At 37.3% G+C, this 243,793-nt stretch overlaps 1 protein-coding gene across 3 annotated transcripts; it reads left to right on the forward strand.

The window, feature by feature from the left end:
* Positions 1 to 40,197: 40,197 nt before the first annotated feature.
* SYT14 (synaptotagmin 14) lies at positions 40,198 to 242,201 on the forward strand. Of its 3 annotated transcripts, XM_027612128.2 has the most exons (9): positions 40,198 to 40,286; positions 53,466 to 53,513; positions 106,221 to 106,385; positions 113,327 to 113,542; positions 170,113 to 170,381; positions 174,985 to 175,434; positions 235,368 to 235,557; positions 238,132 to 238,188; positions 239,431 to 242,201. In XM_027612128.2, exons 1-9 carry the CDS (start codon positions 40,274 to 40,276, stop codon positions 239,742 to 239,744), a joined length of 1,722 nt encoding a protein of 573 aa, XP_027467929.1. In that variant the 5' UTR covers positions 40,198 to 40,273; the 3' UTR covers positions 239,745 to 242,201. The 3 variants fall into 3 exon arrangements, with proteins under 3 accessions (XP_027467929.1, XP_027467930.1, XP_027467927.1); XM_027612129.2 differs by lacking the exon at positions 238,132 to 238,188; XM_027612126.2 differs by lacking the exons at positions 40,198 to 40,286; positions 53,466 to 53,513; positions 106,221 to 106,385; positions 238,132 to 238,188 and adding an exon at positions 108,718 to 109,648.
* Positions 242,202 to 243,793: the final 1,592 nt, after the last annotated feature.

The following is a 243,793-nucleotide window of genomic DNA, read 5'->3' on the forward strand; positions in this document are numbered from 1 at the left end:
GCGAGGGGCCCTCCCTCAGAGCTTCCAGAAGGAGGGAATGTGTGAGCCCTGTGTCCTAGCTCTCTGAGGGCTCTGACTCCCTCTCCAAATGAAAAGCTCTTGGAGAAAAGGATCCACACGACATACTGTTTCACAGGAAGTTTCAATTTGGTGCCCAGCCCGGTGAGCAAAGCTAATCTTTTTAGGAAAGTTGTTCTAGGCCTGTGTGTTGCGATTCCAACACTTCATTATGCCTTTGGTTCTCCTCAAGTGCATCATGACATTCTCCAGAGTTTCGTAAGTCAGAGGGAATAGAACATTCATTTGGAAGAACAATGAGGCGGGCTAGAGTCGGACCTTGTAGAACCACAGGGGTTTCAGAAGAGAAGGCGTTCTGAGTCTCATGGTTCAAGAGAGGAAAGAGAAAAGAGGCTGCACAGAGTAGGTCAGAGGGAGGGAGGAAAAAGTGCAATTCTGGGAAGTCAGCGCTCTCTGCCCAGACGCACTGAACCACTTGCATGGAATGGATTTTTCTTTTTTACTTCTTACTTTCTTTTTACTTCATTTATCCACTAAATGCAAACTTACAGGCAGTCAGGAATATCAGGGAGAGGGGTCACGGATCCTGAAGGAAACTGAGGAACAGACAGAGTGATGGAATGATGCCTGGACTATTAAATAGTGCCATTCCTTAGGAAAGGGCCACTGGCACAGAGAAGGATGGTGAAGAAAGGGTGAGTATGTGGTCTTCCTCTCACAAAGATTCTTTTCTGATCAACCTTGAGTCAGGCTCCTGGACTTTCTCCTTAGGCCCATCTGTGCACTTCCTGGTAACATTCCGTTTTAGCAAGAACCCCTGACGCTTGATAGCTGATCGGGTTTCTCATCCCCCAGCATCCCCCAGGTGATGTCCATGGACTTTCTTCGGCAGGAATCCTGTTAGGTTGTTTGGCCAGAATCCCCCAGCTCCTGATGTTTCTGTTAGTAATTTTCCATCCACCTACCCCAACCCTGTTCCTAAATTCCCACTTGCCTCTGCTATATTTGGAATTGAGCCTGGTTCTATACTGAGGTCTCTTTTCACTTTTTGTAAAGATCCTGAATAAACTCTGTCTGGGCCACTTTAACTACTGTTCAGCTCTGGTTTTCTTCGGTGCCTGATGATGAGTGGTCCCTCGGCAGCCGGGGCCCGACGTAAGACAATGTCACCTTTTGTGGCAGAATCCCAACCAGAATGGCCGAGGACTTTGCTGGTTATACTCCCGTTGGGACCAATGGCAGACAATGGCTGTTAAAATATTTAGTGTTGGATAATATATGATGAATGAGCAAGGAGTATAGTAGCACTTCCCTTAATGGCTCACACTGTAGGAAAGAAATTTAATAGAATTGAGGATGAACTTTAAAATGACATGGAAGATAAATCTCAGGGCCATACATCTTTGGGATAGATAGCTCATTTTGTTAGATTATAGTGCTATTATTGCTATTGGCTAACATTTATTAAGCATTTACTAAGTGCCAGGTATATTTTAAGTGTTTTATACATGTTAACTCAATACTTCCCATACCGTCTGTGATGATGGGTCAGTATGTTTTTTAATTTCCTATCTGTCATGGACAAATGCTTTTGTAAAAGTCAATAAAAATTAATTACTAGAAAAGTTAAATTTTTATTTTTATTTTTTAAAATGTTTTATTTATTTATTTGAGAGAGAGAGAGTGAGAGAGAGAGCATGAGAGGAGAGAGGGTCAGAGGGAGAAGCAGACTCCCCGCTGAGCAGGGAGCCCAATGTGGGGCTCGATCCTGGGACTCCAGGATCATGACCTGAGCCAAAGGCAGTCGCTTAACCAACTGAGCCACCCAGGTGCCTGAAAAATTAAATTTTTAAAAAAAGCAAAATTCAAGGTTAGGTGTTTGGTTTTTTGTTTTTTTATTTTTGTTTTGTTTTTTGTTTTGTTTTTACTGTTAGGCTTAACAGTTTTAAAATGACTCTAGCAAATGGCTATAAAAGCTTCTCAATGCTTATTCTTTTTTTTAAAGATTTTATTTATTTATTTGACAGAGAGAGACACAGAAAGAGAAGGAACACAAGCAGGGGGAGTGGGAGAGGGAGAAGCAGGCTTCCCTCTGAGCAGGGAGCCCGAAGCAGGGCTCGATCCCAGGACTCTGGGATCATGACCTGAGCTGAAGGCCGATGCTTAACGACTGAGCCACCCAGGTGGCCCCTAAATGCTTATTCTTAATTGCTTTACTTGTCTCCCCATGGACCAGTAACAAACCTTCACAGCCTGGCACCCATCTACAGATCAGATATTGAGGAGTTGTATTACCTCATTTAGCCCTCAGAAAAAAATCCTATGATGCAGTTACTGCCTCCATTCTGCAGATTAGGAAACTGAGGCACAAAGCAGGTATCTTACTAATGAGGCCAAATGAGATCCTTTAGCAGTCAATTAGCTTTGCAACAGAAACATCTCTATTTTAGGACCATAGAAGTACAGCCCATCTAGTCCTGGTAAATCATTAGTAGCTTAAGAAAAGCCAGCCTTAATGAGAAAGTATGGAATTTTATAATCTAGGCCTCTGTTGGGAAAACTGTTAAAGAAATAGGCCAAACATCTTAGGAGTGTCATCTTTGCTATATTGAGTAATACGGTGAAGTGTTTAAGAGTGGGCTTAGGAGCGAGGCTGCCTGTGTTTTTTCCTGGCTTGCCTATGTACTTGCTGTGTAAACTTCTTAGTTCTTACCTAAGTGGATGGGAGGAATAACTGTTAATATATATAAAGTACTTAGAGAAATACTTAGCACCTAGTAAGTGCTCAATAAATATTAGCTATTATTTTTGGTTTTGAAAAACAATCCACTGGAAAAATCTTGGGACTCTCTGAATGCCTCGATCTACAATGGCCTGACTTTGGACTGAACAGTCAGTCCTCCTTGCCTTAAACTAAAGCTCCTGGTAGAACCTGACAGTGCTGTGGTGGTCACTGCCAAACTCAAGGGACAGAGTGGGGTTTCTCTACCTTGGCGCTACTGACATATGGGGGCTCTTGTGTGTGCTGTAGGCTAGCAGCATCCTGGCCTCGCCCCATTAGATGCCCGTGTCCCCTCCTTCCAGTTGTGACAACCAAAAATGTCTTCAGCCATTGCCAAATGTCCCCTGGGAGGAAAAATTGCCCCCATTTGAGAACCACTGGTACAAAGGAAAGAGAATATTAATAATAGTCCTGTATAGGGGCGCCTGGGTGGCTCAGTGGTTTACGGGTCCAACTCTTGATTTTGGTTCCAGTCATGATCTCAGGGTTGTGGGATGGAGCCCCAAGTCAGGCTCTAGGCTCAGCGGGGAGTCTGCTTGAGACTCTCTCCTTCTGCCCCTCCCCCTGCTTATGTGCACTCTCTCTCTCTCTCTCAAATAAATAAAATCTTTAAAAAAACATAATAGTTCTGTATATTTTTATAGCTTTTCATTTTAAAATGTTTTTAACTCAGTTGTGAAAAAGAAAAAGATGGAAAAGATGAAAAGATTAGGAGAGAGGAAGGAAGGAAGGAAGGAGGGAAGTAGGGAGGGAGGGCAGAGAGGAAAGGAGGGAAGGAAGGAAGGAGGAAAGGAAGTGATGGAAGGGAGGGAAGGAAGGAAGGAGGGAGGGAAGGAGGGAGGGAAAGAAGGAGGGAAGGAAGGAGGGAAGGAGGGAGGGAAGGAAGGAAGGAAAGAAGCAAGGGAAGGAAGTGAGGGAAGGAAGGAAGGAGGGAGAGAAGGAAGGAAGGAAGGAGGGGGGAAGGGAGGGAAGGCCTGAAGGAGGGAGGAAGGGAGGGAGGGGAAGCACAGAGCACAAAGAAAAGAAGAAAGGGCAGGACTCAGAAAATGAAGGGACAGCGGGACAGGTGTGTGTCTGTGGGATCTCCCACTGGGGCATCTACATCTGCATGTCCTGCCAGCCCCTCAAACTCAACATGTTCAGATCTGAACTCAGCAGGTCTCCCCCCAGACGTGTGCCTTCTTTGTTGTACTGGTTTCTGTTAGTGACCTCACCATCCACCCCATCAGCCCAGTCTAGAAATGTGTGTCCTCTTGAAAGGATGCCTCCTACGAGCCCTCCCCCTTCTCCAACACTGGATTTGTTCTCAGGTTTGCTGATTCTATGTCTGTTAGCTCTCTGGGGGTGAAGGAGTCACATATTCCATTCATCTGATGTGAGCTGACCTCTCGCTGTGTTTCCCTTGTCTCATGTCTCAGTCATGGGGCGGGGACCCAGCACTCTTCCTCCTTCGCCACGCTGCCTCCTGGATCATGGTGCTGTCCCTCACCTGCACCCAGTGTTCCCGTCCATTTGAGCCCACCACCCTGACCCTCTTGCTACTGCCCCATTCCCAGCCAGCCCTCAGCACTGCCCACCTAGTATGCCGGGAGGGCCTTCTCCTTGGACTGGCTGGCTCCAGGCCCTCCCCAGGCCCATTACTGTACACACCAATGTCAAATTCCTGTCCTAACAGCACTCGACACAGGGATCAAGTCACTCTTAAATCCCTCACCATTCCCTATCACAAAATCTAAACTTCTTGGCCTACCACCAAATGTCACCCTCTCTCCCTCCTCCCCACTACCTAGCCACCCCCCCTCCCCCGCCTATCTTCCTAATCTTCATTCTACATTTTGCTTCTTGTCCCTTTTCAAACTAAAATGCAGTTTCTTGTCTACACCCTGTGTTTTCCCCTCTCTGCCCTTTGCTGCAGCTACTCATCTCCCTGGGATTCCCTTCCGAAATCGGCACACATCCTATTTCTACCCAGCCTTCAAGACCTGTTTCGCCTAATTTCCTTCATGAAGTCAAATCTCATCTTCTTGGTAAATGTGTATTTGATCTCTCTCCTCTGAACTCCTGTAACACTTTATTTACATCTATAAATCTATAAATCTATACATCTATAAATCATAATCTATATGATTTATATACATCGATACATCTATAAATCTATAAATCAAATCTATAAATACATCTATACATCTATAAATGTATGGCATTTATATCTTTCCACCTTGTATCGTAAATATCTGTGTACTTAATTTATTTCCCCCAGTAAACTGGAGGCTCCTTAAAGACCCAATATGTACAGATTGATTCATCATTGTATCTTTCATGGGGCCTAGTGCAATAAATATTTATCTGGCATATATAGGCCACATAAATGACATTAACTGTCTACTTATTTATTCTTTGTAGGACCTCTATTTATTTATCAAACTAAATTTGACAGTGGTTAGAAAAAACCTAGCATACCAGAGCAGCATAGCAGCGAAGAGAGTCCCTATGACAAGAGAGATTCATAAAAGAAGCACGTGTAAATCAGGAGTGTGTCATATGAACAGTTGCACATGTGTGTGGGCATGGGCGTGTGTGTGCACAAGCATGCGTGCACGGTAGGGCTTTGAAAGCATGCAGGACTGGTTTCCAACCCTAGCGCTAACACTTGATAGCTATGTGACCTTGGATAACTTCTTTTGCATATCTAACTTCATTTCCGTGCTTACAAAATAGAGATTAAACATACTTTATAATGTTATTAAGAGGATCATTTATTCATTTCATCAATGAGCATTTTACTGAGTCTGCACTATTTGCCAGTTCCTGGGAGAAACAAAATAATATCCATATATTTGCCAGCGGGCCTGGCACATTAAATATTTTAGTAAGTTTAGTATTTAACATTAGAGTAATTAGAGAAGTATTGGAGCTACACTCTTGCACATACGTGTGCATAGGGATAGAGAAAGCTATAGGTCCCAACTAAGAATCTTTGTTTTAAAATATGGACAGAGGGATATACAGTTTCATTTCTTTAGCGAGAATTTTTTCTTTCCCCATTAATTTGAATATGTTTTTTCTGCTTTATTCTCTTAGTATCCATACCTACAGAAAAATCAAGAGTCATTAGTAATGCCATTTGTCGAGTGCCTACTATTTGATACCATTTTTTTTTTTAAGTAGGCTCCACACCCAACTTGGAACACAACACAGGGCTTGAACTCACAACCCTGAGATCGAGACCCGAGCTCACCATTAAGAGTCAGGAGCTTAGCCAACTAAGTCACTCAGGTGCCCCTATTTGCTATCACTCCCCCAACAACTCTCTAAGGAAGACAGCTGATTTGCATTTTATGAGTGAAGAAACAGAGAGGGTAGTAGCTTTGAAGGGGCACACAGCCTGTGAATAGTGGGGTCCACCTCCAAATACCACACTTTCCTCCTGCTTAGGGTTCTGCTGGTGAGGTGTCCTAAATACTAGGCCAGGGTGAGGAACCATGATTGGCACTATCAATTTCCCAGAAGTTCTGTCATTACTCCTCCTGGGTTCTCAGAAATTTTGAAACAACGTTGGTTTCAAATCCTGTCTAAAGAGAAAACAACCTTTTTTTTGGAGGAAGAGTTCATATTACTCTCCCTACGTTCTCACCTGCTTAGAGGAGGTGACGTCTGCCACCTGTTCGCATCTTTACTATCTGCTAGTTCCTCCCCAGTGAGGAAAAAATGATTAATTCCTGACTTTTCATAGGGAGCAGGGTTATTGGCCTCAAAAACAGGAATAGACCCAGCAGGTCATCTGGCATAGGCTTCCACATCTTTCTTCCTCCTGGGTGAAGGAGAGCCCATTGCATTTCCCTTGTCCACGCGATACAGAGAACTGGGTTTACCCTGCTCATCATGGTGTGTGTGATCTCTAGTGTTCAACCCCGTAGCAGTTTGTTGAGGGGTGCCCTTCAGACCCAAACCCCCACCCCACCCCCTGGGATGGCTTGTCCCAAGGCCCAGATTCCAGCGTGGAAGTGAGAGGCCCCCACTTTGATATCAGTTCTCAGCAGATTTCTCTTTTCTAAGTTGTACCATAGATCCATACCCTTGCCAAGCCACTAATAAAATCAATGTTTTTGTTTCCTTTTGCCTAGCGGTTCATATATATAAACATATATATATATATATATATATATATATATATATATATATATAAAATGGCCAGAATCCAGAAGGAGAAAGAGGGTCATTTTAGGGGCGGAACCACTGGCTCCATTACTAGGTCAGGGGCTTTCTGCATCGCTTTCTGCTTCTTTGTTCTACATCAAAGCTAACCTTATTTTCATAGCTCAGCTAACCTGCAGGACGCTTCAGTGATTTTAAGCCACATACACAAATACTGTCGAACAACCTGCAAAAGAAGGCCTGTCACTGGAAACTTATTCATTTTACAGTTGACAAAGAGTAAGAGATGGTAATACTTGCTTAAGGGCCCAGAATTCAAAACTAAAAACTGCTTATTCTAATTTTGTCAGAAATAGCTCATACACATTAACCAAGTTAATTCTGACAAAAGTCCGCCTAGGCAGCTTTCCTTATATTTCTACTTACCATCTTAAAAATAATGTTTTAGCCCCAGCCCCACCACCGAAGTCCTGCAACTCAGACAAAGTCTTCTTCTGGGCCTCAATTTCCTCATCTGAATAGTGGGTATTCCGATCCAGACCATTTCTGACACCCTTCCTTCTCCCACATTCTACTTACAGTCAGAAGTTAGTATTTGGGCCTGGGTTGCCTTCAGGGTGTATTGTGGGTTATGAGAGGTTTTGGGGAAGGAGTGAGTCTAGAGGAAAAATCTAATAAATAAAAAGGGAGAAACTTGCCAGATGCAAAGTGGGAGTTTATTCCAGGCATATTAAATTATCATGAAACATATCCATCTACATTTATTAAGAACAGGAAACTCATCTCTGCTTGCCTAAAGCCCTCATTTCCAAAGCATTAACAAATTATTCATTTCCTTCATAATTTTGTTAGTCCTTGGGGTATTTAACACCAGGAGTTTGACCATATTATCACTTAACCTCATAACATGTGATAAAGACAATACTAAATATTTTACACAAATGAGAGTGGATATGGCTTATGGATCTTCATTAATTTCTTTTGCTTTTGGCATAATAGCTTAATACTTTACCATAGACCTTTTTTCAGCCCAAACAGAACAGATATGTCTCAGATTTGCAGTATTTTCATAGATAAATACCACTGATCACATAACAAAAAAATTCTTTCATGCAAATGTGTGTCAAAGATTATCAAAATGAGAAAGTTTTCCTTCCTCAGCCCCTTAAAAAACAAGATTTGAAAGCAGGCCATATCACTATTTAGCTGTATACTCTGTATTGGTCTTCTAACCTTGCTGTATAACATACTACCACAAGCAGCCACTCAAAGCAACAATCCAGTTATTAGCTCCTACTTCTGTAGGTCAGAAGTCTGTGTGAGCTCTACAGGGTTTTCCACACAACAAGGCCAAAATCAAGGGTTGACCAGTTGGCTTTTGTCTGGGAGACCTGGGGAAGAATCTGCTTCTAAGCTTGTTTAGGTTGTTGGCAGAAATTGGTTCTCATGATTGCAAGACTGAAGTCCAATTTTCCTTGCTGGCTATTGGTGAGGGGAAGCTCTTGGGTCCTTAATGTTGTCCACATCCTTGACACATGGACCTTTCCTTCTTCAAGCCAGCAATGGTATGTCAAATCCTCTTTATGTTCTGAATCTCTGATTTCTTCTTTTGCAGCTAGCTAGACAAAACTCTCTGCTTTTAAAGGGTTCATCTATTGGGTCAGACCCACAGGTATAACCTTCATATGTCAAGGTCAACTGACTTGCGATTTTAATTACATATGCAAAATTCTTTCTTAGCACTACCTAGTGTTTGAATGAATAACCAGGAGGCGAGAATCTTGAGGAGCCCTTTTTAGAATTTTGTCTACCACATACTCTAACACAATTAAGCAAGTTACCTAACCTCCACAGACCTGAGGTTTTTTAGAATCCTACTCTGATAGCTTTGATGACTAGACCTGCCAAGAAATTATACTTACTATAACTTTATAGCACCAGCCAATTAAAAACAAAAGAAAACAACAACAACAAAAAAACTGCCAACAAACAAAAAACTCTCTCAGATTGAGTCTACAAGATATTCAAACATACGAATGAAAAAGAATCAGATTTAATTATTATTAGTTTAGCTCACTGCTATTTCCCCAGCCCTTACAACAGCATCTGGCACAAAGTAGGTCCTCATTAAATATAGTGTTTGCTGAATGAATGCATATAATGCACTCATCAGAGCCCTTTAGTTAAGTGCTTACTGCACACAATACATTTGTGCTAAGTTCAGTGACTCATAAAGCTACATCTTCTCCTATGATGATTAATTTTATGTGTCAACTTACCCAAGCTTCAGTGCCTAGTTGTTTGGTCAAACACTGGTCTAAAAGGTTGCTGAAAGTGAAAGTATTTTTTTTAGATGTGATTGACATTTGAGTCAGGAAACATTGAGAAAGCAGATTACTCTCCATGATGTGGGTGGGTCTCATCTAATCAGTTGAAGACCTTAAGAGACAAGACTGAAGTCCCAGAAGGAAGACAAAGTTCTGTTGCCAGGCTGCCTTCAGACTCAAGACTACAACATAAAGAGAGAGAGAAAGAGACTGAAATATCAACTCTGTAGAGTTTGCCTGGCAGAGTTTAGACTTGCTAGCCCAACAAATTGCATGAGCCAATTCTTTAAAATAAATCTCTTTCTGTGTATCTATATACCGATATTGATATCTGTATCTACACACACATATATCCTATTGGTTCTATTTCTTTGGAGAATGCTAATAACACCACCTTTAAGAGGTTAGAATCACATTGGGAAGATTAAAATGTGTACAAAGGAAAACAATGAATAGCAGGTGATTACTCATAAATGGGGAGGAATAAACTGTCTTGGATTAAATGAAGATGGGTGATCAAAGGAGACTTTATGAGCAAAGAGGGGTTTAATCTGGAGCTTAAAGAATAGATGAGAACAGGTAGAAAAGAGAAAGGAGGATGTTGCACATAAGCAGACCTGGGGAGATGGGCAGAGAGTGTTATGTTGTGTTTGTAAGGAAGAGAACAGCTCAGCTAAAGGGTAGGCTCTTGGCTCTCCAGCTTCATTCCACCTCGGAGCCACTGCACTCATCCCCCTTGCCCAGAAGGGCCTTGCCTTGGGTCTTCATATGCTGGAGCCTCTTGTCTCAGACATTGGCTCAGCTATAGTCTTTGCAGAGAGGCCTTCCCTGACCACCAGCTCAAACAGTGCCTCCTCCAAACCTGTCCTATTACCCTGATTTGCTTTCTCTACAGCACATACCAGTGTGTGGAATTATTCCTATTTTTTCCCCCTCAGTAGGACCATGCACCTAAGTCCCATGAGAACAGGATTCATTCACTCATGGGATTTGTTCACCTCTTCGTCTCCAACACCTTGAACAGTGAATAGTGTATATTGGGCACTCTCTCCGTAAACATGAACTGAATGAATAAATGTTGATTTTAGGACTCGGTATGTCCTTGCTGAGTCACTGAAAGCAGAAAAGAGATCAAGAAAAACAAAGAGGCCACTCACAAGGTACAACAGAGATACCTACAACCATCATGTCTGGTCCCAAAGACTTGCTCTTTGTCTTCTTTCCCTTTCTCTCCAAAGCAGCTGTCGCTCAGTTGCACTGCTGAGGTAACAGTCTTGCTGGATAAAGAGCCCCTCACTCAAATTCCCCACCATTTCAGTTTCAAACCAAACTGCTCTCCAGAGAGGAGACCTTGTGCTCCTCTCCTCAGATTTCCCACTTATCGGAGAAATGGCGGGCCGTCAAGATGAGCTCTCCACTTCCCTGGCCTCACTTCAGGCGCTGTCCTTTATCACCAACTGTGTTTGGTTTTTAGTTTTTTTTATTTTTTGTAAATAGAGTTTTATTTGGAACATAGCTGTGCCCATTCATTACCAGTCATTATGGCCACTTTCATACTGCAATAGCAGAGTTGAGAAGTTTTGACAGACTGTATCACCTGCAAAGCCCCAAGGGCTTACTATATGTTTACAGAAGAAGATTGTGAGAAAAAAAGTTGACAGAAACTTTGCAGAACAAGTTGGCAAAACTCTGAAGATTGATCAACAAAGGAGTTAAAGTTGGGGAGGTTTTTACTGCATTTATTTATCACCAACTCTTCATTTTTCCCTTTGCCTGACTAGAAGATATGTTCCATTTCCATTCAGAAGATTTCCTTCTTCCCTTGTTCTCCTCACACCTTCCTTGGTGACCTTTCCCTGCTTCCCACACCCTTCACGTGGCTGTCCAGGGATCCTCAGGAAGCCACATCTCACATGGCTTTCTTGCTCTAACATCTTCACTGGCTCCTCAAACTCAAATTCCTGAGTGTGGCATTCAGGGCCCTCCTGGTAAGCAAGGTCAGCTTTCTTCTTCAATCCTCTTTTTCCTGCCTCCCAGGCTTACACTGGTCTCAAGGCATAGAGGATATAAGTCATCACCTGCACTTTTAGCAGAGTGAAGCTGTTGGCCTGCAGCTGTGACCGGGGTATATGTGACCACAGGGAATCTGGCGTAAAGACATCTGGCCAGGCAAAGTCCACCACGTCAGTGTTACTGTGTTCCATGACCAGCTAAGCCACCTTGGAGGGAGTCTGAGGCCGTTGGCTTCTTCTGGTAAATTCTTCTTGGCCTTCTGTCCATTTGAGGGTGGGTGTGTGACAGCGTTACTGAGCATACAAAGCCTTTTGAACCAGGGATTTGGGATTTTGGAACTGTCAGTTATTTTATATCAGTCCGAGCCCCCTGTCCCCTGCATTAGCATGGGTGACTGGAAGCTGAATAAGTGTTAGAGTGGCACAAGGTGAGAAATTCATTCAACAAACATTGAGCAAATATTTAAGTACTTAATGTAGACTACAGAGAGTAGCAGAGTATGCCATTTTGGTGTATTAATTATATTGAGCTAGAGGAGCTTAAAAAAACAACAGACACGGGGCGCCTGGGTGGCTCAGTCGGGTAAGCGTCTGCCTTTGGCTCAGGTCATGATCCCGGGGTCCTGGGATGGAGCCCCGCATCGGGCTCCCTGCTCAGCGGAGAGTCTGCTTCTCCCTCTCTTCCTTGCTTGTGCTCTCTCTCACTCACTCTCTCTCTCAAATAAGTAAATAAAATCTTTAAAACAACAACGATGACAACAGACACAGGAAAAGAGCTCTCTGACTTCCCTTCCTGAAAGCAGGAAATCAAATGCCCCATGTGGAAGATGCCTTCCCTATACCAGAAGGAAAAGAACATTCTTATCACCAGAGATGGGGAGTTGAAGCCAAGAGAAATCTGTACAACAGAGCTTGTCAAAACCTTATCTTCCTGTAGCCTTCCCATATATTTTTGTTACTTTGCCATAATTGCTGCTCTTTGTTTAATCTAGTACATAGACATTTAGGCCTAACTGCTTTTTGGGTCTTCATTTTCCATATTCCATGTAGACATAAAAATAATAAAAGTTGTATGCCTTTCTCCCGTTCATCTGTCCTATATCAACCTAATTCTTAGGTCCAGCCAGAGACCCTAGAAAGGTATAGGCACCATTCTGCCTCCTCTACACCACGTTGAGATGCTCATCGTATAAGAGGGGAATAAAAACATGTATGTACTATTGTTTCAGAAAAAGAGCTGCTATAATAAAGCCCTGTGCAATATCATCCACAGGGAGTGAACAGAGAGATAATGCCTCTCTCACAGTCTAAAGAGGCCTGGCAAGGCTTCATGGAGGAGGTGCCAGAACACAGAGGGTATGAGTTTGAGGCAAGGTTAGAAAGGGAAATAGGTTTCCCAGATTTCAACTGTATTTGCAGTATAACTTGAGTAATATTTTAAAACTTCACCACAGAACACATTTTTTTTCAGTGCATTACTTTGGTCGTCCCAAAGGATCCCGGCATGCTTTTCTATTCCTTTGATCTAAGTGTCAACAGAAGTTTGCAAGCAACGGCTTGAAAGAACGGTTGTAGGGTATCAGGGTATGAGGAGGGAGTTTTGACTTTGAGGCTTCCAGGCTGTGCTGAACGTGGCAGTCTTGAAAGGTAGCTGCACTTTTGTTGAAACTTCGAGACAGAAGCAGAAGGAATCATGGCAAGGTGAATGGAAGGGAAGAGCCCAGGGCACACCTCATGCTAGAGAGTTGTGGGACTGGAGCCAGGGTCATTCAGGGAAGTTTTAAATAGCAGATCCATCGTGATGTTTTTGAAAAGAGCACATAATTCAACCGAGAGAGCCCATATGCTTATAAATTATAAGGTGATGATTAGCCACATAGACAAGGAGCTAGAGGAAAGGTGCCTTCTGTTAGAGATGGGCTGCAGAACTCCCATGTAACAAAATGCCTCCTGGTTCATTTGTAGGACTCAGGGCGAAGAGTAAGAACAAGAGCACAGCAGACATGGCATTCTGGGTCAAACCAATTTTGTTGCCAAAGGACAACACCAGGAGTAATGGCTCCTAAGATCATCACCTCAGGTGGTGGAGCTATCCTGTACATTCCTAACTTCTTCCTGTAAATGTCACCTTTAAAGTATTGAATCAAAAGAAGTAAGCATTTAACCCATTTGCGATAGCCTTCCCATATTGCTCTTCAAAAGGGCTGGCTGTGTTAATTCACCGTGCCTGCAACAATGTGCACGCACGCCAGACTGGCCACAGCCTCAACTGCACTTAGCAAAAGTAAGTTATTGAGTGAATAATTGATGGTTAAGTATATTGAAAACAGTACCTCAACAGTGGCTTAAGACGCACTTCTTTTTTTTTAACTTTTATTTTTTTAAATTTTTTAAAGATTTTATTTATTTATTTGACAGAGAGAGACACAGCGAGAGAGGGAACACAAGCAGGGGGAGTGGGAGAGGGAGAAGCAGGCTTGCCGCCGAGCTGGGAGCCCAATGCAGGACTCGATCCCAGGACCCCGGGACCATGACCTGAGCTGAAGGCAGATGCTTAACGACTGAGCCACCCAGATGTCCCTTAAAACACACTTCTTTAATTACTGGAGTTATCTCCTTAGGCTGGCACAAAGCCCTAACAGGTTTTCAAGAGGAGACAAAGGCATTTCCATTTGAATAGGGTGCCTGTTTCATGATTTCTCCCTTTCCTTCATCCTCTAAAGGAATCAACACATCCAGTCACTGAGTTCTTTTTTTTTTAATTCCAGTTAGTTAACATATAGTGTAATATTCATGTCAGCTATACAATTTAGTGATTCAACGCTTCCATACAACACCTGGTGCTCATCACAGCCAGTGCCCTCCTTAGTCCCCATCATCTGTTTAACCCACCCCCCAACCCCCTCTCCTCTGGTAACCATCAGTGTGTTCTCTGTAGTTAAGAGTGTTTCTTGGTTCTCCTCTCTCTTTTTTTCCCTATGATAATTTGTCTTGTTGCTTAAATTCCACATATAAGTGAAATCATATGGTATTTTTCTTTCTCTGACTGACTCATTTTGCTTAGCAAAATTCTCTCTAGCTCTGTTCATGTCATTGCAAATGGCAAGATTTCATTTTTTTCATGGCTAAGTAATATCCTGTTGTGATATAGATAGATATAGTAATATTCTATTGTGATATATATATATCTATATATGGATATATATATATCTCACATCTTTATCCATTCATCAGTCGATGGACATTTGGGCTGTTTCCATAATTTGGCTATTGTAGATAATGCTGGTATAAATACTGCGGTGCATGTAACCCTTCAAGTTAGTATTTTCATATTCTTTGGGTAAATACCTAGTAGTGCAATTGCTGGATCGTTGGGTAGTTCTATTTTTAAATTCTTGAGGAACCTCTATACTGTTTTCCAGAGTGGCTCATTGAGTTCTTTTTATTCCTTATTTCAAAGGGCTCCTACACACGTCTATCCCCTTTTTTTTTATTCCTACTGCTACCATCAGTACAATTCAGGTCTTTTAAAACTTAAATTCTGGGCTACCTCAAGTGTCTCCCACAGGTCTCCAGTCTTTCCCATGGTAATAATCATAACTCATTACTGAGCAGCTATTATGAGTTAGACTGCTAGGAATTTTATAGACTTTATCTCCCAAGGCAACCCCATAAGGCAGATACGATTAACTCCATTTTACAAATGAGGAAACTGAGACACAGAAAGTTAAGATAATCACCACACTTCACAACCACTAAGCAGGAGAGCAGAAGTTTGTTTTTTTCTTAAGATTTTATTTATTTACTTGAGATAGAGCAAGATCGAGAGAGTGAGAGCACAGAGGAAGAATGAGAGCACAGAGGGAGAGGGAGAAGCAGACTCCCCGCTGAGCAGGGAGCCCAACGCAGGGCTCGATCCCAGGATCCTGGGATATGACCTGAGCCAAAGGCAGATGCTTAACCGACTGAGCCACCCAGGCGCCCCAGAGGAGCAGAAGTTTTAACCTGAGTTTGATTCCAAACCCCATGTCCACATTGGGACACTTCTCTCAGAAGTCTTTAACCCATTGTATGCATTTCTGTACTTGTTACTAAGTCACCGTTTCTGAGGTCCAGACCTACCCTTTTATGCTCTGCTGTGTGGTGCTGGGGCTGGGAATTCTGCAAACCAGGAATTCTAGGTTGGCCGGCTAGCCCTGTATTGGGCTCCGTCAATAGGGCAGTAGAGGGAGAACCCAAGGCTGGATGAGGGAGGAGGGACTTTCTCCCTCCCCACCGGAAGTCCCTGTGAACACCAGCTTCGTGGTGCTTCTCCACCCCAGTAGCAGCAGATCCTTCCCATAACAGCAGCTAAATTCATCTGGCAGTTTTCCCAACACTTACAGAAAAAGTTTATCACATCCCCCTCAGAGACTCCAACATAAGCCAGCAAGCACCCCTTTTGTGTCCCAGCCCCACAGAGGCCCTCTTCCCAGCTCAGAGGCCCAAAGCAGTGTCCCCTCCTCAAAGTCTGAGCTTCAGATCCTCAGAGTGGCTCCTCTTCAGTTTCTAAGATTTAACGACCCCAACCTCTTGCATTTGCTCCATTAGCTCTAGGGGGGTAGCGATTCCTGCTATGGCTAACTCCATAATACTCTCAGAGTTCTCTTTTACTCTTTTAGGTACCTAGTGAACAACTTTACACCTCTTAACTCTGGAGAAGCTCTGGCCAGAGAGAACTTACTCTAGGAAGCAAGTGAACCCGAGTAGTGCAAGGCTGAAAACTGAGTGATGGTCCTCCCAGATCCCCTCCTCAGGGCCAAAGCAAGCATCTTCCAGAGGCCAAGAATATCTGCTGCTGGTGTCTCAGAGCTGTGTGCCCCAGGGAAAGTGCTTTCAGCTGCAGGGAACTAGCATGCCCAAGGCTCCATCACTTGCTAGAGGTGGCTCATGGCCAATGACTGGCTGAATGAGGGGATGTAAAGGCCAGCCCTCCTTGCCTCCCTGTAGGATCAGCTGATTCCTCTGGAACTACCTCATCGTGGGACGCTTCCTCCCTCTGCTCCATCCTGCTTTCCTCAGTTTCTTCAAGGTATGTCTCCCTACAGTACTTCCAATAAACCTCCTGGGGGCAACTGTCCATCTCAGTTTTTCTTCCAGGTATTCCCCATGTGCCAACCTAAATTAATGATGCCTGGCTCTAGGGTCTGCAGGAATTCAGGTGGGCACCACGATTGAGCTTGGAGTGGTGGAGGGCAAATACTGAGAAAAAAAAACTATAAGCTGTAGGGTCAGTTCATAACTGCATTGCCATAAACCTAAAGTGAAACAAAAAGAGGGTATAGGATTACAGGTCCTAAGAAATACCCAGGGCATGGAGGGTGTGGGTGGTCTCATGCTCTGGCACTGGGGGTATAGAAATACCCTGCATTTTCACCTACTTTTCAGCTTTAAAAAGTCAAATTGCCTCGCTTCCCTGAGGCCAGTCCAGAATGCATATGCCAAATTGGCACAGCAAAGCAGTGCATCTTATTTTTCTTTTCCACTGCTCATAGTTCTATAAATAAAAGGGAAAACAATGTATGAGATCGCAATTTATTTTCAGTTCACATTATATCGAAAAACATTAACTTCTGGTGAGAAGGAATCATTTTAAATTATTAAAACCTTGAAAATGCTAATGAACAACATAGTCATCTCCCATAACATTATGTATTTTAGAAAGTTGCTACTTGAGTTTTTCAAAGCCTTATTCATGGACTGAGTTTCTTAGTCTGCAAATAAATGTAAGTGTTCATAAATGCCACTAAAATTGTATCCTACAGTTTTGAAACAATATCCAATTAGTTTTTTTTTAAAGATTTTATTTATTTATTCATGAGAGACAGAGAGAGAGAGAGAGAGAGAGAGGCAGAGGGAGAAGCAGGCTCCCAAGGAGCAGGGAGCCCGATGCGGGACTCAATCCCAGGACTCTGGAATCATGACCTGAGCCGAAGGCAGACGCTTAACCATCTGAGCCACCCAGGCACCCAATATCCAATTAGTTTTTAATGAAAGGAAATGTATACAAAGAGGATAAAAAATTCTCCAATTAATAGTATGGCCGATAGCTCAACAATGAATAAAAAACCTCCTTGGGACACTTTTCATCCAAGAGAATGGACTATTTTTATTTTATTTTATTTATTTATTTTTAAAGATTTATTTACTTATTTCAGAGAGCGAGAGCGACAGCACACATGCACAGGTGTAGGGGGAGGGGCAGAGAGAGAGAATCTTCAAACAGATTCCCCGCTGAGCACAGAGCCTGATGCCGGGCTCAATCTCATGACCCATGAGACCATGACCCAAGATAAAACCAAGAGTTAGACGTTCAACCGACTGAGCTGCTCAGATGCTCCTAGTTTATTTTAAATATCATTATAAGTTATAACTACACTTTGTTTCAGAGAGATAAAAGCTTATAGCAACTAAATATCTGGCTAAAAGAAGTTTGGTTTTCCGACCAAATTTAGGATGAGGAACAATTAAAATATCACTTAAAATGAAGGACTTATTGGGACAAAGTCTCAACTAAATCCCAGATATAATGATAAATTCTATGCTTTAACCTGATGTACTATTACTAGAGTCTTCCTTAAGGCCTTAAAATAGTGCTATGAAACAGTCCAATCTGGGGGTGTCTGGCTGGCTCAGTCAGTAGAGCATGCGACTTTGGAGCTTGGGGTTGTAAGTTCAAGTCCCATGTTGGGCGTAGAGACTACTTAAAAATAAAATCTTGAAAAAAAAAAGAAATAGTCTAGTCTGCATATTTTTATAAAATCTGCATTGTAGGGGCACCTGGGTGGCTCAGTCGGTTAAGCATCCAACTCTTGATTTTGGCTCAGGTCATGATTTCAGAGTTCTGAGATTGAGCCCCAACATGCGCTCCACACTGAATGTGGAGCCTGCTTAAGATTCTCTCTCTCCCTCTCCCTCTGCCCTCCCACCCCCCACCCGCACATGCACGTGCATGTGTGCGCACGTGTGTGTGCTCGCTCTCAAAAAAAAAATCTGCATTTTATTGGGATATATTTTATGTGTGCTTATATATACCGATGCCCTGGAGCTTTGCATTTTAAATTTGATTGTAAATCTCCTCCTAGTAATAGTTTCTTGATTTTCCTCTTTTCCACTGCTTTCCATTTTCTCTTTGCAATTACCCGTCACTCCATTGCCTTCGTGGACAGTGCAGACAAGAAGACACTCTGACCGAGGCGTGTGGGGAGGAAGGAGCCCAGGCAGAGGTACAATGGCCAGTGGAGTACTTCTCCTGCCATCCAGTGTCCTCACTACCATTGAGAAAGGCCTGGAAAGGCCGTCATTCTTTCAGAGTAACAAACTAAGACGGCTGAATACATATCAGCATAGTTCCATATTTTAACCACAAGAACCAAAGCTTCATATTTCAACTATAGTTTCCAATTTTAGCCTGGTGAAAACAATTTATATACAAACACAAGATTAATATGATTACTTGTTAATAGGCCCCATAGCAACTTAATTAAAGTAATATGATCACTTGTTACAATGCTACCTAGCAACTAGGACTCCCTAGCAGCCAGCTATGTAGTACATGTAAGTAACTTGTTTGGATGGTGTTGGTTCCTTGAACTATGTTTAAGACCCTCTCATAATATTTTTGTACATATGGGTTTACTTGCATGTGTCTGTATTTATACTGCTCTTCAGTCTACAGTAGATTTGAGGAGCCTTTCCAGAATCATATATACAACGGAAGAGGGAGCTTGAATTAAACAAACAAACAAACAAACAAACAAATAAACAGTGTGCTGGCATTTGCTAGCTGACAACAACCAGCCCCCTCTGTATGGGTATATGGGCATAATAATATTTATGTGGTGTCGGGGGTTAAATGATACAGTACATGCTAGGTGTTCCATAAATGATAGCTATTATTACACTCAACCAAGAAATAAAAATTCACAGCACATCCCCCCAAGGCCCAGGGATTACACTGGTGGAAGGACTATGACCGACAGGAAGGATAAGGTTCCCATGGTTTCTCTGGTTGTCATTAGCAGGGCTCTTGCACTGGAAAGCCAAGTAGAATTTGGGGACGAGCACCACAGGGCCAATGAGTATGATGTGACGCTTTTCTAATGTTTTGCCCATGTTTCAGAATACAGCTGCATATATTTGGAAGGCAGATTGTCAAAATCCCCTGCGACCACACAGTAGGGCAGTTTTGGTTCATTATTTCCATGGCAAAACAGCTTACTTGTAGGTATTTTATTTATATGCATATTTGCTGGAGAGCTGTGGATGTTAGCAGAATGAGGAGGACAGGGAATACTCGGCACTGATGCACTTTTGTTTGTTTTTCTCGCTGTCATAGTACAAATTGCTAAGGAAAAAAGATAAAGACACACTTCGAAGAAGAGTATCTTACTTTTTAAGTTGTGGTGTATGATAACAACAGGTCAGAGAGTATTCAGGTAATTAGAAAAATCTTTACCCACAGGGAGCATCCCTTTATGGTGTATTTTGCAATGATGATTACTTAGCCCCCCAAATATTCGCTCCCCTCTTATTATCATGGTGTTTTTAAGAATTTCTTTTGTAAAATGTATAGGATGTAATTAAGTTCATGAGAAGAACTTTTAGAAATACCAATATTCTAGAGAAAATCCGCAGAAAAAGAAAACTCGTAAAGAGAACTGAGAAGTGGCAGGCCTGCTGAAGCAGCCCATTCCAGCATTTGAAACTGGCGCAGGTGCCACCCACAAGGACTTATTCCCTCTTCCTCTCCTGCCTGCTAGGGTAATCACGAGGCTTCACGTTTGGTATGCTCAGTTATGGACATTTTATACCTGAAAAGGGAAGAAGGAGATTTTACCTTGAAGAAGCTGCAAGAATTAGCTAGCATATACTGGCAAGATGCCAGGGTGCTTGATTAAAGAAGCCAGAAAATAAGACTGGGCAAGCAAGAACTCATTGGCTTGGGGACATTTCTCAGTGGCAGAAGGGTGGATTGTAGACACCTGGAGAAAGTGGTAGTTCATACTTAGAGAAGTTGAAATGCCCACGTGGCCATGGCAGATGGTGGCAGAAGGGATTTAAAGGTTCAGGAAGGTGAGCATGTTGGCAAATATATATTATGTGAAGCCAGAAGACCCACCAGAGGATTATGTTCTATAGGAGGGCCTAGAAGTCACATCATTTACCAAACTATCAGGAATGTGCTAATGAGACAGGCACCAGTCTCACCAAGAGGATGAGTCCTGGCTCCTCTCTGTAGGCCAGGGCTGATGGTGGGTGATGCAGTCATAGGACGGGGCTCATTGGTAGCAGTGGGGATGATGGGATTCTGAAACACCAGAGCCCAGTTGGTGGCCCTTAGCTTCCAGAAGCCAGGGAAAACAATTATGGTAATGACCGGTAAATATGGAGATATAGCTAAGGAGACTCAATCAACAAGGCAGCTCTGGAGGTGATTAAGTGAACAGGGCGTCCTTAGGGACAGGATAAATGGGAAAACAACAAGGGTGTTGCTTCATACAATCAGAAGAAAGCAAGAATGGGTGAGCAGAAGGCTGAGGGCAGTTACCCCAATAAAGAATTGTGACCCCTTGCTCAGTTCCTAAGCCAATCAGCCTATGCCAATTTTCAGACTCCAAATCTATTGACTGAAAATGTGAATAGGTCCCCAGGAAAAATATATGGTAAAGATTCTTCTAGTCCATCCCCAAAGGACCTTCAGGCATTTCCTCAGAGAAAGGGGAATGGCCAGACATTTGGGGGCATTATGGACATAGGAAGTTAACGTGGGAACCTGAAGTGTCATTGTGACCCTCCATTGTGGCATAGCTAGACCCATCAGTGTGCATTCAACATGGAAGGGGCACTGAACAACCTAGTAGACAAAATGACTTGGCCAGTTGACCTTAGCCAGCCTTTATCTTCAGGAACCCCAGAACTGGCACAATGGACACGTGAACAGAGTGGTGTCAGAGATAGAGTTTATGCACGAACTCAAGAACATGGAGTCCTACTTACCAAGGCCTATCTAACTATGACTGCTTCTGAATGTCCAGCCTGCCAGTAACAGAGAGTGATACTGAACTCACAATATGGCACTGTTCTTTGAGAGACCAATTTGCCACTCATTTTAATGTGTACTACACTGGGCCAGTGATTAATTCTTACAGAAAAAGAAATTTATTACAGTTATGAATTTGCCTTTCCTGCCTACAGAGCCTCAGCCAGCACAATTATGACATTCCTTATGGAGTTGCCCAATTCATAAGCATGGGATCACTCATGGTATCGAAGTGACGGGGGGTCAACTTCATCATCTGACCAGGGGAGCAACTTCACAGCAAAGGAGCTGCAGGAGGCAGGGAGTCAATGACTGACTATTGGATCTACTGGTCATTTCACTGATCACACCATCCAGAAGGCAGGCCTGACAGAGCATTGAATGGCCTTCTGACGTTATAACTGAGTGCCAGCTTGGAAACATACTTTGGAAGGAAGGAAAATAGGTACTATAAGATGCAGTATATGTACTTACTTAACACTGAATCAGGTTTCTATATATGGCTTGGGAACCATGGAGTGGAAGTGTGAGTGGCCCCATTTACCACCATTTCTAAAGACCCACTGGGGAACTTTGTGATTCCTGTTCCCACAGTTCTGGGTTCTGCAGGGTTATAGGTTTTGGTCCTGAAAGAGGAAGCATTCTTGCTGGGGTCTTATTGAACCACAACCTAAAACTGCCACTGGCCACTGTGGACTCCTGTGTCCAGGGATCATCATGAGAGAAGAGAGTCACCATCTTGTCAGGGGTAATTGGCCCTGATTATCAGGAGGAGATAAGTCTGCTGTTATATGGTAAGGGCAGAGACGGATATCTATGGAATGCAGGGGATCTTCTTGAATGTTTCATGGTACTCTATTGACCAGTTGTGACTGTGAATGGAAAAGTGCAGCAACTCTGACCTATTGAAGGAGTCAGGGATTCAGATTCCTCAGAAATGTGCGTTGGCCACACCATCATGTAACCTGCCAAGACCTCCAGAAGTGATAGCTCAGTGTGAGTAAAATTTAGAATGGATAGTGGAAGAAGAAATTGATGAGTACCAATTGCAACCCTACAATCAACTGTAGAGATGAGTGCTGTAGTTTGTCTCATTAATTTCCTACTTCTAAGTTTTTCTCCACTGGAAGAAAGCCTGTATGAATCATGGAGTTATGGAAGGATAAGTTGCAGTGTTCAAGGCAAAGAAATGCTCTCTTTGTGAAGAGATTGAGCCAAAACGGAATATGGTGGGGCGACTAGGGTTTGACCATTTCTGCTCAGACAGACATTTCTCCAAGAGGCAGTATTTGCTCTGGAGTTTGCTATTGAACTGGCTGAAATTTTCTCAGAGTTGCACCATGGTCTGAAGCTCTTTCTACCTAATCCCCCATCCTTCCCCTTCTTCTTCAGCAGAGATCAGACCTGCGCTGTGGTCTGAGACTTTCCATGCCTACTCCTATTCCCTTTCTCCATTCTCGTTCACAGGTATTAGCCTCAGTGAAACTCTTGCACTCCTAATTCTACCTCAGCATTTGCTTTCCAGAGAGCTCAAACTGACACATCAATTGTGAGACCTTCCCAACTTGTGCCTTTATATGACTCGTTAATAAATCCTCCTTTTTTTTAGTTCTTTTACCTTTTTTTCTTTTAAAAAGAATCAATGTTATGTGTACATATTAAAAAAGCAAAACAGTCCTACAAAGTTTGTAATAAAAAACAGCACCCTTTGGGTCCTCTCCCATGGTTTCTTCCTTCTAGTAGGCATTTATTTCTCCTTGTTTGCCTGATAATTTTGGTATCTCTCTCCATGTCTCCAAATAACATGATTGTATTGTTACTACTTATTTTTTCCATTTTAGTCATGATCTATTCCACTACAGAATTCTGTTCCACCACAGGATTTAGCTCTCTTTCCATCCCCTACTCTTACCACTCATATGCACACTTTCCATAGTTTTTATACTCCAAAAGTGTTAAATTATACTCTGGTTAGATCAATATTCAATGTTTACATGTGATGACTAAGTGATTGTTATTCAGAGTTAAGCATAACAATCGTAGTAAACTATGATTACATTTATTTTCCTGCAAATTGAAATTAATCATTGTTTGTTTTTTTTTTTAATCTTCTTAGTTCTCTATGTGCCCATCACTAATTCAAGCCCATGTGTCTAAATACCCTCTTAGGCACCTGGGTGGCTCAGTCAGTTGAGCATCTGACTCTTGGTTTCAGCTCAGGTCATGATCTCAGGGTTGTGAGACTGAGCCTCGAATCAAGCTCCACACTCAGCACAGAGTCTGCTTAAGATTCTCTCTTCTTCTCCCTCTGCCTGCCCTCTCGCTAGTGTGCTCTCTCTCTCTCTAAAAAAAAAAAAAAAACCTCTCAAGATATTGAGGCACATTATGTGTTCTATCACATTTATCTTCATGAAGAAGTCTTTCTCTTGGAGCCTTCTGACTTGGCCCATTAGAACTCATTGCCTTCTATGCATGGTGTCCAGATGTCCCCCCGGCTCTTCCCTTATAATCCTCATGGGATTCCAAGAGTTTCTCTTATATGTACAAGCTCCTATTTCCTATAAACTGTGTCATTCCCTTTTTTGGTTTCTTCAGTTACTATGTTGGAAAACGTTCTTAAATAACTTTTCGAGAAAGGGTGCATAGGAGGTGAGATGTTTTTGAGATCATAGATGTCTGAAATTGTCTTTATTCTACCCTTTCATTTCACTTTTAACTTGGTTGGATATAGAAGTTTAGGAATTAATTTTTCTACAGAATTCTGAAGGCATTGCTTTATTGCCTTTTAGTTTATAGTTTATTGAACAACCATTATGTATCAGATTGTTCTATATTTATCCATGTGCTGCATCTGATATCTGATCTTCTTGCCATCCCAGCATTCTAAGAATTCATGAACTGTGTTTTCGTGTACAAGCCACTCAATTGTACTAGGCACTCAGAGTACCCTTTCATTCTGAAAAGGCTTGGCCTTCAAATATGGGAAATTTTCTAGATTTTTTTTTCTTTTATGATTTCTTCGCCTCTTCTATTTTTCTGCAAACCTGTTTATTTGTATACTGGAGCTCTGTATCATCTTATCTTCTTTTCCTATTTTCTACATCTTGGTCATTTTACTCAGTTTTCTGGGCAATGTCTTCAACTGTATCTGTCAGCCCTTATATTGAGTTTTAAATTTATATTCTTTTTAATTTCAAAAATCTTTTTTTTTTTGTATATTCTAAATGTTCCTTTTTATCCTGTTCTTGTTTCACTGTTGAAATTTCTTCTTTTATCTTGGACTAAGTTAAGACTGGGAACAGGGCAGCTCTGGGGTTGTTGGTGTCAAGAATTAGTGAATTTCATGCTAAATCCTTAGGTGATAGGTCCCAACTATGGTGGTCTTTTTTTTTTTTTAAAGATTTTATTTATTTATTCATGAGAGACAGAGGGAGAGAGAGAGAGAGAAGCAGAGGGAGAAGCAGGCTCCCAAGGAGCAGGGAGCCCGATGCGGGACTCGATCCCAGGACCCTGGGATCATGACCTGAGCCAAAGGCAGACGCTTAACTATCTGAGCCACCCAGGCGCCCTATGGTGGTCTTTTGCTTTTTCAGTTCAAATGACAGAACGTGGTTGGCTGGGATTGATTGGTCCATCTAGGATAGTTATTACTCCAGCCCAATCAATTAGAACCAAAGATTAAGTATACTACACTTGGCTATACCATACTTGACTATACTAAACACGACTCCCAGATTCTCACTACTGATAGCTGTGGAAACTGTTCTCAGAGAGGGTAAGATGTATTAAAAGCAGGAAGATTTGTTTCCTAAAAAGATTTGTTTCTCTGGTGTTTCTTCTTGAGATAGTGGGAAAGTATTCTTCAATACTTTTTATACTTGAAACTCTTAGTATGTGTTAGACTACTGAACTTAAAATCATCAATAGAGGGGGAAATTCTCTGCATTTAAGATCAGTCTTTATGGAGTAAAGCTTTGTTTTACATGAAAACCCCTTGGAGGGGTTGCTTTTTAAAGATGGGTATCTTCAGGCCCTACCTCCAAAGGTTCTTATTCATTTGATATGAGATGGAGTATAGGAATTTGTATATTTAACAAATCCTGGATGGTACTGATCTAGTATTAAGAAATTAAGATCCACACTTTGAGAAACACCTGTAGAGAAGGCCTTTTTGATGCTTGTTACAAAAAAGTCTGATTTTATTTCAGGATTCAAGAGAACACATGAATTCATTAAAGCAAATATATAAAAGAAAGACTTAGGTATTTAATACCTTATTGGGGGATGTTTTCCTTAACTCACTAGTTTGGATGGCCACCAGAGTAAATTCTTCTTGGCAAGAGTTATGGAGTTGCTGCCAAAAGTTCTTAGTAAAAAATTCAAATTGAGAATTCAGATCAATGAGGGCATGGCACAATATCATAATTATCACAGTCACCTCATCACCTACTGGCCTAATCAATTTTCTGGGAAAAAGGTTTCTTATCTCTTAAAGAGAAGTCACATATTTTTTTAATTCTCTGTGTCCTCAAATGTATCAATATTATAATAATGACATTGGACTTAAATTTTATGAGTCAAGCGCCCTATATGCTATCATGTGACTCAGAAATGGGATTTGTGGAGGAAAATTTTTAAAAGTTAATCCATGTTGACTTAGCTTTAGAACGAGTTAGCATTCAGTTCCTTCCTTTTCGTAGGTTTTAACAATTGTAATGATGCATCAGTAGGATTTTTTTCTGCTCTTCATTCACATTCTTTTAGATATATGAAATTACTACTTAATTATAACTTTGTTGTGCCACACACATGTACACACAAAAATGTTTATAGTACATGCTAGCTTCTGTGTTGTTTAACCATTATTTTGATTTTAACCTTGTTTAACCTTTGTTATAACAAATAAAAATACAGTTAATTTGAACTAATTACCAAATTACATTAATGAAAGATATGTATGTTCATAACAATTTCATATAGGTTATGTACAAGATAAAAATAGAGGAAATGATCATTTTATTACAGTGTAAAATTCTTGGTAAACTGAATTTACATCCCACTTTCAAGTAGCAAGTTTATGAAGTATCTACATCTCATGCCTAAGACCTCTACTAAGGTTCCGATTTTACTAACCTCAGTAATCTATAGTACATTTTGATTTGGGTATCCTGTAGTGACTGAATCATCTCCCATAAAATGTTTCTCATCCCCATATTTCTGGTCTCTTATGCTTATAACATTAGACTTAATTTTGGTTTTTCCTATACTTAATCTGATATCTGTTTTGTCACTATATCTATTAGTTAGGACTCTTTTGGTTGCAAGAGATAGAGTTTCCAATTAGCTTAAGGGAAAAAAAGGAATTTGCTAGAGGATCCAAGGGTAGTTCCCAGAATCAAAGAAAGAGTTGCAAGAAGTGGAATAGGTCTAGGAACCTCTGGAATTAGAACAGCAAAATGGTGCTGCTAGAATATGCTTTCTATCTGGATGATAACTACTTTCTGGGGATTTTCCACAGGGTTGAGAACCAGTAGAGGCCTTGTTGTCACACAACTACAGCTCAATGTGCCTAGGGAAAAACTGAGTTTGGCCTCCAGTTTAAATTCAGCCAGTCTCAGGGAGGCATTCTTATTGGTCCAGTTGGGATCATATGCCTATTCCTTGGACTAATCACCATGGCTCATGGGATGCTATACTCTGTTTGGGACTGGCAGTTGTACTAGTCCATACCCTCTAAGAAGCAGATGCCCAAATGGGATTAAATGTATCAGGATTTTTGGGGGGCAAATGCCTATATGTAAGGGAAGGAACTGGAAATTGCTGAGAAACCATTAGACCATGATGCAGCCTGACCCTGCGTGAAGGAGAGTGGGTTGGGCCCAGATTGCTATGCAGTCTGTAGGAAGTTCAGCAAGACTCTTGGGTAGTTCTCAAGCCAAAGTTGGCTGAAAAAGGAGTCCTTTGTCTCCTTGTCACCCAGGAACAGGTCTACCTTGGTATTCCAGTCACACTCAGTCAGTGGTAAGAGCAGCCTGTGGGAAGCGTGACCTCTGTGCAAACGTGGAGATGGATTCAGAAACGCAGCATTTGGGGCCCTTAGTCAGTTGTGTTCCCTGCAGTAGGAGGTCTATGAGGGGTATTCTCATGGCTGCACCTTAGTCTTTTCCAGGATCATGTGGTTGGAGTGGGAGATGGGCAGCTCCTCAAAAAAAAAAAAAAAAAAGATATTTTTGTGGACAGATATAACAAAACATCTAATACATTGAGTATTTTCAAAATTCTTCTAACATGCCTCTACAACCAACTCTTCCTTTTTATTCTAAGAGCTGCTACCATTGTCCATACTTCCATTATCCTATTCTTAGACTACCAGAGCATCTTCTAATTAGTTTCTTTCTTCTCAACCTTCTTCAACAAAGCCTATACTCCACATTATAATTTTCTGACCAGAACATCACTTTGAACATATCACTCTCTTACTAAAGGCCCTGCAAGATTTCAGGGGAGTCTCAAATTTCAGTCTGGCATTCAGGACCTTCTGATATGACTCTTACTATTTATTCCCTAATGCAACTCCTGTATCTTGCAAATATCACCATCCTTCAAGTACATCATGTTCATTTCCACCCCAGAAGTGTCTTAGATTCATAGAGTCTCAGAGATGAAAAGTCTTTAGATGAGTATCAGTTGGCCTCCATTCTAGCTTTTTGACTTCAGCGAGACTAGAGGTGAATCTTTGGGGATTAAAGCAAAAGTATAAAAGAAGAGAAGGGAAATGAGAGAGAGAGAGAGAGAGAGAGAGAAAGTGAGAGATGAAGGGGGAGGGGTAGTGCAAGGTCTAAGGTCTGGTCCTGTGACAAAACCAGCATGTGGTCTTTAGGATTTTGAAAGCAGGTGTCTGGGATGAAATGAAGGCTGCTGGGGATCTGGACTGTGGGAGAAGGAGGGATGGAGAGAGTATGGAATGGGTTTCAGAAAGGAACCCTTTGTAGCAAGAAGAAAGCCCACCTGAGAAAACCTCATCATTTCCAACTATTCCAAGGGCCTCCACCAACACAGGGTAAAAAAAAAAAAGCCAAGTGAGTATAAGGGGGAAGGGATGGATGGAAGGAGGGATGACAGCTTCCCAAATCTTCCATCCATCTAATGTTTTTGTTGACTAGGCCTGTTACATAGCTTGCATGTAGGGTATGATTACAATCTGGTTTCCTGTGGTAAGAAATCCAGTTATTTTACACACTAAACCAAGAGGGGATTATTTGTGACAATAATAATCTGGGTATCAGGGCTTATAATAAGCCAAGATCTGTTTCTGTGCAGCTGCTACCCACTGGTTTTGGCTCTCACTCTTGTGACCATACAGAATAAGCCTGATCCTTTTTCATCTGGCAACCATTCAAATATTTGAAAGCAATTACCACTGAATCCCTGAGTCATTTCTTTTTCAGACTAAACATTATCAGCTTTTTAACCTTTTCTGGTAGAATGTAATTAGAAATATCTTGCTGCTGAATTCACTCCAGGTATTTGCTTACTAGGGCAGAGGCAAGTGGGATTACTGCTTTCTTTGGGATAGATAATAAACATCTAAAATTACAGCCTAAAATCACCTTAATAATATTAGTAGTCACCCTATGTATGAAAAGTGAACTTACTGTCAGTGAAAACTCCAGTCCTTTCCACTTGTGCTGCTCCTGACATAGGTCTTCTCTACTCTGTTTTCTTTCATTTATTGTATTCATTTATTGAGGACTTCTCATTAATTACATTTTTACTAATGAGGAACCACCGTGGGTTTGGTACTGGGAGTGGGAAAAATTTATCACTCCCGGGATCCTCTCCGATTGCTGTGGCCTGGGGAAGCTAGCAATGACAGGATCCTGGGTCAGGACTAAGAATGAGGGAAGCAAAATGTCTAGGGTGCAACCTTTAAGGAGGCACTCACTCTCAGGTTTGTACAAGCATGGTAGTACAGGTAATGTAGTATTCTGGACAGAGTTCTTAACCAGTATCCTCTCTAGTTTATTGCTTTGGATAATCTGAGAACATAGATCAGGTAGGTTAGTTCAGGTGTCGGCCATTTCAACTACAAAACAAAGTTATAGAGTTAGTACTTTTATATTCTGCAAAACAACCATGCAAGTATATACTCTTATTTAATATACATGAGGGAAAACGATAGTTGTTATGTGGCATATGGTCAGAGCGAGGGAGTTCAGACTTCAAGATTGGGATTTTTCCTAGATCTTCCCGTGACAGTAAGGAGTGAGAGGAGAAGAATACAAATCCAACCTTTGTCCTCAATTTGGACAGTTGGAGGTGTTTATACTCATGTGTTTTCTTTGGGCTGTGAATCCTTCCTATCATTGTCCAAATTTTTCTTTAAAATTATCCCTTGGATCTAGAATTTACCATTCTGCAGAAATATAGCTCAGAACATTAAGTGACTTCCCAATAGCCAGCACCAAAGAAAAGCTCTCCATAGGAAATTTGGAGAAAATAAAGAATTTCCGCTGTGATTATATAACAAAGCCTCAGACATAAAAGGAGGCAAAATCAAAAGGGAATGGTCCCTAACAGAGAGCAGTAAAACCCTTTCCAGGAAACAAAGAGAAGGGAAGCACAAGCAAAGATGGGTTGAATGCATATCTCCTCCCTCAGGTTAGCTTACCCTGTCTAGCTCAAACCAAATCTATTTGAGGAATTCCCCATTTTAGCTTTCTCAGTGAAGGGGGACCAGGAAGATGAATGAAGCAGGGTAAGTATTTAGGACTCAGTCTAGGCCCTATTCAATGATGAAGGGATACTCTAAATTTTCTAATATATGTGAAGGCAAAATGTCAGGAGAATTCTCAGCTCTGATTGGGGGAGGGAAGGTTGGAAGGAATCACAGAGAGGGGAAGGAACCATTTGAAGTTTATTTTCAGAAAATCATTATATACTTTTCATCTTAAATGCTATTCTTGCTATTTGTGGAAAATTCAAAGACCATGGATTGATAAAATATAAAGTGAAAGTCTATTCCATGCTTCCGGCCCTCCGGAGGAAACAACTGTTAATATTTTGGGATAGATCCATCCAGTACTCCTGTCCTTAAAAATGTATTATTACATATGTGTGAGTCTGGGTTCTCCAGGGAGATATATATCTATAGCTACAGATGTATCTCTTCTCTTTATATGTATGGGGAGAGAGTGGGGGATTATAGGAACTGGCTCACATGATGATAAGTCCCCAGTCCCCAGATTATACCCTTTTTTTTTTTTTTTATGTCTTACAGTTGGCTATCTGGAAACCCAGGAGAGCTGATAGTGAAGTTCCAATCCAAAAAGCTGGCAAGCTGGAGACCCAAGGAGAGCTGATGTTTCAGTTTACATTCAAAGGCAAGAAAAGCTTGAGGCTGTCAGGCAAGAAGAGTTCCCTCTTACTCAGCCTTTTTGTTTTATTCAGGTCTCCAACTGTTTAGATAAGGCTTTGTTCAGTCTACCACTACAAATACTAATCTCATCCAAAAACACCCTCGTAGACACACCCACAATAATGTTTTACCAAATATCTGGCACTCCAGGGCCCAGTCAAGTTGACCCATAAAATCATATCACATGTTTATTATATATAACAAATAGGCTCATAGAATATAAACTGGCTTGTAATCTATGTGCATTATGGCACTGACGTTAAGAACATGGGCTTCAGAGTCAGTGGGTGTAGGTTTGAATTGTGACCTTGATGAGTCACCAAATGGTTTTGAATTTCTGTTTCCTTGTTTATAATACTGATCTAATAACATGATATAACTTACAGAGTTGTGATGAGAATTAAATGAAATGTTGCAAATAAAATTGTCTATCAGAGAATAAGCCCTAATATACTGTGGATATCGTTGTATGTCAATAAATGTGGCTCCACTTTATCCATTTTTGGTAAATGTATAGTATTCTGTTATAGGGATAAACCCTAATTTATTTAACTGACTCCTATTGATGGACATTTAGGTTATTTCTAATTGTTTTTTGTTCTAAACAACAACAAAAAGATATTCTCACCCCCTTATTTGTTTAGGAGAAATTCATAAAATTAGAATGGCTAAGTCAAAAATAAACTACATATCTTTAATTTTGATTAATATCGCCACATTGTTCTCCAGAAATATTGTACCAATTTATTCCTGGCACTCTCCGCCTCCATCCCCATATTTGGGAACACGTCCACTTGTCCATATCCTTGCCAAACTGAGCACTATCAATCATTTACGTCTTTGCTGATCTGATATTTAAGAGAAGTCTCATTTGTTTTAATTTCCATTGCTTTTATAAATGGTAAACTTGAGCAAATTCACATATTTTAATGCCCATTAGTATTTCTTCTTTTGACTTTTCTTAACTGTAACCCCTTTCTTAGTAGATGCTAACATATTGTTTTCTTATTTTAAGTGCTCTTTAAAATCTTCAACAATGTACTAACACCTAAACTTATATGCCACTTAATATATGTTGGGTGATGTTCTAAATGCTTTACATGTACTAATTCATTTATTCCTCAAAAACATCCTATAAAGTCAGTACTATTATTATTCCCATTTTACAGAGGAAGTTAAATAACTTGCCCAAGGTCTTACCGCTGATAAGTGGTAGAGTCAGTGCTTAGTAGGAGTTGTTGGAGTCCATGCTTTACCCATTTCCTCTACTGCTTTCCAACCCTTTGTGATGTATGTTGCAAATCTTTCTTTTCCCAATTTGTATTTGTCTTTAAACTTTGTTTATAGTGTCTTTCTTCCATGTAGAGGTTTTAAATTTTTATGTGGTCAAATTTCTTCTATTTTTATGATTTCTTTGCTGATCTTATTCTTAAATGATGATTAGAAATTTCCCCAGCAAAGCAGATCCCTATCTTCCATTTTAAGACAGAGAGATAATCATGAGCAAAAGACATGCATAAAGGAGTGAAAGAGCAGGGCACTTTCAGGAAAAAGTGACTTGGCCAGATGCATGAATTCTGGGAGACAAGATTAAAAAGGTCATTTGGAACTAGATTGTCAAGAACATAAGTATGGATCTTATCCTGAGGGCAGTGGAAGTGGGAGCCAATTAACTTATGTTTTAGTTGTTTTTTTTATGATTTTATTTATTTATTTGACAGAGAGAGAGTGAGAGTGCATAAGCAAGGGGAGCGGCAAAGGGAGAGGGAGAAGCAGGCTCCCCACTGAGCAGGAAGCCTGACATGGGGCTCTATCCTAGGACTCTGAGATCATGACCTGAGCCAAAGGAGACACTTAACTGACTGAACCACCCAGGACACTACGTTTTTGTTCTTAATAAAAGTAAAACATACTCATGTATAGAATGGCATAAAACAATATAAAAATAAATACTTTCCAGTTTGAACTCCACATGCACCTAGCATATTCCCAAGAGCTTTCTTTATGTTTCTGGTTTGGGTTCTTGCAATTATCACCATAATTATAAAGAATATACTTATAATTCTATTTTTTGATTTTTAAGTTTAGACAACACCTATTGATTCCAAGTTATGAAAGAAGAGGAATTTAGCTTATACATACTATTTCCTACCACTTCCCCTTTTCCCTCTCCTCCTAAATATATATTCTATGCTATACCATATATAAAAATGTTATTCAATGCTCTACCATATATATAAAATAAGGTATATTATATACAAACAAGATATATATGAACAATATATGTATACATTCTATTGTTAACTTATATCAATTAAAAATATATAAAACTTCTACTTATCTTCCACAAATTTTAAAAATAACATCTAATTCTCCATTATGTAAGATGAGAGAAATTATCATCCCTAAACCATTCTTCATCTCTGATACCTTTGCTTTACTTTTTTAGCCTCTGATGGCTATATTCTTCCTTTGATGTTGTCAAATTGATAATATTCACATTCTGTTCTGTACAGTAAGGATTCCATACTTTTTCTAGTACCTTGGAACACATACTTATAATATTATGATTAAATAAATATTATTTACTGGGATCCGAATTGTATGATTAGAATTCTAAATTGGAAAATGGAATACTACGTTGCTAAATCAGTATTGACCCAAAGAGAATATTCCAAGCATCAAGGTCAAATGGATTTTCTTGTCTGAAACTCTAACAACTACTCAAAATCATGCCATATTTAATTTGTTTCATGTGTAGACCATATGGATTCCCTCCCTAGAATATCTAATTGCCTTTTCTCCTAATGAGAGAAGAAATATATGCCCTTTTCATTATAATAAGATCTTCCAGCTTTGTAGTATATTCGTTGTTGAAGGGAAAGAATTTTCTTCCTGAATATGTTCTTTAGACTTTTCGTTTCTAATTTGAGTGTGTTGCTTTCTAGGCTTGGTGTCCAACTATCATCCTATGATTACTTTTCATTGTATTCATGGGTTAGTTTCATTGTTTCTTGGATCCTTAGCTCCCTCTTCCTTGGATTCTGTTCTCATTTTATTAGGCTATATCATCAAGTTAAAAATTTTTTTTAATTAAATGTGCATGAGAATAAATTTTTTTAATTCATGCATTCCTTAAATGACTTATTTTTTAAAAAAAGATTTCATTTTTTGTTTGACAGAGATAGAGAGCACAATAGGCAGAGTGGCAGGCAGAGGGAGAGGGAGAAGCAGGCTCCTCACTGAGCAAGGAGCCTGATGCGGGACTCAGTCCCAGGACCCTGGGATCATGACCTGAGCCAAAGGCAGACTCAGCTGACTGAGCCACCCAGGTGTCCCTTTAAATAACTTAATTTTGTCTCATTCTTGATTGACTTTGATTCGACATAATATTCTAACTTCATAATCATTTTTTCCTCATTACTCTGGAGGCTTTGCTCCATCCTTTCCTAACCCCCACTTTGTTGTTGAGATTTCTGATGCCAATTTGAATCTCATTTTGGGAGAGTTGATTTTTTTTTTTTTGTTTTTGATTTACCTTTTTTCCATCTCTAGAAGCTTTAAGAATCTTCATTATTTTTCTTCTTCTGAAATTTAGTTGGATGTTTCTAGATATGGGTTTTTATTCTTTCAAGAGCTTCCTTAGCTCTTGGAGGGCCCTTTCCATCTGGAGTCCAGACGCTTCCTTTAGATCTGAGAAGTATCTTTCCATTGTTTAACTATCTGTGCTTCATATTCTCTTTTCTTCCCCTCTGAATTCTTATCAGCAAAACACTAGACTTCCGGGATTCATCTATGAATTTTAATTTTTTCTCGTTTTCCATTAATTTGCTTTTTTCCTCTTCTAGCTCTTGTTTTGTTTTCTTCATATTCTGTTTTGTCTTTGTTCAAATACCTTTGTTGAAGCATATTTAACAAATAATAAATTGTATATATATTTAAAGTGTATGTTTCATAAATCTTGACATAAGTATATACCCATGAAACCATCACCACAGTCAAGATAAGGGACATATCCATTGCCACCAAATGTCCTTCTGTCCTTTTGTAATCTCTCCCTCCTGCTCTTCCCTACACCATCATTCCCCTCTCCCCCAGGCAAACACTCATTTGGTTTATGTCACTATAGATTATGTCATTTGCATATTTTAGACTTTTATATAAATGGAACCATACAGTATGTATCCTTTTTTGTCTCTGAATTCTTTCACTTAGCATAATTATTTCAGATTACCCGTGATGTTATGTATATCTATACTTCATTTCTTTTTTAATTGCTAAGTGTTATTCCATTGCATGGTTATGCCACAGTTCATCTATCCATTCACCTATTGATGAAGATTTTGGTTGTTTCAGTTTTTCGCAAATAAAGCTGCTATGAATACTCATGTACAAGTCTTTGTATGGACATATGCTTTCTCTTCTCCTGGAAGAGAAAGTATCTAGGAGAGGAATGACTAGATTGTATGGTAGGTATGTATTTAACTTTTTATGAAACTGCCAAACTGTTTTCCAAAGTCCTGGTGCCATTTCCATCCCTTCTAATGAATGTTTTGTTTCAACAAGCATTTTTTAAAATGTCAATAAGTTTTCCTTTTTCTTGGATTTTTCTCTACTTATTCTTCAATAAGTAGATGGCTTATAATATCTTTTTGAAACTCTCTGAGTTTCCCTTGGGATCATTTATCCATTGTTCACTTAGGTCCTTTCCAAATGTATAGAGATCATTGCCTCTCTATTCATATTTTTAAATAAAGGACCAGGTTGAATGATGTAGGTAGTTAGTGTATCAAAATATTGAGGGTTTATCTTGGGGTATCTACACTAGGAGCCTTACATCTTCCTAGACAGATGTTAAATTTCTTTAGAGTTTTCTGATTTTATCCTAGGTACAAATTCTACCTCTGGAGTTAAATTGGATGAATATTTAGCAGTATAGAGATAAACTCAACCAAATATATTTTGGTTGGGGGAGGAGTCTGAGTGGAGGAGAAAAAAGACAGGGCTTAGTATCTGAAAAAGTACATTTTTTCCTATGTAGATTGATCACAATAAAATTCAGTAGATAAGAAGTGGTAGAAGTAGCAGGTACCCTAAAATCTATATCTATTATTTTTATATAACATTTTCTATTGAAAGTTAAAAAAATACTTATGCCTATTGTTTTAGGAGAGAAACTGGGTTACTTAGGGAGTTACTAGCAGGTGTTCTTTAAATCAGATTTTGTGGTGTTTTTAAAATTTAGTGAGCATCTTCATGAAATTAAAACTTTATGATAGTGATTGAAACATAAATTGTGGGGGCGCCTGAGTGGCTCAGTCGGTTAAGTGTACAACTCTTGATTTCAGCTCAGGTCTTGATCTCAGGGTCATGAACTCAAGCCCCAGATTGGGCTCCACACTGGGTGTGGAGCCTACTTAAAAAAAAAAAAGAAAAGAAAAGAAATGTGAATTGTGCTTAGAGTCTCATAATTCACTTTCAATCCTTAACATATCATGTAAAACTCATAAATTGTACTCTTACAAATCATTGTCCTATAATTGATTGTTGCAGCCCTTCTTTTTGAATCCTCAAAAGATGTCCCATAATTCCTTTAATAAATTGTTCCACCGTAAAATAAAAAAACACCTCTAAACTTTTTTTTAATGTCAGAGCATGGCATGTTATACCATGTTAAACTCTGTGGAGATTTCCCCTTTCATTCATAATGGTATATATTTAAACAAAGAGAAAGTCTATACTGGGGAAAAAATAATTGGTCTGGGGCAGGATACCTTATTTAAATAGTGCTAATGACACTCCACCTTTTTTGGAATTTGTGGACTTGGGGCCCAGAAATTTGGCAGACTCTGTGAGCCATAAAGCTTGGAATTTCTCAGGAGTCACGTTTTCCACCATAGGGATAAAGTTACCCTGTGGTGAGCAAGAAAAATGAAGACGACATGCACAGAGAGGGGTAGAGAAAAGAGCCAGAAAGTGTAGTGATAGCATTCAGGTTCCCAAGTTCAGCGGATACTGAGGCCCAGCTTTATTTCTATACTTTTATCTTTATAATTAATTTTCCATTTTCCTTAAGCTAGTTTAAGCTGAGTTGCTCTCATTGGCAAAGTTACCAGAACAAATAACTAATATTATAACTGTTTCCATGACATTATGATTCATGAAAGAAATGCAATATTAATGGTTTTAACTAGATTTTTCATTAGATTCTTATATCCAGCTACATCTTAGATAATTGCAACTGCTAACAAAGCTTAAAGTTTAAAAATGTCTCTTTTGCTCAAAGACTCAAAATCCCTGGGTAACATAATTTAATGCCTACTAAATTTTCCAAAACATATTTTTTTATATAGGTAATTGTTAAGTCTCCATTTCTATATATACAACTATATATCGCTAGATAGTATTTTTTTTTCATTCTTTTAGTGACTTTGGTCTTTTTCAATTGAATAGCTTAAGTTAAATAAACGAAGGTTCCAACTTTGAAAATAATTTGTTTCTAAAGAGTAAATTGGGAACTTTTATAAATTGGAATATACTTTTCCCTCAAGGTATTATTGCTATTAATGGTGGTAGGTGATTTTGTTGGCACATTAACTAATGCAGGTGACATTACTTTTCACTTTCCCTTTGAGTTGGCCTTTCCACATAATCTCAGTACTTTCTTTACTAATGTTTTAGCCACACCATTGGAAGACACAAGCTTTGTTGCCCTCCTGGAAGTCAACTATCATTTTAAATAATATTTTTGTGAAATGTTAAGCTGAACCTTAAAATACCAAGAACACATTTATATTTCTGAATCACAAAAAAGGGAATTACTTTGACTTCTTTTATTTTTCTTTTCTCATCTCAGCCACTATCTCCACAACACATGGTGGAAAAATTAGGTAATTGCTTGAACTACATGTTTGGAAACTATTTGGCAAATTTATTAATAAGGAAGAATGAAGAATTTAAAATGCAGCAGTTCTTGAATATCCCCTAGTGCATAAAGGTATATAGACTAAACATAGTTTAGAGGTATAAGGTCAAAATTAGGAAAAATGTCAGTAGGTAGGATGGGTAATTAATAAAATGTAAAGCATTTAAATTAAAATTGACACTCCCAAAATTAAAAGTGTCAAACCCATAGCATACTTTAGAAATAGGACTATATATGTATAAGAAGACTTCTTAATTCCAAGTGGCCACTAAGCAAACAGCAGCTATATGAAATGTTGGAAAGTTAAGGTAAACCATATGATATTGTTCATGACTAGTTTCATAGAAAACTTCCAATTAGAAATGTGGAGAACACAGTTTTGTTTTGTGTTTTTAAAGGTAATGTTAGCAGGGGGAGTTCTGTATTCTAATCTGAGGGAAAATGTCATCAGTACTGAGTAGCCTTGGTCTAAATTCCCAGATTTGACAAGTTTGAGACTCAAGTTCACTACACATACACAAATTAATTTTCTGAGCCAACTGTGGTGATACTAACCTGGGAATAGAAGCTCATATAACTTGGTCATATATACAGTAACTTGTGTGTTGGTGATGAAATAATGATTAAGTTTTTCTGGCTTTCTATACGAAATTCTTAAAAAGGTTGAACAATTGGATTACTCAGAGCCAGCCAGAAACCATGAACTCAGAACTGTCAGTTTCAAGTTCAAACTCATGCTTTCGAGTTCAAGACTTTTTTTTTAAGATTTTATCTATCCATTAGACAGAGAGAGAGAGAGAGCACAAGTAGGCAGAGTGGCAGGCAGATGGAGAGGGAGAAGCAGGCTCCCCGCCGAGCAGGGAGGCGGATGTGGGGCTCGACCCCAAGACCACAGGACCATGACCCGAGCCGAAGGCAGCCGCTTAACCGACTGAGCCACCCAGGCGACCCTCGAGTTCAAGACTTTTTTTAAAGGCAGTTACCTGGAGAACATATCTTTGGCACTATACGTATTTTGCCTGCATCACATAGTTATCTATGGTAAACACACACACAGAGCTTTCCTGAAATACAGACATTTAAATATTTTCTGGGTCAAATTCATTTGTTCCTTCAATAACAACACTTGCTTGTAACCAGCTTTTAGCACAGTGCCTGGTTCAATACATATTCACTGAACTAATGAAAATGGTAAAAAATGAATGTCTATTGAACATAAGCTGTGACTGAGGGAGAGATTATATAAAAGCAATGAAAGACAGTTTCTGCTCTAGATTTACAGTCCAACCTCACTTACATAAGTGCAAAATCTTGTCTTGTGTCGTCCCCAATATAGCTGTTTTGCACTAGGAGTTAGCATTTTGTCTGCATGGTGGAATCAGTAACTCCCTATTCCTCAATGTTTGTTGATTGTCCGGATCCTCAGAGTAACCAAATTAAGTTGTGAGTTGGGTAAATGGTTGAGTGTTTCAGGCACTTCAGGCAAAAATTAAGGGGCCAATTGTTGCTGTGTTCCAGGTTGGCCTGTGACTGTTCATAACACCCACAGGCTTGCAAATTTAAAATCTGTCAAAACGTGTCTGATCCCTACTTTTGTATGGCCTCAAATGTGTGTTTATAATGTGTAGATAAATATCAACTCGTATTTCCAAGGTCAGGGTGGTGGCAAGTTTTATCAGGAATTTGTGTGTGTGTGTGTGTGTGTGTTTACCATAGATATCTATGAGATGAAGGTAAAATATGTATAGTGCCAAAAATATGTCTCTCCAGAGAGAGAGAGAGAGAGAGGGAGTAGGAGGGAGAGGGAGACAGAGACTGAGAGACAGAGAGAGAAACGGAAGCTGCCGTCCTTAGGATGCCTTTCTCCTCTTTGCTTTTTGCCAACTAGCTATCTCTTCACCCCACAGCAGAGATCTGAGGCGAGTACTTGGCTGATTCAGGCACAGCAAGACAAAACCAAAACAGACCTTCAGATTACCAAAATAAGTAGTCACTGGGTGGGAATCCCTGAGCCCAGTCTTCAATTGAGGAGACCTGTCCATGGTACTGACCACATCCTTTCCCTACTCCCTTCCTTCGTCGACTACGGATGCTGCCAGCACCTGAGGAGCGGATGCCTCCGCCGTGGTCCTGGACCTGGAGAAGCCCCGGGCCGAGGGGGTCAGAGCGGCCCACACATGCTCAGTGAGCCTCGGGCCAGAGTCGGGCGCGGGTGCCGGGGCTCCCCGGACTGGGCACCTGTTTTGAATCCCGGCGCGAGGCTCTGTGGGGGTGGCGGGGTGGGGGCGGGGCGGTGTCACGTGCTGGCGGCAGCGGCGACGGCCGGGGAAGGTTCCATTTCTTCCGCGGCCAGCAGTCGGGCGCACAGGGGGCCCCTCTTCCGCCCCACCCCAGTCTGCCCCGCCCGCGGCTCCCCTCCTGGCCGCGCAGCCGGGCGTTTGCGGGGCCGGCCCCGCCTCTCGGGCTGGCTGACTCGGCGCGTCCTCCGCCCGCGCGCCCGCACGCCCGCCCGCCGCCCCCGCCATCCAGTTGGTGCGGTCCATGGCGAGCACATCATGGCGATTGAAGGTAAGTGGAGGCCGGCCGTGGTGTGGGAGGAGGGGGAACGCCCAGGGAGCCGGGCTCCCAGGAGCCCGGGAGGCCGTGGCGCGGGTGGGGCACTCGCCTGCGGGTGGGGAGCGGGCCGGCGAAGCGTAGGGGTCCCGACCGCGTCTCGGGAGACGGGTGGGCGGAGCGGCGCGGCGGGTCAGCCGGCTCGCTCGCTCCGGCCCTGGCGGTTCTGTCGGCCTCAGCCCGTGGCCCGGCTCGGAGAGGAGCCGGTCTTCCTGACAGGTGCCGTGGCTGGCGGTGCCGAGTGGGGCTCCGGTGCGGCCCTGCGGAGCCCGCGGGACGGGTCGGGGGAGCGAGGGACTGCGGGGTGTCCCCCTCCACTGTGCTTCCCCCCGCACTCCTTCTCCCGCCGTACCCGCCTTGCTACCAAACTGGGAGTCCAGTTTTGCTGTCCCAGTCCTAACCCTTCTTAGTGCCTTCTGCGGAACTGACGCTGGATTGCACTCTCCATCCATACCCTTCTGTTTGCTGTTGTAGGGGGCCAGGAAATTTGGGGTGAGATTAATTTCCTCAAGCGTTTTTTTTCCCCTTAGCACTCAAAACTGCTTTTTTTCTAGGAGAATACATCTGAAATAAACGCACACTCTTAGAATCCTGCCTGTATTATAAGTCCACTAAGTGTTACAGTGTCAACAATACTCAGTATTTTTAAAAAGTAGCTTAGTATTTACTGCCCAGCCAGAGAAGGCGGTTGGCATCAGAGTGTATTTTCCTCTTGTTCCAAAAACATCTATCTGGAACGAAGTGTCTGTATTTTGCTTTGTTTTTAAGGAGGATATTGTGAAAATTAACATCACACGTCTAGGATATTTATGTGAAAGACTGCAGCATCTTCCAGCCCCTGTGAGACTCTTAGTTTAACTCAGTTGAAAGTAGTTTGTAAAATTTACCTGTATGGGCGCACGTGTGTACAGATTCACATCATCTGTAACAGATGTTCACGGTACCTCTAGCTATATAATCATTAGCTTAAATTTTACGTGTCTTTCTCCTAAGTAAAACTTAAAGAGGACTTCCCATCTTGATGACTGGCTAATCACCAGTAGCATATACCTCTTTGTCAGATCGTGTGGTCTCCAAAATAACTTGAGCTTTGTGTTTATTTTCATTTTATTTAAGGGATTGATTACCTGTTATATGCAAGACACACATTCAGACACATTTCAGATAACTACTTTAGCCAACGTGATGGAAAGCACTTGGGAACAAGATCTACTTATATAATCTTTGATATTCCTGTTACCCAGAGTGGTACTTTCAAACTCTTTTCCTTACTATGCTTTTAACTAGAGGTTAAAAATACAGAAACCAAATCCACTGATTAATGTTTTGTACTTTATTTCTACAACCAATTTGTGTTTCTTAATGACATGGTAAAGCTAAAAAGTTTATGCAGAAGATGAGGAAAAATTAGCCAGATAGGATCTGGATCTGACCCTGTAACTTCTAATTTCTTGAAATATTTTACAATTTTTCTCTTTTTCTCAGTCTTCGCCCCCCACCCTACCCCCTTGCAGTTAAATGTGATCGATTCCTTTTTTTTTTTAATGTCAACTGATGGCTTTTTTGCTCTGCCTACTACTAGTATATTCAAAGAACAAGATTTTTGAAATTTTCATATCCTAGAGATTCTTCTGTTTCAGATATTCACATCAATTTTCAAATACTTAAGCATTCATTGAAGTTTTCATAATATAAAGATCGGGAATTATATGTTTTCTAGTTTGATAAGAGACTGAAGTTAATATTAGCATTTCAAATAAAGACGTTGGGTCAGGTTAATCTAACTGTTCTGTTTTTCACATACCAGAGCCCATTATTTATATACACCATTCCCTTGCTGTGTTAGGAAGTAAATGAGCTTTGGATGAGGACTTTGTACTAGGGACATCTTAGAATTTTAGGTGCCCAAGGGGGCATCTTATTCAACCTTCTTCCCAGTGAAGGGGCTCGTAAAGCATTCAGTCCCTTCCTTCACCTGTTAGTTCAGCAGCCTTATTGAGCACTAGCTGTACTCAGTGTTCTGTGCTAAATTCTGAGGGGCCATAAAGATGCCTAAGACCACACTCCTTCCCTTAAGGAGCACACGTTGTAGTGGGGGAGACAGATAATTTTAGCCATGCAATTATAATATAGTGTGAACAACAAAAGATGAATCATCTTTTGTATAAAAACATTCAATGACACATGAGTTCAATGAAAATCTGCCATACAGTAACTTCTGTCGATCTCCTTATCCTAGGTCTGCCTTCTGGAGCAATAAATTAAAAGTCCACTCTTCCCAGTGTATATGACATCCCTTCTACCATTTGAAGACAACTTTTGAGAATTTTTTTGCAGACAAAATACCCAATTTTTCCTCTGGATGGTGTGTAGTTGTATGTTTTAGTTTGAAATATGATAGCCATTCCATTCCAGATGTATTGTCGAGTAACATGGCCTTTTTGGAACTGCGTGTTAGCTCAAGATGAGGTTGAAATCAACCAAAACCATAGAATCTCTTCTACCTGGACTACTTTCAAATCAGGTGTCTTCAATCCCTTGCATAGCAAACCAATGTTTTGAATCAAAGAACAAATCATTTGTATCTGTTCAGCATATTCTTATCAGCTATAGCCCAACATTTTAGCCCTTAAGTTTAGATTTTTAAGTAGTAAGGGTTACTTTTATTTCCTCCTCTGTGTAAAACCCGTATTTTACATGCTAAGTAATCACTCATTTCCTCCTTTAATCAGACAGGTAACTGCTAATCAGGACTTCAGACAAATATAATATGGTGGTGTTACCACACTGATCTAATATAATTCCAGTGAGAGGTGAAGAAATTAGTCCTATCTTAGGTTAAGGTACAATTTTGAAAAAGCATTTTGAAATATTGAGTAGTTCACAGAGCCTTATTGTTACCTAGAGGTCCGGTGATAACCAGGTTGGGAATCATTGCTCTACCCTAGCCTATCGAGACCTTTAGTTGTCATCTACTGTCTTAACTCTTATAATGTTGGCCTCTGTCAGTCTGACATTGTTAACCATTTTCTGTTGTTTGTTTTTTTTTTTTGAAATTTTCTCCTCCTCTCTTGATTGCTTCTCAGTCTTCTTTTCATCTCTGTTGCCTGATGTTCTTTGTGTTTCCATTCTTAACCCTGTTCTCATCCTCTTTACATACTGCTATAATTGCACACATTGAGTAATTTTATAATTACTTGTTTATAATTTGTCTTCCTTGTCAATTCCTAGAGGGTAATGTCTTATTTTTGTACTCCTTAAATTTTGCACAGTATCTAAATATAGTATGTACTCAATAAATGTTTTTTGAATTGTTATAATGGAATTCTATACATTATCTACATTGATTGCATCCATTTCCCAGATGTATTTGACCAAAAACCTGCCATTCAGTAACTTCTATCTATCTGCTCACCTTAGTTCTGCTTTCTGGAGTAGTAAATTAAAAATGCACTATTTTTTTAAAGATTTATTATTTTAGAGAGAGGGAGAGAGTGCGCACGCACATGAGGGAGGGGCAGAGGGAGAGACAGAATCTCAAGCAGACTCCCCGCCACGGGGCCTGACTCAGGGGCTCAGTCTCACAACCCTGAGATCATGACCTGAGCCAAAATCCAGAGTTGGACGCTCAACTGACTGAGCCACCCCAGGAGCCCCTATGCCCTCTTAACGCATGATGAGAACCAAATGTTGTATGGAAGTATTGAATCACTATGTTTTACCCCTGAAACTGATAACTACCCTGTATGTTAACCAACTGAAATTTAAACAAAAACTTGAAAAAAATAAAAGTGCACTATGAATAAAAGTACACAGAATTTTCCCAATTTATGTTTTCGGATGTTGCTAGATATCTTGCATTCCAAAATATTTAGTTTGGGACATTCAAAATGTCCCAAACGAAAGTTGTCATCACAGCCACCAAATCCAGGTTCTGTACTCCCCACTCCATGCAGATTTACTATCTGAGTGGTATTTTTAAATAACCAGGGATCTGAGATAGAAATCTGGAAATCAGCCCTGTCTTAAACTCATTCTCCCTTGTTGATCAGTAAGTCCTGCCAAGTGTGCATCTCAGTTTACGATGTTTAGTGCTTACACTTAAGCTTATTCCCCCTCATTAAGAGGCTTGTATTAGTTTTCTAAGCTAGTCTTGTTTTGTTGGCCCTAGTTTTAGGGTTCCTTCCAACCTGTTTTCTGAACTATTGCTAGTTTTCTTTGTAAAATGCAAAACTAATATTTAAAACCTCAGGATAGAGATCTTTAACGATCTGACCTAAGCTCCTCCTTTATTCAGTCCACATCTTTCTGACTCTTCCGTAAGAAGTAACATAACATAATAAAAAAATTGTAAAAAAAAAATAAAATGAATTACCTCAAGTATTAAAAGAAATAAAACTAAAAAAAATATCAGAACACTCTTTGCAAAACTTTTTTGCTGAAGTAAAAATATTCACCTTTATTGTTATTGTGCTGTATATTTACTTAATCTTGCTGGGTAGTATGTTTTAAAGTTGTAAAAGAAGACTATTAGAAGGAATCTGTGTGTGTATGAATATGTATGTATGCATATTTTTATTTATAAAGGCACTTTGTAATTTACCACATACTTATGTGGTATGTACGTATGTATTTTTTAAATCATCAGTACAATTCTGAGGTGCTCTTGAAGACTTGTTGTGACTCTAAGATTTCCAAGGCAGAATTTGGACTTTTGAAATACTGACTTAAAAAACCCAGTACAAACCTGTTATGAGTTCTGAAGGAGAACATCACACTTCTTTCCTGCTTTCAGTGTTACTGTTAGAGAGAGATCATTAGGATGTAAGGGGGGGGGGTGATATGATGAGAAAGGCACGCCTGTCCACAGTCTGTGGCAGAGTGAGGCAATTTTTTGAACAGTTTTTTTGTGTTTTTTTTTTTTTTTTTGGAGGATTTACAGTTCAGTTTAATCAATGATATTCCTAAAAGGGATATTTTGACTTTCAGCAGGAATAAAATTTCTAACGTTTTGCAGAGATTTAGGACATGTTTAGATATGCAGTGTATTTGTTCAGAGACCTCTCTCCGTGAGTACTTTGGAGTATTTTACTTAAGGTTCCTCTCCTAATTCACAAAATGAGGAAAAAGTAGGGAAATAGTTGTATTAAGAAACATTTCATTTTTTGTTGTTTTAGGTAATATTAGAATGTGACAGTGCATGCCAGTGTAGAAAGCAAGAGAACCACATGTTGGCTTATTTGTTGAGTAATACTGTTTGCATTATTGCTTTCTTTAAAGTGATTGTAATGTTTGTCCATAGCGTATGTGCAGTAATGTAGTAGATTGTATTCCTGGATTTGATTTCCATTTAGCTGACTTCATTCTTTTTTTTTTTTTAAAGATTTTATTTATTTATTTGAGAGAGAGAGAGAATGAGAGATAGAGAGCATGAGAGGGAAGAGGGTCAGAGGGAGAAGCAGACTCCCTGCCGAGCAGGGAGCCCGATGTGGGACTCGATCCCGGGACTCCGGGATCATGACCTGAGCCGAAGGCAGTCGCTTAACCAACTGAGCCACCCAGGCGCCCTAGCTGACTTCATTCTTTCCCCCACTCCCAAATCCTGCCTAGTTTATACCTAAAGTGAAAGCGCCTATACAGGGAGAACCTCGGATTGAACAAACTGCTATCGATAAAACATTCTAAACTTCTGAGTAAGATAATTATATGCATATTTGGTATGTATATGCAGTTTTTTTTTTAAGATTTTATTTATTTGACAGAGAGAGACACAGTGAGAGAGGGAACACAAGCAGGGGGAGTGGGAGAGGGAGAAGCAGGCTTCCTGCAGAGCAGGGAGCCCGATGCGGGACTCAATCCCAGGACTCTGGGATCATGACCTGAGCCAGAGGCAGACGCTTAAGGACTGAGCCACCCAGGCGCCCCTGGTATGTATATGCAGTAAAATCTTAATTGAAATCTAACAAATTGGAAGACTTGATTTACCTTTTTTTAAGAGGGAGGAAATAGTGACAATACAGCAAACTGTCATCAGGAATTTATTTAAAAACAAAAGCCTTGATTTACCTTTTTTTAAGAGGGAGGAAATAGTGACAGTACAGCAAACTGTCATCAGGAATTTATTTGAAAACAAATATGTGCATTCAGAACGCTTTCGGGCTGTACTAGAATTGATAATTGCAGTAATCTGAATCATCAGGAGATAGAGGATTTTAATGAAAAATTGTCTTCAGTATTCTGACTTACTAATGTAATAATGCATATTAATAGCTTTAACAAACAGTCTGGTGTAGTAGTCAAAACAAAAGGTGTTCTCATTTAACTAGAAAATTAAATTAAGTAGTATACCTTTTTAATGAGCATATACTTATTCAGAGTTTTATAGTATTATCTTAATGAGCTTCTAAACAGTCCAAAACATAATTAACTCAAAAATTGAATTAAAAGTTGCTCAGAAGTAGGAAAAATGGATTATGTTTATGAACAATAAGTTTACTTTTATAAGATAAAATTTGCACCTCTTGGGAAAAATTATTGAATAAATTCATAGGAATTTATATGGCTCAAAAGATAATGTACTTAGTGCATAGTTTGCAGATTATAAAATACTCTAAGATATTGTTATGAAAAGAGATATAGTTGGTTATTCCGTGTGATGTCAGAGTGGTGGGTGAGTATGTGTCTCAAAACTCAGGCTGTTGTATAGGAATATTATCCATAAAACGAGCTTATAAAAGTAAATAGAGAAAGGACTTACTCAGATTATTTTAACTCTAGTAATTACGCAGTAACAACAAAAAAATAAAGGAATTCTCATTTGGAAGGATTAACTCCCAGGGGACTGGAGGCCTAAAAGTTTTTTGTTTTTTTTTTAAAGAAAAATTCTAAAAAGGGGTGCCTGGATGGCTCCGTCAGTTAAGTGTTGGCCTTTCGGCTCAAGTCATGGTCCCAGAGTCCTGGGATCAAGCCCCACACTGGGCTTCGTGCTCAGCAGGGGGTCTGCTTCTCCCTCTGTCTCTGCCCTTTCCCCCCTGCTCATGCTCTCTCTCCCTCTCAAATACATTTAAAAAAAATCTTTAAAAAAGAAAAATTCTAAAAAGAGGACAAATTAAGGAGTATAAGAAGATTAAACTTATTTGGGAATATTTACACAGGAGAGTGTTTGAAATTAACTGACAACTAATGCTGTAGAAGAGAAGAAAACATACAGAATCTTTTCTGTCTCCAGGTATAAATCTAAGTTTTCTTTGAATTTTGTATTCTACTTGTGAGGAATGCAAAAGGAATTAACATTTTTTGGGTGCTCACCATGGGCCAGGCATCATCTGTCCATTATCTCAGTCGTGGAGAGCAATTGCATGGCAAAGCTTCTTCTCTTGACTGTAGCAGACATCTGTTCCGTTAAAGTATCTTTTCAACATCTTTTCCCTACCATGTGTGGACTTGGTTTCAGTATCCTTCTCAGCATTGCCCTCCACTCCCATTCCAGCAGCTACTTTTAATCCCCAGAATTGGTATACAAAATGAAATCTAGTTTTCATCCTGGGGTTACCATTATTACTACTTTACAAATCAATTTAGTTATTTTTACTTTTTCTTATAAGCACAAGGTTCACAAAGATAATACTAGGTGATACTGTCTTTAAAATTGAAGCCTGAGGGCGCCTGGGTGGCTCAGTTGGTTAAGTGTCTGACTTTGGCTCAGGTCATGACCTCAGGGTCCTGCTCAGCAGGGAGTCTGCTTGTCCCTCTCCCTCTGCCCCTACTCTTGCTGATGCACGCTCTCTCTCAAATAAATAAATAAAATCTTTAAAAAATTTGAAGACTGGGGCACCTGGGTGGCTCAGTTGTTAAGCATCTGCCTTCGGCTCAGGTCATGATCTCAGGGTCCTGGGATTGAGCCCTACATCGGGCTCCCTGCTCGGCGGGAAGCCTGCTTCTCCCTCTCCCACTCCCCCTGCTTGTGTTCCCTCTCTTGCGGTTCCTCTCTCTCAAATAAATAAAATCTTAAAAAAAAAATTGGAGACTGGCTCAGTTCAGAAACCATGATCTTTCCATAACACTCTGCTTTCAGTTAGGCACCAAAATTGGGATCATTCCTTGAATGACTTAATTAGGGTCAAAACTGAAACGTATCTAGGGATTAGTGACTGGTCTAAATGGGTTAAATTGGTTGGGTGGGGGTAGTTGGCAGCATTAATAGGAAACATTTGATGTTTCATGCTTATTATGTATAGCATATGTGTCTGCTGAAGAATTAGCTATAACAGTTTATCAGTGTGACACAATTTAATTTTTGACTAATGCGTATGTTTTGGTGACATCTTTAGATAAGGTAGAATTTAAGGTTTGTTTTAAGATTTATTTATTTTTTTAGAGAGAGTGTGAGTGGGGAGGAGGGTGGGGGAGAGAGAGAGAGAGAGAGAGACAGACAGACAGACAGACAGACTGAGGGAAACAGACTCCCCACTGAGCGTGGAGCCTGAAGCAGGACTTGATCCCACAGCCCTGAGATCATGACCTGAGCCGAAATCAAGAGTCGGATGCTTAACCCACTGAGCCACCCAGGTGCCCCAAATTTAAGGTATTTCTAAAGTAGCCTTGTGGTGTTTGAAAAGAAATTAATAGATCCTGTAAATTGTATTGACTTCGTTTATTGGTCAAAATTAACATGGTAGAAAAAATAAAGTCCAATTTTGAAAAGGACTCCTAGATCCATTTTAAATGAACTAAATCTTTAGGTTTAATTCCATTTTTGTATACCTGGGCATATTTTGATGGGAATATAACATCACTGCACATTTTCCTTCTGTAGGCATAATGGAAAAGTACATACTTTATAAATCCCTCCCACTCCCCTACCCCTCCCACCCCCGCTTAAAAAGAAATTCCCACTTCCCAGGTACACTCTCAGTCATGTGCATCCGTACACAGATACACACATGCACACATAGCATGTCTGCGTGTGCCCACACACATCTGTTTCCTCTTAAACTATGTACTTATGCCAATTGTAGAGGATTCTGCCAGTTTACATTATGCTCCTACATGGGTTTGCCTGAGGGGAAAGATGGTAACTTTGACTAAGCTTGTCATTTTCTATTTCTCATTTCCATGTTGCTGAGATGAACATTTCAAGAGCAATGCTGGTATTATCTCTAAGAATAGTTTTGAGATATTGACTTATTTAAATTACCTTAAAGGATTAGAAAACAATTTCATAATTTTTATTTTTTTCATAAAAATGAAAAACAGTCCATTTTTAAATTTCTTACTGTATTAACCCTAGGGTCCCAATTATTTTTTCTGACAATAAACTAGTGACCCTGGGCAACTTAATGTTTAGTGCCTCAGTTTGTTTATTTGTAATGAGCTAGACAACTTTATTTCCGACTTCTGGTCACTTTTTATATTCTGTCATTCTCTTATGGTCTCTAAGTCTTCATTATTGTTAATGTATTTGCATTAAATTTGATGTGTGAAAAATTGTATAAGAGTTCATTTTGGGGATGATTATTCATTTTAGTAGAAGACTTCTTTCTTTCTAAAGAGATTGACTAATTTATTACTTTAAATAATCATTCCCCCAAATTCGTTCAGCTGTGGAAAACAGTATGGTGGTTTCTTAAAAAATTAAAAATAGAACTGTCATAAGATCCAGCAGTCCCACAGCTGGGTATATATCTAAAGGAAATGAAAATAATATATTGAAGAGATATCTGTGTTTCCATGTTTATTGCAGCATTATTCACAATAGCCAAGATATGGAAACAACCTAAGTGTCCATCAGCAGAAGAATGGACAGAAAGGTGGCATATGTATATAGAACGGAATATTATTCAGCCCTAAAAAGAAGGAAGTCCTGCCACTTGTGACAACATGGATGGACCTTGAGGGCATTATGCTAAGTGAAATAAATCAGACACGAATGACAAATAGTGTGTGGTATCACTTAAATGTGGAATTAAAAAAAAGTTGAACTTGTAAAAACAGAGTGGAATGGTGATTACCAGGGTGTGGGGGATGTGGGGGAATTGGGGAGATGTTGTTTAAGGGTAAAAACTTGCAACCCATTGATAAGTAAGTCCTGGAAATCTAATGCACAGTGTAGTAGTTATAGACAGCAATTCTATGTTATAAACTTAAAAGTTGCTAAGAGACTGGATCTTAATTGTGACTACCACAGACAAGAAGTGATAATTATGTGACGTGGTAGAGGTGTTAGCTAAGGCTATGGTGGTAATTGTATCGTGATATGTAAATATCAAATCAACACGTACACCTTAAACTTACACAGTGTTCTATGTCAGTTATAGCTCAATAAAAATAATCAAAAATCATTCTTCTATGCATTTGATATGCATGTTTGTTACATACATATATCAAACCATCACGATGTTCACTTTATTTATTTTTAATTTTTTTAAAGATTTTATTTATTTGACAGAGAGAGACACAGCGAGAGAGGGAACACAAGCAGGGGGAGTGGGAGAGGGAGAAGCAGGCTTCCTGCAGAGCAGGGAGCCTGATGCGGGGCTCGATCCCAGGACGCTGGGATCATGACCTGAGCCGAAGGCAGATGCTTAACCACTGAGCCACCCAGGCACCCCACGATGTTCGCTTTACATATCTTATAATTTATATGTTCAGCTATACCTCAATAAAGCTGAAATTAAAAAAAATCATTCCTCTTCTGCATTATGCTCTTAAAATCAGTAAACCATTTTTTGAATTGCCACCGTATGTAAGTCAAGATATGCCTTCAGTGACTTGCCTTTTGCTTACAAATTTGATTCATTTGGAAACTTTTCAAATTTATTTTTAGAGATTTTAAACAAGGCATGAAGTTTGTACAAAGTTCACTGTATCTCTGGTTGAAAAAGTATTTAAGCCTTTTGACTCCCAAGCGTATTCATTAAAAACCTGTACATTTAACATATAGAAAGCATATTTTTTTTTCCTTAACGCTCTTAGTGGTCTCCGAAAGGATTGGGGACAAAAGGAATATTGATTTCATTGTCCAATAATAAAGTTTATTTAACTTTCTGTGTTTCTTTTGTACTTTTAAAAGGAAGGTTATTTTTTTTCCTAAATTTTACTTTATTGACTGACATTTGTTTATCCTTAATATTCCTTTCCATTTCCGTAATAATGGTGATTGTTCTTGATTTCTACATGTACATCATTGAAATCTCACTTGGTTAGAATTTTGGTAACAAATACCAGGAAGAGTAGAGCACAGTCTTTTTTTTTTTCCTAGTTATGTGATTTTTGTGCATACTTTGACAAATTTGACAATTACCAATTGACTCTATAAATTTAAAATACAGTAATTATTTGCCTTAGCTTTTTATTCATGAAGTTCTTTCATTTGATATAAATAAATACTTTTAGAAGTGGGAGTTAGCTTTCATGGTCATTTTGTAGTTTTGAGAAAAGTCTTATATAATAGTTTTTATATAAGTTTGTATATGTTATATAATATACATAATAGTCTTACATAATAGTTAATCCTGAGCCTGTACAAACTATGCATTTATATTTAAGCTTAGTTGTGTATACCAAAGCCTAACCAATTTACATTAAATAAGGGGGAAGTCTAGTTTTAATTACAGGCTTTAATAAGTACAGTCTTGTTAACATGAATTAAGTACATAAGGCAAACTACGTTACATTACAAGTGTTTTCTTCTGGAGAATAGGCCTTAATGACCATATAAGAAATATTTTTATGGGAAAACATCAGTGATGGCATTAGTGTATGTTATAGTTACGTTACTGTTAATTATGTGATTCTTCCAAATTTCTCGAAAATGGTTTCTTCTGTAATTTGGTGAATTTTCTCTTTCTCGTTTTTGCGTAGGGTCTTCTCAGTATTAAATCTATGTAGTATATAGGTGTAGCTCATTCTTGCCCTTCAGCAAGTGATCAGTGGTAGCCCACCGGTAATATTCCAGGTCGTAAGGTCTCACTGTACTTACACTGAGGTTTGCTGAATAATGGTTGTTTCATAATCACCGCTTTAAGTTAGGTATTTCTTCTGGCTAAGTCTATCTTCCTGTTAACCAGTGATTAGTGTAGGGTTGATAATAATCACAAACCTGGCATTGTTACAACCAAGTTGGAAGGTAGCTCTAACCTACTTTAGCAATAGAAATACTGTTTTATAGTTTTTTAGCTTCTCAGATGACCTACTTTTTTTGAGTGGATATCATGGTTTTTACCTCTCGTGTTACTGCTGTAAGATATTTCTATTTTCTGTAACTGTTATAAGAAATACACTTAACTATTCATAACTGTTCATAATCTTCTGTAATGAGCTAAGGTTAAATTATTTAATATTTCTATTATGCAAAGTTTAAACATAATTCACAGCATAATTATAAGGTCATGCATATATAGAACACTACAAAGTTTCATTTAGCTTACATTCATATAAAGCAGTGGCATTATGTTTCAGAGTGAAGGAAATACCTATTTCTGTAGAGACTAATATTACTTTATTTTTTAAGTATTTTATGATAGCATGATTTTTATAATTATAATCAAAGTAAGCTTTTGGTTAAATTTGTTTTTATCATATACCTATTTATAAAATTTGTCTTTTTACAGATTTATAAGAGTGGGTAGCTGAAGAACAGGGAAAAGATTGTGTTTTATTTTATACCATATGAGTATGTATGTGATAAAATATAAATAGGGCCTTTAACAGGGTTGACCCTTTCACAGTAACTTATCTGTATATATTTAACCTCAGATACAAAAGAGGCTTCTCTCCTACAATGTTTCCTTCTAGATGATGTGAAGAGGTACTTCACATGTGTGATATGTGATATATGTGAAGAGGTACTTCACATATGTGATATGTGAAGGAAATGGTGATATGATATCTGCTCTTGAGAAGATTGCCATTTAAAAATAACATGCTTAAATGAAGGCTCTTCATTCCAAGACTTTATAAGATCTTAGTTTACGGGTTCAGGAAAATTCTGGATATCAAGTTATATAGTTGAGTTTAAGGAAAATTAGGAAACTCTTTCTCCTGAGGTCATTGGTAAAAGCTAATTTAAAACTTTGTAATAGTCAGACTCACATTATTTCTTCTTTTTAACGTCTAACAAAATTTTTTTAACAGGTGGAGAAAGAACCTGTGGAGTACATGAACTTATTTGTATTAGAAAAGGTAAGTCAATGCTCTGCATGGATATTTAGATACAAAATGAACACTTCACAGCATATGTTAAATTTTAGGAAGATGGCAGATAATTTGGACTTAGAATAAAATTTAATAAATACTAATATTTCCTAGTTGTATTATAGACTTAAGTATCCATAAAGTGCATATTGTTTATTATGTGGTTATTAAGAGTTGTTACTTTATATTTAGTTTTGTTGGGCTGATAAAGCCTGGTTTCTAGCATATTGGTTATTAGACATGGTGAAGAGGCAAAGAATGGAGGGTTTGATTTTTGTTCCCTTTCAGAATCTGGAATCTGAGTGCATGCTGATCTCCCATTGACTTCTGTTCTATTACTGTACCCCATCAGAGAGATGTGAGGAGTTGGTTGAAATTCAAATCGGGATCATGTCCAAAGACCACAGCATCCTTTGACACCAACAACTGTCTATGCTTCCTTAGAAGGAGCCACCTAACAACTGGGTGGTTCAACAAGGTGGCCCCAGGAAAGGTAATTCAGATATTAGGTGGGAGGCAAGGAATCAGGCATTCTCTAGATTTGGAAGAATCAGGAGAACCTTGGGAGTCCCCACATTCATGAGTAACGAGAAAACAGTAAAATGGTGTGAAGAAAGGAAAAGATACACCTGGGGAGGCCAGGGGAGGAAGTCCTCATAAATTTAGTGCTCTTTTCTATTTTTAAACTTGGGAGACTTTATTTTTCTTGCATCTCTCTTGAAAACTGACTTGGCCCTCCCGAGTCTGGTCAGCGAGCAGCGCTTCTCTCCCTAATATTTCACACTAAGGAGGTTTGAGGCGGTGTCAGTATTTGTGATACCTGATTGGCATGCCAGGGAAATGTCAGCATATTTTCAGTAAGTCTTCAACAGGTCTGAAAAGCCTCAGCTTCTTTAGAGTTGAAAAAAATTTCTAATCCTTCTTAGGTGAATTTGTGAGACCATTATTAATGTGGTCATACTACAGTTTATGTGTCACTACCTGTGATTGCTGTACATTTAGAAACAGTCTCCCTCCTTGATTAAAGTGTCGTTTATAATCTACCTTTCCTCTGGTACCATAAAGGAGAAAACTGAAGTCCATTTCCTAAAATCTCAAATTTTTGATTATGATTTTCCTGCTATAACCATTATTGATTTGTCCTTCTTACCTAAAACAGGTGAGAGAGGGGGCAAATGTATACATTGTTTTCTTCCGCTATGTAAATATTTTTAAAACTTCTTCTATAGTATATTAATCCAGAATTACCAAAAATGTTTTAAATAATTTTACAGTTATTATCTTGTCCCACCAAAACTTTTTAAAACACAGAATTTATTTGGTGGGCTAGCAGAAGACACTGTACAAATCACTTGGAATCAAAAGTTGTTAAGGCTGTGGTTAGGCGAAATGAGAAGACAAGAACGGAGGCAGCTGGAAGGTAGAATCAGTGTGCAGAGGAGAGGGTCTTCTGTGGCTACAATGGGAGCATAAAGCCACAGCAGAGAAAATAGTGTAGATAGGGACAGGTGATGATCCGAACATACCTTTTTATTATGGCTCTTCTTCTGTATTGATGTCTTGATTCCTATCCAGGTAGTTTGCAGATAATGCCTTGCCGGTTTTCTCTCTCTCAGTCCAGCCTTTTCACTTCCTTCTGCTTTTCGTAGAATTTTAAATCTGTGATTAAAATTTAAAAAATAATCATACTGTAGCCATGTCATGGAAAATTTCTGAATCTCTATGTATGCCCTCAGCATTCAGTACAGTGTCCTGTTCTAGTGGATGGATGTTCCGTGAGTGTCTAAATATTTCAAAATGAATGCTCAGAGCTAAAGCTTTTACATTTTAAGCTGGACTTTGACAGAGTAGAGCATATGAAGATTATATAAAGTCAAATAATTGTAATTAGTATCAGAGATTCTGGTAAAATGGCATCTCTGACTTCTTTGTAATAGAAATGGCTCCTTTTTACCTGTTTGGCTACTCCTTCTCTGTCTCCTTTGCCAGCTTCTCTCTTCCGTCAGACCTTCAAATACCGTACTGCATCCGAGTTTGGTGCTGGGCTTGCTTCACTTTTCCATCTTTTCCCTCTGTTTGCTTTAATTTAGTTCTCTCTTAAATGCCACACAAATTTATAAATCCAGCTCTGAGCTGTCTCCGAGCTCCCTGTTCTTCCGTCCTGTATGTACTTGATCTTTCTATCTGGATGTCTGCCAGAAACAAAAAACTTAGCACGTCTAAAATGCAAGTCTTGATTGGCTCACACGAGCCTGTGCTTTCCTCGGTCTTCCTCATCTCTGTTAATAGAGCGCCCAGTCTATCCGGTTGCTCAAGTCCGGACTTAAGAATAACTTATTTCACTCATTCTGTCTTTCTCATTTAATATATTAGCTGGTTCTGCCAGTTCTACCTTCAAAATAGATTTTGAAGCCATCCTGTCTTTTCCATCCTGCTGTTGTCCCTGTAGCCTGCATTTCTCTCTTCTCTTGCCTAAACAACTGTAGTAATTTTTTGTCTGGTTTCCCTACTTCCACTCTTCTCTCCTTTAGTACATACCAATGAGCCTTTTTTTTTTTAACCCAATGATCTTTTTAAATATAAATCAGGTTTATGTGTATTAAATGTATATCAGGCTTTAAATGTATGTCCTCTTCTGTGGATTCCCAGGTATAAACCTGGCATAAAATCAAACAGCCTTACCCTGACCTATAAAGCCTTACATTGTAGCATCAGCTCAGAGTCCGAAACGTCGTCTAAATATCATCAACTCCTCATCTAAAATCATTTATATCAGGTGTGGGTGAAACTCTGGGTATGATTTGTCCTGGCTTAAAATTCCTTTCCTATCTGCAGACCTGTGAAACTAGCAAACAAGTTACCTGCTCTCCAAATACAATGATGGAAGAGGCATAGAATAACAGTTACAGACATTTCCATCCCAAAAGTGAGAAAATGGAAGGAGGAAAGGAGTCACTGGTACTTAGCAATTTTGAAACTTGAAACTGGGAGAAAGCTTTAGGTTTCAAGGCCTGGGAATCACACTGCCTAGCTCTTGACCCTGAGGTCTGAGGCTCCACCCTCCGGGTTTAAGACTCTACCCTTGGAGTCATCCGTCCTTTTTCCTGAAAGCTAGCCTATGTTTGCACTGGCTTTCTGCCTGTAGAATTATGCTAGGCCATCGGTCTTCTTGTCTTTTGTCCTCCTGACCCTTTCAGTTCAAGCTGGCAGGATTACATAATATTCTCAAAAACCTTGTCAGTCTTCTCAGTATGTCATAGGGATTCATTCCATTAGACAAGGTGCTCCTCCACAGGTCTTTCCTGGATTATTCCATCTCTTTCTTTGGCTTTTGCTCAGTTTGGGGTTCAGGGGAGATCCAGGAGTAGTATGTTTAATCTCTTCAGAGAGCCCTCTGTGTCACTGAATATTTGTTTTTTTGAGACACTGGCAAAAGGATGTCTAGCTACACCCTTGGTTCCAGAGTGTGCTTTCTTGACGTTGAATCCCTAATTTTAGCATAATTCACAATCTGGATAGGCTGAAGATTTTCCAAATCATGAAGTCCTGGTGCCTTTTTTTTTTTTTTTAAGATTTTATTTATTTATTTGACAGAGAGAGAGATGAGAGAGGGAACACAAGCAGGGGGAGTGGGAGAGGGAGAAGCAGGCTTCCCGCGGAGCAGGGAGCCTGATGCGGGACTCGATCCCAGGACCCCGGGATCATGACCTGAGCCGAAGGCAGACGCTTGACGACTGAGCCACCCAGGCACCCCTTCCTGGTGCCTTTTTACTTAAAAATTTTTCCCTCAATTTATCCGTTTCCTCCCGAGGTTTACTAAAAACAGCATGAAGAAACCTGGCTATCCTTTCAGCACGTTGCTTGGGAAATCTCCTTAGTTGAATATCCAAGTTCACTGTAATTTCCATATAACTGAAGGGCACAGTTTAGCCAGGCCCTCTGCCACTGGGTCATAAGGATCTCCTTTCTCCGGGTTCCAGTAACCTGCTCTTCCTTTCTTTCTGACTTCTCACCAGCAGCACCTTTAACGTTTATGTTTCCATAGTGGTTCCTTTATGACTGTTGAGGTCTTCTAGATCTAAGACCGTATAGGTTTTTTTTGTTTTTTTGTTTTTTTTACCGTGCACCTCATTTTTTCCCCTCAGTCCTCACTAGCAGAATCATTAACACCTGTGTTTCTACTAAAAGGCAATAAATATTTCTCAAGGCAGTTTAGGCTTTTTCTGTCATGGTCCTCAGAATTCTTCAGACCTCTCCCCATTGCCTAATTCCAAAGCCACTTCCATATGTTAGGTATTTGTTACAGCAGCACCCCCCTTTCAGGTATTGAAATCTGTATTCATTTCCTACGGCTGCTGTAACAAATGACCACAGCTTTGGTGGCTTAAAACAACACAAGCTTATTCTCTCACAGTTCTGGGGACCAGAAGTCCAAAGTCAGTTTCACTGGGCTAAGGTCAAGCTTTTCTTTGGGAGGCTCAAAGGGAGGCTCTGTTTCCTTATCTTTTCCATCTAGAGGCCACCTGTGTTCTGTGGTCTGTGGTCCCTTCCTCCCTTCTTCAAACTTGCCACTCCAGAAAGGCTGCATCTGATGTTCTGTTTCTTTTTTCTCCTACTCATTCGGATTGCCTACCTCCCTCATCTGAGGACTCTTGTGATTACATCAGGCCTAGTAGGATAATCCACTCTAATCTCGCTGTCTCAAGATCCTTAACACAACGAAATATGCAAAATCCCTTTTGCCATTTCGGGTAGTAGTTACTGGTTCTGGGGATTGGGACATGGACGTCTTTGCGAGGCCCTTGCTCAGCCTAATACACTTACATAGTCTGAGCCCTACCCACTTCATGTTTTTTTGTTCTGTGTATACTGCTTCTTACCCATATGCTTCAGCTACATTGGTTTTATTTTTCTTCATTAAATGTCCAGGCTTGTTTCTGGCTAAAGATTTTATTACAGGTTATTTTCTCTGCCTGTAATACTCTCCCCCACCAGCTCTAAGTGACTGACTCCTCTAATCCTTGAGGTCTCATTCCAAGTGTTACTTTCTCAATAACACATTTCCTACTGACCATATCTAAAGTAGGCCTTTCTGTTCTTTAATCTTAATGATATCATCCTATGCATTTAACGTCTATCTTAATTGGCACTTATCACTTATATAGGTTACTTAGTTTTTTGCCCGGGAGGAACTCTATGTCCCTCCATCAAATATAAGCTCTAATTGGGTAGGAGCTTTGATTGATTTGTTCACTGCTGTCTCCCCAGTGCTGAGAATTCCATAGAACATATGGTAGATACTTAATAACTCTTGTGGAGTTAATGAGCGAGTGATTGAATTGGATTTAGCTGAATTAATCTTGAATAATTTTATTCGATGCTTACCAGTTAGGAGGCATTTATTGAATACTTTCTCTATGCAAGTACAATCCTAAATGTAATGACGATGAAGATTTCTTTTTTAAGTAATATTTTAAACTAGATAATATAAAATTTTCTGCAGTAAAGCACCTAAAAACACTTCAGAAAATATTAGCATATATACCTTTAAATGTATTTTTAAGCCCAGAGAAAAGTTAGGGAACCATCAGAGTTAAAAAAATATGGAGGTTCATCAGGGAAATACAAATCAAAACCATCTTGAGATACCATTCCACCCCCTCTAAGGATGCCTAAAATCAAAAAGACAATAACCAGTGTTGATGAAGATGTAGAGAAATTGGAACCTCAAACGTTACTGGTGGGATTATAAAGTGCTACAGCCACTTTGGAAAACAGTTTGGCATTTCCTCAGAAAGTTAAACATAGAGTTACCAGATGACCCAGAGATTTTATTCCTAGGTATATAACCAAGAAAATTGAAAACTGTGTTCACACAAAAACCTGTATTGTAATAGTCATAACATCATCATTCATAATAACCAGAGTAGAAAAAAACCTAGATGCCCATGAGGTGATGGATGAATTTTGTTGACTAAACAAAATGGGGTCTATCCATATAAAGGGGTATTATTCAGTAAAAAGGAATGAGGTATTAATACATGCTACTATATGGATAAACCTTGAAAACATCCTAAGTGAAAGAAGGCAGACATAAAAGGCCACATATTGTATGATTCTGTTTATATGAAATGTCCAGAATAAGCAAAGCCATAGAGGCAGAAAGTGAATTAGTGGTTACCCGGGGCTGGGGGAAAGAGGGAGTGGGGAGTGACTGCTGATGGGTACAGAGTTTCTTTCTGGGGTGAAGAAAATGCTCTGAAATGAAACAGTGGTAGTGGTCGCACAGCTCTGTGAATATACTGAAAACCATTGAACTGTACACTTTAAAGGATGGAATTTATAATGACTTATATGTCAATAAAGCTGTTTTTTTTTTTTAAACCCAGGAACTGAAAACTAGGGCTATAGATTCACAGCCATAGACTTCTCATATGGTGGCCAATAGGCCAATATCTAAGGTAGACACTGTGGGACTTTTTAATCTACCCTTAGAAGGAGGCACATGGTATCGCTTCTGCTGTACTATATTGGCACAAGCATTTGCAAGCCTGCCTAGGTTCAAGGGGAGGAGATTCTTCATGTGAGTAGTGCCAAAGAATTTGTAGCCATTAAAAAAAAAAAAAGTCAATATCCTATATGCTTATGTTAGAAAAGAAAAGAATGAAATTTATGAGACAGGCATTCAGTATAAGAAGTTAGAGCTATCTTCTCATAAGCTATGAGAAAGTAGAAAGAAGGGAAGGGTAAAGATAACACCAAATTAGTTAAATAGAAGCAGAGATACAATAAAGATAAACAGAACGGAAATGCCAGGACTTCGGAAAGCCTTATGAAATAGATCTCTAGGATGGCTAATTAAGAACATAGTACAGAAGCCACAGGTAAATAATGTTAGGCTTGTAAAAGGGGTATAATTGCACTTACAAGTGAGCTTTCAAATATCCTAAAAGCATTAATGACTTCTTGATAGTAAATTTGAAGTTGTAGGTGAAATGGACAATTTCAGAGAAAAATATAATTTATTTAATTTATTACAATTTTTTAAAGATTTAATTTATTTGAAAGAGAAAGAGCAAGCGAGCACGAGCAGGGTGAGGGACAGAGGGAGAATTGACTCCATGCCGAGCAGGGAGCCTGATGCGGGACTCAATCCCAGGCCCCTGGGATCATGACCTGAGCCGAAGGCAGATGCTTAACGACTGAGCCACCCCAAATAAATATAAGTTATTTCTTAAATGTATATGGCAGAGCAAATAGCCAAGAATAACTAAGATAGCTTTGAAGTAAAGGAATGTAGTAGGGGGGTGGGTATGTATTAAAATATTCATTCGGTTGCTTTATCAGAGATTAAGTGACTGAACAAGAAAGGTTTATTCCTCTCTTAATGTAGAAGTCTAAGCTAATAGGCAGAATGGAGTTAGCTGTTTCTACTTAGTGAGTTTCTCTGTCTTGCTCTGATGTGCTCCAGGATGTTGTCTTCCTTGGCATGTTTGAAGTTACCATGTCCACATTCCAGTTGCCAGAAAGGAAAAGGGAGAAAGCGGCTCTTTTTTTTTTTTTTTTTAAGATTTTTATTTATTTTTGAACAGAGAGACAGTGAGAGAGGGAACACAAGCAGGGGGAGTGGGAGAAGGAGAAGCAGGCTTCCCGCTGAGCAGGGAGCCCGATGTGGGACTTGATCCCAGAACCCTGGGATCATGACCCGAGCTGGAGGCAGACGCTTAAAGACTGGGCCACCCAGGCACCCCGAAAGCAGCTCTTTTTAAGGCTGTGATCCAGAGTTGCAAACACATGACTTCTACTCACAAGTCATTGGCCAGAATTTAGTCACATGGCCATACATAGCTACAAGGGAAGCTGAGACTAGTTCTGCCAGGTGGCCCTTCACACTAAATCTGGGAAGTTGATTCCGTAACTAAACAAGAGAGAAAAATAATGACATTGGGTGGCAGTTAGCCATCTCTGCTTCAGGGATTTGCCCTACTGATAATCCAGAGCTTCTTGTAAAGTTACAGTAATTAAGATAGTATGGAATTGGGCCAGATACAGGCAAATAGTCTAATGAGACATGATAAAGAGAACAGAAGCAGATACTCATAGACAAGGAAGCTTAGTTTACGTGCAAGGTGATGCCACAATTCAGTGGAATAAAGGTGGACTACTTATTAAATGATGCTGAGAAAATTGGTTATCCATATAAAAAAATAAAAGTAGGTCTGTGTTTCATGCTGTAAACTGAAATAATTGGATTAACTTTAAAACTTTTAAGAGAATATTTGAAATCACTGTGATTTCAATGTGGGAAACAAGTTTTCAAGTCACAGAAAGCACAAGCTCTGAAGGAAAAGATTGATTAATTTTACCATTTTTAAATTTAAAACTTTTGTACAATAAGAGCTACTATAAGCAGGTAAATAAGTCACAAAATGGGAGGTGCTGTTTGCACTGCATACGGTCATTGAAAAGTTGGGGTTCATAGTACATAATGACCCCTGGTGTATTCTTAAAGTTTCCTGACCTGTATGTGCACCGCCCTGTTCACGGTGCTGGGAGTAGAACATGTCGAAATGGATGCCTGCATGGAGCTTACCTTCTAGAGGAGGGAGACTGATAATCTTTTACCTCATTTGAACCAGACTGTCTTGAAGCTAAGTGGTCACCTGTGGTTCATTGTGTCCTGCTCATTACTGGTCTAGGAGGCCTTTTTGATTTCTTACAAGTACAACCTTAAATAATAATTTAAACTTTATCAATTAGCATCTTGGGGGAGTAGTTATCACCTATCTTATATGATTGTTGACAGAGGATTGTGCTTATTAGTGGTAGGTTTACAAATTATGGGCCTGGCTTACAAAGTATCTTGAATCTGTTCAATTCTGATAGTTTCGTATCCTAATACAGTTGTAAAGAGAATAAAAGCCATAAGAGAGGAGGAGAATTTGGAGATGATAGCTAGAATGCTTATAGTTTAATAGAGCTAGCTGGGGAAGCTGAACTTGGTGCTGCTTTTCCCAGCTTATGACAATTAAAGGAGCGTTTCTGTATGCATTACTTTTCTTGCTTTGAGGTGGGTGGCTGCCATTGCTTTGTGCGTGATGAATGATAATCCACTTAACTTTCCATCTTTTTTTTTTGCCTATGGCCTCAGATTCTCCCTTTCAGCTGGGAAGACAGATTTATTCTCTTTCTTTCTCTTCCCCCTTCAATAGTGCATCCTGGGCTTTTCCCCTCTTTTGGTGGTGTTTTTAGCTATCTCTTTTTGGGGGGACATGAGATAAGTATCTGCTAATGTAAATGATAATTTTGAATATGGAATCTGCACTCCCCCCAAACCATGATATATATAAGGGAGTGAACTATATTTTGACTTTTGAGGGGCTGGTGTAGGGTAGGAATTTTTTGGTTAGTGACCAAACTTGACTTTCAAACCTTTTCTGGCTCTAATGATCCAGAGTAGAAAAATAATAAAGTACTTTTTCTTATTTCTGGTGTTTGGTAGAGCTAGTATTTAGTAGAAAGATGACAGGATTTAGAATCAGGAAACTTGGCCTAAGTTTCCCAGTTTGCTCCATCTAGGTGGGGCAACTGAATAAGTCACTAGATTCTTGGGGGTTTCAATTGCCTTATATATAAAGTAGAGATAGAATTAATGCTATCTTTACTAATCTCACAAAAATTATGAAGACTGAAATAAAAGTATATGAAAGCCTTTGTAGCAAGTAAACTGGTATACACATATTATTATTATCTTACTGATGGAGGTAGGGACACTCTTGGAACTTGTAGAGATGGTCCAGATGGATTCTGTACAGATCTTGAAAGTATGTTCTGATTGTTCTATTGTTCGTTCATTCGGTGGTATGACATTTAGGATTTTGGTTTTTTTGTTTTTTCTGTTTTTCAGGATTTTGAATGTGTGAGAATTGCTAGTGAGTTGGTAACATGAGTCTTCCAAAGTGTTGCAATAATATTCATGTTACTGATGTTAATGAATTGATGTTAATTCATGTTAATGAATGTTGGCATATAAGCAGACCTCTATATTCAATTTCTATGCAAATCCAATAAAATTATTATTCTTTTATTGTTAGATCAGCACTCAAATGTAAAATAACTAAAAATCATGTAAAAACCATAAATCTGTCCTATTTCTCTAATTTACTTCTTTGTTGTGATTACATAGTATGTTATAAATAATGTGCTCTTTTTCTCAGTATACAATTTGAATTTATTTTTTAAAAATATCTAGAGTTGTAATAGTTCTTCCTGTTTCTACTGCGCGGGGTGAACTGAGGAGACCCTGGGCCCTGGGGCCACGGTCCATCCCATCCCAAAGATGTCACCAAACGTCCTTGGTCTAATCATGAGAAGAAGACAGCAAAGGAGAGACACAGTGGGGCAAGTTTATTAAAGTGAAAGTACACTCTTGAGATGTGAGAATGGGTGAACGAGAGAGAGAGAGAGAGAGAGAGAGAGAGAGAGAGAACACATGCTGTGCGCCCTGGGGTTTGGGTTTCTATCTTTTATTGACAGTTTTTAGTTAGGGGGTGGAATATTCATTACTTGAGGTGGGGTTTTCTTGGAAGCAAGGTTTCCTTGCCTTCTCTTCCTTATTTGGTGAGGGGTTTCCTGTCATGGCACTTGCCATCTTCGGCCTGTCTGGTTTGATATGGCTTCTTGTGAAGTGCTGCCAGGACAGGCCTCTCAGACTTTCCCAATAGCTGGCCATGACTTCCTCTTTGCTAGCTTCCAGTTATCCCGTTAGAACATAACTTAACTGCCTGCTCTGACAATACTGTTTTCAGTTTTTCTCGCTCTTAGGATAGCTCTCTTTCCCTTTGACATATAGCTCAGTGACTTCTAGAAAGTGCTAATAAGAGATAGTCTGGAATTGAGGGGACAATGGATTTTTGTAGCTGCTCTGTTAGAGTACATTTTAAGCTTTTTTTTTTCTGGCTCAAGAATTTTCAATTAGGTTGTGAATTTACAGAGCCTTGATGGTAACAAAGAATATGGCGTTTGCTACTATAATTACAATGACACTTTCATTTACAGTTTAATAGAAGGTGGAAATCATGGCACTATATTTTCTTTGATTCATTCTCAGCTTCCTTGAACTTCTTAATGAGAGGTTTATGTGCACCCAGAGGGAAAAGAGCCTACCGCATTGACTGCATTGACTCATACTTTTTATTTTTAGTTTTATATCCAAATTGAGCCTGCTGCATTAAGTAAGTAAGGCAGGCCCTCAGTATTTTACAGGGGGGGCCTGAATTTCAGGAGATAAAAGGCAGAGAATATATTAAGGTCACAGGAGTACAAGAATGTGGAGTAATCATCATAAAAATGGAGAATGAAGCCCTGATGAAGACCGTGCGAGAGCCACTCCTGTACCTCAGCAAGTCCTACCTTCCTCAGAAATACTTATGGCTACATTTTCTCTCTTCTCCCCTTATTTCTTTTTCTTTTTTTTTAAAGATTTTATTTATTTATTTGAGAGAGAGAGAATAAGAGAGAGAGAGAGCACGAGAGGGAAGAGGGTCAGAGGGAGAAGCAGGGAGTCTCAGCAGGGAGTCTGCTTGAGCAGGGAGCTCGATGTGGGACTTGATCCCAGGACTCCAGGATCATGACCTGAGCCGAAGGCAGTCGCTTAACCAACTGAGCCACCCAGGTGCCCCCCCCCCCTTATTTCTTTTTCTAAAGCCCATATTAGTTGGAGTCCTGTGAGTATAAAACTAAAGCATTTTAAAGATTGACATCTGTGGACCAACTTCTGAAAGCCAAAACCTATTTTAGTTTTTCCTAGCCCATAAGCATTATTCAGCTGTGTTCTCTACTCTTTAATAACTAATACTCAGGAAGGAAAAGAAATTCATTTATTTGGTGCTAGAATAGAAGGACTGGAATATTTTTCACTGCCCAGTCGTTGGTGCAAGGGAAGTGGTCTGTTCATACTTTTGCGCAGAGTAGATGACTCACTGATCTGAAACCGAGACGTCCAGAGTCTATATACCTATGCTTTTTTTTTTAATCCTTGAGAGAAGAGGATTAGGGATGGATTCCTGATACCATCCTGCCCGAATTGATGTCTTACATGGTGGAGGTTGGATATATACTAATTAATTTAATGTTGGTTTAAGTACTTATTTTACTTAGTGAATTTCAGGCATATAATATGTTATGGCTGGGTTCTTTTGATCAATAAATTTTCTGGTTATTTATGCTGGCCTACGTCCACTTTCAAGAGGAGGGAAAATATCCACAGAGGACAGTTTCCACACATCAGCTAAAATATGCTTCATCTTTTCCACCTTTCAGTCACAGAAGAGAGATAACCATAGAGGAACCTTTTAAGAAATGTATCCACAAAGTTAATGTATCTGGTGATATGGCTTTGGTTTGGAGATGATTTCTCTAAAGAATCAGTTGTTCAGCTTAGTGTAAAATGTGAGTGGGCATCTTTGGTCCACTTGGAATTTATTTCAGTCTAGGGTGTGAAGGGAGGATGCAGCTTTACATTTATCTATAACTGATTATACAAATACCAGTTATTGAATAATTCATCCTTTTCTTACTAATGTGAAGTACCACTGTTATATACTATATTGTACATATGTGGGTCAGTTTCTGTATTTAGATTTTTTTTCTTTCACTGATCTGTCTTTTCTGGAACAGCTAGTACACTGCTTTTATTATTGTGGCTTTTGTTATCTGGGAGAAAGGGCTTCTTGCATTAATGTTTATTTAAAATTTTTCCTGATTATTCTTCTGTGTTTATTTTTCCAGATGAATTTTGGAATCACCTTGTCAAGTTTCCCCTCCTATAACTTATGTCCCACTCCCTTCCCCTAAATTAATCCTAATGGGATTCGGTTAATTCTTAAATACATTTATCTTACTATATGTTGGCTAATTGAATTAAAAAATACATTTATCTTTCCATTATCTTGTATCTTCCAGTTCAGTTTTATAGGTGTGCACATTTCTTACTGAGTTATTCTTACTGCATTTTTTTATATTGTGACTCTGCCTTTAATTTTTTTTTTAATGAACATATAATGTATTATTTGTTTCAGGGGTACAGGTCTGTGATTCATCAGTCTTACACGATTCACAGCGCTCCCCATAGCACATACTCTGACTGAGTTTTATATTTTTTTTGTGTGTGTGTGAATACGACCTTTTATTTCTATCTAGTCATTTTTTGCATATAAAAGAGTTAGTGACATGTATATTTATTTTGTAACTGACCATGACTATGAATGAATGCATGGTTTGGTTAAGGAAATCAAACAGCATGCTATAATGTTGATTTAATATTTTTTCGTGTTACAGGATATTGAGGGTCCGCAAGACCCACCTCTGTATTTGAAGATTTGCTAGGACTCGTAGACTTAGCGTGTACTTGTGCTCCTGGCTAGGATTTGTTATAGCCGTGTAACAAAGACGCACAGTCCGATCATGAGGAAAAAAGGACATGGACAGAATTTGGGGAAACGCACATGCAGCCTTCCTTACGGAGGACGTTCTTTGCACAGCAGAGAATGTGGGACAACATCTGTGCGATGTTTCATCTGTTAAAAACTCCAGTAAATATTCAGAGCTCAAGGTTTTTATATGGGCCTGGTCACAGGGGCACCTTCTGCCTAGCTTGCAGCAAAATTCCAGACTCGCAGAAGGAAAGCAGAGGTTCAATATAAAACAGAGCGTCTACACAAATAGTCTTGGCACAGGAAACCATTCTGAGCAGCTAATTGTGGATTGGGAGCACGCCGAGAGCCAGGTTCCCAAATGCTAACCAAGGGCCAGCCTTGCAAACAGATCTTTCTAAGGATAGCAGTCTTATACCTGCTATGCTAGCTCTTTTCTATACAGAAAGTCAGTGCCGAAGAAGGGCGTATTTTGAAGAAAGCCATTTTGAGTTAATTTTTGTATATGATGTACGATGCAGATCAAAGATCACTTTTTGCAAATGGATATCCAGTTGTCTCAGCATATTTCTTGAAAAGACTTTCCTTTCTGCATTGAAAATTCCTTTGTCCCTTTAAAAAAAAAATCAATAGATCATATACTTATGGGTCTGTTTCTGTATACTCTGTCTTGGTCTGTTGATCTATTTGTCTGCCTTGTTGCGGATACCAAACCGTCTTGATTATTGTAGTTTATTATCACCATTTTTTAAAAATGATTATGTAATTAATGTGTAACATAGTAGTTTCCGTTGTACAACTTAATGATTTGATAAACGTATGTATTGTGAAGTGATCACCACAGTAAGTCTAAACATCTCTGAACACATAGCTACAAAATTTTTTTCTTGTGATGAGAACCTTTAAGATTTACTCCCTTAGCAACTTTGAAATATACAATATAGTGTTAGTAACTGTAGTCCTCATGCTGCACATTATATCCCCGGGACTCACTTATTTTACAACTGGAAGTGTGTACCTTTTGACCCAGTTTGCTTATCCCCTATCCTGCCTTCGGCAACCACTGATCTATTCTTTGTATCTGTAAGTTTCTGTTGTTTTCTGTTTTGTTTTAGTTCTTAGATTCCACATATAGTGACCGTTGCTGTGCATTAGACCTCCAGAACTTACTCATCTTATAGATGGAAGTTTGTACTCTTTGACTAACATTGCCTCATCTTCCCATCCCCCAGCCTCTGGCAACCACCAGTCGATTCTCTATTTCTATGAGTTTGGCTTTTTTGGATTCCACATGAGTAAGATTATATGGTATTGTCTTTCTCTGTTTCACCTACCATAATGCCCTCAGGGTACATCCACATTGTAAAAAGCAGGATTTTCTTCTTTTTTATGGCTGAAGAGTATTCCATTATGTGTGTGGGGAGGTGGTATATATGTATGTAAACACATATACACACATATATGCACACATACATCACACTTTCTTTATCCATTCATCTGTCGATGGATACTGAGGCTGTTTCCATATCTTAGCTGTTGTAAATAATGGTGCAGTGAACATGGGTGTGCACATATCTTTTCAAGTTAGTGTTTTCCCATTTCCTTCAGATAAATACCCAGAGGTGGAATTGTTGGATTATCTGGTAGTTCTATTTTTAAGTTTTTGTGGAACCTCCGTACTCTTTCCCATAGTGGCTACACCAATTTACATGCCCACCAGCAGCACACCAGAGTTTTGTGTTCTCCACATCTTTGCCAGCACTTGTTCCTTCTTGTCTTTTTGTTAATAGTCATTTTAACAAGTGTGAAGTGATATCTCATTGTGGTTTTGATTTGTATTTCCCTAATGATTAGTGATGTTGAGTACCTTTTTATGTACCAGTTGGCCATCTGTATGTCTTCTTTGAAGACATGTCTATTCATGTCTTCTGCCCATTTTTTAAAATTGGATTGTAATTTTGGGGGGGGCTGTTGAGTTGTATGTGTTCTATATATATATAGGATATTAACTGTTTATCAGATATATTATTTGCAAATATTTTTCCCATTTGGTAGGTTGCCTTTTCATTTTATTGATGGTTTCCTCTGCTGTGCAGAAGCTTTTTAGTTTGATGTAGTCCCACTTATTTGTTTTCACTTTTTTTGCCTTTGCTTTTGGTGTCAGATCAAAAAAATCATTGCCAAGACTGTTGTCAAGGAGCTTACCACTTATGTTTTCTTCTAGGAGTTTTTTGGTTTCAGATTTTATGTTCAAGTCTTTAATCCATTTTGAGTTGACTTTCATGTATGGTGTGAGATAGTGGTCCATCCAGTTTTATTCTTTTGCATGTAGTTGCCAAATTTTTCCAACACTATTTATTGAAGAGACTGTCCTTCCCCATTATATGTTCTTGGCTTCGTTGTCATAAATTAATTGACCATATACAGATGGCTTTATTTCTGAGTTCTCTCTTCTGTTCCACTCATGTATGTGTCCCTTTTTATGCCACTACCATACTGTTATGATTATTATAGGTTTATAATATAATTTGAAATCAGGAAGTGTAGTGCTTCAAGCCTTGTTGTTCTTTCTCAAGATTGCTTTGGCTATTTGGGCTCTTTTGTGATTCCATACAAATTTTAGGATTATTTCTTCTATCTCCGTGAAAAATGCCATTGGAATTTTAATAGGGATTGCATTGAATCTGTAGATTGAGCAGTGTAGACATTTTAACAATACAATTCTTATTACATTAGCATGAAATATCTTTCCATTTAGTTGTGTCTATTATTGATCAGGTAGGATAAGTCCTCCATTTTTGTTCCATTTAAAATTCTTTTGGTTATTCTGGGTCCTTTGCATTTTATTATTAGATTTTCAGTTTGTACAGAAAAGCCTCATGGGTTTTTGAACAGGGTTGTATTTAACTTGTAAATATGGGAGAAATCGGTATCTTGATAATATTGAGTTGTCTGATCTGTGAACATAGTATATATTGCATATATTTAGCTCTCCTTTAATTTTTTCAGATAATTTTATAGTTTCTTATGTGTACATCTTATACATATTTTATTGGATTTATCCCTAAGGATGCCATAATTTTTAATCCTTCTAAACAGAGTTTTTAGATTTAAGTTTTAGGCTGTTCATTGGGAATATGTAAGAATACAGTTGATTTTTGCATATTGATCTTATATCCTACAACCTTGTTAGCTTGTTTATTAATTGTGGTAGATTTTTGTAGATTCCAAAGGAATTTCTGTGTAGGTGATCATGTCGGTGAATAAAAATCATTTTATTTCTTCCTTTCCAATCCGGATGCCTTTTATTTATTTTTCTTGCCTTACTGTAATGAGTGGAACCTCTAGTACAGTACTGAGTAGAAGTAGTAAGAACAGGTGTCTGTGATTATCCAGCTTGGAATTTCTTGACCTTCTTGAATGTTGCATTCATTTCTTTCAACAAATTTGGGAACAGATATCTTCGCCTTATGTTTTGGGATGTTTTTGGCCATTATTTCTTCAAGTATTTTTCTGTCCCTTTCTCTCTTTGGGGACTCCTGTGATACATATGTTGGCACACTTGATAGTATCCCAAAGGTCCTCTAGGCTCTGTTCATTTTCATTCTTTTTTTTCCCTGCTCCTCAAAATGAATAATTCCAATTGTTTTATCTTCCCATTGTCTTCATCTTCAAAATTACTGTTGTTTTCTTTTAATAGTTTTAATCTCTTAATTGACATTCTGTATGTGTTCATACATTGTTCAGATTGTTTTTACCTCTTCCCCCATTGTTTCCCTTAGCTCATTGAGCATATTTAAAACTGTTGATGTATCATCTTTGACTAGTAATTCTTATCTCTGGGCTTCCTTAGAGAGAATTTCTGTCAAAAATATTTTTTTCCTGTGAATGGACCATATTTTTTTATGTTTTCTAATTTTTTTGTTGAGAACTGCGCATTTTGAATACTGTAATGTGGTAGTGAAATCAAATCTCCTGCTTTTGAGGGATTGCTGATTTTTGCTTGGTGGGGGGGCTGCAGTTGTCAATGTAGTGCCTTTTCCAGACTATTTTTAAAGTCTGTATTCCTTTTTATGTGTGGTTACTGACATTTCTTTTCCATTATCTGTGTAATCTGTAGTCAGCCAGTGACCTTACAGAGTTTTCCTTATATGTCTGTACCCGAAATACCAAGCAAAACAGATGTGTGTGTGTCTTCAAATCTTCCAATAACTGTTGTCAGGGAAGTTGCTGTAGCTTGAGGAGGCCAAAACAAAGATAAGCATCTATGCTGGTCCTTCAGGGAATTGCTAAAGTGACCAAAATGCATAACCCCAACATTTTGGAGGACTCAGTCCTCCCTGCTAGCCTGAGTACCAACCAGCTTCTCTCCCCACTGCCAAGCAGGGCTGAAGATGTGGGATGATCGCTGGTTTGTGCACACTGCTCTTATAGTGAGGTTAGCCTTTTCCTTCATCAGTTGGGTCTCTGGTTGCTGTAAGTGTCCGTTCAGGTTTCAGAATACAGAAATAGTTTTCGCACGTGAAGTTTGTTTGAGTGGAGGAACCAACCCTTGAAGCTTCCTAACTCCATCATCTTTTGTGAGATTACTCTTGATTATATTCTAAAAAAATTTAAATAACAAGACAAAAACTATATTTACCCACACATTTACAATTTCCAATGCTCCGTATTCCTTTTTTGTAGATCTAGGTTTCCATCTGGTATCATTTTCTTTCTGCTTGAAAGACTTCAACATATCTCATAGCAGGTTTGCTGGTGGCAAATTTTTTCAGCTTTTGTATGTCTCACTTTTTTGTTTTGTTTTGTTTTATCCTTGTTTTTCAAAGATATTTTTACTGGTAAATGATCCTAGTTAACAGCTTTTTTTTTTCCTTCTTTCAATACTCTCCAGATGGTGCTCCATTTTTTTCCTACGTTGTATTGTTTCTGAAGAATAATTTGTTGTTGTTAACCTTACTTTTTTTCCTTTGTACTTTTTTTTCCTGTTTGCTTTAAAGATTTTATCTTTATAACTGGTTTTTAAGCAATTTGAGTATGATGTCCTTTTAGTAGTTTTCTTCTTGTTTTTCTACTTGGTGTTCAATAAGCTTCTTTCTGTTGGTAGTTTTAATTAAATTTGTAAACATTTTGACCATATTTCTTCATATATTTTCTTTTTTAAAATTTTTTTTAAAAGATTTTATTTATTTGACAGAGAAGGAGAGCACAAGCAGTGGGAGAAGCAGAGGGAGAGGGAGATGCAGGCTCTCCCCGCTGAGCAGGGAGCCCAATGTTGGGCTCCATCCCCAGGACCCTGGGATCATGACCTGAGCCGAAGGCAGACGTTTAACTGACTGAGCCACCCACGTGCCCCTCTTCATAAATTTTCTTGATTCCTCTTTCTCTGGCCTCATTTTTCTTGGACTCTTTATTGATTTTCTGTTCTTTTTTTTTTTTTTTTAATCTTTTCTTTCTGTTTTAATTCACTTGCTTTTTATTGGTATGTCTTTTAAATTGACTAACGTTTTCTTTTGCTATATTTAATCTGCTGTTGATCTCTTCTGGTATATTTTTAGAAATTTGAATTAGGTTTTTTATTAATTTTTATTTTTGAGAGAGTGGGGAAGGAGCAGAGGGAGAGGGAGAATCTCAAGCAGACTCTGTGTTGAGTATCTCACGACCCTGAGATCATGACTTGAGCTGAAATCAAGAGTTGGACCCTCAACCAACTGAGCCAGCCAGGCACCCCTTGAATTAGGTTTTTTAAAATGTGCTTCCATGTCTCTTCTTAACATATGCAGTCTTTCCTCTAGGTTCTTGAACCCATGGAATATATCATAAAAACCGTTGGTATTCTTATCTACTAATTCTGTCATCTTTCTGAGTCAATTTTGACTTATTTTTCCTCCTCTTTTCCCCCCCTTCTTTGCATGCCTGATAATATTTTATTGAGTGCCAGACATTGTGAGGTTTCCTTTACTGTGTTTTGGATATTTTTGTTTATTTCTTGAGCTTTGTTCTGAAATAAGTTGTGGCTTAGGAAAATATTGTTCATTTTGGTCTTACTCTGAAATGTGTTTAGGTGGGACCCCACCTGCATTTACTGTAGGGTTAATTTTTCCTTTCTTCTGAGGAAGATTCTTCATTGTACTCTGTCAGTGGCCCCATCACGTTTGAGATTTTAAATTTTGGTTATTGAGAATAAGCACTGTTTCTTATCCTGTGTGAGATTGGATCACTCCTCCCTCTGATTTTCGGGGCCAGGGCAGGGGAGAGGGGAAGATTCTTTGCCCAACCTCTGATAGTTTCCTCACATGAGTGTCCTGAGTAATCCTTAGCCATATACTCATAGGTGACTCAGTGCAGATATCGAGTTCTCTCTGTGCTCAGCTTTTTATTCTCTGGATTTCATCCATGCAAACTTTAGCCCCCTTAGCTTCTTTGTACTCCTAGGTTCAGCTCCTCAGCTCAGGGAGACCCCTGGGTTCTGCTTGGGTTCCCCCTCCCTTTGCTGCAACCTGGAAACCTTGTCTAGGCAGTAAGCTTGGAAAATTTTATTTTTCTTCATCAGTGATCACTCTCTTTCTTACCTGTGTCCAGTATCTTGGTGCCATTGTTTCATGTATTTTGTCTGATGCTTAGTGTTTTGGGGTTGTAGGGTAAATCTTATCCCTGTTATTCTATTTTAACTGGAAATGGAAAAAGCGATCATCAAAATGGGGTCATTTTTGATATGTAAATAGATGATACAGAAATCTGGAGCAGAGGATTTTAAGATAGAAACCAGGAAACTGCACTTTAAATTGAGAAGAATTGAGAGATTCTGGATTAGAGAACAAGATATGATGAAATCTAGCTAAGAAGAGTAGACAGGAATTTGATTATTAAGAATTAGAAACTGGACAATGTAGGTTTATGAATGAAAAGTAAAATATTTATTAAGGTAGAAAAATTAGCTTTATCTTAGATTTAGCCTAGAGGAAGACATTCTGTAGACATCTGACACTGAACTTTTGAGTAGTTGTCTTAGACCGTTCTGGTTTGATTTCTGGGATGGGATTATTTACTTTAAATAGTAATTTTCCAGAAATGGTGATACAAATGTAGTTGTTTATATCTTTTTTTTTTTCATTTTAAAACTTAGCCATGATAAAAGATGCCATGGATCTTACATACTTAAAAGTTAAATATATTTTTTAAATACTTTTTAAGCATGTGGGGAGAAATTAGTATACTAAACTATGTTAACTAGTAGATATATGGTGCCATCTAATGGCTAATAGGAAAATCTGTTTAGTAAATAGCATAATGCTTAGCAGTTTGTTTATATGCTGATTAAATTTAACACCGAAATCTTTGGTGATTTAAATGTCCAAGGTACAGTTCTATTTAAACACTAAGATATATGTATAGTTTCATTTCAGTTTATAGTATTTTTAAAATTCAACTACACCAGTGTCTGATTTTCTTCCCATATGAAGGCCTATGTATAAAATTAGCATATTTTAAGTTACATGCAATATAAATTAAACTTATACATGTAAAACCAATTATAACAAGCAAGTCAAGTTTACAGACCTTCCCATCTGCTACCTTTTTAATTTCTTGTTCCCTCTTCCTAGTTCCAGTATGTACTTACTAATTAATGCCTTACAGAACCTCACTTCTATTGTAGACAGAATTCATTCTTCCTCCTCCTTCTTTTTTTTTGTATTCTTTATAAAATATATTCAGGACAGGAGAATGATTGGTTAGATTGTTAGTCTTTAAGTCATTCTCCACATTCTTAGATTTCTGTGGAGCCTCTCTAGAGGCTGTCATGGAGGTGGCTCAGGCTAGAAAAATTAGCAGTTTGAAGCCTCAAGAAGTTCTGCACTGAAGAAGACTGCTTAACTCTGTTGAACCCAGTATTTCCTAAATATATTTCATAATGGACCCCTTGTTTTCCTTTAAAGAAAAACACGTTAAAATCCTTTTGATCTTGTGCTCTTTAACCTTATTTGAGAATTGTTGTTCTATATTCTCTTTTTAATAATAAAGAGACCTTTCATATATATATGTGTGTGTGTGTATATATATATACACACATATATATACATACATATGTATATAGATTTCTTTTTGTTTTAACAAAATAAAATTTTTTGGTTTTTTCTGGTCATATAAAAATACTTGTTCCTTCTCAGAAATTTAGAAAGTGCAGAGAATATTTGGAAAGTATATAGGACACATAATTGTACCTCTCACAAGTGACAAATATTAATATTCAGAATAGTAACATATAACCTTTTTATATACATATATAATTTAAACAAAATAGGTATCACATTCTGTTGATTGTTTTATATTTAGAATTTACACCTACCTAATATTATATATGACCATTATTATCAACCATTTGTCATTTTCTTTTATTGTTTATCTGATTTTTAATGATGGCATGGTTTTACATTGTATGGACACACTATTTTTTATTAGCCAATCTGCTATTTCTGGAATTTTAAATGTATAAATTCTTGTACTATTACTAATAGTGCTTCAGTGAGTATAAAAAATTTGTGATGTTTGTAAAAGCTCTGATTATTTCCTTAGGGGATAAAAGCCTTTTATATGTACAAAAAAAATGTGTTGAAATGGCCTGAGTCAAAAGAATATCCTCATTTTTAGGGTCTTTTTTAAAATTTGTAGCAGTTTACATTGATAATCAGATACAAAACTCTTTTTTTGTTGTTGTTGTTTCTGATTTTTTAAAAAATTTTTTATTGTTATGTTAATCACCATATATTACATCATTAGTTTTTGATGTAGTGTTCCATGATTCATTGTTTGTGCATAACACCCAGTGCTCCACGCAGAACGTGCCCTCTTTAATACCCATCACCAGGCTAACCCATCCCCCCACTCCCCTCCCCTCTAGAACCCTCAGTTTGGTTTTCAGAGTCCATCCTCTCTCATGGTTCGTCTCCCCCTCCGACTTACTCCCCTTCATTCTTCCCCTCCTGCTATCTTCTTCTTCTTTTTTTTTTCTTAATATATATTGCATTATTTCAGAAGTACAGATCTGTGCAAAACTCTTTATCACTTAGTTAAAAAAAAAACCTTGTGAAATTGGTATATTATTGTATATTGAATTTCTCTGATTACTGTGAGGCTGGATATTATTCATGTTTAATGGTGACTTAGAATTCTTTGGTGAGTGTTCTTTGGAAGTGACTCTTGTAGTTTTATTAATTTTCTTTATTTAAAAATATTAAAGATATGTTAAGAGTGATAACTTTTTTTTAAGTACTTTTATTTATTTTTGAGAGAGAGAATGAGCATGAGCAGGGGGGGAGCAGCAGAGGGAGAGGGAGAAGCAGACTCCCCACTGAGCAGGGAGCCCAATCCAGGGCTCCATCCCAGGACCCTGGCATCATGACCTGAGCTGAAGGCAGATGCTTTACCGACTGAGCCACCCAGGTGCCCAAGAGGGATAACTTTTACTGGCCATATATTAATTTTAGCCCTTCTTTATTGTTTAATTTTAATTTTGTGTTCTCTTTTGATACACAGAATTTTCATATTTGTATGTAGGAAAAAACTATTAATCATTTTTATTTATGGTTTCTTTGTTTTATGTTTATAAATTTTACCTAAAGTAAAATACCATTTAACTTTTTTCAAATAGTTAATACATATTTTTCTGGTTATAAAACAACTATATATTCACTATTAAACATTTGGGTAACAGAGATTAAGAAAAAATTAGAAATCACACATAATCTCTATACTGAGAGATGACAGCACTATTTATTAAATAACCAGTAAATTTATGTTTTCTGTACTGATTTGAAATTCCTTCCTTATCATATGCAGACTTGCTGTGTATACTGGATTATACTTTTTATCTAGTCTATTTTGTTAATATCATATTATTTAATTGCAGTTTGGTAATATATTTTAGTAACTGGTTCAGCGAAGCCTCATTATATGTTTTAAACATTTTCTTTCTGGGCCTTACCATGAATTCTTATAAATAAACCTCTTATATTAGGACGCCTGGGTATCTCAGTTGGTTAAGTGGCCAACACTTGATTTTGGTTCAGGTCACGATCTCAGGGCCCTGGGTTTGAGCCTTGTATTGAGCACAGAGCCTGCTTGTCCCTCTCCCTCTGCTCCTACCCCTGCTCAAGCCTGTCTGTGCACCCTCTCTCTCAAATAAATAAATTAAAAAAAAAAACTCATATTGATAAATACACCTTCACAGTGACCTGAATGAACATTTTTTTTTTAAAGATTTTATTTGTTTATTTGACAGAGAGAGAGACACAGCGAGAGAGGGAACACAAGCAGGGGGAGTGGGAGAGGGAGAAGCAGGCTTCCCGCTGAGCAGGGAGCCTGATGTGGGGCTCGATCCCAGGACCCTGGGATCATGACCTGAGCCGAAGGCAGACGCTTAACCACTGAGCCACCCAGGCGCGCCTGTTTTGTTTTGTTTTTAGGGTTTTTTTTTTTTTTTTTGGTTTTCATTTTGTTTTGTTTTGGATTTTCTGTGTAGAATAATCATGTCATCCACAAATAGGGACTGTTTTATTTTTTCCTTTCCAATGTGTATTGCTAAGTTCTATTTGCTAATGTTTTGTCAAAGATTTTTGTGCCTCTATTCATGAGGGTTATTGGCCTATAGTTTTCTTTTTTTTGCGGACTTTGGTTTGGTATTAGGGCAATACTGGTATAAAATAAATTGAGAAATATTTTCTCCTCTTCTGTTTCTTGGAAAAGGTTGTGTAGAATTGGTGTTAATTCTTTAAATGTTTGGTGTTCTCCCGTGAAACCTTTCTGGACCTGAAGATGTCTTTTTCAATAGCTTTTTAAAATTATGAATCAATTTCTTTAGTAGTTGTAGAGCTGTTCAAATTATTTATTTTATAATAGCGTGTAGTGTATATTTTTTGAGGAATTGGTCCATTTCACCATGTTGTGAAATTTATGTTTATAAGCTTGTCTGTAGCATGCCTTTTATTGTCCTTTTGATGTCTGCAGGGTATATAGTGATATCCCTTTTCAGTCCTGATAATGATAATTTGAGCCTTCTCTCATTTTCTTTGACAGTCTTGCTAATCATACTCTTTTATCCTATTAGAATTACACCTTTATTTTACCCACTTGACTCTGAATGTATTCGAGTTTTCACCCACTAATTTATAATGTTGTGTAGAGGTTTTTTTCTGTCCAATTTTGGTATCAGAATCATGCTAGCTTTGAAAAATGAATGAGGAAGCTTTTCATCTTGTGTCCTAGAACATATTTGAAAACTTCTTTGTAAATCCTTTTAGGACTGTTACTTTTATTTAAGGTAGTTCTTTGATACTTAAAATTTGTATTTTATGCTTATTTCGTAGACATTTGGAAAAATATCTGCTGAGGTGTGCACAGTATTAGTCTTTAAAATTTTAAATATCTGTGATTATATCCTTGTTCTCGTGTATACATTCTGGGCTTTTTGCTTTGGGGTTGTTATTTTTAAGTATTTTGTATTTTTAAACAATATATTGGTTCAGGCAATGAGATCTGAGTTAAATAAGGCTTTGCTTGAATCCTGACTATGCTACTTACAACTCAGTGAACTTGGGCAAATTATTCAGTTCATCAAGTTTCAGTTTCTTTTTCTGCAGAAGTAGGGTTGTTGTGAAAGTTGAGTGAAATACTACCTGTAAAATACTTGACCTAGTGCATGATCAGAGTGAGCCATGAATTAACGTTAGTTTGATTAGATTTGCTAAAGGTTTGTACATTTTCTTTTAGTCCCTTTTCCCCTATACACAACAAAAACTAAAAAAAAGTTCTTAGATTCTTCTATTGCTTTTATCTAATTTAGTTAATTGATGCTTTTATCTTCATTATTTCCTCTTTCTTTAGGGCTATTTTATGTCATCTTTTCAAAACTTCTTTAATTGAATGCTTCATCATTTTCATCCTTTTGTGATTAAAAACACAGCATTTAAGACTGGATTATGTTTCATTAGCCTGCAAAAATGAAGTTTTATTGTCTAGGGTATTTGGGAAATAAAGGAGATGGGATATCATAGAAGATCAATGATTCTTCTTTTCACTAAAACTCAGGGAGACTAGAAATTAATGTTTTGAATCTGAGACCTCCTAAGATCTCTACTTCAATTCTGAAAATATGCAGTGATAGCCAGCAGCTTTGCTGTGTTCCTAATTTTAAAGTGAATATTTTGCATTGTAATGTATTATCATTCGTTTTGTTTGCTATATATTTTTGGTAGAGTCTCTGTGTCAACTTTGTTTTGATGTATTTCTCCCTGCATTTATGGATTTGGTTTTAATATTAATTTTTTACAATTATGTTCATAAACCTAGAGATCAACTCTTGATCCAGTCATGCTACATAACAATCCATCCCAAATCTCGTATAAAAATAAGCATTTATTTTCACAGATATGAGAGTCCTCTGTCAGCTTATCTTTTTTGGAGCTTACATTCTAGTTGGGGAAGAGAGACAATAAACAAGAGCAAAATTAAATTACTTGGTACTTTTGAAGATAGATACGGAAACAGATCAAGGAAAGGGAGGTGAGTGGGTGGTAATGGATTGCATTTTTAAATAAGACGGACAGAGTTGCTCTCATTGAGAAGGTAACATTTAAGCAAAGACTTGGAGGAGATGAAAGAGTTACCTGTGTGAATAGCTTGGAGAATGCCATGCGGGCAGAGGTAACAACCAGGGAAAAAGAAGCTGGCTAGTATTTGAGGACTATTAAAGGGTCCTACATGACAAGCAAAATGAGCTGGCAGGGGGGAGGTGGAAGGAAATGAGGCTAGAAGAGTAATAGAGAGCCAGGTCATGTAGGAAATGGGGAGCCATCCCAAAGTTATGAGCAGAGGACCGTTAATTCTGAGTTTTGAAGGGCTTGTTCAGATCCTGTGTGAGAATAGACAAAGGACAGGATTGGAAGTAGGTGGTCGGGTTGGGAGCTCTTGCAGAACTGAAAAGATTTATCACGTATCACCATAATCTCTATAAACTTAAACATTATGTTCTCTTCTTTTCTGAAACATAATGGACATAAAAAATAGTATTTAAAGCAAACACCTATGTAAAGAAGTAGAATGCTGCTATTCCTCTAAAAGTCCCATGTACTCTTCCTGGTTACCACCCCCTCCCTGTCTACGCTTATGGAAGTCACTTCCTTTTTTTCTTTGTGGTTTTACTGCCTAAGTGTGCATCCTTGAAAAATATAGTTAATTTTTCCTGTTTTGAACTTTATGTTGGATTCTTGTGGTATGTACTCTTCAGCCTTGCTTTTTCTCAACCTCACGTTTATATGATTCATTTTGTTGCATGTAATCGGTTCATTCATTTTATGGCTACATTACCTTCTTGTGTATGAATATATGGATCTTCTTCAACCTACAGTGGCATTACATCCCAATAAACCCATCATAAGTTGAAAATACTGCAAGCCAGAATGCATTTAATACACTTAACCTACCGAACATAGCTCACCCTAACTTACCTTAAATGTGCTCAGAACACTTAGATTAAGCCTACAGAATCATCTAACACAAAGGCTGTTTTATAGTAAAGTGCTGAATATCTCACACAACGTATTGGATACTGTACTGAAAGTCAAAAACAGCATGGTTGTGTGGGTACAAAATGGTTGTAAGTTTATCAGTTGTTTATCCTTAGGATCATGTGTCACTGCCCAGCATCATATGAGAGAGTTGTACCATTTATCACTAGACCAGGAAAAGATCCAAATTCAGAATTCAAAGTGCAGTTTCTACTGAATGCCTCTCACCTTCATACCATCATAAAGTTGAAAAATCGTAAGTTGAACCATTGTAAGTGAGGAACCATCTGTACCGTGATTTTTTTTTTAATGTGTTATACTAATCATCAGACCTTCACCAGTTTGTCTGTAAAGTTTCCAGTTGCTCCACTTCCCTGTGAATCCTTGGTATTGACAGACTTCTAAATTTTGGTCTTTTTGGAATAGTGTTTCATCATGGTTTAATTTGCATCTTTACTGATTAATAACAGCTGAACAACTTTGCATAGGTTTATTGCCATTTTTATTTTATCCCTTGTGATAAGCCTGGTCAAGATTTTGTCACTTTTTATTGATTAAATATTTATGCTTACATATTTATATCTATTGTATGTATAAATTTGTAGGCATTGTCTGTTTTAGACATGAGCCTTTTTCCCCATATGTATATGTGTATCTATAATAGCAAGCATATTATGCCATTCTTTGACTTGCCTTTTCATTATATGATATCTATTGATGACCAGAAATTCTAAATTTTAATGTGGTCATTTTTATCAATATTTTACTTTGAAGTTCTTTTTGTATCTTGTTTAATAAGAAATCCTTCTTTACCCGGGGATCGTGAAGACGAGTCTTTGTACATTTTTCTAAAAGACTTACTGGCAAAAGCTTTTCGCATTTAGATCTCTAATCTATCTGGAGTTGATTTGTATGTAAATTCATTTCCCCCCTCATATTTCCAGCTCAGTGTATTGAAAAGATGATTTCTCTCCACTGCTGTGCAGCCATCTTCATCATATATCAGAATCCCTGTGTGCATGTGTCTGTTTCTGGCCGATCTCTTCTGTACTCTAGGTCTGTTGTCTATCCCTGTACCACTACCACTTCATTTTAATTCTAGTTTCAAATTCTTGATGTCTGATAAAGCATCACCAGATAGGTTTTTATTCTGTGCTCACCTCACAACTTTTTAGGTACTCTGATACCAAGAAGATGAGTGTCCTGATTTGACATTCTGTAAACATTCCTGTTATTCTAAAAGAGTTTTCACCAGTGTAAGTTTTAAAAGTTGTTCATATAACCTACCCCCATTTGAATTTGACTGCTGTGTACCAGAATCTAAAAGACAGATATGATCACCTCTATGCCTACTTTTTTTCCTCATACAGGACCTCTAGGCCCTGATGAAAGACAGGCTTTTGACTTCTAAAAATGAGGACAAGATATTAGACCGTGATGAACTCATCAGAGATAATGCTATCTTGGAAAGCTACTTGCTGGCCAATCACTTACTGGCAGTGCTCCTTAACTTGCTTCCTTTAAGCCATTACATTATACTTATCAGTGTCAGAATTTGTAAGTAAAATGTGGGAATGTGAATTTTTTTGAGCATAGATTATAATTTTTTATGAAACAAATTTGTGCCTCATTCCTAAAACAAATACTGAGTACTACCACATTCTGGGTACTGTACTAGGCATTCAGAAGGGAACCAGTGATGTTTTTGAAAATCCCTGCCTTCATGGAGCTTAGAGGAGGCTGACAGGTAATCTTGGAATTTGATCCGTTGTGATATGTGCTGTGAAAGAGCAGCACACGATGGGAGCGTATAGTTAGGCCATCTTGCCCATCTTTAAAGTCTGAGAGGGCTTTCTAGGGGCGTCCACATATGAGCAGGATCCTGAAAAGTATGAGATTCAAATTGGCAAGGTCAAGTGAAGAGAGAAGGGAGGCAGAGAAGGGCAGTTCTATCAAGTATGTGGGGAAACTTGGGAGTGAAAGAAGAGCCTGGGATATATTGGAAGTATTATAACACTTTGTATAAATCAATAATACTATTTTAGAAATTACCAATCCTTGGGAGAAGATATTCACAAATGACATATCCAATAAAGGGTTAGTATCCAAAATACATAGAAAACTTATATAAATCAACACCCCCAGAAACAAATAATCCAATGAAAAAATGAGCAGAGGTGCCTGGGTGGCTCATTCAGTTGAGTTTCCAACTCTTGGTTTCGGCTCGGGTCATGATCTCATGGGTTGTGGGATCAAGCTCCACATCAGGCTCCATGCTCAGTGGAGAGTCTGCCTGAAGATTCTCTCCCTCTGCCCCTCTCCCCGACTCTCTCTCTCAAATAAATAAATAAATCTTTTTTTAAAATGGGCAGAAAACATGAACAGACATTTCTCCAAAGAAGATATCCAGATGACCACAGACACATGAAAAGATGTTCAACATCACTCATCATCAAGGAAATGCAAATCAAAACTACAATGAGATATCACCTCACACCTGTCAGAATGGCTAATACCAAAAACGCAAGAGATAAGTGTTGGCAAGGATGTGGAGAGAAAGGAACCCTCTTGCACTCTTGATAGGAACTGGTGCAGCCGCTGTGAAAGATAGTATGGAGTTTCCTCAAAAAGTTAAAAATAGAACTACCCTACAGTCCAGGAATACCACTATTGGGCGTTTACCCCAAAACTACAAAAACGCTAATTCAAAGGAATAAATGCACCCCTATGTTTATTACAACATTATTTACAATAGCCAAGTTATGGAAGCAGCCCAAGTGTCCACCAATAGATGAATGGATAAAGAAGATGTGGTGTATAAATATATAATGGAATATTATTCAGCCATAAAAACAAAATCTTGCCATTTGCAACAGCATGGATGAAACTAGAGAGTAATGCTAAAACAAATGAACAGAGGGGAAAAAAAAAGGCCAACCAAGAAACAGACTCTTCGCTCTAGAGAACAAACTGATGGTTACAGGAGGGGAGGTGGGCAGGGGGATGGGTTAAATAAATAGATGATGGGGATTAAAGAGTGCACTTATGATAAGCAGTGGGTGATGTATGGAAGTGTTGAATCACTATATTGTACACCTGAAATTAATATAACACTATATGTTAACCATACTGGAGTCAAAATAAAAAACTTTTAAAAAAAATTTTGATAAAAAAAGTAAATAACATAAAGTATAATTTTTTTCTTTTTTTTAAAGGAACTACGATTCCTGATTTGTAGGGAGTAATCAGGAGTTTATCTTGGACAATTAGTAAAAGCTATTTTTAGTTTTTAACAGTGCTTTTTCAGGGTCTCTGATTCTCTTAACTGTACAGACTGTTTGCATATTAAACATACAAAGGAATTACTATAGTATTTTATACCCCAGTCCCTTTTATCTCTTGATCTTTTCACTCCTTTAGAGAGATCTAGGGCGATAATGTGGCAAACTTCATTAATAATTAACCTCAGTCATCCATTTAACTAAAAGGTAGTGACTTGTCCAAAGTAATATTCTAAAAAGTATCAAAGTTAATTAAAATCTAGTTCTCAGAAACATTCTCCTTCCTTTAGGAATGTTTCACTGCTTTGAAGCTAAAGACTAAGTAGAATATATTGTCTTTATGTGTTGAGAGGAGCAACAAAGATGGGAAATAATTTTCAAATGATTTTATGAGGTTTGACTGTCATTCACCTGGATTTGGAGAAGAATGAAGGCAAGAGGCTTAAATAAAAGAGGAAAGAATAGGAGACAGGAGGAGTTGATTCCCTCCCTTTAACCTAATGGTCAGAGTTGTTATAGACCTGACCTGACTTTTTGGGCTTTGTTTGCACTAGCAAAGACCTAGAACTTTATTTAGGTTAGACTCGCAGTAGCAGGTATTCAAAATTGCAAAACAAACGATGTTTAGTAGTCTTCTAAAAGTTTCTGTAAAGGGAACCATATTGTACCTATACGCTATTTGTGTTCTATAACATTTAAACTGGGTGCCCCCTAAAACTCAGTAAATATTGCCATATCCTTACAAATATCAGTTTTCTTTATTAATATATTTTCTTTTGTTAACTCAGTTTCATTGACAAATGTTTTTTCTGTTTGTTTTCTTCTGCCTTTTGATTTATTCCTCATTTGAAATAGTCTCCAAATCCATTGTGTACTTTTTTCTTTTCCACTTTTCTGAGTTACTAGATCCACTTTAGTGTTTTTATACAATTATAATTATCATCTATCACCACTAATTTATTTCTCAGTTTTGAAAATTCTCAAAATTCCTTTATGAATATGCACTTTCTTAATATCCTCATCATAGTAACCTTAGCCATTTGGGATTTATTTAAAATAGGATCTTATTAGCTTTTTTCTCAAGCAAATTGTTAATCTCAATCCTGTAAATTTTATACTCCTCTAGTCTTTCTTGATAGCCTGTTTCAATTTTTAGTCCTCACACATAGTTAAATTTAGTATTTCTGTAATCAGTTTTTTAGATTATCATTAGAGGTCACTTTCTTTTTTTATAATGTTGGAGTTCTGCATTATGTGGTCCAACTGATCTGTGTATACTGAATCCTTTGATAAACACCTTTTTGCCATTTCTTCTGCAGTATAAAGTAATTTCGCCTTTGGCATAAGGCTTAATATATGTGTAGTGATTTTATTGTTCCTCTCTGAACCTTTTTAGCGTTCTCGGTTATATTTTGAAATTGGAGACCATACTGCTTTAATAGGAATCTGCTAGCATAATAGAAGGCTTAATTTTCACCTGTTAGAAACATTTGTTCCTGACACATTTTATTGAGCCAGTATTTTCATTAATCTTTATCAGTGTTTGGCCCCTAGTGGGGTAGTAACTTGCAATTATCCATATTGATCTTCATTTTGTTTTGCTGTATTACTTCATTAATATTTTGAGGTCCCTTGTGTATGTTTGTTTGAGTGAATTAGCAACCGTGCCCAACCTAGATTGTAGAACTTTCTACAAAATTAATGAATATATTCTCAATTCCTTCATTCAGGTTAGGCAAAGGTATTAAGTAACACAGTTTTATAGAGTGATTCTCTTTAAGCTGATCATGAGTCCCTGAGTTTGGAATGTAATCTTGCATCCTTTTGTGTATATTCATTCTTTCAATCTATCTAAACAGTCACATATACAGCTGTTGGTTCTTCCTTGACTTCAAATTGCTGTGCCAGAAAAAGAAATTAGTTAGGGAGGGAGTGACTCGAATGGCCTCTTTGACTTTAGACCTAGTTACCAAAAGGCAAATGTGATAACCCAGAAAGGTTGGCACAAGGCAAAAAAAAAAAAAAAAGGCAAAAGCAAGTCTAATGCCAGTGCTTGACTGAGAGAGCGCCTACGTGGTATGGCCTTGGACTTTCAAATCTTTCATCTATAACCTAGATCCTACCTGTCAGTTTGTTGATTAAACTGAAATTTCATTTTAGACAAAATGTGAGATTTATTTAAGGAAGCCAGACATCATAATGTGTTTTCCTTGTCTACATGAGTCATTCTTTCACAGAAGGAAATTAACAAGTTATCTGACATATTTCGTTGAGACATACAGATTGCTCCTTAGTATCCCATGTTTTTCTAGATTATTGAAAGTATTTTGATAACTTGTGTTAATATTTTTTATATAACTTTAATGGTTGCTCTTATAAAACAATAGCATTTGGCATTTAACCCACAGTCTATATTTCACTTGCTTGAATATCAATCTGATTTTTATAGAAGGGAGATTGTTTGCTAAAGCATGTGAATGAACTACTACCTTTCTGATATATTCATAAGATCAGTAATTTATTATGTTAGATGATTGTCATACGATGCCTTGAATTGGAAGTTCGTTCTTTGTCACTTGAAATGGAAGCATTAATGGAGCAAGTACAGAGAAAGCTTTTTAAAAATTAATATAGAACATTATATGTGTGTTTTTATATTTACTAGTTTGCATAGTGCGACAGCCTAAAATGTAGGCTCTAAGAAGAGCCTCTTTCTTCCAGCCTGTTCAGTTGAGGCACCTAGCATGTCAGGCTATTTTCATTTACTGCTTGGAATCCTGCAGTTACTTTATAAACTGCCTCTTACTAGTCCTTCATTCCTATCCTTACTTGTACACCAGAATAATTTTATCATTTCCATGCTTGCAATATTTTACTGAGTCCCCTTTGCCTTCAGGATAAAGTTAAAACTCCTTAACAGTTTTTACAAGATCTTGCATGATTTTGCCCTTGCTTACTCTCCTGCTTTATCTCTTAACCACTTTACACCTTTTATTCTGTTTCCTTAGTTGTGTCATTATCTCTTGCCTCTGGGCCTTTTCACTGTAAATACTGTTCTCCCCCCCCCCAACTTTACCCCCTTCCTCTTTCTTATTCTAGATTCTTCATATTTCAGTTTAGTAGTCACTTATTCCAGGAAGTCTTCTCTTATCTCCCAAGTCAAGGTTAGGTGCCCCTTTATACTTTATTAAGCCTCTGAGTTCAGGAACCACATTTGTCTTATTCAGGCTTCAATCTTATTGCTTAGTATTTATTGAATAAATTAATGTATAGTTAGTACTTCTCAGACTTTTCCACTGACAGCAAAGAGAACATCTGTCTCTTGTGAATACACAAAGATCCTTGCTAAAAGCATGGTTTCTTAAAGCTCTGCATTTATTTTTTTAAATTTCAGAAAATTTTATTTTGCTTTATTATCAATTTAATTATACCATTTCCCTAAATCTCCAACTAAAATAGACACTACTGAAGGATGTGTCAATCTACACATTTTATTTTTCAATTTCATCATTCCATTGCTTATCTTTTCTCTTTCTGGTTGGCAGTTTCTTTCTTCAGCTATATGATTAATGCTGATTTTGTTTTTGCAGCACGACCCCTTATTTTATAGAATATTTTAGGTTGAGGTTATTATGTCCTTTAATGACTCGAAATTTGCATTTATGGACTCTGAGAAACAAACTGGGGGTTCTGGAGGGGAGGGAGGTGGGGGATGGGTTGGCCTGGTGATGGGTATTAAAGAGGGCACGTATTGCATGGAGCACTGGGTGTTATACGCAAACAATGAATCATGGAGCACTACTTCAAAAATTAATGATGTAATATATGGTGATTAACATAACATAAAATAAAAAAATAAAAAATAAAACCTCTGAAGACCAAGATTTCAACTGCTTCCTACTTGATTCTGCCCCAGCACTGCCATGCTTATTCAGTGTCTTTTGAGTAACACTGCAGCCGAAAGTAGAGGAATGTGTTAGAGCTCTTTTGCAAAGCTTTTAGGGTAATTTTCTTTAAAATTTCAAATATCTTTGCAATCATTATATCTGATGTGTGTGTGTGTATGTGTGTGTGTGTGTGTGTAAAAGTAGAAAGATCACTTTGAAAACAGAGCTCCACATTTTTTATTCAGTATGCATTGAGAATGTAAGTTAAGGATTAATCCTTAACTTCCAAATTGCTGTATGGAAGTAGGGGCACCATATGATGTTGAGCCCTTATCACCACTAACTAAGGTGTGTTGGACCTGTTTAGTGATAATAAGACATCATTACTGTGGACTTTTGATTACATACCTATGTATTCAGATATGGTAAATCCGTGTCTTAAACTGTATAGTGTTTTTGGAAAAGACTGTGTCTTCTCAAACTGGATCAAGTTTAGGGTGAAGAAAGATATTTTTAAGATGAATGAAGGATGTTTTAATCATTCCAGGAAGAGAAGTAGAGAGACCGACTAGGAAATCGCAATACTCATGCCCCGACAAAAACAATGATTAAATAACTACTGATGAAAATAGCTTTAGGACAGTTCTAGAATATAGTGGAGAACCTGCAGCCGTCCGGTGGAGCACACAAACTGAGAAGAGCCACATAGAAAAGCATAGGAAGCATTTTACCTGCATCACCCCATCCTCTGGTTTAGCAGAGCTCGACACCAGGAGGGATCTCCTTGGCTGTGACCTCCCCTCAGGGGAAAAGAAGAGCAGAAAGACTTCAGCAGCTTTCACCACTGCCAGCGAGGAACCTGGTAGTCCTTGCCACTGTCACGGACACCCTCAGTCTTTGCCACTGGGGACCTCCAAAATCTTTGCCAACACTGACCCCAGCTGATGAAGCTGCCTGGAATTTACCCCACTGTATCCCCTCGGAGTAGTCACCTCTCCATCTCTCCCCGAACCCCCAAGAATAGAGCTACCTCTTTGCTCCTACCCCTCCCAGACTCGAGTCACCACGACCTCCCCCACTTCCCTGTCCTGGTGCTGCTGTGTTCATGTGCCAGATTTTGGCTCCACAGCCATTCCACATGTACATGGACACTGGTGCTGCGGCCCATCTGTCTGTACCTGCACCCTAGGCATTGGCACTGCCATGTATGTGCTGGGCACACCCATGTGCTGGACACGGGTGCCACTGCTGTAGTCATGTGTGCCCCATACCAAGAGATACCCTTGACTACAGCCCTGGGAGAAAGGACAGCAGGAAGAGCCCAGCAATATTTGAAATTATCCAGTGAGAAGAAAAAAAAACGATGAAAAATGGTGAAGAAAGTCTATAGGATTTATGAAACCATCAAGGGAAACAATATATTTGTTATGGGTGTTCCATATGGAGAAGGGTGGGAGGTGGGGGGAGTACAGAAAGCTTATTTAAAGAAATAATGACTAAAAATTTCCAAATCTGAGTAGGGAAATGGACATCGAGATTCATGAAGCTCAAATGTTCCCAAACAGGATCAACCCAAAGAAGACTTCACTGAGATACGTTATAATCAAATTGTCAAAAGTCAAGGACAAAGAGAATTTTGCTGGCAGGAGGAGAAAAGCAACTTGTCAGCTACAAGAGCACTCCCTCCCCCCATGGTAGGATGATCATTAGATTTCTCAGCAGAAACTTTGCAGGCCCGGGGAGAGTGAGATGATATATTCAAAGAGCTTAAAAAAACTCTGCCAACCAAGAATACAATACCTGAAAAAAATATTCTTTAAAACTGAAGACAAGATAATATTTTTCTTGGACAAACAAACCAAGGGAGTTTTGTCATCACAAGATCTGTTCAAGAAATACTTTAGGGAGTTCTTTAAATTGAAACAAAAATTCACTAAGTATCAACATAAAAGTATATATGAAAGCATAAATAAAAATTTTGTTAATGGATACATTATATAAAAAGCAAACTCTGACTTTAAGAACACAAATGGAAGTAAAAGTGTAGAGTTTTTGTATGCAATTGAAGTTAAATTGTTAAAATAGATGATTCTACTACATGGCATTTCTAGCTTCAAGCTAACTGCAAAGGTAAAACCTGTAATAGATACACAAAAGATAAAGAAAAAAATTAAAGCAAATGACTACAAAAATGATCACAGAGCAAAGGAAGCCAGTAAGAATGGAAGATAGGGACAAAACATCTGAATAATAGAAACAATAACAAAATTTCCGTAGTAAATCTTCACCTGTCAATAATTACTTTTAATGTAAGTGGATTAAACTCACCAGTCAAAAGACATAGAGTGGCTGAGTGAATAAAAAGACAAGATTTAGCAATATACTATTGACAAGAGATTCAGTTTAGATTTAAACACACACAGAGGCTAAAGGTGAAGAAATGGAAAAATGTGTTTCATGCAAATGGTAAGCAAAAAAACAGGAATGACTATATGTACATCAGACAAAATAGGCTCTAAAACTGCCTCTCAACACAAGTTTCATTATATAATGATAAAAGAGCCAATTCAACAGAAAGAAATAATCATAAATATACACACACTTGTATATTGTTAGCAGGAATGTAAATTGGTACAGCTATTATGGAAAACTGAATTTTCTTTAAAAAATGAAAAATAAAACTCATGATCCAGCAAACCCATTCTGGGTATGGGAAACAAACCCAAATCATCTGCACTTCCATGTTCATTTCAGCTTTATGCATAATAGCCAAGAAATGGAAACAGCCTAAACATCTATCAGCAGATGAATTGATAAAATGTTGGTGGATATATACAATGGAATATTACTCAACCTTAATAAAGAAAAAAAATCCTGCTATTTGTGACAATATGGATAAACCTGAAGGACATTATGCTAAGTGAAAGAAGCCAAACAGAAAGACATACTACATGATGTCACCTATATGTGAATCTAAAATAGTCAAGCTTGTAGAAGCAGAGAATAGAATGGTGGTTGTCAGGGGCTGGGGGGTAGAGGGAGATGGGAAGATGTTGGTATAAAGTTTCAGTTAAAATAGATTAATCAGTTCTGGAGATCTAATATACAACAATGTTACTAAAATTAACTGTACAAGGTATCTTGACATTGCTAAGAGAATAGATTTTAAGCATTCTCACCACAAAAAGGAAAAAAAAAATATGTGAGGTGATATATTAATTACCTTGATTGTAATTATTTTACAATCTACATGTATATCAGATCATCAACTTGTACCTTACACATATATAATTTTCAATCATTTTACCTCAGTAAAGTTTGAAAAAAATGTATAAGTACAAAAAATTTTTAAAGAACTAGTACTGACATAACATTAGAATATAGGAGGAAGGTGGTGTCTCTCTAAGATATTAGAAAGAAACCAATTTGCATTTATCAGAATTTGATGGCCTAGAATTAAAGCCTGAAATAAGCATATCTGAAACTTGTTTGACATCATAAATTAGCTTTAACTAGAAGATTCTTCTGCAGTTGGTGTTGACTTTTCAAAATCTTATTTATAGTAGCTTAGCAATGAAGATCTTACTGAAAAGGAAGAGCAAAGAATCATTGGCAAAGTAAAGGACAGAAAGAAGTGACCTTCTATTTGCCTGTACCATTTATCACTCAGATAATTTTGGAGGAATTCATACACATTGAATGGAAATTTTGAGGCAGTTAACCCTAATTTGTTGTTGAAAAGAATGACTCTGCTTTGCTCTATGCAGATTTGCCAGGAAAATTAAATTTGTCTTAATCTAAGCTTCATTGGAATTGGAATTGGAAGCCTCAATCAAGAGCATACTTTTTTTTTAAAGATTTTTATTTATTTATTTATTGAGAGAGAGAGAATGATAGCATGAGAAGGGGGAGAGTCAGAGGGTGAAGCAGACTCCCCGCTGAGCAGGGAGCCCGATGCAGGACTCGATCCCGGGACTCCAGGATCATGACCTGAGCCTAAGGCAGTCGCCCAACCAACTGAGCCACCCAGGCGCCCTATCAAGAGCATACTTGAAGAAAAATAACTTCCAGAGAATGTTTGACAGTTTTTATGTTAAGTATTTGGTTGAAATATATTATAAGTTTGTTAAGTGCATGCTAAGTATATTATTATCATGTTTAAGTATGAGGCATATGGTTTAAATATATTATGCATTTGGTTTCCATACTTAATAAATGTTTGGGATTTTTTTTCCAGTTTTTTTAAAGACTGATTTAGGATTTTTCACTGTTTTGATATTTGAATGAAATTTCAATTTATTACATGGTACTTATAGGAAATATTGGTTCAATCTATTGATGGTTTGACATTTGAAACGAGTTGGATATCATCTGTTTTCTCAACCTTGTCACGTGACTTTCTCCCCGAGGGCAGTTTTGTTTGTAAGATTTTAGGCACTGTCCCACATCACTGCCATCTGTGCCTTCCCCTCTTGTTGTCCGTTGAAGTTACTCAGCAGTGAATTATGTCACTTATGACTAAATGCTTTTTTCATTTTCTGATTTTTTTAATGAAATCTAAAGTTAATAGTTATGTATTATTATATTCCTTTCTTGATTTATATATGTCACCTTTCCAGTTTTGTGTTATTTATATCATAATATAAAATTTTCAAGGAAGGTTTTATTTGTGGAAGCAACTGAGATGTTATACAAGGAGATTTAAGTATATCAAATTAATCTTTTATTTTCCTACATAGTTTCTTAGAAATACTGGTAGTTCTCTATTTTATGTCCAAACCAGAGCAACACAAATTGTGGAATTTTTCTGATTAGAATATCAGAAAAAAATATTCAGGACTTATTAAATAGTAAGCAAGTATTCCTTTTAAAATGAAAGTTGACTTCTTGTATAGTTCACGTTTTGTTCAAGAGATAGAATTACATCTATCAAATGAATTATTAAAGTCTCCATGACATGTACGTAGAGGACTAGTGTTTCATGCCAAGTTCTTAAAGACAGATCAGCAATACAGACCTTATAATACAAATTGTAAGTGGTTCTCTTTAATCCTTCTTTTTTAAAGAATTATAAGAAGCATGGGTACTTTTTAATTTAATTTTGCATTTACAATATAATTAAAAGAATAGTTTTGTAAAATTTATTATAATTTACAGATATGAATCTAGCATTTGTAATTAGTTTTGATACAAATAAACTTTTGAGAAGAGCACAAATAATGAAAAAACAAAAGCTCAATAAATATCTCCCTTATACTTATTTTTGTGTTTATCCTAGTATTTTTCTCATAAAACTTAAATAGAAAATGTTTTCTCTGTGACAAAATGGAAAGTAGAATTTAAGTGAATTGTGCAGTACATTCAGAGTCAAAACGGATTTGGTCCTGCTTTTACTTTTTAAGACTATCATTGCATCATTTTCTTCCTATGAACAATTTATCTGTAGAAATTAAAATGAATTGTATTACTCTTACTGAAATTTGAATTTTGACAAAAAGTGGGTTTTTCTTCTTTTGTAAATATATATATATATGTATTCCTTCTAAATGTATAGTAAAGATAAGTATAAAGCCAGTTAACTATATGTAACATAAGTAAGTAATCATTAATCTTGGACAAGCTAAACTTCTTGTATTTCCGGGTGAGATATTACACCTTTTTATTTTGCTGTATAATCTTTATATACTTCATATAGGGGATCATATAGCTCACAGAGACCTTATAGGACTATATACAGACTGTATATATTTTTAATGAGCATTACTAATGAATATCAGGCTTATTCTATAGGATACATTTAGTTTTTAACTTTTCAGACATGGCGTATAATAAAAGGATGTACCATTCATTTTGGTTTCTAAGCATACTTCTATAATTTTAGCATATTTAGGAAGGTATCTTGAATAGAAAAAATTATTCCAGTTTTTTTCCAGTTTTATAATTTATATATTTACTTTGAGAAAGCTTGAATCAGTTGCTATTTTTTAACATATATAAAATCTAAATCATAAAATATTTTCTCTTAATGTATATAGTAAGGTCTATTACTTTGATCACATAGCTTTCCCTTATATTTTATGTTTCAGGTTGGCATGTAAGGAAGCAGTATTGCTTGATGTTTAAGAACACGGGCTCTGGAGTCAGAATGTCTGGATTCAAATCCAGGTTTCTCCCATTTCCTATATTTGTGATCTTAGACAAGTTAATTAGTCTCTGGGCCTCAGTTTACTAATCTAAAGATCAAGATGATGTATAGTACTTACCTATCATAAAGTTGTTTTGACCATTAAGTTTTAAAATGAGAGAGATTATAACAATGCCTGGCAAATGGGAAGCCATAGGGATTAGTGTTTGACATTTTGGCTCAAGAGTCATGCCTGCCTTCAAATCAAGACTCTATCACTGAATAATAATTTTAAGATCTTGGGAATTCTGCTTGACTCTTTCTGAGCCTCAATTCCCATATTTATAAAATTGGATTGTAGTGAAGAATCAGCTGGATAATGCTTGTTACTCGTAAATGTAATGCTTAAAACGAGCAAAGGGGAGAAAGAGAGAGAGAGAGGTGAACCAAGAAGCCGACTCTTAACTAGAGAGAACAAACTAATGGCTACCAGAAAGGGAGGTGGGTGGGGGATGGGTGAAATAGGTGATGGGCATTAGGGAGAACATTTGTTGTGATGAGCACCGGGTGTTGTATGGAAATGTTGAATCACTGTATTGTACACCTGAAACTAATATTATAGTGTATGTTAACTAAATGGAATTTAAGTAAAAACAAACAAAAAACCCAGCCCTTAGCAAATAATAAGCACTCTTAAATATTTTTTTAATTTTTTATTGTTATGTTAATCACCATACATCATTAGTTCTTGATGTAGTGTTCCATGATTCATTGTTTGTGCATAACAGCCAGTGCTCCACGCAGAACGTGCCCTCTTTAATACCCATCACCAGGCTAACCCATCCCCCCACCTCCCTGCACTCTTAAATATTTGATGTTGCTAATATTATTATTATTTTGTCTTGGTTTTATTTATCACATGTAAATTTTACAAGTTATGGGAAAATAATGCACTAATGAATTTTGAGTTATTGATTAACTCAAATTCGATTTAGCAAATTAAATTCTTCAAATGCATAATAGTAACCTAAACTAATTATCTGTTTGCTATTAAATAGATTTTGAAGCTTCTCCTTAAAAGGTTATAGGCATTTTACAATAACGTTTACTTGCTTGCAGTGGCTAATCTAGAATTTTGGGGAAGAGTAGGTTTATGTACAGATAATTTAATCATAATTATAGAAATACCTATGCAGACTGGCTTTATAAGCAGGTTCATAATATAAATAAAATTTTAGGCATAACTTCTTATACTGAATGAAAATATATTTTCTATAGTGAGATCTAGGTTAGTGTAATTTTATTTTGTTTTTTTTTTTTGATGGTGTATAGCATTCATGTCTTTAATTTCAGTGTATTTTCTATTGCAGTTTTATGCATAAGTAGACTTTGTCAAATGTTTTCATGCCTAGAACTGTTTCTGGCCAACTTATGGTATCATGTCATTTGAAATAATAAATATTATTTTAATTCTGAGATAAGGATGAAAAATAGAAGTCTGAAGATTTTTAATGTTTTCTTTTAGAAAATGTTTTATTCTTGTCTACAACCATACTACTGTTTTAAAATTTAAATACATAAAATATTTTCAAAGAATGTAGAAAATGAACATTTAGGTGATGGATAAGAAAGGAGTTGTGTGACTAATTATGTTACGTGTCTTTCTCCTTTTTCTGATGGGGAAAGATTTTTTTTGTTAAAAATTTGTCCAAAGTCACAGTATATCTGTCTAAAAACTTGTAAAATAAGATTTGCCCATCATGTGCCAGTTTGGTTTGTATTTAGTCAGTGAAATCTTTCACGTGGAGTAGGATGAACAAAAGGAGGAAAACTCTCAAATCTTGTATAATTAACCCACCTTCACGAGAGCACTATACTCATACTTGCCTCACTTTACTAGGCATCCACACTGAAATAGTCTGACATTTCTAATGTAATATGTCAAAAACTAAACTCATTATCTACCTCTCTCTTTCCAATTCCCTCTTAGCCCTCATGCCCTAAACTATATCTCTTTCCCTTTATATTTTTTCATTTTGGTTCATGGTGTAACCATTAACTCATTCACACAAACTAGAAACTTTAGAATTATCTTCAGCTTCTCTTCATCTTCATCTTCTACATCTAAGCGATTAAGTTGTTATCTTTTTTCCTTGAACAAAAACTAAAGTTCACCCCTCTTCTCTGTCACCACTGTTACTTCTTCATTTAAGAGCTCCTCCTACTCTTAATCAGGAAAAACAAACAGAGGGTTGCTGGAGGGGAAGGAGGTAGAGGGATGCGGTAACTGGGTGATGGGCATTAAGGAAGGCAGGTGATATGAGCACTGGGTGTTATAGATAACTGATGGATCACTGAACTCTACCTCTGAAACTAAAAATATATGTTAAGGGAGCAAGATGGCGGAGGAGTAGGAGACCTAGATTTTGTCTGGTCTCAGGAATTCAGCTGAATAGGGATCAAACCATTCTGAACACCTACGAACTCAACAGGAGATCGAACAGGAGAGTAGCAACAACTCTCTGAACAGAGAAGCGACCACTTACTGGAAGGTAGGACGTGCGGAGAAGTGAATCCGAGGCGATATTCGGGAGGATAAACGGCGGGGGAGGGGCCTCCGCCGGCCGCTTCTGGCAAGTGCTAGAGCCGCGGAGCCCAAAATCGGACCTTTTAAAAGTTGGCTCGGCGGAGGGACGTCGCTGCAGTGGCTAAGCGGGGGGTGGAATCCTCCCGGGACAGTGTGGTCTCAGGACCCTTGGGGTCACAGAGAGACCGGGGGTGCCTGAGTGCGGCAGAGCTCCCAGGTGTCGGGGCGGGGAAGCCGGCTGCAGATACGGAGCAGAGTCGCGGGCTCTCAGCTCGGAGTTGCCATAAACTGTGATCTGCGGCCCAGTCGGGGCACGGCTCCCCCAGCAAGGACCCAACAAGCGGCAGAGCCGGGGAGACTCCCCTTCCTTCCCGGGGAGGAGCGGTGCGGGAACGCACTGCAGGGATCTGCTGGATTTGGAGACTCCGAGCGGGGTCGGGTGCCAGAGATAGCAACGCTCGATCACAGGCCGGGTGAGCATGGAGAGCGGCCGGAGACCGGGGACACGGGAGTGACTGCTTTTCTCTGGGGGCGCACTGAGGAGTGGGGCCCTGAGTTCTCGGCTCCTCCGGGCGGAGACTGGGAGGCCGCCATTTTCGCCCTGGTCCTCCAAAGCTGTGCCGAGAGCTTGCAGGGAACAAAAGCTCCTGAGAGCAAACTGGAGCAGCTTCCTTAGCCCGGACCGACAAGGGCGGGGCAATTCCGCCTCCGGCAAAGACATTTGGAAACCACAGCAACAGGCCCCTCCCCCAGAAGATCAACACAAACAGCCAGCAAGCCAAGACCAAGTTGATCGATCAAGGAGAATAGGAGAACTCCAGCGCTAGGGGAATACTGCACATAGATTCATGGCTTCTTTTTTTTTTTTTTTTTTTTTTTTTTACCATGATTCATTATTTCATCAAAGTTAATTTTTGTTGACTTTTTTTTATTTTTCTTTTTCCCTTTTTCAACCAACATCTTATGAATCCCTTTTTTTTTAAAAAAAAAAATTTTTTTTTTTTTCATTTTTAGAGTCATATTTTATCCCTTCATAGTAGTTATCCTTGTTTTTGGCATATATATATAAGTTGTTCTCTCTTTAAAATTTTGAGGTACAGTTTCTTCTAACAGATCAAAATATACCCTAAATCACTAGTGTATGGCTTTGTTCTAGTCTCCTGCCTGATCACATTCTCTCCCTTTTTCCTTTTTTTTTTTTTCCTTAAATCTTCTTTCTTTTTTCAAACAACTTATCTTACCAAGTCCTTTTATAAAATCTTTTATAATTTTCATCTTTACAGTCATCTTCCATCCCTTCATTGTATCAACCCTTATTTTGTACATATATGTCTTTCTTCCTTTAAAATTTTAGGAGGCACTTTTTTCTAACAGACCAAAATACGCCCAAAATCTAGTGTGTGGCACTGATCTATGCACTAGCCTGATCATATTTGATCATATTCTGCCTTTTTTGAATTGTTTTGTTTTTATTTTTATCTTTTTTTTCTTTTTTTTTTCTTTTTCTCTTTCTTTTTTCTTTCTTTCCCTTTCTTTTCCCCTGGTTTCAGGTCTTTTCTGATTTGTATACAGTATATTTGCTGGGGACGTAGTAAACCTGTTAGCCTTTTGTTCTCTCATTCATCTATTCTCCTCTGGACAAAATGACAAGACGAAAGAAATCACCTCAGCAAAAAGAACAAGAGGTAGTACCGTCAGCCAGGGACCTACTCAATACGGACATTAGTACGATGTCGGACCTAGAGTTCAGAATCATGACTTTAAAGATACTAGCTGGGCTTGAAAAAAGCGTGGAAGTTATTAGAGAAACCCTTTCTGGAGAAATAAAAGAACTAAAATCTAACCAAATCGAAATCAAAAAGGCTATTGATGAGGTGCAATCAAAAATGGGGGCACTAAATGCTAGGATAAATGAGGCAGAAGAGAGAATCAGCGATATAGAAGACCAAATGATAGAAAATAAAGAGGCTGAGAAAAAGAGAGAGAAACAACTACAGGATCACGAGGGCAGAATTCGAGAGATAAGTGATGCGATAAGACGAAACAACATTAGAATAATTGGGATCCCAGAAGAAGAAGAGAGAGAGAGAGGGGCAGAAGGTATATTGGAGCAAATTATAGCAGAGAACTTCCCTAATGTGAGGAAGGAAACAGGCATTAAAATCCAGGAGGCACAGAGAACCCCTCTCAAAATCAATAAAAATAGGTCAACACCCCGACATCTAATAGTAAAACTTACGAGTCTCAGAGACAAAGAGAAAATCCTGAAAGCAGCTCGGGAGAAGAGATATGTAACCTACAATGGTAGAAACATTAGATTGGCAACAGACCTATCCACAGAGACCTGGCAGGCCAGAAAGGACTGGCAAGATATCTTCAGAGCACTAAACGAGAAAAATATGCAGCCAAGAATACTATATCCAGCTAGGCTATCATTGAAAATAGAAGGAGAGATCAGAAGCTTCCAGAACAAACAAAAACTAAAAGAATTTGCAAACACGAAACCAGCCCTCCAAGAAATATTGAGAGGGGTCCTCTAAGCAAAGAGAGAACCTAAAAGCAGCAAAGAGCAGAAACGAACACAGACAACAGACAGTTAACAGTCACCTTACAGGTAATACAATGGCAGTAAATTCATACCTTTCAATAGTTACCCTGAATGTAAATGGGCTAAATGCCCCAATCAAAAGACACAGGCTATCAGATTGGATTAAAAAACAAGACCCATCAATATGCTGTCTGCAAGAGACTCATTTTACACCCAAAGACACCCCCAGATTGAAAGTGAGGGGGTGGAAAACCATTTACCATGCTAATGGACACCAAAAGAAAGCTGGGGTGGCAATCCTTATATCAGACAAACTAGATTTTAAAACAAAGACTGTAATAAGAGATGAGGAAGGACACTATATCCTACTTAAAGGGTCTATCCAACAAGAAGATCTAACAATTGTAAATATCTATGCCCCGAACATGGGAGCGGCCAATTATATAAGCCAATTAATAACAAAAGCAAAGAAACACATTGACAACAATACAATAATAGTGGGGGATTTTAACACCCCCCTGACTGAAATGGACAGATCATCTAAGCAAAAGATCAACAAGGAAATAAAGATGTTAAATGACACACTGGACCAAATGGACTTCACAGACATATTCAGAACATTCCATCCCAAAGCAACGGAATACACATTCTTCTCTAGTGCCCATGGAACATTCTCCAGAATTGATCACATCCTAGGTCACAAATCAGGTCTCAATCGGTACCAAAAGATTGGGATCATTCCCTGCATATTTTCAGACCACAATGCTTTGAAACTAGAACTCAACCACAAGAGGAAAGTCGGAAAGAACTCAAATACATGGAGGCTAAAGAGCATCCTACTAAAGAATGAATGGGTCAACCAAGAAATTAAAGAAGAATTTAAAAAATTCATGGAAACCAATGAAAATGAAAACACAACTGTTCAAAATCTTTGGGATACAGCAAAGGCAGTCCTGAGAGGAAAGTATATAGCAATACAAGCCTTTCTCAAGAAACAAGAAAGGTCTCAAATACACAACCTAACCCTACATCTAAAGGAGCTGGAGAAAGAACAGCAAAGAAAGCCTAAACCCAGCAGGAGAAGAGAAATCATAAAGATCAGAGCAGAAATCAATGAACTAGAAACCAAAAGAACAGTAGAACAGATCAACGAAACTAGGAGCTGGTTCTTTGAAAGAATTAACAAGATTGATAAACCCCTGGCCAGACTGATCAAAAAGAAAAGAGAAATGACCCAAATCAACAAAATCATGAATGAAAGAGGAGAGATCACAAGCAACACCAAAGAAATACAAACAATTATAAGAACATATTATGAGCAACTCTATGCCAGCAAATTAGATAACCTGGAAGAAATGGGTGCATTCCTAGAGATGTATCAACTACCAAAATTGAACCAGGAAGAAATAGAAAACCTGAACAGACCTATAACCACTACGGAAATTGAAACAGTCATCAAAAATCTCCCAAGAAACAAAAGCCCAGGGCCAGATGGCTTTTCAGGGGAATTCTATCAGACATTTCAAGAAGAATTAATACCTATTCTCCTGAAACTGTTCCAAAAAATAGAAATGGAAGGGAAACTTCCAAACTCATTTTATGAGGCCAGCATTACCTTGATCCCAAAACCAGACAAAGACCCCATCAAAAAAGAGAATTACAGACCAATATCCTTGATGAACATGGATGCAAAAATTCTCACCAAAATACTAGCCAATAGGATCCAACAGTACATTAAAAGGATTATTCACCACGACCAAGTGGGATTTATTCCTGGGCTGCAAGGCTGGTTCAACATCCGCAAATCAATCAACGTGATACAATACATTAACAAAAGAAAGAACAAGAATCATATGATCCTCTCAATAGATGCAGAAAAAGCATTTGACAAAGTACAACATCCTTTCTTGATCAAAACTCTTCAGAGTATAGGGATAGAGGGTACATACCTCAATATCATAAAAGCCATCTACGAAAAACCTACAGCGAATATCATTCTCAATGGGGAAAGGCTGAGAGCTTTTCCCCTAAGGTCAGGAACGCGGCAGGGATGTCCACTCTCACCACTGCTATTCAACATAGTATTAGAAGTCCTAGCCACAGCAATCAGACAACAAAAAGAAATCAAAGGCATCCAAATCGGCAAAGAGGAAGTCAAACTCTCACTCTTTGCAGATGATATGATACTGTATGTGGAAAACCCAAAAGACTCCACCCCAAAACTGCTAGAACTCATACAGGAATTCAGTAAAGTAGCAGGATATAAAATCAATGCACAGAAATCAGTGGCATTCCTATACACCAACAACAAGACAGAAGAGAGACAAATCAAGGAGTCTATCCCATTTACAATTGCACCCAAAACCATTAGATACCTAGGAATAAATCTAACCAAAGAGGCAAAGGATCTGTACTCAGAAAACTATAAAATACTCATGAAAGAAATTGAAGAAGACACAAAGAAATGGAAAAACGTTCCATGCTCATGGATTGGGAGAATCAACATTGTGAAGATGTCAATGCTACCTAGAGCAATCTACACATTCAATGCAATCCCCATCAAAATACCATCCACTTTTTTCAAAGAAATGGAACAAATAATCCTAAAATTTGTATGGAACCAGAAGAGACCCAGAATAGCCAGAGGAATACTGAAAAAGAAAAGCAAAGCTGGTGGCATCACAATTCCGGACTTCCAGCTCTATTACAAAGCTGTCATCATCAAGACAGTATGGTACTGGCACAAAAACAGACACATAGATCAATGGAACAGAATTGAGAGCCCAGAAATGGACCCTCAACTCTATGGTCAACTTATTTTTGACAAAGCAGGAAAGAATGTCCAATGGCAAAAAGACAGTCTCTTCAACAAATGGTGTTGGGAAAATTGGACAGCCACATGCAGAAGAATGAAACTGGACCATTTCCTTACACCACACACAAAAATAGACTCCAAATGGTTGAAAGACTTAAACGTGAGACAGGAGTCCATCCAAATCCTAAAGGAGAACACAGGTAGCAACCTTTTCGACCTTAGCCGCAGCAACTTCTTCCTAGAAACATCGCCAAAGGCACGGGAAGCCAGGGCAAAAATGAACTATTGGGATTTCATCAAGATAAAAAGCTTCTGCACAGCAAAAGAAACAGTCCACAAAACCAAAAGACAACCGACAGAATGGGAGAAAATATTTGCAAATGACGTATCAGATAAAGGGCTAGTATCCAAAATCTATAAAGAACTTATCAAACTCAACACTCAAAGAACAAATAATCCAATCAAGAAATGGGCAGAAGACATGAACAGACATTTCTCCAAAGAAGACATCCAAATGGCCAACAGGCACATGAAAAAGTGCTCAACATCGCTTGGCATCAGGGAAATCCAAATCAAAACCTCAATGAGATACCACCTCACACCCGTCAGAATGGCTAAAATTAACAAGTCAGGGAACGACAGATGTTGGCGGGGATGTGGAGAAAGGGGAACCCTCCTACACTGTTGGTGGGAATGCAAGCTGGTGCAACCCCTCTGGAAAACAGTATGGAGGTTCCTCAAACAGTTGAAATTAGAGCTACCGTTCGATCCAGCAATTGCACTACTGGGTATTTACCACAAAGATACAAATGTAGGGACCCGAAGGGGTACATGTACCCCAATGTTTATAGCAGCAATGTCCACCATAGCCAAACTGTGGAAAGAGCCAAGATGCCCATCGACAGATGAATGGATAAAGAAGATGTGGTATATATACACAATGGAATATTATGCAGCCATCAAAAGGAATGAGATCTTGCCATTTGCAACGACGTGGATGGAACTGGAGGGTGTTATGCTGAGTGAAATAAGTCAATCAGAGAAAGACATGTATCACATGACCTCACTGATATGAGGAATTCTTAATCTCAGGAAAGAAACTGAGTGTTACTGGAGTGGTTGGGGGGTGGGAGGGATGGGGTGGCTGGGTGATGGACATTGGGGAGGGTATGTGCTACGGTGAGCGCTGTGAATTGTGCAAGACTGTTGAATCACAGATCTGTACTTCTGAAACAAATAATGCAACATATTTTAAGAAAAAAGAAAAAGAAGAAGATAACAGGAGAGGAAGAAAAGGGGAGTATGTCAGAGGGGGAGACGAACCATGAGAGATGATGGACTCTGAAAAACAAACTGAGGGTTCTAGAGGGGAGGGGGGTAGGGGGATGGGTTAGCCTGGTGATGGGTATTGAGGAGGGCACGTTCTGCATGGAGCACTGGGTGTTATGAACAAACAATGAATCATGGAACACTGCACCAAAAACTAATGATGTAATATATGGTGATTAACATAACAATAAAAAAATAAAAAAAATAAAATAAAAAAAAAAAATAAAAAAAAAAAATAAAAATATATGTTAAAATTAATTGAATTTAAATTAAAAAAAAAAGAATGACTCCTGCATAGCCACCAATCACTCCCTACCATATTTCAGTTTTCTGAATGTTTTAAGCAGTATAGTTCTGCAAATACAAAATCGTTAGAATGGTATTCAAGTTTCTTTGATATTTTGGATCTTGCTTTTATCTCCTCTGGTGTATTCTAGATCTTCCCTGAGCACACATTCATTCATTCATTCATGCATTTACAAATGTTTATGTAACATCGGCTATGTGGCATTGTGCTAGGTGTTTTGAGAACATGGAGGCGAATAAGACCGACATGACCATGACCCATTAGTGCTTCTAGAATGCCATGCACATTTTGTGTCTTTTACTGTGCTATTTCATCTGTCCCTTCACTATTTGATAGTTTTATTAATCTTTCATACCCTACTCAAGTGTTACCTCCTTTCTGTAGCATTTGTAACGTCCCCAGGTGGCATTTCTTTGTGTTCCAGTGATACTTTCTATTCCTGCCTCTATTATAGCACTTACTGTGTTATATTTGTTTATAGTTGATTCACCTCCACCCCAGGTTAAATTTTCAAATGCAAAGGAGGGAGATGAAAAGAGAAACACAGAAATAAGGACTGAGACATGAGATAGGAAGAAGCAAGGAGAGGAGAGAAGGAATACAGGAGAAGCAGTATGAACAGTAGTTAAAAGCACAGACCCTGTAACCAGACACGGTTTGAATCCTGACTCTTCCACTTGTAAGCTGGGCACATAATTTAATGTCTCCATATCATAATTTATAATGAGGATAGTAGTCTGATTGTGAAGACTTAAAAAGTTAATATATGTAAAGTACTTAAAACAGTCCTTAGTACATAATATATGGTATATGTATTTTTTGCTATTTTTGTTAGCAATAATTAGCTTTTTTAAGTGAGGTGAGCTATGTTTTCTCTCATTTAGTCTTTTAAGAGATGGGAGATTTTCAGGTTGCATATTATTGCATATTTTCAGGTTGCATATTAACATACCCTGTGTGTTCACTTAAATGCATCAAATTTTCAAGTGTATTTGGGACCTGGGTAAACTTAATATTGAATATAAGCTTACTGAGCATTTTGCCTTTTATACCAGGTCCTGGCCTGCTTCTGACTTTCCTAGCTATAAGAATTGCTGAAGATAATTCTTCTGTTTTTATTTTTACCTCCTCCTTCAGGCTTGATGCATACCACTGTTTTTGGTAATAAGGCTTAGATTTTTAAGTTAAAATACTGTTCTCTTTCCTGACTATTCTCCATCCTGAAAAATGAGACAGTCAGGGTTAATGTCTGGGCATGACTTCTTGTTTTTAGTAGCAGGATCTGTTCCTCGGCCTGATATTTAGACTGCATTTCTGTTCAGTCTCTCCCCTTTTCCTTCACAATGTCACTCTGCTCCACCCTCTACCATAATGATACTGTTGATCCAGCTTTGAATAGATTATAATGTCCTAGCAGTTCTACACCTGGGATGGCTGATTTTCACAAATAATGAAAAGCTAGGAGATAAAAACAGTCATCATCGGACTGGTTGGTGACTTCATTTTAAACAAATGAGTTTAGATGCTAATTGCTGTGGCTCTTCTGATTAAAGCAAGAATCTTGGAGGAGATGACATCTTAGTTGCTGCTTGAGCAGTGGAAGAAGAAAGAGTAGATTGTAGGTTGTAGAGGATATTTGAGGCTTAGGATTCATTCCCATCTAATACTTGAGGGATGTATGGATATCCCTTGAGGCATGGGGGATGCAAAATTTAGTTCCTATTTAACTCCAAATGACTGGTATAGTGACAAATAATGCAAACGTTGAAAGAGATTGCTGAGGATTGGAGGAGTTGTAGATTTTGGTGGTGGTGGTTCTCACTGTACAAAGTCTCCATGTATGATTTCATGTATTCTCTTGAGATCAGATTCTCTTGAGAATCTGGTTTATCATAACAAAGTTTCATTGAGTTCCTGGAATAAACAGTGATTTCCTGTCTCTGGACCTTTGCACTTGCCATTTCTTCTGGCTGGGATAGTGTTAACTTGCTAATTCTTAATAATTCTTAGAATATAATCATGGGGTTCACAACTTTCAGAAAAGCCTACTGGACCCTTCAACACTGGTGTAAGTGTTTCTGTAGCTCATAGTCCCTGTTCTTCCTACTCCTAGCCTGTGTTACGCCATGTTGTAAGTGCCTTCACCAGACTGTTCATGGAAGACAGGGACTGTGTATGTGGTAATGCCTGCTGGTCCAGAATATTTGTTGATTGAATGAATGAGTGGGGTATGGTAGAGAGCAGACTTGGTCATTCCAGGTGAGGGGAAGAAGATGAACAAAGACAAGGTGTGTGGTAATGCATATAGCCAATTCAGAGGCAGTGGGTGGAACCATGTGATTAGAGTGTAATATCGAAGAGAGAGGCTGGAGCTTTGAATGCCACGTTAAGTCCAGAGTTTATTAAATAAAATGGCCATTGAAGCTTTTAGAGATAAGAATAATAATAAATGTTCTTATAAATTTGGCTAAGTAAGATATCTGTGTGTGGGAAGTAATTTTTTCTAATTCTTGTGCTAAAATTTTTGTAATACTCTTAAATGGACTAAATATGTAACTGCCTATTTTATGAACTCTTGTCTTTTAAGATTGCTCCAACATAATTTATACAGACACTTTTAGATTTGAATAAGTACTGTTGAATGAATTGTGAACAGCTCATTAAACTATGTAGTTTGTTTTTCTTATAAACCTATGTAAACTATGACAATTAAAAAGTATAATTCGACTAAGGCAGTAATCTAACATATGTGTAGGGGTTTCCTTCTTATTTGTAGCTTAAAGGAGAATAAATGCTTACAGATGTGACTTTTTTTTCTCTAGTCTCTCCAGAGGCAGTTGGATTTTTGTCAGCTGTTGGGGTGTTTATTATCTTGATGCTGCTCCTTTTTCTCTATATTAATAAGAAGTTCTGTTTTGAAAATGTTGGCGGGTTTCCAGATCTTGGTTCAGGATACAGTACAAGGAAGAACTCACAAGATAAAATTTGTAAGTATCATCACTGCTTTTCTTATTTGTTCTTTATATCTATACCATTCTGTTATTTTATTTTTTTAAACATAATATGGTGAGGTTGGTTTTGACATACTGTAAACTAACATTTGAGTCACTTTTCTGTGAGAGTAAAAAAAAAAAGTCTATTAAGTAAATTATGTTCTATTATCTTTCTGTTCACAAATTGCTAACATATCGCATAGAGATGAATTGCATACTATCAGAAAATGACATTTTTATTTTTCATATATAAGGTGTGCTTCTGAGCCTGTAATATGAGTAGATATGCTTTAAGAAGGAAGTATCTTTCTTCTCTATATAGCTTAAATCATACTGTCCAAATAACTCTCTAGAGAGCTTTTCCCCCTTATTCCCATAGAAGGCTTTTTGAAAGTATTCACGCTTTTTCTTTACCTGCTGTTGAATTCTCAGCTGATGGATAATTTTATTGTTTGGAGAAAGTGGTTTTCTCTATTAACTTAGTGTATAGATAAAGTCTGGTTATAAAAATTAGTGTTGCTCTCCCTCCCTTGGTACCATAGGCATGATACCACTTTATATCACTTACTACTACTACGTACCAGGAGAGATGAGGACTGTAATCTTGTTCTTTCTTTCATGAAAAGTATTCTGTGGAGGTTTTTTTTTTATATTATTATAAGAGTTTTTTATTTGCTGTTTCCAAAGACTGGCTTGTATAAATGATAGCAGAAGCGAGTTGAGAATTATAAAAGCAAGGCGTTAATTTAGAACAGTATTGCAGAGCATTAGCAGAAAAACCTTGCTCTTGTCTGTGTACTGTGTTGGAGAGATGTTTTTCTCTTACCCTTGGTAACTTAAAAAGTGATAGCATTATTGTTTATAAAAATCTATTGGTTATTGAATTACATCTGTGACTTCTGCATCAGGAAAGTGTAGTACTTTCGTGAGTTTGATTTAAGTTTAACGTTTCTCATACTTCAGTCTTGCTTCTTGATCATTTGTGTAGAGTTGAACTGGTTAAAGATATCTCTCTGGGCAGCCGCCAGGAATCCCCTGGTTCAGCATTTCTGGTTTTTCTCTGGTCTAATGACTACCTTTACACTCTTAAAAATTATTGAAGACCCCAAAGAGCTTTTGTTTACGTGAGTTGTATCTTTTGATATGTACCATATTAGAAGTTAAAACTGAGAGAATTTAAAAATATTCTTATCAACTTATTTGTTTAAAAAAAAAACCCAATAACTTGTTGTGATGAGCACTGGGTATTATTTGTAAATGATGAATCACTAAAATTCTGCTCCTGAAACCAGTAATACCCTATATGTTAACTAACTAGAATTTAAATAAGAACTTAGAATGAAAAAAAAACCCACAAAAAACCCAATAAGCCCATTACATAGATGTTAAATATAAGTAACATTTTTTAACTTAAAAAACTATATATTTTTTACCCCCCCAAAAAATGGTGAGAAAAGTGCCATTGTTTTATATTTTTTGCAAATCCCTTTAATAACTGGCAAAGAAGAACCAGCTGTTATTCTCATGTCTGCTTCTGCATTCAATCTACCATGTAGCCTCTGGAAAACTCCAGTGTTCATTTATGAGCAAATGAAAGTGAAAAAGTTAAATATCCCCTCACTGTTACTATAAAAATAGTTTTGACCTTGAGGATCCTTTGGAAAGGTTTTGGGAACATTCTTACTTTTTCTGAGCTTTTTTTTTTTCCACTTATTAAATAGGAATAATAACGTTTACCTCCTAGAGTTATTGTGAGATCGGGTATGATAAAACTTGTAAATCACAATGCCTTGCATCTAGTAGGCACTCTGCAGGTGTTCACCCTCTACTCTTTTTTCTATCCTGACCTCTGTGCAAATTGCTTATTTTCCCCTTAGTAGGTGTCTTAATTTGAAATGATATTGGTAGTTTGTTAATAATATAGGGTAGTTCCCCTACATAGACTATTAGTAAATAAACCACAAGTCCATAATAAAAATCCTTTTTATACTTCTTCTTGCAGGTATAGAATAAAAAAACCCATAGTATTTGAGGGGAAAATATTGTGTTGCTGCTGTTATGATAGCTATGGAGTGGGAAAAAATGTCATTACATTTAAACCAAGAGGTTTGATTTTTTTTTTCTTTTGGAAGAGTCTTTGCTTCAACGTATTTCTTTCAATGCATAATGCATTTACAGAAAGATTAAAAGCCACAGTGCAAAATAATGATACCGAGCTCATGAGTAACAATATTTAAGTACATTTTAAATTCAAGTTCCTAAGTGGTTGATACTTTGAGAAGAGGAAATTCCATTATTGCATCTGTTAGGAATGAGGAATTAGAAAATGGCATTTTTCAAAACTTTCCAGCAGAATCTGCCTTCAGTGTCTTCTCTGGTGGACACAATCAGTAATGCTGTAGAAGATTTAACCACTGCTGTTGGGGAAGTCAGCTATGCTTTAACTGACTCAGTTGCTGAACAGGTAACAAGTATGATAAATGGCTTTCGCCCAGAAGAAGAAAGCTCAGCAGTAGCAGAAGCTGTAGTAGATGCTTCTAAACAAGCAAATGCCATGTCACCAGAAGTCTCCAGAGACACTACTTGTCAGAAAACACAGTCCAGTTTAGAGCACAGAGCAAATCGAATCAGTTGTTACAATACTTCAGTTTCACAAAAGCAAGATCACAGAATGAACGAAGAAAGAGTATTCAGACATATTAATGATAGGCAACGGACTCTATCAAAATATCAAGAAAGCAGTAATGCTGGTGGTGATTCTTTGAAGGCTCACCTGAGTGAGGGTGAGATATCATTTATCAAGCAGAGTGCAAGGGCTGGATCTGCTTGTCAAGAACTTGAACATACTGACAGATGTAAAAAAGTTGGATTAGGAATGCCCGATGATGGTAAGAATGATTTAAAGGAGGTAAGATGCCAAGAAATGGAAGAAAATCATTTAAAGAAAGCTGAAAAACATATTAAAAGTAAAGGATCCAAAGGGAATGAGTGGTCAGGAAATGAGTGTTCTCCAAAAGATATTTTGGCAAGCAACAGACATGTGATACAGGAACCCATTATGAAAGAAGACATAGATCCAGCACCAACAGCTGATTCTAAAGATAAGTTACACGGAAAAATCAAAGAACAGAAAAATCCAACAACGTCCTACAAAGTGAAAGGAGACATACGAACAAAGAAAACTGAAGCCATTTCTGCCCACAAAGGAACAGCAAAGAGTAAAGATGAAAAATATTCTAAGATAATACCAGAAAAAGGTGAGGTCTCCTACTGTGGGTTTGAGTGCTAAACTTTTCTCTTGATTTTTTAAATTAAGAAAACATCCAAATTTCCAAACTTTCCTACACATGTCTATGTGTCTAATTTAAGATTTTCTTGAATCCTCTTACTGGGAGACAATTTTAAGGTCATTCATTTTTTTTTTTTTCTGACCATCATTTTGAAAGCATTCATGTTCTTTGTACACTGCTAAGTTAAATATTGTCCCTGGTCCCCGCATTATTTGGCTGATTTTTCTTAATGATTGTTTATTAGACAACCAGAGACTCCATAGTTTTAAGTAGTGTGCATTCTCTAGTTGGAGTGTATTTAGTGTGCTAAAGTTGAATTTTGAAATTTTATATTTTTGTAACTAACTCCTGAGACCTTTATACTATGTTGCCCTTCGAGTCTATCCCAATAAGAATTTGTATCAAGTGTTTTATATTTTTCCTTTAGAGCAATAGAGTTTTTTTATTTTATTTATTTTTAAAAATTTTATTTATTCACCTGAGAGAGAGTGTGAGAGCGTGAGCAGGGGGAGGAGCAGAGGGAGAGGGCCAAGCAGACTCCGTGCTGAGCTTGGAGCCCGATGAGGGGCTCCATCCCCTGACCCTGAGATCATGATCTGAACTGAACTGAAATCAAGAGTCAGATGCTGAACTCACTGAGCCACCCAGGTGCCCCTAGATTTTATTTTATTGAATAACATGTGGATCAGGATATGTGCCTATTCATTTAGCCACATATCAAGAATTTTATATGAGTTCTGTGTTTACAATGAGTATATGTGAACAATCTATTATTTTTTATGAGTTCTCTTTGTAGAATTAAGATTCCAACTAATCATTTATAGTTTTTAACTACAGTATTTGTGACAATTTTCAAAACAGTGAGCCGACAGTTATTTGGGTTGGTTGCAGAATTGCTTTGTATGGCTAGTAGTTACTTCTGTTAATCCCTTAGTCATTTCCATTTGTTGCTGATCTGATCACAAGACCAAAAGTACACTGGCTTTTATTAAAAAAAATATATGTGTGTGTATATATATATATATATATATATATATATATCTGACATTTTTCTATGAATTTAGATTCTCATAAAAATAAAAATCTGAGTGGCAGTAGAAATGAGGAAGACTTTCAGTTCTTCATGAATTCATACATAATCAGGATCTGCTATTTATCAACTATATGAATGATTTTTAAGTGATATCATAGAGGCTGATCCAGGATGGATAGATTAATTAAAAAGGAAAGCCAGTTTTTGGAAATATGTCCATTTTGGAGTCTGTTCTGCTAGCAGTTTTTTAATTATCAAAATCAGTAGTTTTGGGTAGCCATGGTTTAGTTTTGTTAGCCTTATTATTTGAAGTAGCAAAAATAAACAAAATAGAATACTTATGTTATTCAGAAAATAACAGAATAGACAGTAGTAATAAAAGCTACACACATAGCAGCATAGAGTTAATTTTGTTTTGATTTGTTTTCATTCAGAATCATGCTGGTTGCTAGAAAACCCAAGTAGCTCTCAGGTATTCTAGATTATAGCCAGTACTAAATGTAAACATACTTTGTTCTAAAAATCATTTGAAAATCATTTGACCCGTAGATTACTTCTTCCTGTAGCTGAACTCTGATATTATTAGTTAATAGTTTTATCAGTATTACTAGTACCTGTGTTCTAATGGTTCGTTCATAGACCTTATAGGATTTAGAAAGAGAAGGAAGAGGTTCCTTCTATATTTCTGAATGCAGGACTGTTGTAGGTAATATTTTGTAATAAGGTGAAGTATGATGGCAGAATTTCTCAGAGCTCTCCTGCTGCCTTAGAGACCACCGCCACGGTAGCCCACAAAATGCTAAAGCTCTCAACTGGGTGTCAGAAGGCCCAGGTTCTAGACCAGATCTGCTATCACCTCAGCACCATCTAACAGGACTTTCTGCAATGATGGAAAAGCTCCATGTAGTAACCACTAGCCACACGCACATATCGAGCACTTTATTTATTTATTTATTTATTTATTATTTATTGGTGCAAAAAAGTGGTTTTATTAAAGCATGGGGACAGGACCCGTGTGCAGAAAGAGCTGCTGCCCCGGGGGTGACTGATTATATACTTGGCAGTTGGGGGAGGTAAGGAAAAGGAGATTTTCAAAAGAACTTTCATAAATTATTTTATTTTCAACCAAATAGCTGCATGTGGCTAGTGACTACGTATTAGGATGTGCAGAATATGACACAGGTCATAGTTTTACCCTTTCATGGCTTTCTTTTACTGAATTAAAAGGGAGGACTTAGACTAGTGACATCCAAGCTCCCTCCCTTCTGACTCTAAATGTACCATTCCTCTACCATATTTTTAAATTACTTTTTCTGTGTCTCCCCTCCTGAATTGCAAACCTTGATTCCTTTCGTGCAGATGATCTCAAATGTTTATAAAGAGAAAAATATCTCGACTGACCTAATAAATTCTACCTGCTGTGGTCTCTTTATCTTTCCAGAGTTGTTTTATTTTCTGAGAAGGCTCATCTTAGGTTAAATGAACCTCAACATAGTGCAGTTTCAAAATTTTTACTTTAAAAAAATGGTAACAACTAGTTATTATTATACTAGTTTGCTGTTATTTTAAGAATAATGCAAGTTTTATATGTCCTAAAAATTTTATTTGAAATTTAGTTATACTTAGGTAAAATTTTCTTAGTAATTCTCCCTTTCACAGAAAATAAGTGCATCCTTCCACATATTTTTGTATGTGTATATGAACATACACTGCGTGTGTGTGTGTGTTTAAATAAGAACATAGGTATGCCTTGTTTCATAACCTTCTCTTTTCTCTTAACATGATGTTGTAGTTATTCTTCCCTGTGAGTACCTGTGAGTTCACCTCATTTGTAGTGACTGCATACTGTATCATTGCATAGATATATCACAACGTACTTAACCAAGGCCCAGTGATGGACCTTTAGATTATATTTTATTTTTGTTTTCTGTTGCTATTTAACACAGTGCAGTGAATTGTTGGAAATATATATCTTTGCTCACCTGTTAATTATTTTCTTAGGCCAAATTCTTGGAAATGGAATTGGTAAATTCCTAGAAATGAATCACAGATGGTGCAGATTTAAAGTTTGATATGTATTGCCAAATTGCTCTCTAGAAGAGTTGTACCAATGATAATTCCACCAGTAATATGTCTGCCCATTTCTCTGTTCTCCTAGAACTAAGCCTTATCATTTTTGAAAATTTGGACCCACATGATAACTAAAATGTCTCTAGTCACATTCTAGTTTGAATCAGCTCCGTATCTACCGGTGATATTTCTAAGTCTCTTTGTGTGCTACTGATCCTTTAAAAAATTGTGTAAGGTGGCAAATTCCGTTATTTCCTTTGTCTGTAACATGGTTGGAAAATCCCTGCGACTAACATTTTTTTATGATTAAAATATACAAATTGATCTTTTTTTCTATTAAAAATATGAAAATCTAAAGCTTCGGGTTTCTTAAATGAAAAAATTATAGTTATTTAAAGCTGGAAATTCACTTTATGTATATGTATATTCATGTGCATATGGATGTATGTGACGTATATCTCTTTGTGTGTGTATGTGTGTGTGTATCAAATTCATCATACTTTATTAAAATTTTGATTTGTTCTCCCTGTCATTCCAAATAGATAATTCCTACATGGATAAAGATGAGCATGGTTCATCCTCTGAAAGTGAAGATGAAGCACTGGGTAAATATCACGAGGCCTTGTCCAGAACCCACAATTCCAGACTACCATTGGCAGATTCAAGACAAAAGAACTATGCTTGGGAAACAAGACAAAAATACAGTCCTCTGTCTGCGGAGTATGATGGCTACAGTAGCGAAGCATCCATAGATGAAGGTAACACAGGTTACTGTGTGTGTGTGTGTGTGTGTGTGTGTGTGTGTGTGTGATCTTTATTTTTTTATTATTATGTTAATCACCATACATTATATCATTAGTTTTTGATGTAGAGGTTACTTATTTTTTTAGATCACACACTATAGTATTAGATTATTTGTACCTAAAATTCTAGGCATCTGTGGCTGCACGATAAACAAGAGATAAAGAGAGTCACATTTCTGTGAATATAATTTATCAAAATTCAGATCTTTGGACTGAAGCCAAAACCTAAAACACCTAAAAGCAAAACACCAAATAATTTAAATACCATAGTAATTCTGCTTCTCTTTACACAGTGTAAGCATGAGGTAGAAGATGGGAGTCTGCTGTTCTCTCACATGGAATCGGTCTCTAAATACCTGGTATAGGAACTGACAGAGAGTCTAAGTCTCTTAACAGTGTTGAACTTGATTCTAGTGTGTAAATGTATGCTTTTTCATCCTTTGTGGCCCCTAAACAGAAGCCAAATACTTCATGCGGCGCACAGCAGAAGAAATGGTGATCTGTTCTGTGTAGGGGGAAAAAGTGTCCAGGATGGATGGAGAGCTCGTACTGTATTATACTTTGCTGTAAGGATGACTTTAGGAATTTTCAAGGATTATTTTGTCTCTAATTGATCTTTGCTTCATGTACTGACATTGGCTTAAAACTCATATAGAAGATACATGTCCACTCTAACATGTTTTTACATCTTTCTGTAAGGGAAATTAATTGCCATTCATTGAAGCATATTTATTTCTACATTTTAGGTAGGTTGCTCACATGCTTGATAGAATGTATGAGTACTCCTAGTAATTATTATCTTTATACTCATTTATGAAGAAGAGAGCAATATATCTTAGACAATTTTTTATTACATCAAACACAAGCTATCCTTCATTTTTGTAGCTGTGGTTTGTGTTTAAGGGCCTATAACTATTGATTACATCAAGTCTTACTCCAGGACATAGAGTTGTCAAAGGAGCTAAATCATCTTTTTTAAATTCGGCTTTATGCTAGCTAATGACTGATGTACCTCCTTTTTCTTTCTACTAGTACACAATTTATAATAAATTAATCAAATTACTATGTAGAAAGTTCATTATGAGATGGTAGGGAAGAAATAAAAAATATCAGACTCTACCCTCAAAAATACCTTTCTAGTACTAGAGAAAAGAAAGCCCATGCTTACAAAGAGAACTGAGTGACGTGAAGCAGTAAAGCCAGTCCCCAGCATATATCCACCCCGTCCACCCCTGGCAGGTGAATAGTAGAGTCTCAAGAGAATGGGTTTTGAACCTGATCCTTGTTTACATTCTGGCTCTGCGACTTAACATATTAGCCACAAACTTCGGGCAGTATAGCTAATGGTTTTTAGGTATGTTTCATTGTCTCTAAAATGTGGATAATACCTTCCTGACAGGGTTGTCATGAACATTCCATGGTATATGTGGTGGTTTGTAGCATAGTTCTGGCCCCTGTGGGTAAGTCACCAGTAATGGTCATTGTGGTCGCGGGTGGTGAAAACAGTGCTGGTGATGAGAGCGAGCGGTCCTGAGCATGGGCTGTTTGTCATCTGTGACCCAGGACACTTCCCTTTTTGTAGCTTCAGTTGAGGGTTTTTATTTTTTCCTCCTCACTGCTTCTTCCCCCTCACTCCCTACACTTCTGTGCTGTCTTGACTGCTTCCCCACAGTTCTGTTATTCTAGCATGGCTCTCTAGTCGGGGAGAAAAGCAGTGAGGAGAGAAGCATAAGCTCCGTGGCTCTTCTGTTCCTGCCCAAAGCTCTGGAACTGGTGCCAATGTCCTGGAGTCACCTTCTCATTTCATTTTACCTATATCTTTGGGACCCATCTCTACTGTCTTACCATTTCTACTCTACATTAATTGATAAAACACCCAGGGTAGATTGACTTTAGGCATTCTGAAATTAGATTTATTTCATAAACATTTGTCAAAAGCTTTTTATGTGCCATACTATGTACTGTGGATGTAAAGATGAATAAAACAAGCTTGTTTCAAAGAGCCCACAGACTAGAGGAGGAAGACCATTGACTAGTTTCATGAACAAAGTGCTGTAGACATTCAGAGAAGGAGGAGACTCAGTTGTTGTTGGGGAGGTGGGGTTATGGAGAAGTCTAATGTAGTCTTCACAGACTAGGTGAACTGGACTCAAGTAAGATCTGTTTCAACAGCCATGGGATCTTGAAAGCAAATGAGAGTGTATTTTAATGTCTGCCTTAGGATCTGTGTTTGGAGATTAAGTGGGTAATAGGTTTGAATGCCATGTTCAGGACTTCATTATCTTATAGGAAATATAGAGTCCTGGAAGATTTTTAAGCTGGACAATGTGGCACTTTTAGAAATGTATTTAAGAAAGATTATTTAACTATTGTAATGGAAAATGAATTGGAGGTAGAAAGGACCAGTTGGATAAACAGTGATGAGACCTTCATTTGCAGTGAGTTTGGGGACACACAGTTTGTAGATTTAAGGATGATCTCAATATATCTTGAATGATTGAATATGTGCAGTGAGTGAAGAATCAATATTTTTCATTAGTTCAGAGAGTACTAGAGAAGTAAGTTTATGTGGGAGGAGGTAATTTAGTTTCCATCATGCTGAATCAGAAATGTCTGGAACATTGGGGTGGAGATAGATATCCTTACTGTTAAAATGCTGTCATTGGGATTTAGGATGGAGAGATGACCAAGTGATAATGTAAGAAAACAGTAGACTAGGAGAATAGTTTTGTATCATAGGTTATTGCTTATTGAAAAGTCAAAGTCGCTTGGAGCCCAAAATAAGATTCACTGGAGTGGGGGAAGAAAGGAGAATTCGATTGGAGGGGGAGATTTCAGACATATACACAAAGTCTTAAGTAAAAGCAATTTCAAGTGATAGTAAATTCTTAACATGCCCCCTCAGAAAGTTACAGAAGAACCATGGTGTTCACCTTCTCCCTCCAACCCAGCAGTGGTAACCCTCTTCTGGCATATATTTGGGAAGGAAAGGGATTTGGTTCAAATACACATTTGCGTCTCCACCAGGTGGTCATTCCTCTGAGTAGCTAAGGCAGCAGAAATACTTGGTGGCTGGTCACCTAAGAGGACTGCTGAGTGTAGTTCTCTTGGTAGAATTTGGTTCATTTTCCTGAGGAACAAGTAAAGGGATAGACATAGTAGGTTATGTTTCTCTACTGCTCTGACCTTTTATTCTGCATATTATTCTGCAAGTTTATAGGGATCACAGTTAACTGAGGTGTAGGTTGAGGTAACTAAAGGGAATTACAAGGTAGAGGGAAAAATATTCTTTTTTTTTTTTTAAAGATTTTATTTATTTATTTGAGAGAGAGAGAATGAGAGATAGAGAGCACGAGAGGGAAGAGGGTCAGAGGGAGAAGCAGACTCCCTGCTGAGCAGGGAGCCTGATGCGGGACTCGATCCCGGGACTCCAGGATCATGACCTGAGCCGAAGGCAGTCGCTTAACCAACTGAGCCACCCAGGCACCCGAGGGAAAAAATAAATGTCCATTTTTTACATGACAATCTGTTACCTCATTAGTGCTGGTAAGGAACCATTAGTTCATTTCTCAACACTGAATAACTCTAGTAGAGAAGCTTTGGAACAGCCAAAGTTCTTCCAGTACTGGAAGTATCTGTAAGATTAGGGAGGGTCAGGGAGGGCCTGGATAGTCTCAGAGAGAATAGGACAGACTCTGACCAGGTGGTAAGAACCACCATATTGAGCTCCTACTGTGTACCTGACTGTCACTTTCTGTACACACCAGTACTATTTAATTTTCACTGCAGATCATTGTGGTAGGTAAGATTATCCCGATTTTACAGAAGTGAGAAGAGATTTTAGATCAGGTAGGTAATTTTTAACCTAAGGTCACACAGTAAGTTATAAAAACTCTATTTGTCAGGTCCACTCCAAAACTAATATGGTTTTAGCTTCTGTTGGATCATCACTACTACTTTGGTGTCCAACCAAGGCCTCTTTCATACGTGATTAACCTCTTCAGTTGAGTCCTTTAGAACAGTTTATATATATAAATCTGAAATACAGATACTCTAGAAAAAGTAAGAAAATGTGATGGCATATTTGTTATCATATTTTCTCCTCTAGGTGGCCATATTAATCTTCCATTTTTTTGAATTACAAAAGGGAATGATATCTATAAGAAATTTTTCCAGGAAAAATAAACATTAAAATAATATATCCAATTTCCTTTGTTCACAGTTTTAATTTTATTTTTACTGTGTTGTTCTTAAAATTAAAGGCATTTTCTGATAATCCTATTTTATTTTTAAAAGGTTTCAGAGTTAAGTAGTAGGCTGCAGATATTTTGCATTTGGTAAGATAGAACCTCTGAAATTCCATTCATGCTAATTAGAACTTTCCATTTCTATATTAGATAGGAGAAGCCTATTAAAGATGATTTTATATATAAAGAACAAATTTAGTGTAAAATTATTAGAATGTCTGTTGCTTATAGCTTTCCATTCTTAGTTCACCATAGGGATTACCAAGCTATATTTACATATTGTGACATAGCTATATAACTAAAATCATATGTTGTTATTTCAGGGTGAGTTAATTGAAAATGCTATGTAAGATAATTTCCAGCACCACTTATTTCTTAGGGTTATGTGGCCCAGACATATACACACACCTGTAATTCTCTTTCTTATGGCTACTTCACAAGCTTCATGCTATTAATTTTGATGTTATCTTAAGATTAGGGGCATTAAAACATATTGACTTGTACATTTTATTTAAATGTTACTTCTAAAATAATTTAATGCTTAAGAATAATTATTTATACTTTTTAAATAAATTATGTATACTAAAATAAATTATGTAATACATATGCATATATGTATTATGTATACTTTAAGTGCATTTTAACTGCTTTATAAAGATTATTAATTTTCACAATTTGTGACGAAGGCAAGTACAAAAAAATTCTGTATTTTCCAGATGCCTTTGTCACAAAAATGTTTAGTGTCTTAGAACAGTGAAAGGTTGGTTTGTTCAGATTCTTGGTAAACTTTTTCTTTGATTTCAGGCTTTTGTTTATGTTTTGTTACTTCTTTCTCTGAAGAATTTGTGTATGATATATATGGCCAGTTTGAAGAGAAATTAATCTTAAAGACTTCTGCATCTTGTGTTCTGGAGATCTTTTTATGTGATGAGATCAGTTACTCACCATAGAGTAGAATCTTTGCAGGCTACCTGTGACCTATAAGGTGAGATGTCTTTGTGCAGTTCAGGTAAAGGTCCAGTCTGCTGTGTGGACAAGTTAGAAAAAGGTGTCACCTTTGAGCAGACGCTGCGTCATGAGCAGATAGAACCTATATAAGAAGAAAAGGCATCCCTTTCTCCAGTTGTAAGATTTGGCAAACCCTCAGGTAACTTTTCGCAGTGCACAAACTGTACAACTACACACAGGGCCCTGAGCACCTGTGTTGGTACATTTCTAATCTTAAAATGAATTCATAGAATTTCTGTGTTTTCCATGGTGAATCTGTATTGATCCTTCACATTTCTTTTTTTGTTCAGATACTTGTAGTAGGTAGCTAGAATGATAGAAACTAAATGAGAGTTAATTAAAGATATCTTTGATTGAATATAAAACTGAAACCCAGAGGCATGTGATTTTAATAAGATCATAAAATTCATGAATGGCAAAACTGAAGCCATAGGTGATTGTAACCAGAGAGGTCAATGCATTAAAAAAATTATTCAGACAAACAGAAAACAGACCACAACAAAAAAGAAAAACAGATTCATAAATATAAAAAACAAACTAATGATTACCAAATGGGAGTGGGGTAGGGGGATGGATGAAATAGGTGAAGGGGATTAAGTACAGACTTCCAGTTATAAAATAAATAAGTCACGGGGATGAAAAGTACAGCATAGGGAATATAGTCAATAATGTAATAACTTTGTATGGTGACACATGATAACCATAGTTACTGTGGTAAGCATTTTGTAATGAATATACTTGTTGACTCACTATGTTGTACACCTGAAACTTAATACAATATTGTACACTGGGGTGTCTGGGTGGCTCAGTTGGTTGAGCATCCGACTCTTGATTTTGGCTCAGGTCATGATCTCAGGGTCATAAGATCAGCCCCACACAGGGCTCTGCACTGAGCGTGGAGCCTGCTTAGGATTCTCTTTCTCCGTCTCCCTCTGCCCCTCTCTCACCCCGCTCATGTCATGCTCTCACTCTCTCTTAAAAAAAATGTGTATGTGTATAAAATATATCAACTATACTTCAATTAAAAATAAATTTTTAAAAGAGGACTATTCAGTAACCAAGTGAATAGATAAGAGATGCACTATAAATTGAATGCAGGCTGTGTCCCTTGCTAGGGGGAAGAGGCATGGCTGCCAAGTAGAGGAATAATGCTAACAGCAATCTGGCAATTATGGAGACCTGACACATTCTCTACAGGTTTCTGTTAGCAAAGCCCATAGGAGCTCAGTCTCAGATATATTTGGGGAGCATGACATAGAGTCACAAATGGACTGACAGTAATCTTATTACCTGAAGCAGTGATGAGAATATCTGTATTCACTGTAAGTTCAAGCTTACCAATGAAGTAGAGACTTCCTTCCTCTGAGAAAATAAATTACATTAAAATCTCTGATGAATGAGTCAAAAATTACCTTCATAAGCTGAGAGGTATTTTGATGCCTTGGCATATCTTTTTCCTTTTGCTTGATATGTACTCAAAAAGATAAATATTTTCTTAGAAAATTTGGTTATATTTAAGTCTTTGAGGTTTTCAGTAATGCCATCAACTGGAACTAAGATAATTTAAATAGATTTTGAGAATTCGTACGGTAGTTATTTAAGGTCTAGATAGTTATGAAGTCCTTTGCCTTTTACAGTTTACACAATCTTTTATTCATTGTGCCTTGTTGTAGTAGTTAGGGGAAAAACATAGTAAGGGAATTTGGTCACTGGTAACTCCGGAAATGCTTTAAGTACAAACTTAAGCATCAGCAATCTAGAGGAAAGTATTTATAAATTTTTATAATCTTTTAAAAATTTTTTAATGAATAGCTTTTTCAAGATGATGGATTAAAATATTTTTGAAGTTTGAAAATCTATATTTTGAGTACATTGATAACAGGTTAATTACAGTTCCATAAATAACATAAGCTGTAATATAATGATTATAAACACTATTCTAAGCACTTTATATAAATTAAGTCTTTTAACCTTCACAATTACCCTAAGACACAGGTTTTGTTGGTGTCCATATTTTCCAGAGAGGACACTGAAGCACAGTAAGGGTAAGTAACTTGTCTAGGATTATATAGCAAGTTTGCGAGAGAGCCAGGATTCAAGTACCAGTCCTCGGTCCTCAGAGCTAATGCACTGAACCTCTCCACTGAAATACCTTGGATGATGTCCTGTGAGAAAATCTGTCTTTTTATGTAACTTTTACACCTAAATCAATTCTTTTTTTTTTAAGTATTTTTATTTATTTATTTTTGAGAGAGAGAGAGAACAAGCATGAGCATGGGGGAGGGGTAGAGAGAGAAGCAGGCTCCCCAGTGAGCAGGGAGCCTGATGTGGGACTCGATCCTCGGATCCTCGGATCATGACCTGAGCTGAAGGCAGACGCTTAACTGACTGAGCCACCCATGCTCCCTAAATAAATTCTTTATTGCTGTTTTTAATATGTAAGGTATATTCATTATAGAAAAATCAGAAATTACCGATGACAAAAAGAATAATTACTCATATTCCCATCATGAGAATACCATTGCTTCTATTTTGTTGTATCCTTTTATGGACATTTTTATTTGCATTAATATTTTTTAAATTAAAATGGGTTTCTTACACAGTATTGTGATCTGCTTTTGTTCCACTCAAAAATACATCTTTTCTTGCCAACATAAATACTTAACAACATCACGTATACAAATTGTACAATATATTATTACATGGGTGTGCCATGCTTATTCAGCAGTTTTAGTTACTGATATTTAGTCTGTTTCTGATTTTTCCTATGGATAAGGTTGTTCTTAATATCTTAAAACGACTTCTTTTCTACCATGTTCTCTGGCATTTTCTGTTTTCTGATTCAAGATTCTGACTTGAATGTCACGGTCAAAGGAGTTCTTTTCATTCTGTGCTTCTGTTTTTATTTATTTAGTTAGTTATTTTTATTATGTTAGTCACCATAAAGTACATCATTACTTTTGATGTAGTGTTCCATGATTCATTGTTTGTGTGTAACACCCAGGGCTCCCTGCAATATGTGCCCTCCTTAATACCCATCACCGGGCTAACCCATCCCCCACCCCCCTCCCCTCTAGAACCCTCAGTTGTGCTTCTGTTTTTAATAAGAGGTCTGGATGTGATTTGTACATGTTGCGTTTTATATTCTGTAAATAATTCCAGGTGCTGTACATTTGTGAGGGCATTATATGGACTCAGGTGATACTAAAAATATTTAACTGGTTAATATAAACTAACATATGAATAAAGAGTAAATAAATTGGATATATTTATTCTCTCACTGCATTAAAGTTTATTTATAATAAAACTAGTTACCAAAGCATTAAAGTTTATTTATAATAAAACTAGTTACCAAAGGGTATGAGCTATAGGAAAAACTATCAAATTATTCTAGTGATTTCAAAATCGTTTAATTATTTTTAGAAATCATTGCTGTGATCTTTGGTTTGCTGCTACTGTTAGCTAAATGATATGCTTCTCTGAGCCATGATTTGACGCTGGGAACTATTTCAAACTCATCCAGTTATTTTTCCATTCAATTTGTAGTCATTAGTTGACTTGTAGTGACAATAACTAGAAACTTTCTCAAATAGTAATGATATTGTTTACAGTAGAGAATCCTTTATCAGCTCCTGCTGAACTGAACAATTACATGAAAATGTTTTCTAGCCTGTCACACTGACAGTTGTTTTTATATATTCACTATCTCTAGTAACATCAAATGCAAAAAAAATAATTTATTGGAATGTCATATTTAATAAGTTTAGACTTAATCTTCAGGATAGATGAGAGAAAGAGAAAGAAAAAAAAGTGGTGAACCTGGGCTCTGTTGTTGAGTGCCTAGGTTTGATTCCTGACTCTGTGCTAATGTTTTCTTATCTGGTAAATGGACATGATGATAATAAATATAACACCAAAATAAGGTAATATTTATTTATAACAGTGCCATTCACTGAACAAATGACGGATAAGGTTAGCTGTCATTTTTATTGATAATACTATGTTGACATTAGCTGGTCATTCAGTGAGTTTGTGAAACTCTGGACAGGGGTTCCCTGTCCAGGGCATTTTCCACATCTCAAATCATGAAGTCCATGCTGTTATGGGAGTGCTTGCAGTATGGCTCCAAGACAGTGCCTTTGGTGACTTCCATTACCACCCACTCCTCTGTAGTCCTTAGATCTTTCAGAGTCAGTCCTATAGAGGCTGCGGTTACTAGAAGGAGCAACATGAGGGGATGTAGGTAGGCAGCAGGTAGCTACAGCCTGGGTAGACCAGATGGACATGGAGCATTTGTCTGCTGGGCTGCCAAGGCTGTCTCCTTCTGTGGTGTGTGTGGGCACAGGTAAGGATAGGGCCTGAACACTGGTGCATGCTAGGGCAGCCTTTACCCAGGGCTCTGGAAGGAGCCAGATAGGAGGCCTTCAGTCAACCCTCTTGAGTCCTTGCAGTGTCCAGGAGGTGGGACTTGTGGTGGCTCCTTGCTTAGGCACCAACCAGCCTCAAAGAAGTTTCTAAATGAGGAAACAAAAATTATACTGGTACCATATGGCTGAATGTCAGCCCTAAGCTGATCACTGATTATGGTTTGATAATTGGTGAAATAGGTGAAGCCCTGTAATTTACCAAAAAATTATTTCCTAGAGGAAGAGTGTGTGTTTGTGGGGTGTGTTTGTGTGGCGGTGGGGGCTGGTATGCCAGTATATGAGGGCTTAACATTTACTCTTCTATTGAGAGATGTCCAGCTTATATTAAGTGAAAAAAAAAAGACAAGGTGCAGAAAATTTTGTGCACTATATTATGTTTTATCTAAGAAAGGGGAAATAGGTTTGTATTTGCTTATATTTAAAAACAATGGAAGGGAAAACAAGAACTTCTAAAAATAGTTATCTGCAAGAGAAGGATGGAAGCAACTTTTCAGACAAACCTTATTTTACATAAATATTAGGAAATTAAATTTGGATACATACTCTCTAAAAACCAAAAGCACAGTGAAACAGAGGAGACTATGTGTTGTTACCCTAACCAAAGAGATGTTTGATTTTTTTTTTTTCAAAAGGGGAAGTTGTGTTGATAGGAAGATGCTGTTACTGTAATCCAAGCGGCACATCATACTTTTCTCAACTGCAGGAGTAGCATTGGGGATAGAAGTAGGGAGATTTGAGACATATTTTGGAAGGAGCATCAACAAGTTTGGGGGTTCGGTATGGGGGTAACAGAAAGTGAGAAATCTAGGATAGATTCCTGGGGCTTTGTATGATAAATGAGAATAGTATGAGCAGGAGTAGGACAGGAATAACGATTTTGTGGACACGTTCAGACAACTTGGGGATATCCACTTAACGTAACACACGGGTAGTTCACTGGATGAGTCTGATTACTTAGGGAAAATGTCCAACCTAGAAATATGATTTGGGGAATCATTACTGTCTACAGATGGTATTTAAAACCAGGGACTCTTTTAGTTATAACTTGTTTATTATACATTACACTGCAATGAGATCTGACTATTCCAGATCATTTGTTAGGATAATATTGACAAGGTAAATTTCAGGAATGTGGACATGTAGTATGTTTTTTTTAAAAAAAGAAATCTTACACTCTTTTTGTTTTGGCTTCTCGGTTTAAAGCACTTCTCCCTCCTCTGGGAACGATCTCGAAGTTCTAGGGCTGGACCCCCAGCAGTTTTGTCTGTATTTCACCACCTTACCCTCGCTGCTGTGCTTGTTGATGCAATGTTCTAAAGAGGAAGTACACGAACTTCTACTTTTGGGTCCCCGGAAGGGTCCTGGTTAATGCCTTTCATAAGGCTTAGTTTCACAATGATTTCTAGGATCATGTTCCATATATCCTTGCATTTTCTTATACATTTATTTTCTTTGGCTTATGGTAGCTCTAGTTGGTTCCTGTTGCTAACTAATACAGAAATATTTGTAGCAGTCTTTGTGTTTTACTGTATGAATCTTTGTAAGGATAAATTCTGTAAGGATAAATAATTTTTTTTAGATCCTTTAGAAAGTGTACCTCAATTTTTTCCCCATTTAAGCCATTGCTGGCCTCTATCGTTTTTGGAAATCTGTTGCTTGAGATGGTCTTTTAGTGAATCAAGGCCTTAGGATTCTTTTGTTTCAGTTTTAAAAACTTACCAGGGTGCTGCTTCTATCAAATATGATAGATTTACTCTTTCTAGATCTAATAGGGTTGATATTAAAGATATCTTGCTCTTCAGACATGATTATTCTGAGGAAGGATAAAAGTACCTTAAAAGTTTTTCCCTTCCTTGGAATTTCTTGAAAGTGATTTTCTCTTATTAATAGTGCATCTTCTTATTGAATATTTATAATTTTTATGTATTTAGATTTTAAAATAATAGCATTCAGTGCTACACACATTCAGCTGAAAGCTTCTAAAACAATAAAAATTGTAGAAGTTAATTTCATCAGTGTAAATTAGTCTACAAAATATTTTCCTAATGTATTATAAAACCTTGTCAAACGAAGATCTGTTTATTCAGAATAGGGCTAAATACAAAGTAAATGCTTTTCCGAAATTAATTAGATTTCTATAAAAAATATATGAGATGCTTTGAATGCAGTTAATTTGAAGTTCATTTACTTCAGAACCTTACATTTCAAATTAACACATTTTAAAATTTATAAGCTTAGTATACTTTAAGGGAGGACACATTCTGTCTGTGTGGGTTTTTTTTTTTCTTTTTTTTATTCAGATAAAATATACTTTAAAAACAGAAGAATGCTCCAAGCATTTTTGAAGGAATACTCTTCCCTCTGAGGTGAAGCCTTTGAAAAAAGCTTCCTCTGGCCATTTCACATCTCTGAAGTATAGTAGTGAAGTTACATTAATAAACAAGAAGGGATTTCTACCAAATGAAACACAATTTCTCATCTTCTGATCTTTGGTTTAGAATAGCATTTGGATGAGATCTACCCTCTTAATAAAAATTTCTTTAAGATCTCCTGTTATGGTCTTAACCACAAAAAGGGGAAGGGGTGGGGGCAAAAGGAAACTTTCCGAGGTGGTGGATATGTTTATTACCTTGCTAATGGTGATGGTTTCGTGATGTATACATATGTCCAAACTCACCAAATTGTATCCATTAATATATGCAGTTTTTTATATATCAGTTATACCTCCAAGCTGTTTAAAAAAATTAAGATTAAAATAGTAGAATAGCATTTGTAGTTCCTTTTTATTACTGAATTGTGTTTCATTGTATAAATATACCATGTATTCCCTATCCATTCATCCATGGGTGACCATTAGCACATTTCTAGTTCTTGACTATTACAAACATTGCTGCTATGAACATTCTCATGCAAATCTTTGTGGTTGCCAGTAAGTATGGTAAGATCCTTTCATGTACATTATACATTTAATCTTTACAACATCTCTGTAAGTTAGTTATATCATCCCCATTTTACCTTTCTTAAAAGATTTTATTTTTTAATTTATTTTATAGAGAGAGTGAGTGCACAAATTGGGGGGAGTGGTAGGGGGAGAGGGAGAGAGAATCTCAAGCAGATTCTGCGCTGCGCGTGGTGCCCAAGGTGGGGCTTGATCCCAGGACCCTGAGATCATGACTTGAAGCAAAATCAAGAGTCAGATGCTTAACCAACTGAGCCACACAGGCACCCCGTCCCCATTTTACTTTGGGCCCTGGATTCAGCCAGGTAGTATGATTCTAGATACCCTGTTTTTAATCACTATATTTTCTACCTCTCTATTTAATCAATATATTTATTTTATATTACTGTGGCCTCATTATACTGATACAGTTAAATGATGATTCTAACTAATTAGATCCACCATTATACAGTCCTTTTAAACCAGAATTAAGGTAAATATTCTTTTTCATTGGCTTTATTTTGATTTGAATTTTTTGTGAGCAGAGAAAAAGTACTTTGCCATAATCATCCTTGTTTGCTTAGCACTGTGAGGGAGTATAGCACATAGAAAGGTATCCTATGAACGTGTATTGAATTAATGTAGTCAAATAAAAATTTTAAATTGTTTGGATTTTTCTCTAGTCTAGGTTTAGATATAATTTTTCGGCCTTTATTGTTTATTCACCTTTTTCCCTATGTATCCTAACTTGAAAAATTTAATGTGGATAATATTTTCATTAGAATGAAAGAATGAAAGAATTGGAAATGCTAGTTACATACTATACAAAACGTGAATAGTAAAGTGCTCACCGTTTTCAGGGTAACGTTTTGTAGGACTACTATGTGGATGAAGGATCCTCAGTGTGTTACATTAGGGGCCACATGATCGGTTTGTCTCATTGGCGCTACTAACTTTGTTTGATTTAAATAATGTGGTGTCCATTAGAGTACTTCATTTTAAAGGATCCTTTTCCACCTTCTAATGAGTAAATAATTTCTTGGTTGTACATTGATAGCACATGAATATCCTGTTCACCAACACCTAGTGGTTTTAGCATTCTTTGATGATTCTTGCCTAAATCAATTATTAAATATTTTTTATTAGCACTCAGGTTATTTTTGTATTCACTATTATAATCCATTCCTGTTATTTTTCATTTGGATGCTGATTGTCCCAACTTTGGCTCTTGCTTCTTGACTCCTTTGTCTTTTTTTTTCTTCAAATTTTTATTTTAATTCTAGTTAGTTAACATACAGTGTAATATTTCAGGTGTAGAATTTAGTGATTCAACACTTACATACATCACCCGGTGCTCATCATAACAAGTGCGCTCCTTAATCCCCATCCCCTGTTTAACCCATCCCCCTGCCCCTGCCCTCTGATGACCATCAGTCCTCTATAGTTAAGAGTCTGTTTCTTGGTTTTCCTCTCTTTAAAATTTTTTTCTATTTGAATATAGTTGACACACAACATTACATTAGTTTCAAGTGTGCAACAAAGTGATTCAGCTTCTCTGTACTTTATGCTATGCTTACCACAAGTGAGGTGCTATCTGTCACTACACAGCACTGTTTTCTTGTATTGGCTGTTGTAAGTAATGCTGCAGCAAACATAGGGGTGCATATATCTTTTTAGACCTGAATAGACATTTTTTTCAAAGAAAACCTACAGGCGGCCAGCAGACACACAAGAAAAGATGCACTCAACATGACCCCTGTGTCTTTCCAACATTTCTCCATCAGACCTTGAGCACTTTCTAACTTTAAATATTTTTTGGCAGAAGAAGTTTTATTTTTCTGTTGTATTTTCTTTGACCAGCCCAAGAATCAGTCATGTTTTTTGATTAGCCCTTGCTCTTTTTTATGAGGAGTGGTTTTTTTTTTTTAGCATGTATTTTAAAATTTAATTTACTTGAACTTCCACAAAAGGTATCATGTCTTATATGTGTTTTTGCTTTTTTTTGTTTTTGTTTTTATGTTCAGTTTAAGATCTAGATTGCTTGTTACTATCAGGTGTCATTGCTTCTGAGCTTTTCAGTGGATAGAGTTCATTCTGATACCACAATTTAGAATCCAACACCACAGAGTTCTTCCTCTCCTTTCCCCATTCTGTGTATCTCCTCTCACCCATAGTAGGAACTGTGGTTCCCAGCACCATTCATGTTGCTCAGTCCTGCGATACACACAGAATAGCTTAGGCATTGCTACACACATACTACTTCCTACAGTAAACCAATTAAATAAAATTCTGTTTTCCCATTCTAATTATTCATAGCGTATATCCCACTAAGGGTATATAACTGAGCAAAAGTTACCTGGATTAATTCTTTTTATTTTCTTCATTGTGGTTATTTACCTATTTGGAATAAATGTAGTTCAGTTTGTATTTTTTTGTTTCTCTGTTTTGTTTTACAAAAATAACTGTGTGTGTTTTGTTATTTTCCCTTTGGTGTTATATGAAAGGTAGTATACTATATATAAGTATGTGTGTATGTATTATGTGTGTATGTATATGTTTTTTCTTTTGCACCTTTTGCCACTTAATTGTCGTGGAAATCTCACCCCATGTGAGGTCATAGAGATCTTCCTTCTGTTTTGTATCTGCAGGTAAGGTACGCTTTTTTTAAGATTTATTTATTTATTTTAGAGAGAGAAAGAGAGAGCACGCATGGGGGGGGTGAGGAGCAGAGGGAGAGGCAGTGAGAATCCCAAGCGCCACACAGGTGCCCCAAGGTACACTCTTAAAAAGAGGAAATACTTTTCAGACTACTTTCTGGAGAATATTAATATCAAATTTCTTTGAAAGACTAGCTTTATATCTGTTACTTTGTTTTCTTTATGCTTAATAGGATTGAGACTATTAACTATATCTTAGTTATTTTTAGCAGATTATTTAACTTTCTTGTTGTCTGCTACGTATGTTAACTTTTGGATCCTTTTGCATTTGTATAGTCAAATTTCTTGGTTTGTATTCCGAACTGAAATCCATTAGGAGCATTGTTTCAGAGAAATTGCTAACAATGATTTACTGAATTCTTTTCAAGCTCTTGCATGTTAAGTTACTCTTTAGGAGCAATTTATTTGAATTCTAATTATAGAGTTTTCAGTATATTTAGGCTCTTGGGGTCCCGTTCTTGGTAAACTATTTGGAACCAAGAATTGGTATTAAAAACTCTCCAAGCCCGGAAACAATGGCGTTCTTAGGCAATTTAAGAAATACTAAAATGTTGATAGGCAGGAAGCATTATGAATGGTTAGAGATCCATTCAGTGGGTTCTTAACAGGAAATGAATGAGATGTATTAATTAATTAAAAATAGTTCCACTTGCCTATTTAAAGTTTACATATTTGTCTTTTTATTTTTATTTATTTACTTTTAGATAATTTATTTATTTGACAGAGAGCAGGAGACAGAGCATGAGAGAGACCCCAAGCAGGGAGAGCAGCAGAGGGAGAGGGAGAAGCAGACTCCCCGCCGAGCAGGGATCCCAGTGCGGGGCTCGATCCCAGGGCCCTGAGATCATGACCTGAGCCAAAGGCAGATGTTTAACTGACTGAGCCACCCTGGCGCCCCCTGTATTTCCTTTTTAAAAAATTCAGTCCTTGTGTTACCTTTGTTTTAGGTGCAACATTAAATGCCCTAGTCCTCTCTCTTCTTATTTTCTTACAATTTCCAGTATTAGAATTTTATAAGATGTCTGTTACATGTCCGTAAATTTTCCTTTATTTATTTTCATATAAATACATAGCCCAGATCATAAAAGGCCAAATTACACCAAAATGGGGAAATTTGATATCCATACATACACTATAGAAAAAAACAATTTTGGGGCGTCTGGGTGGTTCAGTCAGTTGAGCGTCTGATTCTTGGTTTCGGCTCAGGTAATGATCTCCTGGCTCATGGATCGAGCCCTCTGCTGGGTTCTGCGCTCAGTGCAGAGTCTGCTTCAGATTCTCTCTCCCTCTTCCTCCCCCTCATTCTCTCTCTCAAATAAATAAACTCTTGAAAAAAAAAAGAAAAAACATTTTTACTTTTTTTATTTTGATACATACAGGATATGATTATATTGTAGCAGACTCTTTTTTGCTCTTTTACTACAATGAATCACTAATTTATGCCACAGTATTTTTTGGAATGCCAACTGTGCTATGCACAGAGATGGGAAAAAAATAGCTTTTTAAGAGAAGATGAACTTCTTTCTGCTGAGTCTGAGAAGCAGCAGGTGGTCACGTGTGGCTGGAGGAGCAATAGTAGTAACATAGACTGAAAAGTTGATGCAGATCGTTTAGGTCTCAGCTGCTGGGCGAAGCCATTTGGACTTCTGTTTTGGCACTGAAGAGCAATTAGAAGCTTTTTTTATATTTTATTTTATTTTATTTATTTATTTTAAAGATTTTATTTATTTGACCAAGAGAGACAGCGAGAGACGGAACACAAGCAGGAGGAGCGGGAGAGGGAGAAGCAGGCTTCCCGCCGAGGAGGGAGCCCGATGCGGGGCTTGATCCCAGGACCCTGGGATCATGACCTGAGCCGAAGGCAGATGCTTAACCATCTGAGCCCAAGGCGCCCCTAGAAGATTCTTTTAAATGGGAGCATTACATGACCTGACATTTGTTCTAGGAAGAGAACACTACAAAGTCTATGAAGAATGGATTAGGCATGTGAGAAATGGGAGGTAGGAAGCTAAGTTAACTGTTAAGGCAAGAGAGGTTTATGTTTAGTTCAGCAATAATAGAAAATTTTATCAAGGAGCTAATTGTAATAATTCCTAGCATGCCTTAGGCAATTCTGTGGATCATGTCTATAGAATGAGTGCTTAAATGTTCAACTTCTGGTACCAATCTCACTAAAATGTAAAGCCATTAATCACTATTCTAACCCTGGTGTTATCAGAACACCTTTTAGGTTGTATGAAAATCATTCATGTAGATAAGTGTATAAAAAATGTGCAGTCTTCTTTTTCAGTTTATTTTCTCATTTTGGTGTAGGACATAGCTTCCAGTAGCTTCCAGAGAATTGTTACATTGAAGGCAAGCTTTTTGAAGTACTCTACTTAGGAAAATATTTTTATGCTGACCTCCTAATTGTTGGTTTGGCCAGGTACAGGATGCTAGTTTGAAAATCATTTTCCCTTAGAATTTTGAAGACATTGCTCTGTTGTCTTCCTACAGTTGCTGTAAGAAACCTGTGCCAGTTTGGTTCTCAGTCATTCTTAGATGATTTATTTTCTCTAGAAGTGTATGGATGTTCTCCTTCTTTTCTATGTTGTAAAGTTTTGTAACAATATACTTTGGGCACAACTTTATTGTAAGTTACAGTCTCTGAGACCATTCAGTTTTTCAGAAGAAGCCTCCATCATCCTTTTTTTGGTAGTGTGTGGTATTACTGGACTGCCAGCACTCTTGGAACTAAGGAAGAAAACGCAGCTGAGCATCTCACCATTCACCATATAGATTTCCACTTAATTCTCCATTTTCAGTATGATGCCTCTCCTTCTCTTTTTCCTATGCCTGAGCTCCCTTTGGCTGCTTGGATGCTTAGTATGGAGGATGCGATTTGGGGTCCAGAGTGTTGTTAGCTGCTTATTATGCAGGCTTTCATCCACCTTTTCTTATTTTTAGCAGACACACCTCACCCACCACCTTCCATTATACCTGAGCCTTTCTGGAGCTCTGTGGAGGGAATTCGTTTTTAGTTTTTTGTTTTTTGTTTTTTTTTTTATCATATTCTGACTTAGTCACATAGTCAGGAAATGAATACCCTGTGGAAAAACTGAATTCAAATCTATCCTTGATTATTATCACCCATGTGACATAAATAACTGTTCTGAGTTCCTGTTTGTAAATGTAAACCATAGCTAATAAAGCCTATCTTAAAGAGTTACTGTAAGGACTAGAAATTCTGCATATCTTTGGATATAGCAGTTTTGAGTAAATGTTAGCTATTAACATACCTGTACATATGAAAGGCCTTTACATGTATAAAATTACACTTGATCTTAGCCAAAAGGCCGAGAAGCGATACATGTATAAAATTAAAGCATAGTTACACATTGCTAATTTGTTGGAAAAATAGTTTGTAAACTTCGAAGTACTGAAAAGCACTGGAACGGCTGGCTTTTATTGACATTTTATTAGTCAGAAGGGCAGAGTATCTCATTTTTCACCTGTCAGAATGTTTCTCTTAAAAACAGAATTGTCTTCCATCCAGAAAGTTAATTACAGTCACAGCTGTCGGTTAGTTATCAGTTAAAATTTAAATTGAGCTCCCAGTGACCGTTGCCACGTCACCTCTGACAAACCTTTCAGAAACCACTTCTGAAAATGATGTCTCTCTTCTTACAGAATATTTAAAAACACCATATAAATAAGATTTTCGATGCCGTATTTAAAAAGTATATGCTCTTTTGCCTAAGAGTAGCCTGGGTGTTGGTAAAAGCTCTGTAATTATACAGGTAGAAGCAAAGTTTGCTTTTTTTAAAATCATTTAAAATACTGACATGTTAGACCCATAACTGTCATGAAGTTTATGTTCTTTAAAGTACATTTGATGACATCTTTGTGTTACAAACGTTGTACTAACAAACATATCCAACATTTAGCCTTTTGGGGATGATGTGTCTCAGGAGCTTGCAATGAAACCCTGAGTAAAGGAATCCGTAGGGTATGATACTAGATGAGACTTGGAACAACTGAAAGCTAGTTGAGACCCAAAATATATAATAGTTTTAAACCTGTGCTCCATGAATGGGTCCTGTAGATTCTTGGTAGTAGTTTCCCCTGGAGTAAGACAAAGTACGGGGTGAGGAATAAAATGAGGAGAATCGAGATCCAGCTCCTTTTCTCTTTCCTTTCTTTCTTCCTTTTCTTTTCTTTTCTTTTCTTTCTTTCTTTCTTTCTTTCTTTCTTTCTTTCTTTCTTTCTTTTCTTTCTTTTCTTTCTTTCTTTCTTTCTTTCTTTCTTTCTTTCTTTCTTTCTTTTCTTTCTTTTCTTTCTTTTCTTTCTTTTCTTTCTTCCTTAATAATGACTTTGATGTGGAGTCTAAAAAACAAACAAACCAAACAGACTCTTCACTACAGACAACAAACTGATGGTCGCCAGAGGGGAGGTAGGTGAGATGATGTGTGAGGTAGATGAAGGGGATTAAGAAGAAAAAAAGAGAAAAAGTGCACCCCACATTTTGTCTCCTACTCAAAATTCTGTGAGCAAAAGCGTAGTTGGCATCCTTGGGAGGGAGTTATAGTGCTCACTACGTAACAGGCACTGTTTTAAGCTCTTCGGCGAATTCATTTAATCTTGTAACAGGTCAGGCAGCTATGGAGTGTTATCAACTCCCCTTTACAAAACTTAGGGTATAGAGTTGAGATTTGAGTTTGACCTCTGGGGGATAGAATTTTAAAATTCTACTAGCTTGAGATTCTTTACTAACGGAAAGTGACTGAGAGTGTCTGAATTCTGCCCTAAGGTCAAATCAGGGGGACAGAGGGGAAATGCAATTTCATAGTTGAAAGATAGAGATCAGCATGAAAATGAAGCTGCTTTGAGTCCTAGTCCATGGAAGTGAGACTGTTCAATAAACTGCTTACATATTTAAAGTCAACTGGACTCAGCTTTAGTGTATTTAAAATATGTCATAAATATAAACATACATAGTAGATCATGAAAACCAGCTGTATTAATCTATAACCAGTGCAATACAGCATTAGGGTTATTTAGAGCATATCATATTCCTAATTTGTGAATGGAACTGGTAGCTTCAGAGTTGATAAATTCACCCTTGCTTAACCTGATGAGAGAGACTGTGCGTGTGTCTGTGTCTGCACGTACATAGATAACCCAGACACTGACAAGGTTCTTCATCATGTGAACCTGAACAGAATCACATTAATATTAATGTTCAAATCTTAATAGTGTCAGCTTCACCTATTCATGGAGACTCTAATCTCTCATATATCCTATTCCTTCAACTATTTTAGGGAGCTCTCAAGGGGCGCCGTTCATCAACTCGCAGGTTAGGCCAGCTAGCTACTCCCTTTCTTGACCCGTGTTGCTCTAAACTGTTCTTCATTTACCAGTTCTGCCACCCAGGACACGTTGTCAACACTGCTCTGAAGTACTTACCAGTTGGCCTCTACCAGCATGGCACTGGGTTATCGCTGAGACACGACAGTTCAGCGTTCTTTTGCAGGCGAGGAAAAGAATTCTCCTCTGCTTTAGGCTTTATTTGGCAAGTCCTGTGCCAGAGTTCTGGGCTCTGAAGTGGTCACAAGGTCTAAGAGGCTTGCTTTCAGTTCATGCACAGCATGTTGTCTTCCCAGAATGGGAACGCATGGTCACAGTAACTTGGCAGGATGGATGCATTTACCATCCGTCACCTGCACGCTCGGAGCCTCTCCTTTCTCTGACTTCAGGCCCTATAGCTTAGAATGGCTTTCTAGGGCAGATGTCTCCTTCCCTTATTGTGAGGGGCAGGAGTCGTCTTGCTCCTTTCAGAACTTGTGATTGTCTTATGTGCTGTATCCTCTTCTATGCCAGACATGTTTCCGTGTAGTCTAGCTTAAGATGTTTTCCTGGGAGGCTTCTCAGCCTGTGTATAAATCACTATATAAATCAAGAGATGTAGGTAGATCCGTGGGGGTGTGGAGAGTGGGAGTTGAGGAACTTGGGTGATAAGGAGTGTCATCTAATTTCATCTATGAGCTATACCTGAATCTCAGCTCTAGTCTAACTTTGGCCCCTGTTATAGCTGTATTATCATTAAGACTTTACTGGCAACTTCATTATTTTTTTTCTTTTTGCCTAAACCTACTTCATGTGAGTGGTTAGAGCCACCACCATTTTGGGTCGAACAGGTCTGTACCCAGCAGCCCTGTAAGTGGTATACATGGCTTCTAATCTTATCCTTCCTGTAGGCTCTTACTTTGGGCATGTCACAGGCTCTCTGTGCTTCCCTTTGCAGAAATGATAAACCTGAGCAGAATGATCTAAGGTTCATTCCAGATCTCACATTCTGAGTTCATATGTTCCTAAGTAGAACTGTTAAAATTTCATTTTATTGCCTTCATAATTTTCAGTATAATAAGTTATGAAAAATAATTTATGCAGTTTATAATCTGTAATCATTCTTTTTTTTAAGATTTTATTTATTTATTTGAGAGAGAGAGAATGAGAGTTAGAGAGCACGAGAGGGAACAGGGTCAGAGGGAGAAGCAGACTTCCCGCTGAGCAGGGAGCCCGATGTGGGACTTGATCCCGGGACTCCAGGATCATGACCTGAGCCGAAGGCAGTCGCTTAACCAACTGAGCCACCCAGGCTCCCTAGTCTGTCATCATTCTTATGGTTCTTTCTTGTTGGCTACTTTTATAAAACCTATCATTCGTCTCCATGTCAAAATTAATATGAAAATGCTCTTTGAATCTTTGTGCCCTTTGAACTATTATATACCACAAATATTCTCCAAAGTAGGTTTGTAAACAAAGGAAGACAACTCTGATCTAAAAATTGATTTCTCTTTGGAGAGCCTTAAAAATGTTACATGGTGGTAATTGTGGGCAAGAACTATGGAAATTTAAAGGAACATATCCCCAGAAGAAGGGGAAAAATTCAGTCCATGGTTCATGCCACTATTAATTGCTAGGTGAGATTGAACTTTCTTTTTCAGGACAGTTTTTCATTAGCTGTTGCTATTATGATTCTGAATTTCTGTGAATCGTTTCTGTAGCATTAATTGGTAGTTGAATTGCTATCGAACTTTTTTTCTGCTACTTTCTTGAAGAATAGTTATTGGACTGATGTAACTAACAAGTGTTATTTATAAGCTCCTAATTAAATTCAAGTCTTAATCAATGAAGACATCTTTGATTTATCCATTCTGTCATCTGAACTTTTGTTTAAATTTTCCATCTCTACAAGAAAACTGAAAAGATATATTCTGTGTACCTGAACTAGATTCTCTGTCTTCATTGGGAGGACTTCCATGCCTTTACTGTATTTCCCAAAGGTCTGCCATTTAATCTTTTTTTTTCATTATCTCAGATACCGTTGAATCCTTTCTCTCTATCCCATTAATTTCATCCTTCATATTACTGCACCTTGACATTAATGGACTGTCATTGTAAAGGATATTATGTTTGGTACGTCTGTAATATTGAATAGGACTAATATAAAATTTTCATAATTGAGTTGAGTTGCCCGAGCAATGATGTCGTTCATATCTGGAGGGTTTCTTTAATGACGAGTCAAATGTGAAGCTTCTAAGAGGAAAAATTATCAAAATATATGCATTTATTATGAGAATTTTAATCTAGATCAGTTATGTGTCACATTTCAAGTTATTGGTAAATACTTATGTTTCTAGAAGTCTTAAAAGGAGACCTTTGTAGATAAGACCCAGTATCTTTCTTTTCTTATTTTTTTAAAAGAAAAATCAGATCTGTACTGTAAAGGTAACAGAGACTAGAGTCTGGTATAGTAGATATTCAGGGCTCTATCTCGACATACTTAGCCAATAAACCTCAATTTACATTTGAGAGACTAAAGCTTTTCTAGACCTAAACCATTTCTTGATGTATGACTAGTTATAGAAATTCAGTAGTGGAGTTTTTATTTAACGAATTTAAATGAAACTAACTTTACAGATATTAAAACTGTAATCTGAATTTAAGTGTAAAAAGAACTTCCATTTCACAGTGTAACTTAGATCCTTGGTTTTGTAATTTTATGTACATTCTGATTGTTGGCAAAACTTCATATAATCGATTGTTATATTGTGAGCTTTGCTATTTGAATCTTGTTGAGCTTGATCTCTTTTACTATTTAGAATTAATTTCCTAAGACTACTGTAGTTGCCTTATTTATTTTTTCAATTATCTCTTCTTTCAGTAGCGTAAAGATCTATTATACAGTGGCTTTGCATTTTTGGCATTCCGTTGCAGCAAGTATCAATTTGTCACATAAAAAGAAAAATTAGATATACTTTATTCATGTTAAAGTCACACCCTAGCTTTTTTAAAGGCAGCCTTGACTTAGATTTGCAAGCCTGAGGATATTGATTTGAATTATGCATGACTGTCTGGTGTGCAGTTGCATTAGCCTGCTGGATGGATAATGTAAACATGTTCTGAATTTTAAGTACATGACAGTGTATGAGTGGCAGGTTAAAAATAGAACTAATAACCAAGTGCATATTTGGAAATTTGATTTTTACAGTGTAAAACTGTACAGGGATGATCTCTGCAAATGGTTGACTGCCAATATCATAACTTGTTTTGTATATTACAAATATAAAAGATGCTATCTGATAGGTTCACTAGGTCAGTGATATTTTTTCTAATTTGTTGAACTTTTGACAGTAGAAAACAAAAACACTGTAATGTGCAAGTGAATAAGGATTACCTTTCACAGATTATGAGTTGATGGCTCAGGCATGCCATTTCTTTTTTTAAATAAATAGGCGGCAAGCTTTTTTTGCTAGTTATAGCACCCTACCATCAGCATGTCCCATTTTGAATTCTAAAATTGCAGTGGGTACAACTAAACATTGTAGTTTACAAATGACATTTGACATTCTAGTCTCATAAAATCCTGTACCTTTCACTCTCATGGAAATTGGGGGGGAAATCAGTCAATTCTAAGGCCAATCCATATCCTTGACACCTATGTTTTATATTATATTTCTAAATATAAGTTTTCTATGAAGCTGTAATAGCTTTTAAATTGTGAAAAGAATAGTTCTGGAATTTGATATTCAGTGTTTGGTTTCTAAAGCTTACGTGCTTATGTTACATGCATGTTTGTGTGTATCTGTGTTTGTGACTGTTGGCAAATTTGACTCATTTTTCTTTTGCACTGATACTATTTTTCTTACTAATTCATAAGAGATCATGGATATTAAGAAAATTAGCCTTTTGAGACACTGGATGGCTCAGTCAGTTAAGCGTCTGCCTTCGGCTCAGGTCATGATCCCAGTGTTCCGGAATTGAGCTCCGAGTCAGGCTCCGTGCTCAGCCAGGAGTCTGCTTCTCCCTCTCTCTCTGCCCCTCCCCCCTTCTCATGCGCGCTCTCTCTCTCTCTGTCTCTGTCTCTGTCTCTCTTGCTCTTTCTCACAAATAAATAAAATCTAAAGAAAAAAAAGAAAATTAGCCTTTCTTGTATGTTAATAAATGTTTTTGTAGTTGGTTTTTCTATATTATTGATAGTGATTGTCCAACCCAGATTTTTAATTTTATGTTGATTGAGATTTTTAAGTCTTTTAATTTATGGGTTCTGGATTTTATGTTAGGCTTAGAAAGACCTTTCATATTTTAAGGTTTGCAAAATTTTATCATGTTTTCTTCTAGTATTTTTGTGGTTTCATTTTTTTTTTTACATGTAAATCCTTGATCCAGCTGGGATTTATTTTGATGCAAGGACTTGAAGTGGTGATTTAGCTTTCTTCTTTCAAATTACTAAATTTCTTTTCCAAATTTATCACTGTTATTTACTGAAAAATGTAATATTTTAACCACCAATTTGAAATACTACTTTTTCAGATGCTGAATTTCTTTTTGGATTTGTGACTTTATTCTGTTTCAATTACTTTCTCTGTTAACAGTGTCTAATGATAATACTGTAACATTATATTATTTTTTTGTCAATTTTTTTCTGGTTATTCCTTTACATTAATCCTTCTAGATGAACTCTAGAACAGTTTTCATGCTAGTTTGACTAGGGGTCACATTGACCTTTTATCAAGGGTGTTTCTTGATTTCTTTTTAACATTGACTTTAATTACCAATGTGAAGTTTTTCGATGCCCCTCCTTTACATATAAAAATACCTTTTTATTTTTATCTGTCATTTCTACTTTATATTTTAGGGGTCAAATCATTTTTCTATGCCTTTTCTACTTTCTCCATTTGGCCTTAGCTGGGATGTTATCAGCAATCACTTATCTTTTTTTATTGTGCAAGTTAATTCTTTCCATGATTCCCTTCCTTCTTTTTTTTTTTTTTTTTTTTTTGAGAGAGCACACACACATATGTGAGGGAGGGAGAGGGCAGAGGGAAAGGGAGAGAGAGAATCTCAAGCAGGCTCCACACCCAGCGTGGAGCCTGACGACACAGGGTTTGATCCCTTGACCCCAAGACCATGACCTGAACTGAAATCAAGAGTCAGATGCCCAACTGACTAAGCCACTCAGGCACCTTTCCCTTCCTTCCATTCTTAAACATTGCTAGGTCTCCCTACATGAACAATGTCCATCCTTCTAATCTTCATCTGTGTGGGTTTTTTGTTTTGTTTTGTTTTGTTTTTAGTATTTGAGGTAACATCCTAATCTTTTGAGTTACCTTGTACTAACTAACACTCTCTTTCCTTGCCTTTCAGGTTCTCCTGGAGGCTAGTTAACAATACCTGCATTATCTTCACTAGGTGTTACTTCCAGTCACTTGGGGCTGGATTTCAACTCTCTCACTCTAGAGAAATTTTTTAAATTTAATTTTGTTATTGTGATAAAATGAACACAGCAGAAAATTTACTGCACAGAAGTAGAACTTCATATCAGTAGAATCATGGAATCATACAATTTTAGTCTTTTGTGTTGGTTTATTTCACTTAGCATAATTTAAGTTTCTTCCATGTTGCATCATATATCAGAATTTCATTCCTCTTGATACTCCACTGTGTGTGTGTGTATGTGTGTGTGTGTGTTATGGCATGTTTCTCCCCCTGAGGCAACATCTGTGAGCCAGGGCTTTGGAGATGGGGTGGACACAATGGCAAACTTTTCTCTGACATTCCTGCTCTCGGAGCTGAGTATTCACTGTGGGGGGAGAAGCAGCCTGAGGTGCTTTTCCCAGTGTGAAACTATGCCTTACAAGAGGGGCAAAACTGATCAGAGCTGCAGTATTCTCAGGACACCATTCCCAAGGTTAGAGCCCTCATTCCAAGATTGAGGACTGGGCAGAAGAAGGAAGCCCACCTTTCAGTTGCACTTGCCTGAGACTTAGCCTCAGTAACTGGTAGCTGGGAACAGGATAAAATGCTGGCATTTTGCTCCTCCAGGAAAAAGCCCTCCATCTGGGTGTTGAGGGGAGGTGAGCTCTGCGTTCTTGGCTGCATCAATCTGGAGTAGAATCTTTGCCTCGCTAAGCTAGGAGGGGTGAGGGAGGGACCAGTCTTGGTTCAAATACCATAGACCCTTGTCTTTCTTGGTGAATTTTCACAAATGTTCTTGAACAGATGTTTCTTCATTTGCTCTTCACTTCCAATGACTTTATATGGCCTTTTTAAAAATATATAGGTTTTACCAGTTTCACTGGGTATGGATCAGTGGAGCTCCTTATAATGCCATGCTGCAGGTTGGTCTCCTATTTTGTTTTTAAATTAAATGTTTTAAGCATACATGTAATTTCATCATGATGCATGCTTCTCTAGCTTTTTTAGATTCTAACGTTTTACTATATTCCAAAACCTTTTTTTAAAGAAATGAGACATTAGGTAGATTTAAAGATCTCTCTGTAGGCATCTTTAGAGCCTATAATTTGGTGTTTATCATTCTCATGCATTTTTTACATTTAAAAAAATTTACTCTCCAGTAACAGTTGTGACCATTGTTACTGGTCTTATATATATTTATCAATACTTGTAGTTGCCAGACTTAGGCATTTTTGGCCTTCTAGTGGATGATACTCAGCATTGTAGTGGAGTCCCTAGGAGTAACAGTTAAGATGGGAAAAGAAATGAAATTTGTAGAGCTCTGAAAGGAAAAAATAAAATAGACATTGTTGAGAAATGATATGATTGCTTAGAAAAGGAAAGAGACTATAAAGGCAAATTATCATCCAGCAGCTTTGGTCATTATTTCTAATAATTTGCCTCTAGTTCTGACTAGGAACACCTAGGTATTGAATGCTAGTGACTGCTTCTTGTTCTGGTTGTAAAGGGAATGCTTCTCATGTTTTCCTTTTGTGATGTTTGCTGTGGGTATTTGGAAGATATCCTTTATTGAGTTAAGGAAATTTTCTTCAGTTCCTAGTTTTTTAAGACTATTTTTTAGTCATCAATCGATGTTTAATGGTACCAGTTGCTCTTTCTGATCTTCGAGATCATATGGTTTTTAAGTTTTGATCTGCTGCTTTTGTAAATTATATTAAAAGAAATACCTATGTTAAACCAACCTTGCATTCCTGCTATTGAATCAAAGTTGTCATGCTGTATTTGGCTTACTCTTTTGTTTCCCTTAGGATTTTTACAGTTATGTTCCTGAACGAGTTTACTGTAAAAATGTCCCTTCTCATATTGACCTTGTTTGATTCTTAGAATCAAGGTTTTACTAAAATTATAAAATGAGTTTTAAATTATTTCCTCTTTCTCATTTCCCTAAAAACATTATATGAAATTGAGAGTATCTGTTCTCTAAATGTTTGGCATACTTAATTTGTAAAATCTACCTGTACCTTAGGATTTTTTTGTGGGTAGACTTGTATTCAGTACTTAAATGTTGTAGGAGTAATTGGGTTCTCTATTTCTTCTTGAGTCAGTTTTGGTAAATTATATTTTCCTGGGAATTCTCTACTTTATAAGTTTTCAAGTCATGGTAATGAAGTTATTAATCATAATCTTTGCTTAATCTTGTTAGGGTTTCTCTTTTTTCCTTAGTTTTTTTCAAGAAATCTGGTTTGGGTTTTTATCAATCTTTGTTGACTATATTTTTAAATCTCATTAGTTCTATGTTCTTTATTTTCTTTCTTCTGTTTTCTTTGGACTTTTCCTTTCATTAACATCTTGAATTAGATACTTTATTATCTTTTTTGCTTTCTAACGTATGCACTTAAGGATATACATTTCTTTTTATTGTTTTAACTGTATCACACATTTTAGTTTATAGTTTTTCCATTTCCATTTGTTTTTATAATTTTCCTAATTCCTGTCATGATTTTTGGTTATCATGCCCTGAGGTTTAAAAAATATCCAAACATAGAGAAAATTTCCCAATGTTTTCAGTTAAGACAAAACAAAACAAAACTCTTCCTGTTCCTGAGTTCTAAGTAATTGTGTTGTGATCAGGTAACAGATATTGACTCTTGCCATTTGTTAAGACTTGCCTTTTTTTTTTTTTAAAGATTTTATTTATTTATCAGAGAGAGAGAGCATAACCAGGGGGAGCAGCAGGCAGAGGGAGAAGCAGGCTCCCCACTGAGCAGGGAGCCCGATGCCGGGCTCGATCCCAGGACCCTGGGATCATGACCTGAGCCAAAGGCAGACGCTTGACTGACTGAGCCACCCAGGCATCCCAAGACTTGCTTTTTTGTAACTAATATATTTATTTAGGAAGAAGGGGAAGGTTGTCAGTGTTCAGTGTGTCCATCAAAAGAATATGTGTTTTTAAATTCTTGGTTGCAAGGTTCTATGAATGTCCTTTAGTCAACTTATTGTGTTCAAATCTGCTGTATCCTTCCTAAATATTTTTCTGCTTCATATTTTATCCATTAGGAGTGTGTGTTAAGTCTGTCACTATGATTGTGGATATGTCAGTTTTTTCCTCTTGGGATTCTGTCCATTTTTCTTTAATTATTTTAAAGTTATGTTTCAAGGGACTTACATGTTCACAAATTTATATATTTCTGATAAATCATCTCCTCTGCCATTACATAGTATTAACCTCTTTATCTCTTTATTTTCAGGCCTTTTGAGAAGAGTCTCAAAATCTATTTCATTTGATATAATACACCTACCTATATAGCTTTTTTCTACTAATATTTGTCAAATATGTCTTTCTATGCTTTAATATTCAGCCTTCCTCCATTCTTAGTTCTATTTCTTAAACTTTAATTCCCATGTATTTATTGTAGTACTTATTATAGTTATTCATATGTCTGAATTCATTTCTGCCTATTATTTTTCTATTCATTCCACCTTTCTGTGCTGCTTTGTCTTCCTTTTTTTGCTTTTGTCTGATGGGATTTTTGTAGAACTGCAGCAATTCTTTTCTCAGATCTCCCATTGATTTCACTGGTGTTCAGAATGATTTGGTGACTGTCTAGCTGAATTCCAGGGGCCAGATGAAATTAGGTTCCCCTATTCCTCTGCCATCTTAACTCCTCCTTCTAATGGACTTTTTAAGACTGTAATGTAGTGTGTAGAAATTTTTGGTGGTCTTTACATTTGGTGGCATCTATATTTCTAGAAATATCCTCAGAAAAGGGTATATTTGTAAATGTTCTAAACAACTTTAGGAATTTAGCCACAGTCAAAGAAAACACTGTTCACGTTAAAGTTGAAATTACTGATAAGATCTAGAATAGTATTAATGTAAAATGCTTGCAAAATTTAATGGTCACTAAGATTACTTGCTATAAACATCTTATTTTCGGGAGGGAAAAATGTTTTTGTTTTTTCCTCTTTTAATCTTTACAACAACCTTTCATGCCCTGTTTTCCAAGTCCTTTTGCATTGTGCAGTCACCATGCATTTAGTTGTTGAATCACAAACCAGATAGGATCTTGAGAGCTAGTAGTTATGTCTCAGATATCAAAAGGTAAAACCAGAAAGGAGATCCTCTAGTTCCCTTTCATAGTCCATTGCATCATTAGTTAAGAGAAGTAATGCCTTCTTTTATTCCAGTTCCAAAATGGAGCCGTTAAATGTTACAGATTCATAGCAGTTAAAATTGCAGAGATCTTTTTTTTATTGTTATTATTGCAGGGATCTTAGTGATCTAGCTCATTCTCTTCCTTTTGTGAACATAGCCCTAGAGTTTAAATGCTTACTTAGCTTCTTCGTAGAAGATCATAGACTCACACCCAGGGTTTCTCCCTCCCTGTTTGGTGTAATTCTCCTTATCCCTGACATAAAAGCGTCACAAATTAGGTTTTCTTCTGAGCGCGGGTAGCATTTTAGTACCTTCCACATTGCCTACCACAAAATAGGTACTAAAATAAATGCATGTTGTTTACCTTTTCCTGGGAGAGAAAAACAGGTAAACTTGGAATTGGTCTGTTTTAGGCGGTTTGCACTTCATTAACTTGGGCAAAAATGGGACACACTGAAATTAGATGGGTGTTTTCAATAGAGGTCTACATGTTATTTCCCCAAACCAGTCTTAACAGAACATGGCTTTGGGTCTCTTGCGCCAATCATGAGAGAAGCTGATTTAGGTGGATAAATTTTCTCTGCTCAACTAAATTGAATAAAAATAGAGTATAATGTTTTCCACAGTCCTTAGTGATAAGGAAAACAGGTACTAAAAATTTCCTTTGAGTCCTTGTAAGAATTTCAGAAATGTATTATTTTTCCCTCAGCTAATTCTGATTTAAACGAAGTAGTCCTATTTCCTTTAACTGTTCTTATGTTTTCTATTTGTTAACTTTTTATAATCATTCAATAACTATAATAGGTTCTTTCCACCTCTACAGATGGAGAAATTGAGGTGTTGTGAGGTTGGACTTGGAACCTCTGTGTGGAATTCACTGTATCAGACTGAATGTGTATCTTATATGTAATGCTTATAAATTCCAGAGCTTTGCCTTAGTAAATCATATATTCACATATTAGGCAATAAAAACATTGTGTTTGCTTAATCTATATGATCTTTAAGTCATAGGTCCTTGTAGATGGAATAATATGTATTACTAGGTTGAAGTTTTTTAATCATTAAAGTTAAAATAATTAAACATTCATTAAAAGGACATATCTGTCTACATTTAATAATATAATTCTTGCGATTTATATTGTATGAAGAGAATGAAACCTTTGACCTGTGTGTCTATATTTGTTTTAAGAAATAAAATTACATAACTCTGATAGGAAATCTGTCTCATACTCCTTACATAATTATGCTGTTTTTTAAAATGTAAGTCACAAAAGGAGATGCTGAAAATATTTCTTGTTAGAAATCAAGTTTGTTACTCAGTTCTTGACTTTTTAATAAAAAGATGTTTTGTTTGGTAAAAGGTTTTAATTTATTAAGAAAGATTAGACTGCTACGATAAGAAAAAAAGTACAGATAGAATGAGATGATTTCTGACATAGACTAAATAATTTTTACTGGTAATTTTGCCTGATAATTTAAAAAAAAAAGAAAAAGCATTCTATTCAATTTTACAAGATGTTTTTGTTAACAGCCAGCAGTTAACCCTGGACATCCTATATGTTCTCATAAATGACTTCTGACATTTTCTATTATGGGGTATATGATACAAGTGTCCCTATTATATATTGTCTTTAATATAATTAGAAGTTTTCATTACTGAAGATCTCAAAACCCAAGTTTATTTTGGGCTTCAGGTTTCACTTTGGACCCTATGAATTACTGATGGACTGTTGTACTGATCTGTTTCAATGTTTGTACCTTTTCTTTTATAACCTCTTATTTTTTACCCAGTGATTTGATGTCTACTCAGATTTTTTAAATAAGTTGCTGGTCAGCCGCTTTGCTTATTTTAATATGTATATATATATTTCTATTTTCTAAAAAAGCACAAATACTAGTACAATTAGAAATTCATGGTGTCTAGATGGCTTGATTCCTGCCATGTCAGTTTTCTTGTGTTTGATGAGACACATAAAGCAGTTGTGGGAGAATGCTTGTCACTGGTATCCATGGTAACTCAAAAGATACTTTGGAACTCAGATGGATAGAGTAAGCCACAGTAATAGGTCTCATTATAAGGGCAAAATACATAAAAGGTTCAGGCATATGCTTTTAATTAGTTTCCAGAAATAGGACTGGAAAGGATGCCATGAAATAATATTTTTCATTGTTAGAAATGGTATGGGCAGCATATGAAATTTAATGCTTGTCTTTTCTCTTACTAAAGTAAGGGAGATGTACACTCTGAATATTCACAGTGGTATAGTTTCTTAATCATAATTTGGAATGGGAGTGCACATTGATAAAGGGGAGGATTAGTTTCATATTGATAAAAATGTTGAGTTTGTTTATTGCTTTTAATTCTTATTCCAACAACATAGTTTATTCAAAACAAGACCCTTTAGGCTTTTCTTTGTAGATTCTAATGGGCCTAGGAAACATACTTTCTGTCTATACAATGTGCAAGAATGAGTCCATGCATTTTTATTTTAAAACACAAATAAGACAGTAGCCAAAATACTTACTGTTCAGGTATATTAAATTTTCAATCTTTTTTGGAACATATTAATTTGAATGAGTTAAAACAGGATTCATGGAAATAGACTAGAATAATTAAGTATTTTCTATAAGAGAATTATGATGGATAAAAGATTAATAACTCTTTTAAGACAAAATTCTTGAAAGATTTTCTTTTGAATTGCAATCTGTAAAGAATAATCTTGTATTGCATTGCAATTCAACACATTATTTCTTCCTGTTGCTATAGAAACTAATTCTGGTGCAGCTGTGATTGCTAATCAAAATTCTAACATTATACAACCTTTTCCCCCTTAGTGCTTCATTTTATTTTTAGTTACAAAATAATAAATTTCAGTGGTGAGTTCATAACAATGGTCAAAACATTAATGCAAAGATTTTTAAAATTTGAGTCCTTTTCTGTGAAAATAAAGAGGTATTCTTATTGTATAGTTTCAATATGAGTAACAAGAAAACAAAGCCTTTTTGCTGAATTACAAAGGTCTATAATTGCTATATTACATCAACATTGTGAAGCACTTAACAGCTTCATAATCCTAAATTGCTACTATTTCAACCATCTATTTTTGAAATGTCTGGTTACTGGTGTGATAAAGATGAAAAAATAAAAAGTCCTAAGAATGCCTGAAGTCTTTTAAAACAAAATGGGAGTGAAAACTGCCTTATTGTTTTATCCTCAAAGAATTGAGATCACATCCCCAGTTTATGTCACAAGTAAAAGCTACTTAGTTGTTCTCACTATTGTCTTTATTAGTATATAACCACCGCCACCACCACCCCCACCACCAAACTACACTGTTAACATCATCCAGTGTAAATCTGTATATTTTACAGGCCATAACTGAATTACATTTTTTGTCTTTCTAAGAATATTGGTTCTTTTCCATTTCATAAAACAAATATAAAAACTTCTCACCAAATTATTCACAGCAAAAAATGTAATATATAATCTCAACAGGGCTTAAGCTGATTCTAAAATTAAATCTTTGGTATGTGTTATAATATCAATTACAGTATATTATTTGCATATATAGCACTTACAGAATTGTATTTCCTGATTCAGTACATCAGATAAGGCAAATAAAGCTAAAATATATTATTTCAGATTATTGATTGGTTTAAATTAAAACTCAGACATATGAAAAGCTACTAAGGGGAAATGTAGCGGATACGATTTAATAACATAATTGTATTAATTTTTTAACTTCTTTTTTTACTCATTTACTGATGTGTGAATTTTATGTGCTGATTGATAGCATATAAAATTATAGGAGTATATAAATGCGGAAGACTTGAGAAAGTACCAGATACCAAAAATTTGAACGTGAAAATGGAGTTGGCTGTATTTTATTAGATTTGTTGCATCTCTGATGTAATTTGAATACCATAAACCCCTAGCTATCAATATCCCTCAAAAATAATGGGGAATTCATTTCTTAAGCCTGAGAATTCTTTAATTTTTAAATGGAAACCTTTCTGATTTGTGTTTTATACTTAGCTTAATTGAATCTTTAATGATAATTTAGGGTCATGATTAATATTGATTACTAGGTTGATCCAAAGTAAAAGCTGTAAGTTAAAATGCTCATACTAATAAAGATGGCATGAAGTATATATATTACTAAATGACATGAGTGAGCAGTAATCCTGTATCTTGCTTTTTGAAAAATCCTTGTTTGGTTACTTTTTGTTATGCCCTCTTTTTTATAAGGTTGGAATAAGGTGACATAATGTTCTGTACAATTTAGCAGAGTAGAGTTCCTGCAAAATTTATCTGCAAACAGATTTAGAAGTCCTTTTGCTTTTTCTTAAGAATACTAAAAAAAAAGGGCGCCTGGTTGGCTCAGTCGTTAAGCATCTGCCTTTGGCTCAGGTCATGATCCCAGAGTCCTGGGATTGAGTCCCGCATTGGACTTCCTGCTCAGCGGGAAGCCTGCTTCTCCCTCTCCCACTCCCCCTGCTTGTGTTCCCTCTCTTGCTGTGTCTCTCTCTGTCAAATAAATAAATAAAATCTTAAAAAAAAATGAAAAATATCTAGATCTAATTCATTTACCCTTTCTGAGTCTCACCTACCCTCTTGGGTTCTTGTATTAATCAAGCACTTAAACATCTCAGTTAATTTTCAAAAATCCCAGTGATATTGGTGCTATTATACCTAATTATTCCTAATTTACAGTTGAGGAAATAAAGGCACCAGAGATCTAAATAAATTTCCCATAGTCACACATCTAGTAAATGGCAGAACTAGAATTAGAATCTGGCAGGCTAATACCAAAACCCACATTCTTAAGTATTAAGTAATGTTAAGTTTTGTATAGACCATAGATCATTGTATTGACTGCTCTAGGTAACTCATAAAAATAGAATCATACAGTATTTGTTCTTTTTTGTTTGGTTTATTTCACTTAGCATAATGTCTTCAAGATCTGTACATGTTATATATGTATATGCTAGAATTTCATTTGTTTTTATGGCTGAATAATATTGTACGTATTACCAGATTTTTTAAAAGATTTTATTATTTGAGAGAGCACACACGCATGCAGGAAAGGGGCAGAAGGAGAGGGTGAAGGAGATTCCCTGCTGAGCAGAGAGCCTGACACAGGGCTCAATCCCAGGACCCGGGGATCATGACCTGAGCCAAAGGCAGATGCTTGACCCACTGAGCCACCCAGGTACCCCTGTATTACTAGATTTTTATGGTTTTAAAGCAGTATATAACACACACACACACACACACATATGTGGTAGACACTATATGTGGCCTACAAAATCTAAAATATTTACCATATGGTTTGTTACAGAAAGTTTGTCAGTCACTGATATAGGTAATTACATTAAATGGTTTAAATATGCCCATTAAAAGTTATAGGTTGTCTGATGAAAAAAATTTTTTTAAAGCAAGACTAGATATAAAAGCAAGATCCATATATATGGAAACCTAATTTAAATATAAAGGCATAGATAATTTAAAAGTTAAAGGATAGGGGCGCCTGGGTGTCTCAAGTCGTTAAGCGTCTGCCTTCGGCTCAGGTCATGATCCCAAGGTCCTGGGATTGAGCCCCGCATCGGGCTCCCTGCTCGGCGGCAAGCCTGCTTCTCCCTCTCCCACTCCCCCTGCTTGTGTCCCCTCTCTCGCTGTGTCTCTCTCTGTCAAATAAATAAATAAAATCTTTAAAAAAAGTTAAAGGATAGAAGGGCACCTGGGTGCCTCAGTCAGTTGAGCATCTTACTCTTGATTCTGGCTCAAGTCATCATCTCAGGAGAGTGAGATTGAGCCCCACGTTGTGGATTGATGGCTTGAGATTCTCCCCTTTCCCTCTGTCCTTCCCTGCCTCTAAAATAAATAAATAAAATCTTTTTTTTTTTAAAAAGTGAAAGGATAGACAAAAATGATATACTGTACAAACATGAATTCAGAGAAAGCTGAGATGGCTATATTTATATTAGACAAAGACGATTATAGGGCAAGTATTATTACCAGGGATAAAGAACATTTTCATAATAATGAGTCAGTTGCATCAAGAAGACATAACAATCTGGGCTGCCTGGGTGGCTCAGTCATTAAGCATCTGCCTTCGGCTCAGGTCATGGTCCCAGGGTCCTGGGATCGAGCCCCGCATCGGGCTCCCTGCTCAGCGGGAAGCCTGCTTCTCCCTCTCCCACTCCCCCTGCTTGTGTTCCCTCTCTCACTGTGTCTCTCTCTGTCAAATAAATAAATAAAATCTTAAAAAGACGACATAACAATCCTAAATAACAGTTTCAATAAAATTGAAGCAAAGGAAGCAGGCATTTATAATTATATTTAGAGATTTTCAGTACTTCTTTCTTGGTAATGAGTAGAAGTAGAAAATCAGTAAGGATGCAAAAGACTTGAACAACAGAATCTACCAATTGGATTGGTAGAGCACTCCACTCAATGGTAGCAAAATATATACTTTTTTTTTTAAGATTTTATGTATTTTTTTGACAGAGCACAAGCAGAGGGAGCTGCAGGTAGAGGGAGAGGGAGAAGCGGGCTCTCCGCTGAACATGGAGTCTGATGCAGGGCGCGATCCCAGGACCCCAGGATCATGACCTGAGCTGAAGGCAGATGCTTAACTGACTGAGCCACCCAGGCGCCCCAAAATATATACTCTTTTTAAGTGTGCGTAGATATTTTCCAAGAAACACATATTCTGGGCCATTAAAAAAGAGTTTCAATAAGTTTCAAAGTATTGAAATCCCATAGATTATGTTCTCTCTCCACAATGGAATTAAGTTAGAAATCAGTTGTAGTAAGATATGTGGAAAATCTGTAAACATGACCATTAAAAAAACTTATAAGTATGGGTCAAATAAGTAATCATAAGGATAATTAGCATTTTGAACTGAATGAAAATGAAAGTATAGTATATCAGTATTTTTGTGATCCAGCTAGCAGTGCTTGGGCAGAAATTTATAACATTAATTGCTAATAGTAGAAAGGGAAAAAGGTTGAAAATCAGTCATGTAAGCTTTTCCTATAAGAAATTAGGAAATTTAAAAAACAACTAAGCATAAGAAAGGAAATAATAAAAGTAAGAGTGGAAAACAAATAGGTAAATGAAGAAACAAAAAAAAACCAATGAAGCCAAAAGCTGGTTTTTTAAAAAACTCAAATTTATAAGTCTCTACCCATACTGACCAGGAAAAAAGGAAAGACAAATAATCAAGAATGAAATAGGTACATTATTGCAGATCCTTCAGATGTTATGAGGATGATAAGAGAATATTATGAACAACTTTATGCCAATAAATTTGACCTAATAGACAAATAGACACAAAGAACCAAATCTCCCTCAAGAAGAGAGATAACTTCAGTTGCCCTATATTTATAGTTAAAAACTCTCTTGTAAAGAAAACTGTAGGCCCAGTTGGCTTCATCAATGAATTCTACTAAACATTTTTAAAAAGAAATGTATTACCAATTCAGCACAAACTCTTCCAGAGAATAAGAAAAGGAGGTAACATTTCCCAGGTTTTTGTATGAGTCCAGAATTACCACGATAGCAAAAACAGGCAAGGGTATTACAAAGAGAAAAATGTCAATGTTGCTCATATGCCTAGGTGCAGAATCCTTTAGAGATACCAACAAGTTAAATCTAACAGTAAAAAAAAGAATAACTTATCATTACCAAGTAGGTTCATTTTAGGAATACAGATTTAGTTTAACACTGGAGGATTGCATTTCTCCACATAACAGAATAAAGTAGAAGATCACATAATCATTCACTACACTTGAGGAGAAATGTGTTTGACAAAATTCAATTTCCATTCGCGACAAAGTTCCAACAAACTTTCTTAATCTCTGATTACAGGCTTTAACAAAACATAACAAAGTAAACTTTTTTAAAACCCCATAAGGCTAACACTTAGTGGTGAAATTTTGAATGCTTTTTAAAAAAATTCACTATATGGCAAACATTCCCTCTCTCATTACTGTTTTATTTGGTGTGTTAATCTAGGGTCTAGCTGGTGCAATAAGGCAAGAAAAAAAAATGTCATAGAGATTGGAAAAGAAGAATCCAAACTATCTTTGCAGATGATATGACTATGTAGAAATTTCTAATCTATAAAGAATTTTTAGGATACCAGGTCAATATACAAATATCTAGTTTCTGTTTACTAGCAAAAGTAATTGGAAAATACATTTTATTTTTTTAAATTTTTTTATTGTTACGTTAATCACCATACATTACATCATTAGTTTTGGATGTAGTGTTCCATGATTCATTGTTTGGGTATAACACCCAGTGCTCCATGCAGAACGTGCCCTCTTTAATACCCATCACCAGGCTAACCCATCCTCCCGCCCTCTCCCCTCTAGAACCCTCAGTTAGTTTTTCAGAGTTCATTGTCTCTCATGGTTCGTCTCCCCCTCCGAATTCCCCCCCTTCATTCTTCCCCTCCTGCTATCTTCTTCTTCTTCTTCTTCTTCTTCTTTTTTTTAACATATATTGTATTATTTGTTTCAGAGGTACAGGTCTGTGATTCAACAGTCTTGCACAATTCACAGCGCTACTTGGGGAGGGTATGTGCTATGGTGAGTGTGGTGAATTGTGGAAAATACATTTTAAAAATACATCTTAAACTATCATTAATTCTTAGGAATAAGAATAATAAGCAGTATCTTTACACTGAAAACTACAAAACTTGAGATAATTTAAAGAAGACTTAAATGTGTTGGTATATCCTGTTCATTGATTAGAAGACTCAGTATTGTTAAGAAGTCTCCTCCCAAACTGATCTAAAGATTAAATATGATCTCAGTTAAAATTCCAGGAGGCCTTTTTTTTTCTCTCTTTTTTGTTTTTGTATCCTATGACAAGCTAAAATATTTATGGAAATGAAATGGGCACTGAGTGGTCAAAAAAGCTGTGGAAAAGAATAGCAAAAGGAGAAGAGAAGGAAAAAACAAAGCAAGATGAAATCAGAGAGGGAGAGAAAAACCTAAGAGACTCTTAATCATAGGAAACAAACTGAAGGTTACTGGGGGTGGGTGTGGGGGGATGAGGTAATTGGGTGATGGGCATTAAGGAGGGCATGTGATGTAATGAACACTGGGTATTATATAAGACTGATGAATCACTGACCTCTACCTCTAAAACTGATAATATGCTCTATGTTAATTAATTGAATTTAAATTTTAAAAAGTATAAGGCAAAACATGTAGGAATAAAGTATTATAGAGATAAACAACAACAACAAAAAGGACTTAACACTATCTGGTTTCAAGATTTAGTGTAAAGCTACAGTGATCAAGAAAGTGTGGTATTGGCACAAGGCTTAACGTATAGGTCAGTGAAAGAAGAGAGAGTCCATATGTAGAGCAGACCCCCACACATGACAACTTTTTTTTGTAAAGATTTTATTTATTTGACAGAGACACAGCAAGAGAGGGAACACAAGCAGAAGGAATGGGAGAGGGAGAAGCAGGCTTCCCGCTTAGCAGGGAGCCCGATGCAGGACTCGATCCCAGGACCCTGGGATCAGACCTGAGCCCAAAGGCAGACGCTTAACCAGCTGAGCCACCCAGGTGCCCCCATGACAATTATTTTCAACAAGGTGTCCAGTGAATTCAATGAGGATAAAAAGCTTTCAATCAGTGGTGCTGGAACAACTGGAAATCCATATGGAAAAATAAGTGACAAGTGTTGCTTCACAACATACACAAAAATTAATCCCAAATGGATCATAAACCGAAATGTAAAAGCTAAAACTATATAATTACTAGACCAAGAAAATCTTTGTGACTTTGGGTTAGGCAAAGATTTTCTCAATAGCAATCAAAAGGCATGAATCATAAAAGAAAACTGGAATGATTATGACTACATTAAAGTAAAACACTTGCTCTTCAAAAGACACTATTAAGAAAATGAAAAGGTAAGCCACAGACAGGGAAAATGTACATTTTATAAAGAGCTGTATCTAGATTACACAGAACTCTTATGAGTCAATTACAAGAAATTTACAACCTAAAAATGTGCACATTTTTGGGCAGATGCATCACTGGAGATTTATGAATGGCAAATAAATGCATGAAGATATGCTCAAATCTCTAGTCGTTTGGGGAATGCAAACTGAAGCCACCATGATATAACACTACACAGCCAGTGACACGGTTAAAATTTAAGACTAGCAATATCAAATATTGGTGGGAATGTAAAATAAATGGAACTCTTATACTTTGCAAATTGTACAGCCTCCTGGAAAACAGTTTGAAAGGATAAATTGTATCTGTACAGTGGAATACAACTTGACGAAAAGTTATGCAACAATCGGGGAAACATTTACAGGAAGTACAAAATGCCAGACACAAAAGAGTATGTACTCTATGACCCTATTTGTATGAGATTCTGTAAAAGTGAAAGAAAGCAGGTCGGTAGTTGGCCTGTGGCTGGACTTATGGGAGATGAAGGAACAGGAGAGAACTGAGAGGGATGGAAACTTTCTCTGTCTGTTTTCTGTGGTGGTTATAGGACTGTACACATTTGTTGAAACATTGAAATGGATAGATTTTATTGTCTATAAATTATATCACAATAAAATAGATTTTAAAAGTCGACGTCACTCTGAAAGAGCCCAGCTCTTCCCCTGGCATTGCTGGGCCTCTAGTATCTCCATGTGCGCCTTGGGCAGTCTGTCTCTGCAGGGGTATAGCCAGCCTTTGGCCAGGGACTCGTGGGGGTCCTCCACACAGACTTTTGAGGCCCCATTTTCTCTGTAGAGCTCCCTCCCTCCTATTCAGCTGTTGTAGCTGCCTCAAACCTCTTCCCTCTGCCTCCTCAGCTCAGGTGACTGTCTGGCCCTATGCAGACCTTAATTCTCTCTGCTATCGTTAAGATACCGTTCCCAAGCAGAGAGTTGGTCAGTTGAGGGGATCACCTTGTGAGTGTTCCTTTTCACACTGCATGCTGTCCTCCATCTGAAAACAGTTGTGTCATGTGTTTTGTCCAGTTTGGTAGTTGTTTACAGCAGGAAGACTGACCAAACACCAGTTACTCCCTTGTGCATGAAAACAGAAATTGCTTGATATTATTTTTAGTCATTCATTAATATTAAATATTTTCCTTTTTTTTTAAAGATTTTATTTATTTATTTGACAGAGAGAGAGCGAGAGAGGGAACACAAGCAGGGGGAGTGGGAGAGGGAGAAGCAGACTCCCCGCGGAGCAGGGAGCCTAATGCGGGGCTCGATCCTAGGACCCCGGGATCACGACCCGAGCTGAAGGCAGACGCCTAATGACTGAGCCACCCAGGTGCCCCAATATTAAATATCTTCTGTAGATAAAATTGAATAGCAGTGAACACAAAGCTAAAATGAGAAACAAAAATACTAAATGAAATTGACATTATAATTTTGGGGCATGCTTTCAAAATTCATCTAGGAGTCTAATTTATCAGGAATCTTGCCTTTTTCAATTTGGAAAAGAATCAGACTTAAAATATATGAAGTTAAATTTTAGAAGTCATGGTATTTGCTGCATATTTGTGTTTTAAGTTGTATTGGGGATTTAATGTTTTCAGGCCCCAGAGCCATTCTAGGTGACACCAGTCTGCCAGTCTCTCTCAAGTCCTTACATCCAGCCAGACTATTGGCACCCCAGTCATTGAGATCAACTCTTACTCTAAGCAAAGTTGAAAACCAAATGGGCTACTAAGAATTCTGTCCACCGAGATTTTCCTTCCATATTGTTTTTCAGGGCCTCCTCTGAAAGGACTATAATATTAGAACATTCCATTTCTGATGGTTTTGGCATATCACTAGACATAATGTTTTAACCCTCAGTTAGCCCTCACTAGTCGTACTGTGCTCATGAGGCAATGCATGCAGGTTAAGCAAAATACAGCAGGTGTACCTGTAATACCTGCCTCTGCCTTCAGAGCTTACTCGGTCCTCATCCAATATCTGCTAGTTTCCCTTGATGGTGGAGTGCAGCTTGACATCCCCAACTTTATAGCTAGATGAGCACATGCTATCTACTTCCTACTGGACAGTTTGGATCACGTAGCTACCTGGCATCTCTTGATCCTCCAGTTAGTTTCTGTTTCATATTAATAGTAGGCCAGGAATTGTTTCTCAAAAACAAACAAACCACTTCTCATTTCACTTGAACTATGATCTTTAACAAAACCTAAAAGTGAAGAAATGAGAAACCATGAATTGATTTTTCACTCGGAAAATAGATGTACTGAGCAAGACTGTACTGGTAGAAAGTCAGTAATTCTATGTGAAATATAGTTTGATTCAGAAATTATTTCAAACCACCAGGAAAATAAGGTGAGAAAGATTAAGAGTTTTAAGTCATGGTACAAAAATAATCTGAACTCTGTCTTGTAATAAAATGTGTTTGGAGGTGCAAAAAATCATAATTTAAAAAAATCTGTTCAGGTCCTCTGACCATTTTTAATTGGACTGGTTGTTTTTTTCAGGCTGAGTTTTGTAAGTTCTTTGTATATTTTGGATATTAACCCCTTAACGGATAAGTTATTTGCAAATATCTTCTCCCATTCAGTGTAGGTTGTCTTTTTGTTTTGTTGATGGTTTCCTTCGCTGCACACAAGGTTTTTATTTTTGTGTAATCCCAGTAGTTTAATTTTGCTTTTGTTTCCTTTGCCTAAGAAGACATATCTAGAAAAATGTTTCTATGACCGATCTCAAAGAAATTGCTGCCTATGTTTTCTTCTAGGAGTTTATGGTTTCAAGTCTCACATTTAGGTTTTTTGTTTTGTTTTGTTTTTTTGTTTGTTTTTACCCATTTTGAGTTTGTGTATGGAACAAGGAAGTGGTCCAGTTTTTTGTTTTGCATGTAGCTGTCCAGTTTTCCCAACACCATTTGTTGAAGAGAATGTCTTTTCCCGGTTGTATATTCTTGTCTCCTTTGTTGTAATCAACTATGTATGTGTAGGCTTATTTCTGGGCTCTCTATTCTGTTCCATTGATCTGTATGTCTGTTTTTATGCCAGTACCATACTATAGCTTTGTAGTATATCTTGAAGTCTGGGATTATGATACCTTTAACTTTGTTGTTCTTTCTTGATATTGCTTTGGCTATTCAGGGTCTTTTGTGGTTTCATACAAATTTTAGTTTTATTCTAGTTCTATGAAAAAATGTTGGCATTTTGATAGGGATTGCATTAAATATATAGATTGCTATGGGTAACATATACCAAATACCAATAATATATGAATACTGTGTTTAATATATACAGAATACTATAGCACTTCAAAGAGGTAACTATCTAATGGGGAATATAGAGAAAATATAAGTGGTTGATAAAGATGTTCTCCTCCCTATGCAAATTAAAACAAGATACCAACTTTTACCCATCAGATTGGCAATAAGATTTAAAATCTTAGAAGCAAAAGTGTCGGGGCGCCTGAGTAGCTCAGTCAGTTAAGCGTCTGCCTTTGGCTCAGGTCATGATCTCAAAGTCCTGGGATCAAGCCCTGCATCGGGCTCCCAACTCAGTGGGGAATCTGCTGATCTCTCTACCCACTTGGCCTCTCTCTCTCTCTCTCGGCCTCACTTTCTCAAATAAAATATTTTAAATTTAAAAAAAAGCAAAAATGTCAGCAAAGATATGGCAAAAAAAAAAAAATCTTGAGTCCTCCAATGAATTCTACCATCAGAGCTTCTTAATACTTTTAAGCATCATTACCTACTACAGACATTTGAAGACCATTTGGTTTGCTGAGTCTTTAAAGGTCAAGTGTAAAGCTCATTCCACTGTACCCTGGATCATCTAGAGAGACTTCTGTTGTTCTGGGTGCTACTCAAAGCTAAAAGCTTTTTATTTTACCTTGTAGATGGATCAAAGCTGTATACTCAGCTATGGAATGTGCTGCTTTCAGAGTGTAAAAAGGCCAATGAAACTTTTTGTCTCCTTCTTAGTGGGACACAGACAAGGGATAGGAAATTCTCTTTGACATTGGGAGGAATATTCCCAATGAATTCCCAATATTCATACTCCTGTATTCTCAGGAACTTTACTGAGGAGGCAAGCCCTTGTAATTTCATAAGATTGAGTTCTCAATTCTGTCACACATGTATATTTTACCAAGGCACTTCAATCCCTCAAGTCTTCTACTCTCCAGGTCCTAATAGTTTGCTGTCATTCAGAGGAGGATCAAGGGCATGTAGAATGGGATGTTGAGGCAGCCAAGGTCTCTGCAGAGCAGATTGTGGTATAGAACAAGAATATTTTATTATGTTTCCCTGGGAAGTAGAAGTATTGCTTTCTTTGCCAGGTGAAAACAACATGTTACTTTTGTTCTCTCTGGATTGTTACAAAGGAAAAAGCATTTTCTATGTAAAAGCTACATATCAAATACCAAGGCTGTTTTAATTTGCTTAATAAGGAGACTCCATCTGGAGTGGCAACTCCAGTTAAAGTCATCATCTAATTAGAAGTTTATGATAATCTGCCACCATTTTTCAAGCTTATTAATTTTCACAGTGACCAAACTAGTGAAGACATTCACCAGATTTGCAATTCTCAGGTCTCTGATGGTAGACTAATCTCTCCTTTTCTCTTGGGATGACTTGTTGCTAGAGAAAGGAAACTCCAGTGGTTTCTAGCAATCCCTTCCTACACCATATAGCCATTGCTTAGAAAGCCGAAGTGTGGTATGGTGATTAACATAACAGTAAAAAGTTAAAAAAAAAAAAAGAAAGCTGAAGTGTAGACTCTGCCAATTGCTAATAATAATAATTCTAATTATAAACCCCTAAACTGAAAAATAACGGCAAAATGATTTCTTAGGTTCATTCTTAGGTATTTGGTTTAATCTGGTGCCATTATATGTGGGATTGTTTTTATTTTTTATTTTTTTTTAAGATTTTATTTATTTATTTGAGACAGAGAATGAGAGATAGAGAGCACGAGAGGGAAGAGGGTCAGAGGGAGAAGCAGACTCCCTGCCGAGCAGGGAGCCCGATGTGGGACTCGATCCCGGGACTCCAGGATCATGACCTGAGCCGAAGGCAGTCGCTTAAACCGACTGAGCCACCCAGGCGCCCTGTGGGATTGTTTTTAAACTTCATTTTTTAATTTTTCATTTGTGTGTGTAGAAATTCAGTTGATCTTTTTTACATTGATAACCATATTCAGTGACCTTGCTAAATTTGCTTACTAGCTCTAATAGATTATCTCTAAAGTATTTGGGGGTTTCTATATCTCAGTCGTCATCTGAGAGTAAAAACAGTTTTACTTCTTTTTTTCCAATCCTTTTACATCTTTTTCTCACCTTATTGCAATGGCTAGAACTTCCGGTACATTGTTGAATAGAAGTGGTGATAAATAGGCATCCTTGTCTTATTCCTGATAGCAGACGTTAAGTTTTCAACATTTCACCATTAAATGCGATGTTTGCTGTAGGACTTTCAAAGATACTCTTTATGGGATGAAGGAATTTGCCTTCTATCCCTCATTTGCGCAGAGCAGAGATTTTATCATGAATGGATAATGAATTTTATTAGATGCTTTTTTTCAAATGCTTTTTAAAAATTGATTACAATTATCACATGACTTTTTACCTTTATTCTTTTAATGCAGTAAAAGTAAATCCACCTTGCATTTGTACAATAACTTTATATTCCTGGTATAAACCCAAGTTGGTTATGATGTAGTTCCTTGTTTATATGACCCTGGGTTTCATTTGCTAGTATTTTGTGTAGAATTTTTGTATCTGTGTTCACAAGAGGAATTGGCTTATTCTTTTCTTGTAAGATATCTTATTAGGCTCTGGTAGCAAGTTTATGCTGGCTTCATAGGATAATTTCACAAGTATTCCCTCTTTTTAATATTATCTAAAACATTTTGTATGAAATTCGTGATTTTTCTTCCTTAAGTGGTAAATTTACCTGGACTTTTCTTTGTTAGGAAGGTTTTAAAGTATGAGTTCAATTTCTGTAATAGGTATAAGATTATATAATTTTCCTGTTTCTTGGATCTGTTTAGGTTTTTTTTTCTTTAGGAATTTGTATCCTATGATTTTCAAATTTTCAAGAGACACGACAGTGTCTTTTTATGGAGAATGTTTTAAACATTCACAAAATTAACAGAAGTTGGAAAAATACTACCAAAAAATAGTACAAAATCCTTTTTACCCCTGGAGCTATTTCAGAGTAAGTCGCCCGCTGACCTGATGCTTCATCACCCCCAAATACTTTAGTGTATATTCTCTACAAACAAAAATATTCTCTCACATAACCACAATACAACCATCAAAATAAAGACATTAACATTGGTTTATATTGCCATCTTGTCTTCGGAATCCATTCATGGTCAGCAGTTGTCCAGATAATGTCCATTAGAGCAGAAGGATCTAGTTCAAAATCATGTGTTGTCATGTCTCTTTAGTCTCCTTTGGGCTAGACCAGTTTTTCAGTCATTCCTTTTTGAAGATTACAGAGCAGTTATTTTTTAGAATATCTGCATTTGTCTGACATTTCTCATGATTAGATTCAGGTGATGCACCTTTAACTGGAAGACCAAGGAAGTGGTGCTTATTCTTCTCATTGCATCCTATCAGGTGATGCACACTTGATTTGTCATGTTATTCCTAGTATTCACTTTGATCTCTTCATTAAGGAAGTATGTACTCCTGATAATTAAGTACTTTGTAACTATGTACATAAATCTGTTCCTCAAAATTCTTTCAATTTATTCATATATTTATATCTAGATGGATTAAAATTTTCCTCTTCAATGTGTTATAATCAGTTACTTCAACTATTTTTTTTTTGAAGCTCAAATTGTGGGATTTGTTCAGTGCAAATCACTTCACGCTGACTTCTTTGTCTTTTTGACATGTCCCCCTCATTCTCTGAATACATTCTTATTCTCGATTTCTTTTCCTAGCCCTGAAATTTGCTGTTTCTTCATGGAGTCCTGGTTCCTTTTAGTGAAGAATAGATTTAGAAGCCAAGATCTGGGTACTAGATGTATACACTGCTATTGAGGTGGTGTTCTTTTCTTTTCTTTTCTTTTTTTAATGGTAGCACACTAGGGTTTATTAAACTGTGCCTTAGTATAGGCACTGGGGCTTGCCCATGGAGTTCTCGATGTATAAAGCCCAGACGTTCTGCCAGTTCTCCTTGGGCAATGACGCCAGGAAATTGACAGCTAAGTGGATGTTATACACAAGCTCATCATCTGTCATCTTCACATGGCCAGTGGCCGCTGCCAGATGCAGCACCTTCTTCCTCTGGAATTTGATGGTGGACTTCACTTCATCCACTTTGGCCACCATGTTCTCATTGTGCGTCAGCAAGGAAGGGAACTTGCCAGTCTGACTCAGGCCTGGGCCTAGGATTCGTGGGATCTGCTTGATCAGAGATTCTGAAGCCAAAAAGGCATCATACTTCTTGGCCAGCTACTGGTCAAGCTTCTTGAACACAAGGTTTGAAATCACAACCCTGAGATTAAGACCTGAGCTGAGATAAAGAGTCGGACACTTAACCAATTGAGCCACCCAGGAGCCCCTATTGAGGTGTTGTTCTTAAACCCTCTCAGTGGACAGAGCTAGGATACTTAGGAAATGGTGTGTATGTGTATGTGTGCATGCATATTATATGCATATTTATACTGTATTTACTTAATATTTAAAAATTAAGTTCACACTGATATCCTCAATTCTAATCCAAGACCAGAGGTCTAGATTTTCCCCTTTCTTCATATTGTATCTTCCTTTTCCAACACAGAGAGATAGACCTGGCTTCCATTAAACTTAACATATTTATTATTCAATTAATCGCACCCTCTGTCTACATGTATGCCCCCTCACCCTATTTGGGCTCCGCTATCCCCTGCAGCCTTTTCTACTTGTGGATGTCCTCATGACCCTCAGAACGTGGGTTCTGACACTCCAGACTAGCTTACCATCCACACTGGATGTCCTCACCACCCGACCAAAGCTCTGACTTCCTGCTTGGGGTCGGACACTGTGTTCCAGGACTTCCCCTTTTCCCCACACAGTTGCCTTCCTCACCCCACCTGGGCTCTAACACCACACGCCAGGTTACCCCCACACATGGATACCTTCCCCATCCTGCTTCTGTGTGGGTGCTGATGCACTTTCACAGGTGTGCCTCTGTGTGGGTTCCCTCTTCAGCATTCCTGGGCTTCAACAACCCACGCCAGTCCCCCTCCATGGCTCTGATCCTCCTCGGGCTTTGACTCCCCTTTCCCTCATTGGAGACACACTGCTCACCCCATTTGGGCTTTGTTGCCCCATGCGAGGCTGCCCCACTGTGGGGAGCCTTCTTATCCTGGTGAGGCTCTGGCTCTCCATGCTGGGCATTTCTCACCCAGCTTGGGCTCCAGCATGCTATTTAGGGATGCCCCGTGGATGGGTGCCCTCTTTACCCTATGTGAGCTCTGACACCTCATGCTGGGCTCTACCTATATGGACATGGATGCCCTTCTCGTCTCTCTTGGGCTCCGAAATAGTGTGCCGGGCTTCTCCCATGGATAGACATCCCATCTCACCCAGGCTCTGACATATGCCTCTACCAGTGCAGACTGCTGCCTCCTTCAGCCCCACTGATTAGCTTTAGGACTAAAATTTCCAAAAAAGGAAAGGACAAAAGAAAAGCTCGCTCTCTCTTTAATGTCTGAAGGGTTTGAAATGATGTCCTCCTTTTTATTCCCGATACTAATAGCTTATACCATCTCTCTTTCTCTTCCTGACTAGTCTCTTCCAGCAATTTAACTATTTTATTAGTGTTCTCAATGAATTTTATTTTGGTTTACTAATGCTCTCTTTTGTGCGTATGTTTTGTATTTTATTTCTGCTCTTTATTATTTCATTCTTTCTCCTTTCTCTGAGTTAACTTGTTTGTTTTTTAAGTTTTTAACTTCTTGAAGTGAGTAGTAATTAGGTCCTTGTTTTCAGCCTTCCTCACTCCCTTCCTTCCCCAGTGTAAGCACTTTGGCCTGTAAATTTCCTTCTAAGTGTGGCTTTAGCCACATTCCATAAGTATTTTATACAGATTTTTTTTTTAAGATTTTATTTACTTATTTGAGAGCGAGAGCACGAGTAGGGAGAAGGGCAGAGGGAGAGAGAGAAGCAGACTACCCGCTGAGTGAGAACCTGATGGGGAGCTCCATCCCAGGACCCTGAAATCATAACCTGAGCCAAGGCAGATGGCTTAACTGACTGAGCCACCCAGGTGCTCCCAGATTATTTTTATTATCATTATTTTCAGTACATTTTCTAATTTCTATTGTGATTCCTTCTTTGACCCATGAATTATTTAGAAGTGTATTTTAATTTCTGGTTACTTTATCTAGATTTCTGTAGTTTTTTTAGTTATATTTTTGTTTCTGATTTCTAGTTTAATTTCACTGTGGTCAGAAAATATCTTCTTTATGCTTCCAGTTTTGTGAAATGTGTCAAGCCTTAACTTATTACAGGGTATGTGATCAGTTTTGGCAAATTTCTACAGACACTTGAAAACTGAATTCTGCAGATGTAGAATGTTCACCACTTTTTAGAGTTGAGGTTCTCAAACTTAGAAAACTACTCTCAAATATGTTAAAAACTCCAGTCATATTCCAGATATGCATGCATCCTGTTTTTTTGTAAGGTAGAAACCTACTTTGTCTTCTTTTGTGGGTGCTCTGCAATATGCAGATGGTAAGCTAACATGCTTAAAATATTTCCATGCATGAATCCTTTTATGGATCTATCATTTCCACAAAATAGGGCATGGAATTAGGTTATAAAATGAGGGAAAAAGTAATAGTAGCTTATCATCATTTTGGTGTTTGATAGTTCTACTAGAAATTTCCCCTTAAGGTTGGATGTTTACAGTGTAATTTAACAACTATAGTATAAATTGTTATTTTATAAAACAGTTGTATTAAAAATTTTCCAGTATTCGTTAAATTTTAGTCAACTCTTAGTTATTATACTGTGTATATGATATGAAGTAGTTGCCAATTAGAGAAAGAAGATATTGTTGCAAAAGATTGAAAAAGGAAAAATCTTCGTAACTGCGTATTTTTAAGTGAAATTCCTGTTCTGGATACATCTGGGTGTTCTTCACTTTGTAAAGTAAAATGCAAAAGTAAAGTGAAAAGTGAAACGTATGGTATTATTATTTTTAAAACTTCAAGGATTTATATAATACCTTATAATTATATAAATATATAATAAATATATAAATAATAAATATTTACGTTACAAATTTATATATTCTATATTTATGTAATTATAAAGTGTCATATAAATATGTAATAAATATAAGGTATCCTAATATATATTTATTTATTCTTATTAATATATTTTATATATCATAAATTATATAATTTATATGTCCTGATATGTACATTCCAAAATTCACAGCTCTAAAATTTTTTCTCTCAAATCCAGAAACACTAGTGAGGTCTACTCATGGAGCCTACTTAGTATCTTTAAATATCACTAAATGTCTTATGCCTTGGTCTCTGGAGCATGGTTACACTGAATCTCAACAAGAGCCAGATGACAGGAGCTCAGCTGTGTAAATATATCCTAGTTGGCTGGCAGCCAGACAAGGACCTGATGTAAAAAAAGCAAACTAAAGGAGTAAGATATAAGATTATTACCAGACAGAAGTTAGATTGTGTTGGTTACATGAGAAGGGTTAATACAGTGAAACTACTATTAAAGAAGAAAGAGCCACAGAGAGAGAAGATATTTTAATAAAGATGAAAACTGGAATCAGAGTGAAGGACTTGGAAGGCAAGGACTTGATTGTGTTGGTTTTTCTAGCCAATGTCCTTTATCTTCCTTCTTCCTGAACCCTATATTCTTTAGGCATATATTCTTTTGGTTTGTTTCTTTGCTTTGGTTTCATGTGTATATGTATTTTTATACTCCCCATTAGTATATAAGCTTTTGAAAGGGAAGTGTTTAGTCATTCTTTACCTTTCTTTTTCCAGTTTTACTGAGATATAATCAATATATGACATATTAGTCCAAGGTATCAGCACAACATAAGATGTGGTATATATACATGTTGCAGAATGACTACCCCAGTAAGTTTAGGTACCGTCGGTCACCTCACATAGTTAGACATTTTTTTCTTCTAATAAGAACTTTGAAGATCTTGGCGCACCTGGGTGGCTCAGTCGGTTAAGTGTCTGCTTTCGGCTCAGGTCATGGTCCCAGGGTCCTGGGATTGAGTCCCGTGTGGGGCTCCCTGCTCTGCAGGGAGCCTGCTTCTTCTCCCTCTGCCTCTGCTCCTCCTGATTGTGTGTTCTCTTTCTCCTATCTCTCTCTTTCTGTCAAATAAATAAATCTTTTTTAAAAAAAAAAAAGAACTTTGAAGATCTTCTCCTTTAGCAACTTTCAAGTATACAATACATTACTGCTGTCACCATGCTGTACATTACCTTCCAGGACTTATTTATCTTATAACTGGAAAGCCCCTTCACACATTTCCTTCACCCCTCCCATCCCCACCTCTAGCAATGACCGATCTGTTCTCTGTATCTGTGAGTTCAGATTTTGTAGATTCCACATATAAGTGACATCATACAGTAGTTTTCTCTCTCTTCTGACTTATTTCACTTGCCCTCAAGGTTCATCTGTGTTGTCGCAAATTCAGTATTTTCTTCTTTTTTGTGGCTGAATAACAGTCCAGTGTGTGTTCCTTTATGCATTCAATCCATTGATGGACACTTAGGTTGTTTGCGTGTTTTCACTATTATAAATAATACTGCAGTGAACATAGAGTGCAGGTATCTTTTTGAGATAGTGATTTCATTTTCTTCAGATAAATACCCAGAGGTAGAATTGCTCGATCATATGGTAGTTCTATTTTTAATTTTTTGAGGAATCTCCATACTGTTTTAAAACTGGTTTTACCAGTTTACATTCCCACCAACAGTGTACAAGGGTTCCATTTTATCCCCATCCTAGCCAGCATTTGTTATCCATTGTCTTTTTGATATTAGGCATTCTAACAGGTGTGAAATATCTCATTATGCTTTTGATTTGCATTTCCCTGATGATTAGTGATGTTGACCACCTTTTCATATACCTATTAGCCATTTGGATGTCTGGTTTGAAAAAAATGTGTTTAATTCCTCAGCCCATTTTTTAATCAGATTGTTATTTTGCTGTTAAGTTGGAGGAGTTATTTATACATTTTGAGTATTAACCCTTTATTGGATATATTATTTGTAAATATTTTCTCCCATTCCATAGGTTGTCTGTAATTTTTTTGATGGCTTTCTATGCAGAAGCTTTTTATTTTGATATAGTCCCACTTGTTTATTTTTGCTTTTGTTGCCTTTGCTCCTGGCATTATCAGGACCAGTGTGAAGGAGCTTATTCCCTATGTTTTCACTTAAGATTTATAGTTTCAAGCTTTATATTCAAGTCTTTATTCCATTTTGAGTTGGTTTTTTGTTTATAAGATAGTGATTCAGTTTCATTAGTTTGCATGTGACTGTCCAATTTTCTCATCACCATTTATTAAAGAGATTTTCCTCTCCCCATTGTATATCCTTGGCTCTTTTGTAATAAATTAATTGGCAATATATGTGTTTATTTCTGGGCTATCTGTTCTGTTGATCTGTGTATCTGTTTTTTATGCCAATGCCATACTCTTTTGACTACTGTAGGTTTGTAATATAGTTTGAAAGCAGGAAGACTGATATCTCCAGCTTTGTTTTTCTTTTTCAAGATTGCTTTGGCTTTTGGAGTCTTCTGTGGTTCCATACAAAGTTTAGAACTGGTTTTTTTCTATTTCTGTAAATAAATGCCAGTGGAATTTTTATAGAGTTCACTTTGAATCTGTAGAGTGGTTTGAGTAGTATGGACATTTTAACAATACTATTTCTGCCAATCCATTTGCATAAAATATCTTTGCATTTGTTTTGTGTCTTTTATAATTTCTTTCATCAATATCTTATAGTTCTTAGTGTATCGTGCAGGTAGATCTTTTATCTCCTTGACTAAATTTATTCGTAAGTATTCTGTTCTTTTTGATGCAAATTGTAAATGGAATTTTAAAAAATTTCTTTCCTGATAGTTTGTTGTTAGTATATAGAAATGCAACTGATTTTTTATATTGATTTGTGTCCTACAACTTTACTGAATTCATTTATTAGTCCTAACAGTTTTTTGGTGGAGTCTTCAGGGTTTTTTATATATACTATCATGTCATCTGGAAATAGAGACAGTTTTACTTCTTCTTTTCCAATTTGGATGCCTTTTATTTCTTTTCTTGGTTAATTGCTCTGGCTAGGATTTCCACGTGGTAAGAGTCAGCATCCTTGTCTTGTTCTTTATCTTAGAGGAGAAGCTTTCAGCTTTTCACTGTTGAATATACTGTTAGCTGTGGTTTTGTTGTATATGGCCTTTATTATGTTGACTAACATTCTCTCTACACAGTTTCTGGAGAGTTTTTGTCATGAATGGATGTTGAATTTTGTCAAATGCTTTTTCTACATCTATTGTGATAATCATATGATTTTTATCCTTTATTTTGTTAATGTGTTGTATTGCATCGCTTGATTTACAGATGTCGAACCACCCTTGAATCCCTGGAATAGATCCCAATTGATCATGTTGTATGATGCCTTTCATGTATTGTTGAATTTGGTCTCTTGATATTTTGTTAAGAATTTTTGCATCTATATTTATTAGGGATATTGGCCTGTAGTTTTCTTGTAGTGTCCTTGTCTGGATTTGGTATCAGGGTAACGCTGACCTGGTAAAATGAGTTGGGAAGTGATCCCTCCTCTTCTGTTTTTTGTAAGAGTTTGAGAGGAGTTAGTATTAATTCTTCTTTAAGTTTTGGTAGACTTCACCAGTGAAGCCATCTGGCCCTGGACATCTGTTGTTGGGAGGCTATTGATTACTGGTTTAATCTCCTTACTAGTTATTGGTCTGTTCAGATTTTCTATTTCTTCATGATTCAATCTTGGTAGCTAGTATGTTTCTAGGAATTTATGTTTCTTCTAGGTTGTCCAATTTGTTGTCATATACTTTTTCATAGTAATCTTGTATGATCTTTTATATCTGTGGTTTCTGTTGTAATGTCTCTATTTTCATATCTAATTTTATTCATTTAAGTTCTTTCTCTTTTTTTTCTTGGTGAGTGGCCTCTACTCTCTCCCATATAAATATGGACATTGAAGCTGACTCCATCCCCAGCTTCACTTTGATGGCTTCTTATTAATCTAAGTCAATTGTGGTAATCCCATCCTCCCCCCATTAAGAGATGGTTTGAGGAATAGAAATGTACCCAGTTCTCTCCAGTGTGACCTGTGAGATAAAATGCTAAGCACTCAGGTCTGAGGTCTGGGAAAGATCACCTCTCTTTTAAAAAAAATAAAGGTAAAGGAAAAGATGGTATGCCAACTCCTAAAACCCCTACATTGGGAAATTTTTAGTTGACTTCCTGTTACAGCAAATATTAGGTATTACCATTTAATTTATAATTCAATGGCTGATTAAATACACATTTTTAATGAGGGGGATATTGGTTAAATAATTTTAGAAGTATCAATAGAGAATATATTTGGAAACAGAAAATCCAACTGTCACTGTTTTGTTGTTGTTATGTTTTTTAACCTAGAGGGATTTGTCTTAGGCTTCAAAAAGTTTGGCCATAGCTACTTAGTGATGTTTCAGTTACCCAGATACTCTCTGTTTTTCTGCTTCCTTCCCCTTAGCTTTCATTGTCATGCCTGTATACTTTGTGATTACAAGATGGCTGCAGCAGCTCCAGGCAGGAGGAAAGAAAAGGGACAAAAAGTGCCTGCCAGTTGAGTCTGCCTGCTTTTATCAGGAAAACCAAAGGTTTCCTGGAAGCCCCTCTCTGAAATCTGGGATATTTATTTGCTACTAAGTGCAGTGTATCAATTCAATCTATCTTCCCTTCTCAAATTTAGCTTCAAGTATGTTAATTCAGTAACTTTTTTATTTTTTGCTTATGTTTTATAAACTAAAGTTGGTATGTTAGACTCACTAGGTAAGACGTTTAGTTTTCTTTTTCTAAAATTTGCTTCTGAGCAAATATGTAAATTTGTGCTAAGTTCATGCAAATTAATATTTTTCATTGAACCAGGCATTGTGATAATTTTTAAATGAGCTTTGTATTTCTCATGTAAAGTTTTACTGTCTTAGGAAGAACAGAAGACCTATTGAGCATTTGAACTGAACTCCATTATAAGAATTATAATACAAAATACCTTTTTTCAGGGCCCCTTTTAAGAACGGAGATTCACAGTCCATTAAAAGAAAAAATGAGCAGTGTTTAAATTTAATACCTGACATTGCATTCAGGATTTATCTACAGAGACTTAGCTACTCTTAAATTGTATACTCAGCTCTATTTTTTTTACATCCCCCTCCTACCCCCACCTCTATCCTGTTCACAGACCTATTTATTCCAAGCTCCTGAGACAGATCACTGAGGTAAAAATTAAAAGGATAATTTAAGCCTACAAGAAAATGTGGTTTCAGATTCATTGCTGGAGGTAGAGATGCCTGCTGTAGACAAGGTGGAGCTGTACACTTTAGAAGGGGGAGAGGGACGCAGTGGGCAGGGAGAGCTGCAGTGGGGGCAGGGAGTGGCATTGGGGGCAGGGGGCCATGGGGGGGTGGGGCAGGGAGCAGCCACCTGATTGTGGAGACCAGCTGAAATGCAGCTTCTGCTCGTTAATGGGGATTAGGCCTGGGTTCACGGTGCACCTCATTTTAGGATTCTGGATCTCATGTGGATGTGGAGAAATAGTTTCTGACATGGCTGAGCCGAGTCCTAGTTTAAGTCCATCTCCGTAGCTAAAGAAAATAAATGAGGTGTTTATGTTTGTGGTCCCTCCCGTATTTGTACCTAGTGTGGCTAGAGAGGCCACACATCATGGAGGAGTAGTCAAAATATGTGTATGCTTCCGGATTGTTGTGAAAGAAAGAACTAAATAAATAAGCTAGTTCACTAATATTTATCGCTCTTCCATCTTTGTGGTCTATAACAGCATCTCTCACATATGTGACTTTTATTTTTCCTAATCTTACTGTGCAGGAGGAGAGGAGTGGGAAACCAGGCTATTTTACTTCTGCGTCTCTCTGTTAGGGAAGAAGGAAACTCGCAAGTGAATCTACTAGTTATGTTGCCACAAATTTCTTGATCCAGTTTTTTTTAAAGTTATTTACAGTAATTGTGGACTGTACTGCATGTTGAGGCTAATTGGAAACAGTGACCAGATTCTTAATCATTGTCAGGAAACTGCATTCAGAGAATGAGAAGAACACCCCCACTGGATGAATTGCAGCCACCACCATATCAGGATGACAGTGGTTCTCCCCATCTCTCATGTACACCCTCAGAAATTGGGGACAGTAAATGTGAATTTTCCCACTGCAGCAACAGTCCAAGATGCTCATATAACAAGTGCCCAAGTGAAGGAAGCATAGGTCGTGAAATAGAAAGTTTTCCTAATAAAGGATATGAAGATGTTCCAAGCGACAGCACCGCAGTCCTGAGCCCAGAAGTAAGTAACACAACACCTAGAGCTTTTTATGTGCATGTTATTGGAGGATGATAACCCTGTGCTTCTCTTGGTAAGAAGGTTTTATCACTGTCCTGTCATTTGTGGCTTACGTACCAGTGTTATCCTTGATCTCATCTTTATCCGGCAGACTTAATGGACTGTCCCAACCCTTCTCCATGCACCCCCCTCCCTTTTCCCAAAAGGAAGATGGGTAGCTAAAAATGAGAGCAATTCACAAGATATTGAAACAGATTATCTTCCCTGGGTTTCAACCTCAAGATAGGTCTTTATATTTTCACATTTTATACAAAATATTCTGGAATTACTTAAATGTTTCTTTCATCTTGAGGTTCCTGTTTATGTGCTTTTTATTTTTAAAATTCTTTTATTTGGGATATTTTTACTTTGGGGAGGTTGCTCATTTGTGTTTTATAGGTTTTTCAAAAATGATGTTTTTGCATTTTCATATCATGGAATATGGAAGGGATAAGTGATGCTCAGCCTTACTAATGAAACTTGAATGCATGGCATCATGTGTTTAGAGTCGTTGGTTGGTTGTGTTTTAAGTTATTTCCTATTTTGAAGCAAAAATGTGAAAATAACAACAAAAATAGGTGTGTTGAACTTTCGAAGTCTCTCCATGTTCTAGAAAGGATTTGTTTTAATCTTCCTTTTATGATGAAAACGATAAAGGTAATTTAAAGGTTTCCATTAGATAGTATGTGCTTTTAGGATTTATTTCTTTTAGATTGCAGGTTTTTACAACTTTTGTCCCAGACAACATTTCGTAATACTGTAGTGTGTCAGTGTTCTTACTGGGTGAATTTTCATCTACCACCAAAATTAAATAATGGAAGTAGAGCTATGAACAGAATTCCCTTAATTTTAAGTTTTTCTTATATAATTTCTAAAAACACATTTTATCTGTTACTACTTTTCTACTATTTCTAGTATTCTAATATAGTATCTAACTTAGAAGAAAATTCCACATTGGTATTTTAAGTTTAATCCATCAGGATTCCATGATTTTCCCCAAGAATCCTTCCCTGTGCCCTGTGCCTGAACATGTTGAGACCACTGTTGTATAGGCTTACCTGCCCAAGAGCTGGCCAACAAGCTGGCAACCAAGCCTGGATCGTGGAATTAACAACAACAATGGCTGGCAACGATTATGCCAGAGATTTTGCTATAAGCTTTACAGTCAGCACATTTCATGTTAGTAACCTCATCTTCAGGAAGTTATTTCCACTTTACAAACAAGAACATTCAGACTCAGAGAGTGAAACAGTTTGCCCGCATGTAAGCGCCTCTCAGATGGTGGCGCTATCATCCAAACCTAGGTCCGACCGCACACAGTGCTCTTACCGACTAGATCCTGTTTCCTACCTTGACCTAAATCATTGTGTGGGAAATTACTTCGATGCATCTGTACCCTCCCAGTACACCACCAGGCAAGCTATTTCGGGGGACTTGTGGACCAAATTCAGATGCTTAGATTACGTGTGTGTGTGTGTGTGTGTGTACGTACGTGTGTGTGTGTTTTAATCTATTTCAAATATAAAGAAGTAAGAGGAGCAAGATGAGCTAAGTGTTAACATACTTAGGATAGGATGCCAGTAGGTACAGGTGGCAGGAACACACTGTGTGAGCCTTGATTTAAGTATCGCCCATATGTCCCTGTCATTCTTTCTGCCCCATCAGTGTTCCCTTTATACGGTGTGATGACAAGGGCAAGAGTTGAGATTTTTTTATATAAATCTGTACACCCACCACAGAGCTTGTACTCACGACCCCCACCCAGATCGAGAGTCGCATGCTCCACTGGCTGAGCCAGCCAGGTGCCCCAAGAGTCAAGATTTGGACAGGGGTACCAAGGGCCAAAAACTTTGTTTTCTGGGAGAGATGCAGGGACAGGTACTCCTGAGCATCAGTGAAACTTGCCAGTTAGCCTTTTTATTTGCATTTCTGCTTAAGGAACACATGGGTGACACAGCTGTTAGCTCAGAGGTGACGTGATCATGGCGTGAGCTTCACACCCCTTTCTCAAGGTAGTGCTCATTTGTTCTATAATATGTTTATTATGTCTATCTTTGGCATATATTCCAAGTTATTAACTTAGTTAATATCTGTAGTTACTGTATCTTCTGAATTTTGCCTGTCTCTCAAGTTACTTCCTTATTCATTATTTATAGTTAATACAACCTTTGAGTTTTGCCCATATTTCAGAAGCTGCCAGCCTGCTCTCTGTTAACACTGATGAGTCTCTTGTATGCTGCTTGTTTTGTGTCTCTACAGCAGAATTGAATATATTCAAACAATACAGCAAATGCAGATTATATCAATAACTAGATGCTTTTATAGCCTGTTAGTATAAAGCCCAATCTTGTGTTTTTTTCAAGTGTATTTTGCTTCCTACTGTTCCTTTAATAGATATTATTTATCAGATAGAAAATTCTTACTTTTTTCTTGGTTTATCCAGGATATAGCTATGTTAGAACCCATCCACATACATGACTGAACTGAAATAGGAGTGAGGGTTCCAGAAAGATCCCTGGCAAGGAGGTCACAGACTCTATTGACGACCTATTGCTAGCTAACAATGATTCAAAACTTTAATTCAGACACCTTGAAAGGAAGAATTATTTTCTAGTTGTCTGTTACAGAACACAAATAGTAGTTTTTATCTGTAAAGGTCCGCCCTTTTAACCCTCTCTAGGACCTTATGAAATTTTTTACTTCCTTGAAAATCCTAGCTATTATGATACTATTTTAGACAATATTTCATTGAAAAATCAAAAGCCATGTAATTAATCATCTTTGATTGCCAGTTATGAAGGGGCATACGTTAAACCATTTTTCTCTAGGCTGTCAAGTTTTTTTTGACCGAGTAAGAATATGTTACCCTGATTTCATCATATTCCATTTAGAAAAAACCTGAATTCTTCTTTAAGAGTTTGTTGCCTCTCCCCAAGTATTGTTCTTCATTTATTACCTTTCTTTTCATACATGGTACCGAGCAGGTTACCATAAGTAGGTAGACGTGTAAGATTTATAAGGTAAAAGACTTGAATATTTTTGGTTCTCTACTGCACCGCCCCCCCACCTAAACTGTGGCCTGACACACAGTATAATAGGTACATGTTAAACTGCTTTAACAAGAGACCAATACAGTAGCTAAAAACCACCAAAGATTGCCTTTCATTTAATGACAGTCCAGGGTCCAGGGTGAGTAGGTGGCTTTGCTCTACAACATCATTCAGGGACCCAGAGTTCTGAGGCCGTTGTTGTTGGGTTTTGTCATTCTGCCGTCCCCTAGGTACTGTCCTGGTCCACCTGGTCAGGCAGAGCCACATCCTACCTGCGCATCTGCTTGTGGGAAGACTGAGAAAGAGTGAAGGGCTAGTAATGTCTCGTGTAAACCTGATCTGGACGTTTCAGACATCACTTCTGTTTGCCTCCCATTGACCAAGGCTGAGTCTCATGAGCGTATCAGCCCTAAAGCAAGTTTGGAAATACAGGCTCTTGCCAGGCAGTGTTCTTCTGCCTAAAACTCAGGTAGTTCTGAGAAATGCAGAAAGGGAAGACCGGGACTAATAGTAGTGACTGCTACTATAGGCACTAAGGACAAGCTCAGAAACAGTTAGAAAATTGTAAAATTGGTCCACATTTCAAAATAAAAGACATTTAAGATTTATTAAAATACCTGAAGGGGCAAAGTGGTTATAGTTGAAAGGTCAGAGACCTGGGTTTGGCACTGTTGGTAACTAGCCGATACTCCTGTTACATTCCAGAGAGTTAGACTGGCAGGAATTTGAGACAGCTCCAGGTAGAATGGGTATAATTTCTTTCAAACTTATAGTCAAAATATATAGTTTCATCTTTCTTGAACTTTTGAAATGTGTAGTCAGCAATTTTCAACAGTAATTAACATTAAGAAATAATACATAGTTTTAAATTCAGATTAAAAGTTAAAGTGTAAAGTGTGTGTGTGTGTGTGTGTGTGTGTGTGTGTGTGTGTGTGTTATGGAATGTAAGTGTTTGGCTGCAAATATTTTTGAGGCCTTTGGATTTATCCTTTCATATTTTACATTTCCATTGATTTCCAAGCCTGAATGTGTTTACATTCTATTACAGATGGGGGTGTTTTAGAACAGACTTAAATGGGACCAAATTTTTCGATGGCATTACACTCGTATTTATGTTCTCTCTCTCGCCAGCCTAATACTGAGCTGTCAATTGTGGTGTTTATAATGTCAGAAGTAAAATATAGTCGTTTCCTACAAAAAGAAGAGAGATACACATTGAAGTATATATTTTCAGTTCTCATCATGAAGACATATATCCAACTTTCTCAAAATTGTGATGGGAGATGCTAAATTCTTTGTTATAATAAGTTTTTGAGTTTAACCTACCACTTTTCCCACCCTGGCCCTGTAGAGTAGCTTTTGATGGTAGTTGACCGTTAATTACTCTTACTTTCTTTCTGACAGCAAATCAAGACAGTTTTCACATCATCTTCCTAAAGAAATATCAGGTATTTATTTACATGCTAGATTAAATGATAGAGCTAAAAACTGAAAACATTTAAATTTGCTTTTCTTAGGATATGTCAGCTCAAGGATCATCATCACAGCTTCCTAAACCTTTTGATCCTGAGCCAGAAGCTAAATATGGCACACTGGATGTGACTTTTGACTATGACTCCCAAGAACAGAAGCTTCTGGTAACAGTGACAGCTGTCACAGATATCCCAACACATAACAGGACAGGTGGCAACTCATGGCAAGTACACCTTGTTCTTCTACCTATAAAGAAACAGAGAGCAAAAACCAGCATCCAGAGAGGACCATGCCCTGTCTTCACAGAAACATTCAAATTTAATCACGTTGAATCTGAGATGATTGGAAATTATGCAGTTCGGTTTAGACTATATGGTGTACATCGCATGAAAAAAGAAAAGATTGTGGGGGAAAAGATTTTTTATTTAACAAAATTGAATCTTCAAGGGAAAATGTCATTACCTGTGATATTGGAACCTTCTTACAATCATTCTGTGAGTATCTGATCAAAAAGCCTGAATACGGTTTACGTCGTGCTGTGCAACATACATAATTTTTAAAAGCCATGATCAACCCACCAACTTTTTCAATTTTTTTTATATGTGACAATCATACCTTTACAAAATTTCTAAGCCCCGGCTAGGTAGGTATAGTTCTTTCTCCTTCTGCAAAAGTTGCCCTTGAAGATTATATGTGATTTTATCTATTTTATCCTTCACAGGGTCTGGTGCCGTGTCTTACACGTTTGTTCCTTGGTTATATATTTATTAGATGATTGATTATGGCATCAAGTGAACTCCTTGTAGAATTTATTGTTTTCTTTCCAGGTTAAAACGAAGTGCCATAGCAAGATCGAGCCCCATATCTTACTTAATATAGTGCAGAAATTACTTGCTTTTATAGTCTATGTACCGCTGCCCAACTCATGACTAATTATCCTTCCAGAACTCCTATGAACTTATTTTTAAAGGTTCAAAAGAAAACCTGGCCTTGTTATACTCTGCACCCTTTTTAAACAAAGATTTTGCAGTATATCTGGGAGAATACTTAAGTTTGGTCTATGAGCTGCTCTCCCTTTTCTCTTTTTTCCTTCAGGTTCTCATCACATACAAGTCTCTCTCTTTCTCTCTCCATATTTTTAACTAAATTCCCACATTACAAAGCCCAGGAGAGCTGAACAACTTCTTTAAACTGGGGAGATAAATTATGCCACATAGTTATTTAGATTATGAGAAAATCTGTGATATGCTATAAATGTAAATCGTGAATTATATTTATTTCTCTCTGGGTTATATTGAATTGAAAGCATTTTTATAATACAAATACAGAGATTTTAGAATGGATGTATATTTTTAAGTAAAAGTATAATATTTTAGGGTTGTTTTTAAGCTTTTAACGGTGTAAGCATAAATCCAAGATCGGAGCCTCACTGAATTTATACCAGACAACATTTAGTCTTAACAGGACAGTCATTTACAACAGATGTTTTTGTTTTTGTTTTTTACCATTCCATTTTAGCTGCATGATTTCAACATTTTTCAAACCAAAAGGTGATAGTAAATATAGTATATCCCTATTGGTATGTAGTATAATAGCCTTTATTGATAACTTGTTATAATTTTAAATTGCAGAATTACCATTTTGGGCAAGTGTCCTTTTTAAAAATACAGTTATCAGTTTATCAGAGGAGAGAGAAAAGAAAGTCCAGGCAGTATTTCAGATGGAAAAAGATAATTTTTTTATAAAATTGAATAGTCTGCAATGCTTAATAGGATTTTAAACATTTTCATGATTTGGTCTGAGTGATGACTAGTTAATCTGTGGAAAATACATTCTTTTAGAGAAGTACCTGATTTAAATTAGAAGAGAATGACTGTGTCATCACGAGGTATGTATTTTGTGTTTATTTACTTCAAATTATCCATTCCTAGTTTTGTATTAAGTATATTCATTTCACAAAGAAAATGAAGCCATAGAAAATAATGTGGTTTTATCTCTGGTCAAAATTAATTATTTCTCTACACACCTACATTACATGTATTAGCTTATGGTCATAGATTCTGTATTTCTGACAATCAGTACAATAAATTTCTGAGGATGTTCACAAAAAGAAGACAGTGCTGGACAAACAGCTTCTAAGACATAACATTTAAATCTGAATACAACCATCTTCAGCTCTTGGAGAATTTCTTCTCTAATTGCCACACTTCCCAAATCTAATGGCTGTGTTTAATTGTTCTTCTCTCTTATCTTCTTTCCTATTCTGTCTTCTCAAAATCTCATTGCTTGTTTTTGGATTTTGTGCCAAAAGCAATTCAGCACACCACAGTTGTGAGGTCAAGATTCATAATTTTGTCTATCAGTTGTCTTATCATAATAATAAAATACTACTAGAATCTGTATGTTCTGTGTACGCTACAGTATTAATGTTCCCTTTGCTTAAGTTTTGATATGGAGAAATCATGTGATTATAGATTACATGGGTGATTTTAGCTTTAATTCTGTAAAATGTAATATAAGTGAGAAGTTCTTTCATAATGAAACATTTATTCTTGTAGCTTTTAAATAATTACTTGTTGTTGCAAGAATATTAGCCTTTGGCAAGGGACAGTTTTAATCCAGCCAAAAAATTTATATACTAGGATTAAAACATATTTGAAGCTTAGTTATAGTTTACCTTCAGGGCTAATAATAGAAAAATAGAATTCTACAATGTAACATTTAGCTCTATAGCCAGTTTTTCAGGAACTGATCAAATCAGTACATTGAGAGAAAAGTGACCACCATCACCCAAAGACTTTTTGAGAACTAAATCCTGCATTTTCCGTAGGGTAGGATTTAAGTTGAACTTTAAGATAAAGATACAGTTTGAGGGGCGCCTGGGTGGCTCAGTTGGTTAAGCGACTGCCTTCGGCTCAGGTCATGATCCCAAGGTCCTGGGATCGAGCCCCACATCGGGCTCCCTGCTCGGCAGGAAGCCTGCTTCTCCCTCTCCCACTCCCCCCCGCTTGTGTTCCCTCTCTCTCTGTCTCTCTCTCTCTCTTTCTGTCAATTAAATAAATAAAATCTTTTTTAAAAAAAGATACAGTTTGATCACTGAATGATAGAAAATATACAAAGGGTTAAAAAAACATGAGTTTTTCCCACTAGTTGTGATTATAACCTTGGATAAATGATCTAATCACTTTAGGCATCAGGTTTCTCATTAGTAAAATGAGGGAATTAAACCAAATGTCCCATCTATCTCTGATATTCCAATTCTACTAGTTTATATTGGGAAAGGCGTTAGGTAAGAACAGAAATGGGTGGATTTTAGATGAGTTTTGTGTGCTAAATGTATGACATTTTGTTCGGACATTGATTATGTTTTCTTACTCTTCCCTGTCTTTTCAAACATCTCCTAATGTCTGAGAAAGTCCCAGCTACTAGTACCCACCCCCCCCAGGGTAAGCTGTAAAGTTCACTTCCCAGTCTAACCAGTAGCTAGGGCAGTCTCATTATTGCCTGAGAAAATATGAACTATTTTCCTGGAAACCTCAGTGCGGACTGAACAGAGAAGCGGGTGCTGCGCTCACCTCATGTCTGCATGAGGCTGATGGTGGAGGAATCTGATCATCAGAGTCAGTAAAAATTCTGAAATAGCTTTGTTGGTGCAGAAACAGTATTGGTGCTAGACAGTGACAGTTGCAGGAGAGAAAAGACCTTGGCACAAAAGTGTCCAGTGGGGGCAGCAGCAAAATTTCCTCACCAGACCAGTTTTGCAGGACGGCTTTAGGTTTTGTTTTTGAGAAGCTTACCCGTAAGCCTGTTCTCTAGTCATCCCGATTCCTTTAGTAAATTACTATTCCACTTCGAGTTAGCTTCCAGGGTTTTCAAATAGGACCCTGACTGATAAATGTTGAAGTAGCCCGTGGGTTTATTATTTACTTGTTTTAGTGATCTCTTAAGCCATACTCAACAGCTAGAGTGTTATCAGTTACCCTTCCTACCGTGGTATAGCCCTCTTATAATTGGAATTTTTCTCATATACTCGGCTGCGTTCATATGGCACTCTTCCCTAGTGTAGAACCCCAGTTACCTTCTTCATCTGCATTTTTGACTCTGCATTTCTGTGTGTAACAGCTGCCTGGAATAGCCTTTCCTCCTTTCCTCAGTCCAGTTGTATTTCTCATTCAAGTTACTAGATTTCTTAATAGTAATGTAGATTTTTTTCTTACGATTCATTAATAATGAGACTTCATTCTGTCTCTCATGAACATACACAACGCTTCCTTATACAAACAGTATTTAGTTAGCATGATGTACGCAATGTGACTAGCTAGAAAATGGGGGCTTCGGTCCTACAACTGCAAAGGACTGCATTCAGCTAACATCTTGAAGGAGCTTAGAAGTAGATTCTTGCCAGAGCCTTCAGGTAGTAGCCCAGCCCAGCTGAAACTTTGATTTTAGTCTTGAGAGACCCTAAGCAGAGAACCCAGCTGAGCCCATATGGCCTTCTGACCTACAGAAAATGTGATGAAATTGAAGTTGTAATGCTAAATGTACTTAATAGGCACCCAGATGTCTGTGTTCGATTAATTCTGGTTCCATGTTATATTTCTGTGTGAATGCATAGCCTCTATAGTAAGTAGACATGGGAGTGGGTGGGCTTGTCTCCGGGGTGAGGAAGATCCTCAGGAACTGTAAGACTTAAAGGCTGGAGAAAGGAAGGGTAAGGTAGGAAGAAGGAGATAGCAAAATATCACAGAAGCCAAGAATCAATTATAAAGGAAGGAATCAACTTTGTCAAATGCTTCTAATGGAACCAATAATCTAAGTATTGAAAACTGTTCATTGATAGGCCAGTAATGGGTAGCCTTAGAGGGACAGATTTGGGTGGGGTACCGAGGGCAAAATCCAAACTAGAGTGGCAATCATGTGGACAACCTTTACACCCAAGTTTGGCTATGAAAATAGGAAGGAAGAAGAGACAGTTTTTGGAAAGTAAGGCTTTAGGAAAGACGTTTTTGAGGTTAGGAGAGAAATGAACATGCTTAAATTACTGACGCCATTGATGTCATCATTGGTGGAGGGTACAATATGGGGTTGCTAATTGAAGATGGGCGTTAATTGATATGTCTGGGATGAAGAGAGAGGCAAAAATGTTGAGTATTTTTAAGACATATATTTTGGACCATGAGATCTCAGTTGAAAGAGAGAAGTGAAGCTAGAAAGGGCCTGATAGGCAGGGGAAGGAAAGGTTGGTGGACTGAAAATCCCAGGCATATCAAGGACAGATGTGAGAGGAGTTGAGGAAGAAGTACAGCATGACAGGGGAATGTGACTAGAGAGAAGACTGCTTTCAGTTAATGCGGTAGATGGCAAGGGCCAGAGTGGGCATCTGAGAGGAATAGGAGGCAGAATCACTGGAGATGGGTAAATTGGTCAGGCGAGGCCCCGTTCTTGGTGGATAGGTTATCCACATGGACATTGAAGTAACAAAAGATACTGGCAGAAATTGAAGTGTAAAAGAAGACTGAATTAAGGATTATTGTTCTCAAGGAATGAAGAGGAAATGTCCAGGACAGACTATTTAGGAGGACAGGATGACATACACCTTAAAGAAAAATAGTTATTCTGCCCTATAAATTCCGAGGAGGAATGTTGGAGAAAGCAGCAGACAACTTTGCTTTTTGACCCTAAGGCACTTTAGGTGTGAGGAAATAGCCAGGATGGGAAGTCTGCAGAGCATGATGTATCCTCAGGGAAGAATGGGGTTTTGGGTGAAGTAAGATGTTGGGGTTCAGAGAAGAAACTAAAGCTCTGAAGGAGTTTATCATAGATCAGAAGGACCAGAGGGCAGAGTGAAGAGTCAGAAGAGGAGGAGCGTGATGGAAGTTTGTGATAGTGAAGAAGTACAGAGAATAACGGGATGAATGTTAAAGCAAGAAACCTGGCCAATATCATCAGGGATTTGCCTTCATTTAGATTGTTCTACAATGTCAGTCCCGATTATAATTTGAATCTCTTTAAATCTCAGATGTTAAAGTCTAATTTAAATCCCATCTTTATAGGAATTTATTAGATTGTTTCTGATACAAATTTAAATTAGTTGATCTTCTCTGTCTTTGGGTACCAAGTATGGAGTCCTGGTTATTGCTGTGTGAATGTCGGTTGGATGGATGGGTGGGTGGGTGGGTGTGGTCCATATTATTTCTGAGTTATTGCCTCTGATGCTTGTTTCTGCAGCCAGTCATATGTTTTCTTGTTATTGAACTTGTTCAGTGTCTTCCTTCTAGATTTTAAATACTTTGAGAATAGAGTCTGTGTATTTGACTTACATGGTTTTAGTTATACTTAACTTTTCATAGAACCCAGAATATAGGTGTTCAGTGAATACTTGTTAAATTGATTTATTAGCATGTTCAGGTAAACCCGATAGTTCTAAAATTCTTACTAAGGTCCATATAACATTATTCCCTGACAGGTACCAATATCCTTAAAGTAGCCCTGTTAGGGATCTTTTATGACCTAGAATCCAATAAGCATGATCTTAGAGTAAGCAGGAACACATCACAAAGTACTACTCCTAAATAATAATCAACAAGGGACATATATGTTTATATAATTTCCTATTCAAGACTTTAATGCCACAGTCTTTTAGAGTGATCAGCCTTCCTCATGACTTACTGAAATGATGATCTTCTTTTAGATACTTGCATTTTCAACCTTTAATTCTTAAAATTCCTGTATCTCAAAAATAGCCTATCTTTTTTGTTAATAGACTGAATTAATTTAGTTTGATATTTATACTGTGACTTTTATTATTAAGACAAGCAAATTATTGCTCATACTCTGTAATTGAAATGTGTGTCCCTCTAAGAATCATACCTTAGTCTGTATTATTAGCAAATGTCTTTTAAAACTTGGCTTCTCCTATTTTCATATTCACTACATTCACATACTACCTTGTCAGAAATTTACATTTTCTAAATGTAGATTACACTTCTTCATCCTAAAGCAATTTAAAGTAGATACTTCATGATAAACTAATGATCACAGTTAACAGTCACTACATGAAGGGGAAAGCTGCATGTGTGCAATTTAGGTCCCTAGACAATAACACTAATATGACTCATGGCTCACTTTAGTATAAAACTAAATAGTTACAGACCTATTTAGAGACAGTTATTCAAAGTAGGTGAGAATATATTATCAGTGGAGAGGAATAACTCTAGTCTCACATGAAGAATTGTTATCAGATAAATCTTTCAGTGGAAGAAGCTAAATTAGAGCATAAAAGGAAGCTTTTCGTTTAAATCAGATCTTACTTTACAAGACAAAAAGAAATCAAGTTTAAACCCTATGTCTCAAGGAATTTTGAACATGCAGAAAAATTGAGTGGGAAAAACTGAAATTTCAGTGGTTATACTGTTTTGTATATGGAGTATGGGGAATAATGAACATCAACTCAACTGGGATTCATTCCGTTGAACCATCCAAGTGCTAAACTATAAATTACTGAGGACCACCTATACTTCCTTCTTGTTTCATGGTTCGTTTGGTTTTTTTTAAGCCAGAAAATGAAAGAATAAGCTTAAAGTAAAGGTATTATGTTCCTTTTCTCTTATATTTTATTTTATGCAATTAACTTTTCCAAGATACTGATTTCAATTATTTGTAATACTAATGAGAGAAATTAACAAACGCTTTATGGAAAGACAGTACTATTTGATCAGTTTAGAGTGGAATAAGGATTATGACAGATAAATTTAGGTTCAAGAGGGCAGCATATTTCTATAATTAAGAACACTCTAAAGTGCATTCGCAAGAGGGGATAATGTACTTTATAGAAACATCATGGAAAGATATTCAACATTCAAATTATAAATATTGACCGCTATTTTTAAAAAGTATTCTTTTGCGAGTCCCGCATCGGGCTCCCTGCTCAGCAGGGAGTCTGCTTCTCCCTCTGACCCTCCCCCCCCTCATGTTCTCTCTCTCTCTCTCTCTCTCTCATTCTCTCTCTCAAATAAATAAATAAAATCTTTAAAAAAAAGTATTCTTTTGGAGGGTCTAGATAGTGGACATCCTGAATACATACCTTCTTCGTTAATACCAACCAGGAGTTACATGCACTTCCCTTTAAAGGTGCACTTTAGTACATTATCATGAGCAATTCCCTTTCTTCTGGGTTGTTGAACAATAATAGAAGAGTTATAGCCACTGTGCTTGTTGTTTAAGTGGTGGGGTGGCTGATATTTAATGAACAATAACATTGACTGAGGTTGTCCTTGAGGCCTGCCTTTTTCAGGTAAAAGAAATAGCAAACAGAAGCAGCATTTAATTTTTTCTTAGTCATTTTCCCCCATCATGTTCATATTAAATAGCAGGACAATATCCAGTAGGCAGTTGTGTTTCAAAACCCAATTCCTCAATTTTAGGATTTTCATGTTTAAACTCTTGACAGATAATTTAAAATAGTAAGTTCTTGGGTGCCTGGGTGGCTCAGTTGGTTGAGCGACTGCCTTCAGCTCAGATCATGATCCTCGAGTCCCTGGATCAAGTCCCGCATCGGGCTCCCTGCTCAGCGGGGAGTCTGCTTCTCCCTCTGACCCTCCCCCCCCATGTGCTCTCTCTCTCTCATTCTCTCTCTCTCAAATAAATTAAATCTTTAAAAATAAAATAGTAAGTTCTTCACTGGAAAAATTATTAAAGTGGTACTAATTTTGAAACATGGTAGATATGAAAATGTATTTTATCAGAATATATTTTTTAAACCGACCAGTAGTAATAATATTGCCTATAGTCTTTTCATCTGAATTAATAGTATTGAGGCTGCATCTCCCAAAAGAGTTGTGGTTTTATCTGCTGGGACATTTATTTTGAACTTGACACGGTTTAATGCTACTTTTCTAGAGTAATGCCTATTTAGGCATACAGTGCAAATTTAGGGAGAGCTGATGAATACTAATTACAAAAGTGTTTTTCTCATTAGAAAATTTGAAATTTAATTTAGAAAAGCAGTTTTACATTTGACACATAAATGTTCTTGGGATGGAATATGAGTTTAAATACCGATCAGGCCTAAGAAAATGGAACTGAATTTTTAAAAATTAAAGTTAAAGGAAATCTATTATTAGTGAGTTTTCAGTCTGATCATCATATTTGTTCTATGGACTCTATAGGGACCTGTAAGGAGCCAGAAAATATCTCCATTTGACAGTTACATTTTATTTAATTCTATTCAAAGCAAAGAATAATTCTGGTCAAAAAAATGATAGTACATGATAAGCCTGACTATCACTTCCTGATGCTGTTTCTATTAGGCAGGTATATTTAAGTGATTTCTGTCACCAAAAATGAGCATGGCCATCCTGCATATGCCGTGTGTGCTTACTCATTACTGGAAACTCCTGTTCAAGTGAAATGCATATTTCTAAGTGTTGAGCATGCAGAGGTATTCGTGGGAAAAGCCTGATTCTCCCTAGTGTATATTTTAGCACCGGGGTTACGACTAGAGTATGTCTACTTCACAAGGTTGGGATGAGTAAATGAATGAGCTATGAGAAAACCTTCGTAGACTAGAAATATTAGTTGTTAACTTGAAATGAAATAGGTTATCCTTAATTTGAATCATTCTGCCATTATTTACTGTTTTTTAAAGATACTCTCGTGGTGCCTGGGTGGCTCAATCGGTTGAGCGCCTGATTTGATTTCAGCTCAGGTGGTGATCTCAGGGTCATGAGATGGAGCCCTGCCGCGGGCTTCGCGCTCTGGGGAGTTTGCTTCTCCCTCTGCCCTTCCCATTCATGCTCTCTCTCTCTCTCTTTTTTTTTTTAATTTTTTTTATTGTTATATTAATCACCATACATTACATCATTAGTTTTTGATGTAGTGTTCCATGATTCATTGTTTGTGCATAACACCCAGTGCTCCACGCAGAATGTGCCCTCTTTAATACCCATCACCGGGCTAACCCATCCCCCCACCCTCCTCCCCTCTAGAACCCTCAGTTTGTTTTTCAGAGTCCATCATCTCTCATGGTTCGTCTCCCCCTCCGATTTACTCCCCTTCTCTCTCTCTCTCTCTCTCAAAAAAAAAAAAGCTACTCTCTTGTCTTACAAAAAATAATGTCTTATCCTTCCTTTATCTAATCTTAGACCTACAGTTGTTTATATAGGCTCTATCTTACCAGTTTACAGTGGTCTTTTTATAGTCTTTCACTTTGGGTAACTGATGACTAGAATAGTACTGATTACATTTTTTCTAGCAGAAAAAACTGATAGAGCTGATAGGAACTGAAAACTGAGTAAGTTTGGTACACACAGTTTTTAAATTATCTCATGTTGTATCGTCAAAGTATATAATTTATATAATCAAAATTATCTCTTAATATTTCCTTATTCTACAATTAAAAATAAAGTGAACTAATTAAACTTTAATTTGGTTCATTTTTTAAGGAATAAGATATCTAGTTCATGGAAAATAGCATGTATTATAAGTAGATTTTTCATATTAGCTTAATTTGGGGGGTTATATTTTACTTTGAAATGAAAGCTGGCATTGTCCCTTAAGCTGTATTCACATTATAAAAAATGTTTCTTTATACGAATTCATTCGTGATTTTTCATAAAAGATTGAAGAATTACCAGATAGTGGAAATCTACAGTTTTAATGTCAAAGGTTGTTAGGCATCCAAGACCAAGTTTATATTCACATTTGGGTGGGTTGTAGCTTTGAGGTTGGGAGCATAGAGGGCTCTGCAGTCCCTGATTTCACATCTTAGTTCCCCACTTCTTCCTGACTTGCGTTCTTCGGTGAATACTCAGCCGCTCTGTGCCTCATGTATTAATTCATAAAAGGGGTTAGTAACAATAATAGCTGCCTCAGAAATGTTTGTGAGAATTAAAGGAGATAATCCATGTAAAGAACTTAAAACATCATCTGACACATAGGAACTTGACACTGTTAACTAATTTGGTGTTATTCATGTGCAGATAAACTTAGTGTTCTAATTCAGTAGTAATCTTCATTAGGTGCTAGTCCATAAGTAAAAATTACTGCATTGTGTTTTTCAAGTTTCAAAATAAGAAGGAACATTAACAGTCTGGAAAAGAGGAAAGTAAAAGTGTTTTTTGTTTTTTGTTTTTAGAGAAAGAGTGTGTAAGCATGGGGGGAACTGCGAAGGGGCTTGAGCAGTAACGGACCATCCAGAGAGTAATCCTGTCTTCAGGCCTGGCTTGATCCAGTGACTCAAATAGTACCACTGAAGTTCTGATTTTTCTCTCTTTCTACTCCTTCCACTGCCCTGCCAACCACTCCACCCTGTCTTCTGTGTGTCAATATCATAATCAGGTTTCACATATTTGCCCTCTTGAAACTTCTCGTGTCTCATTAGGTTACCTGCCCTTCCCAGAGCCAATCACAGGGATGGGCTGTACTGTTTAGCTTCAGCCCTAGAGTTGGGCAGTGGATCACCTCCCAAACTACATTAGGTAAAGGATGGAAAGGAGTACATTCACTATTAGAAAGAAGTGATGAAGAAATACTATGGAGATAACTAATGTCCACTATAATGTTTATTTAAATTTCTTAAAAATAAAATTCACTAGGGGTGCCTGGGTGGTTCAGTCGTTAAGCATCTGACTCTTGATTTCAGCTCAGGTCATGATCTCAGGGTTGTGAGACTGAGCCCTATGTTGGGCCCACACTGGACGTGCAGCCTGCTGAAGTTTTCTCTCCCTCTCCATCTGCCCTCCCCCCCCAAAAATAAATAAAATTCACTAAAACTTTAGTGATTGGACATAATGGATGAAATCCTATTTTCATCAATGTAATAATACCTTAGAATTAGGCATACTTCTCTGTGTACTGTTTTAGGAATCTTGAGTTCTGTGTTAAACAGTGTCTTTCTGATATGCTTAATTGGCTATGAGCTAAATTCTGAAAATTATGATTCTCAATCCTGATTACATTAGTATGACTTGAGTTTTTAAAATAAACGTGAATAGGCTCCCACTTGTTGAATCAAAATATTAAAGGAATAGGGCCAGGTTCTTCATATCTTTAAAAAGATAGAGATACTAGTGCCTCAATAGCATTGATTATTATTGCCCTATAGAATCTATCTTATGTCCACATCTTACTCCCTCCTGTTAGTTCCTGGGTAGCTATAGGACTAAAATGAGTCCTTGCCAAGTTTTGAAACATCTGATAAGATTTAACACGAAACTAACCATATCATTAAGAAAACTCTACTGTAAGACTTGTTAATAGTATAAAATTTTTTTCCCAAACTATCTGCTCAAATTGCAACCAACTAAACTATTAAAATTCACCTTTAATACAAATGGTTTTATTTAAAATACTTGTTATGAGAATTGGATTTTTATAAATTATTTTGAAATAGGCCTGAATAGGAAGAAATGGTTATGCACACTAGTAAGTGTTAACTTTCATTGCCTTTGGCTTCTTTCAAAACTTTATAACTTTATATTTCAGATCTATTATAAAATATTAAAATTATTTATCTCTTTGATTCGTTAGAAGCTTGACATATTTTCAGAACAGAAAAAGATGAAAAACATCTTAAAGGGGATTAAACTCATTATGGCCGTAAGAAAAAAACTATTTTGTCAAAAAGCATTCATTATATGTAACCTTAGAATATTATAGATTAGATTGTCTTTGAATTTGGTTTTATTTAAACAAAGTTTATCATGGCACTGAAGACATTAGAAGTAAATTTTCAGAAATTGGTAAATTCAACACTTCCTGGGCCTCATTGGTCTTTTAGGAACCTGAATTTGGGAAAATATGCCATGTGGCCTATTAACAATCCTCAAGGCCATCTTTATAGTGCAGTCCCACCTAGACCATCCTGAAATCACACTGTAAAATGGAAATAGTATAAAAAAATTGTTCTAAAGTGGTATGCATCGTGATAAAGTGAAATAAAAAGCACTGCTATTTCTATAGCTCTTAACATTTCATTTCCTGGGAACTGCTTTGAATGCTCTGTGAGGATATGAACAAAAAACAGTAATAACATCATGTGAAATAATTCAGGTAACTAGAGAATTCACTATGAAGTTGCATTAAAGACTCTCAGAAATATCCTTCTATATTCACATTATAATGAACATATAAATCATACCTTGCTGTTTCATTTGTCACTAAATTATTTGTAACATTCAACATCTGAATCAGAACTAATCTTCAAATAGTCTGTTTTGTGGCATAAGAGAATTGTTACTACCATTTTAAAGTTTAAGAGAGGAAATTTGAAACTTGAAGGTGTTCATAAATTTAAACTGAAATCATCGTTTCCTAATGCCTTGGTGCCAGTGTCTCTAAGATTTTAATTTGTATAAAGCAGTTACACAGTACCTGGGACTTCGTGCACACTCAGTAAATATTAGTTGTACTAATATTATCGTAGGCATCATCACTCCCTTACTGCTACTGTGAAATCACCACTTCTACTTTCACCTTTTACTTGTTTTTTCCATAAGAATAGGGTAGTTTAATTTGGTTTCCTGTTGGTGAGAAGGCACAGTTAATTACTTCCATAATCCATTTTGTCCCTGTTAACATTATACATGGATGATTTTTTTAAATTCTCCTTTTGACATGGATAGTTGTACTAATACAGAAGTAGAACTTGTTATAAAATATTAAAGAAATGTAAATTTTTTAAGTTTTCATTTTACATTAGTACCATATGAACCATCCAAGATATCTTTTGTGGTCTGCACCACTTTTTCATCAAGGCAAGACATATGAAATATTTATCCTACTCTCTTTTTGAGTGTTATTATTCTATTAATATGTATGTGTGTCTATATGTCCATATACATTCGTATTTACATCTATATTTATTTCTCTGTTTATTGAAAGCCGTGCATTCATACTGAGATCACCAGTTCCAGTTCAGCACGCCAGGGTTCATTTTGATCTGTAACTACCTTCTTTGATAGAAGCCTGGCTCCTTTTCTCAATGCATTAAACTATTTGATTAGTCCCTTTGTAGGTAACTTGGGTTCCACTGCAGCCATCTCCTACTCCATTCTCATACCTTTCTCCCCAAACTCAGACTCCAAATCCTTGTGTCCATTTGCTCCTCCTGCATTGAAGTCCTTACTGTGCTTGACCTCTGACACCCAGTCCGCCCAACCCCCACCCCTGATGCAGGGACACCTGGCTTACTCTGCTAGGGCTATCACACCCCATACTGGACCACCTTTCTGTGGAAGTATCCTCACCCTATTTAGGATCTAATATCTCATACTGACGCACGTCTCTGAATGGATGCCCTCACCCTGCTGAGGCTCTGAGAGCCCATTCTGTGTTACCCATCAGTACCCTCCGCAGGATGTCCTCCTTACCCATGTGGGGGTAGGGCTCTTACACGCCAGCCTAGGCCACCCCTCTTTGGAAATGGCCTCTTCATTCTGTGCTGGATCTGGTAGCCGCCACCAGGCTGCCCATCTGGGTTCCCTCTTACCACTTCATATATTCTGCCCCACCCCCAGCAAGTACACAGTCCTCATCTTGTCCAGGTTGATATGCATGCCACTCATCCATGAGGATGCCCTCCTCATCTTGCTTGGATATAATAGATTTTTGTAAATTAATGATCACTTGACCGTCCCTTAGTGAGTGAAGTCGGTGATAATGATGATGTTAGCAACTAACTTATATTGGCCAGTAATACATCACATATGGCCATTCTCTCACAAATAATTGAGATATTTATCTTTTCCAAGTGTGTATAAAATGGCCACCAAGTATAAAATTCAGACTTCCGCAACTAGGTATAATTTCTGGCCTTAAAGACACACAAACCAGTTGAGCCATGGAACTATCCATGGTACCAACAAATTCCTGGCCTCTCTCTTGAATTCTTGTTAGCTGGCTTGAATCTTACTCACTGTTACAGGCCTGTTAACTGTTTCTGAGATTTTTGTCTTTTTTTCCAGCTTTGTTGGTATGTAATTGACATAATGTGTAAGTGTAAGGCATACATTGTGATGATATGATATATGTATAGGGCAAGATGCTTACCACAATAAAGTTAGCACACTTTTTTTTTTTTTTTTACCTCACGTACTTACAGTCTTGTTCGTGCTGTGATGAGTTCATTAGAGCTCTACTCCTTTAGCAGCTTTCAAGTACACAGTATACCGTGTTGTAAGCTGTACATTAGGTCCCTGGAATGTATTCATTTTATACCTGAAAGTTTGTACTCTTTGACCAACATTTCATCATTTCCTATACCCCTCAGCCCCTGGCAACCACCATTCTACTGTCTTGTTTCTGTGAGCTCAATGTTTTTAGGCTTTACTTGTGAGATTATGCAAATACATGTGTATATGAAGTATGCCTGTATCCAATTTTCCCATCACCATTTATTAAAGAGACTGTCTTTCCTTCATTGAGTATTCTTGGCTCCCTTGTCAAATATTAGTTAGCTATATATGTCTGGGTCTATTTCTGGGTTCTCAGTTCTGTTCCTCTGGTCTGTTTTTATGCCACTACCCTACTGTTTTAATTATTATAGTTTTATAGTATAGCTTGAAATCAGGAAGTGTGAGGCCTTCTGTTTTTCTCAGGATTTCTTTGGCTATTTGGGGTTTTTATGGTTCCATATAAATTTTAGGAACGTTTAAAATGACATTGGAATCTTGATAGGATTACATTGAATCCGTAGATGGCTTTTGGTTGTGTCAACATTCTAACAATATTAATTCTTCCCATTCATGAATACAGGATACATTTCCATTTATTTGTGTCTTCTTTGACTTCTTTCATCCATGTCATGTAGTTTTCAGATTAGAGATCTTTTACCTCCTTGGTTAAATTTACTCCTGAGTATTTTATTGTTTTTGATGATATTGTAAGTAGGATTGATTAATTTCTTTTTCAGAAAATGTATTGTTATGTATAGAAAAACAAAGTCAATTCACAGAGTAGAAGAAAATAATTCCCAACACGTATATCTGACAGAAGACTTGTATCAAATATGTAAGGAACTCTTTAGGTGCCTGCATGGCTCAGTCAGTTAAGTGTCCGACTCTTGATTTCAACTCAGGTCATGATCTCAGGGTTGTGAGATCAAGCCCTGCACTGGGCTCTACACTGGGCATGGAGCCTCCTTGGGATAGTCTCTTTCTCTCTCTCTCTCTCAAAAATTTTTTTAAAAAAGAATATATAAGAAACTCTTAAAACGCAATAATAGAATGATAAACAATATGGTAATTCATAGGCATAATATTTGAACACATAGTTCCCTAAAGAAAGTATGCACATGACCAATAAGCACATGAAAAAGGTTGTTCTTGGAAAATGTAAATTAAAACCACAAGGAGATATTATTATACAATCCCTGGAATGTCTAAAATTTAAAAGACCAACAAAAATACTAACAATAACAAAAAGACTGTGTTGCTGGGACTATGGAATGCCTGGGACATTCATACACTGTTGATGGGAATGTAAAATAATACAATCACTTTATTTCTTTTTAAACTAACCCTTATCATGTATCCCAGAAGTTCCTAGGTACTTATGTAAGAGAAATGAAAAAATTTCATCAAAGATTTGTACCTGAATTTTCATAGAAACTTATTAACCAAGAATTAGAAACATTCCAGGTACCCATCAACAGATGAATAAAAAAAATGTTGAATAGTCAGACCATGAAATGCAAATCAATAATAAAAATTAATAAGCACTAATAATACAGTTGGATATCAAAAATATGCTGTGAACAAAAGAAGGCAGATACCCAAGTGTATATACAATATGATTATAATTATATGAAGTTAAAAGTGACAGTGATAGAAATCAGATCGGTGGTTGCCTGTTGTGGGTGGGAGAATTAATTGGGAAGAGGCACAATGAAACACTTTTTAGTGATTTAAGTGTTCTCTATATTGGTTGGGAGGTGGTTACACACAAAATGTGTACATTTATAAAAATTTATTGAGCTTGTGCTCTTAAAATTGCTATGCTGATTTCATTCTATGTAAATTATTTTAAAAAGTTGATTTTTAAAAATCAAATATTTTAAGTAGGAAGGAAAAAAATAGAAAGCACAAGAGGGGCGCTTGGGTGGCTCAGTTGGTTAAGCATCTGACTCTTTTTTATTTTAGGATTTTTTTTATGTTATGTTAATCACCATACATTACATCAATAGTTTTTGATGTAGTGTTCCATGATTCATTATTTGCATGTAACACCCAGTGTTCCATGCAGTGCCTTCTTTAATACCCATCACCAGGTGAACCCATCCCCCCACCCCACTCCCCTCTAGAACCCTCAGTTTGTTTCTCAGAGTCCATAGTCTCTCATGGTTCATCTCCCCCTCTGATTCCCCCCCCTTCATTTTTCCCTTCCTGCTATATTCTTCTTCTTTTTTTTTTAACATATAATGTATTATTTGTTTCAGAGGTACAAGTCTGTGATTCAGCAGTCTTACACAATTCACAGCGCTCCCCATAGCAAATACCCTCCCCAGTGTCCATCACACAGCCACCCCATCCCTCCCACCCCCCACCACTCCAGCAACCTTCAGTTTGTTTCCTGAGATTAAGAATTCCTCATATCAACAGCAAAAACTAATGATGTAATAATGTATGGTGATTAACATAACATAATTAAAAAAAAAGAATTCCTCAATCAGTGAGATCATATGATACATGTCTTTCTCTGATTGACTTATTTCGTTGAGCATAATACCCTCCGGTTCCATCCATGTCATTGCAAATGGCAAGATTTCATTCTTTTTGATGGCTGCATAATATTCCATTATATATATACCACATCTTCTTTATCCATTCATCTATCGATGGACATCTTGGCTCTTTCCATAGTTTGGCTGTTGTGGACATTGCTGCTATAAACATCAGGGTGCACGTACCCCTTCGGATCCTTACATTTGTATCTTTGTGGTAAATACCCAGTAGTGCAATTGCTGGATCGTATGGTAGCCCTATTTTCAACTTTTTGAGGAACCTCCATACAGTTTTCCAGAGTGGCTGCACCAGCTTGCATTCCCACCAACAGTGGAGGAGGGTTCCCCTTTCTCCACATCCCCGCCAACATCTGTCATTTCCTGACTTGTTAATTTTAGCCATTCTGACTGGTGTGAGCTGGTATCTCATTGAGGTTTTGATTTGGATTTCCCTGATGCCGAGCGATGTTGAGCACTTTTTCATGTGTCTGTTGGTCATTTGGCTGTCTTCTTTGGAAAAATGTCTGTTCATGTCTTCTGCCCATTTCTTGATTGGATCATTTGTTCTTTGGGTGTTGGGTTTGATAAGTTCTTTATCGATTTTGGATACTAGCCCTTTATCTGATATGTCATTTGCAAATACCTTCTCCCATTCTGTCGGTTGTCTTTTGGTTTTGTTGACTGTTTCTTTTGCCGTGCAAAAGCTTTTTATCTTGATGAGGTCCCAATAGTTCATTTTTGCCCTTGCTTCCCTTGCCTTTGGAGATGTTTCTAGGAAGAAGTTGCTGGGGTTGAGGTCGAAGAGGTTGCTGTCTATGTTCTTCCTTAGGATTTTGATGGACTCCTGTCCCACATTTAGGTCTTTCAACCATTTGGAGTCTATTTTTGTGTGTGGTGTAAGGAAGTGGTCCAGTTTCGTTTCTTGTGCATGTGGCTGTCCAGTTTTCCCAACACCATTTGTTGAAGAGACTGTCTTTTTTCCATTGGACATTCTTTCCTGCTTTGTCGAAGATTAGTTGACCATAGAGTTGAGGGTCCACTTCTGGGCTCTCTCTTCTGTTCCATTGATGTATGTGTCTGTTTTTGTGCCAGTACCATACTGTCTTGATGATGACAGCTTTGTAATAGAGCTGGAAGTCCAGAATTGTGATGCTACCAGCTTTGCTTTTCTTTTTCAGCATTCCTCTGGCTATTCGGGGTCTTTTCTGGTTGCATACAAATTTTAGGATTATTTGTTCCATTTCTTTGAAAAAAGTGGTTGGTATTTTGATGGGGATTGCATTGAATGTGTAGATTGCTCTAGATAGCATTGACATCTTCACAATATTTGTTCTTCCAATCCATGAGCATGGAATGTTTTTCCATTTCTTTGTGTCTTCCTCAATTTCTTTCATGAGTATTTTATAGTTTTCTGAGTACAGATTCTTTGCCTCTTTGGTGAGATTTATTCCTTGGTATCTTATGGTTTTGGGTGCGATTGTAAATGGGATCGACCCCTTAATTTCTCTTTCTTCTGTCTTGTTGCTCGTGTATAGGAATGCCACTAATTTCTGTGCATTGATTTTATATCTTGCCACTTTCCTGAATTCCTGTATGAGTTTTAGCAGTTTTGAGGTGGAGTCTTTTGGGTTTTCCACATAAAGTGTCATAACATCTGCAAGGAGTGAGAGTTTGACTTCTTCTTTGCCAATTTGTAAGCAATCCGACTCTTGATTTTGGCTCAGGTGATGATCTCAGAGTTGTGAGATCGAGACCTACATTGGGCTCTGCACTGAACATGGAGCCTGCTTAAGATTCTCTCTCTCTCTCTCTAAAAAAAAAAAAAGAAAAGAAGAAAGCACAAAAGAATATGTCTCCGTAATAACATTACATGTAAATGGACTAAATGCTCTAAATATTCTCAGTTTTTAAAACTGCATGTTATTTCTTTTTTTAATTTTTTAAAAGATTTTATTTATTTGAGAAAGAAAGCACGAGCAAGGAGAGGGGCAGAGGAAGAAGCAGGCTCCCCACAGAGCAAGGAGCCCAGTGCAGAACTTGATCCCAGGACCCTGAGATCATGACCTGAGCCGAAGGCGGATGCTTGACCAACAGAGCCACCCAAGTGCCCCTTAAAAGCTGTATTTTATTTCAAAGAAAGATATTTAACACCGAAGTTGACTGTTAACTGTGAAGGGGCAGAGAATTTGACCTACTTCTAGCTGACAATCCACCTGCCGCAGCATAACGGCTGCTGGCAGTAAGAACTGAATTACCCTTGATGTAGCAGCAGGGTTAGCATCAGCAGGTCTGCATCAGTTCCCCTGTGTCCAGGTCGCACCTGGCAGTGCAGATAGGCCCAGATGGTCGCCTGCCCGTGAGGTCAGATAAGGGGGAACCTCTGTTCTGCACGCACATCCAGGAGTCCATTTTTGTCTCATGGTGTTGCTCTGCCACCTATCCCCTAGCACAGTGGTCAATAATTTTTTTCTGTAAAGGGCTAAAAAGTAAATATTTTAGGCTTAGCCGGTGACGTAGGATCTCTACCATATTCTTCATCATCCTCTTTTTTTTTTTTTACAACTTTAAAAAATGTAAAGTCTATCCTTAGCTTCCAAGCCATAGAAAAACAGGCCACAGACCAGATTTGGCCCACAAGCTGTACTTCACCAGCTCTTACTCTAGGGCACAGTCATGCGACTGTTCAGAGCTGGATCTCCATTGCTTCTGGGTTCCAGGTGATAAAGGGGGAAGGAGGACAGAGAGGGGGCTTACCCAATGACTGAACGTTCAGGCCTGTGTCTTTTCTGCTTACATTACATGTTCAGTGACATGTCCATACCTGACCCCAAAAGAAGCTGGAAAATATGGAAGCCTTGAGTCCAGAAGGAAGTGGAAAATAGATTTTTGTGGACAATTAGCAGTCCTTGTCACAATTGGAAAGAGGAATAGCAAAAAAAAAAAAAAAGAAGAAGAAGAAAAGAAAAAAAACAAAAAACAAAAAACGGGTGGTATCACCGAAGCCAAGGACTGGGTCTCAAACAGAAAGTAATTGGCTGTATTGAATGTTACTACATGGTTAACTAAGATGACACTCAACACCGATTAGATTGAACATGAAGGTCTCACCAGTTGATCTTAATAAGAGTGTTGGTGAAGCAGTGGGAGCATAATGAGCTCAGGAATGAGTGGGAACTGAGTATATGATGCTAATGCAGTCAAACTCTTTAACCAAGTCTGACACTGAATGGGGAAAAGATAGAAGAGAAAGGGGAAAGAGAATAGAGTATCTGGAACAAGGTTTGAGATCTAAAAAAAGTTTTTTAAAAATATGAGTGAGACTTAAGCATGTTTAAATATGGATGAGAAGAATCCAGTGAAGAGAGATATTTAGGATATGAGAGAAATAGAGACGTGCAATTTTTTTTTAAAGAAAGTTTGAGGACATAGAATCCAGACATGGAGAAATTGGTCTGAAATAGAGATACTTTCTCTTACAACAATGGTAAGAAAGAAGCAGAGGATTTAGATATAAGAAAGTTTGTAGATATTTTGGAAGAAAACTGAGGAAGATTACACAGGGTATATGTGTATAGAAGGAGGCAAAAATAAGGAAGGAGAAAAGAAATGGGGTCAGGTGATTTTAGAACCAAAGGTTTATAATCATTGAGAAACTGGAAAAATAAATTTATTAGAGAAGTATAACAAGATTATATATATAACCAGATGATGGCCCAGACAAGGTTACAATCCACTCCATTGTGTGATCGTCCCCCCAGTAAAATGAAGGAGTTGTCAAGTTCATCCAAGGTTAGCATTTTGCTAGCCAGTTGAATAGACAGAGAAGCAAGGAAGTTTAAGGCAAGAGAATGATTGAAATGATGCATCTTGGGCTACAAGTTGATGGAGGAGGAAGTGAGGACAGAAGGGGGCCAATGAATAAAAAAATATGGTGTCAGGAGACTGGAGGTCCAGTCAGTGATGTTGTGAGAGAGCTGAGTGATCAGATCACATGGATAAGAGCTTGTGCTTAATTAAGCACCTGGAATTTTTACTTCCTCATTTTGGTGAAGACCTACCAGCAGCCTCTGATGATGGTGAGATCTAAGAAGTAATGAGACTGGAAGGAAGAAATCAGTAAGAATGAAAAAAATCAAATAACTTAGTGCCCAGGAGTTATTCATATAGAAATTGAATGCACCTGAAGTCGGAGGTTGGGTAAAAGGGCAGTCTGTGAGCCAGGTGAAAATCTTCAGTCAATGTGCCAGTTGAAAACACTGCTGAGGGGGAAGGATGGTGCAGTCAGATGGCAGGAGCTTCATACTGAAACATGTACAGAAGTGGCTCAGGGATTCTGGAACTACTTCAAAATTGTATAAAAATAAATTTGTCTCAAGGCGCCTGGGGGGCTCAGTTGGTTGAGCTTCCAACTCTTGGTTTTGGCTCAGGTGGTTATCTCGGTCCTGGGATCGAGCCCTGCATCAGGCTCCGTGCTCAGCAGGGAGTCCGCTTGGGATTCTCTCTCCCCCCTCAGCCCCTCCCCCCACCCCCAGCTCAGTCATGCTCTCTCTTTCGCTAAAATAAATCTTTTAAAATAAATAAATTTGTGTCAGTGTTAGCAGGCTTGAGGGGACTTTATCCTGTTCCTTAATTTTTACCAGCCCCCACTGAAAGCCTCTCAAATCATAACAGGAAGTCTCAGGAAGAGGCTTTGGGCCCCACGTTTGGGAGGGAAATGGCCAAGACACAGCCTCCAGCCCCTCTGTTTGCTTTCTTGATGAGCTGTTGGTACTCCCCCTACCACCATCTCCATCCCCGTCTCACCAGTGCTCGTCCAACAATCGCTCCCCATCTTCTCCAGTAGAATTGTTGGGACTTCACTGCTCTTGCAAATTGTGGAGGAAAGAAGTATTAGAATGAAGCCAGATATAGAGACCCTTGAAAACCCAGAATGAGAAATTTCGACTTGGTAGTAAGAGGTGACTATGGTACTAAGAATCCTGAGTTGAGAATCCTGAACCCTAGTTCATTTTCTGTAGGATAACTGGATATAAAACTTTGGGAAATTAAATATTTAGCCTGACTTTTCCAATCTTTAAGATAGGCATAATTAGGTAAATAGGTGGATTTGAACCATGTTCTACAGAAATACTTTCTGGGTTCTGGAAACATTTGCTTCAGATTTCTTTTTGAAAGTGGGGCCACCTGGGTGGCTCAGTCAGTTGAGCATTCAACTTTTGGTTTTGACTCAGGTCATGATTTCAGAGTCCTGAAATCAAGCCTCCAGTCGGGCTCTGTGCTCAGTGGGGTATCTGCTTGAGATCCTCTCTCTCTCCCTCTGCCCCTCCCCCTGTTCATGTGAACGCACATGCTCTCTCTCTCTTTAAAATAAATAAATCTTTCAAAAACAAATTTTTAAAAATGAGAATATAATTTAAGATTTTAAAAATCAGTACACATACTGATTTGTACTCAGTTTTAATCCAGTGGAAGCTCTTAACGTTAACCCACACTATGTACTTTTTCTTCCCTATAGATTTACTAATAAAGCTGCCGTATTTCTCTATATTTGAAATTCTTGTAATTATGTCCTTGCTTAGGAATATTATAGCTTGGTATTGATATATTCTTTAATTTGCTCCAATCCATGTCTGCCCATAACAGTTTTACTAAGTTGGTGTATTACAGTCAATACTAGTCAGCATTTTTGCTGTGACCTAGTAGTCAGGTAGTTTTAATGATTTGTGTGAATTTAGGGTAATACATTCTTTAAGATGTAAGTAATTGTTAGATACCATTATTGATGAAACTTGAGAAGTTTCTTTAATTTTCCATAACTTTATCTTTCCATTTTCTCGGTCAGTTAAATGGATTAATATTCCAACATTGCAAGGCACAGTAATTCACAATTTATCAGGACTCTGTTAATATTGTACATAAAATGAAACACAAACACTGGATACCAACCTGATCCATGACTGCACTGTTGCCCACAAACTTATTATCAATTTTTTTTATCCAAATGGCCTGTTGTAAATTAGAACTCAATAATAAGTGCATTCCAACAAACCGCGACACCTGTCTGTTTCATGTGTTTGAACTTGGAGTAAGAATTTATTTTTTTCAAAGGGTACTGTTAGTAAGATTTTTGAAAACCACTGGATTCAATTTCTTTGAGGTTCTTTCTAAAATTATTTCGTGCTGATATATGGAGCCCTTAAATAATTTTTCATAACAACTGTATTGAAATATAATTCATATACCATGAAATTCCCCCTTTTAAAGTGAACAAATCATGTGTTTAGAATATTCACGGAGGTGTGCAGCATCACCACCATCTAATTTCAAACCATTTTTATCAGCTAGAAAGAAAACCCTATACCCATTAACAATCACAGCCCTTGGCAACCACTAATCTGCTTTCTGTCTTTATGGTGTTTTGCTCTTCTGGACATTTTATATGAATGGAATCATATAATATATGATCTTTTGTGTCTGGCTTCTTTCATTTAACGTGATGTTTTCAAAGTCCATTCATGTTTCAGCATCTATCCATACTTCCTTGCTTTTTTAGGATTAATAATAATATTGCATTTTATGAATATACAGTATTTTGTTTATCCATTCATCAGTCGATAGACATTTGGGTTGTTTGCATTCTTGACTATTATGAATAATGGTGCTATGAACATTTGTGTACAAGTTGTGTGAACATACGTTTTCATTTTTCTTGGGTAGACACCTAGTTCTGGAATTGCTGGCAATTCTATGCTTAACATTTTTAGAAATGGCCAGTTTTCCAAAGTGGTTGCACTGTTTTACTATCCCACCAATAATGTATAAGAGTTCCAATTTCTCCACATCCTTTCCAACACTTCTTAGTGTGTGTGTGTGTGTGTGTGTGTGTGTGTGTGTGTGTGTGTGTGTATGTGTGTGTTTATACAATAATATATATATAGCCATCCTAGTGGGTGTAAAGCAGTATCTCATTGTGGTTTGGATACTTATGTCCCTAGTAACTGATGGTGTTGAGCATCTTTTATTTTTTATTTTATTTTTTTATTATTATGTTATGTTAATCACCATACATTACATCATTAGTTTTGGATGTATTGTTCCATGATTCACTGTTTGTGCATAACACCCAGTGCTCCACGCAGAACGTGCCCTCCTTAATACCCATCACCAGGCTAACCCATCCTCCCACCCCCCTCCCCTCTAGAACCCTCAGTTTGTTTTTCAGAGTCCATCGTCTCTCATGGTTCGTCTCCCCCTCCGATTTCCCCCCCTTCATTCTTCCCCTCCTGCTATCTTCTTCTTCTTCTTTTTTTTAACATATAATGTATTATTTGTTTCAGAGGTACAGATCTGTGATTCAACAGTCTTGCACAATTCACAGCACGCACCATAGCACATACCCTCCCCAATGTCTGTCACCCAGGCGCCCCATCCCTCCTACCCCCCACCACTCCAGCAACCCTCAGTTTGTTTCCTGAGATTAAGAATTCCTCATATCAGTGAGGTCATATGATACATGTCTTTCTCTAATTGACTTATTTCGCTCAGCATAACATTCCGCAGTTCCATCCACGTCATTGCAAATGACAAGATGTCATTCCTTTTGATGGCTGCATAATATTCCATTGTATGTATATACCACCTCTTCTTTATCCATTCATCTGTCGATGGACATCTTGGCTCTTTTCATAGTTTGGCTATTGTGGACATTGCTGCTATAAACATCGGGGTGCACGTACCCCTTCGGATCCCTACATTTGTATCTTTGTGGTAAATACCCAGTAGTGCAATTGCTGGATCGTATGGTAGCTCTATTTTCAACTTTTTGAGGAACCTCCGTACAGTTTTCCAGAGTGGCTGCGCCAGCTTGCATTCCCACCAACAGTGGAGGAGGGTTCCCCTTTCTCCACATCCCCGCCAACATCTGTCATTTCCTGACTTGTTAATTTTAGCCATTCTGACTGGTGTGAGGTGATATCTCATTGAGGTTTTGATTTGGATTTCCCTGATGCCGAGCGATGTTGAGCACTTTTTCATGTGTCTGTTGGTCATTTGGCTGTCTTCTTTGGAAAAATGTCTGTTCATGTCTTCTGCCCATTTCTTGATTGGATCATTTGTTCTTTGGGTGTTGGGTTTGATAAGTTCTTTATCGATTTTGGATACTAGCCCTTTATCTGATATGTCATTTGCAAATACCTTCTCCCATTCTGTCAGTTGTCTTTTGGTTTTGTTGACTGTTTCTTTTGCCGTGCAAAAGCTTTTTATCTTGATGAGGTCCCAATAGTTCATTTTTGCCCTTGCTTCCCTTGCCTTTGGAGATGTTTCTAGGAAGAAGTTGCTGGGGTTGAGGTCGAAGAGGTTGCTGTCTATGTTCTTCCTTAGGATTTTGATGGACTCCTGTCCCACATTTAGGTCTTTCAACCATTTGGAGTCTATTTTTGTGTGTGGTGTAAGGAAGTGGTCCAGTTTCGTTTCTTGTGCATGTGGCTGTCCAGTTTTCCCAACACCATTTGTTGAAGAGACTGTCTTTTTTCCATTGGACATTCTTTCCTGCTTTGTCGAAGATTAGTTGACCATAGAGTTGAGGGTCCACTTCTGGGCTCTCTCTTCTGTTCCATTGATGTATGTGTCTGTTTTTGTGCCAGTACCATACTGTCTTGATGATGACAGCTTTGTAATAGAGCTGGAAGTCCAGAATTGTGATGCTACCAGCTTTGCTTTTCTTTTTCAGCATTCCTCTGGCTATTCGGGGTCTTTTCTGGTTGCATACAAATTTTAGGATTATTTGTTCCATTTCTTTGAAAAAAGTGGATGGTATTTTGATGGGGATTGCATTGAATGTGTAGATTGCTCTAGATAGCATTGACATCTTCACAATATTTGTTCTTCCAATCCATGAGCATGGAATGTTTTTCCATTTCTTTGTGTCTTCCTCAATTTCTTTCATGAGTATTTTGTAGTTTTCGGAGTACAGATTCTTTGCCTCTTTGGTGAGATTTATTCCTCGGTATCTTATGGTTTTGGGTGCGATTGTAAATGGGATTGACTCTTTCTCTTTCTTCCATCTTGTTGGTGTATAGGAATGTCACTGATTTCTGTGCATTGATTTTATATCTTGCCACTTTCCTGAATTCCTGTATGAGTTCTAGCAGTTTTGGGGTGGAGTCTTTTGGGTTTTCCACATAAAGTATCATATCATCTGCAAGGAGTGAGAGTTTGACTTCTTCTTTGCCGATTTGTATGCTTTTTATTTCTTTTTGTTGTCTGATTGCTGTGGCTAGGACTTCTAGTACTGTGTTGAATAGCAGTGGTGATAGTGGACATCCCTGCCGTGTTCCTGACCTTAGAGGGAAAGCTCTCAGCTTTTCCCCATTGAGAATGATATTTGCTGTGGGTTTTTCATAGATGGCTTTTGTGATATTGAGGTATGTAACCTCTATCCCTATACTCTGAGGAGTTTGATCAAGAAAGGATGCTGTACTTTGTCAAATGCTTTTTCTGCATCTATTGAGAGGATCATATGATTCTTGTTCTTTTATTAATGTATTGTATCACATTGATTGATTTGCAGATGTTGAACCAACCTTGCAGCCCAGGGATAAATCCCACTTGGTCGTAGTGAATAATCCTTTTAATGTACTGTTGGATCCTATTGGCTAGTATTTTGGTGAGAATTTTTGCATCCATGTTCATCAAGGATATTGGTCTGTAATTCTCCTTTTTGATGGTGTCTTTGTCTGGTTTGGGGATCAAGGTAATGGTGGCCTCAAAAAGTGAGTTTGGAAGTTTTCCTTCCATTTCTATTTTTTGGAACAGTTTCAGAAGGATAGGTATTAATTCTTCTTTAAATGTTTGGTAGAATTCCCCTGGGAAGCCATCTGGCCCTAGGCTTTTGTTGGGAGATTTGTGATTACTGCTTCAGTTTCCTTAGTGGTTATAGGTCTGTTCAGGTTTTCTGTTTCTTCCTGGTTCAGTTTTGGTAGTTGATACATCTCTAGGAATGCATCCATTTCTTCCAGGTTATCGAATTTGCTGGCATTGAGTTGCTCATAATATGTTCTTATAATTGTTTGTATTTCTTTGGTGTTGGTTGTGATTTCTCCTCTTTCATTCATGATTTTGTTGATTTGGGTCATTTCTCTTTTCTTTTTGGTAAGTCTGGCCAGGGATTTATCTATCTTGTTAATTCTTTCAAAGAACCAGCTCCTAGTTCCATTGATCTGTTCTGCTGTTCTTTTGGTTTCTATTTCATTGATTTCTGCTCTGACCTTTATTATTTCTCTTCTCCTGTTAGGTTTAGGCTTTATTTGCTGTTCTTTCTCCAGCTCCTTTAGTTGTAGGGTTAGGTTGTATATTTGAGACCTTTCTTGTTTCTTGAGAAAGGCTTGTATTGCTACATACTTTCCTCTTAGGACTGCCTTTGCTGTATCCCAAAGATTTTGAACAGTTGTGTTTTCATTTTCATTGGTTTCCATGAATTTTTTTAATTCTTCTTTAATTTCCTGGTTGACCCATTCATTCTTTAGTAGGATGCTCTTTAGCCTCCATGTATTTGAGTTCTTTCCGACTTTCCTCTTGTGATTGAGTTCTAGTTTCAAAGCATTGTGGTCTGAAAATATGCAGGGGATGATCCCAATCTTTTGGTACCGGTTGAGACCTGATTTGTGACCTAGGATGTGATCTATTCTGGAGAATGTTCCATGGGCACTAGAGAAGAATGTGTATTCCGTTGCTTTGGGATGGAATGTTCTGAATATGTCTGTGAAGTCCATTTGGTCCAGTGTGTCATTTAAAGTCATTTCCTTGTTGATCTTTTGCTTATTAGATGATCTGTCCATTTCAGTGAGGGGGTGTTAAAGTTCCCCACTATTATTGTATTGTTGTCGATGTGTTTCTTTGCTTTTGAAAGTAATTGGCTTATATAATTGGCTGCTCCCATGTTAGGGGCATAGATATTTACAATTGTTAGATCTTCTTGTTGGATAGACCCTTTAAGTAGGATATAGTGTCCTTCCTCATCTCTTATTACAGTCTTTGGTTTAAAATCTAATTTGTCTGATATAAGGATTGCCACCCCAGCTTTCTTTTGGTGTCCATTACCATGGTAAATGGTTTTCCACCCCTTCACTTTCAATCTGGGGGTGTTTTGGTGTCTAAAATGAGTCTCTTGGGGCTCCTGGGTGGCTCAGTTGGTTAAGCGTCTGCCTTCGGCTCAGGTCCTGATCTCAGGGTCCTGGGATTGAGCCCCACATCAGGCTCTCTGCTCCACAGGAAGCCTGCTTTTCCCTCTCCCACTTCCCCTGCTGTGCTCCCTCTCTCTCTGTGTCTCTCTTTGTCAAATAAATAAATAAAAATCTTTAAATAAAAATAAATAAATAAAATGAGTCTCTTGCATTCAGAATATCAATGGGTCTTGTTTTTTTATCCAATTTGATAGTCTGTGTCTTTTGATTGGGGCATTTAGCCCATTTGCATTCAGGGTAACTCTTGAAAGATATGAATTTAGTGCCCTTGTATTGCCTGGAAGGTGACTGTTACTGTATATTGTCTGTGTTCCTTTCTGGTCTATGTTGCTTTTAGGCTCTCTCTTTGCTTAGAGGACCCCTTTCAATATTTCTCGTAGGGCTGGTTTCGTGTTTGCAATTTTGTTTAGTTTTTGTTTGTCGTGGAAGCTTTTTATCTCTCCTTCTAGTTTCAATGACAGCCTAGCTGGATATAGTATTCTTGGCTGCATAGTTTTCTCATTTAGTGCTCTGAATATATCATGCCAGTCCTTTCTGGCCTGCCAGGTCTCTGTGGATAGGTCTGTTGCCAATCTAATGTTTCTACCATTGTTGGTTACAGATCTCTTCTCCCGAGCTGCTTTCAGGATTTTCTCTTTGTCTCTGAGACTTGTGAGTTTTACTATTAGATGTTGGGGTGTTGACCTATTTTTATGGATTTTGAGAGGGGTTCTCTGTGCCTCCTGGATTTTGATGCCTGTTTCCTTCCCCAAAGTAGGGAAGTTCTCTGCTATAATTTGCTCCAATATACCTTCTGCCCCTCTCTCTCTTTCTTCTTCTTCTGGGATCCCAATTATTCTAATGTTGTTTCGTCTTATGGTATTGCTTATCTCTCGCATTCTGCCCTCGTGATCCAGTAGTTGTTTACCTCTCTTTTTCTCAGCTTCTTTATTTTCCATCATTTGGTCTACTATATCACTAATTCTCCCTTCTGCCTTACTCATCCTAGCAGTTAGAGCCTACATTTTTGATTGCACCTCATTAATAGCCTTTTTGATTTTGACTTGGTTAGATTTTAGTTCTTTTATTTCTCCGGAAAGGGTTTCTCTAATAACTTCCATGCTTTTTTCAAGCCCAGCTAGTATCTTTAAAATCATCATTCTGGACTCTAGTTCTGACATCGTACTAATGTCCATATTGATCAGGTCCCTGGCAGTCGGTACTGCCTCTTGTTCTTTTTGTTGAGGTGATTTTTTTTCTGTCTTGTCATTTTGTCCAGAGGAGAATAGATGAATGAGAGAACAAAATGCTAACAGGGTAACAGCGTCCCCCAAAAATATACACTAAACAAATCAGAAAACACCTGAAACCGGGGGAAAAGAAAGGGAAAGAAAGAAAAAAGGAAGAAGAAAAAGATAAAAACAAAAAACAAAACAAAAAAACAGAATATGATCAAATATGATTAGGCTGGTGCATAGATCAGTGCCATACACTAGATTTGGGGCATATTTTGGTCTGTTAGAAGAAAGTGCCTCCTAAAATTTTAAAGAAAGATAAACTTAGATATGTACAAAAATAAGGGTTAATACGATGAAGGGATGGAATATGACTGTAAAGATGAAAATTATAAAAGATTTTATAAAAGGAATTGATAAGCTGGTTGAAAAAAGAAAGAAGAGGATTTAAAAAAATAAAAGGGAGAGAATGTGATCAGGCAGGAGATCAGGCAGGATATCAGGCAGAACAAAGCCATACACTAGAGATTTGGGTATATTTTGATCTGTTAGAAGAAACTGTATCTCAAAATTTTAAAGAGTGAACAACTTTTATATATATATATATATATATATACACACACACACACACACCAAAAATAAGGGTAACTACCATGAAGGGATAGAATATGACTCTAAAAATGAAAAATAAAAAAGATTTTTTAAAAAAGGGATTGATGTTGGTTGAAAAATGGAAAAAGAAAAATTAAAAAAAAAGACAGCTAAAAAAATTAACTTTGAAAAACTAAAGAATCATGGTAAAAGAGCCATGGATTCTATGTGCAGTTTTCCCCTAGCACTGGAGTTCTCCCGTTATCATTGATTGGTAAACTTGGTCTTGGCTGGCAGTTCTTGATGATCTTCTCGGGGAGGGGCCTGTTGCTGTGGTTCCCAAATGTCTTTACCGGAGGCGGAATTGCCCCGCCCTTGCTGGGTCCGGGCTAAGTAATCTGCTCGGGTTTGCTCTTGGCAGTTTTTGTTCCTGCAAGCTTTCTGTACAGCTTTGGAGGATGAGAGTGAAAATGGCGGTCGCACTCCGTGCTCACTCGGCCTGTGACCGAGCGTTTCTATCTCTGGCAGCCGACCCCGTGTGGAGTCTCCAAACCCAGCAGATCCCTGCGGTGCGCTCCCGTGCCGCTCCTCCCCTTGGAGGAAGGGGAGTCTCCCCGGATCTGCCGGTTGTTGGGTCCCTGCTGGAGGAGCAGTGGCCCGACTGTGCCGCGGATCACAGTTTATGGCAACCCCGAGCTGAGAGCCCGCGCCTCGGCTCCGTCTCTGCAGCCGGCTTCCCCGCTCTGATACCTGGGAGCTCTGCCGCACTCAGGCACCCCTGGGCTTTCTGTGATCCCGAGGGTCCTGAGACCACACTGTCCCGGTTGGATTCCACCCCCCGCTTAGCCACTGGAGCGATGTCCCTCAGTGGAGCCGACTTCTAAAAGTTCGATTTTGTGCTCCGCGGCTCTATCACTTGCCAGAAGCGGCCGATGGGGGCCCCCTCCCCCGCCGTCTGTCCTCCCGAATATCGCCTCGGATTCACTTCTCCGCATGTCCTACCTTCCAGAAAGTGGTCGCTTTTCTGTTCAGAGAGTTGTTGCTATTTTCTTCAATCTCCTGTTGAGTTCATAGGTGTTCAGAATGGTTTGATCCCTATTCAGCTGAATTCCTGAGACGAGACGAAATCCAGGTCTCCTACTCCTCTGCCTTGAGCATCTTTTCATGTGCTTACTGACCACTTGTATATCTTCTTTGGAGAAATTTCATTAAATTCCTTTGTCCATTTTTAAATTAGCTTATTTGTCTCTTTATTATTGAGATGAAAGCATTCTTTATATATCCTGAGAAACAAGCCGTTTATCAGAAAAATGATTTGAAAATATTTTCACCCATTCTCTGTGCTGTCCTTTTACTTTGTTGATGATGTCCTATGAAGCATAAAGTTTTTAATTTTCAGGAAGTTCAATTTATTTATCCTTTTGTTATATGTGCTTTTAGTGTCATATCTGTGAAACCATTGCATAATCCAAGGTCACAAAGATTTACTCCTATGTTTTCTTTTAAGGATTTTATAGTTTTAACTTTTAAATTTTGGTCTATGGTCCATTTTTAGTTCATTATTTTGTATGGTGTAAGGTAGGAGTTCTAATTAATTCTTTTGCCTGTGAGATATCCAGTTGTCCCAATACCATTTGTTGCAAAGATTACTGTTTTTCCATTTAATTGTGTTGGCACTCCTCAAAAAAATTTACCCCAAATGTAAATTTTTATTTCTGAATTCTCATTTATATTCCACTGATCTATATGTCTATCCTTTGCCAGTACCACACTGTCCCGATTGCTGTAGCTTTGTACTGTTTAAAATTGGAAATGTGAGTCCTTCCAACTTTGCTCTTCTTTTTCAAGATTGTTGTAGCTATGAGTCCCTTGCTACACATGAGTTTTAGATTTGGCATCTCCATTTATGTAAAAAATACCATTGGCATTTTGATAGGGGTTGCACTGAATGTTGATTGCTCTGGGAAGTATTACCACCTTGTAATGTTAATAAACCTTCTTGGGGGTGCCTGGCTGGCTCAGTCAGGGAAGCATGAGATTCTTGATCTTGGAGTTGTGAGTTCAAGTCCCATGATGGGTGTATACTTTAAAAATGAATGAATGAATGAATGGGGGAATTCATAATTTAAAAAATAATAATACAAAAATAAACCTTCCAGTACACTAATAGGAAAAGACTTTTCATTTATTTAGATTGTCTTTAATTTCTTTCAAAAAAGGTTTTGTTGCTTTCAGTGTATAAGTCTTCTTTTGTTAAATTTATTCCTAAGAATTTTATTCTTGCTGATGCTGTTGTGAATGGATTGTTTTACTTAATTTTGTTTTCAGATTGCTCATTGTTAGTGTATAAAAATACAGTTGATTTTTGTGTATTGATCACATATCTGCAACCTTGCTTATTAATGCATTCATTAGTTCTAATAGGGTTTGTTTGTTTTTTGGTGTATGTTAGGATTTACTATATTCAAGGCCGTGTCATCTATGAATAGAGATAATTTTACTTTTTTTTCCCCCAATATGAATGCCTTGGCAAAGACTCTCTCCTTGAACCAATTTTAATCAGGCTTCCCTGAGCTCTCTTTTTGACTAGCCCTCAACTTGACGGTGGTCCTGTCTTTGACCAGCCCACCCCAGCCCAGTCTTAACAGAGAATTCTGCTTAGTCATTTAGTGGGAATCCCCCCACCTTTCATAGATCAAGTTTCTCATCCCCACCTTGGTGTAATGGTCCTTGACCTGCCTTCAGTAGAAATGCTATTAAGTCAGTTTAGCAAGAATTTTCCTATCCTTGCAGTCTCTGGAAATTTTCATTCACTGACCCCCTCGCTGTGTTCATTGGCTATAAATCTCCCCTTGTCTCTGCTGTATTTGGAGTTGAGCCTGAACTTTCTCCCCAGTTGCCATAGTCTTGACACCTATTGTGGTAGTCTCAAATATAGGTATACTTCATTTTATTGCCCTGCGCTTAATTGTGCTTTGCAGATACTGTATTTCTTACAAATCGAAGACTTGTGGCAACCCTGCATCAAGCAAGTCTTTTGGCACCATTTTTTCAACAGCATTTGCTCACTTTATGGCTCTGCGTCACATTTTGGTAATTCTCACAGTATTCAGACTTTTTCAGTATTATTGTATTTGTTATGGTGATCTGTGACGATCGACCTTTGATGTTACTCCTGTAATTATTTTGGAGTGCTACCAGCCAGACCCATAAAAGACCGCAAACCTAACTGATAAATTTTGTGTGTGTTCTGACTGTGTCATCAACCGGCTGTTCCCCCATCTCTCTCCCTCTCCTCAGCCTTCCTATTCCCTGCGACACAACAGTATTGAAATTAGGCCAATTAATAACCCTACAGTGGCCTCTCAGTGTTCAAGTGAAAGGAAGAGTTGCACATCTCTCATTTTTTTAATTTAAGTTTTAGGTGGTTAACATAGAGTGCAATATTGGTTGCATGTCTCTCACTTTAAATCAAAAGCTAGAAAAGCAAACTCCGTGAGGAAGGCATGTCAGGAGCTGAGAGCTAGTCCTCTTGCACTTAAACAGCCAAGTTGTGAATTCAAAGGAAAGGTTCTTGAAATTAAAAGTTCTGCTCCAGTGAACACATGAATAGTAAGAAAGTGAAACAGCCTCATTGCTGTTAGGGAGAAAGTTTTAGTGGCCAGGATAGAAGATCAAATCAGCCACAACATAAGCCAAAGCCTAATCCACAGCTACACCCTAACTCTCTTCAATTCTGTGGAGGCCAAGAGAGGTAAGGAAGCTGCAGAAGAAAAGCCTGAAGCCAGTAGAGATTGATTCATGAGGTTTAAGGAAAGAAGTTGCCTCCATAACAGAAAGGTGCAAGGTGAAGGAGCAAGTGCTGATCTAGAAGCTGCAGCAAGTTGTCCAGATCTAGCTAAGATAATTAATGATGTTAGCCACACTAGACAACAGATTTTTAATGTAGATGAAACAGCCTTGTACCAGAAGATGTCATTTGGACTTTTATAGCTAGAAAGGAGAAGTCAGTGCCTGACTTCAAAGCTTCAAATGACAGGCTGACTTTCCTGTTAAGAGCTAATGCAGCTGAAGCCACTGCTCATTCACCATTCTGAAAACCCTAGGGCCCTTCAGAGTGATGCTAAATCTACTCTGCCTGTGCTGTATGACTGGAACAACAAAGCCTGGATGACAGCACATCTGTTTACAATGGTTTACTGAATATTTTAAGCCCACTGTTGAGACCTACTGCTCAGGAAAAAAGATTCCTTTCAAAATATTACTGTTTGTTCATAGTGCACCAGGTTACTCAAGAGCTCTGACGGAGATGTCCAGTGAGATTAATCTTGTTTTTGTGCCTGCAAACACAGCATCCATTCTGCAGCCCATGGATCAAGGAGTAATTTTGACTTCAGGCCTTACTATTTCAGAAATACAGTTCATCAGACTACGGCTGTCATAGAGAGTCCTCTTATGGATCTGGGCAAAGTAAATTGAAAACCTGGAAAAGGAGTCATCATTCTAGACGCCATTAAGAACAGTTGTGATTCACGGGAATAGGTCACAATATCAACATTAAGGGGAGTTTGGAAGAAGTTGATTCCAACCCTATGGATGACTGAGGGGTTCAAGACCTCAGTGGAGGAAGTAACTACAGTTTTGGAAATAGCAAGAGAACTAGACTTAGGAGTAGAGCCAGAAGCTGTGAGTGAATGGCTGTGATCTCACAATAAAACTTGAATGGCTGAGGAGCTGCTTCTTATGGAGGAGCAAAGAAAGTGGTTTCTTGGAATCTACTCCTGGGGAAGATGCTGTGAAGATTGTTGAAATGACAACCAAGGATTCAGAATATCACATAAATGTAGCTGATAAAACAGCAACAGAGTTTCCGAGGATTGCCATCCAATTTTGAAAGCAGTTCTACTGTGGGTAAAATGCTGTCAAACAGCATCACATGCTACAGAGAAAGTGGTTGTGAAAGGAAGAGTCAGTTATGCTGCAAACTTCATTGTCTTATTTTAAGAAATTGCCAGAGCCACCCCAGCCTTTGGCGACCACCACCCGGTCACTCAGCAGCCATCAACATCAAGGCAAGACCCTCCACCAGCAAAAAGATTATCACTCTTTGAAAGTTCAGATGATGGTTAGTATATTTTAGCAATAAAGTATTTTTTTAGTTAAGGTATGTACATTGTTTTCTTAGAAATAATGCTATATAGCACACTTAATGGGCTACAGTATAGGGTAAACATAACTTTTACATGCACTGGGAAGCCAAATAATTCATTTGACTTGCTTTATTGTGATCTTAGCTTTATTGCAGTAATCTGGAACCTAACCCATAGTATCTCCAAGGTGTACTTGTAAACACTTCCTTGCTGTATTAACAGGTGTCAGAATAATTTTTAACAGCATTTTGTTTTTTTTTCTTACTAATTGTCCTGACTAGATACTCCAGTACAATATTGAATTGAAGTGAGAACAGAGATTTTTATTTTATTCTTGCTCTTAGGGGGAAAGCATTCAATCTTTGACCACTAGGTATGATGTGAGTCAGCTATAGGTTTTTCATATATGCCCTTTATCAAATGAGAGAGTTCCCTGTATTCCTAGTTCGTTGAGTGTTTTTATCGTGAAAGGGTGTTGGGTTTTTCACATGCTTGTTCTGCATTTATTGAGATGATCATGTGGTTTTTGTCCTTTATATTATGACACTTTACTTTGGCTGATTTTCCTATGTTAAGCCAACTTTACATTCCTAGAATAAATCTCAATTATAATGTGTAATCCTTTTTATATGTTGCTAGATTTGGTTTGCTAGTATTTTATTGAGGACTCTTGTGATATCATAAGAGACATAGATCTGTAGTTTTCTTGTAATGTCTATTCCTGGCTCTGGTATTACTGATCTGAATGAACTGGGAGTGTTACCTCTTCTTCTATTATTTGACAGAATTTTTAAACATTTGGCAGTGTATAGTTTACTGAGGCTGCTATCCCAAAGTGCCACAAACATGGAGCCATGAAACAACTGAACTTTATTCTCTCATAATTCTGGAGGCCAGAAGTTCAAGTCCAAGATGTTGGCAGATCGGTTCCTTCTGAAGGCTCTGAGGGGTAATTTGTTCCATGCTTCTCTCCTGGTTTCTGGTGATGACTGCCGTCTTTAGCATCCCTGGTCCTGAAATAATTGCTTCAATCCAGTCTCCACCTCCATCTTGACATGGTGTTCTCCCGGTGTGTCTTTGTGTCTCTGTTTCTCTTCTTATAAGGACACCAGTCATATTGGATTAGGGATCCACCTTACAGCAGTATGACCTCATCTTAACTTACATCTTAGTAAATCTTCAGAGACCCTGTTTCCAGTAACTTTACATTTATAAGTAACAGGCGTTAAGGTTTGCCCATATCTGTAGGGGGCACATTCAGTTGGCAGCAGATAGAACGTACCAGTGAAGGCATCTAGGCCTGGGCTTTCCTTTGTAGGAAGTTACTTTACTTTAACAAGTCTTTACTTGTTACAGGTGTATTCATATTTTCTATTTTTTCTTGAGTCCATGTTAGTAGTTATGTCTGTCTAGGAATTTTTCCGTTTCATTTAGATTATCTAACTTGTTTAATTGTAGGTAATACTCTCTTAAAATCTTTTTTACTTCTGGAAATTCAGTAGTGATGACCCGTCTTTTATGCCTTTTTTTAGTAATTTGAGTGCTGTCTCTTTTTCCTTGGTCATACTAAGTAGGGACTTGTCAATTTTGTTGCTCTTTTCAAAGAATAACTTTCTAGTTTTGTTAATTTTCTCTATTATTTTTTCTAGTCTTTCTAAAATGCCATCTTTATAATTCCCTTCCTTTTCCTTGCTTTGAGTTTAGTTCACTCTTTTCTAGTTTCTTAAGGTAGAAAGTTAGGTTATTGATTTCAGTTATTTCTCCTTTTTAAGTATAGACATTTACTGATATAAATTTCCCTCTACACTAGCTTTCACTTCATCCCAATGATTTGAAATGGTGTGTTTTTGTTTTTATGCAAATTTTTTTCTAGTTTCCCTTGTGATTTCATCTTTGGCCTATTGGTTATTAGGATTGTGCTGTTTAAATCACACATATTTGTGAATTTGCAACTTTTGTTTATGTTAATGATTTCTAATTTAATTCCTTTGTGGTTCAAGAACATAATTTATATGATTTTAGGGCTTTTTTAAAATTTATTGAGACTCATTTTTAGTCTAACATATGTTCTTTCCATAAAGAATTGTTCCATGTGCACTTGAAAAGAATGTTCATTCTGTTCTTCTTGGTTTTAGAGTATCCCACAGATAGCTTTCGGATGTTGTTGCTTTATTTGTTCAAGTCATATTTCTTTTTTTGTTTGTTTTAAGATTTTATTTTTTATTTGACAGAGAGAGACACAGCGAGAGAGGGAACACAAGCAGGGGGAATGGGAGAGGGAGAAGCAGGCTTCCTGAGGAGCAGGGAGCCCACTGCGGGGCTCGGGAATCCCAGGACCCTGGGATCATGACCTGAGCCGAAGGTAGACGCTTAAGGACTGAGCCACCCAGGCGCCCCTCTTATATTTCATTTTTGATTTTCTGTCTAGTTGCTCTATCCAGTCTTGAAAACAAGGTATTGAAGTCTCCAACTACTATTGTTGAATGGTCTATTTTTCTTCTTAATCCTATCAGGTTTTGCTTCATATATTTTGGGGTTTTGTTATTGGGTGCATATATGACTTATATCTTCTTGATAGATTGACTCTTTTATTACTATGAAATGTTTTTTGTCTCTAGTATTAATTTTTGTCTTACAGTCTGTCTGACATTGGTATAGCCACGCCAGCTCCCTTTCAGTTTCTGTTGGCGTGGTAGGTCTTCTTTAGTCATTTTACTTTCAGTCTGTTGGGATCTTTGAATCTAACATGTGACTCTTGTAGACAGCCTATAATTGGGTCATGTTTTTTTAAACCATTCTGCCAACCCCTCCCTTTTCATTGGACTGTTTAGTCTCTATCAGTGTAATTGCTGATTAATAAAACAGCCATTGTACTATTTATTTTCTGTGTCTTATGTCTTTTTTGTTTTTCTCTTTCTCCATTATTGCCTTCTTTCATGTTAAATAGTTATTTTCTAATATACCATTTTAATTGCTTTGTTTCTTTGACTCTCTTTTCTAAGTTCTTCGTGTTTTACCTGGGGATAGAAATTAACATCCTATTTTAAAATAATCTAAGTATAAAATTTGTTGATGAATTTATAATGTGTAAAGATATAATTTATATGACAATAATAGCATAAAGGAGGGAGGAAGGGAATGGAACTATTTATTAAAGTTTTTATATACTAGTGAAATTAAGTTGGTATTAATCTGAACTAGGTTATACTTATTCTTTATTTCATGTCTTTTAACTAAGATAGTGAAGAAAAGAGTTATGTATTTTATTACTATTGCTGCTGTAACAAATTGCCACAAACTTAAAAAAACAACAAAAATTTATTATCCTACAGTTCCGGAGGTCAGAAGTCCAAAATATATCAGAAGGGCTGTTTTTTCTGGAAGTACCAAAGAAAGATTTTTTTCTTTCTTTCTTCCTTCCTTCCTTCCTTCATTCATTTTTCCAGCTTTTAGAGGCCATCTGCATTTTTTCAGGGGTTTCTTCCTCCATTTCCAAAGCCAGCAGCCTCGCGTCTTCACACTCCTCCCTCTCTCTTGGTCTCTTTCTCTCCTGCCTCCCTCGAAGGACCTTGTGATTGCACTGGGCCTAGTCAGATAATCCAGGATAATGTCCTTTTCTCAGATTCCTTAACTTAACCCCATCTAGAGTCCCCTTTTCTCATATAAGGTAAAATGTTCATAGGTTCTGGAGATGAGGATATGGACCTCTTTGTTGGGGCATTACTCACCCTACCACAGCTTTACAAACTGAAATACAGTTACACTGTCTTCTCTAGTTACCTTTACTAATTCTCTTCGTTTCTTTGTGTGGTTTGAGTGACTGTCTTTTAGAGAGTGTGCGCATGCGTACATGTGGGGGGTGGGGGAAGAACAAAGAAAGACGGAGGGCCACTGGAGTTTATTCAGTTAGATTAGTTGTCAGCTAATGATTGGACCAAGATTTCCTTAAATACATTGTATAAATCTCCCAGCCATTGTCAAGATTTCCTTAAATGCCTTATAATATCTCCTAGCATTTGTGTGTTTGGCATGCCTTCAGTGCTCCAGCAACAAGTTTATAACTGCGCCTTATCTTTTACTTCATGCTTGCCTTGAGCCTCAGGTTCAGCTAGAGGTGAGTTTAGGACCTTCCCAGGTCTTTCCTGGGCGTGTGCATAGCCTTACATATGTGCATGGACTTTTGAGTCCTAGGAATGTTTTGGAGCTTATCAAAGCCCCCAGTGAACTTCTCATTCCCAAGATTTTTGTTTCAGTTTCTTCATCAACCTCTTGTTACCCCTACTAGTACGGCTTTCTCAGCTGACTGTGATTCTAAGCAGTTGCCACTAATTGTTTCCACAAATTTCCTTAGGATACAGTCATACTGTACACATATATCAAGCTCTGAGTAAGATGAAATCAAAACAAAGCTTGAGAATGGAGCTTTTCAGGGACCTGTCAGACAAGTCAAGTAATAATAGTTCTCTGGGAATCAGGCTTTGGGGAAGCTCCAAACCTTTTCTTATCCCTCCACTGTCTGCTCAGCTGCTGTTTTTCACAGCTACCATAGGGTTGTGAGATTCAGTTTTCAAGGCCACCATGGAACTGGGGAGTGGAAGATGGGAATAGGGTAAATTAAAAATGCCACAAAGCTTATTGTTCTTACTGGCATTCAGCCATTTCTCTTGCACAAACAGTCCTTGGATTATTGCAAGCCTTTGGTTCACCAGGAGTTCTGAAAAAGTTGATTTTGACAATTTTTGCCAGTATTCTTTTCGCTTTTATAAAGGAGCAGATTGTCAGAGGTCCTTACTTCACCATTCTGCCTTTGACTATATTTGAGAAGAGGTGCATCACCATCAAAGCCAATTTTATGGAAGTCTGGTTTACTAGTGTCTGATGTCTTTTCCTCTGGCATATGGAGATGGGTGACACAGTGTGGCAAGCTGACACAAAATGGTCATTCAGTTAAGACCTAAGAACATTACAGAGGAGAGTTATAGGGCCACAGTTCAAAGAATCAAAAGTATAAGTAACAGATTGAGTGGACAAGGTGGTTGACCAAACTGAATGTAGAAAATTTCTTCTCTGCCTGGTTTCTCCCCATCCTTCCCATCCCCCACTTCGCACTCCATATATCCATGGCAGAGTACATAGATCATGGTGTATAGAAAACATTAAAATGGGGAAAAGTTAACTTAGATGCTATTGCATTATAGAAATAAAGTTGTCATAGTGATCTGTTTTCATAGCACTTACTATATATATGTTAGCTCATGCAATCTTATTACTGGACAGGATATGAAAAAGAGTCTATTTTATAATGAGGAAAAATGAGAATCTCAGTAGGTAAGTTACCAAACGTTTTAGGGCTAACAACAGGTAGCATTACTCTTAGCTCTTTTGATTTCTTATCAAGTACTCTTTGCGCTACTAGGTGATAAGCCTCTGTTAGAGGAGTTTTTGTTACTGGTAAGGACGAGCCAATTTTGAGATGATTTCTGCAGGAAAAATCACCGGGATATGTCTGGTTGGGTATATGAGATTAAAAGAAAGAAGGTGCCCAAGATTTCTAGCACAGAAAGTATAAATTTATTATGTTGGAACTAGTCAAAAGACAAATGCTATTCTAATATGAGGAAATAAAGATCAAGTTGCTGTTAATTCAGTGAAAGAATCAGGGAAATAATTATTGAAGATTTAAATTAGGCCAAAATGTATATATTTTGCTAATTTTCCACAAGGTGTCAGCAGCATTTAAAACAATAGCGATTGTAATGATTATTTGGAATGGGATATCTAAATTTGTTAAAGATTACACAGTTAGGAGTATTTTATTGTATTTATTTGTTTCCACCATGAGATTATTTGTACTTCAGTATCTTGACAAACTTCATATATTATTTAAAGCTACATTTAATATTTTACCATCTGCGTTATTATAGTCTTCTAACCTACCTTAGGGTTACTTAACTATAAGTTTAAGTTTTGACTTCCTCAAAGACTCAAAATACATTGGAGAAACGAAGTCAGCAGGGGGCAGCACCATCTTACAGTGTTTAAAATTTGGTCATTTGAATGGACCATTCACAAACAGAAGGATATAAAGATAGTATGGTACATGGTTTTCAGGTTTTTTAAGCACTCACACCCTTTATTTCAAATGAAATATTATTTGTAACCCAAATATATAAAGCAGATAATAGTGATACTTTACTAACAGAAGTCTTATTTTATAATATTTACTTACAACATCAAACACTAAAAATCATGGAGCTGTTTTAATAAGCAAAAAATTTAGACTAAAATTTTTAAGGTAGTACTAGTTTTGTTTTCCTTTTACAGTTGAGGAAATTGGGTCTCAAGCAAATTTTAAAACATGCCCAAAGTCACACAGATGGCAAAATGTCAGAGAGAAGCCCAGCTGTCTTATTCCAGAGCACCCGTACCTACAATTATACAATTGCTGATGATACGTTTTAGCCTTACTTCGGCTCTAAATCCAATTTAGTTCTTTTTTCAAATTACACCATATAGAGAAGAGTGATTCACACAGATAAGAAGTTGGAAATGGTATCTCTCTAAACAGCTTACTCTGCAATCTCCACATAATTCTCAATTCAAGAGAAATGTTCAGTCCAAGATACAGTGTTGAGTGAAACCTGCAGTATAGATACAAGCACCGTTCCCCTCCATGTTAACAAGTGGGAGAGCTACTAAGGAAGCAGACAGTTATTCCGTGTCTTTTAGATAAAGAAACTAAAGCTCGGAGATGCTAAAGACCGTATCCGAAAGTCACATTCCCATAACTTACTGACCCTGCTTGACTCTAAAGTTTCCTTTCCTTACCAGCACATTGTTCTGCCTCCTTATGTTAATACTCATTTATCTGCATATACTGCTATTATTTCTTTTCTTGGGGGGAGGGGCAGAGGGAGAGGGAGAGAGAGAGAATCTTAAGCAGGCTGCCCTCCCAGCAGAGAGCACGCCGCAGGGCTCGATCTCGGGACCCTGAGATCATGACCTGAACCGAAATCCAGAGTCGAACCTCAACGGACTGAGCCACCCAGGTGTCCCTGTTGCTTTCTTTTTTAAATAGATAAAACTATATTTTTAAAAGTGAAATTCAAGAGTTTCCACTAACCACAGTTGGAAAACCAGGAGCCTATGGATAATAGAATATAATCCCAAACTTAGAAGACATTTAGAAATAATTTGGGGCTGTTATTTTCTAATTGTTGTTCTATTTCATTTTCCAGTAGTTCAAAAATATATATATTTCTATTAAAAACATAGATTTGAATCATCTCATTTCAAAGTAATTAAAGGGAACATTTAACACATGTGGGATACACTAATTTGCACAGGAGTAACTGTGATTCTAGCACTCTTTAAGCTTAGTGACCAGTTTTAAAAAGCTCACACCTCCCCCAGATGTATACTTGAGGGCATTTCTGGTGTACAGTCTTTACTACCTTAGCAACCCAATATGTGTTGCCAGTGACTCAAACATCTCAGAGAAAGAAAGCTTTTGCATGGGGCGCCTGGGTGTCTCAGTCAGATAAGTCCAACTCGATTTCGGCCCAGGTCAGGATCTCAGGGTCGTGAGATTGAGCCCCGCTTTGGGCTCTGTGCTCAGCAGGGAGTCTGTTTCAGATTCTCTTTCCCCCTCTCCCTCTCCTTCTGTCCCTCTCCCCGACTTGCGTGCGTGCACGCTCTCTCTCCGAAATAAATAATACAATCTTAAAAAAAAAAAAAGCTTTTACAATTTTCAGCAATGTGATAGACCCTAAGAAGACAGTGAAGTTGGCTACATTAATTTTGAAATAAAAGTCGTAGTTCTTAATATGTGCTGAAGCTGTTAGGGTACAAAAATCTTAAGTGATTACTGCCACTATGACATGTTTCTAGATCTCTAAGATCAGTTGTTATAAATCGGATTTTTTAAAGTCTCATGTTTTGCTACAAGGTGAAAAATTGCAATTTTTTGCTGAAGATATAAAATGTACACAAAGACAGACCATGAGCCCTGTCTCAAGGAGAGACTTGGCTATCACTAGCACAACAAAGTAAATTGTGCCCTCTGCCCAGCCTCTCAGTCCTGCCACGTGTTTGGCCTTAGGTTATTTTTCTAAGACACAGGTCTGAGCCTGTTACTCCCTACTTCAAATGCCTCTCCTGCTTCCCACTGCTTAGAGGCAGGTCCGGTTTTTCTCGTCACCACGTTTCATATCTTTCATAGTTCTTTTCATTCAACAGTATTTATTAAATGCTTGCTGAGTGATATTTGGGGACATACAAAGATAAATAAAATGAAGGTTCTGCCCTCAGGGGACTTACAGTCTGGTAGGAAAAACAGACAAAGCAGAGGTTACAGTGCAGTATGACAAGTCTCTGATAGAAACAGTGCTCAGTGAATAAATTTGGCTTCAGCCCTCCTTTCTAGCTACATTTTTACTCCTTTCCCCACATACACCTGCCATACCAGATCAGCTGACATTTACCAAACATGCTATCTACATTTGGGCCTTAGCTCAAACTCTGAAATGCCATTCCCCATGCCTATTGAAATCCCTTCAGGGCCAACTTCAAATATCTCTTCTCAGGAATATAGTTTCTGATTCCCTGAGTTAATCGTATCCACCTATATTCTCCCATAAAGCCTCTCAAGGCATTTTTTTATAGTCTGCCTTGAAATCAATCTCTTTCCTAGTACAGTACCTTGAACAGAACAAGCAGTCAATAAACATTTATACTGCTGGGTTCCCAAATACCGCTTTTGCCTCTGTTCTGTTTCCTTTAGGAAGAAAAAAACAATATATGCTGTATATAATTACTTTTTGCAACTAGCCTGAAGTCTGGTCACAAATCAGGATTGTGAGGTGAATATGAGTGATTCTAAAAATCATTAAACAAACTGAGAATAGAAATATTAGGTATGATGGTGTTATGGACACTGTTGGTTTTCTGCCAATATGCTATCCCTATTACTTCTTACTTCTTTCCTTAAATGACATCCTGTTTTGTTCAGGTAGCCAAACCCAGGCCATACAGAATTCCTACAGAAAAAAAAAATCCCCCCTGAAGATTAACTCACATTTTTAAAAATATAAGCAGAAAGAAATGATCCACCATGAATGATAGTCAGTAGACCCCAGAGGTAGGTATATTGGCATCTCTAGGACATAAACTGATAGAACACCGTGAAAGAGATTATAAAATAAATATGCTTTAAACGAGTAAAGAGCTAAAAGAAGTAATAGAAACCACGAGGAAAGAACAAGACAATATGGAAAAGGAGGCAGATTTAAATAATGACCATATGGAACTTCCAGAATGAAAAATAGAGTCATTAAAAATAGAATCAATGAAAAATATGAATAAGAGGCTAAGGAAAATGGAGGGTGGAATGAAAACGTTAAATATATTTTCTTAAAAGAACTGCAGAATGAGAGACTACAGAAAATGAGGGGCAATGTTTGAAATATGTAGATCATCAGATTGAGAAAACACATGTCCACGCTGGATTATCAAAATGAATGCACACCTATAAGAGTTACAGTGAGAGGACAAAATCCCAAAGACCAAATGATGGATGTAACCACAGAGAAAATATAAGGGAACAACAATTCATCTAACGGAAGACTTCTCAACAGTGCTAAAGGCCAGAAGGCAGTGGTATAGTATCTTTAAGGTGCCAAGGTAAATAAACTACCAACTTAGAATATTATCACCACCTAAATTATCACTTAAGGGAGAGGGCAAACTCCAGATATTTTCAGGCAAAGACCAAGAGAGTTTACCACTCATAGATCATTGCTGGAATAATCACTAAAGCATATACTTTTATAAGAAGAATGTTGACTATTGTGGACATTGCTGCTGTAAACATTGGGGTGCATGTACCCCTTCGGATCCCTACATTTGTATCTTTTGGGTAAACGCCCAGTAGTGCAATTGCTGGGTCGTATGGTAGCTCTATTTTCAACTTTTTGAGGAACCTCCATACTGTTTTCCAGAGGGGCTGCACCAGCTTGCATTCCCACCAGCAGTGGAGGAGGGTTCCCCTTTCTCCGCATCCCCGCCAACATCTGTCATTTCCTGACTTGTTAATTTTAGCCATTCTGACTGGTGTGAGGTGGTATCTCATTGAGGTTAGACTGTTGAATCACAGACCTGTACCTCTGAAACAAATAATACATTATATGTTAAAAAAAAAAAATGACAGAAGGAGATAGCAGGAGGGGAAGAATGAAGGGGGGAAACTATGGACTCTGAGAAACAAACTGAGGGTTCTAGAGGGGAGGGGGTGGGGGGATGGGTTAGCCTGGTGATAGGTATTAAAGAGGGCATGTACTGGATGGAGCGCTGGGTGTTATGCACAAACAATGAATCATGGAACACTATATCAAAAACTAATGATGTAATGTATGGTAATTAACATAAAAAATTTTTTTAAATAAAAAAATTAAAAAGAAGAACGTTGAATTCAAAGGAAGAAGTAAGACGGAAGAACTGATGGTGAGCCAAGAGATTGTTAAACACTTAGAAAATTGAAATAAGCAGAGATAGATCAAGCAGAAAAATACAAGTAAGGATATGGCAGATTTGAGTAACACTTAACAAGTCTGTTTTATATATGAGACCTCTACTTAATAAATGTAAGCATATGTAGAGCAGTTACAAATGTCAACCATATGCTAAGCCACAAAGGAAGTCTCCACAAATATCAAAGAATCAATATCATATAAATAAACTTCTTTGACCACATTGCAATGAAATTAGAAATTCATTCAACATATATCTATTGCACACATACTTTGCCAGACATTGTTCTAGTTATTTGGTGTACATTAATGAAAAACAGAAATAAATTTTGACCTGCATGGAACTTAATTGTGGGGGAGGGGGGAGAGAGAGACAATAACCATAAGAAATATAATAAGTATACAGCATACAAGGTTATGAGTATTATGGGGGGAAAAAGAAACAGGATGAGCAGAATCAAGAATGCTAGTGGGAAAGGATAGGTGTAATTTTATATATATTTTTTAAGTTTTTTAAATTCCAGTTAGAAACATACAGTGTAATATTACTTTCAGGTGTACAGTATAGTGATTCACCCCTTCCATACAACACTCGGTGCTCATCACAACAAGTGCCCCCCTGAATTCCCATCACCTGCCCATCCCCCAACCCATCTCCCTTCTGGTAACCATCAGTTCTCTATAGTTAAGGGTCTGTTTCTTTATTTGCCTCTCTCTCTCTTTTTCCCTTTTACTCATTTGTTTTGTCTCTCACATTCCACGCATGCGTGAAGTCATATATTTGTCTTTCTCTGACTGACTTTATCTCGCTTAGCATAATACTCTACCTCCATCCATGTTGTTGCAAATGGTAACATTTCATTCTTTTCTATGGCTGAGTAATATTCCACTATACATATATATTATATATAACATACACATACACACATGTACATATACACCACATCTTCTTTATCCATTCATCGATCAGTGGACACTTGGGCTATTTCCATAATTTGGCTATTGTAGATAATGCTGTTATAAACATAGGGATGCTTGTATTTATTTGTTATATACAAGAATTCTTGTATTTATTTGTTAAATACATAGTAGTGCAATTGCTGGATCATAGGTTAGTTCTGTTTTTAACTGTTTGAGGCACCTCCATACTGTTTTCCAGAGTGGCTGCACCAGCTTGCATTCCCACCAACAGTGTAGGAGGGTTCCCCTTTCTCCGCATCCTTGCCAACACCTGTTGTTTCTTGTGTTGTTGGTTTTAACCATTCTGACAGGTGTGAAGTGATATCTCATTGTAGTTTTGATTTGCATTTCCCTGATGATAAGTGATGATGAGCATCTTTTCATGTGTCTGTTGGCCATCTGTATGTCCTCTTTGGAAAAATGTCTGTTCATGTCTTCTGCCTACTTTTAATTGAATTATTTGGGATTTTTGATGTTGATTTATATAAGTCCTTTATATGTTTTGGATACTAACCCTTTATCAGATATGTCATTTGCAAATATCTTCTCCCATTCCATAGGTTGCCTTTTTAGTTTTGTTGATTGTTTCCTTTGCTGTGCAGAAGCTTTTATTTTAACGTAGTCCCAATAATTTATTTGTATTTTGTTTCCCTTGCCTCAGGAGACCTGTCTAGAAAGAAGTTGCTGCCTGTGTTCTCTTCTAGGATTTTGATGGCTTCACATTTAGGTCTTTCATCCATTTTGAACTTATTTTTGTGTATGGTGTAAGAAAGTGGTCCAGTTTCATTCTTTTGCATGTTGCTTCCAGGTTCTCCACACCGTTTGTTGAAGAGACATTCTTTTTCCCATTGGATATTCTTTTCTGTTTTATCATAGATTAATTGACCATATATAATTGTGGGTTCATTTCTGGGTTTTCTGTTCTGTTGATTATGTGTCTATTTTTGTGCCAGTACCATACTGTTTTGATTACTACAGCTTTGTAATATCACTTGAAGTCTGGAATTGTGATGCCTCCACCTATATTTTTCTTTTCTTCTTCAAGGTTGCTTTGGCTATTCCAGGCCTTTTGTGGGTCCATACAAATTTTAGGATTGTTGGTTCTAGCTCTGTGGAAAATGCTGTTGGTATTTTGATAGGAATTGCGTTAAATATGTTCATTGCTTTTGGTAGTGTAGACATTTTAACAATATTTGTTCCTCCAATCCATGAGCATGGAATGTCTTTCCATTTCTTTGTGTTATCTTCAATTTCTTTCATCAGTGTTTTATAGTTTTCAGAGTACAGAGTACAGCTTTGGTTAGGTTTATTCCTAGGTATCTTACTGTTTTTGTTGCAATCATAAATAGGATTGATATCTTAATTTCTCATTCTGCTGCTTCATTATTGATGTATAGAAATGCAACAAATTTCTGTACATTAATTTTGTATCCTGCAACTTTACTGAATTCGTGTATCAGTTCTAGCAGTTTTTTTGTGGAGTCTTTCAGGTTTTCTATATATGGTATCAAGTCATCTGCAGGTAGTGAAAGTTTTATTTCTTCCTTACTGATTTGGGTGCCTTTTATTTCTTTTTGTTGTCTGATTGCAATGGGTAGGACTTCCAGTACTGTGTTGAATAAAAGTGGTGAGACTGGACATCCTATCCTGTTTCTGACCATAGAGGAAAAGCTCTCAGTTTTTCCCCATTGAAGTTGATATTAGCTGTGGGTTTTTCATAAATGGATTTTATTATGTTGAGGTATGGTCCCTGTAAAGCTCCTTTGTTGAGGGTTTTTATCATGAATGGTTGTTGTACTTTGTCACGTGCTTTTTATGAATATATTGAAATGATCATATGGTTCTTATCCTTTCTTTTATTAATTTGATGTATCATGTTGATTGATTTGTAAATATTGAACCACTCTTGCAACCAAGAAATCTAACTTGGTCGTGGTGAATAAATTTTTTAATGTATTGTTGCATTCAGTTTGCTAATACTTTCTTGAGAATTTTTGCTTCTCTGTTCATCAGGGACCGTGGCCTGTAGTACTCTTTTTTAGTAGTGTCTTTATCTGCTTTTGGTATCAGGATAATGCTGGCCTCATAGAATGAATTTGGAAGTTTTCCTTCCTTTTCTGGGTTTTTTTTTTTTTTTTTTTTTTTTTTTTTTGGAATAGTTTGAGAGGAGTAGGTATTAACTCTTCTTTAAATGTTTGGTAGAATTTGCCTATGAGGCCATCTGGTCCTGGACTTTTGTTTGTTGGGAGTATTTTGATTACTGATTCATTCCTTTGCTCGTTATCAGTCTCTTCAGGTTTTCTATTTCTTCCTGTTTCAGTTTTTGTTTCTAAGAACTTACCCGTTTCTTCTAGGCTGTCCAATTTGTTGGCATATAGTTTTTCACAATATTCTCATAATTGTATTTTTGTGATGTTGGTTGTTATTTCTCCGCTGTTGTTTGTGATTTTATTTATTTGGGTCCTTTCTCTTTTCTTCTTGATAAGCCTAGCTAGAGGTTTATCAATTTTATTCATTTTTTCAAAGAACCAGCTCTTGGTTTCAAAGATCTGTTCTTTTTTTTTTTTTAAGATTTTTATTTATTTTTTGATAGAGGCATTGAGAGAGGGAACACAAGCAGGGGGAGTGGAAGAGGGAGGAGCAGGCTTCCCTGGTGAGCAAGGAGCCCGATGTGGGGCTCGATCCCAGGACCCTGGGATCATGACCTGAGCCGAAGGCAGACATTAAACGACTGAGCCACCCAGGTGCCCCTCAAAGATCTGTTTATTGTTTCTTTTAGTTTCTATATCATTTATTTCTGCTTTAATCTTTATTATTTCCTTCCTTCAGCTGGCTTTAGGCTTTGTTTGTTGTTCTTTTTCTAGCTCCTTTAGGTATAAGGTAAGGTTGTTTATTTGAGATTTTTCTTGCTTCTTGAGGTAGGCCTGTATTGCTATATACTTCCCTCTTAAGACTGCTTTTGCTGCATTCCAGAAGTTTTGGACCATTGTGTTTTCATTTTCATTTGTTTCCATGTACTTTTTAAATTTCTTCTTTGATTTCCTGGTTGACCCATTCGTTGCTTAGTAGCATGTTTAACCTCCATGTATTTTTGTCTTTCCAGATTATTTTTGTGGTTGACTTCTAGTTTCATAACGTTGTGGTCAAAAAAGGTGCATGGTGTGACTTCAGACTTTTTGAATTTGCGGAGGCCTGTTCTGTGACCTAATATATGATGTATTCTGGAGAATGTTCCATGTGCACTTGAAAAAATGTGTATTCTACAGTTTTAAGATGAAATGTTCTGAATGTATCTTTTTAAGTCCATCTGGTCCAGTGTGTCCATTGTTTTCTTGTTAATTTTCTATTTGATTGATCTGTTCATTGATGTAAGGGGGGTATTAAAGTCCCCTCCTGTTACTGCATTATTATCAATTAGTTCCTTTATGTTTGTTATTAATTGTTTTATATATTTGGGTGCTCCCATGCACTGGGTACATAAATATTTACAATTGTCCTATTTTCCTGTTGTATTGTCCCCTTTATAAAATGGTATCTTTGTCTCTTCTTACAGTCTTTGTTTTAAAGTCTGGTTTGTCCAATATGAGTATTGCTGCTGTGGCTTTCTTTTGACATCCATTTGCATGATGGATGTTTCTCCACCCCCTCACTTTCAATCTGTAGGTGTCTTTAGGTCTAAAGTGAGTCTCTTGTAGGCAGCATATAGATGGATCCTGGTTTTTTATCCATTCTGACAGCCTGTGTCTTTCGATCGGAGCATTTAGTCCATTTACATTCAGAGTAATCATTGATAGATATATGTATTTATTGAAATTTTATTTGTTTTGTCATTTCTGAAGATTTTCTCTGATCCTTTCTTATCTTTCATGTTTTGTTGATTTTCTTTAGTGATATATTTGGATTTCTTTTTCTTTATATTTATTAGTGGTTTTTGATAAATGTTTACCTTTAGGTTTGTATATAACGTCTCCTGCAAATAGCAGTCTATATTGAGTTGATGGTCATTCAAGTTTGAACCCATTTTTTCTCCTCTTCCCCCGATGTTTTAGGTGTATGTTATTATATTTTATATGCTTTTTTGTGTGTGAGTTCCTCGACTGATTTTTACAGAAATATTCATTTTTACTGCTTTTGTGTTTCCTGCCTTTATACTGTCACTTTTGGTGTCAAGGAGGTATAATTTTAAATAAGAGGTAGGATAAAGCTCATTGGGAGTGTAACATGTGAGCAAAGGACTTGGAAGCAAGGAGTAGTTAGCCATGTGCATATCTGGGGAAGGAACATTGCAAGCAGATGGAACAGCCAATTCTGAGCGCTCAGAGTATGTGTGTTGTTAAAAGGAATAGCAAGGAGGCCTATTCAGCTAGAACTCCATGATTATGGACTACCGTATTAGGAGGTGAGGTAAAAGAGGCAATCTCCTACCTCTTCTATCCCCTAAATCTGTATATTTGGATACTCAAATGAACAAACAAAAAAACTTTCTAAATTAACTGAGTCAGAAGAAAAAACATAATGGAAATTAGAAATAGTTAGAATCAAACAAATGAAAACACTATTAAATTTGTATGGTGCAGCTATAACAGTAGTAGAGGGAAATGTATAGCCTTAAATGTATTTGCAAGAAGATAAGAAAGCGTGCACATTCTTCCACAAGAAGTTTGAAATGAAAAACAAATTATTGTAAGAAGAATAGTAAAGAGGTTTAACAAAAACAAAAGTTGTTTTTTTGAAATTACTAATATAATAGGTAAACCCCTGGAAATGTTTATCAGGAAGGAAAAAGAAACGGTATGTTAAATGAAAAGGAGGACATAATCACTAATTCAGTGGAAATTTCTTTTTTTTTTAAAGATTTTATTTATTTGAGAGAGAGAGAAAGCACACAAGCGGGGGGAGGAGCAGAGGGGGAGGGAGAGAATCTCAAGCAGACTCTGAGCTGAGCCCAGAGCCCCATGTGGGGCTCGATCCCACGATCCTGAGATCATGGCCTGAGCCAAAATCAAGAGTCGGGTGCTTAACTGACTGAGCCACCCAGGTGCCCCTCAGTGGAAATTTTAAAATCATGAGGAGAATAACTCTAGGAAAACAAACTTGAAAACTTTTTGGAATGAGCAAGTTTCTTGAAAAATACAAATTTCTAAAAAGTGATTTAGGGATCATAGAAAACATGAAAAGACTTATTACCATTAAGAAATTCAATCAGTAGAAAGATTCTCATAAAAGAAAGAAAAAAAAAAAGATGGTTGAACTTCAGAGGCAAGTTTTACCCAGCTTCAGTGAAGAAATAACTCTCCCAGAATAATGCCTATTGATGAAAAACATATATGTGTATGTATATGATTACATATGCATATGTGCATAAGTGTATATATATTTTGTGCAATTCAACTTAACAATGTCTGATTTGGGATTTCTGCATATATGTTTATAAGTGAGATTGGCTTATAATTTTCTTGTGTTGTTCTTTTCTAGTCGGTGTCAAAATTATGCAAGTCTCAAAAGAGAAGCTGGCTACTTTTCCTTTGCATCCTCTGAGAGGTTTATATGGCATAGGAGTTAGCTGAGAGCATGAGAAAAATCTATGAACTTTATAAAGCAATCTTACAAGCATATATACAGGAATGTCAAGTATGCTCCTATTGAACACAGCAAGAAAAATAACGTGCACTTGTGTGCATACACGTATATACTTACATATACATCTTAATCGAAGCGGGAATTTTGCATGACCATTTCCACATAATACTGTAGTCAAGTATTGATAATATAAAATATTTTGTTTCTGTTTGTTTTACAATTAATTTTCCTGATATCTTAAACTTATCAATGCATTAAGTTTTCAGTGTTAATATGAGAAAAACTTTGTGAAAGAGAAAGTGAGAATTTACTACTTCTTCTTTCACTCTGCATTACCTAACGTGAATGTCAGAGTTGTGCTCCAGGAGTAGAGTAATAGTCCCTTCCGCTGAGCCATCTTTTCCTCCTCCGTGGCTCTTGCAAGGCTGAGGACTGCAGAGCCAACCCAGCAAAGAGCATGAGGGAAGTAGTCACAGCGCACGAGCAGCTCCTCCATAACGCAGGTGATAGTCCTCACAGAGGGCCAAACGACCTAGCATCCACACCTTCCCCTTGTGGCCCCAGTTCCCAGATGTTGCTTGGGAGACCGAGCTGCCCCTGTGCTTCTGATGAAGCGACTTTATCCCACAGCCCCGGAATCAAATCTCGTGGGCCCTAACTCCTAAGTTCTGGGGTTTGGCTTGAAGCAGTCAGGATGCTGTCTCCCTCTTTCCTACAACACTCAGAACTGCAGAAAACGATCTGGCAACTAGGAGGGAAGAGTCTTCCTGAGAATAAACCAAACTTGGGGAACACACCCACAAAATGGACAAGGAGAACTCGTTCCTCCTGACCTGGGTTAAGTGTGGATCAGTGAGTACCTGAGGCTACCTCCTTACTAACTGTTGGAGTACGGAGGCCAATACATTCCCTTGAGCTGCTTCAGCTAGTCAAAGCTGGAGATCCTGGCCCTGGCAACTGAAAGGATCCTGATTCCAACAGTACTCTGATATTTAAGCTATCCACCCATCCCCAGCTCACTCGTACGTTGTCCTTTGGGGTCACTTGGTAGCTCTACCACTACTCAAATACAGAATGCTTCTCCTTCACACTGGATTGGGGAGGGAGCGGGGCAAGACTCGGAGCAGTTACGGCGGTTCTTGCTTTCTCTTCCCTGAAATTGCCTCTGGTTATCTCCTCCTTCCCTAGCCTGAGAGAAGTTGAGAACCTTGGGTTTGGGAAGGGGCCCTGAGGAGGGAAGGTGCTGCAGCAGGTGACTTCCCTCTTGTCACACTGCGGCACCTTCCGCATCCTCGTTGCCCCATTTCCAGAAAAGTGTAATGGAAGCATTTCGTGTGTAAATTACGTTAAAAGCCAGAGACTATCTTCCAGCCACAGTGAAAACAAATTCAACAAACTATTCAAATTTATAGTAATTATCATTGCACAGCTCAGCAGTTTTACCTTAAAAATACTGACTGTAAGTGTTTACAAGTAAGGTAGAATCAATTTAGTATTAATAAAAAGCCCAGTACATTTCCTTAATAGGAATTATGTTGTATTTTTAATCTTACAGGTTTTTTCCTCTATATTTTCAAGTTCCCACCTAATTTTAACCTATTAGCTCCATTAAGGACATGTAGGGGGTGTCATAACCACTAATTCTGCTTGTAAACATTATATAGAGTTTACTCATTTCTCTGAAAAATTCAATAGACTTCTTTCTACTTTCACAGAATTGCTTATAATCCTGACCCTAGGGCAGAGGACTCAGGGGGGAGGAGAGGAAGTATTAAAAAGAAAAAAAAAAACCTATGTTAGATGGAAAGAAGATACACTTTTACTTTGGGGAGCCTGTGGGACTATTCCTTTAAGTAACCTAATTATGATTGGGATTTGTTTGACTTTGGGTTAATCACCTGCAGTTACTGCAACCTAGGCAAGCCCCAGTTATAAATTAATGAAGGGGTCTGCAGAGAGAGGAGAGATTCCTGAGTATACATCGAATGGAGCAGCATGCCCTGAGGAACAATCAGAGGAAAGATGCCACTGGAGTATAAAGGATCTGTATTTAATTTGCCTTTCCTGCTGTTGGTCCATATATATAGTTATTCCACACTGTTTCTGTTGTTTTCCACAATCTCCTTGGACTGCCACACGCCCATGCCAGCCTCGGAGGGACCTTACACCGATGGTGGTGGGAAGGTCATGAAATGGGCACTTTTTCTAAGGGGCCAAATAAATTCAGAATGAATTCCTTTAGACAGTAGTGTTTTTGTGTTTTGTGTTTTGTGTCTTTTGTGTTTTGTTTTTCTCTTTAACACTACTATATTTCACAGGGCTTCCTGAAATAGAATGTGATCACCAAGGATCTTATCACTCTTGCTTTTTTGTCGGGCTTGGAGACAAGGACATTTTTTGCAGCAGTAAAGTGAGGACAGGAGTTGGCTGTTTTCCTCAGAAGCAAGAAAGGCCTTTCCCAGGACTTTCTTGGTACATCACTTTGTTGCTCAAAATTGGCAATATGACCTCTGCGTTAATAAGAAAATATTAGATTCACATGTTATTATCTGACAGTAGGTTAATGTGAAAAATACTGTATTATGAAAAATGTATTTCACAATATTCTAACAGATGCTGCTAGTATAATAGCCTAATGTAGCAAATGCACCAAATGTGCTTGAGCATGTTTTTGACACTATTTTCATAAGTGATGATATATCCTAATTGAAACTTACTAAAATTATGTTTTCTCCTCCAACTGTCATGAAAACATACCAAACTATGTGTTTTGTGTACCCATGATTTAGGAATATAAGATGTATATTCCTTTTGGCTTTCTCCTCTGTGATTTAGAGTTAGATTTGAAAATATGAGATTTTATCCCTCCGAATACTAGTCCAGTGAGTTAATTCACTTCCCAGGTATGCATTAGTTATCCTTAATCACTTATAAAGCCAACCGTAGACTTGAAGATTTGTATAAAACATTTTTAGATTTTTTTAAATTTGAAAAATCTGCATCTAAAATGTTTTAAATCTAGAAACCCATTATAGAAAATAGTGTTATCTTTTTTTGAACTTGTGGAGTTAATTCCCTTAGGAATCTGAAGAGAAAGTTCTAAATATTTATTTTTATCACCATACATTAATTTGTGTATATATTGTGTCCTTGTATTATGTAATTCTTTCATTAAGCCTTTTATCTTTTGAAATCCAACACACATTAGAAAAATGTGAAAAACAGGGGCACCTGGGCGGCTCAGTCGGTTAAGGATCTGCCTTCAGCTCAGGTCATGATCTCAGGGTCCTGGGATCAAGCTGCTTCTCCCTCCCCTTTGCCATTTCCCCTGCTTGTACGTGCACTCTCTCTCAAATAAATCAATAAAATATTTTTTTAAAAAAAGTATGAAAAACAAAAATGTACAACCCATGTAAACTGCAATCCAGGTCAAGAAGTAAATGTTACCAGTACCCCCAGATAACCCCCTCATCCCCTTCCCAATCACTGTACCTTCTCTCCCCACCCCTAGAGTTAACCACAATTTTGACTTTTACATTGATCACTTTCTTGCTCCTATTCATGCATTTGAAATACTATGGTTTAGTTTTATCTGGTCTTTGGTTTTTGGTTTTGTTTTTTTGTTGTTGTTGTTGTGGTTGCTGTCTTTGAAATTTACACAAATGGAGTTAATACAGCCAAGTATCTTTTTAGGTTCAACATTTTTCACTCGAAGTTCTGTTTGTAAATGTAGTTATAATCAGTTTTCATTGCTGTGGAATGTGTACAGTATTGTTGCTGTATTATATGAACTCACCACAAATTATCCATTCTGCTGTTTGGGGCTCTTGGGAACAATGCTGCTATGGACATTCTTTCGTATATCTTTAGATATGACATATCACATATTTCTGATGGGTGTATATTGGCAGGTCATAAGGTATATGTGTTTTTAACCTTTTTAAAAGCCATGTTTCTTTACCACCAGAGGGCTCTTTCAAGTTCCCATTGCTCTGTGTCCTAGCCACACTATTATTTCAACCTCTCTGTTGTATAGGGATACCTCATGGTTTTCATTTCCATTTCCCTCATTACTAATAAAGTTGAACAACATTTCATATATTCATTGGCTATTCTGTAAAGTTGCTGTTCAAGTGTCTGGCTCTTTTTATACTGTGTTGTCTTTTTATTATTTGATTTATAAGTGTTCTTTGCATATTCTGGATTTGAGCTGATTGTGCAGTGTATGTGTTGTAGACCTCTCTCACACCTGGTTGTTTGCCTTTTCACAATCCTAAAAGATTCTGCTGAAGCTCAGAAATGCTTAATTTTAACATTTTCAGATTCATCAAGATTTCCTTTATGATTCTGTCCTCTATAGGAAGTCTTTCCCTACCCTGAGATCATGAATATAATCCCCTATGTTAACATATGGATTTATCATTTTGCTTTTCGTACTTAAATTCACAATTGACTTTTTGGTATGTTTTGAGGTAGGGGTTAATTTTCATTTATTTCTGGATGGATAATCAATTGTCTTAACACTATTCATTAAAAAGATGATCCTTTCCCCACTGCTTTGTAGTTCCACCCTTGTTGTAAATTAAGTGTCTGTTATGCCTTGGTTAATTTGTGGGCTTTCTATTCTGTTAGTGTATTTTACATTGTTTTTGTCACATAATCTTAAATAATGTAGCTTTATGATAAATTTTGATACTCAGTAGAACAGGGCATTCTACTGTATTAATTTTTATTTTATTATTTTATTGTGGTAAGAACATTTAACATGATGTCTACCCTTTAACAAATGTCTAAGTGTACAATACAATATCGTTAATTATAGGCACTACATTGTACAGCAGATCTCTAGAACTTATTTATCTTGGATACTGTAACTATCTACTCATTGAGCAGCGACTCCCCATTTTCCCTCCCTCACCCTTTGACCACCGACATTCTGTTCTCTGCTTCTGTGGTTGTGACTATTTGACATATTTCATATAAGTAGAATCATGCAGTATTTGTCTGTGTCTGGCTTATTTCACTCAGCATCACGTCCTCTAGGTTCATCCATGTTGTCACATTTCCTTCTTTTCTAAGGCTGAATAATACTGCGTTGTATGTATAGACCGCAAGCACTTCAGGACTAGCTTGTCAGGCTCCACAAAGAAACCTGTTGAGATTTCAACTGTTACTGCATTTCATCTGTAGATCAGTTTAGAGATGATATTACAGAATTGGGCTTTCTGATACATTACCATAGTATATCTGTGTAGCACTTCTCAGTTTGCCTCTATTCACAGTTTTCTATGTAGAGGCCTCACGTATCACTTGTACATTTATTCCTAGATATTTGATATCTTATGCTCTAATAAATGCTAATTAAAACAATTTTTTTTCAATTTTTATTTTAAGTGGGCTCCACACCCAGCGTGGGGCTTGAACTCATGACCCTGAGACCAAGGAGTCGCTCACTCTTATCAACTAATCCAGCCAGGCGGCCCTAAATGCTATTTTTGAATAAATTTTATTTTTAGATTTGTCGCTGGTGTATAGCAATGTATGGACTTAAAATTTTTACCTTTGTATGCAATTGTAATTCATCTGTGGACTTTAGATTTCTTTTGTACCTAATTACATAATCTGCACCTGAGGACAGTTTTATCTCCTCCCCTTCCAAATCATTATACCTTTTATTGCATCGAGCTGCATTGCATTTAGTAAGGCTAGGACTTTCACTGGCTGGAATCTCCACTACAGTGTTGACTAGAAGTGGTAATAGTTGGAAACATTCCAAAATTTTTCTATTAAGTATGATGTTACATGTTGCTAGATTTGGTTTGCTAATCATTTAATTTAGATTTTTAAATCTAAGTTCATGAAAGAGAAAATTCTGTAATTTTTTTTCATAATGTCCTTGTCAGGCTTTCACTTTAAGGTTTTGCCAGATTCTGAAAGTAAACTGGAGAGTGTTTCCTCTTTTCCTACTATCTGGAAGAGTTTTCATAAAACTAGCAGTATTCATTAGAATTCACCAGTGAAGCCTTCTAGCTAAAGTTATTTAGTTTTGTATTTTGTTTGTTTTGGAAAGGTTTTTAATTATAAATTCAATCTCTTCAGTAACACTGTTCAGATATTCTATTTCTTCTTGTGTGCATCTTCGTTAGTTATGGTTTTCTAGGAATCTGTCCATTTCATCAGAATTTCAAATTTGTGGGAAAAAAAGTTGTTTTTACTATCCTTTTATGTTTTTGTGGTCTATAGCATATGTAGTGATGTCTCCTTTTTCATTCCTGATTCCTGATATTTATTATTCATGCCTTCTCTTTCTTCTTAAATTGGACTCTCTAACGTTTATCTATTTTTATTACTCTTTTCAGATAATTTGTTTTCATTATCATTTAGTTACCATGGGTTATTTCCAAACATATAGGGATTGTTTTCTTTACTATGAGATAGTTTTGATTTCTAGCTGATTAAAAGACCTATTCTCAATGATTTCTGCCATTTGAAAATCTTCACCGTTTGCTTCATTTTTTATAAATAGTTTTGTAAAAATACCACTGCGTGCTTAAGAAGATGTGTATTTCATAATTGTGGGGTATGCTGTTCTACATATTACCATTACGTCAATTTTGCTTATTGTGATCTTCAAATCTTCTACATATTTACTGTGTTTGTCTGTTTGGTCTGTTACTAAAAGAAAGTATGCTAAAGTCATCCCCACTGGTTGTAGATTTGCCTGTTTCTCTTTCTAGTTCTGACAATTTCTGCTTTCTATATTTTGAGCCCATGTTACTTAATACATGCAAATTTGGACCTATTTTACCTTCCTGGTAAATTGAAAGTTTAAATTGAGTTTATCTCTTCATCTCTAGTAATGGTTATTACTTTAAAGCTATCCTTGACTGATATTAATGTAACTACAATTTTCTTTTAGTTATTATTTGCACGATAAATAGTTTCCCATCCTTTTCAACTTTCTGTTTCTCAGTGTTTTACATTATTGACTTATAAATAGCACATAGTTTTATTTATTTAATCAGAGTTTACCAATCTTTGTCATTAAAGACACAGTGAAGACATTTACACTTATTGTAATTGAGTCTGAGTCTGTGTCAATCTTTAAAGGTTAAGTCTTTAAACAACAATTTTTCACATTCCAAAAATAGTTCTTTAACACCTATGATTGTAAGAAATTTATCCTCTCTGATTTGTATATAAATGTGTAGGGATTTATGAAACCTTCTCATGTCCTATTATTTCTTTGACTGCTATATAATGAAAAGAGATCCAGGGACTAAAATACACTAAGAACAACATTTCTAGTATAGTGTTTTGGGAATTTTGCCTGCAGCTCTTGTCCTTATTGTGATTTACCTAATTCCAATAACACAGCATTAACGATGTATCTCTCTTAATATATCTTTTTTACAAAATACTATAGAGATTTCATTCTTGATTACAGGGCTGTGACTCCCAAATGAGTGTGTCAGAAATGTCCTGTAGTGAAAGTACATCCTCATGTCAGTCTCTTGAACATGGCTCGGTTCCAGAAATTCTCATTGGCCTGCTTTATAATGCCACAACTGGAAGACTATCAGCAGAAGTGATAAAAGGCAGCCACTTCAAAAACTTGGCAGCAAACAGACCACCCAGTGAGTGAAAAAAAAATGTTTTAATGCTTATGTTTTCTGCACTTACAGGACTCTGAGTGTTAGGGGCCTCAATCCTATCATTTAGTCTTAACTGATCAAAATGAAATGGTATAATCATCAGCTAATCTGTTTCATGTTTTCTATTTCCAGTCATTTGGGAAGTAGAAAAATTTGAAATTCAAAATATTGTAAGGTGACAAGACTTTTAATTTTTCACAGTGTCTACTGAATAAATTATCCCTATCGTAGCCATTATCTTCCAATGCTAGAAAAAGTTACAGAGTTTTTTAAAGTTAGTAATATTCCACAGATATGGTCAAGCATATGTATGGCTGTTGGCGTCAACTGAAGAATGATGTGGTGTTTTCTGTCTGCATGCAGTACTGTGAACTAATGTTAATAATTCTGTATTTTTTCTCTTTTCTCTGTTAAGATAATTTAAGAAGAAACTGTTTCTTCACACTTTTCCTCCTTTAACATTATAAATTTGTACTGCCAGCGAGTCTTCTTAAATGGCTTGGCTTTGCCTTTACCAGGACAAATAGAATAAGGAGTAGTTTGATATTTCCCCTAGATGCAAGGAGAGGAAAACAAGATGGGGCACTGTGCCCGCTCTATATGCCTGTCACTCCTCCCTCCTTATCTCTCTGCCCGCTCGTGGGGGTGGAGGCATCTTATGGGAGTGCGGAGAGATCGTCGCTCACTAGACCTCCAAAATCGTTTGTCGATATCTGTAGGAATAAGTTGGGAACGTAACAGCTTCTTTATACTCCTCTGAAATTAAAGCTGTTAGTGTCCTAAGCTAAAAAAGTTGAAAGGAAATCTTGAATAGTAATGGCCACCTTAAATTTACTTAAAGATTTCTCACAGACTTGCTTAAAGCCATTTTTTACTCAGAGTCTCAAATAATTATTGGAGGGGAAACTTTTTGCTCCCTTGAATTAAATTAATTCATTTACCTCCAGATGTCTTCAACATTGTCTTCTTAATTCAAGTGAAAAGTCACAAAAATATATTTGTTTTCCCTAAGTAATATTGGAAACCTTGCTTCTTACAGATATCATGCAATGTATCTATTCCTGAATTAAAAGTCAGAAGGCCAAAATTATGTGTGTTCTTCTACCCTTGGATGAGTAACCCAACTCCCCTAAGTCTGTTTCCTCATATGTAAAATTGAGGTTGTGTCTGTCACAGGGTAACTGTGAGACTCAAATCAGATAAAGGTGCATAAAAGAAGGATGGAATTATTATTGTCCCCTTTCTCCTTTCAGAAGGAAGAATTCAGAGGGAGGAAAGAAGCAATTACTAGAATAAACAGCTTTGGAAGTGGGACCTGGGTTCTCTTTATGGATACATACTTAGAATGCAAACTCAAATGGCCTGGGAAGTAACTTAAATGAACAAACTTGGCAGGTGAAAGATAAGGAGCATGGGGAGTCAGTGACAAATGCAAGCGTGCATACCCTGCCTCGAGACATTCAGAGTCAAAACTTCTGAACACTGTAACGGATAAACAAAATATTATGTGGGGTTACGTCCAGCCAGCAGCTCTCAGCTTGCCATTCCTGCTTTAGCTAACAGTTTGATTTTTTGACAAATATTTAGCTTGAGATGCTAAAAGCTAGCAGAATGGAATGATATGCCTGCCTTTCTGTCCTTGCTTGTATCCACTCTGATAGAAACAGAGAAACCAGAACTAAAATGAAGAGAGGGGGGTGAAGGCAGGGTGGATAATAAACAGGTTGAGAGATTAGCATCCACAACTTAGAGTAGGTGTTTTCAGGTTAAAGAGTAAGTTAGAGCAATTTCCATTATTTTAGAATTAGATCTGCAGTATCAGGGTGGTTAATGGTGTTAGCTGGGAGGCAGCTAGTAGGTAAATATAAGTCAACATTAAAATTAATTGTATGTAAATAAAATCTTAAAAAAATAAAATTGTATGAAGTGGCGTATTTATACAGTAAAATATAATAGAGTTTTATCAGTCTGTCTTATACTGTATATGTTATATAAGATTGTGACTTTTTGTATATACCTAGTTCTAGGCCTTGAACTGTGTTATCAACTGAATAATCCAAAGAAACAATGGGAACATTCAAGAGCAAAACTTTTAATAGTCCTATTTTATTTTGTTTAAACTAATTTTTTTATATTACATTGAAAGTAATAGAAGTATTTGAAATATTTACTACTGCATGGATAGACTTCAAAACTTAGCATAATAGTAGTCCTATAATGACTTTTATTCAGTCTTTTATATAGTCTGATAATTTGCATGATTCTATGTTCAATGTGCTTTAGACCAAGAGGATATCATTATAAAGATGTTCCCCCTTTAAAACAGTGTAATTTTCGTTTAAGATTACACAAGGACCTTAAAAATTCTCATTCCATGAAATTTACCCACAACCCTTTTGTTCAACCCCTCTACCTGAATTAAAATGCTAAAGTTTTGTGTTCTTCCAACTCCAGTGAACAGTGTTTCCTCTTTAATTCTAACCTTTGACCCTCTTTCACCCAACAATTGACATCTGGTCATTATTTCTTTTACTGCTTTCCACCCCCTGTTGTCAGATGGACTGTTCTGTTGTCTAAAACACTTGATAGGTGGACAGGTTTATATAATCCGAGGTGAGTTCCTGTAGAGGCTAATTGGATGTTGTCTTTTCATGCAAAAACAAAATACCCTAAAACTTGCCAGCAGTGAAGCTGTCCACCATGTTGGTTTCCAAAAAAATGCACATTTATTATCTGTGGTACTTTAAATAAAACTAACTTAGAATTTATCTCTGATTATGGATGATGGTATTCAGAGTATGTATAAAATAAGCAAAACTTTTTAAATTAAAGGTTTTATTTTTCATGTATTTTGATTCATACAATAGATATCTCATGAGAAATATTGCAATTTTCATTAAAATTAATTGAAATTTTGATATGAAGTACACATGATGGATCACCATGCTGAAGATCATTTGCATGAGTCTAAAGAACCTGAAAACACAGTTGTTTGAAGAGAGGGTTTTTCTCGCAAATAATCAGGCAATGAACTGTTATGTTTCACTTTATACACTAAACATCACATCAATTTTTTTGTAATTCATGAAAACAATTAAGAATACCATACTTTAAATTTCACATTAAATTCTGCCAAAAAAAAGAATCCTGTACTATTTATTTTAACTATCCAAAAAGCACATTAAATGTACTCTTGCATGAAACCAGGAGAAAGTTTTACTTGATTTGCTAAACTTTGAGCCCTTAATGCATTTGGCTTCATTTTGGCCCTTTTAAATGTTTTAAAAATATATTTAAAAACCACATCCATGCAGAGATTTTTTTGACATTTCATCCTAAGCTGTTTTGATGTCATCTTTGCATTCTTGTCTTCTTTTTCTCCTTACCATTTGCCTTCATTTCTATTTGTTTGTTTATTCTTATTCTCTGAAAACACAGTGGAATGCTTTACAGTGTTGTGGCTAATTGAGCTTGCTAAGTGTTTATTAATGCTATGATGTCCTGCTTAGTGAAGCTAAATGGGGATGGGGTTGGGCAGGGGTGGTAATGGGAGGTCAAGGATTGGGGGTGGGAGGGTGGAGGAAGGATTATGAGGTATACCTTTAAATTCTAACTATGACGTAGAAGTAGTGAGGTTGAGATATTATGACCCACAAAAGATTTGCATTCTCTGAACTTGTCACATTCTATAAGCATCAGCATCAAAATGGAATTCGTTGAATTTCCATTAAACATGGTATACACCATATCCTTATAAAGTATAAAGACTTCACGTTCTCAGCAAACGTCACAAGAAAGGTGTTTTGAGTTTGTTTCAAATGATATTTGTGGTATTTCTTTTTTTTTTTTCTGTAGATACGTATGTTAAATTAACTCTACTGAATTCCATGGGTCAAGAGATGTCCAAATGCAAGACATCCATCCGCAGAGGGCAGCCTAATCCAGTATACAAGGAAACTTTTGTTTTTCAAGTGGCCCTATTTCAACTTTCTGATGTGACACTCATACTGTCTGTGTATAACAAACGCAGCATGAAAAGAAAAGAGATGATAGGCTGGATTTCTTTAGGTCTGAACAGCTCTGGAGAAGAGGAGCTCAATCACTGGACTGAAATGAAAGAGTCGAAAGGACAGCAAGTGTGTAGATGGCATGCGTTACTAGAGTCATGATGAATAGGGTAACCGAGCGATTACAATCCAAGGCAGCATTATCTCTGATTGCAGCATTACTGTTTTTACCTAGTCACCATTAGAAGAGCTGTTCTTTGAAGCATCATCCTCAACATTCTACCAGAATGCGTTAAGGTCTGCGGAAAGAGCGTATAATACTGACACAAATGAAGAAAAGATGTGTCTCTGGTAGAGCTTGGGAAATGAGACACTTCATCATTATTGTTAACAGTCCTCCAGAGCTTTAAGAACATACTTTTGGTTTGAAGTTAAGTTTACTTTAGCAAAAGAGCCAGTAATTTCATGGGAAAAAAAAAATCAAAACTATAAGTGATTTTTTTAAATCTGAATTTTTAGTTGCAATGCTGTTTTAGGATCACCCTCAATGTAAACCAGGAAACACATATTTTGATTGGTTCATCCCTGGTGTTGGAAGTGTTCTTTAAGCTGAAAAGTAGGTCTCCAGCTCTATCATGAGGCATATCTAATGGTGAAGGATTTCAATTACATAGAAAATTGTTTTATTTCAGATATTTTCCCTTTGTGCACTTAGTTTCATTGTGCCTCAGTTCTTCTCAATAGCACTCAATCTCAAGTGCAAGCAAGTATTCATTTTCATAAAGGAATTTTTTTATATGTTATTTAAAAAAAAAAAAACTCATTTCTTCATTTGCCTCTGCTTTTGCCTGATCCAAAGAGACCCAGTCACTGGACTGGTCCTTTGCAAGTCTTTTAGACAGGTTGTACTGTAGAACCACGTAACTTTCTGTTGAAAGCACTTCCTGTATTCTTGTATTCCAATGTAGGAAGCTAATAGAGCAGGACTTTACTTTAAAATACTTTCAACAATTGACTCTTTAAAATTGTAGTAATGTGAAAATACGTTTTTTACAAACTAAAAGAATAGTAGATAAGCTGTTGAATATTGAAAACAGTTCAAGTTAAATAAAATGTTAATTATCTGCTCTGAGAATGGAATGACCAACACTGCATAAAGCAGGTATAGTTCCAATAAGAAACTGTTCTCTCTCTAAATCTTCTTCAGTCTTACTTCAATTTGTACTTGTGATCTAAAGACTCTCCAGTTCTCAGTTTGAATCAGAACATCATGTTAAAAACAGTTCTGAGATTCCTTATGAAATTTCTAGTGACCTGTGACTAGATTTTATGAAACTTACAGATACGTTCTTCAACGTGATGTCATCCTGTGCCTTTCATGTAAGTTACATTTGCTCATACAGCTTGAAAGTTGTATTTGCAAAATTAGGCCTTCAATTTTTATAAATGTAAAGATTCCTCAGAACAGTGTCACAAGATCTTTATTTCCTCTGAAGTATGTAAAAGTTGTATAATGTGCTAATTTTTTTAAATGGCAAGGCATTTTCATTTGTTGTTTTTATATTTAGGAACTCTTATTAATCAGGAATATTATAAGCTGTTTTCTTTTTAATTTTGCTTCTTACCCGGTATATAATTTATGCATATACTTTATTAAAATAGAATATGTTTTGTATATATGAAAAATAGATTCTTTCTTCTCTTTCTAATTTCTAATTAAACTAGACAAAAACATACTATTTACCAGTTACTAAAACGCAGCATACCATTGTTCTGAGTCCCAACTAAGCACTATATATTAGTGCTTGTTATTACACGAGGACTTGTTATTACCACAATAACAAAACTGTGCATAGACATTATTATTTCAGCTTGGCTCTACTGAAAGGCCTTAAAAGAAATCCAAAAAGACAGTGAACTCCTAATATTTTTTAGTTTAAAAAAATGGCAGCTCTATGCACTCATATACACGAATTATAAGATAAAATACAGATGCTATATTGGGTGACCTGAGGTTTAAGAATGTATGTTACAGAGTTGGATTAAAGAGAAAACCCATTCTTCTATTGTTACACTAATGAGCTTTTTCCAGGGTTGTTGTTTTTTTTATAAATGAGTTAAGTTATAAAGTTAGAATCTGTATCAAATGGTGAAATATCTCATGTACATATTTTCAGCAACAGTATGGAAAGAGATTTGAAGGGAGGTTGTCGACCTTAGTGAGAAATTGGATTTAAGCATTTCACGCAACAAGGATCTTTTCTGGCTTTGAAACAACTGACTGCATTGCTAAGAACTGGGATCTTCCTAATGGAAAGAGTTAGTCTTATTCGTAGCTGTAACAAAGCCTAATCAATAATCGAACACATTATGAGACCAGTGTGGTGCTTTCTCCTTCAGTGATGAAAAGACCTAACTAGCTGTTATTTGCTAAATCTGGTTTTCTTCAGACTCTGCCCAGAACTATGTGTGTGCTTTGGTCTATCATTACGGGGTTATCTGGTAGAGATATCAAATCCAATATGGCTTACAATTTTAAAGGTTTTTTAAGAAGGACCCTACCTCCACCCCAGCTGCCAAATCCTCAAAGATTATGAATTTATGTGTATGTGTATCTGTATACACACACACACACACACACACACACACACACACACACACACACACACTTGTAAAGGTGAAGGTGCCCTGGCTTTTTCAGATAACTAATCAGAGAAACATTTATCAAGTTTATGGATTATTTTTCTCCTCTGTATATTTACTAGAAATTATATTTGGTTTTGGGTGCTATTTACTACCATTCTCCTCCACACACAGGAAAATATGTATATTTTTATCTTGTGGATTGACACAACTTAGTGTAATTACTCCCCAAAATTTATCTATTCTTTTAGAAAAAGATTAAATAGGTCTCGAGAGACCCACTTCACTCTACTGAATCTAATGTAAAAGACAGTGCTACTGCTCTTTTGTGTGCTTAAATTTGCATGAAAGCGGAAAGGCAAAATCTTACATCTCAGCAGTTTGCAGCAAATAGGGGCCCATTGGTGGGCAGCAGGTGCTGTCTCAGAAACTTGAGCAAGACAACGCACTTTCTTATTGTTCTCTTAAAGTCCCCTAAGTTTTATAATAAAATGAGATAGTCCAAATATGGCAATTGACTGGCATTCATGGGAGCTCCTGAGCCTGGAATTACAGGCTTTATCTGTCTCCCAAATGAGCTACAGAATGTAGTTGCTTATTACTGCCCAGGAAACAAAGGGTGTTTCAAATCAGTAAAGAATTTGTTTAGTAGAATATCCTCCTACCTTTCAGAAGCTTTCTTCTATACTCTGTGTCTTCTGTACTGTCCACATTTTGTGTGAAATCCATTTATTTGTCTGTCTTCTTACTATGCATTCAGTGAATTCTCCATAATGTATTTAGTGACAAAAATAATAAATTGGACCACAATTTAAAAAAAGAAAAGCCAGTAGGAAAATATGGAAGCTACCTTGATTAGTATACACATGTTTAAGTGTAGGGCCTGGGAAGGTGATTTCATCCAGCCTAGTGCAGATAGATGCCCAGGGCTACATGTTAAATCATTTTCTTGATACCCTCATTATTTTCATTTACTTATCAGGTGAATGAGAAGCATAATCACTGATCGCAAGGGAAGACAGCATCCATAGCATAAGAGGTCATAGAATTGAGGGTGTTAAGATGAAGATGGAGACCAAATGAGATCACAGTTTTTCAAGTGAACTGAGAGGCTATTTGAAGGTATAAATTTCAGATGAAGTAAGAACAGTAGTCACCAACAAATTTTTTCCTGATATGAATAGAAATGACACAAATCCACTGGCCTAAAATTGCCGTTCACCTAGATGGACTAGATGGCCAATTCATAGAGATTTTTCTCATCGATGGTCATTACATTATTTCACACTGATAGTTCTCATCCATCAGTTTTTATTTCTTGTCGTCTTCCATTCACCACCCCCCGGCTCACCCATGGCCTGCCCTGGAGGTAGCCATCATCATCCCCACCAACCAAACTCAATATTGAGCAGACAGCTAAATATGCAATGAAACATTTTTTTAAATTAACTTTTAAAACATCATCTGTGCCCACCAAAATGTATAATAATGATGATGGTAACTGCTGTAATTTATTAAGGTCTAGCATAATAATTTATTATTTCTTTTGATTCTCACAACAATGCTAT

The sequence above is a fragment of the Zalophus californianus genome, chromosome 10, assembly GCF_009762305.2.
Source record: "Zalophus californianus isolate mZalCal1 chromosome 10, mZalCal1.pri.v2, whole genome shotgun sequence".
NCBI classification, from domain to species: domain Eukaryota; kingdom Metazoa; phylum Chordata; class Mammalia; order Carnivora; family Otariidae; genus Zalophus; species Zalophus californianus.

Excerpts from the sequence above, each read along its gene's own strand:
- SYT14 (XM_027612126.2), top strand. The coding sequence starts at position 108,718 with ATGGCATTTTTCAAAACTTTCCAGCAGAATCTGCCTTCAGTGTCTTCT. Across the intron at positions 109,649-113,326 it reads TAAGATAATACCAGAAAAAG|ATAATTCCTACATGGATAAA; the intron begins GTGAGGTCTCCT and ends CATTCCAAATAG. Across the intron at positions 175,435-235,367 it reads AACCTTCTTACAATCATTCT|GGCTGTGACTCCCAAATGAG; the intron begins GTGAGTATCTGA and ends TCTTGATTACAG.